A 279,387-nucleotide genomic window follows, 5' to 3' on the forward strand; every position below is an offset into this window, starting at 1 on the left:
AGTACACTCCAAATGCAATTTTGACCATGAGTCATGTTGTTGTAAACCAAGAAACTTGCCCTATTTGCTGTAAAAACTTAAGAGATGGCTCTGATGTGGTTGAGGTTCATCAGAAGGGAGCTGATGGAATAAACAATGCAAGTGTACAAAGAGGCGATAACGTACACAACGAGGTGATTGAGACATCTGTCCACCAGCAAATGTCCACGAAAAGCTCTTTGCACTGACTTTCCAGTCATCATGTGCTGGACGGCATTTGATCCATAGACAACTTCCATAATGTTCCTGAGTCCTGTTCCTTCCATCAGTGTGCCTATTGCACCAAGTAGGTTCATAAAAGTATGAAAACCTCCAAGCATTAAGACTATGCTTTTAAGGGGACTACTCTGTGGCGCATCCATGATCATCTCTGCTGCTTATAGTTGTACATGTACAATCATGCACATGTATCAGGCACCAGTATTCCTGGTCTAGGAGGAATACAAAGGAGTAATGGTAATTTTAAGGACCTGACGGCCACCATTTTGAAAATGGGGCCTTTCTTGGAGTCAAACTTTTTGGAGTCAAATTTTTTAAGTACATCTGATACTACTGTAAACCACTGAGAAAGCTTTTGTTAGAATTTTTTTGGGGTTAAGTCATATTTGCAGCTGACTAATGAGAGCAGCACAAAAGAAAGTCATGCTGGTTGAAATTATATGATTGTGAGTGAATAATGGCATTTTTATTTTAGGGTCAACTACACTTTAAATAGACTAATGAGTGAGTGAGCACAAAGGTCACCAGACCATACTGAGAAACAAACTGATTACTGTACAGAGCACAGCTGGACCAGATTTCCATGCAAGCAAGCTTAGGTCAATAAGAGTTAAACAGAAGAATAAAGTCAGCTAGCAGATATATAATGTATATAATGTTGAAAAATCTGACCGAAGCACAATATTTGTTTGGGTTTTTAGTCTGGCCCTGATTATGTTAAATATGAATAGTGGTTGGTTGCAAAGGATTGCTGGTGTTGTGTGAGTTTAATGCATGCTTCTTCTTCAGCTGGGAATATATTAGCCGACCGTCAGCCATTACACTTTGCTTTATTCTTAGCTGTCGCCTCTGGTGTCTTCCTTTCTCTCTCTTTCTCACCCACTTTTGTTCTGTCTCCTGCTTTTCCCTTCACTTCTTAATAATTTACATGTATTTGATCCCGGAGTTTATTCTGATTTAATGAGATAAACCCCTGTGAAAAATATTCTCTCAGGTGACAAGAAAAAGAGTAAACATTCATCAATTAATGTACTTTGCTTGAACTCCTTCCATATTTACAGTATAAGCATATGGAGTGGTTGAAAATAACTGGAAAACTTATAACAGATTATAAAACAGCTGCTATGCATTCAGTCGTGTACACTGAGGTATCGGGTGTTTTTGAAGTCTGCTGAACACCTGCCAAACTTTGTAACACTATGATGTAAGATAAAGCATCGAGGCTAAGTTGAAGGGTTTGATCCAAATATTAACACAACCTGATTTAATGGTTTTAATGGTAAAAAAATATTTTATATTTAATTTCTATTAATATATTATTATTTATTGTATGTATTCCATTAAAATACTCATCAGTTATTGATTCTTTGCTGAGGTCAACCGGAAGTTCAGTTTGGGCCACATTGTCATGGCGGTACAAAGGACTCAGATGCAGGAGATGAAGGCAAAAGAAAAAGATTTATTTATGTAGAAATGATAACTTCATAGACTAAGACAATATAAGAAAACAGAAAAAAGAAACAAACTTAACACACATAATGTGTTTATGTTGTTTTTGCTAAAACCATTTATAGACGGTTTCATCTTAACAACATAAACAAACGTTACAGCGCATGTGCACTTTTGTGACCCCAACTTAACAACATTCACAAACACATCCACAAACAATAGAGTGCCTGTAAATTATTTCTGATAACAATCAAAAGAAACCGAGAAGAACCGTTACTTGGCTAAACTTGTCAGACTGCGATACCAAGCTCAACCGCTAGATGTCAATGTACCATACGGTTTGTTTAAATGCGACCAAACTGCAGTACCCATTCAACAAACTGTTTATTTAAAGTGGCCGTAACTCAGACAGTTTCTGCATATCTCATGTTAATCTTGAGTACTTACAGAATAGTACCGTAACCTTCAAATATCAGTAGAGTCTTTAGTTTGATCACATTTATAAAAGACAGATACAGCTGTATGATTATTTCCGAAAACATACGACGTGTGCGGGAGGGGTGGGCGGAGCGGAACTAAAGCACCCATTGTCAACAAAACACAGACATCAGTTTAACTTACCGCGTGCGGTTCCATCTATCAGTTTCAAACGATCTCCAAATCCAGTGTTATATCTACCGTTTATATAACATTCATCACCCAAATGCATTGAACAAACAAACACAGCTGAACTTCGCGAACGTAGTGCTTTCTCTCTCCTGCACAGATGTGAAAGTGACTTGTGCGCATGCTCCTTCTCCCGCTCTCCTTGGTTGACGCGTGGGCGTGCTTTTCCGGGAGAATTGTCCAATAAGGGAAAAGAAAAGTTATTACGAAACAGGTTTCCGAAACCTATACGAACGCTAGGGGAGTGTATCGAGCACAGAAATACTACGTCATACGTCCAACTCGTTTTTGACAAGTTGACCATGTTAAGGATGAGAAGCCAGCATGTTTAACATTGTAAATAAGTCTGAATGCATGAAACCCCGTTGCACCCCCCTTTAATAAAATGAGCATACAACAGTATATAGACCGTTTCATCGGACGCGTGCGCGCCTGACCACGGTCAACTTCCAGTTTGTGTTTGGCTAGTGTCTAATAATATAACTCTATATATTATAATTTGTATTTTTATTTTACTGTATAATAATTGTATTAAATAAATGATTTGTTGAATTTTGTTGTATGTTCTTTTATTAAATAAACAGTTTGTTGAATGGGTCCTGTAGTGTGGTCGCATTTAAAGAAACCGTATGCTACATTGACATCTAAATGTCAAATATTGGAGAGACGGTTCTTCTCGGTTTCTTTTGATTGTTATCAGAAATAATCTACAGGCACTCTATTGTTTGTGAATGTGTACCGGGAATTAAGTTGGGGGTCACAAAAGTGCACATGCGCAGTAACGTTCGTTTATGTTGTTAAAAACCGTTATAGAATGTTCTTCTCTGAATTTTTAATGGTGTTTTATTGCGCATCTGGTGAACCTTTGGCTTTTATGGCCATTAAAGAGCATTTTCCAGTCGCTTTGTTAACATTTTCACATGACATTATATGACTGTTTCTTCTTGACTTGCACAGTGTTAATCATAATGGCTTACATGTGCTCCAGTTCACTCAGCATGGAACAGCAACATCCTTGTGTAGAGATATTAAATAATTAATTGGGATTGTGTATACCTGTTGAGTAACAGCACTCAAGCCCGGGGTCGTATTTTAGGTCAGGGTTGAAAAAAATGAAGAAAACATCTTAATATTTTTATTTGATTCTAACTGTGTGTTGTTTCTGTTATACAGAAAGAATAAGTGTGTTTTAACCTGCTGTGCTCACTCTCTCCTTCACTGGAGGAAAGAGACTGCAAAATATTGCCTTTGCAGACTGCAAAGCGCTGTGAAATTATAGAGGACCTGTGGAGATGAAGCTCTCCATGAATTGATGATAGGCTATATTTCATGAATATAACACTTGTTTTTATAAAAGAAAAATATTGTTGAATTTGAGGAAATGTTTCAATGCAACATTACTTTAGTGTTTAGACTATTTTTGGATTTATGGTTTTATGTTAAGAAAAATAACTGAATTAAATTTTGGTATGTCTGGCAACTTAAGCTCTGGAAATTTTCAAGGACGGTCCTTTGTTATCATTTGTATATTTCGTTTTTATGATGGTCTGAAGAGTTCTGTAATATATTTGCTTACCGGACTGAAAGGAACGTTATTGTTTTCATGGTAATAACAGAGTTAAAGGAGGAATTTCGAACACAAGCATTATGAAGAAAGGTAATTTCATTTCACACCCGGTCGTAACATGCCCAAAATGAGATTGCATAAACAGTTTAGGGTTTAAGATAAGCGGCAGATTTGAAATCTTTACGAGCCTAACACAACATGACTTTATGAAACCCCTCTCTTTAGCCGAACCCAAAATGTAAATGTTGGCAATTCAATTACATGTTCTGCTCTGGAATACCGAGCCATTGTTACTCCAGCTGTCTAAAGCCTTCAGGTTGGACTGAGACTCATTGATAGAAGAATCTTGACTCTGCAGAAAGAAGTAAACATACACACAAACACGCATGCACAACTATACACATTTTCATCATTTACTTAATCTCATGTCATTTCAATCCTGTATGACTTTCTTTCTTCTGAAGAACACAAAAGAAGATTTTATGAAGAACTTTGGTAACCAAACAACAACATTGACTTCCATTGTATAGACACACGACCACTGAGACATTTCTCAATATATTTTCCTCTGTGTTCCACAGAAGAAAGAGTCATATACAAGTTTTGAAAAACACGTGGGTGAATAAACGATGACATATATTTACATTTTTGGATGAACTGTTCCTTTACTGAACTATTTTAATCTATGACTTGCATAAAATTGGATCATTTAGTTTCATGTTTAGGTTACCTGAAAACTTTTACTGGAGATTTTGTCACAGATATGGCTTTGTTTGTTCTTGAAAAAAATGGGAACATAAAAAGTACCACAGTGATATCGCTCATGTATAGCTCATTTGTCGTTGGTTAAACAAAACTGATGATGTCACAACTCATCCTGTGTCAACGCTCCCTATGCACCACACCTCACATTTTCTTTTGTCAAGGTGTGCTGTTACCCATCGAATATACGTAAGCCATATAAAGTGGTACCTTTATATAGCCAGTGTGTTTCATATAGAATTTAATCATGCTATTCTATTTACTGGTGCGGGGCTGTCTCATCACCACTTGAAATCCTCCTCTGAGAGTTAGCCTGGGATTTAAATGTGTCATTATAAAAAATAGCAATCCAAAAAAATTCTCCACAGATGGGGGCGGCTACTCTACGGCTCATCCTTTAAGATCTTAGGATCTGGGGAAATCAGGGGGTGGAGGTACTCAAAGAAAGCCTGATCCCTTGTCAAGCCAGCGCATGAGACAAATGTAATTATTTAAGCTTTTGCTGATATAAACGCACTTCCCGACAAATGTCCAGAAATAACCATCTGTGGGCACGAAAACACGTCAATGAATAGAGAGGAAGCACATCAATGGGTATTAAGAGCACCAGTGGGATCATTTCAGAAATGAATCGCTCTCAGTGGAGGGTGTCCAAAAAACAGACAGGCTTTATTGTGTCTGGAATAGGGGAGTGTTGTATTGATAAAATAGCCTACATACTGTAATCCTTAAGGGTCCTGTTGATAAACCATTAGCATGATAGCATAGATTTATGAGACTGAGTTTGTCTTATAAATAAACCTGCAATTTCAACCAACATTAAAAGACAATAATAATGAAAGCGGGACATCCACTTTTTCCATTGAGCATGCATTCATCTTGTTTTCATTTCAGTTTATTCAGCACAGTTTCACATGTAAGAGTTCAAGGGGAGACAAGATTTGTTCCGTTTTATCTGTTTATGTTGTAAACAAGAATATACATGTACAAGTGGTAGCTGTGTTTTCAACTTGGTCTATGATGAAATGTGGACGTTGTTTCCAGCGCCTTCTGTTTTTTGTTCATCATTAGATTAGACTTAAGATACTGCTTGTTGTCATATAACATAATAGCATTACATAATGATTAAATAAATCATTTATAAATAATTTTTGACAGGTTTATAGAATTCTGTTATGGTACTGTACATGTTTTTGGGGAATTTTCCCCTTTTGTTCAAATACAATTACATTTTAATTCAAACCTAAATCTGTCATGAGAACTGTCATTATCTTTGAAAAAGCAAATATATATTTTAATATAAACCCAATAAATCAAACCCAAAAAACATAAAATATATCGCTGCTGTCCTTCAGAAACCGTGTATATCCATTTTTCGTGATTTTAATTTTTTGCCATAAATCATCATAAGTCACCCTTTATGTTTGTCAGTGGGTTTTGAAAATACCCAAAAAGTAGGGATACACCGAAAAGAATTAACTGATAATTCTTTAACATTGGAAGCCGTTAACCGATATATGGCCGATATACTGTATCTAAATATTAATATAAAATTCCCTAAGACTGAAAAAAAGGCAAAAATTGGACAACTGCTTTTATTTGAAAACATTCACTGCAGAAAACAAGGTAACCATTAGTTCTCTGTTTTTCCCTGAAAATCATGTACCAATCCTACTTTACACTAGTTAACGATTCTTTAACCTTCAGACTTTTCTGGTATTTTTTATTTAATAAACAAATGATAGAAAATCTTCCAGAGCAACCCAGAAAAATAGGCACGTGTCTAACAGGTCTCAAGACAGAAAGCATTCAGACAGTAGTCTGATTCAAACAAATGCTTTTGTTACTATAATTTACACATTCATAAATACTGTATCTACATACTGTACCTACATCAACAATGTTTTGCTAATAGCAGTAAGTGAATGATCACGACAGAAAGACAGTACTGTACTGTATTTTAACTGTGAGCAGCGTGCAGCTGAAGAAGTTTGACCAGAGGAAATGATTTATGATTTATCTGCAATAATATATCGGCCTAAATTTTATTATCAGCCGATACGATAACATTAAAAATGACCCTTTATCGCCCGATACCGATATGGCCGATAATTTATCGTGCATCCCAACTAAAAAGTATTCAACAGTGCTTGTCAACTTTGACAATTATTTTTCATGTCTTGAAAAACAGTGCATTTGGACATCCCAGGTTTCAGAAGGACAGCAACGATATTTAGCACTCTCTGCACATGAATAAAAATCACTAAATTCAACAGTGGAGCACTTCTCAATCTGCTTACTTGGCACCTTGTTCTTCATCAGATAACATATGTATGAATAAAAACATTTGCATTGTGAACTTGTAAACACTGTAACACGCTATTTGTAATGCATCCTTTATAAAAGCAACAGGTACACCTGTATATACGATACAAACATTTGTTATAAATACTCTGGAAGCAGCTGAGATGGATATTTGGTATGTTTTTCTCACAGTGCCCGTATTTGGGATGTCATACAGAGTCTGCTTTTACTTGGTTGTTGTTTGTCATAAAAGGGGATGGCTTGCTTCTAATTCGTTCCGCAGCGTCATTCGAACTCTCCGGGAAGAACATTCGTGCCGTGCAGAGCGAGATGATAATTTTTTTGTACTCTCTTCTAAAGTTTTGGTTCAGCAGTCCATACACTATGGCATTAAGGCAGCTATTGAAATAGGCCATAAAATAACTAGATACAAAAAACCACTCTGGGATCAGCGGCGCGACCCGACCGGGGTCCACGGCGACCGCCAGACCGATGAAATTAAGTGGGGCCCAGCACACAGCAAACAGAACAAACACCACAAACATGGTGATGAAATTCCTCACGTCCTGTGGTGTGAGCTTGGGCCTGAACTCGGGTTTGACACGCCTCCTCACCTGAATCACCAAGATCCAGATTCTCAGGTAGCAGTAGGTCACAATCATGATTGGAAGAATGAAATGAAAGAACACGACGGCGATGGTGTACGCCGAACTGGCCGACTGCGCAAACGTACAAGAGTAAACCCTGGGGTCATACTGCAGGGAGCCTACATAAAAGTTCGGCACTATCGCGACCACAGTCAGTATCCAGATTAGAAGGACGTAACATAGGGAGTTCTTGTCGCTGTATAGCTTGTCATACTTGAGACTGTGGCAGATGTAGCAGTAGCGATTGATGGCGATGCCAGTGATGTTAAATATAGATCCAATCACGCTCAGTCCCATCAGAAATCCACTGATTTGGCAGTGGACGAATCCCAAATTCCATCCATTATGGAAAATGGATACCAGCACCAGTGGATAAGGGTACACGGCTACCACCAGATCAGCTACCGCCAGGCTCACTACGAAAAAATTTCCTGCAAAAAAAATAACAAGTACAGTTAAGAAAATGTTGCAATATCTAATGCAATATTACGATAATAGAATCCAGGTTTCATCTGACCGCCTTTTTTTATCAGACAGAATTCTGCAGATGGCTTGTCAGGTTCGATAAAGCCATCAGATTAGATTTGTATGAAGATTCAGCATGACATTTTTCAAAAACAAAGTTTCGGCCGGTTATATATATTCTGTCCTTGTCAGCGTGGATGCCAGTATACTTTTACACCATGACCTTTATCACATCTAATTAAATCATATCTTTCCTAAGTCTGTCAGCTGCTTTCACTAATAAAAGGATTTGAATTGCATCTGTTATTGTCACATGGTATTTCACTCGCCATTCACTTTTGGGCCTCATGTTAGGAAACACAAACTGATGAAGCCAGAGTATACACTGTAAAAAAATATTGCCCCATTTAGTGTTCTTAACATCATTTTTTTTAAATCATGCCGCGTTTGCGAAAACTCGGCTTTAGGATATTTCCCACATCGAACCCTAAGATAACGTCTGCAACGGCCAATGGCGTTAGAGTTCCAGACCTTATTTCTGTGTTTGAGTTGGGAAATATATATAACAAATTCCGACGTGTCTCGAACGCAGCATTACAGAGTCGATGATATCGACAATATTGTTACATCCCTAAAAGTAAGTGCATGTTATTGGACTTATTTTCTATATTTTGCCTTCATAACATGCATTGGCCTATTAATGCTTATAATGATTGAGTTTGGAACGGTTTTATGTTGTAATTTAGTTACGTTGGGCTTATATTACCACATGCACACATGTATGGATACTGATCCTACTTTGAGTTGTTGTGGTGACAATTAAACAGATTACTACCAAATATCAGACATCAATTGACTCTGTCTTGTTCACCTCACACACAGTGTAGCCAGCTAATGCTAATGCGCTAACGTGACCGAACCGGAGAATCTATCGGCCAAACGGAAAGATTTATCTTATAAAAAATGTCCAATTATCGGCTGATAAATCGGCCTTGGCAATATATCGGTCGACCACTACTTCAGGCATTTATGTTAACAGCGTCATATATTTTTTTGCTGACCAATGAAGTGGAGCTGCAAATTCTGCTTCCTCACAACACCACAACAATGCATTGTCATAAGACACTATAATTTCAAGCCATTGATAACAGGTTAAGTAAAAATACAATACTTTTGTCTTACTGTATATATTCAATCATAAATTTAGCATTGCTATTAAGTCTTCTCTAAAAATGACTATTGCTATAACATAACTTACTAAAACATTGGTTACGGTGTCATCTTCCCACAGTTAAAACGTAGATTGTGAGTGGATGAGAGACAATAAAAGTTTAAATGTTTAAATGGTAAGATGCTTTATTCCTCGTTTACATTCGGTAAATAAAGTAACTTTATTGGTAGTTCATTGGTAATGAACGTGCAGTATTCTAGTTTGTAAAAAAAATCGTAATTCATTATTATCTAATAGTTTTGAGGCGAGATCTGGTCTAGTAAGTGGCACAGCGTTGTTACGTGATGTTTAAGGAAAATGTCCATTAATTTAACTATTTGTGGCTTGTGTTGTGAAAACATGCTCCCCTGCATTTCAGACATTTTGCCTAAACACATTTATTTTGCACATTGTGACTTGAATCTGGCTTATTTTTATTTATTTGTTTTATTATAAAGGTATATTATGTTCTAAGCAAATTCTGTAAATGAATGCAAGATTGTTTTTAGGTGCATCAATGTTGCGCTGCACTTTGCTCTGTACCCTTGTTAACCGCCTGGTTTTGTCCACACACCATAGGCGTAATTTGCGGGTGGATGGGTGGGTCATGTCCCCACCACTTTTTGCCAAGGTCAATTTTGTCCCCACCACTTATTGTAAGAAATAAAAAATACTGAGCGTCTATTTACCATGCAAGTAGCCCGCTTTGTAAGCAGAGGCTATTTTTACTAACTCCGCCCATCAGTTTCAGATTGGAATAGACAATATGTAAGAATTCACACGAAACTTAACTGCTCCGGTGGCGTAGAGCGTAAAGCAAGTGTTACCTGCTTCATGTCGTCGTGGGTTCGCGACTGCTGTTTGCTGAACTTTTTTCCTATCACATATCAGATTGTAAAGGTATTTATTTTTAATAAAATTATGAAAATATTTGAAAATGGCTGTTCAAGTCACACATGTACCAAACATTTTGCGCTTAATTGCACTTAATTGCACTTTGGTGCTATATATTCGTCCTTATTGTTCTCGACATGCGGTTGCTATCACCTATTGCAAGATTAATTACATTTTGATACTTGATAGAAAACTCCAATAAATGGAAAAAGTCACAACTTTGTAGTTTCATGAGTTCAAAACAAAATTTAGAAAGTTTGTTGTATATTTGTAGCCTATCAGGCAATGCCCGTAGTAATTAGTGAAAATAAGATTTTTTTAAAGATGTTATTTTCCATCTGTTTCCCCTGTATATTTGAATGTTTGTCCTTATTAGCAGGGGGTTGTCAAACACCAAATTTTTAACATGGGGAAAACACACATTCGTTTCAGTAGTTTTTGTTTCATCATGAATTAATACGTTTAATTACGTACGGCAACAGCCATCCTTACATATAATAAAGCACAACATGCTTTAAATTATATATTGATGAAAACATGATATAGTTTAAAAACAAATGTAAGCAGATCTGATATGTGATGTGAAAATTTAGAATAGTGAGATCAGCGGATTCGAACCTGCTTTACGGCAGTGTCAATATTACTTGTCATGCGTCTTTCGCACTAACGTTACACCACTGAAGCCGTCGATAAAGCGGCACAGTTTTTATACTGTTTTCTAGAGGAGTCACCTAAATGTTTCGCGCTTGTGACGTCCATGAATATTCCCAACGAGTTCTTACAGAAACAATTTATTAAAGTATTGTTTGTGTCGTCTTTGTCCCCACCACTTTTCAAAACAAAGTTACGCCACTGCCCCACACACACACACACACACATACATGCGATTCGACTATCTTTCGACTATAGGCAAGACGTGACAATTCTGATTAGACTATGCAAATCCTTAGTCGAGGACACCCATAATGTAAACATTGTAAGAAATTAATGCCATACACCTCTGCTAACACGAGCACCATGTAGAAGCACATAGAAAATAACAAGAGCTCTTTACAGAAAGCTGCGAAAAACGGAGAGCAATTCAGTTCGCATTAAAGGGCAAACAACGATAACAAATGCATTTTCAGCTAAAGTTTCAACGTCAAGTGCAAGAGCAACGGCAATAATAAGAGACATCACCGTTTTCATTTCCGCTGATATGAGGCCATTTTCTGTGATGGAAAATCTGGGATTTTGGCGATTCATCCACACACTGGAACCAAAGTACGCCATCCCGTCATGCGCACATTTTACTCGCACATTGTCCTGACCCTCTACAAAGAGTGCAAAGTAAACGTTGTACAGACTCTGAAAGAGGCAGAAACCATTGCCTTAACTACTGACAGTTGGACTATATCACAATTACAGCTCACATGATCAACAGTAACTGGGACATGGTACATTTTGTACTGCAGACTCGCCCACATTTTGAATCCCACACAGGGTCAAACATCGCTGAAGTTTTACAAGCAGCTGTCGCTGACTGGGATCTTAAAAAGCCAAACCATGGCATCGCTACTGTGACAGATAATGCTCGTAATATGGATGTGGGGCAGGATTTGAGCCGCACATCAAATGCCTTGTCGAAGCAGAAGCTGAACTGCCACCAGACAAATTAATAATGGACGTCACCACGCGATGGAATTCAACTTTGGATATGATGGTTCATTACCTGGAGCAGCAAGCTGCCATAGCAGCAGCGCTCATCAGCCCAGAGATAAGACAGCATGCCTGAAACACACTGGACAACGTCGACATCGTGAATGCTGAAAGACCTTGTGAAGCTTCTGAATCCTTTAAAGACAGCTACCACAGTCTTGTGTGAAGAGAAGACCCCACAGTGTCTCTCATTGTGCCACTGAAGAACACGATTGAACAAAGCACGGCACCAAATGACGGTGATTCCCCCACTGTGGCCGACATCAAGACAGCAATCCTCAGTAATATTTCAGGGAGATACAGCGGGGATGCATACAACTACCTTCTAGAGAGCACAGCGCTGGACCCAAGATTCCAGACTCTACCTCAGCTAGACCATAACCAGCGCGAAGGTGTGATCCAGATGATACAGAAAAGGATGGAACAGTTGCTGCAAAAACAATTATAATTAATTTGAATTGCTTTCCTCTTTTTGTGTGTGTGAGAAATGCTTTCGTCCTTGAAGATTTATGTTACCAAATTGAAGGTGCGCGTTAGAAACATGCAGCATCAGAGTGTGTTTGTGTTGAAAGGGAGAGGGGGACTGCTTTGCTGCTAATTAAGGTTAAAGCCAGCTTTTCTGTTGTTTAAAGCCCACAGATGAGAAGATGGAGAGTAAAGAAGAGACATCAGCTCACTTTTCCACACATTGGAGAGATGGGGCTCTTGTAGCTGAGGGTGGAGCGGAGTCAGAAGAGACAGAACCTGCTTCCAAGAAGACCACGCTTGAGGATCTGCTAGGGGATTCTTTCTCTAAGACAGAACAGTCCAGCAAAGGGATTGAGAGGGAAATTGAACTTTGCAGAAGAGAGGCATCTATCCCACTCAGTTGCTGCCCCCTGAAGTGGTGGAGAGAAAACAGCTGCAAATATCCTTTGCTGTCTCCTCTTGTCAAAGAATATCTTTCCATTTCTGCTACCTCTGTTCCAAATGAGCATCTTTTTAACTGCAGGAGACATAGATACTACCCAGAGGTCACAAATGCTGCCAGAAAATGTAGGCATGCTAATATTCTTAAAAAAGAACATGACCATATCTTAGGCTGTGTAGTTCCTCTTTTAGCTCTTTTTCATGCTAAAAGAAAAATATTTCAGTATTTCTTTGCACTTTGAGTTTTAATACAGCACTACTGGTGGTTACAGTAATTATGGTTATTTGTTATCTGATATTTGTATAGGGATATTTGTGTTATTTATTTTTATCTATACTGTTCATGATTTTTGTGCAATTACTTCCCTGCGAGTTTGTGGCAAAACATTTTGCAGTGTTACTGTTTACTACTGCATAGTGCATAATATAATTTATTAAAATAGAAGTTTAATTTGTTTCAGTCTCGTCTTGTGGGATAAGTGTCTCGTCACACCCCAAGTATCGAAGCATTTCTAAACGATACTAGGGCTGCAACTAACGATTATTTTAATTGTCGACTAATCTAGCGATTCTTTTTCGATTAGTCGACTAATCTAACGATTATTATTTTTTATTAATCTAATAAAGAGTTTTTGGATTACTTTATTAATCCTTTGGCAAACTTTGCAAATAAACAATAAGTTCTAGTATTTTCTTACATTATAAAGCAAATCATACTTTTTACTCCACTACATCTTATAAATAAATATTGTTGTTTTAACATTTTAATCCGTGTTTACATTAAAATCACTATCTTCTTTTAATTAAGCAGTTTTAATTTTAAAAGTAAAAAAATACTGATTTTTATGTACTTAAGTACAGTATTAAAAGTAAAAAAAAACTTTTTTTATATATATATATATACTCTATATACTGTGATAGGCTATATGAGACCAGTTTTTTTTATTGCACTTATGCTTTTTGTTGTCCTTATGTTGTTCCAATTGCTTCCATTGTTTCCCTCATCTGTAGGTCGCTTTTGATAAAAGCGTCTGCTAAATGACTAAATGTAAATGTAAAAACATTTAAAAATGTGTTTATGAAATACTAGAGCATGTTATATGCTCTGTATTTTTTTCCTCCAAGTAATATCTGACTCTATTTTCAGTCTCATAATGTAATTGAGTAAAAGTAAAATACTACTATCTGTCTCTGTTTATTGCACAAAATTATGTCTATAACCGTATAAAAGACTCTAATGCAGAGTGGCGTTAAAGCGGTCCGCGCACCCTGAACTCAGAATGATGCGCTTAAATGCATTCGCTTCGTTATTTACAGTTATGCTCATCCCGGACGCACAATGATGCGCTTAAAGCACCTACTCCTTCTGAAGTCCCGGGGATCATTTTGCTCCCCAAAGTAAATAATAGTTAGAACACAATGAGAAGAGATGATATGTTACATGTTTAACACATAGTGCGTTGCATCAATCCGACAGTATACAGTTTAATCAGAGGTTTAAAAAGAGTTATTTCGTATGAAGACGCAACATATTCAGACCGCTTCCAGTGCTTCTAATAAGCTAAGCTACACTCAGTGAGTAACTCAGTCTCTAGCAAAATACATTTTAAACAAAACCATAGACTATCATCTTGTAATTGTGAAGAATAATGAAAACATTGGAACATGTTGGAAAGAGTAGCGTCCTGACCGTCACCGTACACACGCATGCTGACTGGATATTGACAGACAGCACCAGCGGAGGTCAGAGTTTCTTAATTATGCTATATTGGTTTATTCCTCGCATAAAGCTATCGAATGACATAAAAGTGCATTGGTGGTTTCATGATAGTCAGTCCTTTTTGAAGCCTAAGAGTAATTTAGGCAGGGTCACAATCTGCAAAGGTTCACATACACTAACTTACACTAGTACAATAGTGTTAATGTAAATCATTAATGTAAAATAGTGTTAAAATAAAGTAATTTATTATGAAAGTCTACATCTACGTTCCCCTCTCCGTCCGTTTGTGATTGCGTGTCCATGCTGTGATGATCGCATTCTGGGGGTAACGTTAGGGGGAATTCCTCCGTTCATTCACTAACTTACTGCGTCCGAGGCTCTCGGATCGCTTTTTGTCGGGTGAATTATACTTACTCTTGTTCTGCTGATTAATTTACACACGCCCGGGAACAGAAACTGCTATTACAGCAGATAAACGTAAATAATATGACGCGTCGACGCATTTCACGCACGTCAACGCGTCGTTGCAGCCCTAAACAATACTAAAATGTAAAAACCTATTTATTTCAGAATTAGAGGCCTACAACATCATATAAAATGTGCAAATGACAGTTTTTAATGTATTTTATTTCTGAATTAGAGGCCTACAACATCATATAAAAGGTACAAATTACAGTTTTTACTGTATTTGTGTCTTTCAGGGTTAGAGGCATAATTTACCAAACATTGGAAATTAACCCATTTGCTGTTTTCAACAGAATATTAGTGAATTACAGTCTTAAAATGTTCTCTTATGTTCCACTGAACATACAGGTAAAGATCAGTATATGCTGACAGAATTTTCATCTCATCTCATTCACTCCCTGGAGTGTATTACCTTTTTATTTGACTGGAAAACAAGTGTTCTTGTAAATGGACACTGACAGTGACATGCCCCCCCCAACCCACCCCCCCCCCCCCTCACAGGTGGTGTGTCATTTGAGAACATCTAACATGTTGTATGACCTGAAAACTATTGACATGGCATCTATTCTTCCATCTGTCTACACTGATTATTGCTAAGTCTGCTTGACTTTGGCCTCTCCGCTTCAAAGCCTGTTGATACGACAGGCAACAAGAACATATAAAGCATCTAGAAATGTTATTTACACCCACTCGCCTCTCAGTTTGCCTCTCTCAAAGAGGAAAGATTAAAATATTCAGAACATGAATCCCATGGACTCAGACTTCCAGCACAGATTTAGAACACTGCACTCAACGATTGCTGTTTTTGTGAGTTACAAGTGAGTTACACACAGTGCTGTGCAAATGTCGAAATCCTGAAGGATTGTCAAATAAATAGATTCATGATTTAGCAAATTTAGCCTAATGTTAAGAGGAATCAACAGAGCAGAAAATCTTTCCAGAACACTGAATCTGAATGATTCTTGTGAACTCTCAGCAGCTTCTCTAATTGAAGCGGTTGTGTTCTTCAAGTGTGAACAGGGAGCCCAGCTAACACATGACGTACCAGTTACGTAATTTATTGGTCATTTTTGGTCATTTCATGACTTACCAGCTGGCAACGTAGCTGGCACGTCCCAGGCACGTAATTTCATTACCATTAAATGACCAATTCATGGCGTCGCCTGCACGAACTCCTGACGTTACACGATAACCAATAATGGTCCAGTTACGTAGTATATTCGTAGTATTTTGATAATTACATGACGTACTGGTAACGTAAAGTACATGTCCTAGGCACGTGAATTCTTTACCATTAAATGACCAATTCATGACGTCACCTGCACAAACTCCTGACGTTACACGATAACCAAAAATAGCCCAGTTATGTAGTATTTCGGTAATTACATGACCTACTGGTAACGCAAAGTACACGTCCTAGGAATGTAATTTCATTACCAATAAATGACCAATTAATAACGTCACATTTACCGTCTCCTAACATTGCAGGATAACCAAGAACGGTCCAGTTACGTAATATATTGGTTATATTTTGATATCAACATGACCTGCTGGTAACGTAACTGCCAGGTCGCAAGCACGTAATTTCATTACCATTTATATTAGCCCATGCTTAACATTGACGATTCACACGACAATTATTATGCTTGTTTAACGTTTTTAGTCTGAACATTGTAAATCTGCCAGATTTACAAGAGTGCAGGCTGCTCTGTGTTGTATGAGAATATTATGCCTCGGCGCGCGCACAGCTGAACTGCGCCTGACAGGACCGCTCGTTTCTTAGAAGTTCTAATTTCACAACAGTGGATTAAAGAGTTGTATAAATCACATTTTAAATGAAATATTTACTCGTAAGCTGACAGAACGCCATCTGACAGAAGTAACAATGTTTTTTTGAAGTGCTTCTTTACTGACTGGAACAAAGTTCCTCTGACAGGAAATTTCGTTTTATCAGGTGAGAGACTCCAGTTGCTTTTCAACAAAAGGCGTTTATGAAAAAATGAGAGTAAAGTGCCTGAAAGCATTGTTTAAGGTTTTTTTAAGGTATTTATACAGGGGCGGGATCATCACCAAGATAGGAATGTTTCCTCTGACAAAAAAAAGTGGAAGTTGAAGTGAACGTCATAATCAGATTAACGTTACAAGGTGTGTGCATTAACATGACATCTGCATTTTTGCCATTCTTTGTTATGAATGCAGCTTAATATGATGCGGGAGCGATACAAGACCCTTTCCCATCCACTGTAAAAAAGTTTTGTCTGCATTCACCCCTCGTTAACTAACGTTAGTTGTTTACGTTACCTCCAGCAAAATGAAAGCATCACTTCACTTCACACCAATGACGGCATACTTTAGAAAACGATCATGATGATATTGTAGCGCACAGAGATGTGTCATTTATGATGATGTGCTATTTTATTTTTCTGCACCTAAGTTATAGAGAGTTGACGGTAGTTTTGACAGCCCCGGAAAGACGACGGGCAGATAGAGTTACTGTAGTTCAGACTGGTATTCAGACTGTGTGTGTTATTCATTATTCTGAGTCATGAGGAAACAAAAGTGTACCTAGAAGCTCTTTGTCGTTTTTCAGACGCTTCAGTATTTTTATTATTAATTTAAAACATATTGTGAATGTGATAGATGAACACACAGTCATGCACAGGTGTGACAGAGCTCGTGCTAATCAGAATGAATGGCAGGGAAACATATCAAGTTATTCCTACTAAATAATGATTCAGCAGTTAATTGTGACATTTATTATGTGGCTGTTGTTCTCACTTGGAATTATAAATGTTGCAGATTGACCGATTAATGTGATATTAATTTGAATAACAATAACTTGTCTTTATGCTTTTCTGCATATTCTTTATTCANATTCATGATTTAGCAAATTTAGCCTAATGTTAAGAGGAATCAACAGAGCAGAAAATCTTTCCAGAACACTGAATCTGAATGATTCTTGTGAACTCTCAGCAGCTTCTCTAATTGAAGCGGTTGTGTTCTTCAAGTGTGAACAGGGAGCCCAGCTAACACATGACGTACCAGTTACGTAATTTATTGGTCATTTTTGGTCATTTCATGACTTACCAGCTGGCAACGTAGCTGGCACGTCCCAGGCACGTAATTTCATTACCATTAAATGACCAATTCATGGCGTCGCCTGCACGAACTCCTGACGTTACACGATAACCAATAATGGTCCAGTTACGTAGTATATTCGTAGTATTTTGATAATTACATGACGTACTGGTAACGTAAAGTACATGTCCTAGGCACGTGAATTCTTTACCATTAAATGACCAATTCATGACGTCACCTGCACAAACTCCTGACGTTACACGATAACCAAAAATAGCCCAGTTATGTAGTATTTCGGTAATTACATGACCTACTGGTAACGCAAAGTACACGTCCTAGGAATGTAATTTCATTACCAATAAATGACCAATTAATAACGTCACATTTACCGTCTCCTAACATTGCAGGATAACCAAGAACGGTCCAGTTACGTAATATATTGGTTATATTTTGATATCAACATGACCTGCTGGTAACGTAACTGCCAGGTCGCAAGCACGTAATTTCATTACCATTTATATTAGCCCATGCTTAACATTGACGATTCACACGACAATTATTATGCTTGTTTAACGTTTTTAGTCTGAACATTGTAAATCTGCCAGATTTACAAGAGTGCAGGCTGCTCTGTGTTGTATGAGAATATTATGCCTCGGCGCGCGCACAGCTGAACTGCGCCTGACAGGACCGCTCGTTTCTTAGAAGTTCTAATTTCACAACAGTGGATTAAAGAGTTGTATAAATCACATTTTAAATGAAATATTTACTCGTAAGCTGACAGAACGCCATCTGACAGAAGTAACAATGTTTTTTTGAAGTGCTTCTTTACTGACTGGAACAAAGTTCCTCTGACAGGAAATTTCGTTTTATCAGGTGAGAGACTCCAGTTGCTTTTCAACAAAAGGCGTTTATGAAAAAATGAGAGTAAAGTGCCTGAAAGCATTGTTTAAGGTTTTTTTAAGGTATTTATACAGGGGCGGGATCATCACCAAGATAGGAATGTTTCCTCTGACAAAAAAAAGTGGAAGTTGAAGTGAACGTCATAATCAGAGTAACGTTACAAGGTGTGTGCATTAACATGACATCTGCATTTTTGCCATTCTTTGTTATGAATGCAGCTTAATATGATGCGGGAGCGATACAAGACCCTTTCCCATCCACTGTAAAAAAGTTTTGTCTGCATTCACCCCTCGTTAACTAACGTTAGTTGTTTACGTTACCTCCAGCAAAATGAAAGCATCACTTCACTTCACACCAATGACGGCATACTTTAGAAAACGATCATGATGATATTGTAGCGCACAGAGATGTGTCATTTATGATGATGTGCTATTTTATTTTTCTGCACCTAAGTTATAGAGAGTTGACGGTAGTTTTGACAGCCCCGGAAAGACGACGGGCAGATAGAGTTACTGTAGTTCAGACTGGTATTCAGACTGTGTGTGTTATTCATTATTCTGAGTCATGAGGAAACAAAAGTGTACCTAGAAGCTCTTTGTCGTTTTTCAGACGCTTCAGTATTTTTATTATTAATTTAAAACATATTGTGAATGTGATAGATGAACACACAGTCATGCACAGGAGTGACAGAGCTCGTGCTAATCAGAATGAATGGCAGGGAAACATATCAAGTTATTCCTACTAAATAATGATTCAGCAGTTAATTGTGACATTTATTATGTGGCTGTTGTTCTCACTTGGAATTATAAATGTTGCAGATTGACCGATTAATGTGATATTAATTTGAATAACAATAACTTGTCTTTATGCTTTTCTGCATATTCTTTATTCAATATTTATTCTAGTAATGTATACAGTATGTGGTGCTTAGAGTGTGGCTATATATCTATCTGTGTGTCTATCTTGTTTGTATTCGTACCGCCGAATGAATCATGTCTTGATGCACTTCAAACCTTAGCATATTTGATATATAAATGCGTGTCTTTACAATTCCTCCTTGTTTATATACATTGTGTGACCATAGAACACTTTCTTTTCATTATGTTATAATTGGGAATGGTATTTTGTAAAATTGCCAGGAGGTCATAAAGATGCAAATTAGGTGTTGAGTGGACAAAGAACCTCTTCCCTGCTCAACTCTGATTAGTCGATTCAAACTCAGGTGGGCCTGCCCTCTCGTGAGTTTAAATATCGAGCCTGCTCTGAAAATCCTTCTCTTCTCTTGTCTCTTCCCCTCTTCTCTTCTGCGCTAAAACTTGTTTCGTGGCGTCTCTTCGGAGACTGCCCCCCCCCCCACTGGGGGAGAAGAAGGAACAATGGACTCTGCTGCCACGTGGTTAAGCCATGCGGCCGATCACGAGGCCCACAACTTTCGGCAGGACTGCCTTCTGAAACCTTTTGAACAATTCCATCTCTACACACACATACGGATATCGGTCCAGCACAGAGCTTGCACGTATCCATTTCTATTTATAGAATAGCTGCGCTAAGTCTGTGCCTCTTTGTTAAAGATGATTTTTATTGGTGTTCAGAAATCGCTGCCATGCCATTGAACATGAACATTGTGTTTCAATTATATTTTACTTGTTGAGATTTCATGACAAATATATTTTCCAATATAAGACTGCAAATGTTTTTAAGTCTCTTCATTTCAGAAAAATCTAAATGAATAAATCTGCAATTGAATAAACCTCTCACTGGAAAAAGATGTTCCATCCTTTGGTGATTAATGAGAGACTTGACATTGAATTGGTCACCTGCAGCAGTTTCTCTCAGTTTCCATTTCTACTCCTACCTACTCACTCTAATAAAAGTAATAATACACTCCTTTACTTTAATGTTTCACTCCGGTGTCAGTATTCCATTTCTTTCTCTCAATGCTTGTGCCGTTCAGTAACTTATGTGACCCTACATTAAGACCGTGTAAAGGCCACTAAAAGCATGTCATTTCTTTATAAACGGTTAGTTTGTGCCTCTGTGGCATATGTTCTTCAGGGTTAACGTTGTGGTGTGGTTTTTTCCACACCACCTCACTTCACAGGATCCTTTGAGAGATTGTGAAGAGAATTTCTCACTCTGGTAATTCATGGCTGCTTTAACAGTTTGTTTTTGTCTTACTATACGATGAACACTTTTTGTCACATTTATTGTTTTGTTAGGCCAACAATTCAACCATTTACTCAAAATAAATCATCTCAATTTGTCATCACCTTGAATAGAATAGTTCAGTAAACAAGCTCTGTAGCATTCTACAGGCAATAGGACACCATATTACATAAGCAGTGACAGAGACTACAAAAAAGGAAGAAAATAAGCAGCACTGGAGTGGATAAATCCTGGTCAAACTGAATGAGCCTGACTCACACAGTATATCTGACTGCTGTCTATGAATGACCCCTTAAGCTTGGCAGCACAAATTCACTGACAGGATTGTGCTGGATATGTCTCCATGCAGAGTGCAAAAAGATGCTATTACTTTTAACTTTTTTTCTTATTAGCTACCTCTGTTAGCCTCAAAACTGAGAAATACTTATTCAGAAAAAAATGTGAGTGCACGGGTATCTTAGTTTGTGTTTTGTAGAATTGGATTTGTGCACTTGCACTGAAGGATTCAAGAAGGTGTAACTGTTATGTTGTATTTGCGGGAGAGAGAGAAAATCTACAAGTTTGCAACTTCAAATTTACTGATATACATGCGTGGCCACGGCTACAACTACAAATTCCACTCTCACAGGCGCTCAGTTGTTTTGCACCAAAAATACCTTCATAGCATTTTCCATATAAATAACGACATGGTTGTGCTATAGGTTGTCAACTCTTGTGTTATTTGCATGCATTCGACTGTACCCTTACATTATCAACAGCCGAATAGAGCTGAAGCAATAGAGCATATTTATTTGTTAAATTCAAAGAAAATGTCTGAAGTATTAAAACTGACTATAACCAAAGTTTATAGATATTAACAAGATATCTATTACTATGAATGGGCAAAAGTGCATTGCTCCGTGTAGTGCAATAGCTGCCCAGAGGTATTGTAAATACGGCCGCTTAGTGGGGAGACTTTGCTAAAAGGGACTTCGGTATCACATTTTTTTCATTTTATTCGTTGCAAATAAACGATATCATTTTGTCTCCCCTGCAGAGATTCTTCAGATTGCTGTGGAGTTTAGAGAAATATTATGCCTAAATCAATATTTTACTGTTACAGGATCATGGGGGGTCTGTGGCCATTGATACTGTTGTCTTCTCAAGCATCCCATCATTTATATCCTGCTTTATTCTGCTTATTAACTTAAGACAACTAGAGATTTTCAGTCAGTACAGTACAGAAATTCAGTACACTGTTCAGGTACAAGAATGCACAAAATATATTTTCAAGTGTGGCAAGTGACAAAACATATTTATCTGATAGACTGTGTTTTAGAGACAGAACCACATCAATGATATTTATTTCTGATAATCAATTGTGGAGCCTAATAAGAGGGTGATATGACATTTGATATTAAAATCATCTGCCACAGGCACACCCAAATAAAGGAAAGCAAATAAAGCAGCAAACCGAATATCAACATATACGTCATTCTGTTGACAGAAATGCAATATAATACAGCGTTTCCCATACAATGCATTTATTTGGGCGGTCCGCCCAGGTATATTAATAGCCGTCCAAGTATATTTGGCGTCACATTTTGTAATTTTTTATCCATCCCTGATAATGACTGTATCTGTGATCGATTAATTAGTGGATAAACAGCCTTTACACGTCTTCTGTCTTCCTCACTTGTTTGGTGTGAGTGCCGCGTGGTCACGTGCGCGACGCATCCTCCTCTTCCGCGTTAGCATGCACTCTCTTCCAATGAGCTCCATGTGTGTGTGAGCCCTCGGCCTCTCGTCCGCACGTGTAGTTAGCTCCATGTAGTGTATTTAACTGTCACTTGCATTTAAAATCAAAGAAGCGTTCATAATACAGCAACACATTGTAGAGAAAGGGCAAACAGCGTATAGCCGCTCTATAATTTATAGGAAATACATTTTATAGGAAACTAATTAGTATAATATAAAAGAATATTAGGAAAATTAGACCTTTCCTATCCGAGCATGTACTCAAGTCCTAGTCCAGGCTCTTGTTCTGTCCAGACTGGACTACTGCGATGCGCTACTGGCTGGACTTCCAGCTTGCACAACTAAACCTCTACAGATGATCCAGAATGCAGCGGCAAGAGTGGTCTTCAATGAACCCGAAGAGAGCACACGTCACTCCTCTCTTCATTAAGTTATATTGGCTCCCTATAGTCGCTCGAATCAAATTCAAGACTCTGCTCCTGGCCTACAAGACCACCACTGATTTGGCACCCCCATACCTTCACTCGCTAATTCAGACTTATGTACCCTCCAGATCCCTACACTCTGCAAACGAACTACGTCTTGTGGTGCCATCCTAAAAAGGTAAAAAATCATTCTCACGCACCTTCTCTGGATCTGTTTCACATTTGTGGAATGATCTGCCCGCTGCTACAAGATCAGCAGATTCTGTAGCCATCTTTAATAATTGTCTGAAAACACATGTCTTCCTTCAACACCTGATTGATCTCATTTCTACACTTTCAAAAAAAAAAAAAAACTTAGCTCTGTATACTGTGGTGGGCTATATGAGACCAGTTTTATTGCACTTATGCTTTTTGTTGTCCTTATGTTGTTCCAATTGCTTCCCTCATTTGTAAGTCGCTTTGGATAAAAGCGTCTGCTAAATGACTAAATGTAAATGTAAAATGTAGATGTACTGTATTATGATTTTGTCCGATGATGTTGCGTTTATAAATCAGGATTTTAGCAGCAGTTAAAGTGACTGCTGGTGGCATTCAGTTGTAAAATACAATATAATGTGACAGTTCAGAGAGTAGCAGAAAAACAGATATCAAGTGTTAACACTAACACGATGCAAACACGACGTGATGGCGTCACAAATATGCTAATAAGTTTGTGACGTCACCAGCGCCACAAGTCTGTCAAAATCCTGTGGGAAACACTATAATATACATAACTATGTGTACAGAGGTGTATAAAGATCTTACATAATGAAGCGTTATGTTTTCATTACCTTAGAATGAGATATTTCTATCTACATCCCCTTGCATGGAATTCACCATGTTGTTTCTACAGTAGCCCTAAATGAACAAACTTCTTTACAGAGCGTGTTTCGTTAATACATCATAGTGCCGTGTCAGGCACAGTAGTGCTTTGAAAGGGATGGGTTGAGTGAGCCGTTTGTTGCAATTCACAACCTCACCGCTAGATGCTGCTAAATTTCATTCACTTGACCTTTAATAAGGGAAGTATTAAGTCTACACTGTCACTGACATTTTGTTTTACTCTAAGGCAGCACAATATGTACTGAGCACCAAATAATTACTTTATACAGTAACAAAATAAGTGCCAAATTACATGCCTAGCTTGATGTACACAAGAATTTGACAAAAACTTATATAGGTCATGTAATACCTCTTGGTTTTAGAAAAAGCATTATCAAAGTGCAGTGAGGTACCAGATGGTTACTGTATGGTACTGTACTGCATGATTATCGTATTTACATACCATGGTGTTTACATAATCTAGCGTTCTCTAAATAAAATTCAGATCAAAATCATTAGCAGAAAAAATCCAGAAAAACATTTTCATCATTTTGCCCTCCCTTACTCTACATAGCTATAGTACGGGCCTCACAGTTGGCATTCTGTAAAAATTCACAATGTGTCCTATTAACTCAGATACTGGACTCAGATCTCAGACACAGAGGGAGAGCAAGCGATTGCTGTGTTGACAGGTGGATGAGCCAATAGTGACATCTTCCAAAGTGAGTCTGTCTGTAACTGAGCGCACGGCATTGCCCATTTATTAGGACAGTGAAACAAACCCAAAGGCAGACCGAGGGCCAAGTCAGGCAGAAGTGAGGCCATGAAGCTTCATTTCCAAAAGCAAAATATTAGTAAGCTTTCTGTGGGGCAATGTAATATGATAACAAGACCTGAAGTTGAAATAAGGCAATATGGCCCTTTGCAAACATAGCCTTTGTGATTTTGGAAGTTTAGAACCCGTGTGGTTGGAAGTTTAGAAGTTCTATTCTATTTTTTGAAGTTTATTATGTTTTCACAAGAAAACATAGCTATTCGGTTGTTAAGTGGTGACGTAAGGAATACCTTTTTCTGGTCCAAGCATCTATTCATTTCAAGCGGGGCTACAGCTTAAACATCTGTTTATGAGCATTGTTTACTCATATTGCATATTTAAGCAAAACATGTATTAACTCAAAGTATACACTACAGTCACCAGGCTCACGGAATCTCCGACATTAATATTTGAATAAATTATGAAAAATAAATCGCTGACTGGCCATGTGGGATTTCGTTATGAAGATAAAGGTTAGGATCACGGTTTTCCGATAATTTTATAGTTCGCATGAGCGTACATTAGCATCTTTTTGTTGTTTGCCTATAGCATCTTATTGAGCGTTTGGACTCGGGCCGTCAGGCTTAACAAGCGGATAACGTAACTATGAGGTGGAGATTTAATACAAAAATATACAAAAAAAACATAATTACAAGAAAAAGCAAGCATAAAGGTCTATCCCTAAACATAACCGTCACTGGGGCGAAAGCAGATCATACAAAAATGTACAAATGGGATTCCAACCTGATCTCTCACAGGAATTCGTAACTATTTTATGAGGCGGGTTACTTTTTTTATAAATTTGTACGATAAGAATTGAACAAAAAGCGCTAGTGCGCTCGGACCGACTCGAGTTTGATTCCCATCTCGGAGGGCCCTTTGCCAATCCCGCTCCACTATCTCCACTAGGGGGTTGCACAAACTAGTCACCTAGCCTGCGCGTGGGACGGATCATTCCCACCCATATGTTATCTTGTCCTGATTCCGCATGCATCATTCACAATGTGTCCTGTTTCCGACCGCAACATTCACGATTTGTTCCGACGCTGCAAAAGCTTGCAGGTAAAAGTAAAGCCTAACGTTACATAGATTTCAGTCAATGTGCTTCTGCACACAGATCTTTTAATATTATTGTGGCGAGGGGGGCGTGGTTTAGCGAGGTCTGCGGCAGGAGAGAGAGCCGGGAGACCAGCGGTAGGTGAGTGGAGTAAATGCAAACAACCAACACCTGTGTCTCATTCCAGTAAGGGCGCGGGGAGACGATATATAAAGACCCAAGAGACGCTCAACGGGAGGAGAGAGACAGACTGCACACGGACTGCCACGACCACAGAACCTCTCAGGAAAGAACGAAGGACTTTGCTGGATTATTATCTTCTCGAACCAGGCTGAAGGAAAAGCCGTGGATTTATATGTTGTATGAATGGACCTTTTTGTTTTCTCGTGTGGCAAAGCAATAAAAGCTTGTGTCAGTCCCGCCAACCTCGTCCTCTTCCTTCCTTACCATAGCGAACCCGCTACAATTATATTTTTGTACTTGTTGCCCATTTAATACAACATGAAAGAAACAGATTAAACAATAAAAATGTTTCTCATATTGGCTGCTGTCACTGAGGTGCTGCATTTGAATGTCCCCTATGATAAAGTGTCAATATATTGACGTTGTTCTAAAGTCTCAGGTCATCACAAACAAACTCAACACATTTTTCTGTTGTTTCATCTAAAAATTCAGCACTGGCACTGTAGCCACACCAGCCCACATTACCACACCCACACAGCCCAACCCATCGACACACACATTCACTACTTACATTTGTGTACAGATGGTGAAATAGTGTAAGCAGTAGCATGTAACAAATATTTAAACATTTATTGTATGTGACTGGCACATATGCTTAGTACTTTTCTAAAGGTTTTCTGCAAGCTCTCCTGCCTGCTCTGCACCTCTTGTGTACTCTGCTTCATTTGCTTGCTCTTTTTCCTCTACTTGATGATGGGCCTGAGTGTCACCATTATCTGGATCACTGCTTGTACTAGGCTTTGCCTCATTCTGATTCTGAATAAATATATGCACTTATGAAACAATTATAGGGGACCTAATTAATAATTTTTAGTGTACAGTTAAGTTCGTTTTAGATTTCCCTGACCTAAATCTTAAATTCGGCGCTTAGCGTCTACGTCACGGCTCTCAGCCCGCCCTCTGTTCGTTGGTTGGACGGCTGGTGTGGAGCCGGAGGTAATCTGGGAGCTGGTTTGCTATATCAGACTGAGTACAGAAGCGAACTGAACTGAAATTGAGCTGAAGTACGAAGTCTGACGTAGTCAGGCTATCAGGGTGTGTCTCTCTGCAGTTCCTACCTCTATGACACCAGCTGAGCTGTCTGCACTGGGTCCAGCAACATTCTAGTTTTGAATAGATGAACACACAATTCAGATAAGAGAGAATATAAGTTAGCCAATGGCTTATAATACCTCATCTAACTATTGCATTTAAATGCTTGTAAAAAAAGCCTATGTTCCACACTAGGATTAATTACATACTGTAACCTATATATGCATGTGTTCAATGTTTTATTTTAATATTATGACATATTTATTCAAAGTAAAGTTCATACAAATGTCCACAGTACTATGGCTTTTATTCTGGGTTTTTGACGTGTACAGAGCTACAGTACTATATCGCAAGTAGCCTACGGCTGTCTCAGTTAAGTAAACAGTGTTTACCCTAAATTCCACCTTATCTACTGATATTTCAAGCTTAACCAGTGTAACCAGCTGTGTTTTCGGTTTTATTACCTCTACGGCACTGCTGTCCTCCGGTGCAGCAGCCGAATTTAAACCTTTTGAAAAGTGTTCTGCTCATTTTACGCATTTGGCAGCGTCGGACTTAAGAGCCCTTTTTTTTGCTTTTTCTGCACCGCCTTTCCTTTTTTTACGGTCCATTATCTAGCTTAGCTTTAGTATCTAAAACCTCAAAGTCGGCATGAAATTAAAACTGTCAATTCAAATTGATTTACACAGTGTTGCACTATTCATTATAAATTATTTATCCGTGCACATCATTTTTGTTTTTTTATTAATTTGCACGATCTATTAACAGAAATGCAATATAATACTCAAAACTATTTCTTCAGAGGTGTATAAAGACCTCACATAATGAACCGTTATGTTTAAAGATTCTGTCCTCATTCCACCCTTTTAAAAGAGCCCTTCTTTCTTTCACACAGCCTCTGTGAATAATTGCTGAAGGAGAGTTTCTCTTGAATGAACAGTGAACTGCATCTAATAAGACCGCCTTGGGCTCATAAGCCACGTCAGTGCAACTACAGAACAGTTGTTAGAGACGAGAGCTGGACAAAGGAGCAGGGCTCTATTACACTGTCCCGAGATCTCTTCTCTCATCCCAATGAAGGATACATTAAACTTTCAATACACACAGGGACTATTGATACAGGATGGCTTGTGCTTAAAACACAAACTGTACAAAATATCAAGGGTAGCTGTCAGGTATGGGAAGATGATCGCAGTATACTGGCTGTGTTGAAATGAGGCGTACCAAACAGCAGGGTATGGTTGGCCTGAATAATCCAAACAGACAGTGGTGCTATAGCATATAGTCTTTGAGCTGGAGGAGCTTAAATAAAACAGATAGAGCACAACGGGGGAAGGAGCCACTCTGTTTCATTACAGAAGAACAATAAAGAGCGAATGTGTGTGTGTGTGTGTGTTCATGTTTGTATATCCCGGTGGGGACCTAAACCTGAATGCACATCAACACATGGGGACTCGTGTCACCGTGGGGACCAAAATTGAGGTCCCCATGGGCAAAAAAGCTTATAAATTGTACAGAACAATATATTTTTTTAATCTAAAAATGCAAAAAGTTTTCTATGATCTTTAGGTTTAGGGGTAGGGTTAGGGATAGGGGATAGAATATACAGTTTGTACAGTATAAAAAACATTACGCCTATGGACTGTCCCCACGGAGATAGTAAGCCAGACATGTGTGCGTGTGTGTGTGTGCGTGCTTGTGAATTACTGTAACTTTGAATATGTAGCAGAACGATGGCTAATTGAATATCCCCATGGGTCAGTGCTCTTCACAATGGGTCGTGGGAGGTACCTTCACTGGTGGGAAACATAATGAAGCAAACATCGCAGGAGGCTAATGGAACAACTACTGAGCTAACGTGACGCACTAATCAGAGAACAGAGTGCACTCTACTCGATGGAAAGAACAACATATAAGTACTACTTCACATAAGCCCCTCCCCCTTTTGAATCTCAGAAGCAGTACTTGAACATCAAGTAAAATTAAATACTTTTTTATTTAATTAATTCATGGAGGAATGTCAAGTTTTTACAACTTCCACATTTTCGTTGTTTTAATCAATTTTAACGTATTTCATAGCGCTCGTACAATGTGTTTATTTTTCTGTACAATGTGATCCAATATTATGTTCATTTACAGTATTGCGTTATTTTTGGCAGATACTTACAGAAATGTGCCAACAACTACAGGTAGTTACAGTAAGTCAATCTCACTACCTTTATAAAACAGAATGGTAGATGCGAAAACACGCTGAAGATGGCAACATATTACATCCAAGTTCTTAAAAAAGTCATGACAACTGTGACCCAGTGTGTATAAACCAGGCTAAAGTCTCAAAATCTTATTATGGGATAACAAAATATGAGATCATAACAAATGAGCTGGGTTATTTAGCTGGGTTTTCACAGACTGGGTTAGAAAATAAGCATATTGAAGATTAAAATTAAAATGAATATTTATGTGAAGCCATTTGTCTGCCAAATCAACAAATTATACAGCTTTTACAAGTTTGTAAATTGTACATAATGAGTGAGAGAGAGAGAGAGAGAGAGCAGATTTTAAAATAACTGTGAATTAATTAATCAAGTATACAGTAAATGTTTGTGTGAATTTATGAGGGCAGAATTTGTATTTACAGTAATTTGTAATACACAACTTTACTTAATATCATTATCATTTACACCCTGTGAAAGGGATGTGCTCACTTTAGTGTCACAAGCTTAAAGAACAACATACTGTAAGGTCTCTATTGGCAGAGGAAAGTAACATATGGAAAATGACTGGCCTGTTCAGTTTTGCTTGATGTTGGGCCAATTACCTGAAGCTTCTAAAGATAGTGAAGAGTGTAAATACTGTCCCATGTAATTTAGCACAACAAAACACCCATTGACACATAAGATGCTGAGTAAAAAACAAGTTTAGTAGCTGTGTTGTTAAATTCATGCTTTATGATCCTCCTGATTCGTTTATAAGCTGTTAAAAATACAACTTACATTAGTGTTCATGTCCCTTATGAAAATTTACCATGGTTTTACTACAGTTCAAATTGAAAAACCATGGTTTTTACTACAGTTAAAACAAAAGAAACATGGTTACTGTAGTGAAACAATGGTTATCACAAAATAACCATGGTTTTGAAAACCATGTTTTTTGTAAAAACCATAGTAAACGATGGTTGCTGTAGTAAAACCATGGTTTTGCCCTGAGTAATCAATGCACCAAAAACCATGGTTACTACACTTGTACCACAAAAAAAACATGGGTAATATTCGTAAGGGACATAATACACATAAACACGTGTATTGAGGAACAGCTTCTTAATATTCCTCATTGCTACTATAATTTGACAGTATGTGTGACATCGAGACTGTGGTGTACCAAAACAACGATGTCCTATCAAACATGGGACTTCCTTAAATGTAAATTTCGGTACAATATATTTAAATTAAAAAATGAAGATACATCGCAAGTCCCCTTTCTTGCTTTAAATTGGGCACTGGATCAAAAATTCACCTGATGTTTCAACGCGATCTAACATTACTGAGAAAGAGACAGTCCTCGGTTCAGTCGTTGATTCAGAGCTTCTTTTCTTAAATAACACATCTGTTTAATTGTGATATATAGCCTACCTCATATGTCGTGAGGTTTTGGAGAATAACATTCTCCAAATGTTCTCCAGAATGATAAAAGTGCGCTTAAAAGAACACCAAATCAGTTCGACAAAGTTTTGATGTTGACAATTTGCACTTGTTCGTGATACTCATCTTTCCTTTTTCATCTCTAAATCGGTGGAAATCTGATTCGGGATTAAATGTTTGGTAATTGAGAAACTCTTACCTGCGTTTCTAAGTTTCTTGTTTCTGTAGACGGAGACGATGACCAAGAGGTTCCCCAATATATCAACCACAATAGTGAAGATCAAAAAGCTGCCCAAAGTTGTGGCCACCCACGGAGGGCGATTCAGAGTGATCGCGTAAGGGGTCAGTGAAGAACTGTTCATCAATCGGCTGCCATTTATTTTCATTTTATCCACATTTCAACAATCCTCGCCATAAATCATAGCATTTGATTCCGTTTGTGGTGAGTTATTGCGTTTGCGTAAACGTGCGTAAAATAAAGATCTGTTATCATGGCATATGGTCCTCGATGCTGCGGACGCGTTCATGGTGGGAGCGCAGACATGTGTCCACACTTATATAGCTTTCTGTCTACATCAGAGTGTTGGTATGTTGTATTCGACAGCAAGTTAAGTTGTTCTCAGTTGCCCATGGTTAGGGTAGTGTGAATTGTTGAAACGCTGCCCCGCTGTGGAAGTGAACGGAACTGGTTGTGAATTTGGGTCGTCGGAGGTTGCTGCTTCATTCAGACTGGTTAAGTGCGATCTTTAAACTACATTCATTGTCCCTCATAAACACGATATCTCCAGACAATTTTAAAGTTAATATAAATATGCCTATATACATTTATATAATTCATGGATATAATTGTTTAGTATGTTATTTCTCTTATGGGTTATTTTATGCTCAGCAATATATCAGGATATAAAGACTGAAATTACAGTGAGTTTTCTGACTGCCTGACAGAAGTGCCTTGGAGCAGACATAAAAACCATCCCTTAAAAAACTCACCCTCTGCATCTGTCCATGCGTACACAGCCAAATGTATTCGTCATGGAGTAATGTGGTCCAAACACTCTTCGGACTTAGGTTCAACTCGGCTATACGTTATAACTTTGCATTTTAGGATGCCTGTCAATGCGTGCGTCTTTAAATAACCCAACACTTAATAGATGCAGTTTTGTCTCTCTCATACACACTGCACAAAAGTGAAAGATATACATCCCAATGTTTAAGAGGTGGTTTTGGAATTTCTTTCTTTAACAAATATAAATTATTACATTTTAAATTATTGCATTAATTTAAGAGAAAATTGCTTTAAAAATAACTTTTTTTATAATAAAATAACATTATTGTGTAAAAAGGAGCAGTTCTTAAATTACTGAGATGAAATATGAACAATAACGCAGCAAAAAAAATCAAATTAAATATTTTTATTGTGCCACTTGCAATCGAGTTGTAGTTATGTCAAATAATTATGCATAACGTTTGAAAATACTATTTAATTTATTTAAGTTATTTGATTTAATTTAAAGACTTCAGACTTTAATGCAAAAGTCTTAAAGAAGACCTTAAAGAATTATAACTTATGTGGATGTCAAACGAAAAGAAAATGTTGATATTTATATGACACTTTGATCACTTTTGCACTCATAATAAATTAAATGTTATTCATGATTAGCTGTTTAACTCCTCATCGTACCTCCTCACTTCATTCCTGATACGTTTGTTAGCGTTTTGCTCTTGTTACCCTTTTGTTACCTTTTCAGCTTTTGAGCCAAAAACTATACTAGTTCTCACAATGTGTCAGTCTGTCAGCGTTAAAATGATTAAAGCAGCTAAGATTGCACATCTGAGTATAACTTGGGTGCACAGCAGACTTTTTTCTTTTTTTATCCAGGCCTTTGAGACCAGATGAGTTGAGTGCACTTGAACAAGTCACAGGAAAAAAATCATCTTATCTGAAATGGAGCAGATTAATGAGTTGGAGCCTGGGAGACAATTTAATGAAGAAGAATCCAATACAATTTTGCATTAGCTCGTTCATCAAGAATGCAGATCTTAACATTTATTGACATGTCCCATCACCCTCCTATCAGAACACATTAACACTGGCTGTCTGGCTCTCATTACACCCATGATATTGGTTAGAGGACAAAATACAGAGATGAATATTGCAACATCCCATTTTTTATCACATTTCCATATTTGCAGTATAGGGAAAGAAAGACGCATTTCTAAATGTTATCAGGTTCTGATTGTAAAAATCATTTTGATGAGCAATTCCATTACAACATTTCTCGGTTGAAGACTTTTTCTAACTTAGAACAGAGAATGCTCAGAAATTGAAGTGTTGTTGAAATGATTTTATGAAAAAGCAGTAAGTCTATGAAAACTCTCTTTTGTTATTTGCATCATTCTGTCACAACGCTAATGTCGAAATATAATTTTCCAGCCAGTTTATTGATTATTTATGACTATGAAAGTTTGTGTCGAATCAATCAGAATAAAAATGGTCAACATGATTACATTTCATATGATCATGTTGACAAACCTTCGGAGTCTGAAAAAGGAAACTTGTGATTAGGAAATTACACAGACAGCTTAGACCTCCTAGGGAAATCCTGTAAGAGAGACATCCATGTTAGCACGTATAAATAGAAAATGCCCTTACCGGGATGTGAACGTAAGATAATGTTGACGTTTGTGTGCATAAATTGTCCACCTCGGGCATTAAACCAATTTTTGCCAGCAACAGAAAAGCTTTAAAGGAACAGACAGCATATTCAGCTTTAATTATACTCATGATTTGTTATGACACAAATATGAGTGAGTCTCAGAGTCACGCTGCTTCAGGTCCCCTGTCTTCACCAAGCATCTGAGAAGTGAATATAACAAGAGTAACGCCATGTTCTGTGATGGACCCATCATGCCTCAGGAGCAACCAAAAGACCTTTTCCGGGTTTTTATGATGCTGCGTTAAAATTTCAACAACTGATCTACATCTGCTTGAAAAAACGACCTTTGTTAAAAACATTGTTAGGTCAAGATAAATGGTATGAAGGAAAGAGGAAGAATTGAGAGCAAAGAGTGAGTCTGAAGGGTGTATCGTTACTAAAAGACTGAAGAAAGAGTGACGAGGTCATAGGGAAAATGAAGAAGAGATAATGAGAGAGAAGACAGCTATAGAGGAAGATGGATGGGGTCGGTATTGAGTGAGAGAGACAGAGAGATGTTGATAACTGTCTGGTGTCTCTATGAAAAGAGATATGAATGTGTAGCTATTAAACACAATTGTTGACAGTGTATAATTCATTCATTTGTTTATGTTTTTGTTTTTCATTAGTGAAATGTAATATTGGTAATGTTAGGTTTATGCTTTTCTTAAAGCACCATTGTGTGATTTTTAGTGGTATATAGTGAGGTTGCGAATTGCAACCAATGGCTCACTCCAGCGCTCACCCCTCACTTTTGAAGCACTATGTAGGTTGCCACAGGACTAAGATGACGTCACATTTTCTCTTCTTTCCCAAATGAGATAACGTGCTCTGTAGAGTTTGTTTGTTGATACTGTAAGAGCCAGGTATAGTTTTATTATTGAACACATTTTTTTGGTCACTTACGGATTACGGCACCTGGTGGGGGCGGACTTTTGGAAGCATGACTCATGTTTGTTTCTTATGCAAATAAATCCAAAAAAATCTATGATCATTACAAGCAAGTGCATCTGACAAGTTTCCCCGGCGGCAAAATTTGTGGTCTTCCAGATAGTCGCCAATAGATACTGTAGAAACAACATGGCGACACGGCAACAACATTCCATGCAAGCAGACCCTTGGTGTATGTAGACAATTAATTAAGGTTCATTATGTAAGGTCTACACCTCTGAACACATAGTTTTGTATAGTATATTGCATTTCTTTCAATAGATCCTCCAAAAAAATACACACAGCACCTTTAAAGTAGCTTTATGCCTTCTCTGCCAATAATTTACTAAAAACAAATAAATTACATTAAAAAAATTGTGTGGGCACAAAATTGTTTACAAACTAAACGGTTGTATTTTCTTTCATCTTTGCATATGTTTTCAAGGTTTTTACAAGGGCATGTAACACAACCTGCCCATGTTGGCAGGTGTCTATTTTGGCAGCTTTTACAAAGTAACAAATGTATTTGTGCCAAAATACCATATGTTTGAGTGGCTGCAAAGCTTATACTTCTATTATTTTGCCATTCTTTTTATTCTCAGTTAAATAGATATTTGCATTTCATTATTTGCATTTACAAAGGTTTGCAAACTTTTTTGCAGCTTTTTGCGACCCTGTCAGAACAAACTTGCAGCCACCACTGTAACATACAACACCTTCAACAGAACATGTAAAATCCACCAGACATAAAGTCACAGAAAGTCAAACACACTGTGCACCCCCTGTTGAAAAATGTCATTTGTGTTCTCAGCTAAATCTTAACTTTGAAGGGACAATCGATGAGTGATCTTTCAAAGTGACATCTTGGTCATTTTCTCTTTTATTGTAAAGTTAAAATTGCCATATTGGAGCAACAACACAAGGATACACCTGTCTTGAGTGCTATATTTTCTTTGGGTAGTAAACAGCATCGAGCAAGACAGAATAGAAAGAACACAATAGGTTTTCGAGACTGGAATAAAGCTTGTGTTGTTTATTTATTTATTTGCTTTCCTGGAAAAGGCTCCTGGCAACAAACACTGGAATGAAGAGGTTATTCTACACCCACCCAAAAAATAAAAAGCATGCTTTGAAAGCACTTAATAGATTGCCGACTGCTGTAAGCGCACACACAGTTGAAACAGGTACACCCGACATTTCATCACTTTCTCACCTTCTGTTGAGACCAGGTGTGATGAGACAGCACGCGACGATTAGTCACACTAAACCACCTGCTCCTCTCATTAACGTTTAATTGAACTTGTACGTGTGTATCTGTGTGTGTTTCTGGGTTTATGATGAGTGTGTAACTCTCATAAAAATCTTGGGGTTGATTTTGCACTTTAGAGTGAAAGAGTTGGATGATCTAGATCTAGATAAGTGGTTCTCAACCTCTCTGACTTCAAGGCCACGGTCACCTTATTATCCAAAACAATATTTAAATGTCTCTCCAGTCGCATTTTCTACACACTAAAATATTATAAAGCTTGTCATACAGTAGGATGTTATTACAATAACCAAAGACTGAATGTATCTTGGTTTTCAGTTGTTTGTTGTGCTCCAAAGGAGGTTTGTTGATGACCCAGTCACTTTGTGTGTGTGTGTGTGTGTGTGTGCGCGTGCGTGCGTGCGTGAGTGAGTGTGTGTGTATGCGTGTGTGTGTGTGTGTGTGTGCGTGCGTGCGTGCGTGCGTGTGTGTGGACTTGGTTTTTATATGTTAGTGGGGACCTAAACCTGAATGCACACCAACTCATGGAGACCCGTGTCACTGTGGGGACCAAAATTGAGGTCCCCACGGGCACAAAAGCTTATAAATTGTACAGAATGATCATTTTTGAAAATCTAAAAATGCAAAAAGTTTTCTACGATCTTTAGGTTTAGGGGTAGGGTAAGGGGATAAAATATACAGTTCGTACAGTATACAACTCATTACGCCGACTGTCCCCACGGAGATAATAAAACATACATGTGTGCATGTGTGTTTTTAGTGCTGTCCAACCTTTTCAACTCTATTTAACTTTTCTTAAAGCATTAAATTAAAAATATGCCTTAGAAAGTAGAAGCATCTTGAAGTAGACTAATATATTGAACTCTTCAACAGCACTACAAGAGGTGATAAACGTCTCCAGGTGATTTACATTTAAAAATGAAAATTCTGTTATCATTTACTCACCCTTAAATTGTTCCATATACAATTCGTTGTTCTGTTGAACACGATATTTTGAAGAATGCAGGAAACTAAACAGTTCTGGGTCACTATTGACTAGCATAGTAGTTTTTTCCTTACTATGGAAGTCAATAGTAACCCAAAACTGTTTGGCTACAAATATTATTTCAATTATCTTTTTTTTTTCAAAAATCAAAATGGTTAATCTTTTTGGATGAACTTAAACTTGACTAAACTTAAACAGTTTTTAGGGACATTGTTCGATTTTTCATGCTATAGATGACAGCTGAAACCCAACCCTGAAGCTTCTCTTCGCACACCTCTTGTTCAAGCACCCGTCACTGACATTTGAATTTCCATCACATGTAGCTATTATAAGCATGCGTGTCTATTCCTCTGTGTGCATTTTGTTATCTGAGAAGTTCACATAGGTGTTGATAAAAACACCAGTGCAAAATGGCTCAGACATTTAAAGCTCTAGTGATTTGTTCTTTTCAACCTGTAAATACTTTATTTTATTCCATAAAGATTTGCGAAAACAATTTTAAGCCAACTCTATTGTACTGTATGTTGCTCTCTTTGTATGAGAATCACGACACAGGCATGAATTGGAGCAGAACTACCTCTTTGTTCGAGCTAAGAAGTCTGAAAACTCAAAGTGTATCAAATAGTTGATAGAAAAGCAAAAAAATATTTTGTCAACATGCTTTCACAAGTTGATTTCACAAATTTGATTCAATTTGTGCAGTAATGTTCTAGTAACCCATTACTGAAGCTCCTTTAGATATTTTTATGAATTTGTGTTGTTCATCAAAGAGTTGAGAAGGTCACGTGATGACATCATTACATGACAGCAACAGACAAGGTCAACCTGTCACACCCTGTCTCTCGCCTCAGGCCTCTGTCACAACTCATCACAGCATTTTTGTACCGTCACTTTCACATCCTGTGATTTGTAAGTCGTGCAAATGTGTAGACCTGTGTCTTCGCTTAAGCATACTAAGCACTGCTGGGGGCACTAAAACAGATCTCCTACAATCACAAAATCATGGGCGAAGAGAATCAACATCAGATGAAATTAAATAATCGCTTCTCAAATCTGATGTTTCAGATATATTTCAATCAAGCAACAATAAATAAGTTCAAATAAGTTTATAAACCTTTATAAAATGTTTTTTTAATAAAAAAAGTGATTAAACTGCTCTTTTACAGTAGTATTAAAGCTGCGATGGCAGGGCAACTTTATTTGAGTATACTGACCTCTAGCGTTCAACTGTGTGTTTCACTTAAAAAGACCTGAGCATCTTTCTTAGGGTTTAAGTTCAAAAATCCTGAAAATAAGATTTTTTAATGGTGTGTTATATATTTGTTATGTCATGTTTCAACCCAGTCTCACGGGAATTCGTGTCATTGTCCCGAACTTTGGAATCTATTAATTCGTGTTCATGGACACCAATCCCCATTTTTTTCGTGTCAGTGAGCACGACGTTTTTTAAATGTCACTCAGCACGACTTTTAATACACAGACTGCGCGTGTATTTACATTTATATATTTATAATCTGATTTCAAAAGAAGTCGTACACATTTTAGAATGTGGCTAACCAATACCTTACTTCACCCCAAACCCTAAAATCACAGCTCCAAAGGCTAATCTTGCTTAAAACGCGAGTTTAACCAGGGGTCAGAGGGGAAAAGTCAAATCATAACAAAACATACCAAGATCGTAGGAAATAGGAATTCAAACGAGCCTTGTAATATACGTATGAATTCCGATCAGATTGCATTGATATATAGGCTATTTATTCAAATGAAAGATATGAAATGAAAGACGTAAAAGGGGGAAATTCGTGTCAGTAAACACAAATTCATAGATTACATTTCGTGACAATGACACGAATTCCAGAATGTGTTGTATGTTGAACTACCTCTAAAAAGCAGACGTGGAAATTAAGATTACCGAGATTACTGTAGAATATTGTCAATTTTTATATTACAAAGCAATCAAATTTATTTCTTTCAATTTGACAATGTTTTAAAAGTTAACTTTTTAGATTTAAATAAAATAAGTTTCTTGTTTTCGCTTTGCAATAGTAGGAAATCCTTACAGTAAATAACCAAGTCATTACTGCCTTAACGGCCCTTTGGAGGACATCCGCTATTAGCTTCACATCATCAACCTCAGCAAATGCAAAATTTCACAGCTTCATGAAAAGTTTAAATATCCCTAATGAGACCATTTGATAGCATTAAACAGCAGGAGAACAGTGTGAGCTTTTTGGTGTACCATAAGAGCTTTTTACCCACCATATGGACAATAGATGGCTTTCTTTCTTACCTCATGCTGTTCCTGGACGTACAGTAGAGATATTCAGGTCTCCAGTCTCCAGATACCACCAAAAAGACAACAGATGCATAAATGATTGTGTCCAAAAAGATAGGACATAAAGTTAAAAAGAACAAACGTCACTTCTGCAAAGGGAGAAAAATAAATAGGACATTTAACTGACAGTGCAAAAAGAAAAGAATTATTTATTTTACATTTCTTTTCAAATGCATATCTTATCTGATTATTGGACCTTTAATAGGACTTCATAGCAAACTTCACAACTGTACAATTCCCCATAATGTGTCAATGATATTTCTTTTTAGCAATTCATGTTCACATGGGGAGAAAAGGTGTATAACAATTATTTTAAAGGTGTACTAAGTAATGCCTCATTAAAAATAATTGTACACGAAGAAAAACATTTTTTTCAATGTTTGGAATACTTCTCACTCAGATGAGATGAAGAGGCCTTAAAAGGCAGTTTTAAAGTTTAATTCACAATGATCTGACAATGCAACACTCCACTGACTGAGGGTTATCAATTAGAAGTGTCTGCCTGAAGTTGAACAGGTCCTAACATGGGCTGTGAGGCATTCCAACAGCTGTTTCATTGGGTTGCACTTAGTCGTGGCTATGATGTTGACTGAAGGATGTGGAGTTTGACCTTGCTGTTGGGTGGTTGGTGTGGTGCAGTTCTGGTCTGGTGTGCTGGTCATAGTACCCTGGAGCTGCAGGCATTTCAGTATCAGGAGGCAGATCTGAAATGGGCAGAAAGCTCTCAATGTCATCGTCTCTAGGAAAATAGTCTGTGTCAAGAATGCCTGGAGTGGTGTGCATGGAGGACATCTGCACAAATTCACACTGGACAAGAGCTTGGGTCCCAGGACTGTAAACATTCTGCATCCAATCTGAGGTGTCCCAGTGATAGTCTGTTTTGGAGATATATTCAATTCTTAAGAGTTATACAAAAGCAAAACCAAATAAGACTGTACATGTACATGTTTCTGTATAGGCTACTGACAGAGGTAAAAACACACATTCCACCTCATATAAATGTTCAAACAAGTGATGCACCGAAACTTCGGCTGCCGAACACGCCATTAGGCATTACTACAGAGCCCGTCTGGTCACCCGTCTGAGAAAAAAACAAGACCCGCAAATCCGTGGCCACAGTTTTGTAATTAGTTCCCTTAGTTTAAAAAAACGTACTCACAGATTCTAAAACTGTTCCCACAGTTTACAAAACCATGCTCTCGGAATAATAAACTGTCCCCACGAGTTCCAATCCGTGCTCTTGGTTTTGTAAACCATCCCCTCAGTTTTTTAAATCTGTACCCACAAATTCATATTTGTGCCCACGCTTTCGCAATCCGTTCGCACAGTTTTGCAAACGGTAGCCCATGAAATTGCCTCTGTCATAAGAACAGAACAAGCTCCTGCAGGAATATTCACGAATATTGTATACTTTTTATTTTAGATTATATTATAAGTTGTCTTAATGTGTTTACACACCCGCGGCGCAGATAAAGCACGCGTTCATTGTCACGTTTCACTGGCATAAAGTTGGTTTGACATTAAACGTTCGATATTCGTGAATTTAGGGACCGTCTATTGCAAATAAACATAACGTTTTATATTTTAAATCACTAATATATATAAAACTAGTTTTAATTGTATTAATTAGTCTGTGTAATTAATACAATTAAATAAAAAGTATTTCAAAAAGCTATTTTCGGTATCGGTTTCCTGACAAGTGCATCCTGAATTTTCGGTATCGGCCCAGAATTTTCCTTTCGGTGCATCACTACTTCAAATGCTCTGACATCTTTAAGGCTCATTAACCTTTAATGGTGTGAGAGATTTGAGTGCATCTGTTTTAAAGAGCTTGCTTTAACTGCTCCAAAAGTAAAGATTACACATTAAATTCCCCCCAGAGATCAACGACAATGCGTCAGAGCTAAACTTGTTGCCCATTCACAGGGAACCATTTATTCTAAAAGTTGTTAAGTGTGACCAAGCTTGCTAAGGCAATGGAGCATGCATGGAGGATAAACAAATAAACAAAAGTGCAGAAATAACCACCATGGTTCTCAAGGTAACATGGCTCATGAGAATGATTTCAGACAAACCAGAACAAATGGTATTCTCACATTTTAAGAGTTTTACCATGGGTAATGTTGACAGTGTTAAACATTGTATCACGGAAGAGAGTTTGAGTCATAGACAGAAATGCAAGATTTTTGAAACCACTAACACAACATGAAATGCAACATACTGTATACCTTTATCTCACCATGTCAATCTATGTTTTGACAGGGTGTATCACTTTGGAGGCTTCAAAGAATAAAGAAACCAGAGAGGAAAGAAAGAAAATATCAAAAGCAGAATTATTAAATATAGTAAATTCACAGAATCTGACTGTCAGAAAGTGTCAATTAACTATGTAAATGTTTCTGAATATCAACTTGGTATTTTGTCATATGAGTTAAAAAACGACTCTAATAAGCTTTTTTCTATGCTTCTATAATTCATTAATGACTGTTTACATGCACACAAACAATATTTACCATAAATATTTACCATAGATTAGAGATTTGCCATAATTTGGTATTACCATATTGCGTTTATGTATAATACGTAATAAGATAGCTGTCACATGTCTGTTTTCAATAGAATTTTGAACACCTTATTTGGAATATCCACTGTAACAAAATATTTATATTTATAAGAAATTTCAAGAGTAAGCATATGCAGATAAACAGTATATCAGAGAGTAAAGCATGTCCACAATTCAGTTTAATGACACTATGCTGGTTACAAGACAGAAAAGGCTGTGGCAGAGACAATTATGTGCCTGCAAACATGCTCAATTCTATCAAAAATATATCTAAATTTTTTTAAATCATCTTCTTTAATTTGGGTCAGTATAATGCCTAGCCTTGTTTGCTTCAGTTTAGAGGCTGTGGTCAAATCTATCCAAGGATAGCAAAGATGAATAAAACAGGACTATTCAACTTACTGTTGTCATCCGTGACATCTGATTGGAGGGGTGACACAGAACGCATCCCTCTTCTACCTAGAGAACAGGAAAAACGGTCATCCTCCACTGCCAAACAAGTTGACTTAAGAACTTTTTCTAAAAGAATCAATAAATATAAATATATAGCATCTCTATAAAAGCATCAAGCAAGTTTATTGACACACTTAACCATCATAAATGATCACTTCATAAGGTTTCAAGAAAAACAGAAATCTATTATGGTTCAATGGCCAACAACTAATGCTTCAGATTTCACGTACCATCATATTCCTCATCCCAATCTGTTTGATGTATGAAGTCATTTTGTGAGTGAAGGTGAGAAGCTTTGTGGTGTGGTAGGTTAGGAGCTACACTGCACACAGCTGCAGTCTTCTTAAGACCAAAGAGTGGATCTGACAAGCTGCTAAACTCTCTTTTGTTTCTGACCTCTCCAGGAACGCTGGGCGTGTAGGAGATGGGTCGCACGGGAACCTGCGGTGGGGTGTCCACAGAGGAGCCTTGTCGAGCTTGGTTGTAAACATTGGACGTCTGAATATAAGAATCAACGGCTCCGTATTTGTCAAGACCTTGCTCTTTTTTCACAGGTTTGCAAGAGCTTTTCAACGCTAATAATAAGAGCAGCGCCAAAGCAAAAATGGCTGTCAGGAACGCAAGCGTTCCAATCAGCTCAGCAAGCCGTACGTTCCAGGACGAAGACACGATGCGGTTCCTGTCCTCCGTGCCAATCGCACACAGTCTTCCACTAAAGCCTGGTAAACACGAGCAGTTAAAGGAGCCGTGCGTGTTGACACAACGGCCATTGTTTAAGCAAGGGTTGTCCAGACACTCATCGACATCAACCGTGCATCTAAAAAACAAAACTGCTGTCACTAGACACACACTAGAGATAATATCTGAGATGACATCAGAGTACATTAACATTTAACATACCTTTCTCCCTTAAATCCCGGCTCACACTCACAAACTGGTCCATCAAGACTGTCAATACATATTCCACCATTCTGACACGGGTTCTCTTTGCAGTATGGTCCAATTTGACACCTGCGGTCACACAGGCAGCACTTGGTATAATTTCATATAATTAAAATGTGATTATAATAGAAATTGTACTTTGAAAGTGCAGTACCTTTGACCCGAGTACTCGCCCCGACATTCACAGATGTAGTCCAAGTTATTTTGAATACAGGTTCCTCCATACAGGCAGGGGTTGGAGTCACAAGGACTGATATTGACCTCAGAATGAGTCCCAGAGAATAAAGTGTTGCATTTACAGAAGCAACCTTCAAGGAAATATCATTTTTTACATTTTAGGAACCATTATAAGCAGTAATATGGCATTTACAGTACCAAATATCTCAAAGTGATGATAGACATTTGGAACAGTTAATTGTGTAAAAAACTAATTGTCATTCATGCACCCTCAAGTCAGTTGAAACCCATATGATTTTCTTCTGTATAAACAAAAAATGATGATTACCATGAATCCATATGGGGCCCAATTTACCTCCGCTCTGTCTTTTCAAGCAGCTCCCTCCATTGAGGCAAGGATTACTGGAGCAGTCTGGAGATGAGAAGACACAACCAGGAAACACCCCCACCATGTTCTTTATCGAAGCCCCTAATGGACCATCGGATTCCAAAGACAGTCTTTGTCCATTAAACTCCACAGAGTCCATGCAGCCCTGCAGACCGTCTGATACAGGCAGACTGCTCTTGACCCTGGCACTGAGAAGATCAGCTTGCCCACCCAGGACCACCTGGTTGCCCAGGTTGGAGCAGTGCAGGGGCCCGGGAGCGGTGCCTGATGCAGAATGAAGCTGATCCAGAATCAGTCTGGCATAGTTACCCTTCACCTCGAGTTCTGCTAGGTGCCACTGCCCATCATTCACAAGGATACTGTGTACAGAAACTGTAGTGAGACCCCAGCCGCAGTCAAACTGGAACTGCAGTCTACCTCCTAATATCTGAAGAACACACAAAACACATTTAAAATCAGATGACAAAAAACAACCAATAGGGTTTATTTACATTTATATAATACCTGTAGAATGCTGTGGCCTCTTCCTCTGGCAAACATGACTGTTCCTTCTCTTGAGAGAGTTTTTAACCTTAGTGTGAGTTTTAGTTCTCTAGCGCGTTCTCTCAAGCGATAACTTATGTAGCTGGTCTCAGTAAATGTCATCGTAGATCCTCCTGAAAACAGGGAAAATACAGGAGGTGGTACAGTAACGTTTGTATTACACACCTTTATAACTAGCAAATATTCACCATGGAAACTAAACTACCTTAATGTCATTATTACTAAATGTTATTATACAATGTAACCATTTTACATTTCTATGAAAAAAGCAGGAAAGAATAAAAGAAAGGTATTAAGGTAAGAAGTAAAAAAGTGAGGAGAGGAGAGGACAGAGAGAGAGTGAGAGAGAGAGAGAGAGAGAGACAGTAAGAAAGTAAGAAAGTTAGAAAGAAAGAAAGAGGTAAGAAGAAAATAAATAGAAAGAAAGAAAGAAAGAAAGAAAGAAAGAGGTAAGAAGAAAATAAATAGAAAAGAAGAAAGAAAGAAAGAAAGAAAGAAAGAAAGAAAGAAAGAGGTAAGAAGAAAATAAACAGAAAGAAAGAGGTAAGAAATAGAAAGAAAGAAAGAAAGAAAGAAAATAAATAGAAAGAAAGAAAGAGGTAAGAAGAAAATAAATAGAAAGAAAGAAAGAAAGAAAGAAAGAAAGAAAGAAAGAAAGAAAGAAAGAAAGAAAGAAAGAAAGAAAGAAAGAAAGAAAGAAGAAAATAAATAGAAAGAAAGAAAGAAAGAAAGAAAGAAAGAAAGAAAGAAAATAGAAAGAAAGAGGTAAGAAAAAAATAAATAGAAAAGAAGAAAGAAAGAAAGAGGTAAGAAAAAAATAAATAGAAAGAAAGAGGTAAGAAAAAGAAATAGAAAGAAAGAAAGAAAATAAATAGAAAGAAAGAAAGAGGTAAGAAGAAAATAAATAGAAAGAAAGAAATAACACATTTTTATACATCGTGAATATCATGTGGTTGCTAAAAGCAGAGATAATGAAATAGGTTAACACATGTCTGTCTAAGGACACCACAGAAGATCATTTCTCAGCTGACAGAGCTCACTTTTATCTATAGTGCTGGATTTACACCTCAGAGACTGTCAATCTCCATATTAATCATGGAAATACCCATGGAAATATGTCATGGAAATATGTCTTTAATTACCTGTATAAACACAGCTGCACCTAAAAATAACATCTTAGCTGATAATCAAATTAACCATGTATCATTTAACTAAATGAATGTGTGTTTACACACATTTTACCACTGAACGCTTAATTGATAACTATCATCAATTGTGTGAGCAGAGAACACCCGTGATCAATCCTTTATATGACACTGTATTCTGTCTCTTAACAGATGAATGAAACGTGATGTTGACGGTTACCTGAGCATTTGCCTTTAGCGTCACCTGTGCATATACAGCTGTGCTCATCTCCTCCAACACCAGATACACATTCAAAGCCCTCCGGACAGGGTTTATTGAAACAGCTTGTTTTATGCTTTAAGCACTTTTTATCTAAAGTAATAATAAGAAGAAAACATGGTTAGTTGAAAGGTCACAATTTTTCACCTAAGAAAGACTATGAGGTAGCATGTTGTACCTGTGCACAGACATTCCGCCGTGACATGATGTCTGGGTGTGACATAGCTCACTATAGCAGTGCTACATGTAGCCATGCTGGTCTGATTGAGCAGAACCACCCACTTACACGTGCCACCCGGGCACTCCGGGCTCAAGCACCGGCTGTTCAGAACCCTCACCACATTCAGTCCCGTCATCTTTCTTATGGCTTCTCTGGAAGAGTTAAGCTTCTGAACAATTGCTTCCAGCAAGCTGGCACCAGATCTTCTCAATCTCTCGAAGAACAGAAGAACATCCAGGTCCTCGCTCATGTCTGCAGGCTGCAGACTGATTAACTGCACATCGGCCCCATGGAATCCCGTGAGGCCGGGGACCGCCCTCTGGAAGCTCCTCCAGTGGTCCTGGATGAAAATCTCAGCAGCTACGCCAGCAAAGCGCACAGACACCAGGCCATCCAGCATCTGCTGTGTGACCCGCTGGACACGCACTGTGACGTTGGCCGAAGCTGTGAAACGGCCATCGCTGACGGAGACATTGAGTCGGTAACGACCCACATCTAGGCCTCCACGGGCCAACAATCTGCCATCCGTGGCAACCACAGAGAACAATCTGTTTGACTCCAGACTGAATGTGAGAGTGTCGTATTCATCTTCATCTGTGGCATGGACCCTTCCCAGCATGCCTCCCGAGTACTCGTCTTCCTGGACCACGATGAAAACATCCAGAGACTGTACAGATGGTGGATACACACTCGCTTGAACTACAAGCACATTGACAGATGCGACCGATTTCAATGGGGGCCTTCCATTGTCAGACACCTGAAATTGAAAAAACCTCTAAAACTACAAGTCTAAATGTAAAGACTTGATGAAAGATTTTATGAAGGAAAATATCAAACAAGCATAATGCTGAAACTTTAAATATGACATTTTATGAAACTTTAATTCATTATTTATGTTTACTTGGGTAACACTTGACCATAAAGTTGTGTGTGTTAACGTTAGTAAATTTGAAAATGCATTAACTAAAATGCAGGGCTGTAGTCAAGTCCACCTTTGTCTAGTCCAAGACCAGGACTAGTCAAGACCGAGTCAATTGACCAGTCTAAAGAGGTTCGAGTCCAAGTCAAGACCGAGTCCAAATGAGACGGTCAAGACAGAGACAGTAAAAAGAACCCTCTTCAAGACCACATACTTTATTTGTAATGATCAAAAAGCAGATCAGATTAGGTCGTTTTCTATACTTTAGGTATAGCAATTTCACCAAAGTCAAATAAAGCCGAAGTGCAACTTGAGATTTTCAGTCTTTTTATTGTAGCGTAACAATCACATTCTGGGGTGCCAATGGAAAATGTTTCCATTCTCACTTGTCAGTGTTAACCGCATTGAATCAAAATCACTTTTGCAACCGCAATTAATGTTGAAAAATTGTAGAAGTTTCAACAAACCATAATTATTGTGATCAGTTTGCTTTAGTTGAGTTCTTGATTCTTGTATTTTAACGGTTTTCATTGTCTGTTATAACAGTTTGCTAAAATATTATTTTTTGGGCAATGAAAACTAAGATCCATTGGGATCAGGTTATAATGTCTTGTGCAGATTCCTAAATAATTGCTCAAGAGTGTTATTTGAGTTAGAAAGAGTCATTGTGTTATTGATTTATGAGCATTGTGATACTACAGTGTGGAATTGAAGCAGTGGTATGGCTTATTATACTTCTTTGAATTGACAGAAAATACACAAACAAAAAAACTTTAAATTGGTGAATCAATCGGACATCAAGAATCAGTGTATGAAACAAAACAATTGTGACAATCAACAAAAGAAAGCTTCATGCTGCAAGGCATACTGGGTAACATCATAGTACAAAACCCATTCATGACTCCCAGCATGCATTGCAGTTAATCTGTTTATCTGAATTAGTTTGATGATTGTCACCATTGTTGAGGTTTGCATGATGAATGGTGATTTCAGGAAAACTTTCGGTTTAATTGGCACATCTTAGCGTTGTGAACCAGAACACTCAAATCAGTCATCAACTTCATTTAGTATTATTTATCATCTTTTTTACAGCTTGACATCCATCACAAAAAAACCTACTTCAAGAGGAAAGAGAATTAACTTAATGAAAGTCAAGAGTCCAACTAAAGCAAACATATGTGCTTCATCAATGGTTTTGTTTGGAAGGGGAAAAAATCATTGGATTCGGTCGAGACCAACTAGAACATTTGGCGAGTCCAATGACCAAGTCCGAGTCCGGACTCAAGTACTACAGTACTGCTAAAATGACAAATTTACAATGAGCAATATAGTTTTCATTAGCCTGTCATGACACTTGTTCAACACTAGAGGGAGTTTTCAACAAATAAATGTAATCTTGTACATCACAGTAAAATCAGACACATGTATTTTAGTATGAATTAAGGAATTGTTCTTTTTTTGTTTGTTTTGTTTTCATTTCAAGTGCATTTCCCCATAGACTGTATGGTTTACTATAAATTAGGTTTCCTATAAATTATTGAAACAAAGCAAACCTGCACTTTGAATGCGTGCTGGCCTCTTCTTACTGGTCCAATGGTCTTAACCAAACCCTGCTGGTCTATACTAAAAGGATTCATCTCATCACCCTTTACAATACTAAATGAGAAAGGAGGTCCATTTTGCAGGGAATCTTTGTCGGTCACATTGAGCAGTAGCACACTGGCCCCTGCAGGAACATTCTCCTACAGAAGAGAGAAAACATCAAACAGATAAAAATTTACAGCATCATCTCTCATTCAACTCTTAGGCACTAAGTGAGGAGAGAAAAGTTGAATTTGTTCTGTTTTATAGAAAACTTGCCTGGATGATGAGACTGTAGTAAATCTGAGAGAAGACAGGGGGATTATCATTCACATCAGATACGATTATGTTTATTGTAGCGCTGCTGGATTTAGGGGGATTTCCATTGTCAGAAGCCAGCACTGTCAGCGTGTAACTCGCTACCTGAGGTAATAAGAACAAAATGCTGGGAAGAAATACAACTTTGGGAGACATCCTTGGCTTTGTAAGGAATTAGAAACATGGTTGTTAAGACTTGTATTGATTTTCTCAAAGCTCCTAGTATCAGTTTGGCTTTAATCAACATTTCTGCATGTATCATGTCAATTTCAGTACAGTTTGTGTTGCATTTTAACAGAAACAAACCCCAGGAGTGAACACAAAGTCACACAACAGCAATGTGAAAGACAGAGATAATGCAAAGACGCATGATTGCTGTGAAAAACTTTGAACTGAATTTTGATCTGATCCTAAAATACATGTAAAAGTATTAGTATTGTGACGTTTATGAAATGAATATGAACTTGTTTTCTCAGCAGTATTTCTATGCAGTGTTGGATATCTGCAAAGACCAGTTTGTCCCGTTTCAATTTTCAGCAAATAAATGCAAATACAAAACAAGCATTATCATTTAGAATGTGGGATAAATGATGTTAGTAATTCACAAAATAACAAAAATGATAACTTTACTTAAACACATACCTATAAATAATAAATTAAGATTTTTTTTAGAGTGGTCTCTTTTTTTCTGCGGCTGTATATTTTTTCCTGCAGGGGAGCAGGTTCAACTCAAATCATTTTACCTTTTCTCTGTCCAGCTGTTGGGCCACTCTCAGTTCACCACAGTCTGCATCTATGATGAATGGACACATCTGGTTGTTGTCTTTAATGGAGTAGTGGATATGGTTGTTTAAAGGTCCATCCAAATCATTTGCTAGTACCTAAAAACACAGATCATTACACTTGATAAGATAACATTCACTTCACATTTCTGTTTAAAAGGACAGTCCCAAGTCTCTTTAAAAGATGCTCTTTCTCTCCATCTGTGCTTTAGTCTCTACGTGTTTTTTTTTATTTTCTCATGTTTTATGTATAATTTCAGTTGTATGTCTAATGGCTTAGAAAACGAAAACAATGTTCTCAGCATCTTTCTCAACAAGCTCCTTGATTTGAAGTATCATTCTTGTCTTTAGTATCATGTTAGTCTGTTGGACCATTGGCTATACGTCTGATGCATGAGTCACACTTTTCTGGAAACACACGTTCAAAGTCGTCATCTGACTGGTTGAATTCAGTGGCGGTTCTACATTGAATTACACCCTGGGCGAGACCCCCTTCGAGCGCCCCCGCCCCCCCAAAAAATACCAGAAATTCTGCACAAACAGTTATATTTTATTATAACAACATAAGTGAAAATAAAATTACATGAAATTATATGTATAGGCAAAAACAATGGGATTTTTTTTCAATCACCAATAGCTTTTTGAGTTTCTCGATTTTTTTTAACCAAAATTTGTATAAAGATGATTCTCAACTATGTTATGAAAGATATAATGCTTTGAATTGATGCACCATTTTACTTTACGCAATATGTGGGTAAAATGGCCATAAATTAATATTCCCATTCAATGCAATGTATCTATACACTGTATCTAATTTGCATATTAATTTGTTCTTGGAGCAACATTTAATGAAAAAATAAGTGTAATAATTGGAGTAATAATTGGCAACATTTTAATAATAATAAATAATATTTCATAGGAATATTGATGTATAATTTATTTCCATATTCACTTGTTGTGTCACCCAAAATGCCTGATTAACATGATTTAAGTCCTGATGTCCTCTACAGTGGACATGTATGAAATCAATGCCCTGTTCTGTAACAGAAAGTCATTTTTTGCTTTGAAACCCCATAATGTTTTGTCATAACGTCTGAGATGTTGGTTTATGAAATACAATTTGAAAAGTAGTCCGATTTAAATTATAATTACACAGATTTGAAAATTCTGTTGTCTAATTACAGGGCCTAATGTTAACCCAACTGATGGAAATAAATAATAACTGAACTTTTAACAGTTTTGTTGCAAAGCACACAAATGAGATCTCGTGTTTGTTGAGTTAAAACCGAATTATTGTTGTATAAGCATAGCAAGCATCATAGCAAAAAGGCTAACAAACTTAAGAGTTATACCCACCAATTAACACTAGCCCTTCATTCATGACATGGATACCGTAATAATCATACAGAGAGAACATAGTTGCTTTATCTTTTGCTCGTTTCTCCTCTTCTTCTTTTCTTTTTTTTCTAAATTGGGCACCTGATGGCTTTGACCTTTTTCTGTCCATCTCTGTGTTTATTTGGCACTTGACAATCAACAGATTTCCCATCCCACCAACACAACCAGAAGTCAAGACTAAACCAATAGAGTGTTTTCACGACGCGTCATCAATCCGGAAGTCGGCCATGTTGGAGGCATTGAAAGTAAGCACTGCTTTTGAACCTAAGGGAATTGCAGATTTTGCTGGAGAAAAAATGATTCTTCTTAGAAATAACTGTGAAAATAAAGCTGTCAAGGATTGCGTAGACAGAACCCAAGCGCAGGCAACAAGGGGTTAACACCAAGGGAATATTTATTAAATAACAAAAACAAAACAAAAAACCCACGATGGGGTAAACTTAACAAAACAGGAAAATGAACAGGACGAAGACTGACATACACTAAACAACACTAAACATCACTGGACAAAACTAAACCAAAAACTTACTAAACTTGACGGAGAAACTAAACAGGAACATGAGCGTGAAAACCAAGAGAGCTCAGGAGACATGGAACGCATAGAACGCAACGCACGAGCACAGGACAAAGAAACATGAGGGCATTTTGAAGGGAAGACAAACGAGGGATAATGACACAGGGCAGGTGGGAAACATTAGACAGGGCAGGGAAGCAATACATGAAACGAGAGGGGCGGGGCCAATGACGAGACACGAGAAAGCACATGAGAAGTAAAAATGTAAACAACTCATGGCTTTCTCACATAGAACCTAAGGGCTCTGTCCTGATCCTGCCACATGACTAGAAATACAGAACCAAGAATGCAGGACCATGACAAAAGCTCTTTAATGCAAGTCGATCACACCCCAGAATCGCTATAGCCATGTGCTGTAACATCACGTGCAGTATAATTAATTATTTTCTACTCTGAACTTCACTCACGAGTCAGCAGTATTGATTGATGACGCGTCGTGAAAACACTCTTATGGTGACCACATAATCGTTTTGTATTACCTATTTTTATTAGCCATTTCTGTGCACGGCACCTTCTCAGCAAGCAGGGGCGCCAATTCCCCACACAGTGAAATGATAGATAATAGAAAACCGCTTCGCGGTGGTGGTGCAGAGGATTTTTTTAAACTTCTCGTGCCGCCCCCCATGTATCATGAAAAAATGCCGCCCCGGGCAGCTGCCCGCTTCGCCCGTGCCTAAAACCGCTACTGGTTGAATTTCACAGGATTTCCGGGAGACGTTTACAACGGTTGCTATAAGAATTCATCACGAATCGATTGACTAAAGGCTTAATTCTTAAAAGTATGCAAGGTTCAAGGTAAAACTTATAATAATTTTGTTGCTGTTAACTTTTGACACGTTCGTGTACCGGTCTGTTACTGCGGGGACATTTTCTCTAAACCTCTAAACATGACTCGGCACAAAACGAAACATGATTGGTTGCTTTACCTGTCAGTCATATTGCCTCTTGGGCGGGCCTTGGCCAATGAAAGTGGCGATAAGTTCCTTCAGTATGAAGGTCTGGCTATGCGTGACTAGTATCGTGTGAGATGAGTTACTGTACATGATGAATATCAATATATGTGACCCTGCCTTGACCACAAAACCAGTCCTAAGGGTTAATTTTTGGAAATTGAGATTTATACGTTATCTGAAAGCTAAATAAATAAGCTTTCCATTGATGTGTGGTTTGTTAGGGAAGGACAATATTTGGCCGAAATACAACTATTTGAAACTCTGGAATCTGAGATTGCAAAAAATCCAAATATTGAGAAAATCCCCTTAAAATTTGTTCATCAGAGGCGCTGTAGCAGGCCGTTACTAAGAAGAAAGAGGTTTGTTTTAATGCTCTCTGTTGTCTTACCGCTGTAATGACGTTGTGGAGAGTAGAGGAACTGAAAGCAGAAATTCTAAGCTTTACATAGATTACAAACTTGAGTCGATAATGCTCAAAGAGTGGGCAACAGTGGTAGGGAATTTACAAAATATCTTCATGGAACATGATCTTTACTTGATATCCTAATGCTTTTTAGCATAAAAGAAAAATCATTTTGACCCATACAAACACAGATATGTTTGTTGGCTATTGCTACAATTATCCCTGTGCTACTTATGACTGGTTTTGAGGTCCAGGGTCACAAATGGGGTTAGCGAATTCAACAAACCTAATTCCAAAAGTATAAGCAACATAAATAGTGTGCTTGCCCTAACAACAAACAAAACAAAACAAAACAAAACAAAACAAAAATAAAAATTAACAATCACCTAAAGTGAACAGTCACATCTAAAAATAGATATTTAAAAGTAAAAAATTCAATTTAACACAAATATATAATGTATATTTATATTGGACAGATAAAAAAATATTTGCATAAGTGTAACGATAGTGTAAACATATGCGGCTAAAACATTTGAAAAGATAAAAAGTGGCTTCAATGCAAACACATGCAAAACTTTTACCATCAGTACAGTGCTGTCTGGCCCAGCGTCCTCACTGACAGCAGCTGAGTAGATGTTCTGGCTGAACTCAGGACTGTTGTCATTGACGTCAAGGAGGCGGACGGTAACAGTAGCCGTGTCACTAAGGGATAGTTTTCCTCCGGCAACGGCCTTCACTGTCAGGTAATGCTGTGGAGAAACCTCATAATCCAGCGGTCCCATCACAAAGATGTCACCTGCAACCACAAACATTCACAGGAGTCCCTGAATGCCACAGCAAATGTTATAGTTTTAACTGTCAGAGGGAAAAAGTGCATGTGTCTCACCTGTCTGTGAGTTAATGCTGAATGCTCCTTTCTCGTTGCCGCTGGTGATCGAGTAGGTAGCTTGAGATGTAATTTCGCCATCTCTGCTTGCAGCAAAGACATTAAAAAGCTTAGTCCCTATCGAGACATCCTCAGGGACCGTGGAAATGTAAGTCCTGCGCTCGAACACCAGCGGATGGTCATTAGCGTCCAATATGGTCACTACTACAGAGGTGAGAGAGGAGAGTCTATTGGGAGAGCCCCTGTCTGTGGCACGTACCCTCAGCACGTACACCTCCTTCTTCTGTCTGTCCAGAGTCCCTTCTAAACTGATAATCCCTGAACTCTCCTCAATAGAAAACAGACCGCCGGCGGAGTCCTCAAAAGAGTAATGTACTTTACTGTTCATTCCTGGAGATAAAGAAACATATTTTACAGGTCTGCATCAAGTTCCATAGAGAACCTTTAACATCTGAAGATCCTTTCTGTTTCACAAAATGTTCTTTGTGGCGAAAAAGGTTCTTCAGATTATAAAAAAGTAAGAAAGAGATGGTTCTTCACAGAACCTTTCACCGAATGGTTCTTTGTGGAACCAAGAATGGTTCAGCATCGCTGTGAAGAATCTTTTAAGCACCTTTATTTTTAAGAGTGTAGGTGGAAGCATGTGTTTTTCGTTGGTTTTTGGTGAGAGCAAACAGCGCAAACAAGTTTAAAAATCTGACATATTCCTGCAAATGTATTCCTAAATCTAAATATATACTGCTCACAGCAATAAACTACTTGTGAAACGGTGAAATAATTCCAGAAGCCTTTTTCAGCCTCACTGTAAAAAAGTTATTTTCCCCATTTAGCTGTTTCAACATATTTTGCATCTAAATTGACAATAGTTGACAATACTTGGAGTATCTAAATTTGTTCACTCAACTATTTTTAAGTTATCTCTACGATTATAAGTTGAGTAAGTATTTTCAACTCAAAAAGTTGAAAACACAACAAACACAATTTAAAATAGTTGACCCAACAACTTATTTCAAGTCACCTGGATTTACAAACCATTTAACATAAGTCATCATCATGTGATCAGTGTTTCCTTGAGTTGGGCTCTTCACCCTTGTTGTTAACATATACTTTATGTGATTTTTTGTGTGCTGTGACTGTGTGCTTTCAAGAAACATTTGTTATGGCAATGCAAATGACAATCTAGTCAAGTGGTGTTGGTTGGTGGTCATTGAAGTTGCCATCATCCAGTATCTTGACTCACTGATCTTGTCTAGATTATGTACTATGCTGCTGATGCTGACATTATAAAATCAGGGAGTTTAATTGCATTTTGGTGTCTAGAAAGATGTCTAGAAGGATTTGTGAAAACAAGATGCAAATAAAATTTTAACCTACAGCAGACTTTACACACTCACAGACATCAAGAATCAATGTATGAATCTCAATAATGGTGACAATCAATCAACAGACTAATTCAGATAAACAGATCAACCGCAATGCATGCTGGGAATCATGAATGGGGTTTGTACTATGATGTTACCCAGCATGCACTGCAGCATGACGTTTTCTTCTGTTGATTGTTGAGACTTGTACATTAATTCTTGATGTCTGTGTGTGTCAAGCTCTGTAGTTTAAGTTTTTATTTGCATCCTATTTTAACTTTTTTGGGGCATTAAAATACAAATAACCTCCCTGATCTTATAATGTTCTTTTAGGATCAGCAGCACAGCACACAATCCAGATGAGCTCAGTGAATTTGCATTACCATAACAAATGCATTTTAAAAGCACACAGTTAAAGCATGACAAAAAAGCTTACATATGAAAATCAAGGGCGAAGAACCCAACTCAAAGAAACACTGATCCTTACAAAACTAAGTAAATACAACTTAACTGAGTCAAAGCAAAAAGACAAATCTTCTTTTACAGTGCTCTTTATGAAATGCATCTGCATTTATGTAGACACTTAAAAGCTAAATAGAGCGCATCCCTATCTGTAAACACATTTCTTGATTCAGGTTTCATATTTCAATATTAAAAAATCTAAATAAAAATTTAATATAAAAAATGTAAAGTATATGTTCAGCTAATTGTCAGTCTCTTACAGGTTTACATTTCATAAAGTTAATAAATACGTAACTTTTTAATGAACAGACTATAATAATTATGGTAGTAAGATGTTTGTGAGTTGGTTTTAATGAGTTACGAGTCCTCCATTGCTAACTTTTCAAAGATGTATAGGGGGTGATTTTTTGTTAAAAATTGACCCTGTTGAAACTTTATTTTTTGAAGCATGGCAGCTGGTTTGAGCTAGTTTAAGCTGGTCATGTGCTGGTCCTTAGCTGGTCATGAGCTGGTTCAAGTCGGTCATGTGCTGGTCCTGAGCTAGGAGCTAGCTGCTTGGGACCATCGACCAGCACATGACCAGCTTAAACCAGCTTAAACCCGCACCTTGCTTCAAAACATATCTAACCAGCATATGCTGTTTTTTTCAACAGGGTAGGACACCTAAAATTAGGACTGACATGGCCATCATTTTTAATTTTATTTAAGTTTTTCTGAAAGGTCCAATGTGTAATTTTTCGTAATTCAATATAATATACATAACTATGTCTTCAGAGGTGTATAAAGACCTTGCATAATGAAGCATGTTTTTATTACCTAAGAATGAGATATTTCTGTCTAGATACAGTGCGGGTCCCCTTACGTGGAATTCGCCATGTTGTTTCTACAGTAGCCCTAAATGGACAAACTGCTCTACAGAGCGCGTTTCGTAAATACGTTATCTCCTTCGGCAAAGAAGCCAAAAACGTGACGAAATCTTAGTTCTGTGTCAGCCACCGTAGTGCTTCGAAAAGGAGGGGTGGAGTGAGCCATTGGTTGCAATCCGTGAATTTACTGCTAGATGCTGCTAAATTTCATAAACTGGACCTTTAAATTTGCAAGTTAGGAAACACTTTTAGCCTTAAAGGAGCCGTATGTAACATTGACACCTAGCGGTTGAGCTTGGTATCGCAGTCCAGATTCAAAATATTGGCGAGGGTTTTTCCCCACGCCGCCAACTGGCAACCGAGCTGTCGAAATAGACTAGTGGGTAAATCGTCAGTGGGCGGGGTCACACAGACCAAAACAAAAAGAGACATTCCGGTACGGAACGCACATTTCAGAGTGGAATAACTGGCTAAAGCATTGTTTTTTGGACGAACCAATACATGAATTTAGCATGTTTCCTACATGTCTACGAACATATTAAGGTATTGTTTTGATTTAATACAGTAAAATTATTACATACAGCTCCTTTAAGCTAATGTGAGCTGATGTGAATACAGGCTCAGACTTGATGAGTAACTCAAAATGGAGAGAATTTTCCAGGAACAGGCAATTCTAAAATGAAATCTGGAGGTAAATTGTTCCCGCAAAGACATCTAGAGGGTTCCATGTGGCAGTTAGGCAGGTTGCCGGAAACATGATGTGATTGCCTCTTGTTGCCTTCATCTGCTGTTTACACACAAATGCAAGTTGATACTTGTTCATATGCTCATTAGTGCAATGAGAGGGAATGTAGTTGCTGGTGTCACCAGTGGTCCGGTATAATTGCCTCTCGCTAATTAACGCCTCTGATATTCATATGATGACAGCAGCAGAGAGGAATTAACTAATAACGGTAAGACATTCACCCGGGCAGTGGTTTATTTCAGTGATTAGTGTCTACAATCATGTTTGGAACAGACAAGCAACAAAATCTTACTTTTGATCACGTGGATCATAAAAAGTGGAAGCAATAGAGAACGGAATGTGTGTGCGTGCGTGATTGCTGTTAATGGAGACTGGCATATCACCATCTTCCTGTTGGGGCTGACAGACAAGTTCATATGGATAACAATGATTGGAATAACACAAAAAAGAAAGTAAAAAAATGTTATGTAATAAGAAAAGAAAATGGCTGAGAAAATGAACTAAGGAGAGCAATTTATCTTATTTTAACTTTAATTTAGTGTGAACCACTGAGAACAAATAATTGTTATATTCACAGTGAGCAATGACAATCACAAATGGCGGGACGATTTTAGTCAACTCTTCCACTGACAGGGACACTACATAGATATGGATTGAGAATGAGAGAGAAGAAACACCACACAGAGCAAATGGTGGCACGGGCTAATAACTACAGACGCATCTACGGCATTTAATCAAGATTCACCGCTGGAGGCATCTGTCTACTGCTACTGTACCACTGTGCATCTGTCTACAATCTAACAAACCAAGCCCGTCATTCCTCATCATTGCACATAAAAAATACACAAACAGGTTTGCAAGATCAAATCTAAGTGAAGTGACGTGTATGGTATCCCACACTGAAAGAACAATAAACAACAATAAAGCATGTTTCATGTTAACACTTCATACCATTATCTGCATCAAAAGCCTGTGGTCGTGCCACGTACGTCCCAGGTTGTGTATTCTCAAAAAGGCTCACGTGATGTGGGTCAGATGTGAATTTGGGGGAATTGTCATTAACATCATCCACTGTAACGGCCACAGCAGCCTGGCAGAAGCGACCGCCTCCGTCCACTGCACGCACAGTTAGGTTGTACACATCTGTCGTCTCCCTGTCAAGGTTCGCCAGTGTACTTATGACACCTTTAGGAAAATATTAATATGCATTAAAGGCATAGTTCACCCAGAAATAATACTGTTATCATTTATTCACCCGAATGTCATTAAAAACCTGTATATGAGTCTTGCTTGCTGTAGAACACAAAAGAAGATATTTTGAGAAATGTCTCAGTGGTTTTTTGTATATAATGGAAAGTCAATAGGGGCCAAAGCTGATGGGTTACCAACGTTTTTCAAAATATCTTGTTTTGTGTCATACAGTTAACAAAATAAGAAAGTCATACAGTTAACAAAAAGATAGTTTGAACCCTATATTAAGTGATCGCCATTTTTGCCTTTAAGCAATGCTCGTAACCCGAGTTACATAAAAGCATACACTAAATTTCACTATACTTCTCTGTTTATGTATTGCACCTGTTTTGGAATCGATTGTGAATGATTCAGCTCCACTGCCTCTCAGTTGATATGTGATTTCTGCATTTGACTTAATATCTGCGTCAGTGGCTGAGACTTGAAGAATCTGTGTTCCAGGAGTCACATCTTCAGGAACAGTCTGAACATACACATCCTGTGGACACATGTGAATCACACACTGCAATTAAGAATGACACCGCAGACATGCCACAGGTGTAAATCTAAAAATAGTTATTTAATGAAATAATCTGTATGTTGTTCAGCTTCAAGTTTCCTTTGAGACCTAATGAATATGTGCATCTTTACCCTCTCACAAACAGGGCTGTTGTCATTTGCATCGAGCACAGTGATCTCTACAGCAGCCTTCGTCACAAAGGTTCCATCGGTGGCTGTGATGTTTAAAAGATAGAAATCTCTCTCCTCCCTGTCCGGGGTCTTCGTGACAGCAACGGCCCAAACACCATCTGTATACTTCACATCAAACAGGCCCTGTGAGTCTCCACCTGAATACATTAAAAAAGAGAAAATTCACTTCAACCTCGTCATATATATGGGCATATTTAATAAGGACATTAGCAGTCCAATCAGCATGCATTTAAAGCCATTTTAAACAGCTTGGGGATTCAAATCTCTAGCGGCATACAAGATACTAATCAGCCAATGTAATGAAACTGAGGCCAGTGATGCTCTGGATATCTCTAATCAGTGTCAGACTAATACACAATTCTCATATACATATCATAGATTATTCATAACATTCAGCAATTCAGCATGTGTAATTTGCTCGGTCATTTCTTTGCTGACTTCCTAAAGGTTAACAGACACCTCACAAAGCTGTCTTGTTTCCTGATTCAAGGTGCTAATGCAAGATATAAAAAAGTGTAAACAATGTTTTTTTTGTAGTGTGTTTTGGGCTTTATTCCAATAGGATTTAATAGTGTTCCGTTGGTGCCCATCTGCCAGATAACATCCCACCAATAGAATCCATCACATGGTGTTTTGGGCAAGGTCCAATGTTTTTTTTTTCTTTCAGCTGAAAAGTGTTGCTTTATGTGTTTTTCAGTGTAGAGAATGACCAGTTGGTGTTTAATGTTCCTTTATCTTTGTGATTTATAAGCATTTGTTGTATTTTTGAGTGTTGTGGTTACTATTGTTAAGAAAATTGATGGTTGCGCTTAGGCTGTGGGACGTTACATTCTGTTAAAGTGATAGTTCACCCAAAATTTTACATTCTGTCAGCATTTAGTTCACTTTTTGGTTGAACTATGCCTTTAAGTCTATAAATCTCACTACAGTAGTGTAACTCTGTAACCATTTGGGTTACGTATTTCGTGGGTGTTTTCGGGGCTATAACTTTAATAATACGGAATATATAAAAGAATAAAACTCTCAGACATGGACGAGCTCTTTCTCTTTCCGAACTTCCTCCTCCTTTTCTCTTTCATCATAAAAGTCCCTAAAACCACTGGCACTTAAAACATAACAAAATAATGGACATTTTATTTTCTAACTCTTACAGTAGTTTTATGTACAGTATAGCAGTGACAGTACCTGTGATAAAGCAGCTGAACCTTCTGTTGACCTCCTCACTGTCAGCATCAGTCGAGCTGAGAATAGAGACAACTGTGCCTGGTATGGATTGATCTTCCCTCACAGTGCCTTTAAACACAGCTTCAGTAAATAATGGTGGGTTGTCATTGGTGTCCACAACTGTCAGTTCCACCACAGTAGTGCCTGTCAACTGGTGGCCCTGGGCTCTGTCTACGGCCACCACTGTGATCAGGTATCCGTTTCTCTTTTCCCTATCTAACTCTGTAAGGGTGGTTATCCAGCCCGTCTCACTGTCCAATGCAAACATGTCCAGAACTTCAGGACTCTCCTGGTTTTCATGCAGACTATATGTGACCTGACCGTTCAGCCCGGAATCCAAATCTGAGGCTTTGACTTGCACAATAGATGTCCCTCCTGGTAGATTTTCAACAATGTAAGACTGGTAGGGGAAGGACTCAAACTGTGGGATGTTGTCATTGACATCTTTAAGATGGATGGTCACATCTATAATTGAGACTAGTTCCATGCCCACCTCAACGTCTTGGACCTGCACCGAGAGTTGATACCATTTTGTAGCTTCATAGTCAAGTTTCTTTGTGAGCGTTAGTCTCCCGGTGTTGCTGTCAATGGTAAATACATCATCTCGGTTACTCTCTAGGGTGCTTCCTCTGACAAGGCTATAAATAACAGACTGCTCATCCTTGGCATGGAAGATATCAATCTCAGTTCCAACAAGTACATCTTCTGAAAGTTCAAGCCAGCGCAATGGCTCGATTAACTTCGGCCTTGACGTTTCAGGGGGAAGTATTCTAACTGAAACAGGAGTAACAGATTGCTTTGGTGGGCTTCCAGAATCTTTAGCTTTAACAAAGAATGAATACAGGCTATTTTCCAGACCAATTAGACTTTTCTTTGTGACAATGACACCACTAAAAGGGTGGATTTCAAAGAGGTCTATATCCGAGTCAATAATATAAGTAATGTCAGCATTATGTCCCTCGTCTTCATCTACTGCAGAAATTTTGATCACGGTTGTACCTCTGAGAGCATCTCCTGGCACAGCACTTTTATATTCCGAAAACATGAACTTGGGTGAAATGTCATTCACGTCAGAGAGAATTACAACAACTGTGCAAAACCCTAATCTGCCGCCACCATCTTTAGCCATTAAACTGATGTTCATCGTTCTCTCTCCTAGCTTTTCTCGGTCTAAGCTCTCTAGTGTGTGAATCTGCCCATCAGCATTGACTGTAAATTTTTCCCTGGCAATATCATTCACAATGAAGAATGTCAATTGACCATATATCCCTGCATCTTTGTCAAACGCTTCGACTTGTAAGACCAACGTGCCATCTGGAGAGTCCTCTTTGAGCTCTATGAGATACTCATTCTGGGTAAATGATGGGTTGTGGTTATTCTCACCCATTATATAGATTTTAGCCTCAGCGGTTGCTCTAAAAACACTATCAGTCACCGACACAATTAGGCTATAGACGGACTCAAGAGACTGTCGGCTAATGCTTGCCATCACAATTTCTCCAGTCGTCGCATTGATGTTAAACAAATTGTTGTCGTTTCCAGACAAAACAGAGTATTTAAGTAGACCGACATCGGGGCTATCGACATCATATGCTTTAACACACATCACAAACTGCTCTGGTTGGGAAATCGTGTGTATGGTGGCATTATAAAGCTGTTGGGAAAACACAGGTGGGTTGTCATTAAGATCAGTCACATATATGATCACTCGGACCTCAGAAAAAAGCTGAAACACTCCCCGGTCAACAGCTTTTACTATGAGTTCATGCTTCGATTGGGTTTCGTAGTCCAGCAGCTCCGTCGTCCAAAGGACTCCACTCTCTCCATCTATTCTGAAATGATCTGAAATGTTTCCTTCTTTTTCATACAACTGATAAAACAACTCTGCATTACTTTCTGTGTCAGAGTCTATAGCCATCACTTGTAACACAGAGGTTCCAATAACAACAGATTCAGAGATGCTTATGTTATACATCGCTGCTTCAAATCTGGGTGTGTTGTCGTTGATGTCCTGCAAAATGATATCTACAAAAACATCAGAGTGAGCTCCAGTTAGACAGTCTGTTGCCTGGACGTTCAATCGATATGCAGGATGAGTCTCATAATCCAACAGTTGGATGACTTCGATAAGTCCTGAATTAAAACTAATAGAGAATTGATGGAATGGGTCTCCCCCGGAGATACTGTAGACTGCACAAGGTCCCGCAGACTCATTGGTCACGACCTGAAGTATAGACGTATGTATTTGCACATTCTCTGGGATTTCAACCTTATAAAAAGGTCTTTCAAGCACAGGCACAGCTTTCCACACCACTGAAATGAAGACCTCTGCTTTTGAGGACAGAGGTGGATCACCTCCGTCTTGTGCGGTGATGTTGAGAACAAACTTTCCAAGATTATCTAGTTCAAGAGGTTTCCCGAGAGATATTTCTCCAGAGGAGCTAACATGAAAATATTCATCATTTTCTTTCAAATAATATGTAACCTCTGCATTTCTTCCAATATCTCTGTCCACAGCAGTCACCTTCCTAAACACAGAACCTACAGTTTGGCCAATCTGAACAACAGCGATATACGGTTGGTCGACAAAGACAGGAGCGTTATCGTTCACATCCTTGACATGCACTCTCACGAGAACGCGAGCGTTTCCATTCAACCTTGGCTCCTTTGTGACTTCCACAAAGACGTCAAACAAATCCTGCTCCTCGCGATCAAATGGAACGCCTGTGGAGAAGAGCACTCCGGATGTGCGTCCTATTTCAAATCTGCCATTGGGGTTGAGAATTGAATAAAACAGTGGCTCGTTGATTCGGTGTCCAACTACCGAGAGGATTGCCAGGGTTTTCCTCTCCGTTGAGTTTTCTTGCACGTAGGCAGTGAACATTTCCTGAGAGAACCTCAGATGTTTATCTTTGTCATCTTTAATTGTGATTTTCACAGTTGCCGAGCCAGCAAGTCTTCCATCGGAGACTCGGACCATCAACCTGTATCTGCTACGCAACCGTGTAGCATTTTGTACAAAAATATCACCTGAAATTGGTTCAAGGAGGAACTTGCTTCCGATGTTGCCATCTACAAGTGCAAAACGTAGTTTGGTGCCTGGCAAGGAGTCTTCATCTGCAGCGTTTAATGTTATAACTTTAACACCTTTGTAGGTAGGAAGGAGAAGTGTCATCTCGTACAAATCCTGAGTGAATTTTGGAGCACAATCGTTTATATTAATGACATAGATCGTCACGTTAGCTGTGCTTTGCGCAAATAATCGTGGTGCACCGGTGTCATGCACCTGTACTCTGAAGTTGAACACTTTTCTCTGTTCATAATCCAGACTGCTGAGACTTGTGATAGCTCCGATCCCAGAATCGATTGAAAAATAGTTATGAGCGAATGGCTCTATAATCTCATAGACGAGTCTGGCATTCGTGTGCCCATCGGCATCTGTTGCAAGAACAACTAGCGGAACATTCTGAGAGGTTAAAACCACACTGCCAACAGTGGCTGATTCGCTAATATAGCCAGTAAACTCAGGTTGAGTAAAAACAGGAGCGTTGTCGTTTTCGTCATTTAGAAGAATGTTTACTGTGACACTGCTTGACATTCCAGCCATGTCTGTACCTTGTACAATCAGGGTATATAACGGAAGGGTTTCAAAGTCCAGATTTTTTCGTGTCACGATAGCGCCAGAGTTTGGATTGATGTTGAACGCACCTTTCACGTTTCCTTCTGTGATTTGGTAAAATACGGATGATTGACTGAAAGCTGAGACTAAAGTTACAAAACTGCCATGCGGGACAGATTCACTGACCTCAGCTGATATTGGATTGAGGGGAAACTTTGGCTTTGCATTTTCAGAGATGGTGACTGTGATGTGCACAGATGAAAGCACACTGAGCGGAGGTTCTCCTCTATCTGACGCTTTTATTAGCAGCACATACTGGTCTCTGTATTCACGATAAAGTTCCCTTGCAACTGTTATAATGCCTGATGACTGATCGATGATGAAGGAGTTCCCATGATTTCCTAAAAAATCAGAGGGAGGGATTTATCAAGTGCATTTTATTGCACATTTTAGAAAACAAAGTAAGAGAAGAGACATCACTGATTTTTGGCATGATGCAGAACTATACAAAATGTTCAATTACATCAATAAATGGCAAACAAGGGCATTAATAATAATTATTTAATGTTGTACAGTGTCAGTAGAGCTAAAAGCAGTACCTGAATCTATGGTGTAGAATATTTCAGCATTCATCCCTTTGTCTTTGTCTAAAGCCGTGACTTGTAACACCGATGAACCAATCGCAGCTGTCTCCAACACACGAGCTGTGTACTGCGGGCTGGTGAACCACGGTGCATTGTCATTATTGTCCTCAATATTGATAATCACTCTCACAACATTGCTTTTCACAGGGAAGCCTTGATCCCTAACCTGAAATAACATAATATTACACACTGTTATATTCTGTTATTTTTTTTATCAAAGAAGTGTTCGTGGCCTTACCATAACAGTGAGGATATGTTTGTGCATGGTTTCATGGTCCAGGTTTTCAGCAGTGTACAAAAATCCTGTCTCGGGGTCAAGACGAAACTTCTTTAGGCTAAAGGTGTCTGTTCTGCTCAACAGTGTGTGATATAATTTATTCTTCTCGTCTTCGTCTGTTGCATCTATTTCCAGTATCTTCATCCCAGGTCGGATTTCTTCTGGAACTGTTATCTCATATTGGTCTTGGCCAAACTGAGGTCGATGTTCATTTACGTTAATAACGTGAATTATGACCTGTTTAAAAACCCCACAGATACAAATGATTGTTTAATAGCTCTATCAACCACAGTGACAGTCAAGTTGTTGATTTAATACACATGCTGATGAAACCATCTTGATTAGCTGAACACTTTGCAAACACATGAAAGTGCCTCTTTATCCAAAGTGTTAACATCCATGTTCTTATATAAATTTCTAAAGTTTTCAGTATTGTCAAAGCTTTCCTGTACAGTAGATCAGTATTTCCCATCTCTGGTCTGAGTCGGAGACTCTGAATGTACTGAAAGTTTCTTTGGATAATGAGGCTGCATGAGTCCTTTCTGTCAACATCCCAGAGTATCATCCACAGTTTTGGCTCTTAAAAATAAAGGTGCTTCACAATGCCACAGAGTAACGGCTCAGTTGTTTCATAAAGAATCTTTAACATCGGAGGAATCTTTATGTAATCTCTTTTATTAAAAAGGAATGGTTCTATTACGTGCGCTTGGATGAATGATTATTTGGGGAACCAAAAATGTTTTTCTTTGGCATGGCTTTGAAGAACCTTTAATGCCGCCTTCATTTTTAAAAGAGTAATTATATTTAAACTTCAAGGAAAACACATACGCACACACGCAACAAGAACATAAAGATGCCTTGTATTACCTGATCTAAGTGTAAATTTATGGACATTCGTCATTCACACAAACCCAGAAACTGTCCACAAGCCCATTATGATATGACAAACTGTACCATGTGCAATTTCCCAGAGGGCACGATCACTGCAACAAGGGAGTCAAGCTAAAGGCTGAAACAGAGCTCTCTTTTAAAACATTACTCTCTCTCACACATCACTCTTTGCCTCTAGGTCTGCCCACACTGATGGATGAGTCTCGCACTGTGACCTGATAAGGCTGGCTGGCCCAGCTGATACACACAGGTATTGCCCAAGGATAAGTATGTTCACACCATGACAAAAGGACAAAGGAACGCTGTGAGCTCTCAGTATCAGAGTGTTGAGGTGCGATGGCACATTCCAGCTTGTTGAGTGATGTTTCTTTTTTTATGAAATTGAACCTGATCTTTTCATGTGGAGGACAAAGGTGTGAAAGGAATAACAGGAAATCATTTACAATTTTAAAATAATTTCATAATGGTTTTTCAATTTTCAGATATGGTCAGGATGTGAAACACAGAAAAAAACTAGATTATACCTTTGCTTTCTGTCATTTCAAAACGATTTATGCAATTTAGGCATTGAAAGAATGAATGTGTAATATCAAGCATCTAAGCAACAAAACAATTATCCTGTCACAATAAAACATGATAGTCTTTGTCAAGGCAAAGATGTGCATCATTCTACTTATCTCTCCATCCATTATTCAACCAATCCAATTGTAAAAGCATGCAATTTCTTGGTGAGTGCCATTAAAGACAAAGCACCTGAGTGCTGATGGATCTTGTCCCATCTGTTGCTTCAACGGTGAGGTTGTAATTTGACTGCCGTTCAGCATCCAGAGCCCCGGCAATAATGATAGTGCCACTTGCCCTCTCAGACTCAAACCGGCTGTCGGAATTTCCACCTGTTAGTACCAACATGGACAGCAATAGCATTTTAAATTAATGTTTTCTTTTACAAATACGTGGTGTTATTTGCATAAACATAGCAAACATATTTAATGAAGAAAATACATTTTGCACAGAATACAGATTTAGAAATGCTCCTGAGATGTGAGAGGAACTATTGACAAAGCTGTAAGACTTTTTTGCTTGAAAAACAAGAGGTGAGATTTCTATTTAACAGCAGATACCTGCTGAACAGTTCAGGTCACAAGCCATCTGCAGAATGTGAAACATCTCTTTAGCAAGTGTGTCTCCTTGTGAAGCAAGAAAAGAAAAATGTTGAGATAGAAGCAAGCAGAGTAAACAGACATTTGGTTAAGGGCAAGCAGATTAGGTTGGGAAAGAGCATCTACTTGAATAGAATAATTTTCCATTCAAATTTCTTATTAAATCAAGACACATTGTAATTACTTATATATAAGGCATGTTGTTGTCAGCTCAACAGGTTTTGGAACGAGCTATTGTCTATATTAACAGTTTGGTCTTTAAGAGTGATTGTGGAGGTTTAGAGCTTTACCTTTGATTGTAAACCATACTGGAGAGTCAAGAGGCTGTATACTGATGACTCCCACCATATGGGCCACAGGATCACTCTCCATCACAGAGAATGAGAGCGAGATCTCCTTAAATGCCAAGGGCTGTTTAGCCAGCTTAGGCTTTGGAATCCACTCAATATGCAACCGACAGATGGACGATTGCGAAGGCTGTCCATTGTCTGACGCTTTAATCTGCAAGAGCGCATTGTGAGTGTTTTCTCACTTTTTTCAACATGGTAGCATTATGTACCCATTTATTATTATTTCAATATAGGCTATACACACATTCAGACACTTTTAACTCTTTCCCTATGGAGCGATTTTAGTCTCATTAATTATTCACGCGTAAAACAAGATACACACATGCGTAAACAGTTTCACATGAACAAAACCTAATTTACGTGCACAAAGTATAAATATACATTTACAAAAAGCAATTCACGTGCGTAAAACAAAACTATTTTCTCATAAAATACGTTTTGCAAACATACAACTGTGCACAAATATTTTGAAAGTTTAAAATGTACACGTTTATCGTGTTATGTGAATGTGCAAATCATCACTCACGTGTGAATCGCCTTGGATGTGTGTGTGTGTTTTTTGAGACTCTCCTGGCAGCGCAACCCCTCCCACGTGGGTTGTCGTACTCTTTAGCCAATCAGATTCAACCTTACCATTCAACCAATCATAATCGTGGAGAGCACAGAACTCAAGGAGCTCTAGTGTTAGCACTAAAGGCTCGTTTGTACAGCTTCGCTAATCTACTCTCTGAGCTGTGATGCTGTATTAAAACTTAATACAGCCACGCAATAAATCTGTTTTTATTAACTTATTTTGTAGGAGAAAAGTATGAAATAGTGAGTGAACATGACCACTTAAAAACTACACAACCAGCAGTCACTTCCACTGAACTGCTAAAATCCGTCTGGGTAACAAACTGTGCCTGATAGATGAGATGTGTTCATGTTTGTATGTCCATACAATGTATGTTTTAAATGAACAAGGACAATAAATAACTAGTTCTTGGAAACATTGTTTTGTATGGGCGCATAGATTTGTAGCTGCGCAAAAGGTGTGCAGAGCCGTTTTCCTTGAGTCCTGTGCTCTCCGCGTTTATGATTGGTTGAATGGTAAGGTTGAATCTGATTGGCTAAAGAGTACGACAACCCACGTGGGAAGGGTTGCGCTACCAGGAGAGTCTCAAAAAACACACACACACATCCAAGGCGATTCACACGTGAGTGACGATTTGCACATTCACATAACACGATAAACGTGTACATTAAATATTTGTGCACAGTCGTATGTTTGCGAAACGTACTTTATGAGAAAATAGTTTTGTTTTACGCACGTGAATTTCTTTTTGTAAATGTATATGTATACTTTGTGCACGTAAATTAGGTTTTGTTCATGTGAAACTGTTTACGCATGTGTGTATCTTGTTTTACGCGTGAATAATTAATGAGACTAAAATCGCTCCATATTTCCCCACCAGCGTTTAAATATAGTTGCCAGCCAGCACAAGTATTATTAATCTTAATTGTAATAAATGTTTCCTGAATGTGGGAGGTTTTCTTAAAAACGACAACATTCTGAACTGATTAAATTGTGTTTTTGTCTAACACTTCGTTCAGATGAGATCGATAGAACAGTGATGAAAACATAGAGCATTTGCTTGTATTTGGATCTGTAAATGCTGTACTCTTTCAGAGTTGTAACAGCACCCCCTATTGCATGACAGTGAAAACATGGACAGCTGGAAAAACTCATCAAATCTTGTCATAATTTATGGAAAAACGTGCGATGAACTGTTTGTATTATAAATGTCAGAAAATCTTGTCAATGGCGGGGAAAGAGTTAACCTATAAAACGTTTTTGGGGGAAGTTTCATTCAAAATTCTCTTCAAAACTCTAAAACAGACATGCCTATTCACTGAATAGCTTCTGAGTACTAGCCATCATGACTGCAAAAGAAAACATCTGGAATGCACCACCAACTCCGCCAGCAACATTTTGAGAATTGAAATGAGCATACCGTCAGGATATGATACTCGCCGGCTGAAAAAGCTTCCTTGGAGAACACAAACCCAGATTTGGGCTCAATGAAGAATGTCCTATGCTCTTCATTTTCCTCAATAGTGTATGAGATATCAGAAGAGGGACTCTCATCTCTGTCATGAGCAATCACTCGATAAACTGGCTCTGGTTCGACGGCCTCTGGCCGTTCCACCAGCTTGATTTGAAAGATCTTCTCCAAGAACTGAGGGCTGTTGTCATTTTCATCCAATACGTTGACTATTACATGAACCACTGTAGACTTGGGTGGATGGCCATCATCTGAGACAGTGATCTGTTTTAGTGAAAAACAGACCGTGTTTGAGAAACTGCTGCACTGTACAATGTAGCGTGATGGAAAATGAGCGTGGCAAAATGTGTATTAAATCCAACTCAAACATCCCCAATCCACAGGAAAACTGTAGATGCTTTTATAACTCAGGAGAAATAATAGAGTTATGTTTCATTTAAGCATCATCATTCTTAAATGTTACTCTAAAATTTGCAGGGTAGAAATTCAAAACAAACAGATGAGACCATTGTTGACGTACAGCTAAAGTTACGTGGATGGCACATGATTTTGCAAATATCTGATGAGAAATTTACTGTTTAGTGTATTTATTTTGAGATGTCTGTTTTTTGAGGACAGACTTTGGTACTGTATTTTGGCAAACTTTAGCAGCGTATGACACAATGGTGATATTTTATTTCAAAAATGCCACACATGAAATGGATATTTGAGCAATATTACATTATTTCATCTCACTGATCTCACTGTTTGTCAGGGACAGAGTGGGGTGGAAGAACCCAGATGCAGGCAGGCAATGGCAATGACGGGGTTAACAGATATTTATTTAAATAAACAAAACATAAACCCACGACGGGGTATAAATCAGGAACTAACTAAGAAACAAACAGAAAACAAAGACTTCCCACGAGGGGGCAAAAATGAAAACAAGAACGGCAAAACTAAACTAAACGACACAACCAAACGTCTAATACAAACATTACAGGGTAGAACAAACAAACTCACTCTAGGAACAGATGAATGGACAACGCAAGACGATGACACGAAACATGAAGCAGCACAACATCACGCACATAAACATACGTAATACACGAGCACAGGACAATGAAACATGAGGGTATATAAAGGGAACACAAACGAGGGATAACGACACAGGGCAGGTGATCAAACACTCAGGGAAAGATAACAAGGAAACGAGAGGAGCTGGGCCAATGACAAGACACGAGAAAACACATGAGAGGTAAAAACATAAACATCTCATGGCTTTCTCACATAGAACCTAAGGGCTCAGTCCCGATCCTGCCACATGACTAGAAATACAGAACCAAGAATGCAGGACCGTGACACTGTTGTCTTAAAGGGGTCATATGACACGGCTAAAATGAATATTATCGTTTGTTTTAGATGTAATGTAATGTGTATACACGATTTAAGGTTCAAAAAAGCTGTATTTTTCACATACCGTGCATGTTTGTATCTCCTCTTTGCCTCTGAAAAGCGAGGTGTGCTATGATTGGCCAGTTAACCAGTGCGTAGTGATTGGTCAAATACTGCAAGTGTGTGACGGAAATGTAACGCCTCTTAACATATTTGGAACATCAGGTTCCAAAGCAATTGTACTGACAGGTACGCTCACCTTACTTGAGTATACATTTGGGCGGTCTTAGTCAATTCATACCACGAACTGACGTAGATTTGTGGGGGTGTGGTTACACAAGGCGTTTCAGGCAGGTCTGGGTGAGCATTCGCTTTTAGATATAATGCATCTTTTGTTCCGACACTTTAATTTTTGTAATTTTACGTGTCTAATACATGCATGGGCAACTAGTTACACACCAAAGACACAGAAAAACACATATTTCCCTTTTAAAAAATGACTGAGATAAAGATGAACTAGATGCTTTAAAACACTACAGGTGCAACTTACTTCAAGAACATGCTCTGCCTGCTGTTCCCTGTCCAGTTTCCGTGATGTTGTTGTCACCAATCCTGTTTATGAAATGTCAAATTTATAATACAAATTCAATAATAAAAAGATTCAAGTTGCTCTCCTGAGAATCACTATCAAAATAAATCCATTCAGGGCTCTGTTGACAAATGAACCTAACCTTTATGATACATTTTGTACTGTCCTTAGAGAGCAATTCCTTCGTGTGTTTTAAAAAAATGACTACAACACATACATGTTTTGGTAACACTTGAATATGTGTTCCTCATACTAAAGTGTTACCCATGTTGTAAATGGGTTTAGTTGGTTCAACTGACTATGTAGAGGAAATACCTTTATTACCGGCGATGTTTAGGCTGGGTGTGGCAGTTCATCAATTTGGCAGATGAGAAATCAATTGACGTGTCAAATTATTTAGCTGCATTCATTTCTTGTGCTTCTCGGTGAAAGTATTTAACCAACTGATGTGAATATCAATTATGTTTACACAAGAAATAATTCAGAAAAGATCCAACTTTAATCTGTGTCGTGCTCATGTTAACATTCATAAATCAGTCTAATCTGTTTGGTCAACACAGGGATGTTTAACCAAACCAAATTATTTATCTAGATTAAGAAAGATGAAATGTGCAGTCCAAACACAAAGAGCTTTAAAGTGAAGCAACTATAAGCATGTAAAATGGGAGCAGTATCTATGAACATGAAAGAAAACAATAATCACGAAGACAATAAACTACACACGCACAACAACAACAAACAAAAAACACATTAATGACCACAAATACGCACCTGACAGTAAAGACAATGAACCAATCAGACAAGAGAACCAATCTATTTGCATTTTGTGTGTGTTTCATTTGTTTAATATAAATTCACGCTAGAGTTTCACATGGTTTAAATGCTCATATTATTTAAACAGACTATTATGATCCTTCTTTTTTCAAGTCAGACTTGAAAGGAATTGCTTCAACAGCACAGAAAACAGGCTATCATACCTAGATATTTTGAAATCTAAAAAATAAATGTGTGTGAAATGTTCATGTCTGTTTTTAAAATACAAATGCAATAGGCTGCCATGTGGATGTTTCCAAACGAAGCATCAACTTACCTGTCTGGGAGTTGATGGTAAAAAATCCCTGAGGATTCCCACTAGTTATTTTAAATGAGAGATTATCGCTTGATTTAGTGTCCGGGTCAAATGCCTTGATCTGGATAACGGAGACATCTTTGGGGGAGTTCTCAGATAAAGAAGGGAAATAAACAGGTTCTGATGTCAGCGGAGCATTATCATTGACATCTTGAACCTCAATGTAGACTTCCACAAATGAGGAAAGCGACACAATTCCCTGATCCGTAGCATAGATGGTGAGCCAGTAATGACTGGTGGTCTCACGGTCCAGGATCTCTTGTGTTCTTATAATGCCTATGACAAACAAAAGAAGAAACATGTCGATCTACATGTTGGGCACTTGAGAGAACAAATTCACTTTAAGCAGACAGAGACAGCACCCATAAAACTGTGTCACATGGTACTGAGAGTTTTGCATTGTAAACATTGAAGTCTTGATTAGGATGAAGCAGAAAAAAGGAACAAGGGAAGACTGACGTAATGCTAATAATATTCTTTTGAAAAGAATTACAGTCAGCAAAGCAGCAAAAAATATGATCCAGCTGGGAACTGAGAATTAATAACAGAGATTTGCATAAAAGATTAAATGTGTAAAAGGACAGACATTGTATATTAAATATTGAGAGAATAAGTATGTGTGTGTGAAAGAGAAGACGAGACAGCACTTTTTGTTCCTGTGTGTCTCAGCAGTGTCTGCTTTCATGCTGTGGGCTTTGTTCTAAAGGTAACAGTATGACTTCCACAACTCTAGTAAAATTTGATAAACTGTCCCTTCAGGGTGAAAGTATCCTGCATTCTGCTCTTTTCTCCCTCTTTTTTCATTTTACATCTCTTGTGTGTCTTTAAAGGGACAGTTCACCCAAAATTGAATATTCTGTCTTCATTTACTCACCTTCGAGTTGTTCCAAATCTGTATCATTTCTTTGTTCTGATAAACACAGAGAAAGATTTTTGGAAGAATGCTTGAACCAAACAGTTCTTTTCCACCGCTGACTATCATAAAAACTGCTTTATACATTTCTTTGTTCTGTTGAATACAAAAGAATATATTTTGAAGAATGTAATGCAAAGAGTTCTTGGGTACTTTTGACTACAATTGTCATTTTTCCTACTATGGTAGTCAATGGTGGCTAAGAACTGTTTGGTTTCGAGCATTCCTCCAAATATGTTTCTCTGTGTTCATCCGAACAAAGAAATTTATTTAAATGATTTGGAACAACTCGAGGCTCAGCACAGAATTATTTTTTTTGGGTGAACTGTCCGTTTACGATACTGATACAGATAACTATATGCAATCATTGTTTTGTAATACTTTATATAGTGACTGCCAAAATGTATTTACATGCTTAGGTCACATTTAAAAGTGTGTGAATGTCATTCCTTGGAAACAAAATCCACAAGTACAGTCTGGAAATGTTTATATTTCTTGAAGTGATAGTTTACCCATTTATTCACTCTCATGTCATTTAAAACCTGTATATGACTCTTTCTTCTGTGGAGCACAAAAGAAGATATTTAGAGAAATGTCTCTGATATATTTATGAAACAAGCTCTCCTCAAGTTCTTACGGAGTAAAAATGGCCTATAGTCAAATGAACATTAAAGTTGTGCATATTTTGATATCAGAAAGTGTCCAAAACCATTTTTTGTTGTAATTTTGTTATCATTTAGACCCTAACAAACATTGCAATGTAGCAATTGTTTTGCTTGATAAGTGATAAGTTTTGTACATTTCATTTTTTGTATATATCATTATTGTTTTATTTTTTTGTATTTACATTCATACTTCTCTTATACATAACAATAAGTGTTTTCCCAGCCATGGCATATTACATGTGACTGAGAATTATGGGAACACAGCGAAAAAAATACAACAAACTCACCACTCTCTTCATCAATTGTGAACACTCCAATGCCAGAACCGTCTCGCATGGAGTAACGCACATCTCCATTCCTACTGCTGTCTTCATCGTGCGCCGTAACCTTCATAACAGACGAGCCAACCGGGGCATCTTCACTCACAGCTCCCCGGTCCACAAAGAATGGAAAGGCGGGACGGTGCAAGTTCTCATTAACATCCACAACCTCCACTTGAATGAAGCAGGATGAAGATAGTGAGTTTGGTCTGCCTCTGTCTTTGGCCTTTACTGTCAAATTATACACTTGCCTTGTTTCAAAATCAAGCGTCTGAGAGAGGTACACGGCTCCAGTCACTTTATTCACCTGAAAGCTTTCATCTTCACCATCTGTTAGAGTGTATCTCACCTGTCCGGACAGGCCAAGGTCAGGATCATAAGCTTCTAGCCAGATCACTAATGTGCCCACTGGAATATCTTCTCTCACTCTTACGTGGTATTCTTGAGGTATGCATGTAGGGGCATTGTCATTCACATCCTCTAAATTAATATGCAACAACACTGTCGATACCATTTTAGGCTCATCGATTGCTTTATCAAACCCAGCCACCTTTAAAATAAATGATGGGTTGGTTTCTCTGTCTAACAGGCTGTTAACCGTTACCACCCCTGTGTCTTCATTTATGGCAAATTTGTCTGTTTTAGTCATAAATGAGTATCTAACCATTCCATTGACCCCCAAATCTTTATCATTTGCCTCCAGCTGAATGACATCTGTCCCCACAGCAGTATCTTCACTTATATCTACCGAATACTCAAGTTGTAAAAACTCGGGGCTGTTGTCATTGGCGTCCAAAACATCAATGTCTAACATGTGAGACGAGGACTTCTGCGGTAAGCCGAGGTCATAAACCGTGATGTTGAGTGTGTAGTGGTCGTTTGTTTCTCTATCAAGCGGTTGGTAAACTTTGAGCCACCCGGTGTCAGATTCAATTGTGAAACAACTATCAAAATCTCCCCCTGAGATCACAAAAAGCAATTTTCCATTGAAGCCAGAGTCTGAATCTGAAGCTCTGAGGAGTGCAATGCTACTCCCTACAGGAAGGTCCTCTTTTACTTGTATTAGACTTGGATTGGACTCTATAAAGCGTGGAGTGTTGCGGTTAACAGAATGGATGTCTGCGAATTCATCATTTGGTTCCATCCGACTGTGTAGTTTTAAGTTAGAAGGCAGCAAACCTGCCATGGATTTCAGTACACCAGTGTCTAAACATTTGGAGCGGACGTGTTTAAAAGCACTCACAATGGTTAGATTTAAGAACAGAGGGGTGCTTGATTTTTCCCCATCACTGGCAGTTATTTGTAGGCGATGAAAATACAGTTTTGTTGCTTCGCTATTCCTCAATGACTTTTTAAGTGTCAGCACACCAGAGCTGGAATCCAATTCAAAAAGATTCATGTTATTACCAGCATCAATTGTATATCGCACTACACCTAGATCGTCGGCGTCGATGGCGGACACGGCTATTATTTGCTCACCGACTCCAAGAGATCTTGGCACAGTGACATCACAATCAATATTCTCAAATTGTGGCGCATTATCATTTAGGTTAGTAAGTGTGATTGAGACAACAGCTTCCGCCTCACGGCGAAAAGGGAAGCCCCAGTCCGAGGCTCGAACCCTTAGAGAGAATTTATTCAGCATCGTTTCGTAATCTAAATCCTCGGCGGTTCTTATGACGCCGGTGAAATAATCCATGACAAAAGGTTGTTTGTTTACATTGACAATACTGTAGGTGACATAACCATTTTCTCCATCATCTCCATCGCTAGCACTCACTGTTAGGATGCTGGTCCCTATGGGCACGTGTTCATCGATGCTTGCTTCATAATTAGACTGTTGAAACTTGGGGGCGTTGTTGTTTGTGTCACTTACATTGACGACCACTTTGGTCGTTGCTCGCCTGTCACTCGTAACAACCTCAAATTCATATTGACTAACACGGTCTGCTTTTATAGGACCTGCAGTGGTAATGAGGCCTGTATTTGGATTAATAACAAATGGATTCTCATGTTGTTGTATTTTGTACTGCATCAGATATTTGATCTTAGGATGTTTTGGTACGACTCTGACCAATGCAACAGGGGAGTGAGGTGGAGAAAACTCACTTATAGTAATTTTGTAAATGCTCTTTTCAAATGTAATATTTTTAATGTATTCATTGGGAGATCTCACCCTCACAACTACCACCGAAGAAAATTTTGGTGGATTCCCCTTGTCCTTGGCCTGCAAGGTCAGGTTGTACCCAAAATTATAACCCTCCCATTCCACATCCTTGATGGCTTTAATTTTGTATTCTTTACTTCCAGGACTCCTCCTGAAGGACTCGAACTGCTGGAGTGGATCTCCAGCGACGATGCTCAAAGAAGCAATCTCACCATTTTGCCCTTCATCACAGTCCTCCACAGTCACATACGCATAAGTGGAATCTTTGATTCGGTTTAGTGGAGTTAAGGGGACAGCTGTGATAACAGGTGCATGTTCATTGGCCTGCAGTACGTGCACCTTTAGCTTCGCTGTGCTACTGCTGCTGCTCCCATAGAGCTTCAAGCCTCTGTCTACAGCCAACACATCCATCTCATAAAGTGCCACCTTTGAGTAATCCAGCTTGCCTGTCAGAGTTATGACCCCGCTGGTAGGATGAATGGAGAAGATGTCAGTGTGGTCTTTAAGAGTGAAATAAAACTCTCCATTGGTGCCTGTGTCAGCATCTGAGGCGAAGACTTTGCCAATACTTGTTCGGACGGCTGAGCTTTCAGGTACAAAAAAACGATATGTCGTTGGTGAGAAAAGCGGTCTGAGGTCGTTCGTGTCCAGAATTTGCAGTTTTACTTGCGTTTGAGTTTCAGAACCAGTTTGTCTTTCAATGGCATTTATAGTCAGTAGATAGTGGTCTTTAACTTCCCTGTTAAGAGTGGCAGAATTTCCTCCTCTGGTCCTTATACGCAGGAAACAGAAATTACCCAAAACATAGTTCTCAGCTTTGAATAAATTCTCGTGGTCCCCAGATTCTATTAGGTACCAAATATCCCAAGACTGATTTGTCATAAAAATGCCCATCTTAGTCTGGGATTCAACAAAGGTTTTTGCTGCTGAGTTTTCATATATTGTTACATTGTAAATGGAATGAGTAAACTGAAAGGGAAATTCATCATCCATATGCTGGGCACATATGCAACTCCACACAAACAGCACGAGAAGATGGTTAATCCAGGATTTACCCATATTTAACCAGGATTTACCCTGAAACAGGTAATTACAACGCCAACTGGAAAAGAACAGAGCAACAGGTTGGATGAGAATATTCGACTAAAAGGTTGAGGATTTTTAATAAATGATTGAAATCTGATCAAAACGAAAATCATTAGACAAGAAAAAAAGCACGTATCTTTAGTAATAATTCAAATGTTTCAACAAGTTTTGTTTTCACCTTTGATTCAGCTTGACTCTTGTTTATTTGATCAATTAATAAACTCGTAAACGCAAGTTTGTTCTTACATTCGCAAGTTGATCTTAGTTAAACCAAATGATGGGCACCTCTAATAGCAGGTGACTACAGGCTACGTTCTGTACAGATTTACCACCGAAGAATCAAAATTGGTTATGCATAACTATAGTATTCTTTCCGGTAACGTCAAACATAAACAATTATGCACATAGTAAAACAGCTCTGTCTTTATTCTTAATAAGAAGCTTTAGACGTCACTTACCATGACAGCAGAAATATATTCGTCTTCTACAGTTTGCGAACTTAAGGAGCACCTCAGACACTCCAGCGCATCAAATCTCAAGTATTCCCTATAAACAATGCGGTCTGAAAACTCCACATTACCCGGAGACAACACACGCGCGCTCTAAGAGTCTGTCAGCGAAGCGGTGTTGCGCGCTCTGACGCGCACTGATGCTCATGATTATTAAGTGAGTGAGCGCGCTCCATGATGTCACCAGTTTGTTATTGACTACAAGATGCGTTGTTGGCTATCTGATGCGTGAGTGTGGGGGGGTATGTAAAAGATCAACAAGATATTTTTCAACAAGAGACAATCCATTTGCCGAGATTTCGAAGCCTACGTCTTGAATTCAGTAAAGACGATTAGTGGATTTTTTTATTATAATATGTGAGGAAAATATGAGCCATGTTTGTGGTAAATAGATAATAAGGGTGCACTGGGTGGCATTCAAAATTGTGTTTAGCTATCTTTTGTTTCTCTTTATTAAATCACTTCCAGATTTTCTCCTCAATGAAAGACAACAGAAAACAAAGCCCATAGTTGATTTACCTTTAACTGTATTGGCACTTGCGTTGTAACAGTACAAATGATACATGCAAGATAAAAGCTGTAACACTGCATTGATTTCACAAGAGTGGTGGTTATGTATTGGATAATTCTTTGAGCAAACAGTGTTGTGTTTCCATCTCAATCTAACATGTTATTTTCATTCGACTTCACAGAAAGACTTCAGCATATTGCTGTTGTCTGTGTGATCTATACTCTCTCTTTGGATGCTAAAGATGAGGGCATGGCTGTATAATACTGCTGAAGAGAGAAAAAGCGCTTATCTTTTGTATGCCCCATCAGATGTCTTTTCTTTTATCTTTATGCAAAAATTTTGAATTGCAAACAGGTTCAACAATTTGTCGATACAATGTTCACAGTAAATGAAGAATTTATTAAAAAACAGAATGACAGTAAAATTGCAGCTATAATAACACTTAAACCTAAACATCTTTCAAACGTTACAATGAGAATAGAATGTAGAATGCAGTTTTGTAGTGACATAGTGTGAATCTTGGACAGTGAAATAGCGCTGTTGCCATCTTATGTGTGTGGATCCATGACAAAAACATCAACTGTTCTGCCTTCACTCTATTAGCTCTGGTCACAAAGTATGAGACAACCTAACAATAACATTTGGAAGGCATATAATAACAGATTTAAGTTTACAGCTATCATGTCAGAATTCACAAGGCATATAAAAGCAAACATATTTTCTAAACGGTTTATCCTGGAGTTAGAAAGTGGTGCATCTTTGTATAAATATATTTGCATAAATCGACTGGATTGTTTTCAAATGAGTGTAATGACAATGTGTATTTTAACATAAATGCAAATGTTTTGTTTAAATGAGTTATATTTTGAAAGGTTTGGTTCGAGTTGTCCTCACTGCATCCTTTTAATCTCTCTAGTGTCTTTTAAACACATGGTCAAGTGACATCTCCAACAATGTCAAGGAGGTGATAGGCTATGTTGCATACGGTAAATGGTTCCTTATTTATGAAAGCATGTCCACTCCATGTGCTACATCATGACTCAAGCCATTATAAGCGTAAAGAAATACATTCAACAGTGTGCGCTTATCTTTAATAGAATAAAATTGGATCATGCCTTTGTGAATACATGAAAGATACTTTGGCACTGATCAGTAACCATTTAAGTTGTTTTTAATTGGTTTAAAATTGAATTTCGACAACACGAGTCATCGTCAGATTAGTCCGACTAAGGGATTAATTAATGTGACTGTCATATCGCTAAAGACACTTATCGTACTGTATGTGTATTGGGATACCTTCAAAACGCCAGCAATGAGTATTGATGGATGTTATGTGTGGATGGTTTTAATTCAGAGCTTTAATACAAGGTGGCACTGAGCATAGCTGTTGGGCTTTCTGGTATTTCATTTATTGTGAACTCTTGGGAGGTTTGGTTTGACTCGGCTTCTGGTATGTGTGGCACACCTGCAGAGCAAAGATTAGAGAAGATTTATCTGGGGTCTAAAAAGAACCAGTTTGCCATTGATTTGTGGTCAATCTATCATTTAATCTTGCTTACTGCAGCTGCTATTGCTTCTCCTCGGGTAGGGAAGATGTCTCTCCTCTACCAGTCTGGAACAGGAAGTGTTGTATGGCCTTTAGGCATCATTTCTACACAAAACGATTCTAAACAGATTGTCTGTTTACAGGATGTCACTCGGTGTAGTGTGTTTACCTGGCTTGAGATTTCTGGTGCATTCTCCAATATGCTAGAGAAGCATCAACAGGCATTTATCTGGTCCATTTTCCAAACCCATGCTTTGGACATTATGAATGGAGTTTATTTAACTCTTTGTCTGCAGTGTGCACTAATACTACTAACTGAGGGCTTTACTATCTAGATATAGCAAATTATTAGGAATATTCTGCACATTTTTGACATGATTCTCTTCTGCATTGGTTTATATGAACGGGATTTTGAGACATTACCTCACTAAGTGTTGTCACAGCATGATTTATGAGTCATGAGTTATTTTCAAGTTCCACATTCAGGGGGCATACATTTTTTGCATACAATCACCTGTTCACGCTTAAATACTGAAGATGCGTTTGTGAGGTAATTTATCAAAAATGATTTCAATTGATGTCAGCTGTAACTATAGATTAATAAGCTCCTAACAAACTACGGGCACGGGAAAAGCTGGGAATATAAACTAAAAAAGCAGATAAAAGGACAATTGAAAAAGACATTTATTGAGTCAAATATCAAAATATCCTCTAAAGGTGTTTCTAGCCTTTATGAATTTCCAACTATTTTACGAGGCGTCTTTTTCATATGAACTTATTTGATATGAATCATACAAAAATGTAAGACTATTAGGCAGAAAAAAAGCAAAAATAGAGCCCCACCAATAAACTTAACCATAACTTTCCAAAAAGCTGATTTTACTAAGGCTGCGTTTACGCCACCAGCGACTGGCAGGGATCTTATTTATTTTAATGGGAGCTTAGCGACTTCAAGCAACACGAGCAACTGTTGGTGACAGAAAGTGACGCAACAAAGTTAAGAAAGGTTCTTGAGTGACTTTCGAAGCGAATACCAGTCAAACGAGCTTGTGTCATCCGTCTCTTTTAAGTTACTGAAGAAAACTGTAGATTTAGTTACTCATTTGTAGTAAGTAAATTCAGATTTTATATTATATTTGATGAAAGGATGAATGGATGAATGGAAAAACTGACGGACCCAAACCCGGTCAATATGAAATAACATTAAACATCCAGCAGCAGTGACGTTTATAACTGTACGTAAGACAACCAGGAACGCGTCCCGCCGACCTCACAGAAAGAGACAAGTGATACACAGCGACAAAGTCACAAAATGCTTAAAGGGATCGTTCACCCAAAAACAGAAATTCTGTCTTCATTTACTCACCCTCAAGTTGTTCCAAACCTGTATACATTTCTAAAGTATTTTAAACAGGTTTGGAACAACTTGAGGGCAAGTAAATGATGACAGAAGTTTCATTTTTTGTGGGAGCTATCCCTTTAAAATGTAAGATTATCCAACTTGTATAATAGTTACAAATTGCCATTTCATTGTGTTAGTGTTTCAACCAAAAGCATCTGCTTCCCCCTCATTGGAAATGCAAGGTATAACTATCAACCTAAATCAGCGGGCCTGAAGAATGTACTCCATCAAACATGTCAGGACACATTTGTCCTTGAACAGGTCTATTAGTCATGCACAATTTAACAAGCAACAATGAGGATGTTAAGTAACCACATCACAGGCCTTTCCCCTCGACTGGCAGCCCTTCACTCACAGCTGTCCCGCCAGCTGAGAGATGTTCTAGAGCGCACGGTCCTCCTTACTAATCACTCGCTCATAGTCGCTTTGAATTGCAGATTAATCAGGGCACTTGTGCATCAGTTTAGATGGGAACGTCTTTGCAATGCCTTTGTGTAGAAACTAGATTTGTGTGGAGAGACATTCAGTTGCATGCTTGTGCTACGATGTACTTATACCCTTTGGATGACTTCTTGGTCATCTTACCCTACGATATTCAAAACCAAACAAGGAACACACTGACTTTCCTTGGTGCAGTTCAAGGCTTTCAAAATCACTGAAATGCTCCATTGTGAAGCTGACTTTCGGACTCCATCGGTGAATGCTGCAGCTGCTATGCCAAATGGAGACTCAATCACATGGTCACTGGAGTTTAACCTGCTGTTTTCTCTATTTCCACAGCCTTGCCCTCAATGCCATCTATACGGTTCGGCTCCTGCTGAAAGCTATTCATCACCCTGTCACCTGCTACAGCCTGACCCGCTACCCAACTGAACTGCTCCTAATGGACCATCATACTCGCCTGACTTCATCCCATTTAGCATGGAGCACAACTCTGCTCTGGCTTGGTCAGAGATGTTATGCCGTATGAAGATGGATTTGTGGGCTCAGCCACGCCTCTGCTGGGTTGTATCTACTCAGCACTATGATGACAGGAAACATGTGCATGATTTGAGTGGAGTGTGAGTGAAATTGAATGAAACGGGTTATTTTTTACTCTGCAAGAGAGAAATGCAAGCTTAGTAATAATCAATGTGATTTATGTCACCTTTATACCCTTTAGTGTTTTAGTATGTGGAGAGCAAGAGGATAAAAGTTTTTCGGTTTATATTCGAATGGTAGAATTTATTAAACCGATTGCTTTGTTGTTTTCTCATTTTATGCTAATTATTGTGCTGTATTACATTATCTGATGTATTTCTTCTTATTCATTTCATTGAATGAATAGAATATCATCAACCCATGGTTGGGTTAAGAAAGGGACAAACCCAGCCGTTGGGTTATAAATTAAACCATGCTGGGTTGTTTCAACCCATGGTTGGGTCAAACATGGACATTTTCTAGGTTAATTTAACACAACGGTTGGGTTTGTTCCTTTATGACCCGACTGGGTTGAAATCAACCCAACATTTTTTCACTGTTTAGTAAGCCAGCCCCTGAACTGTACATGGAAACAAAACTGTCGTTGGTCACTTTTCATGCTTTTAAATGGTTTCTACCTGTTTAAGTGGATAAAATGGGATACAATGCACTCTAAAAAAATGGTGCTATATAGCACTAAAAGTGTTTCTTGTAATCATAGTGAACCACTTTTAATACTATATAGCACCATATCTTGGTGCTTCAGTGGTTCTTCGGCTGTTCTTTGGGATGACTGAGGTGCTATAGCACCGTTTCCATATATGTTAAGGACCTTTGAAGAACCACTGAAGCACCAAGATGTGGTGCTATATAGCACTAAAAGTGGTTTCCCTATGATTACGAGCCAAGAACCACTTTTAGTGTTGTGTGGTCATAAAACTATACAAAACGAAAATATTATTCTACCTCATTATGTTGCATTTTTTGTAATTGTGTTTATAGTCTGGTTGTCTTGTGGCTCACTCTGTGACAGTATGAGAATACTTTATTGACTTCAGCATTTTTTGTTAGTATTGCTAAACAACGTGCTTTGGCTTCAGCTTACAGAGTTGGGGTTTCTCTTCTAGTCTTTCTAACTTCCTCCCAAAATAAATGTTCTGTCCGCTGTGTCTTTTATCTTTCTTTCTCTGTCTGTGCTACATATGGAGCATTTTCGTGTATTTTTTATCAGAAGAGACTGATGTAATTCTTCTACATGAAATGGACATGGAATTTGATAATCTGCTAAAGTCTGAGTGATGTTGTTTTGCTGTTGTTGTTGTTGTTGTTATGATAAACAATTGGTTGCTATTGTTAGTGACTTGTAGATTTACAGGATTGTTGTTCCGTCTTGTTAGATGGGCATTTTACATAAAAAGAGTGAGATTATTATACAAAGCATACATTTAAATAAAAGCTTTTTTTGTCATTGAGAAATGCTGGTGTGTGTCTGTATCATTTAGGAACTACGTTTGAGCCTTGACAGAAATAACAGCACTTACATTTTTTTGAGGATTAATTTATAGGATTAAAATAATTTGTTAACACCAGTGGCCAGAATTCATCATCTATCAAAGAATTTAACAACTTGCCACATACTCATTGTAATAAAGCTCAATAAAACAGGAAGGAAGCAGGCTGGAACCGGCAAACATTAAAACATTTAATCAAAAATAAATACACCAAAAATACAAAAGTAACAAGCCGACAGCCCCTCGCAGACGACTGCCGGCAACACAAACATAAACAAAACTTAATTAATGTCCGGGCCCGGTCCTCTCTCGCCGTATGCTCCTGCCGCTCGGCCTTTTATGCTTCCGATCTCCTCCGTGGGAGATACGAGGCCGGTGGCGCCCAGCTGGCGCTCATTATCAACACATCACCGGCCTCGCTTGCTCCTCCCACGGCTCTCGTCACGCCTCCCTCGTCACACTCATGTTTTTTTTTCATTGTGACTATAATGAACTTAATACTCACTGAAGGTGTTATACCATGGAAGTCATAGTCACATTTATTTTATAACAGTTTAACAGCTAATTTTTTATTATATGGATAGAAAATGCATGTCTCATCTCATCTTAAAATAACACAATGGGCCTCATTCATGAACATTCGTAAATATATGAGTAAACTCCGAGTAATTTGCGCGTTAAACAGACCTACCTGAAAACTTTCATACGGATTCACACTTCGTAAACGTCAGATTTCGTAGTAAAATGTGTGTACGTTAATGAGTTCCAATCATTCGTGAACAGGGCGCGCATGCACGCTCATTCACAATTAGCATAATCCCCACCTATGAATTACTGCTATGCAAATTACGTATCTCGGAATGCTGGAATCCTCTGGACTTCCTTCTCTGGTTTGGGTACACAGTTATCCTGTTTATTACTAGTATCTTATTTCAAACAATATTACTTAATATGAAAATGCAGGACCAATTAATTTTAACTTCTCGACTGTTGTGTATGATAGTTGGTCAATGTAGTGTTTGTCCCTCCTCTTCTCCACTGTGATTGGACGGCTGTGTAAAAAAGGACAGTGATGAGCAGCTCTGCGTTTTACCCAAAGTTAAAAAGTAAAAATGATTAAAGACAGGGCAAAAGAACGCGTGAAATATTATTATGATACATAGTGCATCAAAATGCAATGTCATCAGTTTGTCTAAAAGAATACAGAATGTTACGTGCGGTTTTACGCACTATTTACATGTGGTATGGAGCAGGTGTACATTTCTTTTGTACCAACTAACATTTTGAAAATACGAACATTTTCATGAATACAAAAATTTACGTCAAAACGGCTTTACGAACGATTTACACAAAAAAATGTGTTTGTTCAAATGATGTCCATGGGAACATGGCAAAGATTATCTGTCAGTGCAACAGAAACAGTTTTGCATTGCTATATCCCCATGCTACAATGCTCATCTATGCACACGCAGCCCTTTCCTCTGAAATGAAGGGGCAGAATAAATAATGATGCAGATACACCATCTGTCTCTGCGTGAATGTGCTACACCCCTGCACTACACAATAGTAAGCAAGGCCCATAAATTCACTCCAACCACCTTTATGAATTTGCCTCCACAGACACAAAAAACAATACATTTTTATGCCCACGAACAATAAATTGGTTCAATTTATGCACCGCCACCATTATGTTTTGTCAAAAGAACTTATGCGACTTTTTTGTACGTTCTCTCTTTTCAGCATTTCAAGTGCAACAAATGCTTGTTTATTCTGCAACAGTACAAACACTTCCCAATATAAATACATGTTCTGCATCTATGGGGGCCTCATAAAAAGAACAAGCAACTATGGCTGACAAAAGTCAGATACATTTTTAATGACACATGAAGATGTTGTTTTGAGAGCTCTAATGGGAAGGGAGGGGAAGTTTTGACTATCAAAACTCTATTAGACCATCTGTTATGAAGTTTTTTAATGTGTTCATCATTATTTCGCAAGCTTTGGCTGGCTTTTTTATTTGTTTATGGATCACTGGATGCCGGGTATTAATGTGATAATCTATTCTAGACGAATGAATCGTGCATTAATCACTTCCACCTGGAATGGTCAAAACCGTATTTATTCAAATGTTTCATATCTCATAACAATACTTTTGTCTTCCTAGCAATGTTGAAAAATCAGAGCATGTGGTGCCTATTCATCAGGTCTCAAATATCTTAATCAAACTGTAATAATGATTGTTTTAGATCTATGTCAGGAAAAAAATTGAAAGTGCAGCTTGGAAGCTACAAGCCACTTATAATTTTCATCTTTTAAAATGTAGTTGGGTAGTTTCAGCGTTATGGGTGTGATATTTTCAGTCAAAACTTGAAATATAAATTTGCAATACATCCCAATACATTGAACTATCTGTTTACTAAACCCCTGCATCCCCATCACAAAATATCACTCTATGCACGAGTTTTCTATTTTAAAAGAGAGAAAAATGAATGCGCTTTGCATGTGACAAAAAAGGATGCACGTTTTTCATAGACGAGACATTCTGTAGGATTTCTGTGAATTAAAATGTTCAAACCAGAAGCAATAATACCCAACAAATGGAGAAGGGATGGCTCTTCAAAGTCCACACATAGTTATGTTATTTAAATTTTCGTGTGCCCATTTATGGGGAACATAGACAGTTATGGATGTGACAATTCACTTACCTGACAATTGAAAACTGTTTTAAAAAACACAAAAAAAGCTTGAAAAACTTTAAGAGAGACTTCACATAAGTATTTACCAAATATTGACATCTGGTCAGTATGGTTAAAACCTTCGGTAAAAAAACAGACTTTTTTCAATTTAAGGATGACATTTGCATGGCATTGCCTGGTTACATTTCAAGGTAAACCAACTATAGCCAAGTAGAAATTAACATTGAAATAAATAACATCAGGAAATTGAATTCCTTCCGAGTGTCCGTTTTAAGAAGTTTCACACCCTATTTACCTGGGAACACTTCTCCAGAGCATTCATGTGTCTGAATTAATCATCGTTCAGGGTTATATTGGCACATTGACACAATCTGTAACCACATAATATAAAATAAAATCCCAAAACAATTACATGCACAGATGATTCATAATGTGTTCAGAATTCTAAATAATTACATTACCCCTCCTTTTCTTCACTTCAGTGTGCAGCATTAAATGATAACAATGACACACATTAAAACCAATGTCTTTCTTCTCTCAGTGTAACTATTATCATTAATATTGGCTTATTACTAGTCCCTCTATTTTCTAATTCATAACAGTGGAGCTGTTAATGGCCGTGCCAGCTGTTCTTTTATTTGACATGTAATCTAAAACTGTCTAAGTAATCCATTTTTTATATTATGTCTTTTGTCATCCAGAACTCTGCTAATTAGAAAGCCCATTCCTCATTATAATACAAAATGCACATTCATGAAAGCCCTTCAGATGCATTTATGTCAAAGACAAAGGTTTTTATTTTTCTTCCCTCTATGATTTCACAAATGTGGGTTTTCACTGGAACCTTACAAGAGTCATTGCCACTTGGAAAACAATAAACCTAAATACTCAGCTAACTTCAGGACCTGTCTGTGGAACTCCAGACATTGATAAATTAAAGCCACCATATCAGAACAACTGGAGGAGCTTTCTGAGGTGAAGATGCTCTGCACTGATAGACACTTTCATTAAGTCTCTGTCCATACATCTTTTGTCACAGCTGAACATTGACAAAGAGCCACAATGATAAAATAACTTGCTTTCTATTTTTGTGCCAGCCATAAAATCTATATACATCAATTCCTAGTCACTTATAACTTATTAATAAGTATTAGTATATATTTTACATTTATGCATTTGGCAGATGCTTTTATCCAAAGTGACTTACATTGCATTATCCTATGCATTTATTTCTATGTATGCGCAATCCCCTGGGATGGAACCCATGACCTTGGCATTTTTAACGCCATGCTCTTACCACTGAGCTACAGGAAATCTATAAAATTATTAATTAATCAAAATGTAAAAAAAGCTGTTTTCATGTATTAAGATTCATTAGACGCTTTGCCTTATCTTGAATAAAAATAATTTAATCATAGTTATTGTGTGAACACAGACAGCAGATAAAGCCAAGGACACAGATGAGGTTAATGACAAACTGGATGTGCTATTAGTGCGGTGTTTTCTGACAGACCTTAATAGAAAATGAGTAGCTTAATTTATCGGAAATCATGTTGTAATTAGGTTCTTCATGACTATGAATATTTGTAATGCAATATGGTCTTGATATTGGATCGCACAGGTCACGCTAGCAATTAATGAGTTGGTTATGAGTGTGTCACTCGTTGAACTAAGACGGAAGCAATTACAACAAAGCAAGATGACATTCACTTGTGTACATTTCTTATTTTTACACACAGAAAGACGTGTGTGTTATTAGAATCCCAGTTTGCAGCTAATGATTTTTGAAACTCTGCCAGACTAACAATTTCCACCGCACTTCGATAATGCAACTAAAATAGGAGTACTCCACCCGTCTTAATTCGATTTGTGTTTACTTCGATTATGAGTATGGAGTGATTTTGCAGACTAAATTAAAAAGGAAATGGAAACTGCATTTGCAAATGTATTAAGCATGCCCAAACTCAAATGAAATCGCAATCCCTTTGCATTCGCGTTTCCCCTGACTTGTACAGAAACCTGTCATTCAATGGCGGAGGTGGGCTTATTCAACGGGGCGTGTTTGTATCGGGAAGTGACATCATTCACTGTCGACTGGAACTTAAGTAGATACAGTAGGACAGTGATACAGCTAAACACATTAGGAGTAAAGTTAAGTGAAGGTTTGCATTTGCTTAATCAGAGTATTGTCTTAATCGTGTTAATAACGGATTATTGTTGTTCATGTAAACGTGGTCAATGACGGGTGGAGTACTCCTATTTTAGTCACATTATCGAAGAGCGGTATAGACATGTACACACCTTAATCGCACTATTACCCGTGTGTAGGAACGTCATGGCTTCAAGCAAGAAAGCACATTTTTGGTCTGAACGGGAAACAAGAAAGATGCCAACACTTCAATAAATGAAACACCAAAAACTGTATGTGGTACCATGGCGAAGACGAACTGTTTGTTGATACATGAAATCATGGAGGGAACGTCAAACGGCGTCGCTTAGGGACGTAACGACGTATGGGAGAGTGAGAGTTTTGGCCCTGTTGGCCTTCCATACTCTCTCTCTCCGGTCTCGTCTCCGTTCCCGCCCTTTCATTGCCTCATTATTGCTCATAATTATTTCATGCCCCACACCTGTCCCCTCTTGATTTGATCCCTTATTTAATTCCCCTTTGTTCTCTGTCCTGTGCTAGTCATTTGTAGTTCATGTTTATGTTAATCTTAGTCTTGTTAGGTGTAATTAGTCTTAGTCCTGTCCCGTTGTAGATTCCCCTGTTTTGTTATGTTACCCCCACCTGGGTCTTTGTTTTGTATTTTTGTTAATAAATGTCTTGTTAACACCCCTTACCCGCTGTCTGCGTTTGGGTCCTCTCTCCTTGGGTCCTCTCTCCTTGTCTCACCACCCGTTCATGACATAGGGTGGGAACCTTTTTACTTTGTGCATGTGTCTGCTTCGTAACTTTTAATAAAACACATTAGAACGGAGAAAAAACGTGCCTCTAGTGGACATTCCATTCGAAAGATGCAGCGATTTGTACCTGGAGCTACATATTTCACGTTGTGCAGAAATGTAGGCATATGTATGTAAAGATCCCCGAGATAAAACAGCTTTTAAATTAAAGTCCATGCATTAAATATCAATTTTCAATAAGAAATTGTAATAAATCTTCCCTAATATATTTATGTGTATTTGAAAGCAAGTGACTTCCCAATGGCAAAGTGTTGGCACTACATTGTTAACACTGCATAATTAATATTCCTGTGATCTGTAAACTAAGCTATATACAGCACTGCTTGCAAGGGAAAGGATGTTTGCTCACAGTACGATTGAAAATTGTACCTTAGCAATATCAGGTGTCTTTGCTTCATTGCCCTTTCTTTTCTTTTCTTTTACTTTTTTGTGTAAATGAATCAAAAGTGTCCCATTTCACCTTGTTTCTCTGTTTTCTCAAGATTGTGAGAAAAAAAATGTAAAAACTGTTTAGTGTGACATTTGATAAATGCCTACAGATAATTTAATGTAGTTACCATAGCAAGATAACCACCGCCGGTAACACCGACTAGTTAACTATTCAACGTGACATGACATAAATCACATCTAATTCCTGTAGTTGGTCTATGCCTCAAAACAACTTCTGATCTGACTAATGCCTTTTATTTTAACTAGCTTTAGATTTAACAAGTCCAGGTGGTTGTCCTTTCTTATCTTCTTAATGTTTGTGAGCCCTAGATTACTGTTCAGGAACATCTGTGTTGAGTCTAAGAATGTGTTGATATTTGTGTCTCTCATTTAGACATGTGGCCTGTATCACGAAGCCGGTTTGGGTTTTTACCCAGGTAAGTTTGCGTTTAGTTTGAGCATACTCTTGAGTTTTCTGGCTCAAGAAGGTGGATTGGTTTTGAGGGGGTTTGGTCGCCATGGTAACTTAGGCTACAGGCTAACCTGCTGCGGAGCAGGTTTTATTCTGGGTTAGTTATCGCAACTAAAACTGGACCAACTGGCTCTGAGAAAAGTGACGTATATCTGACGCAGTGAAGCCACTCCCCATGTATTTCTTGCTCCAAATTAAAAAATGTTTAAAGTGATCAGATGTTAGAGGGAAAATCTTTTGCTGCTAATTGTTTATTTGTATTGTATATTTACATGTATTGATTATATTTTAAAACGCGTTCATAGAATTATTATATGAGTTGATAATTAATATTAGTTAATTAATATTAAACATAGCATTTAAATTAATACTATGTTCTGCTATATTCGTATAAAACAAACTTCAATATATAAAGCATTTTAAAGTAATGAAGCATACATATTATCTTTTGATCTTATTGTAAACCTATATAAATGATTTAAATTCTGTTGATTCTGTATTTATATAGTCAGTAAGTGCCTTCTCAAACTTTCACTGCAGCCGTGTTTATTCCTGCCTTGTAAATGTGTTTCAATTCATGACATTTTTTCATAATGATCTCTTCATCTTCAACAGAAAAGTGAATTGCGCTGATACTCGCGCGAAGTCAATCAAACTGATGATGCTTTTCCATGTTCCGTGTGATCGACTGTTTGCCGCACGTGTCACTTTCAGGTGCACGCGCCTCACAGCCTCTGGATCAAACCTGAGTTGACAGAAAGTTTATACCAAGCGTTGTGCTACAGCTGACCCTGATCTAATACAGATTGGGTTTGTCTGGTTTCGTCAACTCAAAACTTACTCTGCAACTCAGTGTTTGTTCACCTCGCTTCGTCATACAGGCCACAGGTCTACATACAGGACAATACACGGCTATGCTCATTATTGCTCGACCTGATTTTGCCAAGTGGTTGATGTCCTCAGGGCAACATATTTTGTTGACCTAAGGACAACATTTTTATAAATAGAACCTAAACCCACACCATCCCCAACATTAACCATAACTTACCCCTAAAATCAGAGGGAAATGATAAGTGAAAAACAATGGTCTAGAAGCACCTTATCCTGGTTGGAAGATTAAACTTAAAATAAACTGTAAACTTTTTTCTGAAATCTTATTGGTTGATTTAAATGTTGTCCCCATCAACATGATGTTGTCCTAAGGACATCAACCACATGGCAAAAACAGGAGAGCCACTCATTATTACACATTTACTTACTTATTATGGTCACGTGAACCTTGTATAATCATATTTTGTATATTGTAAATATGCAGTTTCATTCTGAATGTCAGCACTAAGAATTTAAGTGGAAAGTTTTCAATTTGCAGTTTGGGAGCATTTTATCATGTCAGAGAAACATCTAAGACCCAGGAGACTCTTTGATTCAAATGAAAATACTTCAATACTACATAGCCATTAGCTCTTGGGCCTCAATTTGTGTATGATTTATTGTTCTGCAGGACAGATGCTTGAATCATTTTCCGCTTTAATAATGAACCATGACTACAATCACTTTGACTATGAAATAAGCAGCACTATACAACATTGCTTACTAAAGTTGTTATGGTTTAGCAGAATGCAGAAGACTGATGATTTGTTTGCAAAATATGTTTAGATTCTGTATTACTTTTGCAACAGAACAGAAAATGCAATATTTCACTAATGAAGCAAGAAGGTTAGATAAGGTTGTTGGCCAAATGTAAACACAAATACAGCATACAGATGCATAGTATATCAAACAAAAGCAAGTTAAGAGCTGTTATCGTCTATTCCAGACGAGTGCTATCACTGAGTAGTCAGACATGATATACTGTACATGTTTAACATGCAGCCTGCATTGAGCAAGTGAAGCAGCAAACATCCTCTGAAAACCAAACATGACGGATGGTTTTGCGTTTCGTTGTGAGTTCTCCTTTTAAAGTAATATATTTTCAATGTACATACGGGGTCACGTCTCTATTTATTAATGCTAAGTCACAATGTGATTTTCATGGCCACAGATATCGAGAGAAGACTAAAAAACATTATTTGACACGGTGTAATCTATCAGAAATGGATAAAGCTCCTAAAGGCATGACATAAGTGCTTTCACCTTGAACCACAGACACAGTACTTTCTTCTAGGCAGCCATTTCGCATTTTACGAACTTAAAATGATTTTACATGCACAGTATCATTATTGTCTCTTCAATTAATCTCTTTTAAGTGTTTCAGGAACTCAAAAGGTAAAACTTTATTTCGATAGACCACTTTCGAAAAGTTTATTATATTTAACAAATGATATATAACTTCGCAACTTTTTGTCAACCAGTCAGTAGAGTGTTAGACTGTCTCTCTAATATCTACTAACACTTAACTACAGTATATGACAATATGACATCCCTTACTACTGAATGAAAATCCCTTAAAAGACACAAAACAAAAAAGCGCTTAGTGTTATGAAGTGGTCTATAATGTCTAAAGTGGACTACATGTGACCACACAATCAGCGCACTGTCATGCAACTAAAAACACAGAGATTGATGTCACGAAGAGAAAAAAACTGAGTTCATTTTAAAAGTTCATTTTAAAAGATGATGCATTGCCAGTGCCACCTATTTTTGTTATGGAGACCAATATGTTCAGGAAAATCTATTAGGGATTTTTTAAATAGGATTTTCTATGGAATCATATTTGATCAATGCATGTTTTTAAAATCCGACCATTTTGTCAGTGTTAGTAGACACATTCAACCCAAATCTACAACATTCCATTTTTCATTCAGGTCATATTAGGGTAGTTGACAAATATACAGAACATGGGTCCTATGGTGTGACGTAGCAAAAATGTACAAAACAAACACAAATGTACAAAAATACATATTTATAATATAAAATAACAGAGAGATTTATCATCTTTGTTGTTTTTTTCTAAATGGTTGCTGTCACACCATATGACAAATTATGGTATATTTTCAACTACGCATTAACTGATTAATTCAAGAATCAAACCTTTTTGGATGTTTGCAGTCTTGAGAGCATTAGAAACGTGGGGTAATTTGAAGACTGCAGGCAAATGAATTAATAAATGTGTCTTTTTGTTCTAAACAGGAAGTACACTACCCAATGCATGTGGGATGAGATCCTTCACATTCTGTTTCTGTTTTGATGTAACACCCCATTAGGTAAGTGCAGCCCTGACTCTGAAGATAACGTCTATCAGATGGGATAATCGCTATAAAGTGTTTAATTAATTGAGGATTCTCAGCTGGCTGAGCACCCAGCCTGCCTTTATCTCCTGTTTGTGAAAGGCTCATAACTCAAACTCTTCTCTGTGCTTCATTCACTACTCTGCAGGGCCTGTGCTTGTAATTTTAAGCTCTGTTTCCACAGAAACTAACTGATTTTAGAACTCATAATGAAAAATCTCGTAATTTTTGATGCGTAGCTCCAAAAAAAAGGGCTGCACGTGTCTGTCAACGCTGGGAAATAGGGTATATGGTATTCAGAAGGATGGACAAAAACATTCGGCACGACTGACAATGTTGTCTGTTACTCTCTATTTGTAGAAAAATAAAAGTTCTTTTATACGTGGCTGTTTGGTGAACAACTAGCCGTGATTTCCTGACCATGTGTGACAAAAAGGAAACTTTTTGATTTATTCTAAAAGGACACAACTTTTCAGCACAAAAAGTTTGTGCTAACAGTTTGTATTCCTTGTCCACTTCACTGGCAGCATTCCCTGGGGCTTGTTGACCGATAAGCCTTAGCTAAAGTCGAGATGGTGTTTGTGGACCCTTTTCCCTAGATTAGCAATGCTCCCTTCTCTGTAATGGGAAACTGGGGTTGGTGCTAGCATGGCCAGTCTGCTAAAATTGGATTAGTTGTGCTGAACAAGCTGATCTGTCACTTTGAGAAAATACTTTTCATCCCTTGGTAAATGTACAGAAGGCTGTTTTGTGTTGAAGGCAGTATGTGGTAAGCACCTCATCACTGCCTGAAGTTAAACGTATAGTGGGGCCGCCTTAAATCGATTAAGGAGATATGTGAAATTCCAGTATCTGTACAGGGTGAGATCTAGAATTTAAAGGTTGTTTAGTATAGATTTAGTGACCAAATGCTAGTTCAGACTGGTTTGGAGGTGGCTTGTATGGTAGCATGGTCTTTCTGGTGTAACTGGTTGATCAAGGGGGTTTTCCAGTAAATAACAATCCAAAAACATACTACTGTACATAGTTGGAACAGCTACACTTGGACTCCGTTTTAAAACTGTTCCAAAATTATACTTTTAGTGGGATTATAGTGACTCCTTCTGGATAGACCTAATATTACAATTGAAATATTGTAAATGCTTTAATGATTAGACTGGTTACTTAAAACTATTTCAAAAAATCTTTATTATTAGAAAACTACTTAGCATTAAAAAAATACATTTCTGATATTTATACTATGTGCAGTACTGCATAGTAATCGGTATAGTAAACTGTATCGGCACTATTACTGTACTTTAATCTTTAAAGACTGTGATTGAGATGACCAAATATATATTTTATATCAAAAAAATCAAATTTATATTTTAAAAAAAGTAAACAAATTAAAGCCATATATAATTTCTGACAAGATATTGGAAGTATTTAGGTTAGGTATTTGGTAAATGTCATTGTAGTAATTATATGTTGTACATGATTTTTTGGGGCACCAAAATACTTTAAAAAAGTATTAAGTACATTTTTAAAGTATTAAAATGTCATCGGTAGCCTTGATTTCGGAATAGCATTCTACCCAAATCAGCTGCTCCTATGAGGAGTTAAGAGACAGTAAACTTTTATAAGCTCCAACAAATTTTGTATATATTTCAAAATCTTCAATAATTTTGTAACAATCTGGATGTATAATAAAGACACCGAACATGCCACTACAAACCCTGTTTTCGCACAGCCAAATCACGTTGTTCAAACGAATGCACTTGAACTTCCTTGTTTATGTTCGGAGTACAACTAAACTCAGGGGTAGTTCAGTGGTATAGTGAACTCATAAACAAGCACAAACAAATCACCCAAAGCAATTTTTTGCTATTTTAATTTATTTTCTTATTAATATTTTAATTAAACAAAACATACCAATCCCTTAACGATTCGCAAATAAATGTATTATTTCTATGCACCCCTATCCAGTTTGGTACATTCCATCGTGCAGTATATTGTCTTCCGTACAGTGAGAGAAATGGAAAAACTTCACGAAACAGCAATGAAGCTCAATTTAGTTCGTTACATTGGCTTTATCGTTTTATTGCTTTTGTCACAGTGTGCTCAAGGGGTAAGCTTTAATGCAGTTATTTCTCCACTATAACTAGTTCTGGACTGGTTCATAAAATGTATTATCATGTTTGGAGAGCTGCTGGTGCCATGATCATCTCATTACTGTCTTCATTTGCAGCGTTTTGAGGAATGCAGAACTGGAATGTATCCTCCCAAAGGACCAACGTACGTGATTTTACATTATTTATATGTAATAATAAAAAAGAAATAACTTTTCTTTCATTGCATATGTTTTGTGATGTGCGCTGTGCTACAGTATATGTTGATTTCTTGTGATGTTGAATGTATCTAGGTATAAAGGTAATGTGACGTGGTACACGGTAAATCTTAATTTACCCCCAAGCGAGCGGTGGACGCAAGTGATCAAAGATAGAAATACTGAGGTGAGTGACCATGACTTCTTTAGATTTCCATGGGACTTATGATTTCATACTATTTGCTGCTTTATTGAGTTTAAGATGCTTGAAAACATTTGACTGTTTGTGTTAAATAAGAAGGCTGTGATTGATTTAAATTTTGCTTTTCAGTTGATTTCAATGGTACAGACGATAAAAGACATGGCTAAGGGTTTTTTCCAAGGAAAGCTTATCGATTTAGTGGATGGAGAGCTGGTAAGCAATCAAATGCATGAACATTTACAGACATTTTTTAAATCACTCTTAAAGTGCTGTGAATATTTTGATATCACTGTATTTCTTCTATATATTATATATTAATTATAATATACTTAACAATATATACATATAAATATAAATATAGAGAGAACTCCGTTTTAAAAACATTTTAAAAATAATGTTTTTTATTGTGCCTTCCAATTAATATCAATCAAACTGCAGTCGGTTTGTTTTAAGCCATAATAACTAAAAAAATACAGCTAACTTACACAATAAAACACAATAAAAATATGATAACATAATAAAAAACATGAATTTTGAGTTATCTCATTTTGGAACCAAACTCTTCATAGTATATAATTATAGAATTATTTTTTGCTTTGTAGCCTTTGATTGTGGACACACTTCCATACCCTTTTAATGAAGAGATTAAAGGAATAGCAGACATTTCTGGTGTCCCTCTTGGTGAGATTTTCTATTGTAAAACTTCTGAACATTTAAAAGATTTGAGTTTTCATTAAATATTTTCCTTGTGTGTCTGTCTAGGTGAAATCACGCTCTTTAATATTTTTTATGAGGTTTTCACTGTTTGCACATCACTTGTTGCCGAAGACTTGAAGGGTGAGAAGATACAAGTTATGTTTACATACAGTATGAATTAAATGGCTTGTTTTACACATGCTCTTTCTTTCAGGAAATATTTATCATGCCCGGAATTTGGATTTTGGATTGTTTATGGGGTAGGATGTGTTTGTTTATACATATTTTGTTGTATTTATTGTACACCATACTCATTCCTTGCTATAAAAGTAATACAAATGTTTTGCTTCTTCTTTAGGTGGGATCTAGAAAATAAAACATGGACTTTAACTGAGAAACTCAAGCCACTTGTTGTAAATGTTAAATTTGAACGGGACAACCAAACAATCTTTAAATCTACCACCTTTGCTGGATATGTTGGCATGCTCACTGGAATTAGACCTGTATGTGTATACAGTAGAAGATACGAAAATATAATGCTTATCTTTGTTTAAAGATGTGAAGATTTTACTGATGATACTTTATTACGGTTGTAGGGTGTATTGACCTTAACAATGAATGAACGTTTCAACTTTGATGGAGGATACATAGGTAAGACTTTGGACACGCAGATTAAATTTAAGTGACATGCTTATAAACATTTCTGCTCAAATGTTGAAAGCTTGAATGTTGAAACTGCCATTACATGAAACATTTTTTTTTCAAACATGAGCAAAAAGTAAGCAAGGCTTCTTGATGGTCGACTGGCTAAATAACATTATGAATTCTCACAGGGATCCTGGAATGGATTCTTGGGAAAAGGGATGGAATGTGGATGAGTTTTCTTACTCGTAAAGTCCTAGAAAATGCTACCAGGTAGAATCAACATGCTACAAAAACCCACAACTTCCACTATTGCACACGTATGAGGAAAAGTTCACATACTTTTCCTTCCTTTTTTGTATTGACTTGCAAAATATTAGACCAAACCAAGTAGTAAACAGCTTTAGTAACCAGAGAGAATTTGTATCAAGGTGTGTTGAATTTGTCATAAAAAACTATGCAACATTACTCTTTTGTTTACTTATAGTTATGAGGATGCCAAGAACCAGCTGTCTCAGACAAAACTGCTTGCACCAGCTTACTTCATCTTGGGTGGGAACCAAACAGGCCAGGGTTGTGTGATAACCAGAACTCGAATAAACACATTAGACATCTGGGAGTGAGTAAATTGTATCACACAGAAAAATGCTATTTCTGTCTGTATAAATTGCCTTCTACGCTTGTTGTTACTGTTGATGATTTTGCAGACTTGATATGAAGCTTGTGCGATGGTATGTTCTGGAAACTAACTATGATCACTGGGAAAAGCCTTTAGCTGTGGATGACCGCAGAACACCAGCGATGACGTGCATGAATCAAACCACACAAGGGGTATGTGTATGATGTAAAATATTTGAATACTTAACTTATTATTATTGACTGCTGATTTCAGCATCTGAACTTGGGCAGCATGGGTAGCAATGCCAAAGTCAAATGTTCAAATAACTAAAGGATATTTTCTACAGAACATTTCTCTGGCAACATTATATGACGTTCTGTCGACAAAACCAGTCCTTAATAAGGTAAGTGTAGCTTTTAAATGAATCGTCATCAGCCATGCAGTTGTGTTTATGTAATGATGTCAAATAAAATGTTTCCGTTGCCTTTACAGTTGACAACTTACACCTCCCTCATGGAAGTGTCAACTGGAACTTTGGAGTCATATGTCAGAGACTGTCCAAATCCATGCACACCATGGTGATCTGTCATCGCTGAATCATCTGTTTCTGTCATTGCAGAAATTGTTAAAATTGTGACGATTGCAACTCTACCTCTGATGTATTGTATAACAAACCTCTTTACGTCAACTTGTTGCATTTGAAATCTCATCATAGCATTACATGTGCCATTGTAACAAGCATAAATGTTTCCATTGTTAAAAACATTTTAAATAGAAATTTAAAATAGTATTCTAAATGTTCCACAGGTGGATACAACGTTCATGTAAATAATTGCTGTCTTACTTTGATGTTCCATTGAAATCTATTTTTCTGCAAATATTTGGTGATAATTCTGAAAAGTATTTTTGTAGTTTGTCATGACATTTTGAATATGATGGATATTCAGGTAAAAAAAATAACAAGCACTGGTCCTTATTACTGAATATTAGTATTTGGAGTGTTGTCTAAAGACAGCCAATAAATGTATAAAACAAAACTGCTAAGCAGTGAAATGCTTTGATTTTTGACTTTGCTTTAAATGTTTTTCCTTTGATAAACACTAGACTTCTGTTGAGAAGTTAAATTGATAGTTCACCCCTAAAAAATTTTGTCATCATTTACTCACCCTCTTCACGTGTATGACTTAATTTCTTCTGCAGAACACAAAAGAAGATATTTTGAAGAATGTTGTTAACTGGACCCCATTCATACAACAGAAGTGTGCAGTTACCAACTTTCTTCAAAATGTCTTATTTATCAGTGTTTGTATAAAAATACTTTATGTTGTATGGGCAAAACACTTGTCAGGGATGAATGTGATGGGGGTGGTGAACCTTGTGCTTCACACATATTTTCCTCATTCTATTTTTATGGGTGTATCAAATCCGCTATTTAAACCTATACGGATAAGATGTTCTATTAAATGGACTATTTAATGTCCTTTCCAAAGTAATATTATTGTTTTAGTTTTACATATGTATTATATTTCAATTAGATGGTACCCTAACTTAACTTTAAAACTATTTCTAAATTGGAGTATTTAATAACCTTTTTCAGTAAAGTTTGTAAAATGATACTGATCTTCTCAATTTGCAGATTCACAATATAGTTTTGTGTTGTTTGTGACTATTCAATTGTTAGTTGGATCTGTTTGTAGTTATCCACACATCTGTTTTGTTCCGGTATGACTCAGCTCAAAGCAGCGTACATCCAGCAGGAAAGTTTATCAAACACCCAGAACAGACCCCATGAGCATTTAAACATGTTGAAGTTGTTCTTTACTACATGAACTGAACAGAGGGCTCTGAAACTCTGGATTAAGTCTTACAAGATTACTAGTTTGGAGTACAACCTTCTTTAAATACGTTTTTTAAATGAGTACAAGTAAAATGTCATTTTTGCTCATCATTTGGATACTTTTTACTCTGGATTTGTCTGAGTCTGTAAGTTTTAGCTAAAATACACTTTTTGCTTCTATTTTGTTTATGTAAATAACATTTGAACATTAAACTAAAGTAACTAAAAAGAAATGTTATTTGTGTTTTTGTGTGTTTAGTCACACGAAGGATGCCAAGAAGAGATAAATCTCCTTCATGCACAGCTGAAAAGCCTGCAACTTCGTGATACAAAGCAACAGGAGCTTATCCAACGCCTGTTGAATCTCAACCATAGAGATCAGTCTTCCCTAAATGAGGGCACATTTTTTGACCTGCGTGACAAACAATACATAGGTTAAAGCTTTAGTTTTATCATTTTCTTAAGAGCGGACATTCTTTTTGTGTATGTTGTATTTGTCTGACTTCAATGGCACAATGTGGTAGCCTACTAACAAAAATCATTCTGTCATATGTAGATTGTGCTCAGATTTTCAAAGATGGTCACACGCAAAGTGGATTTTACATGATTAAACCTTTGACAAGTCCAGCCAAGATCCGAGTATACTGCGATATGTCTGATGGGGGTGGATGGACAATTTTCCAGAGACGTTCAGATGGTGGGCAGTCATTTGAAAGGTATGGCCATTTGTATACTGAGATATGTATATTACTTAAGCAATGAAAACCTTAATTTTACGTTTTAATTTTTAGAGATTGGAATGATTACAAAAACGGATTTGGTGACATGCAATCTGCTGATGGAGAGTTCTGGTTAGGAAATGACAATCTGTATTATTTGACATCTCAAGGTGAGTTATTTCTACATAGTTTTTTTATTTCTACCTTAATTTTTCAGAAATACTTCTAAAAATATGTGTCATTGCCATTTCATTAAAACACTTTGTGTTTTGCAGATGATTACAATCTAAGAATCAATCTAGAAGACTTTGAGGGTAGCCACCGGTATGCAGTGTACAAAAAGATTAAAGTGGATAATGAACAGGTTTATTTGTATTAAATTAATCTTTTCATACTGTGATTAATGACATAAGGATGAATATGTACAAATGTATGAATATCATTTATAGATTAAATTTTTTATCTCTGTGTGGTGTTTATTGTTTAGTGTTCTAACTATCCCATTTGACATTGTCAGAATCATTACCAGCTACAGTTTGGTGAATACACTGGAAATGCAGGTGATGCTCTCTCTGGCAGTTATCATCCTGAGGTTCAGTGGTGGGCCAGCCACCAAGGAATGAAATTCAGTACACGAGACCGGGATAATGACCGCTACGATCGCAATTGTGCTCAGGAGGACAAGGGTGGCTGGTGGTTTAACAGGTTAGAAAGTTTTTAAAAAAAATATCGAAGGTGTAAATGCCTGAAATTATTTAAATATAATTTAATTTAATATAATTATAAAAATATATAATTGTGGTAACATATTCATTTCATGCATTACAAAACTAAACTTTTATTTAAAATAAAAATGTTTTTAATGCTTAACTTTAAATAATAAAGAAAAGCAGATAGAAAGAGCCCAGCATAGATGAGAATTTACAATGCAAAAACATGCTCTTTCGCTTTTATTCCTTTAGATGTCACTCTGCTAATCTGAATGGATTCTACCGCAGAGGTCCGTACAGTGCAGTGACTGATGATGGAATAGTGTGGTACCCATGGCACGGCTGGTGGTACTCTCTCAAATCTGTTCAAATGAAGATCAGACCAGCAAGCTTTGAGCCTAACGATGTTTAAGACGTATTGATCTGTCATTGTATTGGTATGAGTTTTTAAAAGGAGATGAATTTGTGGACGATGGCAAATAACATTATAATCAAGCTTATTAGTGAACCTCAGTTTCTTGACTATTTACACATCTAGTTTAAAAAGCACCTCACCTGTATGTAGTAGCCTACAATAAAGTGTTCAAGACATTATTGCTGCGTCTTCTGCCTTTCTAGCTGTGTTTCTCGAACTTCCAAGTTTTTTGTTGGAAATGATGTACAATTTAAAAATACACAAATACATGAAAAATTTCTACATTGAATATACATTGAAAAAGTTGTTTTCAAAAAGGAAAAGGAGAAAAGTAGGCTATACATCCTTGAGCTTATTTTATCTGAACTGAGTAAGCAAATAATTTCAGTCAAAAATATGAAGAATTGATCAATGTTCCCTTAAGGATGCTCCGACATAATTTTTTAAAACATTTTTATTATTACAGAATATACAAACATGAACATGATAAACACTCATACAAAAAGACACAAAGGAGTTATGACAGAAAACTTTCGCGGTTTGCGTCTCTCACAATAGAGTCTAGCTGCAGACAATGCATTCTCAGCCGCGCATGCGCACTCGGACACATCCACTCTCAGCCGCACATGCGCACTCGGACACGTGAGCTGTGTCCCAATTCAGGGGCTGCAACCTTTAAGGTCGCGGACTTCAAAACGAGGACTTGGTTTTCAAAGCACGCAGCCTCAAAAGTTCAAGAAGTGAACTGAAATGAGACGGTCTAGCCTCTCGGAGGATTTCCTAATTGCGTGATTTGCGTCACCTGCTGATCCTGTTGCGTGGTGCCAGCAGGACACAGCAGAGACGTTTCTGACTTTTTTAAACAAACACGGAGCCAGAAAAAATATATTTTATTTTCGAGAATATGTAGATTAAAACAGCCCAACAGTATATTAAATTAACCAACCTTACAAATTCAAAAAACACAATAATGCACCAATAATGTTAATTAACAACATCATATATAATATTAAAACACTGAAATCGACCGTTTTTGTGAATTACATACTTTTATTTAACTAAAGATTTGATAGATTGTTAAAAAATTTCAAGCCGTTACAGGCGCGCAATGAATCTCGGGATAGCTAAAGCTGTGAAGGATACATTTGTTGTATCCTTAAAAACCTGCGGAATTAAGGTCGCATTTTGGGGATGCTTTTGAAGCAACCTTTGAATCGGGACAGCCTTACCAGCCTTCAGTCGCGCTGCTGTGACGCAATTGGTCTTAAAATGCAGCCTTCAAAGCACGCAGCCCCCGAATTGGGACACAACCATGCACTCTCAGCCGCACATGCGCACTCGGACACATGCACTGGCCGTTTCTCAATATTCCTCCTTGTCTTTTTTTGTTTTTTTGTTTTTTTGTTTTTTTTTATCTTTATCAGTTTTAGTTCTGTTCCAAATCAAAGTTCACATCTAGCCAAGTACAGTTCAAATCCCCGGATGTGTTCTTGCTCCGCCCCTTTTATCGAGGTTGCATAGGGAGGTGACTTGTGCGGACTTGATACGGGCCATAACCCAGAATTCAGTTCGCTCCAACTGACGTTCCGTAGTGGCGGAAGAGAGAACGCACAACTGTAAGTAATACATTTGGAAATACTATTGTTATTATGTCACGAGAATTTAAGGCGAGAATATGGTTGTTTAGACTTCAAATCTGGCGTTGAATTATAAGGTTAGCCACTATTTGAAAATTTCTTCAGACGATTTCTGAGGTGGGAGATCCCCGGTAGTCAGCGCTTATATACTTGCCGAGGCCAGCCCTACTTCGGCAAGTGCTCCTGAAATATACTACTGCCAATAGCGTTGCTGTAGTGGTTCCATTTTGATTGATTAATTGATCGTTTTACTTATTTCACTTTCCTTTTTTTCTGTGTCTATTTTTTCCACCACCGTCTTTCCCGCTTTTTTTATTTGAATTGAAAACGAGAAGAGTACGTTGTTTGATATTCAATTTTATTTCAAACGAAATTAATATAATCAGAGTAGGCAAATATTGCCTGAACCACATATTAATGTTTAATAGTTTTAAAATACAACAGAGGCAGCTGTATAATATCGTATTACACACGTTTTGCTAATTACATTTAATATGTACATTAAAAATAAAAAACGAAAAGATATACATTGACGCTGATTGAAGCATGAGGTGCTGAGCTGCGCTATCAAGTACGCTGCTGTTCCATTTGTAAAATAACTGGACTTGCCTCCTTGCGTCTTCGGGAGTTCATTCTTCTGAGTCGAACTTGCCAAGTCCGATCTTGGAAGGACGCAAGTCCGGACTCTGCGAACTTGGTATTGAGTACGGCCCATGTGTCATAATGCGCATGTGCGGCTGATAGTGCATAGTCTGCAGCCAGACTCTTCTCGTCTCTCACGCAGTGACGTCATTTAAACGGCGCTTGAGCCTCACCTGTGCAGTGCACGCGCTGCTGTTAACGTAAAAAAAATAGTGAAGCCTGTGGAATCGCGCTTGTTTGCTGGGTAAGTGAAATGCGCTATTTACAGAAATTAAAAAGTCCTAGTAAATGTTTATCTTACCCCAAAATGCACTTCTTTACTTACTATTTACATTTAGTCCCTTATTAGTAAAGCTGGTTTTATCTGTTTGTCAGACCGTTTGGTGACCACATTTGGTTCAACCAGATTTTAAAGCAGCGTTTCTTGAATCACCATTAAACAGATCTTTTCAGGCTTACATCTACTGTACACTCTTAAAAAAATCTGCTTAGAACCTTTAACATCTGAAGAACCTTTCTGTTTCAAAAAAGGTTCTTTGTGGCGAAAAAGGGTTCTTCAGATTATACAAATTAAGAAAGAGATGGTTCTTTAAAGAACCTTTGACTGAATGGTTCTTTAAAGAACCTTTGACTGAATGGTTCTTTGTGGAACCAAATATATATAGCACGCAAATGACGAAAAATAATACTCATTTCATTAGTTACAAGGACAAGGTTATATTTTACACCTAACGCTACTACTGAACATTTATTCACTCCTCTGCTATCCATAGGTCACACCTTTGTTTACCCCTTGTGTTATTTATAGAGAAAAAAGGCAGAACCCTAGGCCTCTGATATGTTAATGTCAGGTGCAAAAGACAATTTAAAGGCAGAGATCAGGAAATAGATTATGGTTTAGAGGGAGGCATGACCTCATGGGCAACATGAGCCGGGCACAAACAAGTTCCTTGTTCATTTGAAGACATGAAATGGGTTTGTTGTTGTCCTTTTTTTAAAAGAAGGAGCTCAGGTTTGATGGGTTAGGTAGGTTTAACTTTGATTATAAGTGTAAACATGTCATAAACAAGTATTGCTCTTCATTATCTTGAATCTGTAGAAAGCTCAAGGGCCAGAAGCTTTGTATTCCAGAGCAGGTGCCTGCACAGACCTCATATAGGTACATTGTTACAGTTTAGGTTCTGCTTATAGAAGCATTGTATTTGATGTGCATTGGTATGGACTTGTACTGTTTGTAAGTGTAACCCTGCCTGTGAAAACCCAGCTAATGTCATTTTCTATTTACTGTTTTCTATGTAAATATAGAAAACCGTTTCCTATATCATTTCTTTTATAAAAAGTAGGGCCATGTCAAAGATTGAAATTAATGGTTGAAAAATCAAACTTGATGCTTGTTATCTCACAACTACATTATGAGACTTTATCCTGGTTTTACAAATCAGTATTTAAAACTATTGATGATTAGCCAATTAAACAAATAGCTAAAGTAACAATGCTGAACCTGTTGTATTATCTGCTGTTGTAAAAATGTTTGTGAGGGAGGGTTATAAAAGAAATGTTCACGAAGCAGCTCACTGTTCAATGAACTGCAATAAATTACTTAATTGGTTGCTTAATCAAAATGGGCAATATTTGCCCAATCTGAATGGATTCTTTCACAGACAAGGTTTAAGACTAGTCCAAGAATAAAATGAAAATTCGATCTGTCTTAACTGAAAATAAATTGCCCTGACATATCTTTAAATATGTCCTTGCCATTGTTTTGTCTCAAGATGCACACCAGAAATGTTTTTATCTAAGGCATTTTAATAAAAGCCACTTAAATATCCTAATTTAACTAAGGCCTAGTCCTGGCTTTAAACTAAGCCGTGTCTGTGAAACTGGACCATTATGTGCTGAATCATGGTTTAATTTTACTGAGAATTTTTTTTATAACCTATTTGGAAACAGTAATGCCCAGTGTCAACACCTAACTGGTGTCTTTTGTCTTTATGAGCCGCGGGAATTACTTTTGTATTGAATGTAGCAGCGTTTTGGACTTTTAATGATGTGGCGTCAGGACGTGCATTTCTTAAAGCACACCGTTCTTCAAGTCTATTTATACTTTTGGAATCTGTCCCTCAAAGAAAAGTAGTTGAAGTCCCTGCCCTGACATAGCCCTTCGGGGCAGCAGCAGTACATATCTCTTGGCGAAAGATCTGTTGTTGGGGGGCGTTCTGTTTCTTGGCTTGTATTGTCCATTCTGTGTCTCCTGCTATGTCGGGGGTTTATTCAAATATGTTATATGTGCAGCAGCAGCATTCCTTACATGCACACAGCAGCATGTTGTGAATGTATTGGCAGTAGCAAGTCTCAGTACTTGCTCCTCAGCAGCATCAGTTGCAGCAGCGTAGCAGATCTATTCCGCCAAGACCAAATACATTTATATGTCATGTACACTACCATGCTAAACCCTCTGAGAGTTGTCATGACAGAACTACTATTTCTATTTAATCCAAAGAAAATACAGCTATTTTCGGTTAGTGTTAATAGCATATCGCTAAGAAATGCTGCTATTTTCACTTAGTGTAAACAGAACCTACTGCATTTTAAACTTCGTGTAAATAGCATCTACAGTATTGCAAATAGCTGCTGCCATTTTTATTTTTGGGTGAGCTATCACTTTAAGTAATATTGTGATGTCAACAGGTGGCTGGAAAATTAAAAGCTGTGTTGATTGTATGTCTCATTTATCAGTTTTTTATTTCTATTATTATGTTTATTTTACTTTACACTCAAATATTTGCATGTGAATGTATCAGTAGCCTATGTGTATTTTTTCCAGCACAACATTTATCCGGCATTGCAGTGTTTTGCACCATTTATCTCATGTGGCCTAATTCCTTTAAAATGAATAAATAAAAATAAGCCTCTAGCTGGCTGCTTAGTAACTGCGAATGCTGCTTTTGGCCTCACATGCCCTGGCCACTCCCCTCATGTAGTAGGGCTTGTCTGGTATAGGGCAACCAGTTGCCGTCTCCTGTAAAGTTAGCCTTGAGGCATTATAGTGCATTCAGTCAAGGCCTAGGTTGGAACTTGAACAGAGCTGTACGAGTAGAGGCGTGTTTTAGTATGCTAGGACAGCCCAAAAGCGTGCTGACAGCGACCCGGACTCTGCCACATTCCTATGAGAGAGACCATTGCTGCAAGCCATGCAGGAAATGTATTGAAGAAGGCATTGCTGGTGTAGATGGGTATTGAAGAGTAGAGGGGTTAGTCTTGGCAGTCTTCATATACGCCCACAAGCAGAGTGGTGCGTTTAGTCTGGTGTAGTGTTTACCACAGCACTTATAGGATTGATACTGAGACGTGGAGCTGTGAGTGCTGCAGGAGTCTGAATGGGATTCGCTGAACTAACATAATGTTTTGCATGGTAGGACTTTCTTTTTATGTATTTTTTGGTTTATTAGTTAAATTACATGCCGCTGAGTATATATTAAATAATATAATGTGCTTCAGAAGAAAAAATATATGTTTTTTTATTTATTTCATTCTGAGAATGTTTTATACTTGATTTTTTAAATGGATATATTGTTCATCGATTTGAGCAATAAACTTGCATGGCTTTGTTTTCCTTGTTTTGTATTACATTAATGGCTGTGTTATTCAATGTGTAGGTTTGCTTGTGCGTTATGCTATAAACTGATAAACCATAGATACCCCAGCTATTAAAGTATGACATGTAAACCTTTTTTCCAGACTAGGTAACTTTAACCGTCAACAATGACTAAATCACCTGTCGTATTCCATGTAGTCTTTTATGAGAGTGCAACGTATCATTTTTACGTCCCTTTTAAGATGAACTAAGACACATTCATAAATTATTCTCCAGCCACAGTAGTAAGGTATTAACAGAGGGGCTCTTGTTTCTTTAATGCCCAGCGTTTGCATGAGCAGTCAGACTGTAAATGACTAAGCACACTGTTGGTTCCTAAGGTAACCTTTCACATAGTCAGTGAGCCAAGTAAAGATTTTTTGATCTGCCTTGGTAAACACAACATATAGGCCCATCTTAATCATATCTATAAGAAATACACTGTAGAGTTCATTCATTATAACAGAACGTCACACGTTGGAAAAAGTGGCTGAAAATGCATTTGTTCATTGGATTTACTGTACTTTGTTTGTGATGGAGCTGCCAGGTGATATGAATGTTAAAACGGCAAACTAATTCAACTTACAGAATTTAGGTTACAAAATATAAAAAATCTGTCTTATTCCAGTCTGTAGTTTGTTGCACAGTAAAGTCACTCAGGGCTTCGACACATTTACCTTGAAAGCATATTATGGTTCTTGAAAGCAGATTATGGTTCTCTTAATGTGAGTTTTGTTGGCGTTTTAAAAGAAGCTGGACAACAGAAAGCTCATCTCTGCATCTGCATTAACTGGCCTCTCTACTCATTGTACTTGACAGAAGTGCATTAGAGCATGCAAGTCCCCTCACTCAGCAGAGATAAAGTATGCCATGTCTATTCCACTCCTGTCGAGTAGTGCAATGATGCTGTTAACATATAGAGAGACAGAACCAAATACGATGATTTGTCATTATATTTATTTTCATTTTTATCATAACATTTAATTAAGTTGTATTTGTTTTTGATCAAGACATGTTGGACAAACTCTAATGGTCATTATATCAATCTGGGTGGTGCATTTTGCAAGTAATGGCATGCGTGATAATCCCCAGCAAATCCTTTGTGTTTAAAAAAGGGGCTTGTCTGCTGAGGTGTAACCTTTCAATTACAGAGTTAGATATGTTCCTGCTAAACACAGCGAGGTGTTTTCACTAGCACTCAGGATTGCTTATCTAAATACATGCTCTCCAGTTGACCTCTCATTTGTCTTAAACTCACAACATGTTACATCCAAGCCCCTTGACTGCACTACTGCAGTTCCTATTATTAATGCGCCTGTTTTTGACATGTAGTTTTTCTGCCAGCGTTTTTGGCCATATGTAAATTCTGCTCTTTGAAGTAATTGTTTCTGTTACTATTTGAATAAAAAAGAATGTGTGTTTTAACGAGCATTGTTTAGATATTATGTTTGGCCCCATGTTATACCTTTTGTTACAACACTATGCACCAAGGGGTCTTTTTAATTATCAGTGTAAGTTTTTGTGGTAAAACAAAAATAAGCTAGCATGATATGCCAACTTTTATCCTATGCTGTATCATTTAAAACATGTTTTCGTCCTACCTTGAGAAGGAACGGAATTTGATAAGATGAGGCACTTTAAATTTTAATGTGTTTTTCTAGCAAACACATGAAGAATTTATTAGGGGATTAGTTTCTCATGACACTAAGGCCCTGTTTCATAGACAAGGCTTAGCCTAAATCAGGACTATCCCTTACAAAAAAGACACACGAAATTCACATGTGCAAAAAACACGTGTGATCACATGTGAAATGTGTGTTTTTGGAACATTTTGGTGTGAATTCCATGTGAATTCCCACGTGAAACCCATGGGATAACATGTAAAAACCCATGGGATAACATATGCGACATGTCTCCACATGTGATCACATGTTCTTCACGTCACCACATGTTGCACATGTCATCCCATGGGTTTTTACATGTTATCCCATGGGTTTCACGTGGGAATTCACATGGAATTCACACCAAAATGTTCCAAAAACACACATTTCACATGTGATCACACGTGTTTTTTTGCACATGTTAAACACATGTTGTATACATGTGATCACATGCGAAAAACATGTGAAATTCATGTGTCTTTTCTGTAAGGGATGCCTTAGTTAATTTAGGCTATTTAAATCGCTTTTATTAAAATGCCTTAGAAACAACATTACCGATGTGCATCTTGAGACAAAACAATGGCACCGACATATTTTAAGATATGTCAGGGCAAGATATTTTCAGTTAAAACTGCTCAAAATTTTTAGTCTGGCACTAGCCTTAAGCCTCGTCTGTGAAACCGGGGCTAAAAGTAATTGGTCAATGGATTACGTAACATATCTACTAAAAGATTGCAGTACTTTTTTTTGCCCAATGCAACAACAGGTCTTGCAAATATTTAGTAGTTCTAATTTTTGTTCTGTTTTTTTAACAAGTACCCTTAGTGAATTGAGTCAAGTATCACTGCCATGTCCTACTTTATTTTTATGATGGGTAATATCAATGTAAACTAGATGGCGGAGTGTTTTTTTTTTTATTCTGGCATATGTATGTTTAAAATGTTTATTCTCCTTTCAGGAACATTTACTGACAGAGTTTCAATAAAGTCCAAAAACTACAGTTCTCAAAACAAAATCCAGTTCAGACACTTCTGATGTAAAAATTCTCGACAACTGCAAGGGCATGGAGATCACGCATACATCCATGAATCTTACTTTTTCGATTGAGGACAAAAATGGCAATAACATTACTTGCCCCAGTGAGCACTCTCCAGATTCAGTGAGGAGCTCGACCAGTTGGAGTTGTGGAAGTTCAGACAGTCCTCCGGATGTAGAAATGGAGGATTGCATCAGTGATGCTACCTCTAAAAAAACCTTAAAAATAAAATACCCAACCACTTCCGGCACCTTTACATGCACTGAAGTGGACTCCTACAAGCCATCGCGACATGGTTCCAGTGAGAACTGCTGTTCTGTCAGTTCTTGTGAGATGGTGATGAGGAGCAACAGCTTCATCTTGCATGAAACTGATCAGCCACTTAGCATCTCAGTGCTTGGGAAGTCCAGGACCTCCTTGGATATATCCTCTGACATCGGTGTGGTGTCGGGCATGTTACCCGATGTCTGTGAGGGCCTTCAAGAAGAACATCCAGCCAAGCTATCAACGGGAGAATCCAAGAATAGGGGCTTAGAGTGTACCTACATTCAACCAGGCGATCAGACCTTTCTCATAGAGGGAAATTTGATTCAATTGCTGGACATCGAGAAACATAAAAGTGTAACACATGTTAATCAGAAATCAAGTAAAGACGTGCAAAAGTTGCCATGCAACACAGGTGGATCAAATCACTCGACTCCAGTGGAGGGGCTAGCTATGCACCTCACGGCTTTGGAGGATTTGGACATCAGCGGTAACGCTCAAACCTCGACTCCTGTTCAGTCTGTAAGTAATAAGACATTTTGCCTTCCACCTCTTTCAGAGTCACCTCTTCAAAAAGATGAAGGTGATTCAGTGAGCCCAATGGCTCAGATCATCAATAGGCAGGAAGGTGACGCCTCTCAAAAGCCCAAGTCATTGATGGCGAACAGAAGCAAAAAGGTAGAAATCAAAAGGTTTCCCAAGCCAAACTTCAGTAATATAAAGTCTAAAATTATATCCCGTGCCACCAACCCTTTCAAGACATCAAGTGCACCAAATACCTCATCAAGCAACGTTCTTCAAGCTAATGAAAGTGAGAATTTGGATCATTCTGCTCAACGTAAGTCATCACCTAATAAGTCCACCTCTCTGGCAGTCACCAACACCTATGCTACACCAGCCCGACATGTAAAGAGTTCTGTCGCGGTTAAAAGGACTCGCTCATCCACTTGCCAAGAGAGTGGTCTGGCCTCAAAATCCCGACCTCGCCGGTGGTCTGAAAGCGCTACCTCTTTCAAAACTGCTACAGATGGCTCGCAAGAAAAAAATCTGAGGGTCAATGGGACCTTGAGCATCTACGCCACACCACAGACTTTATCTAAAGGAAGTTCTCAGAATAAGGATGGAAAGATCAAACCAGATGGATCCAAGTCGTCTAAAGAAGATTCTCAAGGGAATGAGTCAATGAAGGTTCGTGGGAAGAACCTGAAAATCAGTTTGATGGTGAGCATGTGTATTTCAGCTGATTTCAGCAACTTTAATTTCTTTAATTTTATAGATATTTTTCCATATACTGTATATTTATACAACCTTGCATAAGTTGTGCCATATTAAAAGTACAATTCACAAAAAAAGTATAAAGGAAACATATTGTTGTGATGTAATTACTGCTGCGAGAGGGCAGCAAGCTGATTCTTTGGAAAATGCGTTCCATATGCACACATCACATCATGTTTACTGAGCTGGAGCGGGGATGGGGATGGGGAATGAAAAAAACTTGGCAGTGACTTCAGAATTCTCACGGGGACTTTATTACAATAGCTGTTCACATCTTGAGCCTGCGTGAGTTTGAGCGTTGATCCTGCGCTTAAGCTTTGTCATGTTCAACACTGCAGTGAGTGTACTGCATGCATGCGAGTCACTGAAAGACAACTTCTCTTGCAGGCGGTGTCTGCCAAACTGGCGACAGGAGCGGCAGCATGCGTGTGGAGTCGAGGCATGCTTGGCCCTCAGCCATCCCCAGCCAGGACGGGAGGAGCCTCTGCTGCTCGCATTCCAGCTCCAAACCTTCGGCCTCCTCTCTCGGCTGCATATAAGATCAAACTTGGGACAGCAGGAAAAGATGACAGCAGTACGTCTGACATGCCTTCACCTAGAGTCCAGCTCCGCACACCTGAGGGTAAGTACATTTCTTACAGAAGAGGGTTGTCTTTCAGCCATACTTTGAAGTGTATGAGTTATGTATTGTGTATTGTATTGCATTGTATTTTAATAAAATAACACAAAAGATACCTGCACTGAGACCACTGAAGAAAAAGCTGAAGGGGCCTTGCTAGTTTTACCTTTTTATGCTTGATGACCTATGGATTTTATTTTTTGTTATAAATAGAGTGAGCTAATTGTTTTGTGAAATGGATTCTATGAGGTCATAGCTAATGGTTAAAGGGACAGTTCACCTAAAAATGAAAATTCTGTCATTATTTACTTCCCCTTAAATTGTTCCAAACCTGTATAAATGTATTTATTCTGCTGAACAGAAAGGAAGATATTTGGATGAGTGTCAATAAACAAACCGATCTAATCCCTCATTGACTCCCAATGATTTATTTCCCTACTATGGCAGTAAATGGGGGATGAGATCTGTTTGGTTTCTGACATTCTTACAAATATCTTCCCTTCTGTTCAGCAGAACAAAGAAATTTATACAGGTTTGGAACAACCCGAGTGTGAGTAAATGATGTCAGAATTTTCATTTTTGTGCGATCTATCTCTTTAAACTCACACCTGGTGGGCAATAAAAATGTGCTGTAAGGGTTTATTATTGTAAATGCTTAACAAAGAGTTCCATCTATAAAATGCCCCCTGTTGTCACTTACAGAAAGTACGTCAAATTGTCAAAGTTATACACATAAAGACATTGTAGTTTTTTCTTAATGCAGGTTTCCTGTTCGCCTACAGGGGTTATACAAAGGCATGTTTACAAATTGTACCTGCATCTACCTATCTATAGTACAAATGTTGTATTCATTATATTGCCGCCTTCAAGTGAAAGTCCGGTGTCCCCTGTGGAAATACACAATTCCTGTAACAATGAAACAGAGCATGTACATGTATTGTTTTTACAGTAGAAATTGCTTTGCTCTTAACATATTGCAGCACAAAATATTTGTCACTTGTTCACTAAAGCTTAGCACAAAATTCACTTTCAGGAGGAGCCCAGTCCAGACCTGCCCAGTTTACACCATCAACGGCATCAGCCTCCAAACTGCCCATCAAACCTAAAACGCATGCTAAAACTTCCAGCATTTTTCACACAAATGGACACCCAAAGCAGGGTAAGATTCTTCCTAAAAGATTATTGAAATTTGTATACTCAAATCATACTTGTCATCTTGAGAGTCCAGGTTTCTAATGCTTACAGATTATGCATTGACATAGATATGTTATAGTCTAAAGTGTCTTAAATATACTGTAGATGTTTGAGGTTCTACAGTACAGTGGGTGAAAAAATTCACCATGGTCAAAATGTACAATACCTTTACTTTTAACAATCGAGTGTCCTATTTTAAATGTCATTGGTTTGTTCATAGCTTTTGTCCAAGGGTCACTTTATGTCCTATAGAACATGTTACATCATGTAAGCTTTGCCAGCTCTGTCTGTGTAGAATTTAAAAAATATAGACATTGGTTACTTTAGACAGGATCAACCCTCATACAGCTTGACCCACATTCCCTACTAGGTCAGTGTTGCATTAAGTCCAAAGCCCAATATTAAATCCTTTCTAAAGCATTCAGTCTAGTTTTGACAAGTTGATTTAAAAAAGCCTGTTCTGTGAAGTTTCAAGTAGACTGAATAATCGGTTTGATGGGCACAGTTGAGACATGATAATATAGGACAGTTTTGTCAGTCTAGACAATTATTCTCCTTACCTATTCAATAGTCTGCTGATCTCATTGGAGGATGGGTTTGTTGTTGTATGGATGGGGTTGCTCAGTCACAGATGTCTGCGAGGCAGGGTTTGTTCCACCACAGTTCACATGGAGGAATGATGGGAAAGCAGTGCACGTGAAATGATGAGGATCTATCAGTGCACACTATGTAATGTTTTTTTACTTCATTGTGTTTAACTTGCTGTGGATGGTCATGTCTGCACATAGAGGGACGTTGACTGATTTCTCAGAGCAGGTTTTTTCCAATTCCTTTCTGAACCTCTCAGGTTCTTGCTCTCAGTGTGATCTGACTCTTTTGACATGCCTCCTTATTGGATCATGTAGCTTTTGTATTGTTCCTTTGTTGGCTGCTTTTCACACAAAACCTAAGCCACGTTTATGGAGAAGTAAGCAGAGATACTTTATGCTCAAATGTGGATTTCAACATTTCTTAATGTAATTTTTGTGATTTACATTTATGTTCCTCCAAAATTATTTTGTCAGATTCTAAAGTTGTTGTATTGTTGTTTGTGGTAACAGTTGGAATATTTTTTCAGTATTATAGATGATGTTGCTATGGTAGATTGCAACACTCTTATGTCAAACCACGGATGGCTTTGTGTAGAACACTGTAGAAAATAATCAATTTGTGTGGGGTTTTTATCAGACCAGGCAGAGCCCTCTTTGGGAGCCTTGAGTAAACCTCCATCTAAAAGGACCACACTGTTAAGAACCAAACTGCAATCTCCATCTACCAGAAGTGTACCATCAGGTATGAGTCATGCCTTTTAACTTAAAATGCAGCACTTAAATGTCCAATGTGTAGTTTTTTGGAGGATCTATTGACAGAAATCCAATATAATATACATAACTATGTCTTTGGAGGTGCATGACCTTACATTTTTATCACATACACCTTGCATAGAATTCGCCATGTTGTTTCTACAGTAGCTCTAAACAGACAAACTGCTCTACAGAGCGAGTTTCGTAAATACCTTATCTTCTTCGGCAAAGAAGCAAAAACGTGACAACATCTTAGTCGTGTGTCAGCCACCGTGTGCTTCGAAAGGGATGGTGGAGCTGTTGGTTGCAATTCGCAACCTCACCACTGGATGCCGCTAAACTTCATACACTAGACTTTTAATAGCATAAGTCTTACAAATCCTGCATATCTGTAAAACGAGTAAAATTGCTAGTAAGTATTAGTACTGTAGAAGAGATATTTATGTTGATTTAAAATAACAAATTTCATACCGCAAACAAGTCTGTATTGTCAAAATGCACAGTAAATTATATATGGTAAGTTTAGTTTCATTCGCCAAGAATTTAAAGAGACATTTTGTTTACTTGTGCAGGATGCAAGAACACATCTTTAACAGGTCAAAGTTCAGCGAGGTCTTCAAGCAGTCCTCTGAAAACCCCAACCACAGCTCGGCCCATGAGACCTGCTGCCACTCCAACAGGTAAGACCTTAACATACTGTACAGTTACAGAAGAGGACCAACAGTAACCGTTATTGTAAATGTGAATTTACATTAACATTTTTGCAGTGTGGAGGTCTCTAAATTAAAAACAAAAAATCCCATTCATACTTTCATTCAGATTAGAGTCGCCAGTTGGTTAACACTGTGTGGGCTCAGCTGAAATGCAGCTTTAGCAATGCAGGATTATTTTATCGCAGCCAAGTCAATAACACAGCTGACACAGCCTCTGTCTAGTGTCAGGCCTCCTCCTCTCTGTGTTTTCCTTCTAACCTTAAATGCCATAATTAAGAACGGCCTTTGCATTCCTTTCAGAGATCCAGTGGAAGATTAAAGTCTTACACTTGTGTAAATCTAAATTGGTTCAGGTATTGTGTGTCAATGAATTCAATTATTAGTGCTATCCTATACCTTCAAACAGAATCATAGAGTTCATATAGTGTCACCTCGGTTGGATTGGGCACCAAAGGTAATATTTTGACAATTATTACAAACTAACCCATCATATATATATATATATATATATATATATATATACATACATACATACATACATACATACTGTACATACACACACATACATACACACATATATATATATACAGTATATATCATCATAAAAAGTAAAAAAAAAATTTTTTTTTACTTTTTATGTAACCTTGTAATAAACGTTTATTCTGCATTGCAAATTCTTATTCTGCATGTTAAACCAGACGTTACAAACCAGCATTCAGCCTTTGCTTGCTTTGGTTTTTTATTTTTAGTATTTGGCCCACAACCTGAGATGTGTAGGAATGTGTTGTTTGCTGCCGTCAGCAGCATCTCTTCAACATAATTGCATTTCAGACATAACTTTGTGTCTTCAGTGAGAAGCTTGTTTTCTTGCTGTTTTTATGGAAGCTTGGCAGTGCTCAGTTTGTGTCCTCAAAGAAAACTGTTCCCTGCCCAGTTATGACTTGTATTATGGTTTACAGTGATTCTAACACTTTAAGACAAATCACCTTTTCATGCTTCAAGTCAACAATTCTTTAACTCATTGACTGATTATAGCATCACATTGATTTGGTGATCAGGCTTCATTATGGTCTTCATCAAGCGTGACCTCGTCATGCTGTGAGCTGTTGCATTCGCTCCCGCCATTTTTAACCCTCCCCCAAGTGTGAGGAATAGAAAACGCTGAGAGAGAGAACCCGTGTTACAGCCCACCCACTTCTGTTCTGCTGTTTACTCCACTCCCATCACCCAGCATCCTGCACCTCCTCAGCAGCAAACAGAGAGCAGGAGATGCTGAAAGCTCAGATTGATGGTTGAATGCTTTCTGCTCTGCCTCATTTGTCTCTGGGGCCGTGTTGTCAAAACCCTTGTCCGTTTCAGTCCAAGCAGGTTCAGTTGATTCGTTTTTACTAAAGTGTGACTTGAAGACACAAGGGTTTTTTTCCTTCCTTCATCACAGATGACTCTCGGCCTGTGTGCACACTGAGGCTGCTGTTTGTTTTGCTTGTGAAGAGTTGCTCCTTTTCTTTTTCTTTGGCAAGATGTTTTTCTCTCCTAAATTCTCTCCGTCCATAATCCATGTGAGGCTGACAGCTAAAGGCTTACTCGGAAACCTCCAGCGGCTATCGGGATGCAGGAGCACTGTGGTGTTTCAGACAGGTGTGTTTCTCCGGTTTTAATGTTGTGTTATTGTGGCTTTTCCTTCATTCTCCACAGATGGTTTAGATGAAATCTGGGTGGCTCTCAGGTGCTGTCGGTTCTCATGTGGTGTTGGTTCTATCTTTAGACTGTGTGCTTCTCTCTGTGCCAGAGAGTGTTTGATATTTGCATATGCCCAGTAGATGTCTACTTTCACTCCACAAAAAACAAACATTTTTAAGAATAAAATCTATGTGTGTGCAACAATATGTTATGATGATCACTTGGTAGATGTACTAAATTCATACTTGATTTATTTTGAGTGTGTTATTACACTGGTCAAGAAACCTAATTCTCCCGTTTCAACCCCCTGCAGGTTATTTTGGGCTGTTTACTCTGTCTGTGGGGTTAATTATATCTTGTAAACATTTTGTCAAGATGAAGTCCCATGTAAAAATTACAGTATGGATATTTATTCAGGAAACTCTTCTTTTTCTTGTGACCAAGTAAGGACAGGTAGGGAGGAGATCATATTTCTTCCATAACCCTATATCAAATGTAGTCCATATTTATACCGTGATTTATGAAAAGTCCTTGGTTAAGGTTTCGCCTGTAAAAATATCCCTCTAAATATAAATGCATATCAGTGACAGTTATAGCTTTATTGACATCTTGGGAGATGCTTTTAAAGATGATTTATACTGTGTCTGATGCATATTGTTTTAGTGCACAGATTTTATCCAAATATGTAATTCCGTTAAAATCATCTTTATGTATAATTTTTATCGAAATGTGAAACGTTTCATGATTTTTTCTGGTGACTTGGATTGTTCAAGGTTATTTCATTGGGCACTGATTTACGTAGGCAGTTCTTGCAGTATGTAGACCTTTAATGAAATAATATATGTAAGGAACAATGCGCAGGCAGCCTGTTGTTATCGGCAGAACAGTGTGATCAGAACACAACGTGAATAGAATCATTTGTAAATATAAGTGTCATATATGTTATTAAAAGACATAGTTACAGTTTAATATAACACTAATATTAAAAATAAATGTCAATATGATTCGCAGCATCCGGGTTAGCATGTGTTATTATTTTTGTGCGATTGTTTTCTGGGAATATCAGATCTTGGAATTTTGCGATTGGCCAATCAGAATAATGAAATCATGATCCGTTTTTATTACGCCTTTTTTTTTAGAAATCTGAGATGTGTAGTTTCTAGGCTTCTGGTGTGAGCTACTGGAATCGCAAAACGATTTTTCACATACGTCTATCATGATGGCTTGTAGATGTGTCTGCATATTGAACTGTGAATTAGGAAAAAAAGTGTTAACGTTTAAAGAGGCCTATAAGCGTGTGTTACCCACAGAGACATCTGGGGAAGAACAACACTTGGGTTTATTTGATATGAGCTGGTTATATTCTGTTGGTTTATTTTTCTAATATGTGCAGGATGTTTAATAACAAATATTATTTATAATAATTTATTTGATTTGGTTTGTCAAGAGGTTGATTGAACATAACTGACAATTCAGTTGAAGTGTGCCATTCCATGTTTGAAGAATATTCTTACCTAAGATGACCAGCAGAGGGAAGCACACAAATGTATACCTCGTAATGGCACCTTATGGTTTGAATTACACTGAATCTCTGCTTTTATAATAAGCCACACCAAGCCAATGACCTCAATTTTTGCTTCTCAGAAATACACTGCTAATTCTGAAAGGAATTATATTGAAATAAAAGGACACTGCTGAAAAATGCATTATATCTTTATACATGACACCTTGTTTTGCTCTGTATACATCAGCTTAGTGTCTTGGTATATAATGTATGCAACATGACACTTGATTATTCAAAAAGCCAATCTGGATTACATGTCATGAGCTCACACAGAGGTCAAGGACAATCAAATCAGTTTGTTGTCATTGTATTGTGTATCAACCTCTTACATAAGGCTGTAAAGGATATTTAGATGTCTATTTGTGAATAGTGCAGTTTCTAAGTCCTTCATTCCATGTGCAAAGCTAAATAGTTGTTTATTTTAAGGGTGGTTACAGTGAGCTAACAGACCTGGAGTGGTTTGTGACTTTGTCTTGAAAGGCGTAGCAGGATGTTGGATAGGAAGAACATTAATATAAACTGCCTGTCCCAAAAAAACTCACACACTCTAATATTTCGTTGGAGCGCCTTTAGCTTTGGTCTGGACTCTGTGGTGGCCAATCCTTGTGTGAAAATGATGTCTCATGCTCCCTGAACCACTCTTTCACAATTTGAGCCCGATTAAAGGTACAGTTTGTAACAATTTTGCAGTAAAATATCCAAAGACCACTAAGCCAGTGTTATATGTTTTGTTCAGCTGAGTACTTACAATATCTTAAATGTTTCCAACTACTTGTAAAACGTGAGAAAATTTTTCTAAACAGTGACACGGGGATGTGCAGTCGCCTGTCAATGGCGTCATATCCGCGTTACCCTTTGTTACCGCCTTTACTGACGCAGAAATCGCATTGCAACAGTGTCGTGGACAAATGCGGAAGTAGTGTCTAGAAAGCCACTAGCTTGTTTTAAGCAGTCACTTATTTATGGACCACAATTATACGCAACATTTATAAAACTTTACTACTTTACCTCATCTGCTAACATGATTTCACTTTCCCGTCTGATTGATGGTCATCAGCGGTGGAGTTGAAGACAACAGATCCCATCATTTCACGCTTCTTCACTGCGTCATCATCAAGCTTTTGTTGTTGTTTTGATCGTGCGCCCTCTAGCGGTGTTTTTTTACAAACTGTAGCTTTAATCCTGGCATTGACATCTTGGAATATGCCCGTGCCTTCAGGGAAGAAAAAACCCATTGATGGAATAACCTGGTCATTCAATATATTCAGGTAGTCAGCTGACCTCATTCTGTGGTCCCATAATGATGCTGAACCTAGACCTCCAATCCAATGGGAGGCTCTTACCTATCTGCTTAGTTTAATCCAGGTGGTGACTTTTTTTAGACTGGCAGTGCATATGCGCCATGCATCTATAGGCAAAGATCTGTTTTTTTTCTTCAGTATTATCAAGCCTTGTAAATTTACACGCAAATTCCAGACAATGGCTGTTGGAAATATTGACATTTGGATCGAGTTCCCAAGATGGTTGGCATCCAAAATGCTGTTCAGTGTTTCCACTCTTGTTGCTCAGTTGATCTTCAGAAAGACCCACGTGGTGCCTAATAGTGTTAAACACTGCACATTCTGTGATTTTTGGAATGGTCCTCTCTCTCCTCTAAAGGTTTTTTTAGTACGTAAAATATGTTCTAGCAGCATGTCTGTCTTTTATTACCAAGTGCATTTTAAGCTTTTTTTTTTGCATTCTTAATGCATGATCGAAGTTCAAATCATGAATCAGTGCTGCTCCTTTTTTTCATAGGGAGTCTTTCAAACTTCTTTAGGAACAGTTCCGGCTGCATGCTCAAAACTTCAACCTGGTTTGAACCAAATAAGAAATGCATGCAAATATATACTCCAATTACTTAATTAAAACACATCTGAATGTTTGTCTCTTGATAAATCTATATTGTTTGTTTACTGCATTGTTTCTCCTGAATGACTTTGCAGATGTAAACTTAGAGTACATAACATGAGATCATGAACATGACATTTCATGCAGTGTGTCATGTTGCCGTGTTTGAAAGTAAGCAGTCTGTTATTCATTCACCTTCGAATTTACAACTTGGCAAAGTCATTGGCTTTGAAAAAAGGGAGTCGACTCTGAATCACGCAAACGAGTCGTCCCTAGTCCGATTCGCGAACCGCCGCAGATTTACGTCGCTACATATAGTCCCCGCCTACGTTTTGCTAGGACTGCCTGCGAAAAACTTCACTCTTCTCCCGCAAACACTGTAGCTCGTGAGCCTCATTCGCGGTAGACCAATCACAGCAGACTAGACCATCTGACCAATCACATCAGACTAGGCTAGCGGAAAGGAGGGGATTAGACAGATGAATCGCGGAACGAATCATTTGAGAGTCAGTCAAGAAGTAAGGTAAGAATAACTGCCTATTATTAAGAAATAATAGTGTTTTTACACCTTCTATGTACATAAACTTGTTGTTGGACACTCGATAAACCAAAGTAGGACCTTAAAAATCCCTAGTTACGTACTCTTTAAAGGGATAGTTCACCCAAAAATGAAAATTCTGTCATCATTTACTCACCCTCTTGTCATTTCAAACCTGTATGACTTTCTTCTGCAGAACACAAAAGGAGATATTTTGAAGAATGTTGGTAACCGAATAACGGCGGTACTCATCGACTTGCATTGGTTTTGTGTCTATACAATAGATATGAATGGGTGCCACCATTATTCCTCAAAATATCTTCTTTTGTGGTCTGCAGAAGAAAGGCATACAGGTTTGAAATGAAGAGGGTGAGTAAATAATGACAAAATTTCCTTTTTGGGTGAACTATCCCTTTAAAGTTTTAAATCTGTTGACGTTGAAGCGACATTAGAGGAGAAAGGCCTCATGGGGGTTGTGGTCTCACCCCTGTCCTATTAAAGCTGGCATTTCAGAAATGTCCAAGGCTACTTGCATAGAGCTGTTATGTAATGACTCATGTAGGACATGCTGGATTAACAACATTGAGACTTAATGTATTGCCATTGGGAAAATAGTCATATTACCCAGAAATGTATAAAACAAACCCAGATATGGTCCATGCAACCTTTAGAAGTGTTAATCTTTTTTAGACTGTTAACTTCAGGTACCTATCCGCTAGTCGTAATGGGACCTTTGTTAGAGGGATTCGTGCCATGATGGTGCCCTGGTGTTATATTTATAAGATGATGTAAATAAAAACCGGAGTGGCATAGCCCTGCTAAAATAAGATGGCTCTGATGGCCGGATCTGTGAAGGGGAAGGTATTATCTTCTGATGGGTGAGCTCTTATCGTTCAGCGTTAGATCGCTGATGTTGGAGTCGTCTTTGCTTTGTAGATCATCACTACGATCTTGGTCTACAGACATCATCAATTTGTCACATTAGTATGATGCAAACTCTGTCGCGTCGAAGCTCGATGTCTCTTCTCATTCATCTGAAATCACCTTGAATGCAACTTGAAGGAAAATGATGCTAAACGTTGTCACAACGCTGAACGCATGTTCTCTTACAGTTGATAAGAACAAGTCGAAGACAGCGTCACGAAACCTGCAGCCCCCAACAAATGGCCAACCGGACCTGGTACCACCTGAAAGCAAGTCGAGGAGTGTGGAGTACTATAAAGCTCTGTGCGAGAAGAAGAACCAAACCATCCAACAGCTGGAGAACACGGTCCGATCCGACAACCGCAGGTTCGAGGCTGTTGCTGTGGTCATAAAGCACCTTTATGCAGAGGTAAGTTGCTATTATAAAAAGAGCAAACTGCATCTGAATTTTGATTGGATAAGCCACATTTAAATCTGTACTGAGTTTCTACATAGCATGGCAATTTAAAACTGTCTCTAGAATAATACAGAAGGTATTTTTTATCACGTCTGTGGTTAATTTATGTCTTATGTTTGTATTTTGCAAATGGTTGTTAGTATGTAAACACATGTGCATGTGTTTACTGTATTACAGTTGTTTGTGTATGTATGGTTGTGTTTGATGACAGGCGGTGTTTGAGCAGCGTCATGTTTAAGCCTAATGTTTGTTTTGTTGGTTCAACAGATTATAATTATCTAAGTTTATATCTTTTGCAGCACCTTCATTATAAACCGGTCCAAATCCAATGCCATGTGGGGGTTTTTTAGATTCACTCTGTACGGTAGATGATGTTATTTTAGGACCTTTTAATGTTTGTTTGTTACACTGTAGTGTAGTTTATCAGTATGACATAACTGCAATAAACAACACAACAAATACAATGTATATTCCCTGTGGATTGTAAAACTAATTTATACTGAAGTTGTTATATTGGAGATTTACTATTCTTGTCTCAGAACAGATTAGTGCCTGATAATTTTTGAAGGATCTTAGATAAATGGTAATATGAAGGCATACACATTTGTCTATATAGTTCACAGTCTTGTAGTCTCTGACCTGTTGAAGTGTATGTACTGCCGCAGAAAAAATTAGGAGACCATTTCGGAGAGTGTTTTTCTGATTTTTAAAATGTACTATTTATAGACGGTTTCATCTTAACAACATGTACAAACGTTACTGCGCATGCGCACTTTTGTGACCCGAGCTTAACTTTTGGTACAAATTCACAAACAATAGAGTGCCTGTAGATTATTTCTGATAACAATCAAAAGAAACCGAGAAGAACCGTTACTTGGCTAAACTTGTCTCTCCAATGTTTTGAATTTAGACTGCGATACCAAGCTCGACCCCTAGATGTCAATGTAGCGTGCAGTTTCTTTAAATGCGACCACACTACAGGACCCATTCGACAAATTGTTTATTTAATAAAATGAACATACAACAATATTCAACACATCGTTTATTTAATACAATTATTATATAGTAAAATAATAATACAAATTAATATTAACATAAATTAAATAAAATATAAATAGTATAGACACTAGCCAAACACAAACCGGAAGTTAACTGGGGGTCAGGCGCGCGCGCGTCCGATGAAAGGGTCTATAGGTATGTGTTTAGGTAAAATTATAATTTTTGTTTCATTCTGGGAACTACTAACAATATTTCTCCCAAATTTCGAATAAAAATCTTTTTATTTGCATTTATTTGCCGAAAATGAAAACTGGAGAAACTTGTCAAAATAACATAAAAGATGCTTTCTATTTTTTCAGACCTCAAATACTGCAACGAAATCGAGTATTCACTTTTAAGCAATACAATTTAAGCAATTCAACAGTAATATTTGTACGTGTTTAGAAAAAGTTCAAAAATATATTTACCCAAACATCATAATTATTTAAAAAAAATGTATCAACATTTCTCCTCTTGTTTTCATGGGAGAAAGTCTTATGAGCTTGGAATGAGGATAAGTAAATAATGACCGAATTTTAATTGTTAGGGAGACTAACCTTTAATGATCCAAGGTCACGTCTAATGTTCATAACCTGTGTTTATTTTACCTTGAACATGTCTGACTCCCATTTTGACATTTTAAGGTCACCTTACAGTTCCTCTTTTCATGTCCTTTTTAGTCCAATTAAACGTTTGTTGGCCTGTTTTTTATTCTTTCTGTTTGAGACATTTTAAGATTTGTTGATCATAAAGGTGAGTCTAGTTTGTTTTGGATACCCGGTGTCCTGTACTGGAATCTGTTAAGCGTTCATTAGCTGAAAAATGGAGGCTGGGCTTCACCATGTCTGTGTGAGAATGTACCAGCTGCTGTCTTGATATGGTTAGAAGCACACACACATGCCTTGAGAGGTGGGGGCTGCTTCATATCACTTGTTTGCAATGAGCTGTCAGCATTGCATGCGAGCGCTGCCATAAGTACTGTAAACTGCAACAGGCTACAAAGTGTCATAAAATATATCTTATTGTTATTTATCTTTCATTTAAAAAAAATGCCTATGTGGTTATCATAATTGCTTATCGTGTGATTACATGCGATGTTTGTTTCTTGATATAACCGTACTGTAGTAATGACTGCCTATCAAACCTAAAAGAAAGGAGAAAAACGAAAATGAACGGCTTATTAGGAGTTTTTGTAGTGCCTTGTGTGTAAGCTTTGAAGAAATCTACAGCCGCAGAAAAAATTAAGAGACCATTTCAAATCTGCATTTCTTGATGTATTGTGGTCATTCCAGTCCAGTTTCTGTTAAATTTCAACAAAATCAAACCTCAGGAGTGACAAAGTCATCCAACAGCAATGTGAAAGACTGACAACATAACAAGACTCCTGAAAACTTTGGTCAGATCTGTGATCTTTGAACTGTAATCCAGGTTATCGCAGGTTAACTTTTTCTAAAAAAAAATACAGCGCATCTTTTCTGGGTTTTTTTACCTGTTTCTCCAGTTTCATTTTCTACAAATAAATGCAAATAGAAACAATATTTTTATTTGAAATTTGGTTAAAATATTGTTAGTAGTTCACAGAATTAAACAATAATTATAATTTTACCTAAACAATGACCTATAAATAGTACATTTTTAAATCAGAAAAACGGTCTCTGATATGGTCTTTTAATTTTTTCTGTGGTTGTATATTCAAGTGTTTCAATCTAAATAGAAAATTCTTTCATTTACTCTTCTTCATCATCATTCCAAACCTGTATGACTTACTTCTACCGAACACAAAAGAAGATATTTGGAAGAGCGTTGGTAACCAAACAACATTGGATTTCCATTGTACGGACACAAAACACTGACACCTTTCTCAAATTCAGATTCGCTTTATAGGTCTAGTTGTTATAATCCCACTATTTCAACACAGTTTAATTGCCCAATAGGACATTTCCCACGATTTATGAATAAGTCTTATAGTCTTGTATATTAAATCTTATTAAATAAGTTATGACTCAAGAATATGAATAGAGGAAAGGAGGTCTTAGGCTTGGGTTCGTGTTTGGGGGATAAATGATTTTCGAAATACATAGCATATTTATACTTGCCTTTCCTTGCTATTATTAGAGAGACACCACATGAGTTGTGTGTCCGATCCCACTTTCATCACATCCATTATCCTGGGTGAAAGATGCCTTTTGGTGAGGTGCTGCTGATTATGCCCTTTGTTATGGTTCCCATCAATGCGACACATCGTCAGTTGTGCACCTCAGCCTCATTGGGTGTTTCGGCCCTTTATCACAAGACACCCTCAACCAAGGGAGGCCCACCGCAGGTTGATCAGACCTGGGTGTGTGTTGCATTGTTACAAGGTCATCTGGCAGCCCGTGTTGTCCATCCGCCTCAACCACAGCCATTGGCTTCTTCTTTCCGCACCACTGGCCAGTTCTTGATTATCTTCCACTGGACCTGTCCTCTGAACCCCACTTCCTGTGTCAATTAGCTCATCCAGATTAGTGGCTGCAGTCTCAACAACACTTGCTTTTATGGTAGCTCGGTGGCATCATACCTCAACGCAACCATACGCGCCAAACCATTGGCTAAGGCTGTTCTAGCCCCACTGGCACCGTTTAAGGGGTCATATGGCGCGAATACGTGTTTTTCTGTGTCTTTGGTGTGTTATAAGTTGCTCATGCATGTATTAGACACGTAAAATTGCAAAGATTTTAGTGTCGGAACAAAAGATACATTTTATCTAAAAGCGAATGCACACCCAGACCTGCCTGAAACGCCTCGTGTAACCACACCCCCACAAATCTACCTCAGTGTGTGGTATGATTTGACTAAGATCGCCCAAACGTATACTCGAGTAAGGTTTGCTTTGGAACCTGATGTTCCAAATATGGTAAGAGGCGTTACATTTCCGTCACATGTTTGCAGTATTCGACCAATCACTACGCACTGGTTAACTGGCCAATCATAGCACATTTCGCTTTTCAGCGCGATGAGCTTTGTTAAAAATCTGCGCGTTTCAGAGAGGCGGGGCAAAGAGGAGATACAAACATTCACGGTATGTGGAAAATACAGCGTTTTTGAACCTTAAATCGTGTATACACATTGCATTACATCTAAAACAAACGATAATATTCATTTTAGCCGTGTCATATGACCCCTTTAATGCATGCTCAGTGCCCCCGGTCCAGTATTGCATAACATTACAACGCATTACCAAAATCAATGCAACCATACGCTCAAACAAATTGGGCAAGGCTGTTCTAGCCCCACTGGCACCGTTAATGAATGCTCAGTGCCCCCGGTTCAGTATGGCGTAACATTACAACACACAGCAGCATTTTATTATGTGCTCATTTGGCAGCCCATATTGTGTCCTTCGTTTCAACCACAGCCAGTGGCTGCTTCTCTCAGCGACAGTGGCAAGTTCTTTGACCACCGTCTGTTGGGCCTGTCCTCTGATCCCCACTTCCTTAAGCAGCCTTGTAGTGGAATTGGAAACAAAGACCCTGCAGCCCACTTCCACCACTTTCGTGTTCCACAGATGAAAGTGTCAGGTTAAACAACATGAGAAAGAATAAAAAATGTAATTTATTCAAAGTAAACACTTATAACACCAGTCTTTATGGGGAAAACAGAACATATTGATGACTCATACTGCACTCATTCATTTTGTCCAGTTTTGAATCTATCCCTCACACCCTTGTTTTTATTTTAAGTATGGCATGTAATATGACTCTAGGGTCTATTGTTCTTCTGTCACCATATGGGCTTGTTAATGTGAATGTTAGCCATATGTGCCATGTCAACGTTAGTTTCTGGTTAGCAAGTAGACATGCGTGTTTTCACAACTGGGGGTGGAGCTGAAAGGGCAAGAAATCCCTCATCCCCTGTCCTCTCCTCTCATGTGTGAAGGTCATCGCACACTTTATTCTTGTAACATGCACCATTTTATTAAATGCCACTCAGTCAGCCCCCCGCTAGACATTTCATTTTGCTCTCTTAGCTTTGCCTGCAGTGTGTGTTTTAAAGTATAGCAGTTACTCTATAGCACACGCACTACAGAGCCGCCTCCCCGTTGCGCTTCTTTTATATATATTACGGTATCCTTTCACCACTGAGAAGGCACGTGGTTGGGGGAGGCAGCAGCCAATGGGCTTATTCCACTAGTCTGTCTCATGTAGAGGGAGACGGCAGAGAGAGGCGATAGAGGCAGTGGTTCAGGCATCTGGACCGCTGTCCTGCGATCTGGACTGAAGTCACAGAGAGGCTGCGATCATGGGCTGCTCCGGCAGCAAAGTGTGCCTTAACGCTCCCTGCGCTGGACACAGGGTAAACACATTGTCTTCTCAGGGCGGGATAGATCGGGATTTGAAATGAGATAGCTGCGGATGCCTATAGTATGTAAAGCATGTGTCTCTTCACAGAGATGAGGTTAAACTATTTGTCTTGTCTAAGGTTTGCTTACATTTACGTTGCGATTTGGTTTATGCTCAATGCTTGTTGTGTTGATGCATATTATGTTGGATGGAGTTGATAACTGGTTGCAGGACGTCGTTCTGCATATGTTTGCATTGATCTCCGGGGGAAGGGGCAGGTGAGGACATCGGTACGCTGTGTTTGAAGTGTTTTTGTCTGTTGGTTCGGCTGACAGCATTGCAGCTGCGGGCTGGCTGTCCTCCACTTGACAAAAAGACTCGCCATACATCAGACTTGGTTGCATGAGGGACGTGTTTGTTGATGTCATTCATTTGTTTTTCTTAGAGGTAATTCCTTAGTGCTCAGTCGTAGTGGTGTGTCAAGCACCAGCTTGAACTAGGAGATATTCCATGGGCATGCAGATAACTGTCACTATACTCTTGCACAGCATTTGAGGTTTTTCCTCAAGAGTCCACCACATGATTCTGAGTTAGGAAGTCACATGAAAACCTCACACTCATCGAAACTATAACACCTTGAATGTTTTATATTGTTTTCTTTAAACAGAGCTACCTTACAAGTACAGCGCAATAATTTGTCAGGCAAATAAACCATTAAAACTAAAAACTGAAATCCATCTCGCTCATCCAGTTCTGTGGTTGATCGAAACATTTTGGAGGCTCAACCTAATGCATTGCTCATATCCGCAGAGGGGATTCCTCATACCTCAACATGACATTAGATTGCACTTGGCACAGTCCGGCACCTCGGAGATTGTTTCTTGTGTAATCTGCGCTGGAGTAATATGATGCATTTGTTGCACTGATACAGTATTTTGCTTGTGTTTTCCTGCAGCATGAGGAGGTGATGAAGCAGCGCAGGGAGCTGTCTCAGGAGCTGAGCACCTTGCGTGAGGAGCTGGGTGAGTGTGACTCATTCCTATAGCGCTGGGCTTTAGATGCTTGCAGAATGAAGGGAGAGAGCTGCCAGAATGCCTCTGGTTGTAGTTAATGGAATAGGTTGTTTGCTGGTCACGGGTGATCGTCTGTGAATTGAACAATGTGTTGGTAGTTTCTTGTTATAACACGCATAACTTGTGGTTGTGTTACGCAGTGCTTTGAACACGTGTGTAATCATGGATTGTCTAGATTAGGGGGTTTCAAAGTGGGGTCCGAGCACCCCCAGGGGGTCCCAAGGGTCTGTGGGAACGTCTAGAGAATTACTATTTGAAAAGTATGTAATAGATTAGAATTAAAGGGATAGTTCACTGAAAAATGACAATTCTGTCGTGAATTACTCGACCTCAAGTTGTTCCAAACCTGTATAAATGTCTTTGTCGAACACAAGGAAAGATATTTAGAAAAAGATTCTGGGGATTTCTGGGGCACCATTGACTACCATACAGCAGTAAAACAAATTAGAATGTTAGTCAAAGGAGCCCCAGAACTGATTGTTTTACTAAATTCTTCCAAATATCATCTTTTGTGTTCAATCGAACAAAGGAAGTCATACAGTTGAAACAACTTGGGGGTGAGTAATGATTTTCATTTTTGGGTGAAATATCCTTTTAAATAAAAATTTAATTACAATAACAACAAAATGAAATGAAAATAGTTATTAATATATTAAATAGGGTTAATTTGATTAAATTATTAAAATAAAAATCAGATTAAAATTAAATAATAAACACAAATAATACATCTAGCAGCATTACAGTAGTGAGAAAAAACAAATATATAATATTAACTTAAAGTAATTTTTAGATGTATAATATTAATATTAATGTATAAATCGTGTTTATGAAAGATAGATGCCTTTTACATTTTAGGATGAGGGTCCCTTAAATGACTTGATCATACTTGGGGGTCTGTGGCATCTAAATGATTGAAAATGCCTGGTCTAGATTACAACTCTGGGCATTTTCTTAACCAACATTTATGACTTTTCTATGTTTTTAAACAAAGTGTTAAAGGATTTTCTATGGTAGTGTGTTTGAATTCTCCCACCATCACTAAACTTGCTTAGCATCAAATGAAGCCCCCTGTGAAGCAGACACGGAGGAGGATGTGCTGTCCAAAAACTCTCTCCTCCTTGATCATGTAAGAGAATTACGCTCTTTTCCAGATGTCACCCCCCTCAAGAGTGAACTGTCTGCCCTGGAATGTGAAGGACCCTGAGGTCATATTCATGTCTGTTGATAAGAACAAATAGAGCCTGGGGTTAAATGTCCCTCACAGTCTAGTGGGCAGAGTAACTGGTAGCAATGAAGATGAATTATGAGTCAATATTTGCAGAGACATATGATGCATAGTACATGCTATGTTATTTTGTCAAATCAAAAGTGTAATGTTCAGTTTTACTACAATTAGATTAAATACAATTGTATAGCAGAAGCAGCAGAATGTACCAAAATGTAACTTACTACGAATTTAATGAGCTTCATTTTTTTTATCATTGTGAACTTGTAAATCTTACACATGACTTTTCTTTTAATATAATCACTACGTAAGTGCATTAGCACATTCCAGCAACTTGACCCCATAATAAATCCTCAGACCACCACAGAATAGAAGCAGCAAAGAATTATGTCTTAATCTACCCATAGAATGCTTCATATAATCCTCACAGTTTTTAAGATAATATGAGCACAGCGTTCAGTGTGTCTGCTGTGTTTCTGGCTCGCACCCAGATCTCCCTCATAAAACAAAAGTGTCTTTTAACACGGGACAACTGCTCTCTGCCCATGAGGCAAGTGCTGTCTTCACACAAAACCTGCTAGAACTGTGTCGAATCTATTTAGCTTTTTCTTTGACATGTGACATGTGTTGTTGTATTCAGATTGTTAACTTCATAGCGTCTTGTTGTGCCACTTTTATTTGGCCATTTTTCTTTCATAAGTAAATCATGTGACAAACTCAGCCAGGCCTGTCAAACACAGCTTTCTGAAATTAGCTTAGTTAAACATCTGTTGTATACGTGCACAATGGCTGACTGTCGAGTCATGACCTGTTCTTCTGAGGAGGAAAGCGCATCCATCCTTCTCCCTAACTGTCCGTTTTGTTTCGCTCACATTATTTTGATTATTTATAGGCCTTGTGCCGTGCTGTGCATCATGAATAAAACCTCTAATAGAATTACGCTGTAGGTTTGTGAAATACATCAAGTCATTAGAGCGAAATGGGTCTGGCTCATCTACTGTGTGTGTGGCTCCGTTACTGTGTCCTGTAAAGCAGATAGTGTAAACTACTAAAGACAACCAGACACTTGAAGATTACCTTGTAGCTAATTTTATACAGTAACTCCCCTAAGAGAGACTTCAATATTTATCTCAGAAATACAGGATAAGATTACAGGCCAGTAATGGATATGACCCGAGTTTTCCAAATGAGAATTGATTGCATGAGGCACAAATACTTATTCTGACAAAACGGGTGAGATGAACTGAAAATCATTTGTTAATTTTTATTTTACACAAATGTAATACATTGTTAGGCCATTAATAAATTATTATAATTCTGTACCCACAAACCATTTCTAATTTAGTTAACCCTTTCATGCATGAAAAGGAAAATCTCGGGATTATTTTCTTGTGTTTTCATTTCTTAATAGGGCATTACATTTTTTATATTAAGTGGACTTGAGTGGATCTAGTCTAAACAGGTGACAGTGTATTGAATCAATGATGCACTTGTGTTCGCTGTAGTGGTTGATGGGCAACGATGTCAGAAAATCTTAAGCATACCAAGAAATGTGTCCTGGTCTTTTTTTGGTGATTTACTGTTTTCTACATAAAGTCATCCTACATAATGTAAAGGTGAAAATATAGACAGTTTCATTGTATGAGTGAGCCGTGTCAAAGATTGAAATAATAGTGACATTAATGGTGAAAATCATCTAGATTATGAAATTTTAGCCTTGTTTTCACTGGCAAGGTCCCACATTTTCATAGCTGCCCACTATTGTGACCTATGTGTTAAACTTCAGGGCTTCTCAAGTATTGTCTACATCAAGGGTTCTCAAAACTTTTAAGGCCAACTTTCCAAGGACCTCCTCAAAATTATAACGGCTGTTAAGCATACCTTTACCAGAAAGATTTAGGAAGGTGCGCCTTTCAGAAAACGTACAAATTAAAATCATTTTGGATGTTTAATTACTATTTGTAGCATTAAGATTGCTAGACGAGGGCTTATTTTTAAGAAAACCTCAAATTCGACCAAAATCAACATTTTTCACTTCTTTTGCCTTTATCTCATAATTGGACCGTGCACATTCCCGCTCATTATGCACAGGTCACAAATTATTTCACGGACCCCTAGCTATGGACTGCGGACCCCAGGGGTCCCCGGACCCCACTTTGAGAACCTCTGGTCTACATTGTGTCGTCATATGGAGCAAATGGGCGACAGGATGGCACATTCAGAGTACAAAGCAAAGAGCAGCTGTAACATTCATCTTGCCACTTCCTGTTTAAACTACAGTTGCACTGTGCCCATGTTCCTCTGCAGTGGGGTGGGTGAGCGGTCATGAAAGTTGGGCAAAGAGCGAACTGTATATGACTCTGTTACAATTGAGAGAGCACGCTGATGGATTGGGAAACATCTGTTCGTTGCGCCACTTGCGCCAGAAGCATTCAGATCCACAAAGATCTTTCCCTTTGTTTTAATCCGACTTGTAGTTTGACACTTTATTTAAAGGACTGCTAGAGATATAGTATCATAGCTGTAGAGACAACTGGAAATCAATGGAGAATACTTTGGCAGTGAATCATAGCAGTGTTGGCAGGGCAGCAAATGTCTTTCACGTTTGTTAGGGTTATTCCACTACGGTGTGGATAAAGCACATCTAGATTTTCACAACCACTACATTACAGTAGATATCAGATAACATTAGATGTCCTATGCTTTAAAAGACGTTGAGATCTTGTTCAAAATAGCAAATATCTAGTTTCATTGGGTTCACATTGTTAACTCAATAATTGAATCATTTTTATCTTAAATGCTGTGTTTAATGATGTGATCTTTCCTAGTGAGTTCAGCTCAGTCATGTGAGCGTCTGGAGGAGGAGAAGGAGGAACTGCGTGGGGCCTTGGATGGTGTTCTGCAGAAGGTTCAGGAGCAGCACCGTTTAGACCTAGCTGACCTGGAGGAGAGGCTGAAGACTTTCTATTCCACTGAGTGGGAGAAGGTCCATCAGACCTATCAGGAAGAGGCTGACAAGTGTAAAGCTCAGATGGAGCAGCAGGTGTGGAGGACAATGAGACATTCTCTTATGCGCTCCAGAGTTCTGACACACATTTTCCTGAATCTTCTTTATATAAATGACTGCAGATGTCTTCTGTCATGCAGTATTAATGTTACCTAATATACTTTTGTAGATATATTTGTGGGTATAGTATTTTTCCATAAAGCAATAAAGATTTTATTAATGTTCTTCTAGCTGGAGGAGTTACGATCAAAACATGAGGCTTTGAAGAAAGAACTGGAAGACAGCCATGTAGAGGAGGTGGACAGCCTTAAACTTCACTTTGAAGAATCTTTTAAGGGTAAATTAAAATCTCTCTCGGCACACTTTTCATGTTGCTCTTTCAAGATAAAAAGACAAATGTGTAACCTCTAAATGACATTTTATTGTGATTTATTTAATATTGAATATTTTATAATGTGTTTATTAAATCAATTGGGGTTTTTATTTATTATATTAATTCAGAGGTAATTTTATAAACATGTTTCTGCTCAGGTGACAGAGGGATCTTCCAAACAGAAATAGGTTTTGTACATTAAAGGAATATTTCACCCCCAAAAAATAGTCCTCATTGACTTTCCATAGTATTCATAAAAATTACTACGGGGACCATTTTGGGGTGAACTTTTCCTTTAAGAACAAAAATAAGAGGAAACATTGATTTATCAAGCATCTTATATTTTCTTATATTCTTTTGTGCTTGCTTTTTCTCAGAGCTCAAACAGTCTCACGAAAAAGAAATGGAAACACTCAACACAACACTGAAGAAATCAGGGGAAATATTATCTGTAAGCAACAATTCCTGTTCACTTTTCTGCATTGAAATTTCAACATTTGCTTATTTAGTTTCTTGTTTTAACAAACATTTCAATATTCATGTCTGTCTTCCATCAGAATCAAATTCAGGACCTCATTGCCGAGAATAACAACCTTAAAGAAAAACTCAAAGCCGAGGAGATACGAAGAAAAGATCTGGCTGAGAGAACGCAGGTACACGTGTGTTATCAAACACAGTAAACCATTGTTGCACTGTTGCACACTTCAACCCAAGTCATGCAGATTGTGTATTTTCCATGAATGGTAAGTTAATGTTAGACAGGCGTCTGATCAAGGTTAAGTAGTTTCCGGAGCTCTCAACATTCTGAAAATACATTCAAGGGTGTTCAGATAACAAGCTGGCGTTATGCTGCCAAACCCCTTCCATAAATAGGACGACAATGCATGATGGGTAACCAGGTCTCCACTCGCATGCATACATTCAGTCCTAGCACTGATTTCCACTATTACCACACAACCAAATCACACCAAAGTCATTCAAATATAGCGTTTATTAATAAAAAATATTCAAATAAAAATATACTCAAATGTGAGCATGGTTACATGCAGAGTCAAAAGTACTTTGAGCCTGTACTTTTCTTGATTTCTCCATTTCATTTTTTTCCATTATAAAGGACTCCCACACTCTTTATCTGGAGCAAGAGCTCGAAAGCCTGAAAGTGGTGCTGGACATCAAAAACAAGCAGATTCATGAGCACGACAAGAAACTCATGCAGATAGACAAACTGGTGAGATCACTCAACTGGTTGCATAAAGCATTCTGAGGTTTATTTCTAAAGGGGAAACATAAATCTTTCCTGTAAATCGAACTGATTTATTCTCAGATGGATAAGAATGTCAAGCTGGATGAATGTCTTAAGAAGCTGCAACAAGAAAACGAGGACCTCAAAGCCAGAATGGACAAACATGCTGCTTTATCTAGGTACAAAACCTCATGCTGTCTTTCATTAACTCTGGAGATGAAAAGATGCCTCAGGCTTCAAAAATGGTAGTTTTCAATCCACCTGTCTAGCTTATTGCACTTGGGTGTTTTCCCTCTGTGTAGCAAAGCCGGTCTTTGAAGCTGATGTAGGACTTCCTGAGCACCGGAGCTGCCGGCTGTGTTTTGACACTTCAATTACTTTCTGGTTATTGTTTGTGCTCTAATAGGTCTTTGTACAACACTTAGCTTCGTGTTGTAACTATGTACTCCGTTATTTTCATGAGTCCTAGTGTCTAGCCTTATGACATTTACCTGGGTGTTGTACTTTATTTCAGACAACTGTCCTCGGATCAGGTGGTTTTGCAGGAATCTCTTCAGAAGGAATCCAAAGTAAACAAACGATTGTCAATGGAAAATGAAGAGCTGCACTGGAAGCTTCACAACGGAGATCTGAGCAGTCCTCGCAAAGTCTCCCCATCTACTTCCCTGACTCTACAGTCCCCGAGGAACTCTGGGATATTCTCCAGCCCTTCCGTCTCACCCAGATAACAGTAGCCTTCAGCTTCCAGGAAGCACCGTCGTGGACTTTTAATTGGACAGAGCACTTCCTGCAGTCTGAACCATATCAATGGCTGGAAGCCTGTTCAAATGGAATGAACTCTTTAACTCGTGTACAGATGAATGACATAAAGACTATATTGCACAGAAGCACTTACCAATGAGGCCACCTTTGTATTTTAGCCTTTCATGTCTGACTTTGGCGTAAAAAAAGGAATCTCAGGGCTTGCAGGTTTCTCGTGTTTTTTTTAAACCTCAGAGTATTTGTCTCCAGGATTTATGTTTATTTCCGGTGTTTTGCATTTGTTTGTGACTGGCTGTCTGAATCTTTGAGGGTCTTTGACAAGTTACAATACTTTACCACCAGACGCCTTTAAGTGTGCCTGTATTTTTCTTGGCCTGGATGCAAATATCCAAGTGTCAGCAAGCCGGTGGTAGTTTCCCAGATGCATGTAGTGTTTGGCATCCCTCAAGATTTTTTATTTATTATTGTGGACCTCAGATTCCAGATGAAAACATCATGAACTTTCTGAAGGAGCACTTCATAGATCAACTTATGCTGTGAACTTCATGCAGGTGCCTGTTGCAAAACTATGCTGGTCAGCTTTGCCCATTTCAAGACTTTCTCAACATCTGCTACATGTTTCGTCCTATCATCTGTGTATGTGCTTCATAGCAGAGCATCTGTAAAATGATCGAGACGAATGAATTCTAAATAATGGATTGAAAAACCTGAATGTCTGTATTAGCAATTAATGCAGGATGATTTTTTTGTCCCATCTATGCAGGATGATTTTTTGTCCCATCTAAGCAATCAGAGATGCAGTCTAATAATAATAACAATACTATGATGTTAGAACTAAAGAGTGCTTTGATATTGAAATGGCATGATGTCATTATGACTGAAGGCGTGTGCTGTTGAGAATCTTCGATTTTTCATAACTACTTGAATACGGGTTTTGTATCATTTAGTATGATTGAGCTCTGGGGACAGAACTGAGTGTGCGTCGTATTGTTTGTTTTATAAGTGTGTTTATGAATATGAGACCAAACACAATGTAAATGACCCAGCATGTTCCAGTGGCCTCGAGCACCCCCCACTGTCTGAACCCCCCACTGCAGCTTTAAATCCAAGCTAGTTACAAAGACCTTTAAAGTCGAAAATAGTTGTTTTTCTGTTTTGAAATGTATTACTTACCTGTTTGAGTGAGTGTTGGTGTGAAACTGAAACTCCTGAAAATATGCAATTAATAAAGTCACATGTTGAAATGCAAAAATTCACATGTTTGTACTTATACAGTGTGCAATATGTAATATTACTGTTGTTTATTCTCAGGTCTGCCCCTTTCTAAAGGTGATTTCTACTCCAACTTTAATGTAATCGAATCACTAACTGTTCATCACTGAGGCTGCTGTGAGAGGAGAAACATGCTTTGAATGTGTTGCACTGAACCAAAATAAGCACTGGGCTCTCTGCACATTCCACATACGGAGTCCATTAAAGCCGAGCACAAAGTCTTCATGCTTCTCAAGTCATATTTCACGGTAACAGAAGGTAGTGTAGAAATGTGCACTTAGAACCTAACACCTTTCACTCAGAGTATTTAAAGTTAATGGGAATTTTGAAAGTCATTCAATCGATAAGGTATAAAATATTAAGTAGGCCTACCTGCTGTATTGCCACCCCACAAAAAGCCCAATCAAAAGACAATCAGATTCGTAAAAGAAGCATTTTATTTCCAAACCATATTGAATTTTTTTCAGAATGGTTTTCATACTGCGATGTAAATCAAGCAACAAAAAGGCTGAACTGTGTGAGTCCAGCTCATGTCAATGTATAACACCTATGTATCTTTCCTAGTCGTGTGATTTCACCGATGTGGCCACAGATGTCTCTCCGTTCTTATTTTTGGCAGTGCAGATGTACTTTCCAAAGTCAATAGTTTCAGCATCATCCACAATTAAAACGCTCTTGGAAATGCGCGTGGTGTGGCCCACACCTCTGTTTATCAGCCTCCAGGAGTCTTGAATGATCACTGGCCTCTGGTCCTGACAAACACACATCAACGTTTACAGCGATTTCAATCACAGGTTAGAATGAACTGAGATGGATGGGAGGTGTTAAAGTGCCGTGTGTCATTTTTTGGAGGATCTACGGACAGAAATGCAGTATAATATACTACATAACTAGGTCTTTAGGGGTGTTTAAAGGCCTTACATAATGAGCTATTTCTATCTACATACAGCTCGGGTCCCCTTGCTTGGAATTCACCATACTTAGTCTACAGAGTGCATTTCGTACGTATGTTATCTCCTTCAGCAAAGAAGCGAAACGTGATGACATGTTCTGTGTCAGCTGCCGTAGTAGCGGTTGGGGAGGGGTGGAGGGGAGTGAGCCTTGGTTGCGATTTACAACCTCACCCCTAGATGCCGCTAAATTTCACTGGACCTTTAAAGAACACCCTAGAACGAGCGGTCTCAACGCCGCGAGAGCGGTTCTAAAAACTACAAAAAGTTTGGTTTCGAAACGCTCTCGCGGTTCTTTGATGTCATCCGCCTGTCAGATCTTGCGGCTCTGCATCAAGTCGAAGAAGCCTAATAACATTGAGAACGTTTGCCGCTTCACGGCGCTATGAATCGCAACTTTGGAATCTCATTGGTTGGCGCGTGTCTTGTGACCACCAGAACCAGTGAGAGTCGTCCATTTTGAGTGTGACAAGTAATACTCTTGTTTACATCCAAACGTGACTAAATTAGCTCAAAATATGATTAGTTTTACTTTTTAATCACAAATGTATCGTTTTGTGTCATGAGGCATGTATTAACCCTGGACATTTTAACATCCACATAAAACAGCATCCCTGTTAAAAAAAACAGCTGGTTTGGTATGTTTTGATGCTGGTTTGTGCTGGTTTAAGCTGGTCCTTAGCTGGTTTAAACTGGTCAAACCAGCATCAAAACATACCTTAACCCAGCATATGCTGGTTTTTCAACAGGGATATTATTGTTACTGGCATATTATCATTTGTAATTTGCTTTGGATAAAAGCATTGCTAAATGAAATGTAAAGGTAAATGCTCAACTATGACTGTCTCAATCAACCAGAATCAGAAGCTCAAATGACATTGTTATCATCTTACTTTTTCTTACAATCCTAAGAAAATAAATTGCTACTTGCCTGGCCAGGATACCTCCAGCTGAAGTTTACATTCATCTCTGGTTCACCCAGGACTGTGCATGTAAGGTTAAAGATATCTCCTCCGCTCACTGTATTTGAAGATGCCTTGATGGTCGCAAAAGGGGGGCCACTGGGCACTAAGAAAAACAAGTGAAAACACAAAAGTCAGAGGTGCGACATCATCAGCATCCACTATGATGTCCTTCAAGCACCAAAATGCATTAAGAAGTGCAAGATGAACCCCTCATTTGGGTCTTACCCTCCACATAAAGCAGCTGGTACATGGTGGATATTTGCGGTGTGGATTTAGTGGTGCTGTTTGCTTTGCAGTAATAAGCACCCTTGTGTTCTGGACTTGGGGTCTGAATAATAAAACCCTTGGTAGGATTGTATGAGATTTGCGTCCCATCCACTGGGATTTCTTTGGGAGGAACTTCTCTATGCAGTGACACTCTGATTTTAGGGTTGGTCACCCGACAGGGTACAGTGGTGTGCTTGTCAGGATGCAGGTAGGCGATCTCAAAATGGATGGGGGATGGAACAAACAGCTCATCTTTGTCTAGAGAGAAGAGATCAAGCATTGTATATGTAGGGTTTTTTTGGTGTATTGTAGTGTAGTTTTAGATGCTGTACCTGTAAAGTATATATAGGTTTTCGAGGTGGAGTCTGCATCCCTCTCACATTCTTCTCCATCACACAGCATCACCCAGCAGCTGTACTCCCCTGTGTCAGCAGCAGAGGGCGACGTCAGGATCAATTGACTGAATCTGTCATGCTGCTTGATGCTAAAACACAAGAGTCAAGTCTTAGATGGGGATTATTGTCTGAATAACGTAATGTAGTGAGTGAGGAAGGATACCTGAGGCGGTTATCATTGTAGGTGTCCAGATATGAAGGATACGCCCAACCAATCTTAGTTCCTTTGCATCTCAGTTCCAGTGTTTTCCCAGGGTTTAATGAAAGGGTCTCACCCAGTCGAAGAAAACGTCCTTTATCGAGAACCTGGGTGAGAATAGATTGGCCTTTGCTTACCGACTCCTTTTCCTTCACTTTTGGATTTCGACCCTTCACCCTCTTTCTTCCGGGTCGCGTGCGGTTCTCACCGGCCTCTTTATTGCGTGTGGTCTGCTGGCACAAACCTGCATAAACAGAAGAAAAGGGGGAAAAAACATCAATGATTATCAATACTCAGTGTGCTTGTCTGCTCATATTTGATGTGTTTTGGATTCATTCAAATACAAACTATGGTATGAAAATGAATAGTATGCTCTTCTACACTATAGATTTTACATGAAGAACAGAGATTTTTTAATATTTTTTATTTCTTTGGTGGGATCTGTGACCCTTGACAACGGTGAGAAAGAAAGAGAGAGAGAGAGAGAGAGAGAGAGAGAGAGAGCGAGAGAGAGAGAGGTTCTCTCATCTGGAAAGCAGCTTCATATACTTCAGCTCACAGCTGTACAAACATCATCGCAATGCAGGAAAAATGTCCCCTTTCTCCACACAAAAATGCACGAAATCTGCTCATATAAAATAAATCAACGAGTCGGTTATGTTTAGTGAATTTAAATTAATTTAACCTCATCTAACCAAATTTTATATTTAAACAAATAATTTATCGTGCATCCCTCAGACTAATGGTAAAGTCAACAAATATTAAAACAACACAAATGGAAATATGGGAAATATGTAGTTACAACAAAAATCACAGTTCTGCATTACCGTCCTGCACTATGTTGGCAGTTGGTCAAACACATTTGCTTAAAACTCTCTGGGAAGAAATTCCAAAATTAGCACAAAATATATTTCCAGAAATAATTGCAAGCATTTACAGATAATTCTTTAGATCAAGCCACATAAACTGAGTCAAACAATTGTTATATTCCTTTAAACTCGCCCTGATTTAATTTGTTCTCTTTTTGCTCTGGATTTTTGGCTGTGTTTATAAGCACCAGTGTCTCACCACACATCTCTCAAAGGGATTTATAGTTTGACATTCTGAAGGAAGAATAACTAGGCAGAAGAACAAAGAATGATCCGCTCACCATGTTGGACCTCCAGCCAAAGCAGTGCTAGTGCAAAGAAGATCCAAAGTCTCATGGTGACTGAAGCGTAGCGTCCCAGCAACACTTACAGGGGTGATCTTGGTTCTCAAGAGGTCTGGAGAACAGTGTAGGAACCCTTCCTCCACTGTCTGAAAGAAGGGAATTTTCCCATCTGCTCACTCCCCCTTTAACTTCAGTCTGTACCCCAGTATTCTGGAGTCCTGTAACGCCCTCTAATGGATAAACCCTGCATCACATGTTATAGCAAATATTCCTGCACTTGACCTCAGAAATTCTCTACTGTTGCTAATTATATGGTTGTCTATGCCAATTGCCTTATGCAAAAGATTTGAAACAGATCTCCGAGGTTCCTGTTAGAATTACTTGTTAAAACTCTTATGAAACATTAGAGGAGATTAAATTTGCTCACATCAATTCTTTCATTTTCCTTCACTCAATATTGTACCCCATATTTCACGAACAGATCCATTAGCCACAAAAGCATACTAATGCAAAAGCCTATTTATTTATTTAAGTGTGGAAGACTTGGTTAAAAATGGGAAGAAATCTTTTATTATCTTGCATGAAACCACATTGCAATATAATGACAATGGCATAATCAACATGTCCATTACATAAACAATTAAAATGCATCTGAAACACAATTGATGTACATTATGAATGTTTGCACAGAAAACATGACTGACAGTTACTTTTCAAGCATCTTTAGACAAGAACTTCAGCAAGTAAATAAAGTGAATAAGGGTTATAGTACTACATTTAAAACATGACAAATTATGTCACCTTTGGTTGTTAGACAACAGATTGACCTGTGAGTACTAAACATTGTAGGATCCCTATCAAACATTCAACGCAAGTACAGAAACACAAACAACGTGAAGAGTTACAGAGTGAAAATAAAAACGTGGTGTTATCAGAATACAAGAAAACTCCTGTTATAGGAGCAGCTTAGCATCTCTGGCAATAAGATGTAAAATAAGAATTAATACTAAATCTTAGAAGTAAACACTTAAGATGGTAAAAAAAAGAAGCTACTGTATGTTGTTAATACATACAGTATCAGCAATACATAACTTTTCCACCTTTATTGAATTATGCAAGTTTAATGCACAATTTTGTCCCACAACTACAATTTCTATTAGTTTATTGTATTGTAACAATCTAGGCTAAGTAAACTTTAGGTACTGACTGTGGAATCATAATACTTTTAAGTATTGGCAAATAAAAATGTGTGTTCCCTTTTTACTTCCGAACACATTTAAATGCATATAACTCATACTCAGAGGTATGTCTAAAAGGGGTGTAAATAAAATTTGCTCTAACAATGACCTGATTTCAATTTCAGTTCTAATGCATAATCAATAATTCTGTAAGACTTGGATTTGTTTTAGTGTTGTCAGATCATTGAATAATACATGATACATTTTCACACCCCTGTCTCACTATACGTGATAATCACAGCACATATGAGATCATCCACACTGAGAGATGTTATAAAACATTGTTCATGATGGCAGTGACTGTAAAGGCAGAGCTGTACACAGAGCTCACGTCTGTCAGCTGGTTGGTGAATACTGTGAATAACAGTTTGTTTCTGTCTAACATGGACTGGTCTTCTCTGTGCGAGTCACATACTCCTCAGAGCCTTCGCCTGCTGTCAGCTTCTTTTTCTCTGTCACAGCACCGCAGTTCTGTAGATGCCTCTTGCGTTCAGTGCTATGCCACATCCCGTAACCAAAATAGATGATGAAACCTGTGGATTTGTGTCAAAGTTGAGAATGATTGTCTTCAGTGTGATCTGTATATTTTTGGGGGCAAGTTCACTCAAAAATAACAAATCTGTCATCATTTATTTACCCTCGTGTCATTTAAAGACTCTGTGGAACACAAAAGAAGAAATTTTGAGAAATGTTTCTGTGGTTTTGTGTCAACCATACAATGGAAGTCAATGAGGCCAATTTGGTTACCAATGTTCTTCAAAAGAAAGTCAAACAGCTCTGGAATGAAATAAGAGTGAGTACATTTTCGTTTTGGGGGGAACTATCCGTTTAAATTTCCTCAAATTAACATTTTTTTATAACAAATAAAAAAATTAATAAAAAATTTAAATGTGTGTGTGTGTGTGTGTGTGTGTGTGTGTGTTCATGTTTGTATATCCCAGTGGGGACCTAAACCTGAATGCACACCAACTCAATGGGGACTCGTGTCACCGTGGGGACCAAAATTGAGGTCCCCATGGGCAAAACAGCTTATAAATTGTACAGAACAATATTTTTTAAAAATCTAAAAATGCAAAAAGTTTTCTATGATCTTTAGGTTTAGGGGTAGGGTTAGGGATAGGGGATAGAATATACAGTTTGTACAGTATACAACTCATTACGCCTATGGACTGTCCCCACAGAGATAATAAACCAGACATGTGTGTGTGTGTGCGTGTGTGTGTGCGTGCGTGTGTGTGCGTGTGTGTGTGTGTGTGTGTGTGTGTGTGTGTGTGTGTGTGTGTGTGTGTGTGTGTGTGTGTGTTTACTCGCAGTTAGCACTTACCTATTGCCATCCAGATGGAGAAGCGGATCCATGTGTCCCCGCTGAGCTGAACCATGAGATACACGTTGACAAATATACTCAAGATGGGCAAAAAGGGCAACAGAGGAACCTGGAGCGAAAAATACACTTTGCTTCAAACATCTGCTTTACTGCACTAATGAATTAAGCCAGACTAAAGGAGACAAACACAATCAATAGAGGCTCTTTCGGTCGTATCACTCGGTTTGTCATGGCAGATAAGGAAAACACACGATTGACCCTTCAGAGCACGAGTGCTTTGCAAACAGAGTGGTTTTATACAGGCTATTACCCTAAAACCCAGCGCTGTATTGGGCAAGACAAATCAAACTAAACACTGCCGCCACAGTTGAACATAATGGCACACGTATTAAAGTGCACCATGAACTTTGTTGTAATCACTTTTTCTATAAACATACTGTACGTACCATAAAGGAAACTTTCTTTTTCGTCTGAGGTTGTCTGTAAACCAAAAGGAAGCACAAAAGGAAGATGAACAATGATGCCGCCAGCAACCCGAGGGCCCAGGGCTCCATGGCAACAATGGCGTGTCCATAGTATGTGTTGAGTGTGCTTACAACACACACAGCAAGCGCTGCATAGAAAAGTTGAGCATACATCAGGATGACAAGGGATTTTGAGCTGATTCAAATTTGTCTGCTGACAAAATAAAGGTCCTCACAAAAAGCGATCTGCGTTAATACTAACCTATAATGATAACGGCTACATTGACCGCTGATGAGGTCTGTCCGGTGGGCAGCAGTGGAGGGTTGAGCAGAGAGCGCAGGGTTATTCCTCCATCCTTCAACATGTTGAGGTGGGACTCTGATTCAGTCAGTTCAGATTCACCAACTTCTTCCTTTCCTTCCTTGTTTTTGGACTTCTCAAACACAGTATCCGGCTGATATCTGACATGTAAGGGTACATTTTGCATTTTGTAGAATATAAGTAAAAGTCCATGAACAAAGAAGATGATTAAAATGCAAATATACCCTTGAAATGTAACCATAGTTTTTAAATTTGATAAAGTTTAAATTAGGGCTGTCAAACAATTAATCGCGATTAATCGCATCCAGAAAAAAAGTTTGTGTTTACATAATAATAATATCTGTGTACTGTGCATATTTAGGAAATATTTAAATGTATTAAATATTATATCTATGTATTAATATTATATGTCTGAATAAACATTTATTAATTGTTATATTTTTCTCAAATATATGCATTCATGTGTATGTGTTCATAAATACAAAATTCATATGCACAGTACACCGACATATATTACATACACACAAACTTTTATTCTGGATGCGATTAATCACGATTAATCATTTGACAGCCCTAGTTTAAATAAAATCTTACAAATTTACAGTGTGAAATGACCACTAGATGGCTGAGGTACACACAACCTTCCTAAAGTGCATTCAATAAAACAATCATTCAAAACTTACTGTATATTATTCACCTATATCCTCTGTAATTGCTAACAATCTTCTGATTTTAGAAAATAATAAATAAACCAAAGGAAAAACTGATTATATTAAATTATAAAGAAATGAAGAGCTCATTTGCAAAAAAAGATAACTGCTTTTTTATTTTCAGAAATCGTGTTTTTTATTGTGTTATAATGCTTTTATTGTGTAAGTGAGTCGTTTTCTTTTGAGTTATTACTTAATCAAAATCCAAATGCAGTTTGATTGATATTACTTGGAATGCACAATAAAAAAAACATTTATTTTAAATGATTATTAAAAACTATGATCTGTTTTTGCAAATTAACTCTTCAAATAAAGGAATAAACACAATGTACAACTGCGATAGCCACAAACTATAATAATATTTAAAATTCAACTGTCATTTTAATGTTTAATCGCATATTTCATTTATATATGGTAAATAATATTAGAAACATTAACACTCAATATCAGAAAAAGAAAGCCATGCTTACTAACCTGAGGATAAGAACACATGCAGCTACTAAAGAGTATGCCAGCAAAGTTCCAATAGACATCATGTCCACCAGTGCTTTCAAGTCAAACAGGAAAGCCATGATAGCTGTTAAAAAGAAACAAATGTTGATCATATAAAGAAAAATGTCATTTCAAACATTCATACTTACAACCACAACAATGAAATTAGAAACATTTGAAGGGCGCTTGATGACCAAATGATGCACTGACATGAGCTGTGCAGTATAGATTATGAGTAGTATATTTAATGAGATCAAAGGCTTTGATTTAAACATTTGAGAGTTGATTTTGGATTTTTAGGCACTTTTTCAAATGAATGTATTACACAGTCTGAATAAAGAGCCCTTCAGACAGTGAACTATTTGCTTAAAATTCAAATGACAAGCCAACACAAATCACACATCATAGACTTCAGAAAGAAGCTGTCTGCATGAATTACATGTTTTCCATACAGTGTTCCCAAGAGTATTTCAACACATTTATAATGCATGAATGTGATGCTTTCTATAGGTAACAAATTAAAGCTGAACAGCATCTACAAACATGTTATTAATATCAAATTTAATCTTATCCATTTACATTTTATAAATGTAATTTTTGTATTGAATGCGGTATTCAAATACCTTTTGGGTTACTGTTCTCCAACAGGACATGCACTGCTTATTATTTCATATATTTGTTTACATTTTAAAAGGTTTGATTAATAAACTTTGACTAAAAATGAAAACAAAGCCAGTCTAAAATACAAGTGTAATGTATCAGAGACTGCTGATATAGATCGACCGATTACCATCACATTATAAATAATCTATACATTACTGGATGACTTTAATTTCAGCACATAATTGAATAACATTTGTGTCTTCTAAAGAAATGAGCTCCAGATGTGGCCCATGGCTTCATAGACAGGTGCCCAAACTTCCCTCACAGCACAGAGGCATTGTACACTAATAAACATACACTGCTTCAAATAAGCCTAACATGTGTAATGTAGAGGGGGTTCTTTATCCAATTAACCCTGCATCCTCATTTCTTGGATGTGCTTCCCCTCTGCTTTCTCATTCCTTAGAAGTACTTAGAATCCATAAGCATCCACTGGGCATCCCTGCTAGCATCAAAGTCATCCATATCCAAAGCACCCACTGCACTATACCGAGAATCTCTCCCTGCAGGTGTCAGAATATAAGACATCTGCACCTGACACGTGATTTAAGAAACGTGAGTTGTCCCATCCATTTCCACCAAAATTGTTCTACAGTGTCACGTTTGCATGCAATTTTTCAAAGAGATTCCATAGATTTATAGCACCATCACCACAATGACAGCATGCGTCCATCAATGACGTAATCGAGCAGGCACACCGCACCTCCACCAGGTTGACACAAACACAACAACAGGCCATGTTCTCGGTCTTGGCTTACCCGCGGTAGTGCCCGCTGCCATAGTGGCAGCCACTGGCGACTGACGCTTACTCACTTTGGAAAGGAATCGGAACAGTATGCCATCTCGAGCCATGGCAAATAGAATGCGTGGGAGAGGGAACAATGAACCCAACAGGCTAAAGACAAAAAAGGGTCATGGTTCAAACACCTGCAACTCTGGAAGGAAAAGAACATATTAACCACCACCGGCAAATGTGAAGAGCAAGTATTGGCCACTTTGCTGGCTGACTGTTTGAGTGGTTGTTTAAAGAAATAGTTCACCTAAACTGAATTTGATTGAAATTATTTACATTACATTACGTCACCATTTGCTCACCCTTTTGCTTTTCCCATATTTCTTTTTCTATTCTGTGGAGCTCAAAATGTGTTGTTGTTTTTTTTTGAGGATTTTTACACTGCTACTGATATAAAAAATAAAAGCATGTCAAACAGGTTTTAAAACGCATTTCATTAGCTGGTGCTTGAGGGTGAGCAAATAATGAAACATCAGAAAATTATATTTCTGTATGTTCCCATAGTAAAACGCCTCTCCTGACATTCTCACATTTGCCTGGTGGATCACATTGGCAGTTTGCACACTGATCATGCCGCTCACTCTCACCTGCAACTATACCAGAAGACATTGTGGCAATAAGTGGGGTCATCGTCTTAGGATTGATTTGGGCTAACACTTTGAAAAGCACCCCATCCTGTGCCATAGCATAGATTACACGAGGCATTGGGAAAATGGAGCCCAGCAGACTGCATGTGAAGCAGAAACATCAGCAAAAGCAACTTGTCAATTATTTACATGCTTCAGATCTGATCCCAAACGCTTCTTTTTGTTGTTCCAAAGGGCTACACAAACAATAGTCAACATGAAATCAATAGTGATCCTATTTACTTTGTTTGTACACTTGAATTGAGTTATTGCCCACAAAACATTGGTCTGTCTTCTAATCGTTTAAGAATTTGATTCGATTGTAATATACTGTAGCCTACATAACTCCACCTCTAAAACAACAGTCTACTTGTTCAGGCCCATTTTATAACCCCTCAACTTTAATTTGTTCCATATCATGTTTTGGTTCGAAATATGTCTCAATAAAAATGGTTGAGATCTGAGCACTTAAAAATGAGGCGAATGGGAACAGATGTTGAAATAAATTATCATTATTTTTTCCTGGGAATATTGCACAAGGGGTGACCTGCAATCTTTTTTGTCAGGCTGTATAGTTCTATAAAGAACCTTTAACATACATAGAACCTATGTTGAAAGTAAAAAGGGTTCTACAGATTATAAAAGCATGGTTCTTTTAAGAACCGTAGACCCTAGAAACGTTCTTTGGAAAACCTCTTTTTGTTTTTAATAGTGTATGGTGTCCTGTGATATATTTTGTTGAATTCATAGGCCTAATGCAAATAAAATTCTTGGAGTTAACACAACATAAATTATTTTTAAAGCCAACCAATATTTTTTATTCAAATGAATTAAATCACCAGGAAAAAATATGCGATCCACACAAACACAGACAAAGAGAGCATATATTAAATATATGCTATATACTGTATATACTCTCCTTCAAACAAATCACCAAATTCATTAGAGATGCACAGCAAGCATAAAAATCTGTCCACAAAAACACCAAGAACTTCAGCTAAGAATATCCATCAATTACAACAGAATTACCAACATCCCAAGTATAAAAAGGTATTTATTACCCCAAGGGGATAATGAAGTTGTATTACTACTAAAAAGGTATCATACATTCATTTTACTATTGTTTACTGCCACATTTCCGCATGCTAACTCAATATCTAAATACATTGACCAGCAGAGCAAAGAAGGTTGCTTACCTGGTTGACAGAGCGCAAAGTGATCCAGCTGCCACTACATATTTCGCAGGTCCCCAGCCCACATATTCAAAAGCCACAGGCAGAGGACTCTTCTCATCCAACAGGTAATAAGGCATCATGAGAGTAAGAGCCGCAGAGACACCGAAGTAGGCGAGGAAGCAAACCAGCAGGGAAACAACTATACCAATTGGAATCGCCCTTTGAGGGTTTTTCACCTCCTCGCCTGATCCAAATTAGAAATGATGCAGATCATATGAGATCACTTTTATTAAAGTCTACATGTTTATAGCTTTTGCATTGTAGTTGTGTGGAAAAAAAGAATCAGTTCACTTTCTCAGTAGAGTATCAGTACAATTTTATAAGGGTTTGAAACAACATGTTGAGTAAACGGTGACATACTATTTAGATCAATTATTCTTCTATTCTAGTCTGTTCTAGTCATATGAGTATAGTCCATGAGTATATAGTAGTACTCACGGAAATAATGTTAGAAGTATATACTGTATATCATTTGGTAAGTGTGTTTGAATACCTGTGGTTGCAATGCAGTCAAATCCTACAAAGGCATAAAAGCATGTGGCAGCGCCCGCCAGTGTCCCACTAAAACCATAAGGCAAAAATCCCCCCGCACCATAATCACTGGTCACATTAGCAGTGTATGACAGATTCCTGTAATGAGACAATACAAGTACAAAACATATTATCACATTTTACTTATAAATTCAACAAGCTGAGATCTTTATTCAGATTTAACACAGAAAGATTATGTTTAAGACCTTGTTACAATGGTGACGTTTATGAGAGATTCTTCTGATAGATTCCAATTGAGTGAATCTCCTTTGACGAATCCAGAGACAATAACAAACATCAGCACGACCACGTTTACAGCTGTGAAGATTTTGTTGACCCAAGCTGACTCTTTCACCCCAAAAGAGAGAAGGCCTGTGAAAGAAATACAAAGACACATTGAATTGAATTATGAAAATGACAAACTGCATGATTTTTTAAGACTTACGTACAGTATGTTATCTATACTGTATCTCAGAGATTTGCAGTGAATTTGCCTTTTTATATTTAGCTTTATTGTATGGTTCTGTATGTCATTTTTTTCTTATTTTTATTACTTGGTCAGTGTTCACAGGTTTATGGACCTACAGCATTATTCGACTTTTTAAATGAATACAGCCATACAAATCTATGTAAAAAAAATACTTAACAGAGACACTTACTTTATGCCAATTACATGCAAAATAGACAGCATGGCTAAAATTTGTCATCTACCTCTGATAAATCACAGATTTTTTTGTGTTAAAACAATGTTCTTAAAACATAAATGTCTGAGGCTGAAAATACAATTAATAATTTTTTAGTACATAAGTTAACTTTTTTGTTTATTTTTACCTGATAGGAGTAAGATCAGGCAGACTGCAAAAAAATCAGGGTAGTCAGCAAGTCCAGGCAAACTCATTTTGAAGTATGTTTTGCAGAACTTCTCAATGTGCCCCCCTATGAGCTCATCAAACGTCCCGCTCCAGGCACGAGCCACACTAGAGGTCCCTGTCCCAACATCAATATTAGTTTATACATTTACGCATTTGGCAGATGCTTTTATCCAAAGCGACTTACATTGCATTGTATTACACATTTGTTTCTGAATTTGTGCAATCCCCTGGGATCGAACCCATGACCTTGGCGTTGCTAGCGCCATGCTCTAACCACTGAGCCACACATAGAAAGTATTCAAGAAGTTATTGAACATATTCAATATTGATTACAAATATTTGACAATAAATGATTACCTATTACATATGACAGAATGAGATTCCATCCTGTGATGAAGGCCCAAAGCTCCCCCACAGTCACATAACTGTACAGATAGGCCGAGCCCGTCTTTGGCACACGTGCACCAAACTCGGCATAGCAAAGGCCGGCCATCACAGAGGCCAGAGCAGCGATGAGGAAAGACACCACGATGCTGGGGCCAGAGTTGCCTTTGGCCACCTCCCCAGCGAGCACATAGACCCCGGCCCCCAGTGTGCTTCCGACCCCAAGGGCAATGAGATCAACAGTGGAGAGGCATCGGCACAGCTTGGACTCCTCCAGATTGTCTTGGTCCACCTTCTTCCTCCTCACGAGGGATCGGCCGAATGTGAGGCAGTTACCCAACATTCTTCCTGTAGCACAAACTGTCCAGAGTTTAAAACAAATAAATCAAAAACACATGTTTTTGGTTTGTTTTCTGCTATTAGGAACAAACCAAGTTAAAGTGCATGGTTTCTTTTATTACTGTAACAGGGTTAGACATTAAAGATGGCCCTCCTGTCCTGGGTCATTGTAAAAGAATTTCTGGCAAATGACAAAATTGTTAATTGCTGGTGATGCGTTTCCACTACATCTTGTGTTAATTGCTAAGTATATTTAGTTTTATATAGGATCTATTTTTCTATTGCAACATTGCTATTGCAGTTGCAAATTATGCTGCTTTACGTTTAGGCCTATATATCATGTAGATCATCAAACTGGGTTACAGAGGGGTGATTTTGTCTAAACTAATACCATTTTGTCAAACTATATAAATTACATTATTAAAAAATATGAAATGTATTAAATAATATGTTGGAATGAGCAAAAACAACAAAGATTAACTTTTTTTCTGTATTGTTGAGATTTGATCAGATCCTTTACTATACATAATGTCTGATTAGACTAATTCTCATAAAATTATTCATGCACATACAGTAATTTTATTACACATCTTAATTACAATTGGGTTTTTGCCTCTACTCTAAGCACATGCAAAATGTACCAAAAGAGTTAATAGAATCGGGCACCAAAGGAGCCAGTGCATGCAAATTAGTTTAAAGAACCACTGTATTATTCAATAATACCTTTGGCCTTTGTTTCCACATGTCTACAGTTTAAGCATGTTTAAGCATTGCCTAATAATACTGCAAAAGCCCATAGGCAAAATTACATAATACTCAGATTTCCTTTTGACAGGCGTAGATAGTTGGCACAGCGTTTATTGGACAACACAATTATCTTATGTGGAATTAAGTTTGCAGATTACTTTTACCAGTAACAATAGCGTACAAATTCTTTACAGGAATTTCAAATGTTCTGTAGTCGGTTTATACAAAGCTTATTTAATATACAAATCTGCATTTAAATAAATATGCAAAATACAAAGAAATGTTACTTTGATAATTCATTTCATATTCCTACACTGGTAATTGTGACTCTTTCACACCCACGTTTAACCATAAAATTGCATAAAATGCACTGTCTGTCTCTTTAAAAAAACATATACTGTATGTTCTTGTTGGCAGCGTGCCATTTTGCATGCTCATTCACAGGGGGTAAATAAGGTGGTAAGGCCGTCCTGAAAAGCACAGACGTTGTCCCCATAAATGACTTCATTGCACAGCTATACACAAATGGATATTTTATCAAAAAAAACTTTTAGTGCAGTTTACTAAAGAGCTCGGCATTAGCAATATCATGCATATACTGTACTTACAACCTGTTAAAAGTCATAGAAGCTGAGAAGGTTAGCACGCGTCAGGCCATTTTCATTCTTACTCTAGTGAATGAAGGATACAGTCTCACCACAAGAGCTGCAGTTTTATACGGTGCAACTGTAATAGTCATAAATCATGTTTTCTATATTAATCTGCTTTTTGGACTGCAAGGTATCTTTAGTTTAAGTAATATTAGCTATTATTTTCATAAACACGGACAATAAAACTTACCAGCTGATGTGAGGCCGGCAGCAGATGAATCACTGTTGTGAAAGTAATGCCTTTAAGTTTTCAGTTTTCACCCAAACACACGTATACACGCCCCCCACACGCAAACACACCCCTCTCAGAGATCTCCACTGATTTCTTTAAAAAGCTCACAGAGATCACAGTCTCAAGTTTGCCCTTACTTTCATGCAGCTCAAATGACATGTCAGCCCCCGACTGTACTACTTTTACTCTGCACTCCGCCCTGGTTTGTCTTAACTCGTCCTGCTCTGGTGAGGACAGCTGGGGCAGCTGTGCAACCTCCCAGTGAGGAAGAGAGGGGAGGTACACTGTCACAAAATGCCTTCAAAAACCTGTTCCACCAGGTCACTGGGTTTATAAAAAAAACTGCGCTTGTGTGTTAATAGACAAGAAGAACCATTTTGGTGAATGTTTTTCTGCTTTTAAAAACATGCACATGGCCGAGTAAGTCCCAGCTGCCAGTGCACTTACTGATCACTGATAAATGGTTGAGCAACTGACATTGACAAACATTGAGACAGGTCTGTTTGCCCAGTGTAGTGCAGAAGAGACCCTAAAAGCATGAAAACTGATTGGACAGAGAAGTCAGGGTCTTAATGGATTATCATTTGCCTTATATATAAGCCCATTCGCACAGATACAAGGTCAATATGACCCTGTTATATTTGAATCACAGTCACATTTGTATGTATAGTTTAAGTCTGGCTGAAATGTTCTTTTCATCATTACTATCCATTCTGTGCCCTTTATCTATCTCGAACACTGCGGCAAAAGCAAATGCCACCCATAATGGATGGGCAAAGAAGAACCACCACTGCAAGCATTCATACACTATCCGGGGCAACAGAAGAACAGACTGCTTTACAGATATTCTGAGAATGTTGGTCATTGCATTCGCCTATGCTGGCACACGTTCAAGTAAAGACAGATCTGGCAGAAATCAAAAGAAACGAGAGATCAAAAGTCGGGCACAACTGTTAACATTCTTTCTAAAAGGGCTTTCATCATGTGACGTGCATGTGTGAAAGGACGAGAAACACTGTTATGTAAACTGTGGCATGTCACCTTAGTAGATTTAAAATTGCATTAAAAAAATGCACAGTAGGTACATTTAAATAAACAGGCAAACAGCTCTCACTCTTGGTTCGAAACTCAGACTTGTGTTTTGGCATAAAATCAAGTCCAAAGAGCAGCTTTAAGCATCTGCCAATGTAGTCCCACACAGCAGCGAGAATGCAGGAGGATGAAAAGAAAAGTGGGGAGAAACTATTCACTTTTGAACTTCACTTTCAAAGTTTCATTTGTGTATTTTTGTAGAAAAGGTAGACACAAATTGTACACCAGATTTGAAAAAGCAAAACTATTTAAGTTCCAGTGTTAAAGTGACTAATATGCCAATGCTCAAAGTGAGCTGTCACTTGAAATGTTTCGATTCAATGTCAGTTATTCATGGTATACCCCAGATGGTAACACTTTGCAACAGGGTTGTATTTTGTTAGCATTTGTAAATGCATTAGCTGACATCAACTAAAAATGAGCAAAATAGTTTTTCAGCATGTATTAATCTTTGTTTGTTAATGTCAATACAATTGTTCATTCATGGTGCATTAACTAATGTTATCAGGTTTATAAAGTTTGGTTTATTTTTTTATTAATAAATGCAGAAATTAACATGAACTAAGATTTATATGTTTGAACTATGTTTATTGTTAGTTTCTATAATGTATTATTGATGTTAACAAATACAACCTTGTTTCCGGATCTACTTTGCAAATAAGCTCCAAATGCAATGAGAATTTTTACTCCAACTTTACTCCAGTTTCATGCAGTGTCATTATACAAACATACTGCCTGCTCTTCTTCTTTATCTGTAAAAACAAAGAACTTTTATGCAATGAATGTCACTTGATGCTTACTTTTGTTTTGATGACGCACCATTTGTTGACAATAAGACATGTTTCTGTCTTATAATAAATGACTAAAATAAGAATCTTGAATGCATATATAATAATTTACCACACTGAAATATAGGCCTACAGCTGTCTAGAAGATGATAGGTCTAGACTTGAATGATTCTTTGCTAACTGTCAAAATTGAATATCTTGACACATCTCATTCATTAAAGGGGTCATATGACATGGCTAAAACGAATATTATCGTTTGTTTTAGATGTAATGCAATGTGTGTACATGATTTAAGGTTCAAAAACGCCACAATTGTCCACATACCGTACATGTTTGTATCTCCTCTTTGTCCCGCCTCTCTGAAACGAGCAGATTTTTTACAAAGGTCATGGCTCTGAAAAGCGAGATGTGCTATGATTGGCCAGTTAAGTGCGTAGTGATTGGTCGAATACTTCAAGCGTGTGACGGAAATGTAACGCCTCTTACCATATTTAGAACATCAGGTTCCAAAGCAATTGTACTGACAGGTACGCCCACCTTACTTGCGTATACATTTGGGTGGTCTTAGTCAAATCATACCACGAACTGACGTAGATTTGTGGGGGTGTGGTTACACGAGGCGTTTCAGGCAGGTCTGGGTGAGCATTCGCTTTTAGATAGAATGCATCTTTTGTTCCGACACTTTAATTTTTGCAATTTTACGTGTCTAATACACGCATGAGCAACTTATAACACACCAAAGACACAGAAAAACACGTATTCGCACCATATGACACCTTTAAATTAAGCATCATCATTGAAAATGGGTTTTAGACATCACTGATTTTACAAGAGAGATGGACATTGAAGCATTCAGTACTGATATAATTTAACAAACATTACTTTTTTATAATAAGAAAGAAATCTTGTCTAATAACACAAAGGCAAAAGAGAGTGAATACTGCCCCAGGACCCACTTCAAGAACATAAGCTGGCTAACAAAACAAAGCTTCTTTATATTGAATACCAATGTGAAGTCTAAAATGATGAGCATATTGCAAGGTCTGTGTAATGCTGACTTTACTGTAAATCTGATTAGTTTGCCAAATCTTTATTTTAGCGATTCTGTGAGAAATTGCCGCTAGGTTTTTTTTTCTTCAATTTTCTGTGTCAACCACAGCACACACACGCACGCACACGCACGCACGCACGCACGCACACACACACTGTTTAAAACCATATCTTAAAAAATTATACAAATTCAAACACATATAATAATTCAATTATATATTCAAATCAATATTAAAAACTGGGATGTTAATAAGACCACAATCCAACTGTATTTGCTTCAGGTATCTGAATAAAGCACTTTAGGTTGCTCTTATAAGGCTAAATTCAGATCCACCTAAAATCACCTGACATAGAGGTTTTTAAGAGGTAATGAGAGACATGATTTGCTGAAGCACAGAGTTTTTAGGCTAAAAACAGTATGAGATGTAGGTCTAATATTCTGCAAGATAGTAGTCACATTATAGCACATTACATTTTAAGTTTATGGTATGAAAACATAACTCTGAAATGCATTTCTAATGCAAACTGGTTTCTCTATTTTTTATTTGAAAATGTATTAATAAATGCTGATATTAACATGATTAAATGGTGTAGAAGTTTTGTTCATTGTTAGTTCATGTTAGCTAATGCATTAACTGAGGTTAACACCTTATTGTAAAGTTTTACCTTTTTCTCTTTTGACATTAATGTTGTTTGTACTGAACAAAGCTGTAATAGCAACTCGGTGGAAAGTCTCACTGATGATTAACAGACTCAAAGATTCACACGACGTCATAGTAGTGTCAATATGTGCTTTGTAGAGGAGCAAGAAAGGTTGAATGGAGACAGGCAAAATGACAGCTGCTTATCAACTGTGAACACAGAACAAGACTCCTCAGAAATAAATTCATAACCAAAATAAATGTTACTGAGAAGATTAATTATGGGATAAATTAAGCTGAGATAAAAGGGCCACTCCCACGTTTGTCACACCGCCTATATATTACAAATGAACCATCGCTTTATTGCTGTCCACATAGCATCAACACCTGTACCTATTTCAAAGCATTATTAAATTAATAATGTCAGCCATGTTTGAACGAATCTTACTTAGAGACATACATTATAACACTTAGGAATGATTCATACTTCAATTCATACCTTCTTAATCACCCTAATATATTCCTGGCGTAAACTATATAGAGGGTATGCATTGACGTCACTTTCCCACGTGAACACGCCGGGACACGCTCCCTTGAGTGGTAAAACTAAGGCAAAATGGCTGCATTCAATAGGAGGTGTCGGTACACGATCCGGGATGCATTGCATGCACATCTGTCCGCGCATGCGCATAATGACGTAGTAGAAATCGCGCATGCGCAAATGATAATTCTGTTTTGCTACGATTTACGACACTGCACGATCTGTTCCACGCTTGCGCACCTTTGTACCGCGACTTTCACTACTGTCCACCTCTGGTGGACAGTATGTCACTTCTGTGTGCACACTATGCGTTTTTTCAAGTCATTTTCATTGTCAGTTTGAAATACTCTAACGTTTCCCCAGACTTGTTTGTAGTTCTTTCTTATGTAAGTGCAGATAGTCTAGGCAGAAATGCATATTATGTTCCTTATTGTCTTCTCTAAACATGATTGAAGGGATTATTTTCCTCATTTAGATTATATAGATAGATATATTAGCCTATATAGACCCATACTAATACAACATTACTCAATTTAAAGGGTAACACTTTAGAATAATGGTCCGTTGTTAACAAGTAACTATGCAGAAAGTAATAGGCAGTACTACATGAAATATATCTCTACGGATAGGCTATATATGTAGAATATATCCATTCATGTTTTGGTATTTGGCTTTTGGTATTTGTATTTATTCATAAATTAGTTTCCACAAACAACCTATTTTTTCACTTTATGTACGTTAATGTTTGAGATTAGTAATTAATTGTTTTTTCTTTATTAATTGGTCATAGTTCGCAAGTAGTTGTCAATGATGGCATTTTTCTTTAGTAATTATCAAATACCAAATAAGGAACTACCTTTGTCCTAAATTAGCTATTACTTACTGCTTAGTTAATCTTGCTTCTACTGTATATTAGTTAATAGTATTAAGGTAAGTGTTAATGTAGTACTGCCTATTACTTTCTGCATAGTTACTTGTTAACAACGGACCATTATTCTAAAGTGTTACCATTTAAAGTTAACTAATATTAGCAGCTTTTAATAAAAAAAAACGACACAAACCGTCTTTGACAATACGACCTCAGATCGAAACACGGCAAGTTAAGTAGGCCTAATGCCATACAGCAATGAATCGCAAAGGGGAGTATGGAGGAAACTGAAGGTTTGCAGTGACAGAAAGACTGAGACTTTATTCCACAGGTTACCAAAATCGTGTATGTTCATGTAACAACTCCTTTATTATTTTGGATTGGCAACCACGTAAACACGTCCTAATGCATAGCGTAAGCTACATTTAAAAACATCAAAATAGACCCGTTGTGAACTGTTAAATGAAAAACACAATGTAGCCTACAAAAATATGCCGCCAGTTGTGCCGCCTGGCCGTCAAGTGTTTTTCATCGCATGCTTGATACCAATAGTGTAGGGAAACCGTGACGTTTTCTACTAATTACGCGCATGCGCAGAACGGATCCTGCAGGCATCGTGACGACAAGTGCAAACCCTCTATTTGTACTCCATTACATAATAGCTTATATAACATCTAGAATACTATATTACTTATATAATCTAAACCATAATATATATTCATACTAACACCCTATACAAATTCTGCAAACATAAACAATACCGATGTGCTTTTTATCCAAAATAAAATAAACAACACATCCAACCCGTCGGCTTTAGGACCCTGCAGTGTTGACCAATAGCAAATATCGGGAGGAGCTACAGTACAAGGATCCGTATTAACCAGGATTCGAAACAGATCCGCGTTTTTATCATATGCTTTAAATATTGTTTTTAAAATTACACAATACCACACGTCCAGTATGATAGTAAGAGTTATATGTATAGCTGTGCACGCTGTGTCATAAGGGTGGTGGGCAGAGATGGAGCACATCAGAATGCCAAAGGTAAATGTTCAGCATCCATCCAATGATACAAGAGTAATTGCAAATAAAATGCATTATGTGTTTATATACGTGACAGCTCCATTCGTTGCTTCCATATGCTGGACAGCAATAATCTGAGATTGCTTACATGTTAACGGATTCATTCATTGGTTAGTGTCTGTAGTTTCACGGGAATGAAAGAATAACATGACCATGATCATCCATCCATTCTCCGATTCAGCTTGTCTGATAGGGATCAGTTTCATAGGCCTATATTTTCAAGAGAATTATTGAGTTTTGATGTTGTGTGCCATTAGTGTTCTCAGCTGATTCAAGCATGTGCATCAATTATCACTTATTATTTTTGGACATGTGCATCAATTATCACCTTAAAATAAAATATAGCTATCAAATCAGACATGTACAGTATATATAGGCATCAATAGACCATGTGGCCGGGTTGAACGGTCACAATTCATATGTCAAATATATCTCAATGTACAGGTGCTGGTCATATAATTAGAATATCATCAAAAAGTTGATTTATTTCACTAATTCCATTCAAAAAGTGAAACTTGTATATTATATTCATTCATTACACACAGACTGATATATTTCAAATGTTTATTTCTTTTAATTTGATGATTATAACTGATTAGCGAAGGTGCTAGGATAAGTACTTGAATACGTGTTCTGTCAGTTTTTTTCTCACTGTTGTTAAATTCCAGCGCGACGGCAAAACGGAAGTTCTTCTTCTGCTTCTTCTTCTTGTTTGTTGCAAGACGGATGTTATGATACACTGCTTTGCAAAAAGGCGGAAGTTAAGTGACGTCATTGTGAAAAGGGCTTATTGGCCAGCAAACTCACCCGACCTTAACCCCATAGAAAATCTATGGGGTATTGTGAAGAGGAAGATGCGATATGCCAGACCCAACAATGCAGAAGAGCTGAAGGCCACTATCAGAGCAACCTGGGCTCTCATAACACCTGAGCAGTGCCACAGACTGATCGACTCCATGCCACGCCGCATTGCTGCAGTAATTCAGGCAAAAGGAGCCCCAACTAAGTATTGAGTGCTGTACATGCTCATACTTTTCATCTTCATACTTTTCAGTTGGCCAAGATTTCTAAAAATCCTTTCTTTGTATTGGTCTGAAGTAATATTCTAATTTTCTGAGATGCTGAATTTGGGATTTTCATTAATTGTCAGTTATAATCATCAAATTAAAAGAAATAAACATTTGAAATATATCAGTCTGTGTGTAATGAATGAATATAATATACAAGTTTCACTTTTTGAATGGAATTAGTGAAATAAATAAACTTTTTGATGATATTCTAATTATATGACCAGCACCTATATATCCCTATATAGGCCTATATATTTACATATATATTTTAACTCCGTTTCTTGTAAGAGGTGTTTAGAATAGCGCATCACTAATAACTACTACATTTGTGTAGTTACCTTGTTTATGTTTTTCAGGTTGAAAATGTCTGTTTGGTGGACAGAAGCTTCTCTAGAAGGACTCAGATGGGAACTCTGTACCTGACTGCTACTCACAGCATCTTTGTAGGTATAGGATCTGAGCTGTGGGTAAGTGCTTGGTCCATAAAAAAGCTTTGACTGTATTAATATATCATCAGAAATAACTGAGACACTCAGTCGTCATTGGGTTTTTACAATAGTGGTTAAAGATTTATGAAAAATGTAGTGCTACAAATGGACTACAATGACCATAAGCATGTGACAAATTGGAACGTTAACCACAGACCATAATTCACTGTTTTTATAAATCAAAAACTCACACTACACTTTGCTTCACGATGCCATAGAAGAACATTTTTTTGTCTAAATGGTTCCATAAAGAACCTTTAACATCTGACGAACCTTTCTGTTTCACAAAAGGTTCTTTGTGGCAAAAAAAGGTCCTTCAGATGATAAAAAGGTAAAAAAGAGATGGTTCTGTAAAGAACCTTTGACAGAATGGTTCTTTGTGGAACCAAAAATTGTTCTTCTATGGCATCACTGGGAAGAACTGTTTAAGCACCTTTATTTTTAAGAGTGTATATCAAAATCTTAAAAGTTGAAAATCTTCTTCATAGTAATATGTTTAGAAGGTTTATTTGGACGTAATTCTATCAAATAAAAACACCAGTCATTTGTCAGTATTTTGTAATGTAGGCTACCTTTATTTTCAATTTACACGAACACAACTACACAATGTTTACAATATACTGTATGCATGCTGTATAGTAATGTATGTAATATATATTTCTGCACAGGTTCTGCACAGTTTAGTTTGTAATGTGGTAAAGCAGAAGACATCTCAGAGTGGGTATCCCTTACAAATCCACTGCAAGAACTTTCAGGTCATGCAGTTTATCATTCCTCAAGAGAGTGACTGCCATGATATCTACATCTCACTCTCACGTCTCTCCAGACCAGGTGGGCTTTGTATTGTTTCCTAGTTGGATTTTTATATTGTAATCAATGTATATACTTAACACTTTAAAAAATGTGTAATATTAATGTTTGTCAACTTCCAATAAAGCATGCTGATAATGCAATAAGAGAACTCAAGACTGTAAAAAAATCCTCACACTTTATGGACATATATTAGATGTTAGAAACTTTAACAGTCCTACAGTTCAGTATGTTGTTGTTTACCTGCTGTACTGTCAGATTATTGTTGACATGTTTTTTTCTGTCTTGCAGAAAATTATGAGGAGTTGTATTGTTTTTCTTTCCATCCTAACGTTGACAAATCTGAACGGGTGCGCTCATGGGAGTTTTTAGATCTGAAAGCTGAGTACAATCGAATGGGACTTCCAAATAAACAATGGCATGTCACCCCCATCAACAGAGAGTACAGAGTAAGTATGTACCCCAAATCTTTACCATAGCTTTATCATGGATTGTGCTAACAAAGGCAAAATTTCAAATAATTCAAATATTATATGAAATGTTTTTGGTTTTTATATTATTTTTATGACACAGGTGTGTGATACTTATCCAGCCGAGCTGTTGGTGCCTCAGTCCGTCACTCTGCATGTCATTGTGGGGAGCTCAAAGTTTCGCAGCAGAGGTCGATTTCCCACGTTGTCGTACTACTACAAGGAAAACCATGTGAGTGTAGTTTCACATCTGGCACATTCTCTCTGTGGCTCCAGTATTCATCCGCCACTGTTAATGAGGCTGTGGAGATTTTTGTCCTGTCCTCCGTGTCCTTGCCTGCCAAATATTTTGTCATCGGATGGAGAAAGTTAAGAGTTCATGAACATCATGTTCTTATTTTAGCTCTAAAGTCTTGTTTGATTTCTTTGCCAACAGCGTGCACTGTTTCAGCCTGTCACAACAATAACTCTGAGTCGATGAAAAATGTATCTGTTTATTAACCACGACAGGAGACTGAATGTGCATTATGAATTACAGCAATAATGGATATTTTAAAATACTAGGTCGAGCTCTTTCTGCGCCCCTGTTTGAATCTCTGGTAAGAGACATTCATTTCATTGAGGTCAAATATTCCCCTGGGAGTCTCTATGTTTACTTTGGACAAATGAATTCAAACCACATGGAGAAACTTCCACATAAGGATCACGGTGGTGGGACCCAGAGGGGTCAGTCTTAGTTTAATATCTCCCACTTTTCATGCCTTGTAAACCCCAAAATATGATCCAAACGGTCTCTAAAAATGTAATAATACAAACTCGGCTTTTATGAGGCCAGGGCCAAATTCTCATGAAATGGACCTTAGTCCATTGAGAGAACAGTGTGATCTTCCGGTTCCTCGTGTTGAATTTATAGACTGAGCTTGGAAGATAAGACTGGGAATGACTCTGAGGTCACAAACTGCTTGCTTTTTTGCAAGATCAGGAAGAATAAAGGATAAATTAAACCAGCATATGCGAACTCCTGTGATGTCTCCTTTCAGGCCACGATATGTCGGAGCAGTCAGCCTCTCTCTGGCTTCAGTGCCCGCTGCCTGGAGGATGAACATATGCTGCAGGCCATCATGAAGTCTAATCCTGGCAGCCGGTTCATGTATGTTGTGGATACTAGACCCAAGGTCAGTCCATTTAATATTAGAATATAAGGGACCTGTAATCAGAATGACATAAGAGACATAATGACATTTTATACATTATGCAACATTTTTATACTTGTATTCGCAGTTAAACGCAATGGCAAACCGAGCAGCAGGCAAAGGCTATGAAAATGAGGACAACTACTGCAACATTAAATTCCAGTTCATTGGCATTGAAAACATCCATGTGATGAGGAACAGTCAGCAGAAACTGATAGACGGTATTGTTTCACTGGCTTCTTCATCTCATTAAAGGGACAGTTCAGCCAAAAATGAAAATTCTGTCATAATTTACTCGCCCTCGAGTCTGTATAAATTTCTTTGTTCTAGTGAACACAGAGAAAGATATTTGGAAGAATGCTTGTAACCAAACAGTTCTTGGCCACCATTGACTACCATAGTAGGAAAAATTACAAGTAGTCAAAAGTGCTCCAGAACTGTTTGCTTTCCTACATTCTTCAAAATACCTTATTTTGTGTTTAACAGAATAAAGAAATATAGAAAGAGATTAGATTTGTTTTGTTTTCCAACTATGGTAGTCAATGGTGGCCAAGAACTGGTTACAAGCATTCTTCCAAATATCTTTCTGTGTTCATCAGAACAAAGAAATGTACTGTATACATATTTGGAACAACTTGAGGGTGAGTAAATGAAGACAGAATTTTCATTTTTGGCTGAACCGTTCCTTTAAACAAGAAAATGAATGTCACTATTAAAATACATTTTATACTGTAAGACCGACTTTAATCACTATATACCTGTGGCAGCACTTACATTTTTGTACGATTTTCCCATCGTTCTGTTTGACAAGAGTCTGGAATACCAGGCTTCATACCGCTGATGGTTTTATCGACTGTAATAAAACGCTCTGCAATAAAGCCCTGAATTGTACCACAGGAGGGTTTCTTGCCAAAGCAGATAGTGTTTGTATGGGTAGCTTTGAATCCATCTGGCTTTCCTATTTTTATTTTTATCGACTTAACTATTAGGCACCTTTTAAGCCCTATTGAGAAAAAGAGGGCGTGAGAATGATATCTTCCAGTGTGGAAGGAATAATAGTGGTGCTGGGTGTGATAGCATTTTGACCCAGAAAACACTAGGGAGTAATCTGGTTGAATAATCAGAGATTGGCCATCCAGCAGAGACTGTGTGTCCACTGGAGCTCTCATCACAGCACGGACAATTCTTCTTAGAGTAAACTTAGTTTAGCTTCGTATGTTAAGAGCTGGGTTTGTGTATTTAGTCTCATCTGGAGATTTCTCATAGGACATCACCAGCTCCTAAATACTCTCTTATCACATTTGCACTATTTACTTATCAGAGTTTACAGTACTATCAGTAAGTGTTCGTGTTGGTTTGAAAGAAAACACTAAATGCCACTTATAGATACACACATTTATTAGCTTGTCATAATAATAAATGAGGCATCAGACGGAACTGTCATCAAGCCTGTGATATTTGTGACACCTCAAAAGACAGCCAATTTATCAACCGAGTATGTTTTAGGCAACATAAATAAATATGCCAAAAGAGGGCGCTTTTATTTTTTATATAATTTAACAACTTTCATTGCAAAGCCAAACTAAATATTGAGCACTTTAGAGAAGAGGTCGTGTGTGGTGTTGTAAACTAAAATTATATTAAAGTTTTCCTCATATCAGTTCCCTGCTGTAAATTCTTAATACAGCCTGGTTTTCATCATTGTCTCTGAAATATCACAGTGACCCCAGAAAACTTTGGACACTTAAGAATATTTGTCATTGCTTTGGAAACAAATCAAGGAAGTGGCATCCGAACAAATGATGCTAGAACTTGTCACAGAAGTAACTCCACTTTTCTGAGAGATTTTTCTTTACTTTTAACTGGCTGATCCCAAAGTCATTAAAATAGACGTATGAAGTCAGTTCTAAGTATTCTAGCAGAGTAACCGCATGTGTATATCACCACACTAACTACTTAATGTTTCATCTTTTAGAACCTAACAAGCATCTTTTTATAAGAGGTTTTGAATAAGGTATACTGTATGCATACAGGGCGATGACGTACTTCCGCTAAAACCTAAAATGTGTTTAGTAAGGCAAATCGACAACACTACGGCTGAACATTCCCATACGGAAATGTAATATACGACATATACTGTATGTCCCTATATCAGTAGTGATCTTGCCATATATGTTACATATAAGAAAATATATTATTGCCACATATATACATCTTTTGGATATATGTAGATATATGTTTATAACATATTTGAAATTAAATTCATATATGAACATATATTTAAAGTATGTATAGGATTAATTTTTATATGGTATTGCATGTTGTGACCATATACACTCACCTAAAGGATTATTAGGAACACCTGTTCAATTTCTCATTAATGCAATTATCTAATCAACCAATCACATGGCAGTTGCTTCAATGCATTTAGGGGTGTGGTCCTGGTCAAGACAATCTCCTGAACTCCAAACTGAATGTCAGAATGGGAAAGAAAGGTGATTTAAGCAATTTTGAGCGTGGCATGGTTGTTGGTGCCAGACGGGCCGGTCTGAGTATTTCACAATCTGCTCAGTTACTGGGATTTTCACGCACAACCATTTCTAGGGTTTACAAAGAATGGTGTGAAAAGGGAAAAACATCCAGTATGCGGCAGTCCTGTGGGCGAAAATGCCTTGTTGATGCTAGAGGTCAGAGGAGAATGGGCCGACTGATTCAAGCTGATAGAAGAGCAACTTTGACTGAAATAACCACTCGTTACAACCGAGGTATGCAGCAAAGCATTTGTGAAGCCACAACACGCACAACCTTGAGGCAGATGGGCTACAACAGCAGAAGACCCCACCGGGTACCACTCATCTCCACTACAAATAGGAAAAAGAGGCTACAATTTGCACGAGCTCACCAAAATTGGACAGTTGAAGACTGGAAAAATGTTGCCTGGTCTGATGAGTCTCGATTTCTGTTGAGACATTCAAATGGTAGAGTCAGAATTTGGCGTAAACAGAATGAGAACATGGATCCATCATGCCTTGTTACCACTGTGCAGGCTGGTGGTGGTGGTGTAATGGTGTGGGGGATGTTTTCTTGGCACACTTTAGGCCCCTTAGTGCCAATTGGGCATCGTTTAAATGCCACGGCCTACCTGAGCATTGTTTCTGACCATGTCCATCCCTTTATGACCACCATGTACCCATCCTCTAATGGCTACTTCCAGCAGGATAATGCACCATGTCACAAAGCTCGAATCATTTCAAATTGGTTTCTTGAACATGACAATGAGTTCACTGTACTAGAATGGCCCCCACAGTCACCAGATCTCAACCCGATAGAACATCTTTGGGATGTGGTGGAACGGGAGCTTCGTGCCCTGGATGTGCATCCCACAAATCTCCATCAACTGCAAGATGCTATCCTATCAATATGGGCCAACATTTCTAAAGAATGCTTTCAGCACCTTGTTGAATCAATGCCACGTAGAATTAAGGCAGTTCTGAAGGCGAAAGGGGGTCAAACACCGTATTAGTATGGTGTTCCTAATAATCCTTTAGGTGAGTGTATGTTAATAATATATATACAAATGTTATATTGTATTATATGATATAACCATATTAACAATATATATCAAAGTTTTATATGGTATTATATGTTGTCACCATTTGTTAACAATATATACAGTATGTCATCGCCCCATGTGCATATACTGTACTCCATTAGGGCTGTCAAACAATAATTTAAGCGTGATTAATCGCATCCAGAATAAAAGTTTGTGGTTACATAATATATGTCTGTGTACTGTGCATATTAATTTTGGATTTATAAAAACAAATACATGCATTTATTTGAGAAAAATATAAAAATGAATAAACATTCACATATAATTTAAATTATTAGTAAAAATAAATAAATTGTAAATATTTCCTAAATATGTATATGTAGGCTATCTATACATATGGGTGTAGGTTTTTATAAATACAAAATTAACATACACACTACACAGACATATATTATGTAAACACAAACTTTTATTCTGGATGCGATTAATCGCAAGTAATCGTTTGACAGCCCTATTTTAAATAAAATGGATATATTTTCTAGTTTACTTTAATTAAATGTCCATAGTTTTAATATCTACGTTTTGGGGGCTCTTATGAAAGTGTAAATATTTTGATTTAACCTTCTGAGAATTTTGTCTTAACTATTTCAAAATATCTGTTATCTTTAGTTTCTGCACTACGTTCTCCATCCATGGCAGAATTTCTCTTGGGGGTTGAAACTTCGGACTGGTTGAAACACATCAAATCAATCTTGGATGCTGGAATCTTTATAGCCAAGGTAAATAATCTCTTTGACAATTATACAGTTCATGTATGACTTTTCTGGTACTGACTGCATGTTTTCACACACACACACATACAGGCTGTGGCATTAGAGGGTGTCAGTGTCTTAGTTCATTGTTCTGATGGCTGGGATAGAACGGCTCAGGTATGCTCTGTGGCCAGTGTGCTTCTGGACCCTTACTACAGGACCCTCAAGGGACTAATGGTAAATAACTACATTTACGTTTTTCAGCTGTACATATTTACACTTTAGAAGCGACTTTGCATTCAGGTGCCTTTACTGTAATCAGTATTTGTGTATTGAATATGTGAATACGTGCATTCCCTGGAAAGTTATAGTTTCAGGACAGCAACTTTCAAGTCATAGAGTTCATAGTGCCTGTGTGGGTCTTAATCGTATAGTCATAAGGATTGACTTTGGATCTCTGCTGGAGAGGTTTCATTCAATTGCAAGGCTCGGGTTTAGACAATTATCTGCTGACCTTCATATGGGGTAAACAAAAGAGAAGCATACCTTGTAGCACAGATTAGTTCTGTCTGGGAATACCATCTCATTTCCTGATACACTTGAAAGAGAGATACCGACAATAATGGATTATGTGTAGATACCGTTTACAAATAATTAATAATTATTACATTATAATTTTAAAGGTCCAATGTATCATTTTTTGGAGGAGTCTTCAGAGGTGTATAAAGACCTTACATAAGCGTTATGTTTTTATTACCTTAGAATGAGCTATTTCTATCTACATACACCGCAGGTCCCCTTACATGGAATTCACCATGTTGTTTCTACAGTAGCCCTGAACGGACAAACTGCTCTACAGAGCGCATTTCATAAATACGTTATCTCCTTCGGCAAAGAAGTGAAAACGTGACATGTTTGTCCTGTGTCAGCCACCGTAGTGCTTCGAAAGGGAGGGGGAGCGGTGGAGTGAGCCATTGGTTGCAATTTGCAACCTCACCACTAGATGCCGCTAAATTTCATACACTGGACCTTTAAAGTACTGTACACTATAGTGTACTTTTTTTATGAAGGTTTCCCAAACAGTCAGATAGTGCCATGGGATCACAGTATTTACAAATTGTTTACCAAAAAGTTGTTTCTGTATATTAAACTGAGAAAACACACCTCACCTTTAGACTGTTTACAAGTAAATACAATTTTGATGTGTAGGTGCTGATTGAGAAAGACTGGGTTTCGTTTGGACACAAGTTTTCGCACAGGTTAGTCACAGTCATTTAACTGCATACTGATGTGAATCAGTTAAGAGTGCTTGATCTGTTCACAGTTAATACCTGTATGATTGTATATTATCTGTATTTCAGATACAGTCATCTGGATGGAGAAGCCAAAGAGGTGTCACCTGTTATAGATCAATTCCTGGAGTGTGTGTGGCAGCTCATGCAGCAGTTTCCATGTTCCTTTGAGTACAATGAGAAGCTTCTTATAAGCATCCACAACCACATCTATTCCTGTGATTATGGCAACTTCATTTGTAACAGCCAAAAGGAGAGAAGAGATCTGTGGTAATTGTCCTTTGTATATCATGACGAAAAATAGGTGGTATTAATGATGTTGGTGTTCTCCGCATCTACTGATTTAGTTTTTTCATGCGTCCTTTCTAAAGTATCCAGGAGAAAACACATTCCTTATGGTCTCATTTATGGGAAAACAGACTGGACTTTATGAACCCTCTCTTTAGACCCAATCGAAGCCAAACAGAGGGACTTCTGAGGCCCAGTACTGCCCCCTACTGTTTCAAGTATGTCAGTGTTTGTTTTTCGGCATGAAATGAAACCTTTGTTCTATTTATTTATCATATTCTGGCAAACTTTACTATTTCTTCAAAATGCTTCTCTCTTCTGCTGGTGGCTTTTGATTACCTTGTCCATTTTAAAGTCACTTGAGCTACAAATGTGATTTTTTTCTGGTTGAAACTTGAGAGTATAAATGGTATTTTATTGGTCTTAAGTCACCAGTGTTTATTTTTCTTTATTTCTTCAATGAAAAAAAAATTGGTCTGTTATGTTATCAGATACTGGAAAGGTTTGTATAATCAGTTTGATCGTGAGCTGCACCCACGTCAGTCTGAGCTGGATTGCCTAATGGCTATAAAAGAGGAAACGCAGCAACTTGAGGAAGAACTGTCTCTCTATAAGCAGGTAGATATTATTTACATATGTTCTATAAATGCATTCTTTTCATATACTTATGATAAAATCTTTTCGCCTCGCAGAAACTGGCTGTCCTGGATAAGGAGCGTGCAAAAGCCCTCTACATGCTAAAGGGTATACTGGACAACATGCAGAAACTTTGGGCTGCACCGTCAGATATAAGCCTGGCTAATTCACCTCAGGATTACATTGGTGGTTTTGAAGGTGGTGCTCCAAATGTTTTCTCCCTCCATCAGAAGCAAAATGCAGAGCTTCGCCTGTTTGCAGACAGACCAAAAAACTCAGAGGCTGACAACAGTGATCAAGAATCAGGAGTGGCTGATTTTAGCTGCCATTCTTCTGGTGGGGAGTCTTTGCCGAGTGAGGACAGTGTGAAAGATCCTGACTCAGATGAGACTGGCTCCGGCAGAGCATAAACAGATACAGCTTCAAAAAGAGAAAGCTATATGATTTAAAGTGTGTATGTGATCAGAAGAAGACTGTGGGTATTTCAAATTATGCAAAGATATTTGGCAATGTGGACATGTTTCTCATGTACTACAGAAGCATGTCTTTCTGTCTGAATGTGCATTTTGTAAGGACTATCATATATAAAGGTCAATGTTTTATTACACAATGTACACATAATTTATATTTATGATTTACAATTGGCATGAGTTCTTTAAAAAAATAAAAATGTGTGTGTAATACATGATCTCATAAATCTTTTTACTGTTTGTCATGAAATTAATATATTTAGTAATGTTTTCTTACTTTAAGATATTAAGTATTCTTGGGCAGCATGCATTATTTTAAACTTTATATTCAGTTTTTCTGCATACACTTAGAGTTTAGGCTACTTAAAGGGATAGTTCACCCCAAAATGAAAATTGTATTTGTTCTGCTAAACACAAAGGAAGATATTTGGAAGAATGTCAGTAACAGATCTCATCCCCCATTTACTGCCATAGTAGGAAACATAAATATGTGAGTAAATGGAGGATGAGATCTGTTTGGTTACTGACATTCTTCCAAATATATTCCTTTGTGTTTAGCAGAACAAAGAAATGTATACAATTTTGGAACAATCTGAGGGTGAGTAAATGATGACAGAATTTTCTTTTTTGGGTGAACTATCCCTTTAATCAAGTTCAACCAAATAAGATCAACTAATTTGAATACGACAAAATAAATGGAAAATAACGCACAGAAATATTACAGAAAATGTATACAATAACTAATATCTCGGTACTTTAGGAAAATATTGTTCATGACAAATATTGAATGATTAGTGGAGATTAATAAAATGAACGTTTTAGTGACATTGTAGAGTTCACATTTTAGTTTTTTTCTTCAATGTTAGTCTTAACGTATTAACTACACAACGAAGTGTGTAATGTTGATATAGACATAAAAAAGCATGACATGAAAAATATTTCTTGAAATTAAATTGTATAGACTTAAGTTACCATTTTGCCCAGTTAGGCAAAAGATTGCTCCGATTTATTCGTTTTTATTTTATTATTGTATTTTTGGTGGGTGGTGAAACCAAGCAATCTGAGTTATTATATTATTAATATATTTCCACTGAAGTGAAAATTGTTTCTCTCTGTTTTGGGCCAAGCGAAGTTCAAAGGTCACGCTTTTTGGCGTGGTGACGTCATGGCTAAGCGCTGTGTGCTGTAGTTTCAGAGGCAGCAGCTTGTTGTTGATATCGCTGTTAGCCCAATAAAACTATATAAAAGTAAATAGCAAGGTCCCAGTCCTTTCTAAACAAGGTGATTGTGTATTACAGAAGCAGTATACGCTTTAAGTGTAACTACCTTGTTTGAGGAAAGGTAAGTCCTGACAGGAAAAAAGTGAACTTTGATCAGGATGATAACAGGACAAACTTTTGTGGCTAGGCTAATTGCTAGCACGTTAGCCACTTACATAAATAAACACTCACCCCGACACCAGACATCACTCCTTATAACGTCATTCACACGTTACAAGAGGAATTATTTACACAAGCTGACTACAGGCAAAATTGTAGCACGTTTGAGGAATGGTTTAGTTGTTTAGTAGATGTTGTACTAGCTGGTGCTGCTGCTTGCCTGTCAGAACACGTTTAAGAACCTAAAACCACAATAGAAATAGCATATGGTGGATTGTAAACCCACTTTAATGAGCAAAGATAATCAAAAGTTTTTGGCACGCGAGTCATCCACCAACTTATTTTGTTGCCATATTTGAGGTCCAGTTAGCTCGCGAGCATTTTGTCTCATCTGGCACTTGTTGTGATGTTAAGTCACTCTCAGATTTTACAACTAGTTTTTTTTGTGTGGGCTGTGTAGGTCTGAATCAGTGTCGTTTTAATGCAGTCATGACGCAAGAATAGCAGATGAGTAAACGTGTTTACTATGTGCAGACTGGAAAAGCTGGAAGCATATGAAACACTCCAAAGAGTTCTTCCTCTGTTTATGATCCTCATTGTGGTGTAATGGCCAGGATCTAATCGTCTGGTTTAAAATCATAAAAACACAAATAATGTTCAGTGAATCAGACTACACCACGAGGAAATGATGAAAGCCAGAAACAGTACCTTTAGAATAGATATGATCTGAAAGCCATAACAACATTAGTTTTGCGTGGAAGTCTTAACTATTTTGTAAATCTATGTATGTATATTATGTGTTGTTTATTCTGTATATTGTCTTTTTAGATTCAAATATTCCATCTGTAGTGTTTGGATCATGCACCCACATTTTTCTGATCATCATTACTTTGTATATTGTGAATTGTCAATAAAGTGATTTAATTTCCTGATACTGTGATGTGGTCTTTGTTATTGCAGGCAAAAAGAGGGAGCAAGCGACAATTATTTCATGAGAATATCCCCTGGGGAGTGTTTCTGTGGTTTTGATGCCGTGCACCTGAGAGTGGAACTATGCCCGCAGCCACTGTGGATCATAGCCAAAGAATATGTGAGGTTTGGGCCAGCAACCTGGAAGAGGAGCTTAAAAGAATCCGACAGGTGATCCGAAAGTACAGTTACATCGCAATGGTGAGTTTGGTGAGAGGAATTCTTTGTGGTGAACCGTGGCAAACTATGAACTCAATGCGCGTTTTTCTGTGTTTGTAGGACACTGAGTTTCCGGGCGTAGTTGCCAGACCAATCGGAGAGTTTAGAAGTAATGCGGACTACCAGTACCAGCTGCTACGGTGTAATGTTGACCTGTTAAAGATCATCCAGCTCGGCCTTACGTTTATGAACGAACAAGGCGAATACCCACAAGGGACGTCAACGTGGCAGTTTAACTTCAAATTTAACCTCACGTAAGCATCGCAGTTTGTCACTAAAAAGCCATGGATCCGCTTTCATGCATATACTCGGTTAATGTTAAAGATATGCTGTATGACAAGATTACTTTTCCTGTCTTCAGGTGGATACGTAACCTTTAATGAGATTCCTTATGAAAACTAGACATTACACAGTGGTACTGTCTTTTGCAGGGAAGACATGTATGCACAGGATTCTATCGAGCTTCTCACTTCATCAGGTATCCAGTTTAAGAAGCATGAGGAGGAGGGTATTGAGACGCTGTACTTTGCAGAGCTACTTATGACCTCAGGTGTGGTGCTTTGTGACGGGGTCAAGTGGCTCTCATTTCATAGGTAATTTTGAAGTATGGTCTGTAAAAGTGAATTGATGCCTGATTTTTGTACTTAAAGAATAATAACAGCTGTTCAGAATTGACGGGACTGTTTTATCCTGTTTTCAAACAGTGGCTATGACTTTGGGTACCTGATTAAAATTTTGTCCAATTCGAAGTTGCCAGAGGAAGAGGTGGACTTCTTCGAGATTCTGCGGTTGTTTTTTCCCACCATCTATGATGTGAAATACCTCATGAAGAGCTGTAAAAACCTAAAGGTATTTTTCATGTTGTGATTTGTTTTTGATGTGCATGAGGGCGTTGTCTTAAAAGACTGCATATGAAGAGAATACCAGCAATTTGTTGATTCTATCAGTTTCTGATTTCCATCATGTGATGTGCAGGGGGGTCTGCAGGAGGTGGCAGAGCAGCTTGAGCTGGAGAGAATCGGACCTCAGCATCAGGCAGGATCTGACTCATTACTCACAGGAATGGCTTTCTTCAAGATGAGAGAGGTACTGAGAAAGCATGTGATGTGCGTCACTTTTTAATAGTTTCTTATGTACCAGCCTGATATGCAAGAGACAAGTTTGTAGTCATTGTTTTGCCGAAATTACACACTTTTGTCATTTGAGCATAAAGTCGAAATTAGTAACTCACTCGCTCACATAGCAAACCTGGAAATGTATTTGATTAGTTCTCTTCTTCATGTTGTATTACGCTCTCCTCTCATTGCAGATGTTTTTTGAAGATCACATTGATGATGCCAAGTATTGTGGTCACTTGTATGGACTGGGTTCAGGCTCATCCTATGTCCAGAATGGCACCGGAAATGCCTACGAGGAGGAGGCCAACAAGCAGCAGTCATGACACAACAAGAATCCCTCACCATAAAGAACCTCATATACAGGGCTTAAAACATGGGTTTTTAGTTGTTTTTCTTTCATGAGATATTTGATAGGAATTTGCACTTTAAAGCTCCCATCCTACAGAAAAAAAAACCTGTTTCCCTTTGTTGCCTTCTGTGTGTTACATTTTTTCACACAATCTTCATCTTTTATGGTTAAAGAGGAACCATTTGGTGTTTTAGTTACCCCCACAACTCAGCCTTAATATTAAGCTACATTTTATGTTCTTTTTTTATTGTTAATTTATTACATTTGCTTTCCTCCTGCACTGTTGCGTAGTTCATTGACTAGTTCAGCAAGACCGCGTCCACCGGTCGTCTACAAGAACTGTCGTTCCCTGATCAGAGGAGTACTGATTTCTCGCAGTTTGCAATAGATTAAGACAGATGAAGGATCTCACAGACACAGCGGTAAATACAGGCACTTAATTGTAAAGTGAAGCCTCGCACTGATTTTACCCTTTATGTTGGGTTAGCACCGATTTTACCACACAAGTAAATTAAGAGTGATGATGTGTAACTGCCACTATTTAAGTGAACTGAGGTCACCTTGTACTTCTGTATCAAGATTGTCTTGCCATTTTCATTTTTAAAAGCGATTTAAAGGTTTTGTAGTATTTTAGTATTAAAAAAGATCAAAGCCTTTTATTCATTTAAGAAATAATGCCTCTTAATAAATCTTAGCCAACTCGAGTACTCTGTATCAGTGGAAGAAGTTTTACTTGTCGTGCTGGTTTTTGAATGGTGCACATTTTGTGCTGTTTGGGTTTTTCTCTTTTTCCTTTCTGTTTATTTGTATTGTATTGCTTTACAATTCTGTGTTGCCTAGATCTGCTGCATGTACTGAACGACGTTTGGAATAAATGCTGTGTTAACTAAGCCGAGCTTTTATAGGTATTTGAATTGCATGAACAGCTCATCTTTTTGTGACTGATAATCGCGCTTAGCCATCTTAATGTACACCGTGTCCACAGTTAGTAGTATTATGCCATAGAAAGAGTGACTGTTTTTAGAAAATTTGGAAATAAAAGCCTTTGATTTTCCTAACGTATTCAAAGTCTGTTTAGGCTTTGCTGTATTAAGGTTGGATTTCATTCTTTAAGGAAACTATGACCCTGGTAACATGGAACAGTCATTTAACACCAAAACAACTCTCTAGCATTTAATAAAATATCAGTTTATTTCTCACAGATTAATACAATTCATCCAAGCATATCATTCAATGACCTAATCGTACAGATAAGACTACGCAGATAGCTACATGAAGCTACTAACGCAAACACATCCAGCTGAATTTAATGTACTCATAAAAGACAACAAACACATTTTCTACAAACTACAATCGGCTGGTCTAGATGCACAAAATAAGAGGCCAGAAATCTTGTATCACAGTTTGTGGTATGTTAACAAAATTACAAATCCCAAATGACACGTTTCCATACAAACTACGAAACGGACAACAACACAGCACAACTTTTGGCATTTTTGAGGTTTAGTTCACACCTCAAGTCAATATGAAGATCACACTAGCTGGTACATTCAAGTACAATTACATGCAATCTCAGGAATCAGATATAAAGCAGAAATATTCATTACGGTATTAAATTTGTTAATAGAGCCCTTGGATAAATCAGATGTGATCAGTAAAAAACACATCTTTGAGTTTTGCATTTCTTGTGCAAACATGGTTATGCATAAAACGCTGAAAGAATAATCTGATATACTGACATTTAATGACAAATTGTTCACTTTGCTACTGCAGTATAATAATGTATATGAACATAGCATACTTCTTTCGATAGCAAAAATGTAAAATAATGTACAGCGTTGTTCAAAGTGCCGATTGTTTTTCTTCCCTGTGCTATCAGGTAAAACTTGAATAGTTTTTGTCTGAATATCCTTTGACTGTCCGGTGTAACGTTCTTGAAGCTCAGTTGGTACAGCATGGCATTTACAACACAAAGGGTTAAGGGTTTGAGTCCCAAGGAATACACATACTGATAAAATGTTGACCTTAAATTTCAAATAAGCATCTACAACAGTTATTGTGTCGTTGTGTTTTGCAAAACTGAGATCAACACACGATCCTCAGAAGTGAAACTGCTTGTACAAAACAGACTGTCATGACATAAAAATGTATGTTAATATGTAGTAAATAAAAAATACATACATTCATCAGACACACCTGCATTTCAATAATGCAAGGACAAAAAACAATTTAAACTGTTGTAGTGCAGTGCGTAAGCTCTTGGGCTTTTCAGTTTTTACATGTCAAACGTTAAAAAAACTACTATCACATACTGTAGCATGCATAAATGTTCAGGTTTCCCAGACTAACAAAAATGCCACCATCTTTAGCACCGCCTACACCAAGACATGTATGCAAACGTTTAACAAGTGGGTCTTGCTGGTACATCAATTTCTTGAATGTTCAGCCACTGCTGCCGGTACGTTTAGGCACGTTGAAAATATCTTGACCAAACCGACTCAGTGACCCTTCATATATGTATATACACAGCATAACCCTGCACCGGTAGCTCTTGTGAAAGCTCACAGTTCATTAGGTACAGAGTGAATAGGCAGTGGTCTGTGCAGGAGCAGCTTACACGTAAGGTAAGAATCTTCACCGTTCCACTGACAACAGACATCACTAGCACATAACTCCTGTAGAAACAGAATTCATTGAGTATTTATTACATGTTGGAAGAAGCAAATAATTTATACACTACTGGTGAAATGTTTCTCATTACCTTGATCTGAGCATGTAGTGTATGCTTAAATGTCTGAAATTAATTTTGCCAACATAAGTTTTCCTTTTCATTTCAAATGGAAATTTTACTCAATAAAAATGTTTTTGAAATGAGTAAATAATATAGAAAGAGTAGCCAATAAGAGCCCATGATAGATGTTTAATATAAAGAACAAAGAATGACTACACTGAAGTTTAGATTTTTTTGTCACAACATAATTCCCATTGTTTTGATGAGTTTACTATTATCCTAAAAATAATTAAAAAAGATATTGTGTTTACAGTAGTATATATACTGTAATGCAACATATATAAAAAAGTTTTGTTAGCTACATACAGTATACGTATTCTTCCTGTTTTTATTTACAAAACACCCAAACCTGTTCATTAAACTGGTCAGCATTCGCGTGTACTTAAGTTTCCTTCTCAATAGTCAAGGCTGGATTGCTTGTACCTGTTAAGAGAATACAGAGTTTTCATGACAACAGCTCTGAGAAAACCTAAGTCAAGACAAGCTTGGCAAACATCATTTTGTTTATGATATAAGCTTGCCTGGCATAAGACAGGAAAATATGTTGGGGATTTGCCAGTTTTGAACCCACATTCATCCCAAACCCATGCACTACAAACTGTGCCACGGCTACATCCAATCCTCTCACCTCGCTTGACTCTGTCCTCTGACTGTCCGTTACTGAGCAGTTGGTTCTGAGACTCTCTCAAAGTTTTTGTAGGAAACGGATGAGATTCTTCAGCACTAGGAGAATAAAAAGGACATGAATGGAAAACTCGGATTTCACAGACAGGGTCAGTTTTAAATGTAGTGTAAAATTGTACTGATGTATAAATCGTTTATCGATCCCGTCTTAATATGTATGAAATAAAATATGTATGATGAAATTACTTTTTAATGCAGCCTAAAAGTAAATCAGTCATACAAGCTATGTACCTTTTGATTGAAGAGTTGTGTACAGGGGATAAAGAGGGTTGCTCGGGGTCTGGGTTCACCAGACACGTGGGGAATGAACAGCCATCGCCAATACTGCAAAAATACAGAGCAAACTGAAATTATTGTACAGCAACAAAAAATATTTTCAGTCATACTGAAAATAAATACTACCTTGAAAAAACAGGTAGCGGCCAGTATTTCTTTTCATCTCCAAACACTTGCTGAAAGTTCTTATTGATTCCTAAACTGAAACCATTCTTGTCTGGTCCATGTTGGAATGCAGGTGCTCGAAAGGCCTCTGACGGGAAAGATGTTTGGAGAAACGTAAAACTCAGATTTTACATTGGAAACTCAGTTGTGACCTGGCACAATACTAAAATGGTTTATTATATAGTCAAATGTTGAACAGACACTTTTGAGTCTGATGCTCAGGTTCATTTAACATTTACATATCACATGGGCTATACATCATCATTTACATATCATGCCTCTTAATTATAGACTTGCTTCGTTTGAGTACTGAACGTTGGCACAGTTACTGTACGTCTTCCCTCAAGGATTTGCCACAAAAGGCAGTTCCAACTACAGACAACCCTAAACACCACCTGCTCCAGATCTGAATCACTGGATGTATGAGTATCATTTCATCAAGCAGTGTGAATACAACATGGTATAGAGATGAGTCCATGTAATTTTGTAAAGTGGCTATTTAAAGCACAGCCCACTCACCCAAGGTGGAGCGGTTCTTGCAGACAAGCCAGCAGTGATAGGCAAACAAAAACGCCAGGCTCACTGAGAACGTGGAGGCAGCGAAAAATAAAAACATAATGTGGAACTTGGCTTGAGTGTCAGGCAGGCCGTTCTGTTAGAATTCACATGAGACGCATTGTTAATACACCAAAAAACATGACAATAATGCAGGTCTTGTAGAAATGAATAAACCTATGGTTGCTCATCTTTTGGTTTTAAAAGGATTTGTAAAAACTAATGTGCTGGACTAAGGAGAACTATAAAAGCTATCTAAGAGGAATACATTAAATAATACACATTATTAATATCCTACCAAATATTCCATAAGACGTTCATGTGTTTTACCATCAACCTTTCAAAATAAAAGCACACTTGATGAAAAACAAAGATCAAAACTGTCATACGACATAGCTCTGGGTGTTTATTAAAGACATCCCTTCTGCACAGTCCAAATATAAGCCTGAGAAATTAATAATTCATACTTACAGTCCAGAACTGAATGAAATACTGCAAGTCAGTGGCAGTGACGAAGAGGCAATACAGCAGAGAATATGCTAAAAACAGCATGAAAAACTTGTAGTTGGAGAAGCCAACACAATTGTTCACCCTGTCAAATAAAATGCACATGTTAGGCTAAGTACATTTGGGTGTTTATGTTTATTTTGATGCAGTAGCACAGTTACACAATTGTTAGACATTTAAAGTATTTCTACTTGACTTCAGCTCTAAAATGTGTTGCTGTATCTCAACTGGAGAATTGTGTTGAAGAAACAGTTCACATTCAAAATGAAAATTCTGTCATTATTTACATGCCTTCTTCTCATTTCAAACCTGTATGACTTTCTTTCTTCTGCAGAACACAAAAGAAGATTTTTTGAAAAATGTTGGTAACACAGAAAACTGTTGGTCCCATTGACTTGCATTGGTTTTGTGTCCATACAATAGAAGTCAATGGGGACCAACGTTTTTTGGTTACCAACATTTTTCAAAAAAAAATTTGGGGGGGGAGTTCTGCAGAAGAAAGAGGGTCATTCAGGTTTGAAATGACAAGAGGGTGAGTAAATGACAGAATTTTCATTTTGGGGTGAACTGTCCCTTTAAGATGTTACCACATGAAGCAGTTCAAGTGACCTCATTTGTTAACACTGGATCCATATTTTCTAGATATTAAAGATGAAATTAATGATTTTCCTGGTATATTAAAGGGATGGTTCACCCAAAAATGAAAATTCTGTCATCATTTACTCACCCTCATGTAATTTCATACCTGTATAAATGACTTTGTTCTGATGAACACAGAGAAAGATATTTGGAAGAATGTTAGTACATTTTTAGTTCCGGGACATCATTGACTACCATAGTAGGAAAAATTACATGGTAGTCAAAGGTGCCCGAGAAGTCTTTGTTTTCCTAAATTCTTCAAAATATCTCATTGTGCTCAACAGAACCAAAAAATGGTACTATATGGTAGTGGATGATGTCCCAGAAGTGAAAATTGCTAACATTCTACCAAATATCTTTCTCTGTGTCCATTGGAACAAAGAAATTTATACAGGTTTAAAACAACCTGAGGGTGAGTAAATGATGACAGATTTTTCATTTTTGGATGAACTATCCCTTTAAAGGAATGCATTCCTTCCCTTATTAGCCTCTACTTAGCTGGTACTGTACATACCACGGACAATGGTGATCCATCTTTAAAATGCACCTGTAAGACAGTAGAGAGAGGAGCTGTTGAAAATTAACAGCAAAACAATCTTATACACGTGTGTTGTGCTTTAAAAACAGGGGTCATACTTATTACAGGCTGAGCAATGATGACATCGATCAGGCTTCAGCAGATGGCAGTGATCACAGTAGCGGACAGCTGTATCAAGACAGCTTGTTAAAATATAGATCGATAACAATAACAGATTGAAAAACAAATGTAATAGTCTGTGGTCATTATTTATACTGAGCTTAATTCTTGGCGGAGTAAGTCCTCACGGACTTGGTTTAACGTTCACATGTGCCCACCTCCAGACATTGTGAATGTGTAAATGGGCAAATCCTTAGCGAGTCTCCTCAGGATCTCCTGCTGAGATTCTCTGCGATCTTCACGCTCTAATAGTTCTTTGTCGGGATGTGACAGGTGGAACTGAGAAGAACAGACAAAAACCAAAACATTTTGATGTTTCTCACGTGACGAGCGCCACTCGCACTGTACCTAGAGAACCGTCAGCATCAGACATCTGAGAGCGGCGAGGCTGACTGCCAGTCTGAGCCGTGTGTGGTTTCTCTATTACAGTTTGTTTCTCATTTTCTCTGCTCGAAATAATAACCGCCTGTGATGAGATGCTACAGTTTCACTGAAGATCACATACAATTTACTACCCAACATGCTGTTTTTTTCAACAAGCATAACCAACAACTTGTCCTAATGGGTGTTATAACGTATACTTACGAATATTACACATAACGTTGCCAGCTGTCAAACATATTCATTTGGTGTTTACTGTACTGACCACCTGACCTATTTGACATAACTACAGGTCAAGATTATTATAGTTTACTAAAACGAAAAGTAATATTATTAAAAAAAGAGTGCTTTTTTTTCCGGCTTGGAATCATGTTAATAGAATGCGTGCAGAGATGTTATGGCTCAGTCTCTTGTGTTCACTCAGTCTCTTGTCTCTCGTGAAGCGTTTGTGTTTACATTCTAGAGATTTCTTTTATCAGCCCTACGGTGGAAAATGAAACTATTTACATTTACATTTGCTGGCCTGGATCGGCACGGAGTGGAACGGTTAAGCAACGAGAACAATTTGGCGTGATGGTGGAAAAGCACTCAAATATTATTTGTTTGTTAATTGCAAACAAATAAAATATAGCACAAAATATTATTTAAAAAACTTGTTGTCTCAGCAATAAACTTAAGTTAAAGTTTAAGTTGAGACACTAAAACAATTGAAAAGAAATAAATAAAAAATGTAAAAATGTAATAAACTAAAGTTACATTTACATTTAGTCATTTAGCAGACGCATTAAACAGCAATATAAAAAATAAAGTAAACAACTAAATAATAAAACAACAAAAGCACATGACGAAATTGCTAAAAAAAAAATAAAGTTGATCATATAAAATAATGATAAATAATTATAAAATAATTATATAAAATCATTTAGAAATAAAAATACGAATATAAAAAAAACGAAATTTAATAATATAAAATAAAATCTACTTCAAAATATTAATAAAACTACAACAAAACTATAGTCTTTATAAAGAAATCACCCAAAAGTAGAGTAACTCACCTCTTTCAGCGGGTTCATCGGTTTTGTGAAAATGGTTTGCCAGTATGACCACACAAACATGATGAAAAGCCCATGATACAGCAGGAGGTAAACTACTGTAATACAAGGAAACTTATAGTTAAAATTATTTAAATATCTCTGACAACAGACATCTTTTTACACTTTAACGTAAAATTTTAAACTATTTAAGCTATTTTTAACTTTTTATGTGGCTTTTGCACACCCACAACAAAGATTTTACTCTACAAATGTTGTAAAAATGGCCTTCAGTTGAAAGACATTGGTATCGTCATAGTAAGAAACATTGTAGGAAAAAGCCGACTTACTCTTCTCTCCCATGTTCTCTACAGTTTCTGCAGAGGAAAGGAGAAAAACAATGGTCATGCTCGATGATTTGAATTCTGAAAGTAGGACATGCACAGCCTATTATTTTATAAACAGTAGTTCAGTAACTCCCCGTGCACTTATAGAAGGTCAGTGAGCAGCAGATGGTTCTCAGCACACTTGCACTGATTGCTGTTGCTGGAACCCACTGCAGGGAGACTTTTGATCAGATGCCCAAAATCACATGCATCTCTGCAACTGGTGCTCAACAAAAAATTTATAGAACAATAAAATATACTGTATTTGATCAAATACATGGTGACGAGGTGTGAGATGTCAACCAATATTGTTACACTTTAAAGAAGAAATGTGTAATTTCAGCAGTCAAGTCACCAGATGGAATCACAAAAATAAAAAATACATATAAGGATATTAATAAATGAAGATACATGTGGCAATCATGTTACCCACAGGTCCAACATGTGCACAACCCTTTCATTTACAGCAAGAAAAAAACTGTTGACATACGATGGGAATTACTAACAATTTCAGTGATTATACAGTTTCTGTGTTGACTTTGTCAAATGTAACACTGCTGTCTAAGAAACGCCAAATGTGGTCCTTGCTATATTCAGTGTGCGCCTGGAAGTGACTACAGTAGAAATAGGTCAGACACAGATTGGAGAGGTTGAGTTTGACAGCTTGGCAGTGATTAGCTTTGAGACGTAAGGATCAGCAGACACAACATTCATAACAATCTTTGTCTCAGCTGTACGCCACAGGTTGTGCAAAGGCTTATCATTGAAATAAGCCTCTATTAGCGCGACTGTAAAAACTTGCGATGCAACAACAACATTCCGAGATTACATTACATTTTAAATGCTTGATGCAGTGAGCCAAATTTGCTTATATAATCCCACTGAGCAACCATGCAAACGTATCATGTTTGAATCCAGTCAAATATAATGTTTTTAAGTCACTTATGGTTCTCATTGTGTCGTCCTGTAGCCAAGTGCTTTCCTCTGCACACGATTTTAAGTACAAAGCAAGAGGGGGGATGGAGGGGGGTAAGTGCGTATAAGGACCCACTGACTGCGGTTCAGCATAAACTGCTATGAAATGCCAGTAGGATCAGCGGTTAGGAGTGTGGTCTCACAAAGAAGCTTTATGTATGTAAACACTTGAACATCATTTGATTTTATAAATGGGGCAAAATAAATGGGGCATCCTCATGATCATACACCATTTAAAAGAACAATAAAGTCTCTTTATAGAAGATTTTATGAGAGCGTGACTGCAGATGCAATCAAAGAAGTGAATGTAAGATGTTTCTTAAGTTTCTGTGAATACAAACCTTTGACCCCACTGAAAAGCCACAGTCTATTCAAATGATATGGTACAAAATAAAGCAATTTCAGTATATTTGTTACAGTCATGGAAGCTAATACGTATTATGCAACAGGATAAAGCAAGTTTACAATAATGCGTCAATGGTGGATTTATATTTTACACACTATCGCATATATCATATGGCACAGAAACATGCCATTTATTATGGGGACAAAAGTTTTTTTTCCATTTTTACCCAAACACATAAAGAAAAGCAAGAAAGTGAAACCATAACTAAATATTAACAGGTTGTTTATTAATTTAGGACTGAGTAAACACATTCAATACCCAAAACAAATAATAATAAATGATTATTGTTATTATTATTATTGCTATTTTTGTCTATTAAGTATATCTTAAGCAAACGAACCCAAATCAACAACAGAGACATCGCTCTAGTAACAGAACCAGACATTTGCAAAAGCACACAGACTAGGTGGAGGCAAGGTGTTATTTACTTGCTGTGTCTACGATTCACTGTAAACTTGCACCCACAGGAAGCTGTCCGTGCCGTTTGCGGTCTTACCTATGCAGAGCTGCACTACATACGCGTAGTAAGACCATGCCACGATCAGACAGATGAACAGCATTGGGATCCAGTATAAAACTCTCCAGCAGTCAATGCTGCGCGAACCTGACGGCGCCATCTTTCTATCTGATCACCAAAAGTGGCCAAAAACGACAAGACCTTACTGATGCTAGAACATCTTATGTTCAGTGTGCAGCTGCTGTCTGCTCCTCCATCCTCCCGCTCTCCTGGTCGATCTTGTTTGCGATGTAGCACGACGGTACCGCCCCTTTCTACAAACTTGACATGATGCGGTGCTACACCGAAACTCCATTCAGACCCAATGTCGGGTTACCATTGCATTGGTCTGTCAGCAGTGTTTCGGTATTTATACAATTGAATAATTAAATAAGGCTGGTACGGATAATACAACCTGAAGAATATATTAGGTTAACAGACATATACCGTTTACGAAAAATAAGTGGTTTAGCTGACATAGGCTATACTGTATTCACAGTAAAAACCATAATAAGCACAAATGTAGGGTCTCACCATAGTAACCGAAGTTTATTGCTATTTTAGTAAAACTCCATGTATTGTAATACAAGTGGTAATTAGTCCGCCATGATAAAAATCTACAAAAAAATGTAAATCTAAACTCTAAAAAATGCTGTGTTATTTTCAACCCATTGGGTCAAAAAGGGACGAACCCAACCCGTTGGGTTGTAAATTAACCTATGCTGGGTTGTTTCAACCCAGACCGTGGGTTGTTTTAACCCATTGAATGGTCAAAAATAAACCATTTGCTGGGTTAATTTAACCCAATGGATGGGTTCGTCCCTTTTTGACCCAATGGGTTGAAAATAACACAGCATTTTTAGAGTGTATGATTAAAAATATAAACCATCACAGAATATTATTAGATTTAAAGGAAACTGCAAATGATCTCTACCCACTATAAAAAAGTTCAGGCCTCAACAAAACTTTTTCTAGTGACTTATTACCTGTTCATTTTTAAAATAACACAACTGCAAATGATCACTTGTGGCAACAGACTGTTCCTTAAATGCACAAAACTAACTGAGCCAATTGAAAAATTGTAATGTGTTTTCTGGTGGATAGGAATCGACAGAACGCAATAAATCCTATTGAAATAAAGTCCATAATAAAGGAAATTTTGTAATGGTTTTATTGGTAAACAGCTGGTGGAATGTCTAATGGAAACCATAAAAATGTAAGCCATTGAGTGTGTAAGCCATTGGTATTACCTTGTATAAATAGGCCTACATGGTGAGATTAACAATTAGGTGTCAATTTTCACAGCAAACTTCATGAAAGGTGTTTTAGGGGCACGAGCTAGACGCAGATCAAAAAAGATAACCCACTGCAATCTTTTTTTTATTGTGAACTTAAATAATTCATCATATCAATGTTAACACTATGCAAAAGACTTTTTATTCAGACAATGGTACAGATCTGAGAATACACACTGTAATATGTTTAGCCTAACTTCTTTCAATAATAATATAGAATACAATGAGAATAAATCTATGGTTAACATTCTGTAGAAAGACAAACATGATATATCACTCCTTTCAGATAGTGAGTGTTCTGCTGCACTGAGCGTTTTGTGTGCTTGTTATGTAGGCTTTGCAAGATGTTCCTTCAAGCAGTGCCATTGTAAGAAGCTCATATAAAGAGATGTGTACTTGTAGCACATTGTGAGATTACCGAGGAATCAATTATTGCTCTGTGCATTCATCGCCATCAGACCCTGTGTAAACTGATCTGGTTGGTGGGCAATGGACAAGTTCAGAGAAACTATGTTAGCAATGTGCTCATTGTAAGGAAAGATTATCTGTTTTATAATTCCTATCATTTATAGATAAATATATAGAATAAATACAATTTACTACATCAGAATGAACCACATTCTATTTTGAAGAAGTATTATAAAATATGTGGTATATTCACAAAATAACAGTTTAAACTAAAACAGTTCATTTATAAAGTACAATTTAATGGAGATAAAAACGGCATCATTTATCCTAAAATGTAGATGCAGGACCCATTTGTAAGACCTTTAAAAAACAACTTTTCTAATTCATAAAACTTGAATGGCGGTTTCATAGAAGTGGTATACCCTTTAGTTCATGGCTTTTAAGGAGTTTAAAAATTCCTGACAATTCATATAGCTGTAACTATAGGCCATTGAGGTAGCGTGTGTTAATCTAATTGGACACAGGTCTGGTAGATAATAGCAGTAGGTCACTGCAGAGCTTTAATCCATCTTGAGATTTCTTTATAAGTGAGAGAGAAATGCTGATGACTTCTACCTACAAAAAACACAGAAGAACAAAACATCACTGCACACAGTGAAAACACAAACCGCACAGGAATTATTCAGCATGACATGTATATTCTAAATGTATTATTACTTTAAATTGATATTAAACCGATAGAAATGTAAAACAACTCATAATGCTTGTTTTCTTCACACTGAAGTAGTAGTCACCCACAGCAAGTTCAATTGTTCTCTTTTTCTAGGTGTTTTTATGATGTAATTTCTTTTTCTCGTGGGTTGGGCACTGTATTCGATTACTATGTTAAGTCTTTATACACTGTGTTAGGCTAGTATCTTGTATCTCTTGATAGCACGCATTAATTTTACAGAGTAATCTGATGCTAGAGAGAGAACTTTGCCTGAATGCTGAGCAGTGCTAGTGCACAGGTTCCGTATCATTAATTCAGAACTCCCCAGAGCAATAAGATGAAGCAAAACCACTGAAAACCTTTAAACAACTGCTACATTTCTTCTGTTATTCAACTATGAACATACCTATTTGCCAACGAGTTCCTTCTTCATACAGGCTTTAAAGGATGTGAACTTCTCTTCACCTTTGTATCCCTGAGGTCAGAATGGCAATATAAAAAAACAGGTTGTAGCAGTCAGCAGACTACTAGCATAGTGAATGACGGTGACCACTAGGTGGTAGCAAAATTTCAATTATTAGACTCTGACTATAAAATATTACTTTAGTTGAAATACTTATCTACAATAAAGAACAATAAAAACAATGAATGTTTTTTATTCATACTAATCATGATAAAACTAAAAATAACAGTAGTACAATAATAGTAACTAATCTAAAGTTTAACTCTGTAGAAAAATCATCAGAGAAGAACCATCAAAACCAAATTTACCCAGGAGCCACGGTGCAGCCGGTCCTTCATAATCCCAATGAACTCTTTGTAGCTGAGCTGGTCATCGTGGTCCACGTCAAAGATCTTAAACACAGTGTTCACAAGGTGACGTGAGAGCTTCAGTCCGGTGGCCACATAAACTGCACGGCCAAACTCATCTGTGTACAGAATTGCAAATTATAAACAGTTAATCCCCTAAATCCTCTGTGTCAAAAAGCGTTGGAGCAATTGGATTATTTTAAATTGTTTACCTTGTCCAATTGGGCGATTTGCATAGTTGTACATCTGCATGGCAATGGTAAAATCCTCTAAGTTGTTAAGGAACTGAAAGAAGGACCTAAACTCTTCAAAACTGATACCCTGTAAGAGAAGACCCCAAAAAATCTGATCAAGAAGATCCTTTCAAGAGAAAGCTTGAGGCAATAGAACGATATTATTAGAAAGATACACTTCAAAACAGACTAAAGTTAGTTCTTGGCCACGATTGACTAGCATAGTAGGAAAAATGACAATGGTAGTCAAAAGTGCACCACAACTGTTTGCTTTCCTGCATTCTTCAAAATATCTTCTTTTGTGTTCAACAGAACAATTACATTTACTATGGTAGTCAATGGTGGCCAAGAACTGTTTGGTTACAAGCATTCTTCCAAATATCTGTGCTCATAAGAACAAAGAAATTTATAGAGATTTGGAACAACTTGAGGGTGTGTAAATGAAGACAGAATTTTTATTTTTGGGAGAACTGTTCCTTTAAGTCTGGCTGAGTCAAACAATCAGAGTCCCTATCCCTCCAGCTCCTGTGCCAAACTATACAATTCAAGCTGTCAACACCTTTGGATTGTTTTGTTTAAGGAGAGGTCGGGTGGTTTGTCGATCTTCTAAAGAAGATTAACCTGATACTTGCATAAATAAAAACAAAGGGGATGTATCCAAAATATCTCACCGCTGTCAGATTACCCAAACAGCAGTTCTTTTGATTTTCACGCATCCATTTCCAGGCACTAGACCCACGTCTCTCGCTACCAACAACAACCGTTTTACAAATGAACTAATGAGTAATATGTGACGCTTTGCTGCTTTTACAAGTTAAGCTTCACTGCAATATCTTAACTTAAGAAAAAGAACCACTTATATATCAATGGCCATCCACCAACAGCCTCCTCAGGCAACTGAAAAGACTCTAACCTCATAATGTGAGGGTCAATGTGCAAAGAGGAAAACAACCCTAAGCACAAATACATATTCTCCTCACTCAACTTTTAACAACAAGTGTGTTTTGGTGGTGTTTGATTTGTTGCACTGATTTGAATAAATTAATTCAGACTAACTGAAAAATTAATGATCTTGTCAAATAGGAGTGGGATGTTGGAAGGCATATTGCAAGGATTATTTACATGGCCTAATGCAATATATACATTATAAAATATTAATCTCATTCCAATTTACATTTATAATATATTTAAAGGTCCAGTGTATGAAATCTAGCGGCATCTTGTGGTGAGATTGCAAATTGCAACCAACGGCTCACTCCACCGCTCACCGCCTCCCTTTCGAAGCACTACGGTGGCTGACACAGAACTAAGACGTCGTCACGTTTCCACTTCTTTGCCGAAGGGGACAATGTATTCACTAAATGCGCTCTGTAGAGCAGTTTGTCCGTTTAGGGCTACTGTAGAAACAACATGGCGAATTCCATGCAAGGGGACCCGCGGTGTATGTAGATAGAAATAGCTCTTTCTAAGGTAATAAAAACATAACACTTCATTACGTAAGGTCTTTATACACCTCTGAAGACATAGCTATGTATATTATATTGCATTTCTGTCAATAGATCCTCCCAAAAATTACACACTGGACCTTTAAATTTTATGCTATTGTGAACAATGGCCAGTTTGCACATAACATGTCAATGAACGTTTAAAAAAAAATGTATATTAAGAGTTTAGATTAAAACGTATTCTAATAGTCAAGTGTAGGTTATATTTTGGTGTTTTTTAAGTTTTTCACAAAATTTCATGTGTCCCATGTAGCTTCTCAATTAAAATAAAGTTATAGAAACTGCATAAATAAAAATGTTTCAAATGCCCAGCATCCCAAAAGTTTTTCGTGTCAACAAACCACATGCAAACTGGCATGAACACTAAATCTAAATGTGGCACCTGTGCTGCTTTTTTCTGAAAGGCACAAACCAAATATTTGATTTTCCCGAGTGATGATAGTTTTGCGTGTGTCCAAAACCACGTCCGGAGTAAAGGTACCTTCTCATCTGGTATGCTTTGACGCACATTCTCAAGGTAGCCGGTAATGTTCTCCACCATGGTGTAACGTAGCAGGATACGCGCAAAGTCCTCTTCGCTGATGGTGGTCATTCCCTTGGAATAGCTGAGGAACTCAATCTCAAGGACCTCTGTCTGCAGGTTATCCATGAATCTGCCGACAGAGCGTAACACAGACACAGTGTTAAGAGGAGATACCATCACTTTCTCAGTGGGACACCATTCTGAGTGACTGAAGCGTCCCAATATGCTTTGATAAGACACATCCTTACTTTAATACCTCTCAGCCTTTTTTAAAGAGCCATGCATTATTAATCACATTAAAAAAGGAAAAGGCAGCCAAGATCACAGTGTTCAGAATAGTTTGTATCCAAGCCCAGAGGGAATCTGATTTTAGGGGGGAATAAGCAGACTTTTGTGAATAGATTTACATAATGTAGAATATGTTAAAATTTGAGAGTAGAACGCTGTTATCAAAATGTATCTATTGGATAAACCCCTTGAGATGCACCATCTCGTTTCCAACGGTGTCCTGGTACAGTGTCTCCAATCAAAAAGCAACCTAATTTAATTATTAAATTAATGCAATAGACAATAAATGTGTTGAATTTTGAGAATGATGAGTGTTTAGCTTGATTCCCTGTGGGCCTGCTCACATCTAATGTGTATTTCACCTGTAGAAGTCATCAAAGTTAAGTTCACGTTTGCCCTTTCTTCCAAAGAAATGCACTAGCAGAGTTGTTTCAGTGGCATTTTCTGGTTCGTGCTGTGAAAGCAAATAATGACAAACCTTATTCAGCTGTGAAAACTCAGAGAGAAAGCAAAATTTGACAATGTACAGGATCATCACTTCTCAAAAACAGTCTGCAGGTTGAATGTGCAGCCATAAACAAAACACACACACACACACACAAATAATTGAACAATAAATGTTTGATTTAAAGCAAATGTTGATAATAACAAAGCAAATTCTCTATCATACATTGTAAAATTCCAAATAATGCTTTAGCTCTCCTAAATTGTTTAAAGTTAGTTTGTTCTTACATTCATTTTCCTTTGCAGCAGCATATCTTTACAAAAACAAGACGCATAATGTATCCGATTTGGTCTCTTTTCACACAGGGGCCTAAAGGGATAATTCACCCAAAAAGGAACATTTCGGGCATCATTTACTCAATAGACAATAAATGTACCTCTGTCAGATCTGAAAAATCTGAAAAGAGTACTATTCTTGCACCCTGCCTCAGAACATCCCAGAAATGCCTTGTCATTTCAAACCTGTATGACTTTCTTCCTTCCGCAGAACACAAAAGAAGATATTTTGAAGAAAGTTGGTAACCTAACAGCACTGGCACCCATACACTTCTATTGCATGGACACAAAACTAATGAAAGTGAATGGGTGCTGGTTAACAACATTCTTCAAAATATCTTCTTTTGTGTTCTGCGGAAGAAAAGAAAGCCATACATGTTTTAAATAACAAGAGGGTGAGTAAATGAAAACAGAATGTTTTTGGGTGACCTATAACCTTAATGTGACTATTAGAGTTTCATGTGCAACCAAACATTTAAGCTTGGTAAGTAAATCCAGACTTCATCAATTTCATCCAAAAGAAAAAATCTTATTGAATAAAAATGACAAAAAGACAAAATGATCATTTTCGTAAATCCTATTTAGTCTAAAAAACTTCAAATCTCATATTTACATCTCATTGGAACACATGAAATGTTGTGAAACAATAATGAATGAAATATGGAAATTCCACAAAAATAAAACATACAACAATGAGCTGAACCTCACATGCGGCGAAGGGAAAGGGGGTGGCCGAAAGAATTATGGGAATGAGAAAACGAATAAACATAGACGATATTTGTACCTCTGTCAGATCTGAAAAGAGAACTATTCTTGCACCCTGCCTCAGAACATCCCAGAAATGTCTGGGTTCAGACTGAGGCTGGTCTTTTTTAAGCACCTGCGTATCAGAGGTGAAGAAGTTTTTAACATTCACCAAAAATGTCAAACTTACACAGAGACACATTAGAAGCATCATGTACATGCGAAAAGCATTCGAAGTACCTCAGTACCATGTCAATGTACACTGACTTTACCCTGGGGCATAATTGTTGTCCTATCTCATAATTCCGTTGTGTGTTATTTACATTACATACCGTTATTACTTTTGCTCAATCTTGAGAACAAGAAACAACTATCAAAAAGGAAGCCAAGGTAGAAAAGTCAAGTATCATTTCTACATTATTCTGCCACCTCACTGCAATATATAAGATTTATGATGTCATGCTTAGTGCATTTTAATAACTGTGTCTTTATCTTTTATTAAATCAACACCGGTTCATAGAGGTTTACACTGAACGTGACTGACAGCACAGAGTTAAAGAAGCTCTTCTGTCTCTGTTGTTTAATGCTGAGACTGGTTCATTCCTCAACACTAACTCAGAATGACACAAAGCTCTTCATGGTCGACCCATCACAAGATGTAACTCGAAGCCAAATACCACTTTTCAAGCAACTGTAAAAATCAAACATGAGGGTCCGGGTGAACTGTCATTCTATAGGTGAGGGGCTTTTAACGTGAGTCTGCGAGTCCGTTTCTAAGCGAGAAGTTCCTGACAGTAGACAAGCAACATAAATCATCTGTTTTACTCAAACGATACAATAACAATAGAACTGTGTTTTAAACTGCGTTTGACTGAGCTCCATTAGAGCTGCATTGTCCTTCTTCTCTGGAGGTGAGCCATGCGTGAGGGTCACGCCCTTACACCCTATCCAAACATCTCACTGTGTAATGTAGCTCTCTGTCCGTCGAGGAGAAGCTGAACTCCCTGAATGTGACTTTGGGTTTTTTGAGCACTAGTTAGTTTGAAGCTGGAGGTCAAAACTTTAGCGGTTACGCCAGGCATCCAGTTGCTGATGACTGTACAAGATTAACGTGTACTACAACCTAATGAAAGTTCTCAAACTCATGCATAAGGGTTCTTTAATATGCAGATACATACATTACTGCTGACGGAACCTTGATATCCGTACAGTTCCACACTCTCGCACCGAGAAGATAATGATGGCGTGTCAAATACAGGGAAAAAAATTAATCAAATCATTTAGAATCTGTCATGTTTCACATAAGGACTACAGTGTCTTTAGCACTTCCTTAGCATGAGCGATGTAACAGATTTCATTTTTGTACCGTACAGAAAAATATTCATCCAACCACAATGTGATGGAGATTTAAACATGTGCATCAATCAAATATTTTTAAATGATATTTAAATAAAAAGTAGCACATCAGTTGCCATAATGTATTTCAAATTTTATCTATGATCATAAATAAGTAGTCAAATAGTTCCAAGTAGGTGCCATTTTTCAAGTTCTATATTTCTCTTACCAGTTGAGATGAATTTTCAGGATCTCCTCCGCGCTCTTTTCTCTTTTCGTTTTTCTTTCGAAATATTTCCTCAAGCTAAACAACAAAGCCAAAAATGTTGTCTTAACGTGTATTGGCATGCAAATTTGATTGATAAACAACATCAAAAAACATAATCATACCACCATAAATTCCCTCTTATCCACCATTTTATTGCCATCTGCATCAAACATGTTGAAAGCTATTTTGAAACCTGCATGTGGCTCTGTAAGACAAAAAACACATTTGAGATACGTATTTGTGTGATTTTCATTTGAGTTTAACAAACGATCAAAAAGACAGGGCTGTCAAATGATTACCACGATCAATCGCGTCCAGAATAAAAGTTTGTTTACATACATATGTCTGTGCACTGGGCATATTCATTTTGCATTTGTAAACACATACACCTACATGTATACATATTTAGGAAATATTTACATTTTATTTACCAATAATTTAAATTATATATAAATGTTTATTATATTTTATATATTTCTTACATACAGCCGCAGAAACAATTAAGAGACCATTTCAGAGACCGTTTTTACTTATATTTACTATTTATGGTGTTTAGGTAAAATGATTATTATTGTTTCATTCTGTGAACTATAAACAATATTTTTACCAAACTTTAACTAAAAACATTGTTTCTATTTGCACTTATTTTCAGAAAATGAAAACTGGAGAAACGGGTTAAAATAACAGAAATGATGCTCTGTATTTTTTCAGACCTCAAATACCGTAAAGTAAACAAGTTCATATTCACTTTCAAGCAATACAACTGTAATATTTGTACATGTATTTAGGAAACGTTCAAAAAAGATATTTTACGTGATAACCTTGATTTTTATTACAGTTTTCATGTGACTTGACATGTTGACAGTCTTTCACATTGCTGTTGAATGACTTTATATCACTCCCGAGGCTTGAGTTTGTGGAAATTCAACAGACATTGGATTGGAATGACCACATTATATCTAGAAATGCTCATTTAAAAATTAAAATTTGGGGTGGTCTCATAATTCCCCCCGGCTTTATATGCACGTATGTGTATGTTTTTATAAATAAAAAATTACACAGACATTTATTATGTAAACACAAACTTTTATTCTGGACGTGATTAATTAATCCTAGAAAAAAATCTCACATACTCACTTGTCAAAATGCAAAGCAGAAACAGATACTCGGTGTAAGCGATGATGCCTGAAAAACAGCACATGAACATTTCAGAGCTCAAACAAAGCTCCAACATCCCAGAGCTTGAGTTCAAAATAAATTTTACTATCAAATGTCATTTTAAACCAGGCAGCCTTTCTTCTAGAAAATCTAGGAGGATCCCCTTCTTTGCACTTGTTTGGTGTTCTCTTCACGCAAACAAAGCCGTTAAAGTTAAAACGAGCTGGCTGGACGCAAACCCAAACAAAATTAAAGCAGGCCACTGGGCTCCTGAGTTTCCCTCTGTTTATTTTCCTAGGTGTAAAACATTCTCAAGTGATCTGTAACTGATTGCAGATGCCTGATGTGGGTTTGTTTTGCCATTTGAGGTCGGCTAGTCCTTTGTTTGTGTGAGAGGAGAAGAAAAGAGGAACAACTGTCAGGTCGCTGTCTAGGAGAGACTTAGGGAGAATTGTTCCTGCCACTGAAAGCATTCCCAAGCTTTTGTTTGAAAGAGATGATAGTGACTTGGGCACAGATAGTTCAGGAGGGCTACTTTGAGTGCTGTGGGAAAAGGACTTTGGAATGCTTGAGGGTGGATAAAGAAAGGTGTGCATGTGTAAAACAAAATATATCCGTGGCCGATACATTATCCCATTTCACTCTTACACTGATAATAGAAGTTATTAATTTAATTAGAAAGATACAAAACAGAAGCATCAGACATTTGGACCCCCACGGTATGTATTTCAAACATTCACAGGCACAATGCACAGCAAACTCTCCACATTGAACGTCTATCACAATTCAAACCTTTAAGACCTGTGCATTTAGTCTTTCAGGATCTCAGACAGGTTTCATTACATCCACACACCTTCAGTCTTGCAGAAAGAAGCCCAGCCCATGAGCCCAAACAGTTGTCAGAACACAAAGAATTCCACAGAAACAATTCATATAGAGTGTCAATGATGGAGATGTAATCCAACGCCATTCTTAGAATTCATACTGTCCAGAGTGATATGGGGCTGCAACCAGGACAAGTCTCAACATCGCAAAGTTCAAACAGCTCTTTTATTTTCTGAAGTAAGCCTTTGTTCGCAGATCAAGCCTCTCTTCTTTTTTAACCTAAGTGCAGCTTTAACATTTAACAGCCGGATTAAAAGCCCAAATCTAGGCACTGTCTCTCGAGAAAAGTTGCACTAAGCAGAGATATCATGTAGAGTGTTTTAATGTTTTAAGAACACTACAAGGAAAGCACTGTTAGCATCTTGGAAACCCCCCACACCCCAAACAGGTGATTGTTTCAAAGTGTTTTAGGTAACACTATCACTTTGAAGCTTATCCTTTTTTATTAGACAATATGTCTAAATGCCTAAATTTAAAAATAAATGTTACACTGTTTATGAATTCTTGCAATAGCATGAAATGGATTTTAATTTCTGGGTTGTTATAAATACATCACGTATAATATGAAAACACATTTTCTGAAAGCATGTCTACAAAGTCAGACCTCAGGGCAATATAGAGCTGGATAATTTCTGGATTAGTTTGTGAATGTGTGTGCACGGCACACCCTTCTGTTGAGCAGGTGATTGTTTTCTATTCACAACGACATACCACACGTTATGTACTAGGTGTTTTTTTTGTCACTTTCCTATCTGTGCTTATTCCAGAGCAAAGTCGCAGTAATACCAGACCGATTGAGAGATAAGAGAGAGCATTTACAGCCTGAGCATGAGCTTGAGTTTCACCGTTTCATAACACTGTGTATGTGGGTGGCCTAAGAATCTGTAAAATATAAACTGATCACGGATACATGTCGCACATCTACATATAAATATTCTGCATATACAGAATGATATCTAGACATTTGCCACTTTAAAAGCAGATACTCTCATAATCCAACTGCACAAAAAGGGATTTCCCTAACAACGAGTAAACAGTGATCGAATGACCAAAGTAAATAATGCTGCTTTATAATACATATCACACACATGATATTATGAGGTCTCACCTTTTTCCCGGAGGTTTCTGAAAAAACTTGAAGATCCTTTCCAAACAGGTGGAGTATCAGCCAGTATCTTGTCTAGATCCTTTTAAAAGAGAACACATATTCAGAATTATTCATTTAGAAATATATCAACAGTAATGAATATAGCCATTTGAATATTTCACCATACCTGTTTTGTGAGAGATCTCCAAAATCTCTTTTCTATAGAAAACAAAAACAAACATGGTTAAGACCATAGGTCATGTATTCATATTCATATTATGTATGTGTTCATTAAAAATGAAAATCTTCAAAAACTAACAATATTCAAAATTGTCACCACAGTATATTATTAGTCCTTTAGTTTGAAAAAATACTTCCAAGGGGAAGGAAAGACTTTATTTATATATTTCATCTGTTTTCCCTTTTCTCAGCAGTTTGGCTATGTCTAAAAATAACACGGTTACACTCGCTTTGTCTGCAAACAATACAGGTGAATGTCAAATTTTCTGCGATGCAAGACTATTGTTATTTCATTAAATAAATACCATTGCAATAAAATGTGTTTAAATAAAAATGTGTTTAAATTTCTGCAATGAAATAAAATAAGAGCAAATGTACAGTGGGAAGTAATAGAACAATTTAAGTTCTTTTGCAAACCTAATGTCTTGATAAAGAAAATCAAAACAACTATCGGTCAAAACAAATCGTCTGTTTATATAATGCACTCAAAGTGTGTTTTACGGCCAGGGTGTAAAACCATAAATACCACTATTTCATTCCGACATGCGAATACCAATAAAGACAAGATGGTGATGCAATGTTTGCCCCCCATATTAGAGTTCACATTTTATTTCTGTCTGCATATTCCAGGAAGTCCAAGTTTCAGATAGCAGCACACTGCTGGTTGAAATTCAACTCCTATACAAGTATAGCTGTGTTGTAAAAAATACTTATCAATTTTACCATCTGGATCATCGGTGCGTGTGATATGTGTGATTTAAACTTAATGTCTTCAATCCACTGTACCTGATACGCATGTCTAGAAGTTGTCTGTCTAGATAGTTTCAGAGTTTGGTTACAGAAATGGGCCATACGTGTGATGCTGGTAGATAGCGATCTACATGCAGATGCTGTGGCTACATAAGGTGATTTTATGTCTACAGGGTCGTTTGCTTTTAAGATTAAAGGGGTATAATACTTCACAGGGGCAAAACCACTATCAAACCTTGTATTTATGAGTATTTATGATATTTAACCTTAAACAGTATTTTACATTTAAATTCTACGTTTTGATAATTAAACTTAATTTGTGTTACTTACTCTTTGGTTCACTCATGGTGGTGGACTCAATGAAGTCAAGCGGGGTCATGTAGAGCTGTCCATCAATCTCCAGTGAGCTGAAGAGTCTGAATCTGTGCTTATGGGCTGACATGGACACTTCTTCATCTTCAGTGGATGCACTGACCTATACACAAACATACACACTTAAAGGACACTTAGTGAGAAATATAAAAGAAATGAATGTCATTAATCTCAATAGTGACAGAAACATTCCATGATTGCTGCTCATGACTGAAGTTTGTTTTGTTGTCTACTTTTCGCCCATTTATTTTGGGAAAACATCAACCAATAGATCGTGTTTTTCATGTTTTTGCTACTTTCCTGTGCACAGGAACATCCACCAGAAGGAATATTAAAGGCTAAACTCCTGTAGCAGATAGCCAGGCCCATGGGCACTGTGCAAACACTCTGGGAATGTGTGTCCTGCTAGTTTTACCCTCATCAAACGTCAACCCGGCTGCCAAGCCGCCGTGTCCAGTTACCTCACTCCTAGATTCCTGCGTCCCAATCCAAGTCAAGGTTATGACCAATCCAAGCAGATAAGAGTACAAAAAACAACAGGGACCAGAGAGATTCACAAACAAGACTTATTCAATCGCTTAGATTAACGATGCATCAATCCGATGGCTTTGAAAAAGCCTGCCTGAAACATTAATACCAAGACCATGATGGTAGAACAGCCCTGTTTGTTTTCTGAATGTTCAGGGAAAACACTACTGACTAAATTTGCATGCATAGTAAAATAACCCTTGAGCCCAAACCTAAGCCTGAACTTATACATTTTACAAAAGGCTCGATATATACAATTTAGACCAGATATTTTGTTTAATATTTCTTTCATCGTGAGTACCACTGTACATCACATGACTGAGGATGAAGAAGAACTGAATTCAGCACCGCTCTGGTGGAGAGCGCCTGTGTTGGCGCATCAACGCCACCGAATGAAAAGCGGAAACAAAAGGACAACAAAACCAGGATTTTATAAGTGTGATGCTGTGTTACATTGTAACGAAATACAAACGCATACCTTCTCTTTTGCAAGAACAGCTGGAAGCGGAGAAATCCTTGCGCGCAGACCAGCTTTGTTTTCCCGTTGCGAGGTTGAATTGTATTGGCAGTAAACAGCGAATCCGCCGAGAGTAATACACAGTCCAGTCCCGAAACGCTTCAGAAGAGATCTTTCCTTGAGAGAAAATCGGTTGTTGATACAAACGTTTAAAGCATTCAGGGAAGCGGTGAACTTGTTTCGAAGAAATAAAGCCCGACGTACGGCGGCCATCATGACTCTGTCACAGCGGTCAGACTGCGCTCATGCATCGCGAGATGAAATATGCAACCTCACCCGCGCGTGCATGCTTCTACATGAACACATTAGCAGCTCTATTTCCAGTTATAATTTGTTTCCCAACGTCCTTGTTTGGGAACTTCATGCCCTGCAGGCTTCGACTTCAAAATGGTAAAATATTGGTCTGAATAAAACTAGGGTGAAGTGTTTGTTCTCGCTTTCTCTCAACCCCTTATTAAAATTACTATGGTAACCATAACTACAGTTACTACTAGGACTACAAAAAAACATCGGCTATTAGCAACCACTGACATTGGCCAATAAAAACACATTAAACAGAATGATGGATATATGCTAAAGAATTAGTGCACCGTTTGAAGAAGGTCACATATTTATTACTCACATTTTTAATGGTTTACAGCTGCTTTTACAATATAGACATATATAAAAAACATTTTCAGTAAACCTGCAGGTCACATGCCAATAATTACTAGTGACACACTCACACACGTAAATTAATTGACATGCACATTGTGACTGCACATGAGCAAAAGCACAAGGCTGGAGCAAACCGATGGCCCCGCCCACAGAACCCACAGCTCTGCACCTGCCCCGCGAGCCCAGCAGCCACTCACTGCGCAAAGCACTTCCCACAACAACACATACCTGCTGCCTCATACCTGCTCCACATTTATTCATGATCGTGTCCTTAGAAAGCAACACTGGCCACCATGTGGACAAGCCATGACAGCAGAAATTAAAAGACTTATTTCGTAAGGCTCCTTGAACTTTTCTGCAATTACTTGTCATTTTTATTAGCTTCTTTCCCATTGGATAATTGTATATGATCTGCAGGAGTCAACTGTTATTTCACATGCGCTCAGCATGGAACGCGCTCCTATATTATCCGTCGTGACTTGTAGTTTTGGACAACTGGACCCCTAAAGTTGACCTGACAGATCCTGGTGAATTGCGGAGTTGCAATGGTAGCTATGGGAGAGATCGGGACGTTTTTACAGAGCCTGGAAGGTTTCGGACAGGTCGGATCACAGTTTTTTTTACCACCTCTAGGAGACAAACTCGGGCTGCTGAACGATCATTTAGTGCCAGCGGAGAGACTGTCACGGAGCGCCTCCACAGATTTAACGCACTTGAAAGGGATTTTGCGCAGAAGGCAGTTGTACTGCAGGACTGGATTTCACCTTGAAATACTCCCAGATGGCACTGTACAGGGCACGAGAAGGGACCACAGTCGTTTTGGTAATATCCCACTTTATTTATTACAAGTTGTTGATTATAATATGCGCTCGCTCTGACATATAAGTCGATTAAATGTAACTGCGTCGCATATCATAGTTTTAAGGGTTGTGGGTTAGGGTAACAGTTTTAACTTTCTCACAATATGTTATGGGCTTTAGACTTCAAAGGAAATCACCGGAACAATTGATTTATTCTTCTCCAGGTATTTTGGAGTTCATAAGCCTCGCAGTTGGATTAGTAAGCATCCGTGGTGTGGACAGTGGTCTCTACCTTGGAATGAATGACAAAGGCGAGCTTTATGGTTCTGTAAGTATATTCTGCAGTGTCTTTATATAAGTATTAATTTCTTCAAATATTAATTTCTTTAAGTATTCTTGCACAACTGTTGTTTCTTATTAAGCCCAGTAGATGGCATGTATGGTTTAGTCATTTGACTGTATTTTACGCATTACGCATTATTCATTACTGTTATGCATTACTGTTATTTTAAATTATGTTGTATGTATATAACTAAAATAAACAAAAATTGAGACACTGTTACATTTATGTTTTCTCTCAGGAGAAACTCACAGCTGAATGTGTCTTCCGTGAGCAGTTTGAGGAGAACTGGTACAACACATATTCTTCTAATCTCTATAAGCATGGAGAAAGAGGATCACGATATTTTGTGGCTCTCAATAAGGATGGCACACCACGTGATGGGACTAAGTCAAGGAGACATCAAAAGTTCACACACTTTCTTCCAAGACCGGTGGACCCTGATAAAGTTCCAGAACTTTACAAAGAGGTGCTTGGACATAGCTGAGACTGTTGGGTCATTCCTGCATGTGGAGGAACGATAATAGTTACCCTTGCTACAGCATCCAGGCTTTATAGTGACAGTAAGAAGTGGTGGAGATCTGCTTTGGGGATGCACAGTTCAGAACTGACGGTGAAGAATACAGTCTTGAAAGACTCTCCAAAAGCTGTCCTGGTTGCTAATCACATGTGTGGTTGTAATTGACCAGCAGCATGACATATCTCTGAAAACCTGAACAGGGGAGCTGGTGGTTTTTAAATGGTGCTGCTTCACTCTGGAGATATTCAATATGGGTTCAAAAGGACTTGAAGGAACATTGTGATGCTCAGAGATGACAGAACTGGGACACCGAGGAACAGAAGATGCCATCTCACGAGATATTATTTATACAGTTCTTGCTACACATATTTATTGTATGTATTTATTTATTTGAAAATATAAATATATATTTTTACATCTAAGGTATTAGACCAAACAGTAGAAGGTGCTTTGGAATAGTGACGAAGCTGTTCTCTATATATCTTTATTATCACTGCTATGATATTATGGAGGGCAAGCGAAATTGTGATTTAACAATTGCAAATGTATGAAGAATGCCATAACACTCTGTGATCTATACATCTTTGTTTCAAGCACGTCTTTCCAAAAATGGCATGCCGCACAATACATTTTACAGGCCATTAAATCAAGTATTATTAGAAAAAAGCTGGTTTTGTTTGATATCATTTTTTAAATTCTGATTATGATCCAAACTTCCAAAAGGTTTTAACTTTAGAATACATTTCTGTTCAAGTTTTGATGAGCACCATATCTAAATACAAAACAAAAGCGTCTACTTTTCTAAGCTGCTATTTAGCCGTGACTCAGGATTGTGCTCATCAGCATCAGTTCTTTAGCGAGACCTTCTCAGGTAACAGCTTCACAATGAGTGAAATAAAAACTGACCTTTTCTTTTGGGTCATACCCCAAAGTTGTGAAGAATCTCTGTTGATCTTAATAAATACCGACTAAAATACCACCAAAGACACCAATAATACAAAATTCCATTTAAACACATAATTTAAACATTATTTTCTTCAGATTATGTGTTTTTTCTTCAAAGAGAAAGAAAATCTCAGAGTACCTGCATTTTCACGTCAAACCAAACAAGACACTGAGAAAGACGATATGAGATTGAGCCAAATTTTTGTGAATGGCTCAATGAGCTGGATTTCCACAACAATGACTAAAGAGGCACATCTCAATACAGTCTCCGGAACTGATGAGAGGATATTTTAAGTTGAAGCATGAAGGTTATGGTCTGTGATCTTAGTATCTCTGTGATGGTGAGCCAGGGTCTGTTAAAAGGGGACTTTACCTGTGACTTTTGCCAGTGTTACAATGTGGGATTTTCCCCATCTCAAAAGCATGGCGCTTGTCAACAACAGCTATATGAGGGTGGAGGATGAGTGCGAATATATTTGCTGTATATATAAGCCAAAACAGTATGAACCATTGCTTAGAAACACAGGGAATGGCAGCCAAACACAGACAAGCAAAGTGCTGTTATGTTGAATAATAGCACTCTTGGAAAACCACTTCTTAATCTTATCTTAATCTTGTAATGATACACTAAGATCACGATTCAATACACAACACTGCGTTCACGATACGATAGAATCACAATATTTTGCACGAAATATTAAAAAATTACATTTAAATAGCAAATTTATTTCCAAAACAAACATTTCAACATAACATAATATAATACTAATAATAAGCCATCAACTGTATTTCACTTCACTCATTGTGTTTGTTGCTCGCAATTGTCTCTATAACCATTGGGCCGCCACTTTAATGGATGAGAGTTTGTGTCATGAAATACTCCCTGGCACTTGAAGAACCAATATTTTTCTGTCTGTCTGGATTGAAATAGATGCCTTTGTCTGCCCCTCCAGCAGGTGGGCAGATGCACTTTACAGGTGACACTTAAATCCTTCATCCATAGCCTTTCTCAGCCCTGCGTTATGCACTTAATGGATGAACCCTTATATTCATCACCTCTCAGACGTGGCCTTAAAGAGCTCTCAAGAAACCCTATCAGATAGGTGTAGGAGAGAGAGAGAGAGAGAGTGTGTGTGTGGCACAGCTCCACAGACAGGTGTGTAAAGTTAGAGATCTCTCTGCCGGCCCAGTCAGACTCTGCAGGTGTTCCCTCAGCACATGTCAGCATGTCCTGGCTCTCAGATCTTCAAGGCCCTGTGTTTGTGAGCTGTGAATATGGGGCGGGAGCTCGTGCAGGTTCGTGGAAATACAGACTTGGTGGTTTCGTAGTCTGTGTGGATCACAATAGTGCATAATTCATATATTTACAGACATGGGGGAAGCGGTGAAGTGTCACCTGGAGATTTAAGTTGTAATCTCAGGGCAGATTTGTGTTTGCATACGGGTGCAGTCTGCCAATATTTTCAGCAACTTTTTATATAGAGCCTTTATTAAGAAAATTATGTCTTGTAGGTAAAGGACAACGCCGCAGGGTTAACACCTTGCCAAAAGATTTACAATATCATTTAATATTATTTTCATATTATAAAATAGGAAAATAGTAATTAATATGATAAATATGAAAGGAAATTTGGTGCCTTACATTTTCGAATGTTTTTACATTATTTCAGTGTCATCGGACAGACGCGTTAACTTCCAGTCTGTGAGTATGGTTATAATATAACAATTTATTTTATATTTCATTTATAATAATATTGATATATATTAATATTTTATTGTATATTAACTGAATTAAATTACATTAAAACTACTCAACAGTTATTGATTCTTTGCAGAGGTCTGCCGGAAGTTAAGTATGGGCCTCATAAAGTTTGTTTATGTTATTGCCACTAAAACTGTCTATATAAGTTACTTATTTTATAGTTATCTAATTTATTTATAGAAGTTACAGCAAAAGTTGAAATGACTTGTAAAGCAAATGAATTGTACTTCAATGAAAACAAGAATTAATAAAAAATAAAATAAAAACATAGGTGAGACTCACGCAGTTGAACTAGTGGGTTTTCTTCTACTTAGCAAATCCTGAGTATTTTAATGAATGACAGGAACGTCTAAACATCTTTTTGCAAACTAATACACAATAGGCCTAATTTTTCTGTTTATGTGTGAAGATGTTCAGATTGCAGCTTTAAACAATTAGACAACTCAACCAACAGAGAGAGAAGTCCTGTTGATTTGAACAAGCACTAAGCGTCAGAGACCATAATGATCAATGTCAGAATGTGGAAATTAATGAAATGTATGAAAATAATCTCTGAAATTTGACAATGTGTCTCTTTGGTTCCATGTGTATTTCATGTCTTCTGCAAGTAAAACCCCACCCACCCCCAGACTTTTACCGAGACCATCTCACATCTGCTGAACAAACTACTCCAATTCTCCCAGAGGGGCTCAGATTTGGCCCTCTCCTTGGCCCATGTGTCCACATTATAAAGCCACAAATTAGCTCTTGACATTTGGGCACCGTAATTGCTTCTCAAAAGCATGAGGCATCAATTAGGCTCCCAGCGGCGTGACAGCTTATCCCTATAGGACATGTCTGCTCAGGGGACAGAAACTGCTCAGTGTTGAGCCAGGATACCCAGATCCATGTTTGGATGGGTCTGTACAGTTATTTTAAAGCATATTGTTGCAGGGATTGTTTTACTGTATGATTATGAAAGTAAAAGAGTAAAAACAGATTTTAAACCTCAATGTGCTTTTTTGTGTAAAATAAAGGTTATAATAATAATAATAATAAGTAAATAAATTGTCACAAATAATCAAAAGAGAGCGTCACAAGTTATTGAATCATTCAATTATTAGGATAATATTTTTACCCGAACTTAACCTGTATTTATTAATGCAGAAGAGAAATGCTTTTGGAAGTCTGAGTGCATTTGAAATGGTGTCATGTCTTTGATTCTCTAGTATTATAGCAGCCTGACTGCGGCTTTTCCCACAAAGCTTCCTTGACCTTAAGGGTCAAAACAAAGGTCAGTTGGTTAATTTCCATACTTTCAACGCAAAACATTCTTAAAGCGCTCAGAGTAATTCAATCAGTAGCTGGAACATGGAATAACATCCCTGAGTGTATTGGAAAATCATTAGTGTTTGTTTTAAATGCAAAAACAAAAATGACTGCGAGATTGAATCAATTCAATTCACAAGAACAACCTGGAAAGGTAGAACAATAAATAATGTAATTCTGTCATTCTGTGTTAAAGTTACAAGAAAATAATAAAATCAGCCCATCGTTTGGATGTATATGTAAAGACTTGTAAAGACAGCATTGCAAAGTTTGCAGAGCCAATGAAAGGAATGCGCACTGTACACTGCACGCTTGCAAGCGAAAGTGGAAATGTGCGTTGTTGGCCATTAGTGAGGCGGAAAATTGCTAAACCATTTGTCATTGTGCTCCTCTACGTGGAGGTCAATCAATGGATCCTTTCATGACAAGACTGCAGAATTGAATGTTTTTCCACTGCCTCACCCCTTCACACCTGGACTGCCAGGTAAAATAACAAAACAAGAGAATCGCAAAAGAAAGGAGGGTTTAGCGGTGGACTTCTGTGTAGGCCAAAGAAAACTGATAGGTGAGAGGAATTTGTCATGCATTGTGGTACCACGACGGGTTACAGTCAATCTACGGAGTTTACACCTTATACACAGTCACTGATCATGAATAGAGAGGAAAAACTCAAGAGTGACTGAGAAAGATGGTCACAAAATCAACTCACACTTCAATGAAACAAAGACAACATGACACTGTTACCTGGGGAAATTGTTTTTGTTCAGAGTTTGAGTTTGTATTGAAATCTTTGACTTTTGGTTGGCTTTGTTTTTTTGGCAGATCTAAACATATATGGAAAAGTTCTCTCAGGAGAAACACACGAGAAGCTAAAGTGCTGACTAGGAGAAACAAAGAAGATTGATATCTTTCATCAGATTTTTACTTTCATATTAGATTTGCATTGCTTAAAGGTCCGGTGTGTAATTTTTTGGAGGTTCTCTTGAGAGAAATGCAATGTAATTCAGAGTCTTCAGAGGTGACCTTACATACATACATTTGCCATGTTGTTTCTACAGTAGCCCTAAATGGACAAACTGCTCTACAGAGCGCGTTTTGTAAATATGTTATCTCCTTCGGCAAAGAAGCAAAAACGTGGCGACATTAGTGCTTCAAAAGGGAGGGATGAGGGGTGGAGTGAGCCGTTGGTTGCAATTCGCAACCTCACCGCTAATTGCCGGTAAATTTTATACACTTGACCTTTAGTTAAGCATTACTTAGATGTTTTTTTACCAGTTTAGAAAAGATAAACAATTCTTGAACATATTTTATAGCATGCACAGCACATTTTCCCATTTAAAATGTTTGATAGTGAACTTTTGTCTTAAACCCCATTGGTAACTTTTCATGGATTGCATGTACGTCCGAAAACAATCAAGAATAGGCTATTTACTCTTTCATACTATTGTTTTCCTGGCTCAGCATTAAAACACTGCATTAATCATTCAGATTCAGGTTACTTTTGAGTTGGTTGCTGGTACGTTCTCTTGCATCCAATGGTGCAAGGTTTCAGTTTACATGACAAATTGCTTGTTGTCTAAATGCAAATCTCTTTGATTCCCTTTAATAACCCCATCAGAACTTATTGACGTCCCTTGAGGAGAAATTATTTCCGCTTGTCAAGCACTTGACTGGATTCCAGTTGCCTAAATCAATAGTCTCCTCCCTTTTTGGGCCCTGTGCTTAATTTTGTTGTTCAGTGAGAAACCTCACTGACTATACTTATACACTAAACTAAAGTAGTTTCGATTACAGATATTGTTAAAGCTCAATGACACATGACATCAAATCACCATACATACACAAAACAATCAGAGAAGCCAAATAAAATCCAAATGATGTTTCTATTTAGTGAAATCCCAGGTGCTTGTCCATGTTGCGTTGACATCAAGGTGTAACTATCAAAAAGAACAGCCACTTGTCAAAGCGCAATTAAAGCACTCTCATCAGGACAGAGTATAAATCTTAGGGCTGAGCACTGCAGGTTCTGACAAGCCATCAGAGGTGTTTGAGAGCACTTTGAGTTATCACGATCAGGTCGGGACGATGGCAGATGCGGGGGCAGATGTTAAATGATAACATCCTGATGACATTATCATTGTCCTTCTGTCTAATAATGAGTCATTTTAATTAATTATTCTAATAATCATGACACTTTTCTCTATTTGGGTTGTTTAATGAAGATTTTGAAGATGTGTTTTCTAACATGAATATTAATCAAGTTTTTTATAAAGAATGCAAAAACAGGAATGCTACAACAAAACTGATTCAACTGATTCATTTTCATTTCAAAATGTCTGGTAATATTCCAACATTTCCCACCTTTCTTAAAGGGATAGTTCACCCCAAAATAAAAACTCTGTCTTCATTTACTCACCCTTGATTGTTTCAAACCTGTATACATTTCTTTGTTCTGTTGAACAAAAAGAAAGATATTTGGAGGAATGTTAGCAATTTTCAGTTCTGGGACATCATCCACTACCATAGTAGAATTTTTTTTCTGTTGAACACATAATGAGATATCTTGAAGAATTTAGGAAAACAAACTGTTCTCGGGCACCTTTGATTACCATGTAATTTTTCCTACTAGTCAATGATGTCCCGGAGCTGAAAATTGCAAACATTCTTCCAAATATCTTTCTCTGTGTTCATCAGAACAAAGTAATTTATACAGGTATGAAATTACATGAGGGTGAGTAAATGATGTCAGAATTTTCATTTTTGGGTGAACTATCCCTTTAAAGTGAGAGTTCACACATGCGCCAAAAAAGCATCTATAGACACTTATTTTGGTTAAAACATGTATATATGACTCTTTCTTCTTGGGTACACACAAAAAATTATTTTTGTCTTAGTGGTTTTGTGTCCATACAATGAAAGTAAATGGGGGCCTATGTTGTTTGGTTACCAACATTCTTCAAAATATCTTCTTTTTATTTTTTAGTGGACTATCCCTTTAAACACATCTAAAAGTAAAACAAAAACACAGATAAGTCACTGGCCAGAACATATTGAGTTGTAAATTATATGTGATTCAACACGACACTAAACTCCCTTCAAAACAATTTAAAGATCTTCTGAAGGAAGGAAATCCCCTGGCTCTGGGAGTCTCATCACCTCTGGAGGTAGGTTTCAACAATTGTGCATCAAACATGTCACATTCAACTTGGTTGTTTTACAAGAAATGGCTTGTGCAAATATTGCAGGACAGTAACAGACCGACTTGTTGAATTGTTGCTTAAAAGAGTTACAAAGAGAGAACCGCAGAAACAACATTTCACATAATGTGTTGTTGAATCATATTCATCATTCTCATTTTGTTGAGTAAAGACACATATTATTTATACATCAAAAGATAGCTGATTGATGTGTTTTTATATCTGTAAATGGGCACAAGACAAGTCAATTCAAAATCTGAGGCTCTGTCTGACAGACCGACATCAAAATAAATTTGATGTGATTTCCCTTCTGTTATGCTGTTCATACAGCCTCAGGGCTGTAAATTGCATCTGAACGACTAACACTGAAAAATTCCAATCAAATGTGCACCGGCAGGTTATCCGATTTTTTGCACTTTTGCGTGTACTTTGTAGTTTTTCATCTGTTTTGTGTTAGCAGTTCATAACACATTAAAGTGACTGACACAGATCAGAAATCTCTGTGTTTGTTTGTGTAAAAATAAAGAACAAGCGTCAACATTGCTATTGTGTGAAAAATAAACTATAAAAACAGTAACTAAAAACAGTTACACAATATATTTTAAGTGTTTACCAGATTTTAAAAAAGAAGATGAAGCTGATAGTGTTTTTTATAGCCACAACTGCCAAATGACATTTTCAAGAACTGAACAAAATCCAAGCTAGCCATGAAAAACTCAATAATTAAAACCAACAGGATCCATGCTTGTAGGCCTCTTGAGCATGGATTTTTTTCCCTTGTCTTATCAGGGAGCTCAGGTACAGAAGTTAATCAGTGGAGTACAAAGGGGGCCTTTATTTTGGTGAAACCACTATGTTCTCCAATATCAAAGGCAACACAAGCTACCACAACAAGATGTGGCACAAGGTGATAAGATGTATAGCATGTGACAGGCAGAAGAGTTTCTGAAGGGGACCTGGTGAATTTGAAATGTGAGAGATTCTGATGTGAAAAGGTCACTCATTAGATGGTTCAGGTAAAAAAAAAAGGGCATTTCCCAGGACAATATGGTAATTACTACTGAAAAATGTTTTAATGTGCTTAATAAATCACATAAGAACATATAAAAGTTTGAAAAAAAAAATACATTAAATTAACACACATAATAAAATGGATCTCTATTAGTAAATGCTTTTTGTCGAGGTTCAGGTAGGAAAACTTGAGAGTCAGATGGAGGGTAGATAGAATCTTTAATAACACCTCACATCAGAGAAACAACACAGGGAATACTCAATGCAAAAAACAAAAGCTCGAGAGCTCGGCCAAAAAAAAGGGGAAGGAGCAACGGAGTCTTATATCCAGCGCCCGGGCCGCAACCGAGAGTGAGAATGGAGATTGAGTCCACGGCGAGGGGATGAGGCTGGGCGAACGAATTCTCTGGGCAAAAAAAGGACAAACCAGAGACTCGGGGAGGTAATCCTTCAAAGAAGTTCAATAGTCCTTTGGAGACGGGAAACAGAACAGACCACTTGGTCAACAGGAGACAAATGTTTCTGAGAGGACCCACAAGACCGACAGACGAAAACTTTCCGGGCGAGTCCACTAGACCGACGGGGAAGACAAACTTGGATGAAGATCCACTTAATCCGACAGGAGAGGTATATTCCAAACAGGAATCCACAAGTCCGACCGGATAGGTGCATTCCAACTAGAACCCGTAGAGCGAAATCCCTCTTAGAACCGCCCATCCGATCGGGCAGAAATATCCATGCAGCAAGTCCGACGCTGCGGGCAGACAAATAGACACCACGTGGCAAACACAGCACTGGAGCCTGAACAAAAAAAGAGGTGATATAACACGGTACCCAAGACAAAAGCGATCGGTAAATTGCCGGAAATAACACTGACGATCTGACAGGACGGAGGTACAAGAGGGTTTAAAAAGGAAAAGAATCACGGGAGAGAATGAGAAACCAGGAGGGGAGAGAGAAAACTGGAGCAAACCCCGGTGAAAGGAGTGAAACAATGATGAGGTAATTAATGTCGACACAAGGGGGGTGGGGCTGTCACAAAGACACTGAGCACATGGAGAGCTGTCAAGCTGAACCATGTGTTTGACATGAAACAAAACAAAACAAGTGCTCAGACCCGAGACCTCACAGGACCCCCCCAGCGGCGCCACCGGGCGTCCTAGGAGGGGGCTCACCTCGTCGTCGATGGAAGTCCGAGATCAGAGACGGGTCCAGAATGTCCTGGGATGGTACCCAACATCTCTCCTCTGAGCCATAACCTTCCCAGTCCACGAGGTACTGAACACCCCTGCCCCGGCGACGAACGTCCAGCAGCTTCCTCACCGTGTAGGTGGGGGAGCCATCCACTAGACGTGGGGGAGGAGGAACGGGCCGATTGCTGGCAGGCTGAAGGGGGGAGGAGAGCACCGGCATAACCCTGGACACATGAAAAACAGGGTGGACCCGACCAAGGGAAGGGGAGAGCTTGAGTCTGACGGCCACCGGGTTAACCACCTTTGTGATGCGGAATGGGCCAATGAACCTGGGCGCCAGCTTGCGAGAGGGCGCCCGGAGAGGCAGGTCCTTGGTAGAGAGCCATACCCGCTGACCACAAATATAGGTTGGAGGAGAGACCCGGTGGCGGTCAGCCGCTGCTTTGGTCCGTCTACCAGTTCGGGCCAGAACTCCTCTGGCCTTCTCCCAAGTGCGGCGGCAACGACGGACGAAGGCCAGAGCAGATGGAACAGCAGCGTCGGGTTCCTGCGAGGGAAACAGAGGGGGGTTATAACCAACCGAACACTCGAAAGGAGACATACCTGACACGGCCGAGGGGAGGGAGTTGTGGGCGTACTCTACCCATGGGAGCTGAGAGCACCAAGAACTCGGGTTGGAGGATGTCAGACAGCGGAGCATTCTACCAAGATCCTGGTTGGCCCGCTCGCATTTTCCGTTGGTCTGGGGGTGAAAACCTGAAGACAGACTCGCAGAGGCCCCGATCTGTCTACAAAACTCTTTCCAGAACCGGGAAGAGAACTGAGGACCCCTATCTGAGACCACGTCGACCGGAAAGCCATGGAGACGGAAGACGTGATCTACCAACAGTTGAGCAGTCTCCCGGGCGGAGGGAAGTTTGGTCAATGGAATGAAATGGACCGCCTTGGAGAAACGATCCACCACCGTGAGAACCACAGTGTTGCCCTTGGAGACAGGTAGCCCAGTGACGAAATCAAGAGCTATATGGGACCAAGGGTGGGAGGGGATGGGTAAGGGGCGGAGCAGACCAGCAGGAGGGTGATTAGGTGTCTTGCATTGAGCGCAAACCGGGCAGGCCAACACGAACTGTCTGACATCATTGGCCAAGGATGGCCACCAGAAACGGCGGCGGATGGCCGCCTGCGTTCCCCGAATTCCTGGATGGCAGACCAATCTGGAAGAGTGACCCCACTGGAGGACATCGAATCGCAGAGCGGGCGGAACAGATAGTCTACCCCCTGGACACTCAACTGGCATTTGCACCCCTCGTCCGGCCTTGCAGCCCCAACCACCACCCTTTCAGGGAGTATGGTTTCCGCTGAGAGCTCTCCCTCGGGAGTCTCGAACAGACGCGAGAGAGCATCAGGTTTGACGTTCTTAGCGCCAGGCCGGAACGAGAGGGTGAAGTTGAAACGCCCGAAGAAGTGCCCAGCGGGCCTGACGTGCACTCACCCTCTTGGCTGAACAGACGTGTTCCAGGTTCTTTTGGTCCATCCAGACCAAGAAGGGTCGCTCTGCGCCCTCCAGCCAGTGACGCCACTCCCCCAGGGCTAGTCTTACAGCCAACAGCTCCCGATTGCCGATGTCGTGGTTACGTTCTGCAGGGCTGAGGCGGTGGGAGAAGAAGGCACAGGGGTGCACCTTCCCGTCACCAGCGGAGCGTTGGGACAAAACTGCGCCAACCCCGACATCTGATGCATCGACCTCAACAATAAACTGGAGAGTAGGATCTGGAACAGACAGAACAGGTGCAGAGACAAAACGAGACTTTAATTTATCAAAGGCAACCTGTGCATCATGATTCCACTTAAAAGGAACTTTAATGGAGGTCAATGCAGTGAGAGGCGCGGCTGTGAGGCCGAAGTTCCTGATGAATCTCTGGTAAAAGTTGGCGAAACCCAGGAACCGTTGAAGTGCCTTGCGAGCGTCGGGGATGGGCCAATTGGCGACAGCTCTGATCTTTGCCGGATCCGCTTTGATACCGTTGGTGGAGATGATGTGGCCAAGGAACGTAACTGACTGTGTGGAATTCGCAATTCTCCACCTTGGCAAAAAGCTGGTTTTCGAGTAACCTTTGAAGGACCCGCCTAACGTGCTGGGTGTGTTCCTGGAGAGAGGGGGGGAAATAAGGATGTCATTTAGGTACACAAAGACAAACTTGTTAATCATGTCTCCCAGAACGCTATTGACGAGGTCCTGGAAGACGGCCGGAGCATTGGTAAGACCAAACGGTAGAACCAGATATTCATAGTGTCCCGTGGGAGTGTTGAAGGCCGTCTTCCACTCATCACCCTCTCGGATGCGGACAAGATGATAGGCATTGCGTAGGTCTAATTTAGTGAAGACCCGGGCTCCCTGCAATAACTCAAAGGCAGAAGACATTAACGGTAAGGGGTACCGATTCTTAATGGTAATGTCATTCAAACCTCGGTAATTGATAAAGGGCCGTAGGAATAGCACATGGAGAGCTGTCAAGCTGAACCATGTGTTCGACATGAAACAAAACAAAACAAGTGCTCAGACCCGAGACCTCACACTTTTAGACACTAATTCTAAATGTTAAATCCCTCTTTAGTTTATCATTTTTTCTCAGTAGTTTAAAAACGATTTGTTGTATTTTTCTTTCGTTGAACTGGACCGGTTTCATTTGGGGTTAAAATGTTATTTCTGTGAAGTGCTTGTAAAAACTTCCTGTCATCTGAATTCAAATTTGGCTCCTGAGACCAATCTGACCCCAGCCGTAATTATCTGGAGGGAAAATTGTCGGGTGGACAGGTACAGATGGAGTTCCCACCGAAATACGGTGCGAAGGTCTTGGGTAATAGAAAAGCAATTAAGTGACATCCTCTTCCTCCAAATAGAGATTTTAAATCAAAAGTCATTAAACTGGTTAAGTTTCACTTAATCTTTTAATACCCATACTATATGGATCCAGTGGGGATATTGCAATTGATCAAAGGCGGGTGAGAAGCTGAAGAATGCATGTGCCAGCATTTCCTTACAGAGCAGGGCTTACGATGACCCAGTGCCTTAGATGTTAATTATACTACGGTAATATATGCACACCCCCCATCCATCCCTGCAGTGTTCACATCTTTCTCCTGTCCAAAAAAACCTTTTGTGAATATAGTCCTGTTTTCCTAAAAGAAAAAAACATCAGGTGCTATGGCACATCTTTGACCCTGCTAAATCAACAGACTTTTATGTAATTATTTTATTTTTTGAAAATTAGGAATGGTTAAGCATTTGTAGCAATCATTCAGTAGACCTAATGTTTTTACTCATCTAATAGGGTATTAATACCTCAATTGGATATAATAAAATGAATCAGTCTCAGACCGAAGGTGAAACAGTAAAAATGTATATGTGCGTGTGTGAACTTCTCAAAACCAAATGAACAGTGAGCCCCCAAAACACCTGCACACTTTGACTGTTTTATCGAAATGCAATCTATATGTCACATTTATTTATTTTTAGCTGCAATGTCGTGTGGTAAATTATCCACTTGTTAAGTCTGACTTCACGCTTTCCGGTCCAAATGCTCTATCAGTTGCCATAGGCCAACAACAAAAAATACTAATACAAACTCATGGCGTGCTGTAAAACTAAAAACCTTGCTGTTTATCGCATCTTAATGTCTGAGATGCCGCAGGCCTGGACTGGAGACTGTAGTGTACACTGTGTGTTCATAAAAGTTTAGCTTAAAGGCGGGGTGTCCGATTTCCAAATTACGCTTGTTTAGACAAAGTCGGGCCAAGTACCAAAACAACCTTGTAGCCAATCAGCAGTAAGGTGTACAGTGCACAGGACGGACATTAGTCGAGCCGAGCGCTGACGAAAACGAAAGATGGGGGTAAGGGTGTGTCTGTTTGGTGATTTGAACATCAACAACAGCTATGAGAAACCGGACACCCCGCCTTTAAATGCATGATATGAACAAACAGTGTTCATAAATGGCTCACTTGAAATGAGTGGATGCTTGGACCCATAAACACATTCCTCATGTCACGGCTTAAATGTGTATTTTTTGGGAGGATCTATTGATCTATTGAGGATCTACGGTAGCCCTAAATGGACAAACACGTTTCGCAAATATGCTATCTCCTTCGGCAAAGAAGCAGAAACATGAAGACATCTTAGTTCTGTGTCAGCCACCATAGTGCTTCGAAATGCAGGGGTAGAGTGAGCCGTTGGTTGCAATTGGCAACCTCACAGCTAGATGCTGCAAAATTTCTCACACTGGACCTTTAACGAGTATTCAGAAAGTGTGGGGAAGTGTAACGACTTTTACTAAAAAGTTTGTTCTCACAGACATTATTCCATTGACAGCCACCTGGGAATCTTTACCCTGTTACAGGATCTGTAAAGACAAAATACTTATTATATAAAAACAAAACAACAGAATAAAGACAATCTTTGTTGGGAATGAAAAGAAATAAATGAGGAGAAATTGCTGTATATTAATAAAAGACTATTGGGTTTGTAGAACAAAAGTAGCCTTGCTATTTTAGGAAGCTGTGACTTAAGCTGACAATTTGATGCGAGGCAAACAAAATCAGAAAAATATTCTGCAAGCACTGGTCCCAAAGGACTGTATTCCATAAATAGTCCAAACACGGTTTGTGAAATAGAGCTGGTTTTGAGTCGAACTCTATTGCAAATGTCTCTTCACAAACATTTTATTGTGATTCCTAAAAATATATTGACTTTATGTGCACATCCCAGCTATACAGTTATTTTTTAAGTTTGTTGCAGCTGTGTTAGAATCAGCAGATCAAAGTAGATCTTCATGCACATAAAGGCTTTCTGAGGTTTTGAAGAGCTGAAGCGGTGCTTAGTCTGACATTCCCCCTGTCACCATCAAACAAAAGCATCTCTCTCTCTCTTGAGAAAGAGCTGTGAGCTCTATTAAAACATTTTAAATATACTGCTGTGATTGGTCACCATATCTGAAGCTCAACTAGGAAGTTGAGCTTCAGATATGGTGACCAATCACAGCAGTGTACACAATCCATCGCCTGGAGGCAAGAAACAGTAAGGTTTATGTTGTCACTTTTTAGGCATCATATGTTTTTCTTTTCAGTATTTCGCCTTGCATTCTTGAGCGCTTGTCAAAAAGAAAGGAGTGAGAAAAGCAACACAAGTTTTCTATCCGTGTAAATTTTCTCGCCACAGTGTGACAGTGGGATCATGGGAATACATTCCTTACCGGCATTAGTCATGTAGGTACAGCTCTGTGTGTATGGTCACCATGAAATATTCACAAGAAAAACAAGCAGGGAATTAAACATGTAGTGATGTCTAGCTGAGAAATCCTATTCTGTCAACAAGAAACGGTTATGCCATGTTCAAGAGCAACTATAGCAGTGCACTATGCCGTCGTCTTTGTGCGCCTGAGAGCTGAATAATGTCTAAATTACAACTGGAACAAAAGATTCTTTTATACAGGGACCAGTGAGCAGGGATGACAGCTATAATATTGGCCCCACTACATACAGGTAACATTCTCGGAAAGAGGAAATAACCTTTTTAAGCTTGACGTTGACGTCCACTGACATGCAGAACTGATAACATAGGGTTGCTGTGCATTGTGGGATAGGTGGGGGAAACATTAGATGGCATTAATGCTGTGCTATGCGGTGTAGATAAGAGGTAAGAATACCAAACGTCTTACTGCAAGGAATTCACAAAGTACACTGTAATTAGCTGTTGTAATGCATTAAGGCGGTATAAAAAAGAATATCCACCAAAAAAAATCAAATGAAGACGGAAAAATCTTTTTTTATGGAATATTGTAAAGTTTTTTAAAAGTGACTTTTCTGTGCACTTCATTTTTTTTAAAATTCATGCCCCCTTGCAACGTTAACCTCCCCCTGAAACAACTTCCTTTTCCTTCGGTCATGAGGAATGGGGCGAGGGCGGGGCACCAATGACTGACTGACAACAAACTGGCATTCAAATCTGCCTTTATTTTGTTAATAACGGCCAAAGCGATCCAATCCGTTTTCAAATCAACTGCGTCCTACACGTTTTTCTAATTTCAGAAGCCATTTCACTTGGATGCACGTCACGATATTGGAAAAGAAGAGAAAGAATGTTTTAACGTAGAAATAAACGCAAGTTTAAACTGAAGAAAAAATATAAAATACTAAACATTTTAAATAAAATATACATAAAAGTAATGAATAAATATGTAAATATAGATCTTAAAAAAACTTCTAGGCTAATCAAGTGGAAGCAAATCTGTAATGCTAATCTTAACCATTTGCTAACATGAATTTACAATTAGTGACATTTTTTTATATTTTCATATTATAACCTTAAAACTAGGTCAGGGTTAGGGTTAAGGCTAGGGTTAGGGTCACTTTTCATTTTAAAAATATATTGTGAATGCTGAAAATAACACTAACTAGGAATAAAAATGCTCAAGTTGGCTAACTAATGGTAACAAATACAACCTTATTGTAAAGTGTTAAAGTGTCAATTGTTTAATTCAACATTTCACTCAAATTATTGCTTATGAAACAATTTATATTAAGCCTTGCTTTAAATTGTAAAAGAATGCAAAATTGCAGCATCTGCTTGGGTGTCAGACTTTCAAATAATATATCAAAAGAGTCATCAAAGATTATATATACACCGTATCATATAACTCACAAAAATGCCCAAAATGTTAAAACTGAAACAAATGGCTCACAAAAAGAACAAACTGTTGAGGTTCTGTTCTTCAGACAGACAGAAGCTCCTGTGCTCTCTCATCGTTCAGCCTGAGCCTGCTTGTCAACCCGTCCTACATCTCTGCCAACTGCGCAGCCCTTTCAGCTGCCCCTGCTGCCATCATCATGCTGCGGGAAAAGAACAACACGAAAGCCTGATGACAAGCTCCTTTCATGGCAGTTATCATTGCATTCTATCTAAAATCTAGATGAGCCAGACAAAGCACCAGCAGTCCCTCGGCTGCTAAACAGAGCTTAATCATTCTCAAAGTAAGGAGTTCAGGTTCATATCATGCTACCTTTATTCCTGAATGTGAGGATCTCCAACTGGTGGTCCGCACATCCACCTTGATGCGTGATGACGCTCAACTTTATCGCTGTGTTTTAAACCTCGGTGTAACAAAAAAGGAAGAACAAAGTCTTGCTGCGGGTCCTCGGAGCCACACACACTTGCACGCTATACCACTGCCTGATGGATACACTGTGGTGTTGGTTCCTAGATAAGACAATAAAGCCTCATGTTTCAACAGCAAACACAATGTAAAATAAATGCGGGCCGCAGTCAGAACAACTGAGGGTCTCGCATGCTTTTTGTGCATTGAAGTGTAATGTAATTTCAAAAAAATTTTCATTTCAGAGAATGACACATGAATGATGGCAAGATTAAAGTTTCTACACCAGCAATGTCAAAACACCCATTAATGCGGCTGACATACCAGCACATGGAAAACTTCCCACAAAGCTTTTTTCTTCAACATGTAACATCTCAACTTCAAACATCAAAGGAGACAGGGCCGCAAAACAGCGGGCGTGAGCTGTTTCAAAAGAAGAGTGAAGCTCCATTCACACTCTTAAGACCCACCTTCACAGCAAACTGTTCACAAGTCAAAGCTATGGTACGAGTGTCTTCCATCTGGACCACCTGGATGATGATTTGATATTGTTAAACAGCCTTTGTGATCTTTGGGGCTCTGATGCTTCTGAACGGGATCCTGTCCTGTCTCTTTAAGCCCTCTCCGTAGCACAATCATCCTGCATTGACCATTGATCTCTGCGGCCTGTTAGAAGATGTGTATCGTAAACACAGAGGCCAAGATGAAGGTGACTGGAGTTGGGAGGGATCGAAAAACCCCCGTGTGTTTAAAAGCCCCCTAAGGAGTTGCTTTCCTGTCATGTGGATCTGCCTGAGGTGTTCTTTCAAGTTCATGCAAATGAATATGCAAATGACTTAAGTTATCATTATTATGTCAGAGGATTAAAATTCACAGCTAAACTAATTTTATAGAAGTAACATAAAATAAATGTGTGTGTGTGTGCGCTCATGTTTTTATATCCCGGTGGGGACCTAAATTGAGGTCCCCAGGGGCAAAAAAGCGTATAAATTGTACAGAACAATATTTTTTAAAAATCTAAAAATGCAAAATGTTTTCTATGATCTTTAGGTTTAGGGATGGGGTAAGGGATAGAATATACAGTTTGTACAGTATAAAAAACATTACGCCTATGGACTGTCCCCACGGAGATGTTAAACCAGACATGCGTGCGTGCGTGCGTGCGTGCGTGCGTGCGTGCGTGTGTGTGTGTGTGTGTGTGTGTGTGTGTGTGTGTGTGTGTGTGCGTGCGTGCGTGCGTGCGTGCGTGCGTGCGTGCGTGCGTGTGTGTGTGTGGCCTTGTTATTCATATCCCGGTAGGTACCTAAACCTGAATGCACACCAACACATGGGAACTCGTGTCACCGTGGGGACCAAAACTGAGGTCCCCAGGGGCAAAAAAGCTAATAAATTGTACAGAACAATATTTTTTACAAATCTAAAAATGCAAAAAGTGTTCTATGATCTTTAGGTTTAGGGGTAGGGGTAGGGGATAGAATATACAGTTTGTACAGTATAAAAACATTACGCCTATGGACTGTCCCCACGGGGATAGTCAACCAAAGCCTGTGCGTGCGTGCGTGCGTGAGTGGTGTGGTGGTGTGTGTGTGTGTGGATGTGTGTTGTGGTGTGTGTGTGTGCGTGCGTGCGTGCGTGCGTGCGTGCGTGCGTGCGTGTGTGTGGCCTTGTTATTCATATCCCGGTAGGTACCTAAACCTGAATGCACACCAACTCACGAGGACGTGTCACAGTTGGGATCAAAATTGAGGTCCCCACAGGTAAAAAAGCTGATAAATCGTACATAACAAAAAATTTTGAAAATCTAAATATGCAAAAGGTTTTCTATGATGTTTAGGGGTAGGGGTAGGGGATAATATATACCGTTTGCACAGTATAAAAATCATCACGCCTGTCCTCATGGAGATAATAAACCAGACCTTGTTGGGATATATGTTTGGTCCCGATGAGGACAGCCCAATCAAGTTAAATGTTTTTTTTTATGTAAAAATGCAGAAAGGTTTGTGTAATGGTTAGGCTTAGGGTAGAATGAGGGTTATGGGATAGAATACAGTTTTTATAGTATAAGAATCATTATGTCCATGGAAAGTCCCCATAACACATGGAAACCCAACATTGCTATTTATCTTAGATTATCTTCAATTATCTCCCTTCATCTGCTGTATTATTTATACATTTATAAACAAGTTTCTAACAAACATTTTAAGCTAAAATGTGGTTATGATGATTTGCATGCACTAAAAAAAACAAAAGGAATTTGGTTCAGAGCCATTCTGTACTTTCCAAATGTAGCAATAGCACGTTTTCCTGCTTAGATACACCAGCACTGCTTTGGGAAACCCCTCATACAGGCCAAAGGTTGTTTTCTTAATGTATGGAATGCAATCCTGTAGTAATAATGCCAAATGTCAACTATTTAATAATGTTCTCTTCGGCATGTTTACAGATATGTAAAATATAAAAAAACTGTTTGCATGTTAAAAAAAACTACATGCATGTTGGTAATGTTGGGTGATTGTTTAATTTTGTTTTTTGTTTATTCTGTATTTATTTTATAAATCAGACTGAGGTGAGAGGGATAAAAAGTCACTGGAACATGGCACAGGCTGGACTCAAACTGAGTCACCATAAGTCAACAGCTGTTATATTTTCTGAGCATAGGCACACACAACTCAAAGCCTGACAAAAGCTTGTTTTTGATCATTTCTGGTTGGAACGCTTCATTTGGGAGTACAAACACATTTACATGATGGCTTGAATAACACTAGTATATCGTCACTGACCTTCCAGAGCCTCGGATGTCTTTTAGGATGTCGCCGTTTTTTAGGAAATGGAAAAAGCACTATACTTTTTAAATGATTAAATACTGTGTTGTCAGTAGTTGACAAGCACTTTTTAATACTTTTTGTCTTGTTTTGTAATTGCATAACCCAGTGACAAACATATAGGGTGACAATTAATAATGATTTATGGCAAAAAAAATAAAAATCACCAAATTTGGAGATGCAAAGTTTCAGAAGGACAGCAGTGATATGTAAATATCCAATTAAAACTTTACACGTTTGTTTTCATAGGGTCAAAAATATTGTTTTAATAAAAAGCATTGAAATCCTTTTCAGCTCATTTCAGCAGTGCTGTTTAGGCCTGATCAAAACCATCTCGCCTTTAGTATTTTTAGCCAAAATAGAAATAGCTCACTATTTTTAACTGCCGCCAGCGCTGACCTTTGAACCCTTTAAGTTTTTCCTGGTTTTTAAAAGGGTGTTAGTGATGGTAGAGGAGTATAACCTCCTGATTGAGCTGAAGTGCATCCTGAAGGATTACAAGAACTCCACAGCACAAGTTGTTCCCCGGCATCGCTTTAGGCTACCTGGGTCACGGCCCACCCACAGCAGGGGTGCCAGGTCAGAGAAGCCCTGCTCTCAGACACCAGAGAAACTCTTCAGTTAAAACACAAGCCTTAGGGCATGATAACCTAGACGTTCAGCACCACAACGTCTGTTAACTTTTACAATGCAGCGTAAACTGATAAACATGGAAAAACTGAAGAGCTCCATATTTGTATAGTTCATCGGTCAAAGGGGACACAATCACACATTGTTGATTTCAAAAGAGCTATTTATAAGAAGGAATAATGGTGCTGGGCATTGTGAAAGAGTTTATTTGTTTACGCATTCAAAGACAAATTATACAACAATTGACTGTGCAAATTAATAAAGCATTTCTATAGTTCCCCACTGAAAGACATTATTCAGCAGAAGGAAAATGTCAAGTAGTGTCTCAGCAGCACAATTGCTGGTCTCCAAAGCTATTGTTAAAAAGTTTTTGTTTTGACTATCTGGCAATAGAGGAGTATATTGCATCTATTTACTCTCTGCTACAGAACTTGGGCGGTGCTCTCGACTACAGTGTGTTATAAAAACTAGTTCTTGCCCACAGAACAGCTATTAAGGATTTGAGATGCATGATAAGAACAATATTCATCAAGGCTTCCTGGCCAGCATGCGATAATGAACAATAGCATAATAAAGCCTCTGAAATACAAGTTGCCATGACCTAAAGCTTATTTCGAGGCATAAATATAAACCGTGAGCTATTATTTAAGCTGTAACATGATAAGACAGAACAATGTCTGGTGTGGTAAGTACTACGGTGCCATTGCCAAACCAGCCTCCACACCCTGTCCAGCGCTTACCGTGGTGGTGATTCACGGCCAATGGCACCGTTCCGAAAGCCCTCATGTCCGTCACTGGTGCCTGGAAGCGTGTCCAGCCGTCCTGTCACTCTGTCAGCAAAGTTGCCTCTCGTGGCCCGAGATAAAACGCTCCCGATGGGGCCTCCAGGAGAAGTGGCTCACCCTTCTTTTAGGACTTATGTCAAAAATGTTTCAGCCCAGGTAATTTGCTACAGTCAGCGTTCCTTTCTCTGGCCACTTCAAAAGCCCCTGTGATAAGAAAAAAGACAAATGAAAGAGGGGAAAATGGTGTTTAGTCGTGAGTAGCGAAAGATTGAATTCTTGAAGACTGGGATGGACTCGGGAAGATGGGTCGCCAAGCCAAATCATAGCTCAACATAGAGTACAGTACATCCTGAGCATATATGAAGAGTTTGTTTCCAAAATGAGATAACTCAAAAATCATGTTTTTTATTATGTTATCATGTTTTTTTATTGTGCATTTTAATTAATATCAATCAAACTGCAGCTGGTTTGTTTTGGCCATAAGGCCATAATAACTCACAAATAGACCTAACTAACATAATAAAAACATGATAACATAATAAAAAACATGATCTTTTTTTATTAAAACTGAGTTATCTCATTTTGGAAACAAACAAGACAGAAAAACAAGACATAATCATCCTTGAAGAAAAACATGTAATGAAACAAGAATAAAAAATCACTGATAAGATCTCTTTAATATGTCAATTATTTTAGATATCATTTAATGGAAAACAACCTAAACGAATAGTTCAGACCAAAACATTATTAATTCATGATTTATTCACTCGCATGTCATTATAAACTTGCATGACTTTCTTCTGACGAACGAAGCAAATAGTGGTAAACAGGAAGAACAAAAGTAGACCCATTGACTTCCATTGAATGAACACAAAACTACTTTTCTCAATTTCTCAAAATATCTTCTTTTGTGTTCCACAGAAAAAGATACAGTCATATACAGATTTTGGAAGACAAAATGATGAATAAAGATCTCAAATATCACAAATCACAGATCACAAACTGAGCTCCAATTTGCCAAGTCTTCGATTAAAAGTCAATATTATTTCATAATATGAACATTTTAAATCAAATTTACTAAAATCCTGTATTTTACCCTTACAATTTACATTAATTTTACAGCTCAATACTGTTTAAGCATTTTAACTTTTGCCTTAGTTTCAGGAAACACAACTGAGAATTTTGTAAAATCTCCTGAGAAAAACATTTCCTCTGAGAAATCCTCTGCTAATGCTAATGTGGCCTAAATTGTATTTTTTTATATATTTTGATGTTTGTCTTCTTACTATAAGATGCCACAGGTTTTTTTTCAATAAAATGTTGGGTATTGCAACAATAAAGTGAATAAAATTGTCTTCATTAGACCCAAGGCAATGATCATGCACTGCAAAAAAGCACAATATATTAGTATGAAGGAATTTTCCATATTGATTCTTTACAGCTGTTTCACCTCTATTTTGAATATTGCACCATATTGTAGTTTTTTTTTAGGGTTAACAGAAATGTCCACAACAACAATGTCCTTGCAAAAAATTACCAGTACATTTTTGTCCTCTTTTTTTTAAGTATGACCACACACACAAAGCCTTCCATGTCCTCTTGTTTTGTTGCATTGTTGAGTCAATTTTCTACCAACAGCTTTAAATTGATGTCTCAGCTCTAACATAACCTAGCAAATGCTTTCTCCATCTGTGGAATGAGGAAATGAAAGAGACCCTTTTTGGCCTATTAACCAGATCTGTCAACATTACAAGGAAGTTGGAATCATTAATGAAGTCTCATAGACCTCACGGCTAAACATTAAGAACACATGGAGACTCAAACATTGGTCTATAGGTAAAAATTCATTTAAAATACTTTAATCTCTTGTTCATAGTTGAAACAAGTTCCTAGTTTGACTCACTGTTTTACATCACAGGAAAATCATAGATTATAACCCTAACGTAAATCCCAATACAGAGACATTTTAAACAAAATGTATGTGCCTACAATGGTGTGTGCTTTGAAGGACCGGGGCTTGTACAAGTGTGTGCACGTGTGATGAAAGAGTTTGACAGCAGCCCTGCCTCGACAAATTGCTTTTGAGATGTGCCAACACAAATGTATTTAACTCTGAGTCCAATAAACCGTGGCAGAGCAATGACATCTTCGAGCTGGATGTTTTCTTTGAATCTCTCTCTCTCTCTCTCTCTCTCTCTCTCTCTCTCTCTCTCTCTCTCTGCTTTGTGCCAGATCAGGAATGCATGAGTTGCATTCACTATTAACAAGAATAAGACTACACCGGTAAGAGGATCAGCTCTAATCAGTGTGACCTGAGAAAGCTCGGGGGGAGATTTCAGTCTTTTGTCCTGCATTTTCAGAGGTGATTTCTTCCAAAGCACATTTAATTATGATTATTGAGGCAACATTCCTCTGTCCAGGCCGAACGTTCTCTTTAATTTGTCACTTCTTTTATTGCTGTTCGTCGCAGTGATCAAAACCTGCAGAAAGGACAATCAAACTGGCCATTATGTGCTCACTTCCTATACCTTACAATGAACAATGGCCATCTCAGAATTAATGGCACTGGTCCAGAGAAACTTCTGAATGTGAAGAGAGGAGAAAAAGAAGAATAAGAAAGAGGAAAAAAACAATTATCCAAAGACACGTTCTATCATGTCAGAAACTCTGTTTCCCAGCCAAATCCCTATAAATGCCTTGCCTAGAAATTATTCAGGATTGTAATATAGATGTAAATGGCAGATGAGGATGAGGTTGCCAATTTATCTGAGATAGAAAAATTTTGACATTTAAAGGAGAAAGAAGTGATCCTAGGCTTATCACACAGGATGACAGTAACTTTACCTGGCCCTGAGACCTCAGAAAACCTGAACTAACTCAGAAGCTAAACCTGCCTGATAAATGCCGCCCTCTACTGACCATCTGACTGAATCAGCAAATGTGGAATGGGAATATTTTACAGTGCAAATATTAAGACCACCTCATAACTCTTCTGGCAGTATTTTCAGATTTTTGGTGTTTCAGCCTGCATCCCACTATAAAACAAACTGTTACCTGTCAAAGACGACACACCAAATACGTTTCTATTGTGGGGTATGGACATGAAGACAATAGCTTATTAGTTGATTGATTATCGAGATTTATATTACAGTTAACGAATCAAATCATAGATATAAAATAAATATTTATGGTGAAAACATTTTCGGTCGTCTAAAAATGATCTGTGATGCTTCATATGGGGCATGCCTGTTGTTTAAAAAACTGCAGTCATTCAACCACAAGATGGCAGCATAGCGCTGTTAACACAGACAAACACTGAGTTCAATCTGTTCACTGCTTGTTTAAAAAGAAACTTCACAGGTTGTTCAATAATGACATTTTTGTTTATATGAAAGATAAACTGCTATCACTTGAGTCTTTGTTGATACCTGTGGAAACTTTTTATTTAATTTTAAACTCAGTCTAGACCAGTGGTTCTCCCAAGATGGATCCAGGGGGACCACAGATTTTGTGGCATTTTATGGAATATAGAAATTCATCATAGAGTTTATACAATCAAACATCAGAAAAAAGACCACGAACCAGAAGTATTGATGTATAACTGTTGCATAACGGAATGTGTTTTGTTTAGTTTGAAAGTTATAGGTCTTCCTTGGCATGTGGGCCAACTTGGCCTTAAGGTATCTGCAGATTAACAATTAGTTCTTTGTGTTAGTTGTATATTTTTCCAATATACAATATATTTTTGCAGATATACTTTTTTGTTGCAAAACGAAGCCACATATCCATGTATTATTGATAAGAACAGAAAAGAATTGATTAAACAGATTTATTCAGTTCGCAACAACAAAATGTAACAAAAATGTTTACAATGAACACAATCATTTTACAGAACAATAAATAGTTTAACTAAATGTGTCATTGAATATGACAAGTAATACAAACTGGTTAACTTAAATAACAACTGTGCCTACGTCACATCACACATTGTCTCTGGAAAATTCAGATTATTTCTCCGAGCAATTCCAGTGCCTAAAGAAAGGAAATAACCTAAAGTGGTTTATAAGACTTCAGCTCCATGGTCTCCATGTGGACTGGGCTGGGAGAGGAAAGTGTTCTTGAGGCAGCACAGGTGAGTGTGGTGGGGTAAAATCTCCAGCCGTGCGGGGTAGAATGGGCTCTGGCATAAGAACAGGCCTGTTGAGGGAAAATGGTGTTGCTACGAGAGAAGATGGTGTGCCAGAAGGAGGAAAAGAGAGAGGTAAAAGACAAAATGAAGAAGGATGTGGAGGAGAATTACTAGGAGAGAAGACACCGTTAAAAGTGGGAGATGATGGAGGAGAATTAAAATGTGAAGACAATGAAAGATTATAGCCACACAAAGATGATTCAGGGTGTGAGACAAGTTCTTTGTGATAGTTTTGTCTTGATGGAGACAAAACAATCTTTTCCTGTGAGATGACTGACTGAATCTCTGGTTCACATGCTACTCTGGAAGCACAGGTTGTATTGTTTCCAGGATTTCCCTTTAGTGTTGAAGAAGCTTCCTTTCGCTCAGATGGATTCACTCTTCCACAGAAGTCTGCTGTATAAGCTTGAACATCAGTGGTGATGGGGACTGCAGAAATGGAGATAACAGACTGATTCTTTGTAGCCTTGGAATCCATTTGATTAGATGTCACTGCATGAGGAGTAAAGAAAGAATGTGAGTTAAGAAAGTTAAATTAACATGCTTCTTATAATTAATTCAATTTGTAAAAACACTAATGTTAAATTCATATGGATGAGAATGAGATAAATTACCTTTCGTTTCTGTTTTTCTTGATGTCCTTCTTATGTACTGAACTGCAAAGTCTAAAATGTCAGCCTTTTCTAGTTTAGGGTTTTGTAAACGCTGCAGTGGTGAAATAGGGAGACAGGCAGTTTAGAAGTTTGTAAAGAAAATGGGAACAGATATATCAAAAAGAAATGCATACTCACAGTGTCTGCAGTGGTCTTAAAAAGCAGATCTTTTAATGCATCAAGATTATGGTTGATTCGATCTCTTCTCTTCTTCTCTATCACTGGTTTCAACTTCTAAAAATAGAAAGAAATAAGCATTTATGGTTCCTCTTTTCAGTATTAAATAAAGGTTGTGCAATCTACATATTTAATATTGGATTTTACATTTGTGAAGCACTTTGGGCATCAACGTTGTATTTAAATGTGCTATATAAATAAATGAAGTTGAGAATAACGAAAGTATTATTGAATGTATAAATTAGAAATGAACTTACTCTTTTAATGCCTTCAGTCTTTGCCATGTTGAGAGTTTGAACTGCTTTTGCTTCCCTTCCCAGAATATGTTTGAATAAGTTCACGCGAGTTCACAGCAGTAAAAAATGCTAAAAAAAGAAGCAAACGGGTTTTTTAAGCCACGCTGATGTCGCGCCTGATTGGAGGAGAGGTGACCGTGACGTATTTATCGTGACCTTTCCACCCATCTTTTCACTGCCTGAAATAAACAATCTCAGGTTTACCACATAAAAAACCTAACTATAATGATAGCTCTGCGTGTTTATAAACGACCCATAAAACATAGATTGAAATAATTTTTAATTGTCGATTATTATTAATTGTCGATTATATTATTTATAATTTGTCATCCATGTAATGAGAAGTAGAGTCATGAAATTGGCCTACAAATATTTTTGAATACGCAGGCATTGAATACGAATACTGTTTTTATTGCGTATAAATAACACGCGCGTTGCATTATCGTGAAATACGTATGCCAAAGTTAGATTTTGCGTGCATATGATACGCCAATTTTGCGCGCGTGCATATTAACCGGCAATTTGTCTAGCGTGCGTGCATATTGACCTCTACCCTAACCCAAACCCTACACCTAACAGTATTATTTTAATTATTTAAGTGTTTCCTTTTCATGTACGTTTCAAAATGGCTGCTCTCCAGCGAGGTTCACGCAAACATTGGCGTATCCACGCAAAATCTAATTTTGGCGTATGTATTACACGATAATGCAACAGCGTGTTATTTATACGCAATTCATGACCGGGTTGAATAGTAGGCTACCTGACTTGCCCAGTGTGAAGTAAACTAGAATATATTTAAATTCTATTAAATGGTGATTACACAATTTAAACTTGAATTTTATTTCGTTTTTCTTGCATTTTAATATACCGTATTTTATTATTATTAGAGGTTTATTTTAATGGTTGATGTTGTAATTGTTTAATAGTGGTTTAAAAATTCCATTTGGCCAATGAAAACGAAATAAAACGTGCCAAAATTCCGGGCGCGGCCAGGACAGAAAAGTAGCCACTCACATCAGGCTTTATGTTAAGGTGGGGATGTCGAGAGGTGTGATGCCAAACCTTTAGAGCAAATGTGATAAGTGTGCTCTAAGAGTGTGTTTTGATAGAAGTGTGAGTGATTAAGCCAACCATTATTGTCCCACGCTTACACTTGCAAACTGCTAAAATGGTCAAGTGGATCGTTGGGAATTGGCCAAAGCAAAAGTTGCAACTTTTATTGAATTGGTTGAAGAATAAATTGTATAATTTATAAAGAAATACATCACTTTGTTTTGCATTACACGTTTATAACTTTTGCCACAACCGAGTAGCCTATTTGCTTTTTAAAGAAAGCCGCTTTTTAAAGAAAGCCTGTGTCAAATGGTTTTTTTTTTGCGGTATGCTCGAGCAGAGGCCACACACAGCGGGGTCGGTTTATCACAGAAGCCATGCTTCAGAGCTCAAACCCTAAAGACTTTGCTTAAACCAACCCCCCAAAACATGTCTTTGTTATACAGGGACCACATTTGTTTCTGGAGGAAGTTGTGATCCGATCAGTGATGCAATGAAAAGATAACTAGGTAAAGATTAATTAATGCATTAATGATACGATTTTTTTACAGTGCATTTAAACCTAAGATGCATGATGGACCTTGCAATATAATATAGAAAAACAATGACATCATTAATGACATAATGACATAAATATTACGGTACATGACACGGTATTTAAAACAGCTGTTTATGAATGGCTGATCTGATGCTGCAATGTTAAATCTAAATTGCACTGAACGTTTTTTATTTCACGTTTAAAATACAGGCCATAGGCCTACATGTCTTTTCATCTTGTTTCTAAAATATACGACCCATAAACCTGACAATTGATATTACTTTAACTCAATAGTCCTCGTTTAAGCAGCTCAGTGGGGGGTTAAATGGGTCATTATCGTCTCTTAACAATTGACATGTAATTTCCCCTTTCATCCAAGAGTCAGGTGAATATTAATGGGAGGCCGAACTAAAGGACGTAATTGGTCCATCTATTTTTATTATTCATCATTCAGCTCAGGTGGGAGGGATTTGGGAGTGGACTAGATGTACAATAAGAGTCGTGAACGCAAAAATGCTCATCATTTCAGTTTGGGGTTGTTTATGTGATTCTCGGTTTGCTTTTCAACATGAACAAAGCAGTTGCTGACATACCAGAGCAAAAAGACTCAACACGGGTAAAATGTTCATTTACTGTTTTTTTAATGCATGTACTGAAATGTGGCAGATCATACAATGAAGTGCTTGTCTGTGTCAAAAAAACAAAACATTATAGAGACATTGGCTTGTTAGACATTATGCTTATGTGTTACATTTTTAGAGGTTTTACCATAGGCTACACACTGTTTTGAATTTTACAGGTCCCAAAACCTCTCATGGAGAAAAGGAGGAGAGATCGCATTAATCAAAGCCTGGAGACTTTGAGATTACTTTTACTGGAAAATACACACAATGAGGTAAGTTCTCGTGTATTTTAAGAGATAGTAAATAAAGTCAGATAAGTGTTACATTTACTTAATCAGAATATTTTTTTTCTTGTTGTTAACAGAAACTCAAGAACCCTAAAGTGGAAAAGGCTGAAATTCTGGAAAGTGTTGTGAATTTCCTCAAAGCTGAACAAAAATCAGAAACTGACTCTTATCAGATCACCAGAGGAAAAAGGGGGCGAACTGAAGATTATGATGGGGATTTGGGTTCACCCTGCAAACGTCACAGCTACCGTGATGGAATGAGGACATGTCTCCTACGAGTCAGCCATTTCATTGCAAGCAAGAACCAAGAGTTTGGGCAAGGAACAGAAAAAGCACATGGAAACCTTCAGCACACCTTGAATCATTCAATACAGACACCGGTGTCTGCTGCATCTCTCCACGGAGAAAGTCAAGTGCACCTGTATGACGATCCATTGCTTCTAACACAGCAACATCATGTCCAACTGAACAATTCTTACATACCATCCGGCTGCTCAAAGCTTGCGCAAAGAACTGTTCCAACTATGACCTCAAGTCCTAAAAAACCTGTTTTGCTCTGTGATTCTGTCTGGAGACCCTGGCCACAGTAGCAATATGTCTTAGGTCCCTGCATGCATAGACTGGAATGATTTAGCTGGGTCTGCAGTAAATCCTCCCGAATGATGAAAAGTGGGAACAAAATGGACTGAAATGTTTAAAAATCTGTAAATATGTGGATTTTGTACAGCAGATGCCAAAATTTTATTTTCTTATAAAAGGGCATTGACAAATCTTTGCCTGTGAATGTTTGTTGCGCTTACAGCAAAACAAACAAGATGCGTTTATGCTGAGATGTATATATTTTTCAACAGACCTAGATGGTCAGGACTCAGAAATGTTAACTCATCCATTGGCTATGGATGAATCATGTAAAGGAGTCAATGATTTTTGTTCTTTTTGTTGAACTTGAGTGTCAAGAATCTGTCTAGACCACAGTCATGTCTTTCTTCCTAGTGGTTGCCACATATTTGTGTCATTCCATGAAATATGAATTTCATCAACATTTTGAATGAAATTGTATTTTTATTGAACAAAGACAGCATTTGTATTTTTCAAAATGTCCAGAGAACACGTATTCATGTCTAATGTTAATTACTTTTCTTATTTTGAACAAAGAATTAAACCTCACAGAGGATATATTCGTTTATCATTTGTGCGTTTTACAGATATCTGTTGGTTCATTTCCAGAGAGATATTCTAAGAGATGAACAACATCCCTCTTCAGTCATGGTGTTAATGTTTACCGTTTAAACCTGATAACTGGCCTGACATTTACAGATTTTAATTGCCCTTTATTTGTCAGTAATGTGCAATTAATGAACGGCGGACATAGGCTAATGGATTGAAAGTGCAGATTGCTTAACCGCCATCCATCTATGAATTTAGGTGTGGCTTTTGCAGACTTTCCCCAAAACAGTTGCAGCCATTTAAATGTTAAAGAGTGATGGCTGTTTATCAGAACCCATTATAGGAGTTTTTACATCACTTATACTGTTGTTTGCAGAACACTGAATGTGAAGTTAAACTAGCCTATATAGGAACATGAACATTAGCTGTCATATCACTATTTTGTTTTACTAATCTGTGGATCTGGGCCTGTGGATCGTCAGAAATGTGTCCGGTCCAATAACATGTGAAGCTTTGGGGAAAGCCTATTGATAGTAACAGACACGACTTTAAATGATTTCATTAAATTATTTGCCAAAAAAACACGGTTTTTCATTTTAAAATAGTTTCGCAAATTAGGCTATACAGATTAAAATGAATGCCTTTTCAGCTCGAAATATAACTTTTAAAATATATAAAAAATATAAAAACTTACGATCCAACATTTCACCATCTGAAATGATCTCTGTCGTTCTAAAACTTAAACCCTGGTTATTTTGTAGAGGTAGCTGCTATTAGGTAAACAGTTTATGATTGAAAAATACAAGAGACATGTGTCACGTTTTTTTACCTTGATGTGTTTAGAAATATTATCTAGCAGAAGACAAACAAAACTTATTAACAAAACGTATTTGTTTGCAACTTCGCAGCATGTGTGACAGATCTACTGTTGCCATTTACGCACGAACTTAAGGTGCCGACTTTCTCTCTATTCTGTCAAAAGTAAATCGTTATTCCGTTTAAAAACTTCCGTTTAAAAACTTACGATCAAACACCACCTTCCAAAACACTATAGGCTAATTTATCACATGGAGCAGAATTATGATTTTAGTTAAAATATTATTTGCATAGCTTGTTTATGTGACATCTTTATGCCCAAAATCCCCATGTAAGCATTGCAAAAAGCAAAATATATTTTAGAAATGTTTAATTTTTTACTAAACCTTGTCCTATTAAAACTACTGTCATAAAAAGTGTAAAGGAAATCTATGCATTAACTTTTATGACAAGATCAGGCTTAGTCCTTCTTAACTCTTACTCTTCACTAAATCTACTTTTTTGCAGCTTTGATTCGCTTTGTTGCTCTGGATAAGCTCTTGGATAAACGAGTTTTAAGAAATGAGATTAGAGCTTTAAAAGATGGCATGGACTGGCTAAATAACCGTCTGACGCTTGAACCGGTTATTACAGGGGATAAGTCTCCAAATGCCATTCAGCACAAAAGGTGTAAATAGATTGGATTTTTAAGACTGATCCAGACCGGATGTGTGCTGATCTGTTCTGATCAACTAGAAGCAATACGTGAAGCCAAGTGTATACAACTTAAAGTCATTAGGCCTATGATTGAATGTTACTTTACTATTCGGTCTGTATTATTTAGAATTAGAAGTTTAATTTATGAGGCAAGTTCACTTCTGAAAAGTTACCTCTTTGTCGGTTTTGGAGATTTGTAACGAAAACAGACAAATGCACAGAGCTTTAGGTGCAAGTTTAACAGTTTACTATCACAACCTTGTTGTCGCAGATGGTTTGCTGGCACGTGTTTGGTGCACTCATGACCCTGCGGTGCTAGAACACAAAAATTTAAACCCATCCTGGATATTTTGGAGAGGTATTACAATTAAACAGTGTATGGTCGAAAAAACAGAAGAGACCTCCTGTCACATTCCTTACCTTTTGTGCATTTAACAAAATATATTTTTCTCTAGTAGGACAAACACCAAATGTTGTATTTGTATTTTGTTTGCATCTGTGCACCACATTGTGACAGGTCAGCTGTTGCCATTACGCACGAGCCTAGGGGCCGACTTTCTCTCTTCCCTGCACCTTACTCCTGGGACAACGTCTTGCGATCTCATTTAAAGCTAAATTTGTTTTTGTTGTGGCCATTTGGCAACACTGTAAAATAAAATCGACACGTGGTCTGGCGCTGGCCCGGTTATCAAAACAATTTACGCAGAGAAAAGACACGTGCAAATGAAAAGAGGTGGCAAGTCGCAAATTGCTGAGATGCTACCAGAGCTGCTGGTTATATCGGTCATAAATGTCCTTGCTGCCCATCCAAGAGTAAAGCGAATTGCATAGTTTTTCATCAATTTAACATATTTAAATTCAATTAACTTCCATTTTTAGCAAATTTACCAAAACCTTCAACTCCGCACGAAACACTAGGCTACTGCCCTATAGTGAGCATCTGACAATAGCTTTAAAAACGGAGAACTAGCCCAAACAGATTAACTTCAAAAGGGGAAACTTTAAAGTATGTCTGTTTAATTAGCTTTGCATATTATTGGTTCAATAAATAGCTAATCCCTTCAGAAGCTTTTGTGCCACAGTGTACCATTTTAGGTGGGAGCGTTGGAGACCTGCTTTAAACCCTTACGCATCTCCCTTACAAGTAGCGCCATTCTGTTTAATGCCTTTTATTCTGGTGCTTTAATCCCCGGCGGGTGGGAAATGAAGGGGGACAGGTCCCCCTCCGCGGGATATTAATTGGGGGGTAGGAATTGACAATGCGGACGTCTGTGCTTCAGCGCTTCTCCATGCTGCGTCTGATGGCCTGTTGCGCAGGGGCGGATACACGCCCTGTTGACCGAGCGCTTCAATGACAGTACTCGAACCAACATCTGGCCGTATGGGCCACTTGCCTGCCCCTTTAATTAGAAAACGAGTCGCCTGACTGGTCAACTCTCAACGCTTCAATACATGGTGATGCATCATAAAGAGACCAGCATTTATTACCTGAACTCGGTATTAGTCTTTAGGGAATGTGCAAGTTTTTATGCATATGATTATATGCAATAATATGTTTAATCTAGGCTACCAAAAGAGCCTTAACAATCTTAATTACATAACTTTTCAATTAATAATGTTATATTGTATTAAATGTACAAGTCAATGTGCCATGTTGATAGTGCGCGCTATAAACGTTCCCGAACAAATCATTGCAATGTGTAATTTTCACATAATGTACCCAATTGCTTACACACTCTAACCTATTCTACTGGCAAAACATCCTAACCATAAGGCAATTTTCTATAAAAAAGGACACAGTTAAACTGCAAACAGAAAGAAAGAACTGGCATTCACAAAATCATCACATTCCAAACTTACTGATATCTGTGCCGCTTAAGTTGTATGGAAGAGGCTTTATTCTAAAATTATTCTAGGCGTACCCTGTTCCCCTGTCTGCCTGCTCACAGATGTCATAACATTGTCTTTGAAGTGAAATTTGGATGATGCAAATTAAGATACTGAAGCAGAACAGAAAGGTAGAAGTGTCCTTATATTCGAAAAGACAAGAATCCATTTTATTGCACCTAGTTTTAACTGTTTTCATTTTTTATTTTAATCAGTAGAGTCAGAGCATTTTACATTGTGTTTATTTAGTTTTGCAGTTAAGACACATTTATTAAAGATTAAAAATAGGTTAAAAACACAAAATTCTTTAGGGAAGCAACTGCTATATTTCATGTAATAAAATTCAAAATCTACAGAGGTTGCTCTAAAAACCCAAATTATTTCATTGCAAAGTTTATATTTTAAAGTAAATGTTAAATTATGTAAATGTTCTAATAGGAGTAAATTATTTTCTATGTGAATTTGACTTCTAACGTTGAATTGTATATTTTTAAATTGAGTGTTTAAGTTTATCAAGATGTATTGTGTTTCTAAATGGTTTCCAGTTGCACTTTTGTTCGAATTTTTAAAGTTTTTTTTTTGTTTGTTTAGAAAAACTTAAGATACAGACTACAAAGACAACTCGTGGGACTAAACATAAATAAACAAACTTTATTTAAAGCCTAATAGCGTCAAACAAAAACCTCAAGTATCCTGTTAATGTAAATGAACAAGCATGAATTATTAGTTGGTATATTCAGTCTGTCAGATTAAGACTAGTGTCCAGGTCTGTGAATGTAATAATCCATTTAGACCTTTCCAGCAGGGAGACCCTGAGCCCGCTGGTACTCCTGCTGTAGGCTGGACAGAACTTCTCTGTGCTGCTCAGACTTCTTCTCCATATCCTTCAGTAAAGTTTCATAGCGTTGACTATAAGAAGCAGATTGTGTTTAACTTTGTATGTGTAAAAATCAGACTCATGTCAACAATCAAATGCTAAATTCAGAATTTTGTCTTAGTAGCTTTATATACATTATGACATATTGTTATTATTTACTTACATTTCACCATTAATGTATTCCAATCTTTTGGCCACTGTTGCTTTGGCTTCATCCAGATCCTGTTTTACCAGAACTGGCCCAATTAGTTTGTAAACTGTGTTTTGGCTATCTAACAAGCCAAGCTCCTGTGGAGAGAAAATGAATATGGTGTATTCCAAAATGTAATAAACATTTTAAAGAAACACACTACTGGTCAAAAGTTTAGGATCACTCTTTATTTAAATTTTTCCACAGCTTAGAATATTATTAAACCCATCAAAACCATGAAATAACATGCACAAATGTAGCTGTGGGAATTGTGTTGTAACTAAAGTCACCAATAATAAATGAACTCTGTTATATTTTAGCAACTTTAAAGTAGCCCCCCTTGGACTAGAATCGTACACTAAGCATTTTATCATTAATCTTCTTGAGGTTTCAACCTGGGAAGCTTTTTATACAGTACTGAAGGAATTCCCATCTATGCTGGAGTCTTATTGACTGCTTTTCGTTTCTTATTTGGTGCAAAACATCCCTTTCAAAAACTTTTTTTAATAAAAATTGGGTTTTCTAATCAAATAAATTCATGTGTTTGCACAATTATATTTTTGTCTACAGAAGTGATATCAAATCATTGAAACACACACCTTCAGATGAAAAGATTTTTAAGATCATGAAAAACTTTTTTTTCCAAGTGATCCTAAACATTTAACGGGTAGTGTACTTCAATCTCATAAAACAAAACGATTACCATTTACATGTATGCATTTGGCAGACGCTTTTATCCAAAGCGACTTATATTGCATTATCCTATACATTTATACATAGGTATGTGCAATCCCCTGGGATCGAACCCACAACCTTGCATTGTTAACGCAATGCTCTTAGTTTTAAACAGCCGTTTATGAGCACTATCTAAGATCTAACGAACTTGCGTTCATTATTCGTTATGAATTCAACTTAGGCAGTGCTCACTAGTTTCTGGAACGTAGGCCTATGCAAAGGATTGTGGGTGATTTGAGGACACAAGAAAACACTACTAAAAAGCTGCCTGAAGTATCCTTCAAATTGAGATGTCAGTCCACAGCGCTGATGAAATGGAAGCAGAGATATGCACCCTTCCTAGGATGCAACCTTTCATGTGAAAAGCACCTGTTTGTATTCTTACCTCTTTAACAATATTATTTTCAGTAAACTGCGCCTCCAGTTTCTGTCTTGCCGTCATACTTTTACTGACATCTGTAAAAAAAGAACACAAAAAATGTGTTTACATGGGTTCACACAGCACATCTATTTAAATAGCAGATATGCACGAACTGTATACCCATCAAACCTATTTGAACGTTTCTTGAGCACTTGAGAAAGAAAACATATAGCAATTAATCAAACATACATACACAATTATATAAATAATAGACACCATACTGAGCTAAAGTTACTTTAGTTAGAAAGCAGATCTATCCCTTTGACAAAGCGCAACTTGAGATCCTAACTGCAAGATTCTGACATAAACAATAAATACATGACGCCGGTGCATTGCGAAAGTAAATATTTACAGTATTGTGATACCGTAAGTTAATTGATGACAAAATATCCACACCCAGTGAGCATGCAGTGGATAATTTCGAAAGGCTGCTAGAACAGCTTTGGAGCTAGCATCGACATACCTTTTTGCAGCTGTTGATATTTCTCCAATTCAGCCTGCAACTTCTTCTGAATCACCTCAGCCATCACAACAGCTACTCTAATTTCCGAACACACTTTTCTTTGCTAACTAATAACAAATGTCTTACAACATAAGCAGAAACTTAGCACACAGCTCATGCACACACTCGGCGGCGCATAGGAAATGACGCAAGGAGATTCACGAGGGTTTCTTACACTCAAAGAGAAACCCCGCCATCTGGTGTTCAAAATGGAGCGTACAGTTAATTTTATATATTTTATCATAATCATTTACAATTACACAGAACCAATCACGACATTAGTCACTTTAAGCAGGTAATAGTTTAAAACTAATAATAATATCAAGTAATACGGTTCCTTTTAAAGGTTTAATCTTTCCCAAATGTCAACAATAGCGTCTAGATAATGCACTTTAAAACTTTATGCACATCTGCATTTTTGACAATAAAAATTGAATACAATTTTTCTTTGAATACATCTTATTGTCAATTTTTGTTATGCTTCCTTAACTAAATAACATAAATAAACTCAAAACAGTGTAATTTAGGTGTAGTTTCTCCGCCTATCCACATGGGGGTCGTCTTTGGGGTTTCTTAAACCCATTCTGATCTGCCATGACAGTAAAGTCGCAATATGGCAGCGCGCATGGTTCAAATCTTAACGTGAAGGACTTTCTCGTGTGTGCGTGAACAGAGATTATCACAATACCAGGTAATGTTAATGAAATCTTTCAGTTTATCAGATTTGTCGCCTGTTTTATATCTGCGCTTGCAAGCTGCTTTATTACCGGCTTCAGATCAGTGTCATGTGCTGTGTATTTACCTAGGGGATACCCTTAGTAGATACCATGGGTGTAGTATAATAAATGTGTATTTAGTAACCAAGCTTTTTTTGGCAGAATTTCAATAGTTACATATACAGTGGTTAAACTGGTTATTTTGATAGGATGATAGTATATTTGGGTGTACTATGGTTTTACCACAAATAAAACCGAAAAACTGTGTTTAGTTAAATAAAAGTCATTAGAAGATATTATTATGTATAATGGAGGAGTCTTAAGAGTGCAAGTATTCTTTTTCTTTACCAGTCACACCCGGCAGAACTACTAAAAGTGAATAAACTAACTTTAATGTTGGCTTTCATGTAATTTTACTCTGAACCATATATACAGGTGCTGGTCATATAATTAGAATATCATCAAAAAGTTTATTTATTTCACTAATTCCATTCAAAAAGTGAAACTTGTATATTATATTCATTCATTACACACAGACTGATATATTTCAAATGTTTATTTCTTTTAATTTGATGATTATAACTGACAACTAATGAAAATCCCAAATTCAGTATCTCAGAAAATTAGAATATTACTTAAGACCAATACAAAGAAAGGATTTTTAGAAATCTTGGCCAACTGAAAAGTATGATTATGAAAAGTATGAGCATGTACAGCACTCAATACTTAGTTGGGGCTCCTTTTGCCTGAATTACTGCAGCAATGCGGCGTGGCATGGAGTGGATCAGTCTGTGGCACTGCTCAGGTGTTATGAGAGCCCAGGTTGCTCTGATAGTGGCCTTCAGCTCTTCTGCATTGTTGGGTCTGGCATATCGCATCTTCCTCTTCACAATACCCCATAGATTTTCTAAGGTCAGGCAAGTTTGCTGGCCAATTAAGAACAGGGATACCATGGTCCTTAAACCAGGTACTGGTAGCTTTGGCACTGTGTGCAGGTGCCAAGTCCTGTTGGAAAATGAAATGTGCATCTCCATAAAGTTGGTCAGCAGCAGGAAGCATGAAGTGCTCTAAAACTTCCTGGTATAAGGCTGCGTTGATCTTGGACCTCAGAAAACTCAGTGGACCAACACCAGCAGATGACATGGCACCCCAAACCATCATTGACTGTGGAAACTTTACACTGGACCTCAAGCAACGTGGATTCTGTGCCTCTCCTCTCTTCCTCCAGACTCTGTGACCCTGATTTCCAAAGGAAATGCGAAATTTACTTTCATCAGAGAACATAACTTTGGACCACTCAGCAGCAGTCCAGTCCTTTTTGTCTTTAGCCCAGGCGAGACGCTTCTGATGCTTCCTGCTGCTGACCAACTTTATGGAGATGCAGATTTCATTTTCCAACAGGACTTGGCACCTGCACACAGTGCTAAAGCTACCAGTAACTGGTTTAAGGACCATGGTATCCCTGTTCTTAATTGGCCAGCAAACTCGCCTGACCTTAACCCCATAGAAAATCTATGGGGTATTGTGAAGAGGAAGATGCGATATGCCAGACCCAACAATGCAGAAGAGCTGAAGGCCACTATCAGAGCAACCTGGGCTCTCATAACACCTGAGCAGTGCCACAGACTGATCCACTCCATGCCACGCCGCATTGCTGCAGTAATTCAGGCAAAAGGAGCCCCAACTAAGTATTGAGTGCTGTACATGCTCATACTTTTCATGTTCATACTTTTCAGTTGGCCAAGATTTCTAAAAATCCTTTCTTTGTATTGGTCTTAAGTAATATTCTAATTTTCTGAGATACTGAATTTGGGATTTTCATTAGTTGTCAGTTATAATCATCAAATTAAAAGAAATAAACATTTGAAATATATCAGTCTGTGTGTAATGAATGAATATACTGTAATATACAAGTTTCACTTTTTGAATGGAATTAGTGAAATGAATCAACTTTTTGACGGTATTCTAATTATATGACCAGCACCTGTATATAGTTTTATGGATGTGACATTTTCAGTCAAACTTGAAAATGTATACTCGGAGAATGCATATATATATATATATATTGAATTTATATTTTACAAACCCCCGTTGATAGACTCTATAGACAATGACATAATATAAAATAATACACACATTTTGCCATTTTTATTTTTTCATGGCAAGGTTGACCTTTCTCTTGCAATTGCCCTTCATTAGAACATCTTATTTTGTTTTTCTAAATCTTACAAATAAAATACGTTTATGCAGTTTCTTCCTATGCTTTTTTTATCCAAAATACCTTTTAAAAGAGATAGAAATTATGAGTATAATCAATGTTAATCACACATACAGATTGATATCTAAAAGTTCTTTATTTTTCTCCTCGCTGACATTCAAATATAATTCAAATATTAAAATGAAATTTATTATCTTAAAAATCAGTTTCGCAGTTTGTTCATTCTGCTGTTAACGCTCTCTCCGACAAACGGATGTGATGAGACCGTTTTATTAGTTTGGTAGTGTCACTTTGTTTTGTTAGTGAATGACATGTGTAACTGCAATGTAATTAAAAACTGTAATTAAAGAAAAGACTAGCAAGTTTATTTGTGAGTAGAATGCTGATTATTTCAGTTTAATCCTAACAGTTTAGTATTTCAGCACAGAATGCACACCGGATTTTGTGATCCAGTGACAGTGTAGTGCTGGCTTTGCAAAGAAGCGGTGGAGTTAAAATATATATATTTGACCTGACAACAAACCCTGTTCCACTGAGTGAACACAGCCAGAAAGCAAGCAAAGACACATTTTGTAAAGTTGCAGCAGCAAGAATTACATGCTGACCTCAGGGAAACTGTACAGGCAAAAAATATATGTGAACCCTTTAAGTCATGTTGAATAACTTCTAAATGTGTACAGTCTTCCTATTCTATTCAGGATTTTAAATCTCTTTTAAACAATGGTCTGGCACCGTTTCAGATAATACTGTATTGTTTGTATAATTTATTATGTGGAATTGAATATTATCAGCAGCCATATCACCCTGTAGCCCAAGACACTGAAGCTAAGCAGGGCTGAGCCCGGTCAGTACCTGGATGGGAGACCTCCTGGGAAAGCTAGGTTGCTGCTGGAGAATGTGTTAGTGAGACCAGCAGGGGGTGCGCACCCTGTGGTCTGTATGGGTCCTAATGCCCCAGCATAGTTATGGGACACACTATATACTGTAAAAAAGCACCTTCCTTCGGATGAGACGTTAAACTGAAGTCCTCACTCCCTGTGGTCATTAAAGATCCCATGCCATTTCTCGTAAAGAGTAGGGGTGTAACCACAGTGTCCTGGCCAGATTCCCTCCACTGGCCCTTGTCAATCATGGCCTCCTAATAATCCCCCACCCTCTTAATTGGTTCTATATCTCTCTCCTATCGACCTATCCACCTTATTTTTGGCATAAATGTGGGCGCCGCCGTCTTTGAGCTGTTTGTGTTTAGATTTCCGGTGAGCCACTATAGCTAATGGCAGTCGTATTGCGAGTGAGACAAGTTTGCTCTGTGCTGTTTTGATATTTGATCATATTTATCATGGAACCCATAGGTACAAGCTTAATGTGTGCAGTTTGAGGTTGCCATAATAGCCTGTACAAACGCAAAAATGTCTACAAAACATTTATTTGTACTTTAATCCATGCTGCAGAGCTGAATCTGGATGTCGCGCACCTTATGGTCTGCATTCATTATTCATTATTTTAGCCTACTGAATGCCCTTTCTCCTTTACAATTTACCTTCTTGACTACAATAACTAATAAACATTGTTCAAAGACAGGTATTTATGGTGAGAGTGACACTAAATGTAGAAAAATATCATTATTACATATCATAGATTATATATATAAACAAAACATTTTTAGCACAGTTAAATAAACAGTATGCAAATAGTGGTATAATAATAATAACAGCAGTTAAAATTTAGCTGTTAACATTTTTATATTTATTTAGTGGTTTAAAATTGAACAGGCTAAAGCAAACCTTCCTGCCAGCGGATCGCATCTGCATGATTACATTTTCATTAATTTGTTAAACGCTTTTATCCAGATCACATTTAACATTTTGTCAACATGCTAAACAGTACGTATAACCTACTTTACCAGGCCATACTATGAGGATTAAAGCTGAAGTAAACAAGGGAGAGAATGAACAACATGAAATAATGTCTTTATTAAATAGACATAAAAACAGACAGTTATTGGTTAGTATGTTTTTAGTTTTTTTAGAAAGTTGTGATGGATGCTGCAGCTCGGTGGAGACCTGCGATACAAGAGCAACCAGCCTTCTCCATTCTTCCGTTATTAGTTGTAAAGATCCAGGAATGTTTTCTCCACTTTTACTGGGATTCACATCTGCATTTAAAAACACGAATTCGTGGTCTATGTCATGTACAATGTGCATGTAAATTACTGGTAACTTACGTCTCTGTGCTTTTATAGTTGCGCATCGAAGACCCTTCAACTCCGAGAGAAAATACAAAATGATTGAACATATCTTCATATGATATATCAGGCCACCTCAAAAATCAGGTGGTGGTGTGAGCGCACTGGCACCGTTGTACTGTGGCTGCCGTCGCATCATCCACTGGAGGTGGTTGAGGAGAGACCCCGCTCATATGATTGTAAAGCGCTATATAAATGCCCCATTCATTCATTCATTCATTCATTCATTATCTTGTATTGTGTAGTTGTGTTTTGTGTTATACTCCGTTTAATTGATATTAATTTGTTTTTATCTGTGCAGCACTGTTCAGTTGAGCTGTTATTTAATGTGCTAGACAAATAAGCAAAACTAATTGCAAGTTTTCCAGAATACATTCTATTATATACATAACATAACTAATACATACAGTGTTTCTTTATGTAAGTATTCCCCCATTTAAAAAATCTGTCACAAAAAATAGATCACAAACATTATAAAGTTTTATGTGCGTTCTTTATTAACTTAAGTCTATTAAAAACAAAACTGTATAACTGAACATGTGGTTTCCAAATAAGTGTCTCACCTTTCGTGTGGCAATTGTGTTGACAGTGACCCACTAAATTGGATATTGTTATGGCTACTAGGTGCTGAACTGATTTACCTTCTGCCTGCGAGTATACGTAAATGGATTTTATTGCCTGAAGAGGGTAAATAATGCTGCTAAATAGTAATGCACCCCCTTAGCCTGTCTGGTCAAAAATTTTATCTTCGATTATCGCTAATTTAAATCATATTATTCCCATATGTTAATACTGTTTGTTACCAGTTTTAGTTAAATAAATGCAGTGCTGGTAAATATGTGCTATTGAAGTTCTTTTGCCATTTCCTGTTAATTGATACAGCAAATGATGTTTTTAAGTGATTTGGCTATTCTACTTTTAGTTTGCTGTTGTAAATTAGGAGATAGTTTAGCCTTTCAGAGGTTATCACATATTGTGCCAGGGACCCTTCTACGGTCCTGTCAAAATCAATATGCACCTGGAGGGTGTCAGAGGAATTGAGCAGAAATCTGAAACACCTTCCTGCTCACTGAATTGTAATGTAAAGGCTTTCTTTGCTGTAGAACAGAAGGAAAACAGAATTCGTCTCTTTATTTGATGTTGATTTAATTTATTTTGCTTTTTAGTGAGTAATTGTTTTCATTTACTTCTAAAAACAAATTACATTTTGGTAAAGCTAAGAGGCTATTTCTGTCCCATTTTGTGCAAAACAAAATTTGTTTAAGGAAATTAAATCATTTAACCAATCCTGTCTGCTGTGCATAAATATTTAATATACTTTACTCGCCATTTATTTTCTCGCTTTTGTCTATGTTGCATAACAGCAGTTGCTTGTTCAGCAGTATTTTAAATGGCCTATTCTTGCCTCAACAAACATGTTTTCCCATGTCTGCAAGTTCAATTTGTCTCAAACCAAAAACTGATAGATCAAGAGAGTGAGAAACCAAATGAACTGGCTTTCAAACGCCGGGCTGTAAATCTATATGTGCAAACGTGAGGCTGCAGAGGGAGTGATTTCCAGGTTCTTAAATCACTTCTTAAAGAGAATCATGTCTTTCAATGTCGTCTTAAACCAAGACAAGAGTGATGTAGTTCTACTAATGTTATTGACTCTCTCGGGTGTTTCATTTGATCTAAACCCAGCTTTCCTCTTGAGCTGACGTTAGAACAGAACCACATTATGTCTCTGAGGTTTTTCTTCTACGATTGCTTTCTCTGAATTTGGATTAAGATATTAAATCACTTTCTGAGTCTTGGGATTTTTAACATCCACTGCTTTTTTTTCGGGCTAATGGACAAAATCAGTTTACTCCAAAAAATACATAATTTAAAAATGTGAGCCGCATTCATTTGTGGCTAATGGTATACTGCCCCATTTTCACAGTGCACTGCAAAATCCAAGAGCTCAGCCCTTTTTTATCATTACAATCAAGTTACTTCAGCGTACAGAATTCAAAGAATTAATTTTAAGAATAATAATTATTTGTGCACCTATACTCTATTTTTCACTGTTAAAAGCGAAGCCAAATAAGCACTCCAGTGTTAAATTCAAGGATATGGCGTCATGGCCTCAAATTCTAAATTTTTTTATGGAAAAGCATCTTTGTGGACAGAGCAGGGATTCCTGGGTTAAATATTTTCCATTAAAAAAATAAGATTTTATATCACATTAAAGGGACAGTTCACCTTCAAAAAGAAAATCCTTTCATCATTTACTCATCCTCGTTGTCATCTCAAACCTGTATGACTTTCTTTCTTCTGCAGAACACAAGAAGATATTTTGAAGAATGTTGGTAACCAAACAACATTGGCTTCCACACAAAATATCTTCTTTCCTCTGATTACAGTATCTCACAGAAGTGAGTACACCCCTCACATTTTAGTAAATATATTATTATATCTTTTCATGTGACAACACTGAAGAAATTACACTTTGCTATGTAAAGTAGTGAGTGTACAGCTTGTATAACAGTGTAAATTTGCTGTCCCCTCAAAATAACTCAACACACAATGTCTAAACCGCTTGCAACAAAAGTGAGTACACCCCTAAGTGAAAATGTCCAAATTGGGCCCAAAGTGTCAATATTTTGTGTGGCCACCATTCTTTTCCAGCACTGCCTTAACCCTCTTGGGCATGGAGTTCACCAGAGCTTCACAGGTTGCCACTGGACTCCTCTTCCACTCCTCCATGACGACATCACGGAGCTTGTGGATGTTAGAGACCTTGTGCTCCTCCACCTTCCGTTTGAGGATGCCCCACAGATGCTCAATAGGATTTAGGTCTTCACCTTTACCCTCAGCTTCTTTAGCAAGGCAGTGGTCGTCTTGGAGGTGTGTTTGGGGTCGTTATCATGTTGGAATACTGCCCTGCGGCCCAGTCTCCGAAGGGAGGGGATCATGCTCTGCTTCAGTATGTCACAGTCCATGTTGGCATTCATGGTTCCCTCAATGAATCATAGTTCCCTCAATGAACTGTAGCTCCCCGGTGCCGACAGCACTCATGCAGCCCCAGACCATGACACTCCCACCACCATGCTTGAGTGTAGGCAAGACACACTTGTCTTTGTACTCCTCACCTGGTTGCCGCTACACACGCTTGACACCATCTGAACCATATAAGTTGTGATCATCAGACATCATGGTCATCAGACCAGAGGACATGGTTCCAGTAATCCATGTCCTTAGTCTGTTTGTCTTCAGCAAACTGTTCGCGGGCTTTCTTGTGCAATATCTTTAGAAGAGGCTTTCTTCTGGGACGACAGTCATGCAGACCAATTTGATGCAGTGTGCCACTTATGGTCTGAGCACTGACAGGCTGACCCCCCACCCCTTCAACCTCTGCAGCAATGCTGGCAGCACTCATACGTCTATTTCCCAAAGACAACCTCTGGATATGACGCTGAGCACGTGCACTCAACTTCTTTGGTCGACCATGGCGAGGCCTGTTCTGAGTGGAACCTGTCCTGTTAAACCGCTGTATGGTCTTGGCCACCGTGCTGCAGCTCAGTTTCAGGGTTTTGGCAATCTTCTTATAGCCTAGGCCATCTTTATGTAGAGCAACAATTCTTTTTTTCAGATCCTCAGAGAGTTCTTTGCCATGAGGTGCCATGTTGAACTTCCAGTGACCAGTATGAGAGAGTGAGAGCGATAACACCAAATTTAACACACGTGCTCCCCATTCACACCTGAGACCTTGTAACACTAAAGAATCACATGACACCGGGGAGGAAAAATGGCTAATTGGGCCCAATTTGGACATTTTCACTTAGGGGTGTACTTACTTTTGTTGCCAGCGGTTTAGACATTAATGGCTGTGTGTTGAGTTATTTTGAGGGGACAGCAAATGTACACCAAGTGTCATTTCTTCAGTGTTGTCACATGAAAAGATATAATAAAATATTTGCAAAAATGTGAGGGGTGTACTCACTTCTGTGAGATACTGTATATACAGGTTTTAAATCACATGAAGGTGAATAAATGATGACAAAATTTATATTTTTGGGTGAACTGTCCCTTTAAGTTCCTAAATTATCGTTATTTATATACAGTCATTTTGTTACTGCATGGTAAGGATTCATTCTAGGGACAATAAAACATTTCGCTGAACTTTGCCTCCCTAGCTTTACCATTGAAGTTAACTTGATATTGTATTTTTTTTCTGCAATATTGTTCAAGACATTTGTTTTTTATAACAGCCGAGCAGACCTTTTTGGTTATTCTTAAGTTAATTTGCAGAACTGAACAATCATTGTTAAACACATTAGCAGCGATTACAAACATCATGTCATTTTATGTAAGTTTACCTTGCCCACTTTGACATAGAGTCGATAACAAGTCTTATTTCTTCACAAAGATGAATTATTATTATTTTAGTTGTTGAATTGATCTGTTTTCTTTTATTCCTGTTGTGCGTCTTATTCTGTTTTAGTGTTATATTTTACCATTTTATATTCTATATGTTATTTTCTATTTAATCCAATGTTGAAACGAAAGCGACGAGAGCTTCAAAGCAGTATACTGAGCCAGCAGAGTAAAGTTTCATAGAACATGCCTGCAGTCCAAAGTCACTCATCCTCTGATTTTTTTCTTTCATCATTCATTTCAAATCCCAATCACGTCAGCACAGTTACCTTTAATGAAAAAGAAATTTCATGCATGTCTGTTCAGAAACAGTCAGAGACGTTGTTGTTGTGAGCACTGAGAAAAGGAAATCAGTGCCAAACACAATGTTAGGAATAAATTACTTCAATTCAGCTCGCAGGACTGTCGATTGTTCCGCTTCTGAATATGTTAAAATGCTTGGACCTCCTGCCAAGGAGAAAAGGTTTACCAGCAGTCCAACCTTCTCTGATTGGCTCATAAATTGATTTGAGTTCAACATGCTTTTTAAACAGCAAAAGCGTGTTTGGGGAACTGCACGAAATTGAACGCTGAAATGAAGGACAGCATGTGATTGGCATTTTAAAGGAAACCCGGAGTGTAATTCTTAACTGAATGTATTCAAACGGCTGGCGACTGCGGTGCCAATATCTGCTGCTACAGATCGCCCGTGTACACAAAGAAATAAAGATGCTTGCGCTGTCTTAGTTCTCATGAAATGCTGTCTTTGCTCGTCTCCTTGTGTGCACAGATGCGAGGATTAACTGCATTAAAACTTCAAGGCAAGCATTAAAACTGATGGCACAGTGTAGTGTGTGGCCATCGAGGTGTGTTTATTTCACCTCCGCCCTCATTTGCCTCACATTTCTGAATATATAAATATGTAAAGAGTTAAGTTAACCTGAGAACAGAGTGGTGTGAATAATTTAAAGTTATGGTTTTCACCTCAGCTGAACCGTCACAAAATGGGTCGTCTTTATAATTGGGCTTAATTGATGCTGTGGTCATGTAGCAGCTTTTATTGCATTTTGTCTATATAAGATTACGGGGCTCACGTCCCTCCAGGCACATACCTTTCAGACCATTTCCAGCACTCACCTAATTGATTGAATCATGTAAATTTATGCAATTGTGAATGCGAAAACCAGATATTACCCTGTCGACCTTGTGCGCTGTGCTAATTCTGTGCGTCACCATTGCCTTTGCTCTGCTCGGTGGCTGCTATCCAATCTGCTCCATCGACCTTTCTGATCTGAACCCGTGGAGTGCCGGCTAACGGTAATGGATCAGCAGAGCGCAGGGAATCGTTGAAGTCAGCCAACCTTGAGTGCACGCACCTGTGCTTTTATCCCTTATCTCTTAAGGCCCTGGGGTTTCATAGCACTTTTCCTTGCGACTGTCTTCACTTACAGTGTCTCGAGATAAGGGCGACGTGCACTCCTGGGAGAGCTTTTATGGATCTGAGAGCTTTTGTGTAGCTCACTTTTCAACCTCTGGACGTTTATAGATTTTTTGCGTTGCATTTTTAATGAATTAAAGACACCTCAATAATTACCTTTTTTCTAGCAGGCGAAGCAGACGGACAGACGCGTAGCAGGGCGGATGCACAGACAATATGTCCAAGATAACGAAAGCGGCCAAGGCGGTGAAAAGGTTGGATACAGGCAGTGTAATCAGGGCCATTGTGAGGTCTGGACAAGCGGCTCCTGGGCCCCCACTGGGACCTATCTTGGGACAGGTAAGCTTTTACACTCTTTGCTTTTCCTTTTTTACCATTTCTATTTCAGGACTTTTTGGATTCAAGAGGATAGTGGAGTTAGGAAAGTAGGATGGATATGATCCAGAATTTGCTAAATAATTAGCATTATTCATCTCAATAGCAATTGGTTTGCATTCTTTTTTCTTTGTTCATGTGCATTCAGTTCTGCATCTTGATTTTTTTGAGCCACCCGAGTCATAAATGACATGCAACCAATCATTCGCCTCAAGAAAATGACATCATGACATGCTTGCAATGCTAATTGGCTAATGGAACCGCAAGAACATACTGCACACAGTGCCAAGCCCTTCACTACAAACTATTTTAAGCTGATAAAATATTTTAAAAGTCTACTTTAAGCTAAAAATGGTTTTTGTTTAGCAAATCTTTTATACCTCAGTTTTGTTGCCTCAGGAAAGTGGTGGTGATGTAACACGTGATTTAACCCCATGAAGGTAATTTCTAATTGGTTAAATTGATAGTCTCCTATGTATGATTTTACCTTAACTGAAAAAAAACGTTTAAAAAAACTGTAATTTTCAACAGATAGAGTGCCAGGGAAAAAGTAAAATAAAATGAATGTAAAATAAAGTTTACATGTTTTTTACAAGTTATTTTACACCTGACATAAAATTAGTCTCTTTTTGTAATTTGACATTTTTACAGCATTTTAATACATACGTGAAAATTTTGTAAAATAAAATTTTGTAAATAATAAACGTTGTAAAAAGTGTATGTAAGTGTATGATTTTGCCTGAAGCACAAATGTTGTCGTGTCGTGTAGTGGGCTTTGAGCGGGGGGAGAGGGTGTGCTAAGTAGCGGAGGGTCTTGTATCACACTGAAGGGGCTTGTTTCGTGATAACAGCCGGCTTCTCGTACATTATCCCGCTTATTACACGGCTACTTGCCACATAAGGAAAAAACTGGACATGAAATGTGAATTTGAAATATTTTATTAGCTCTTTTTTACCGAATTCAGACCTTCGGTACCCTATGCGTTCTCAAGTACCGAAATTTGGCACCGATTGATTTAATGTGAATCGATACTCGGTAGTACCGACTTAATTCGGTCGGTGCCCTTAAATGTACCGAGTCCGGTACCCAACCCTACTAAACACAATCGCGACCAGGTGTTGTGTTTTGTGTAATATATGTAATAACTACAGTCAACTCGGTATGAAAACAGCGCATAGCATGTACATATATATAACGACAACATTAGCCTAATCAATGACTGAACTGTTCAACATTCATGTGGTTTACTGGTCTGAACAAAATAATCTGCTACTTTTTACCACAACACGTTTAGTGTGGTTGTTTAGTCTTTATTTACAAGCACTACACACATTCATGACAAGACACGACAACATGCTAGCTATCGACACCGGCAACCATATATTATCTCTCAGCTACCTTACTGTCACGGTCCTGCCTTCTTGTTTCTGAATTTCTAGTCGTGTGGCAGGATCGGGATGGAGCCCTTAGGTTTTATGTGAGAAAGCCATGAGTTGTTTATGTTTTTTACATCTCATGTGCTTTCTCGTGTTTTGTTATTGGCCCCGCCCCTCTCTTTTCATGTATTGCTTCCCTGCCGTGTCTAATGTTTCCCACCTGCCCTGTCATTATCCCTCGTTTGTCTTGCCCTATTTAATGCACTCTTATTTCATTGTCCTGTGCTCTTGCGTTGTGTATGTATGTTCTTGTACCTTGCTCTTATGCTCATGCTGTTACCCGTGGTCCTGTTCCTCGCCTTGTTCGTGTATCGTGAGTTTTGTGTTTTGCCATACCCCGCCTTAGTTACCCTGCCTTGTTTTTGTAAGACGTTGTGTCATGTTATATTTTAGTTATTTGTCCTGCTGTTTTTGCCCCATCGAGGGAAGTGTTTTGTTTTCAGTTTTTCATATATTAGTCTTGTCCTCGTTACCCCCTCGTGGGTGTTTTGTTTCTGTTTATTGTTTAAATAAAATCTCTGTTAACCCCCCTTCAACCCCGCCTGCCTGCATTTGGGTTCTTCCCTCCGTGATCTGTGACACCTTACGCTTATAAAGTGTGAACCAATGGTGCACCAATGACACAGACTAATAACAAATACATTCAAAAGTACAGGACAGTAACAAAAAAATGTACAAATAACACTTACAAATCCAGGAGCATGACCGCTAGGTCTCCATCCGTTTTGCAACCCGTTGCCTCTTGCTGCTCACGCCACCGAGTGTAAGCCTGTCCGATATTGATTCGTGACCGGCCTCGTGTCCGATCACTCTCGCGCTTTCTTTTCTTTGCTTCCTCCGACAAAACCCTCTTTGTTTTTTTGGCTGGCTCTGCCATGGTGATGTTTTGGTTCGTTTCGTCTTACTGTTAGCTCTGCTGTTGGTTAACTTCTCCCAGGTTACGACTAAAACGTGACGTATGCCGTAAAGCAGGGGATAGGCGGGGCTTGTACCGGCCCGAACACCAAAGTTACAAGTGCAGTTTCAGCCGATAGGAGGCTGCTCAGGTAGCAACGGCAGTAAAATTCGTCCAGTTAAAAGTTGACCTACCACTAAAATAATTTTAGAGACATTATTTTAAGGTCAAAAAGTTGCTCGTTGTCGCTTTAAATTGTGGGGGACCAGATCTATGACCATCTCGGAGATCTAATGTTGAAAGTTTCATTCTTTTTACCCTCCATGGGGACTTTTGTAGTAAGATGTTTAGTGTAATGATGTCACAGGTGTGGAACTTTCTTTTGCTCGTGGGTAAAATGCCTTCATAACTAACAAGCTAATTACAGCTGTAATGATGCCATTACTGTCCCTTACCCATCGTGATGATAATAAATGAGACTCCTTTTCTTTTGCCAGAACATGTCAGCGAGGCCTAGAGTGCATTCGCCTGCTGAAGAAAGCTGTTGTGAACTAAAAACGAGGCGCAATAAGCATCATTCAAGCAAAGCAGCACAAATATTCGTGTGCGAAACACACAAGGTCGTGCGTGCACTTGTCAGCTTTGTTCCAGTTTTATATCTGTGCCCGTGCTGCTGTCTTTGCCTCAACTTAGCACTTTTATGTGTATTAAACTGTATATAAATTGCAGCCAGCAGGCCTTCAGCGTAAAGCTCCTGCCCTTTAATCTTCCCGCTTACTCCCTCCTTCGGTCGTCTACCAGTCTGCCTAACCATCCCTGACAGAGTAAGCGCATAGAGGTAGGCTGCCTGTCGGCCGAGGGGGAAATTTAAACAAACGAGAGAAATAAAAGTGGGAGCTTGGGGGGTTGACAGCTTCTGTGGAGGAGAGTAATTACAGTCCAGAGAGAAATTAACTCAGCCGGATGGAGGAGAGAAACAGAAGGCGGAATAAAAGAGAGGAAAAAAAGAAAATAGTTCTGGTGTTTTTTTATGTCAAGGCCGAGCTTGTCGATGCTTTAATTTCGGGTGACACAAATAGGTGAATCTCAAGAAAAACATGTCCAGGTCATGTTTTACAACACAATTAAGTGAAAATAAACAAACACAATGACTATTTCAGGACTGTTAAGAATAATTGTTTGTTTAATGATTTCAAAACGTTATTTTAACCTAATCCTAAATTCTCATTATGCATCTCAATAACACTGTTCCCTAATATATATTTGGTTTATAATTGTAAATACAAATAATAATAATACTTTATCTGCATTCCAATTCAAATGGTCCTTAAAATAACCTCTATTTTTGTTATTCAATATTTTTTATTTCTAAAATTAGACTTTGATGTCAAATATAAAGGTGTCCTTTACAGGCTGTGTGTGATAAAACGCATTGTTCATATATTCTTTTCACTGATTTTTATTCGTGTTAGCCCACAGGCGAATGTAACATGAAAGACAAAAGATAGAGATAGAGGCCGAGAAATTTAATTTAGTCTGGTTCATAACTCTGCATTGCCTCTGAAGCTAAAGCGGCGTCCCATGAAACCGCTCTCGGTTATTCAATTAATTAATAGCCTGGACTTATTGTTAGTGTTTGTCATGCAAGTTTGTCCGCTTTTACGTTCTGTAAATACTCTGTGTAAATCACAAATGAAGTGCGGTGTGAGCTCTTAGCTCTTTGAAAAATGAGTCCCATTTCAATTAATAGGAGTAGTGATTGTTTATCAGAGCAGGCGCGGGGGTATTGTGAAGGGCTTTTGTGGCTGCTGATGTAGAGAATAAACCCCCACCATAATCCGCATTGGGATTCGCTTGCTGTAACTGTTATTCAGATGGCGTCTCTTTCAGGGCATCATACTCGCTCTCAGAAGTGTTTCTTCAGTGATTCTGGAGTTTTGGTTGAGGCTGTGCTATGTTCAGAGTTAGGAGTTAATAGGCTATCACCATTTGTTCTGTGTACGAATGTCCTTTGCTATCTATTTGATTAGTATTACCATTGAAAGTGATTGGCAGATACTTTCGTTTGCTCGACCATGAAACTTCCATTTAGTTGACGGAGGAATGAATTAATTTGTTTGTAAAGACCAACCGTCATTTATATGAAACTGTCACGCAGAATTTGTGAAATGCTGTCACTATGTGTAGACAGGTTTACCTAAGAGCTGCCTCAGTGTCGCGTGTCAAACCAACTGACGTGGTCTGGCGGAGATCAGGGAACATGTTAGGAAACAGGTGACTATTAAACATTTTATTACGGTGTCGAATATTAACAGTGGTCATGCTTCACTGTACATGGTTTAACTTCAATTCCTCGATGAACACCAGAAGGAACGAGAGTAACAATATTAATTGTCGCTTTTTAAAGAAGGCACTTAATTAAAACCACTCCCACTTCAGCCTTATTATCATTTTGTCTGGAAGCTTCGCACCACGCTAGGCTGCTCATGTTTGGCTTTACAAATTATCAATTATACAAATGACAAACTGTGCTAATATGTTATCTCTGTTAATTTTGGCTTAAAACCAGGGATAAAGCCATAAACCCACACAATCCTGTCTGTGGCAGTTTTAGGACACCAGACTTCTAAAGTTCATGGGAAATGTAAGCCGGTCCCAGCGAAGTCTCGGTGGGGTCCAGGCTGTGCGCGTGTGTGCGTGAAAGTGAGTGGTAGCGTGTAGACGACACCGTTGGGGACGTGCACCCTTGCTCCTGCTCCGTCGCTGCTTCCGAGGCCGCCCCTCGAGTCTGGTTTCCGCTTTCAGCGGCACCGGCTCCCTGGACCCCTCCCCTGCCCTTTCTGTGCCTCTCCCAGGCAGAGCTGAGCTTTACTGCAAGAGCCAGCAGGTTTTTCCCCAGGAACACTGTTGACACCCGTGGGTCCCTGTACCATAACATCCCAACCCCTCTGGGCACCAGTGTGAACAAGTTAATGGTGACCAAACTGAGCCACGGATAGATCGCCTCCTTCCGAGCCGCCTGTAGTCCGGGCAGGGCAGCGGCACCCAGCTCTGTTAGTGACACGCACGGGAGCAATAACAGCAACACGTAACAATAAAAGAAAACTATACCCTCCACCCAAAGAGGAATGCCTGTTGTTCCCTGCACCTCCCAAAGCCCGGCCTGCAGGTCCAGCACATCAAGCAGGTCCACAACCACCCACATAAGTCGGCTGCGGACTTCCTGTTTTCTCCGAAGTGGGGTCATGTAATCGGCTCCCGTCAGGATAAGGAACAGCGACGGCAGGCAGACGGAAAGCAGTAGAGTCAGAGTCTTGCGAGCGAGGGGATCTGGCGGTCGCCTCTCCTGTCTGTAATTTTGACACACGAAGAAAAGCTTGAGCTGCAGGAGAGACAAGAAGAGGAACCAGAGAGCATTGGCGAAGCCCCGTCGGGGGGAACGAGCCTCTGAGACGACACCGGCCGAAACGAAGCGCAGCGCCAGCAGGAAACACAGATCACCCAGTGCAACGGCGACACATGGCCATACAGCGGGACGGACTCCGCCCCGAGGTCCCAGCATGCTTTGCTCTAGCAGGTAGAGGTCGACCACTGCCATTGTGCTTACTGTCACCAGAGTAGACACGCACACCTGGGGCGAGGGCAACATGCTTAAGGCAGAAGGAGAAACAAGGACACAATGAGACTCTGATGACTCATTAAGAACAGAGACAAGAGAATACTTCAGAGGTTGTACACTTAAAATCACGACAAGGACATAGCATGCATGATTATGTGCTAGAAGATGCAAAAATATACCATTTTTGGTAAAAGATAGAGGCTACATATATCTGAAAAGGTTTTGTTGATGCTCTTTATTTTGTTTATGACTTTTGTGTGAACAGTCAATTTTAATGGACTGAGCAGACAAATTGCATGATTTTATGCAGCATGCAGGTCAACAATAGACTATACATACTCTACCTGGACACATCTTTAGGCTATTGTTCGTGATGTCGAAATGGGAGTATTTTGGTTTGAACCGCCAAGGTCTGACATTTGTTTTTGAAAATGGTGGGTGTTCATTAACTTTGGGGTTAAGCCATATGTGAGACTACATTATGATCCTTATTTTTAGCCACTTGTTTCTCAGTAGGGTGTGCTGTGCAGATTTATATAGTTGTTTTTGTCAGAAGTTTGCCATTAACCCTTTCACGCATAGAGGTCTCTACAAAGGATAGCCATCAAAAAGCCATTTCTTGCATATGCTTGGGTTTTAATGGCATAGTTGCACACCAACCACTACAGGGGACACTCGTACATCATCCTATATCCTAAAAAATGCTTTGCTATTTCTAACTCGGTGTGCCGAACTCAACATTTGGATTGTAATTTAACCTATGCGGGGTTGTTTTAACCCATTGTTGGGTCAAAAATTTTAACCCAGCTGCTGGGTTTGTCCTTCTTTACCAAATGCTGGGTTGAAAATAATAAGAAAAAGTTCAAATGTTGTGTTTCATGCCCTAAAAGCAATTAAAACACAGGTAAAAAATCATGTCTGAAGTTTTCATTGTTCATGCATAATAGGGTTAATAAAAGTCAATGTCCATCAGAGTGATTATAAATATTATAAAATAGCAGTTTAAATTTGAAAATTGCACTTCTAATGGTACCTGATAGAGGGGAACTTTGTATACAAGGTAGATAAAACACATTTTTATAAATATATTCAGACAGATAATGTCTAAAGAATATAATGTATATGCGGGGAAAATACCTGTACACCACAGAAGGTTTTCTAGAGATGGAGAAATGTGTAGTTATGATGATGATGGTCTGTTTATAAAATGTCTATTAGACATTTTCCTCTTCACTCTTTAGCATTACAGACACACTTTTACCGCTTCTGCTGTCTTTCCGGGTAAAGGTGTTGTTTTATGAGCGAGTGGCGTAGCTGAACTACATCGCTCCAGCGATGTAAGCATCATTGATTTTAAACACATAGTTTTGTGCTGGCGTAGTATGATGCCATTTGCGTATCAAATTAATTCTTTACAGCTTTTACAGCCTTTAACAACAGCGGCCCACGTTTACAAATATTCAGTAAATGTGCTTCCTTTACATGCAGCTCATTGTGCAAGCACACTGAACTTATTGAATCTACCTGCATGTCATAGTAAATGGCTGTGCCTTAATTATTAATATTGTGTGCCATACATACAATCCTGTGACAAAGGCAGATTTAACAATTTATCGCATTTCTGAGGCTTGTTCACATTCATGAAACCTATACAATTGCTATGTATTAATGTGATGAGGTTTGGAGAGTTATGATTAAAAGTATTTTAAATCCACTTGTTACGCTGATCAGGGATTTTTTACCTCATGAAACTTTTAGTCTCCTCATCTTTCTAAATCTCACAGGTTTCTGCATATTATCCAGTTTTCATGTTAAAGCCCATTGCACATTGACTCCGAAATTTGCTTCCGAAATTTACGCACGTTAAAAAATAAATACGACCTCACGTTGTGTCAATCACATTTACACACTGCCTCCGATATTTTCGTCCGTCATAAAAAAATCGGACTGGGTTCGATTTTCTGCGTTTTTCGCATCCATAGCAAGCATTTTGAGTGGCCTTTTTTAACAATTCAGAGACACCGTACAAACGAGCGCCAAATACGAAGAAGCGCATACGAAAATTTCGGACTGTATGTGCAAAGCCTTTAACACTTATTCCAATAGTAATTCATTGTATCGAAGGCAAGCCAGGCACATTTTGAAACCCTATTTTTCTCATAGCCTGCCTACCGTGCTGGTGTTCATTTCAGCTTCTGTCGAATATTGTCATATTAAATTGTCTTTGGTTTCATTATGAAGTACGGCTTGATGAAGTCTGATCTCCTGATCTTGTTTGTTTTGTTTAGAGGAGCTGGTGAGTGTATAGGAGCATCTGCAAAATGGCAGAGCTCCATCTGAATAGGTGTTGTCATAACACTGCATACTAATGTCAAATTTATTCATGTTTCCTCAAGCCATATTTCAGCAACAGACAGTGTAAAACTCTGGTATTGATTAGTGTGGAGAAATGATTGTTGGCTTTATGGTGAAATCGAATGCAGCCTTTCAGTGCAGCCGGTATGGCTCGTGCCCTATAGCCGTTCACTGACCATTTCTGTCTGCTGTAAATGTTAGCAACACCTGAGACAGATGCCTTTTTATTATGAAAATCATTACTGTTTAGGATATACAAGATGTCGACACTGGTTCTCAAGTAGTTTTGCTTCAGGACCAAGATTTTACATCACAGCCTGATTTTACGGAAATGTATAACTATTTTATGAGTTTGCTAATTCGTATCAATTTGTATGAAGCCAATTGTACAAAACCATATGATTATGAGAAAAACGCCATACTTTTAGACCTCTACCCTAAACCTTACCTCACTGGTGCAAAAAAACATACTAAAACTTTTATTCGAAGGTTGTTTGGATTTGTACTAATTAGCCACCTCATAAAATAGTTACGAATTGCAGTGTTATGTTTGTCTTGGATATTAAGTGGTGAACCAACAAAGTAACCCTTAAAGGGCCAATGTGTAATTTTTTGGAGGATCTATTAACTGAAATGCAATATAATATACATAACTATGTGTTCAGAGGTGTATAAAGAGCTTACATAATGAAGCGTTATGTTTTTATTAGCTTAGAATGAGCTATTTCTATCTACATACGTCCCCTTACATGGAATTCACCATGTTGTTAGTATTCCTAAATGGACAAACTGCTCTACAGCACACATTTCGTAAATACGTTATCTCCTTCGGCAAAGGAGCGAAAACGTGATGACATCCTAGTCCTGTGTCAGCCAGCGTAGTGCTTTGAAAGGGAGGGGTGAGCAGTGGAGTGAGCCGTTGGTTGCAATTTGCAAAAATCATACACTGGACCTTTAAACCTAAATATTTTTTTTATTTATATTAAGAGCGTATATATGTAGATTTGACAAATTTTCTAAGTGTTAAACATGCACCGGACTAAATAATATTCCAGTATATTACCAGGAAACACATGCTTTAAACCAGATTATTGTAGTTTGAATGGACCCACAGCCAAAGATAAAATAAACTTTTGAAAGTTATATTATTGAAGTTGATATCCTTTGCTACGCAGCCAATTATATGGTTGATGATTTTACTATTGTTTTTCCCTGCTGTCTGTGGCCGTGTCCAAACATACCAAACAATCCATCTTTGGGTCTAAATACACAAGCTGAGATCCACTGGTTTAGGGTGTGAACATTTTCTGGGGCTCAAGATCACCATTTGTCCAGTTAGGATGTTAACATTGTTTTGAAAACTCCAAAAAGCTTTGTATGTGTGGATACATGGGGAGAACGTGTTAAAGAATTTGGTTAAATGTAAATTGAATGAGGGAGAAAAAGAGCAAGGTGGTTATTCTTTCTCTTGGCTTTTTACAGACCTAATTAAGTGTTATGGCTTGATGGCAATAGTTCAGAAATAAGCTAAGGTAAATGAAGAACGAAAGAGTGAGGAGAATAACACAAAAAGCACATGAGATGTGCTCTGGGGAAAAAGGAGATGTAATGTTGGAGGATTCTTGATGAGAATGGATTCAAATATATTCATAGCTTGGGAACTGTAGAAATTAAATGCATTAATATGAAGTGTGGAGGAAATGAAGGGAGTGTGTTGGTAAATGACCTAGAATGATTAATCTACTCTGAGCTGTGTGCAGTGAAAGTGAATGCGTCACTAATATCTGATTTTGACTGTAGACTTTTTCTGTGACTGATTTTCTGCTTTGGAATTCAATTGAATCCAATAATCTCAGACTGTGAATTTAAAAGGCGCCACGTGCGCCTGCTGAAGAAAATGCCGTGGCACAGAACAAATCTTTCTTTTGTTAGCAAAATGGTTATTTTAAGACAAATAATTCAAAGTCTTGCTTGTATGTGCAGAGCTTATCTTTCGACTCCCCTGTCAGCACATATATCAGGTTATCAAGTCACTTCAAGCTGTTTTTTCCAAGCCCATCAATAATGACCAGACTTGAGTACTGACAGCCAACGCATCCTGTTTTATCTTGATCATAAGTGATGGATTGAAAAGTCTGCAGGTGATTGTGCGCAATTTCATCAATTTTGAGAGAAGACATGCATATATAAAATCCCAGCTGCATTGCACACATGATTTGTGCTATTATTTAGTAAGTCTACGTGACACTAAACAGTGTTTGATTTAAATGCACCACCGTTGTTGCGTACTTTGACGTTATAATGCTTAATTGTTCGTATTGTTTATATGGTTAAATTAACAATAAAAAGCAATGGTGTGGATTAGGCCAAATATACAATATTTGTGATAAATATCCCAAATATATAATGCACTTGATGTATAAAGCCTACGGCAGCTTCTCACTCTTGGAGATGTCTGCTGGACTCATGCCACATGCCCTCATTTACGTGTAAACGACTGAAAATGTCCGGCGGTAATGTGCCATTGAATCATTCCCAAACACAGAGAAAAGCATCCGTACAGTGTGAGAGCATCAGTCACCGCGAATAAAAGCCATCATCTGTCTTGATGCTTGTAAGTGTCGTGCTGCCGCCACTGCGGGACATGTGTGATCAGACCGTGCCAGTTTAATATCACCATATTGCGACAGGTGTCATTTTATTATTACGCATCAGAATCAGCAGGTGTTTTTGACCAATTAAAACAAATTCTGCGGTGCAAAATAGACGCGCACACCTCAAACTGCAGTCACATCTAAAAGATGCTAACTTTTGCGCTCGCGCGTTGACCTGAAGGCTGCATGAATAATTGAATACCAAGTTGCAACAAAACTTGCGTAAAAGTGCAGAGGATATTTACCCCAAAACATGCGCTTGGATGTCTTTTCGGTCCTTTAGACTTCGAAAAGCGGTTTCGATCTAATGACCAGCATGCATGTAGACGATGTTGTCTGAATCCAGTGGGTCGGTCGCATTTGTTCGTTTAATAAGACGTGGCTTCCCAGCATAACTACATGTGGAAATGAATCCCGAGAGTCGGCTTCATCGAGCTCAAAGGCTACATTGTCCACGATATATGCTCCGTTTGGACGAGTACCTTTGCTCTCTTCTGACTTTTGCAGTGTCGCAAAACCCTTATATAATCGACGTTGGTTTTATATCGTTATCTCGAGCACGCTCAGGTGAGTATCCTGGTTGTCCATGCCGATTTGACGGACTCGAGGTCTGGGGCTCCGGCAGCTGTGATGAAGCTTTCGCAGACTGAGGAGCAGAAGTCGGTCAGACTCAGAAGTGCCGTAAAAACGTGTTGTTCGCTGAATATGTGACGCAAGGCGCTTTCTCCGAGTCCTCCGGTGTCGTGTTCATACTTAAGCAACGCAATAGTGCGAAACAGGAGAAAGAAAGCGACAGTTTATGATTGCAGTGTGTCATTTGTAGGCAGCTTCCGTGCACTCGCACCCCTCCCTTTCTTCACTCGAGGTTTAGTTGCCGTCTCTCTCAGCCTCTCGGATCTAACTTCACATAGGCGGGGAGATTTGAATGGTCCTGTGCATATTGAACGGGAGTCACCACACGGATGGGTCTGTAATTACTGCTGCTTGTGTTGTGATTGCGACATTACTCTATCTGGAGAGAAAACAACATCCCATATTTCACTGCTATTGGAGAGCAATGATGACGTGTTGAGATGAATAGGCGGTTCATTGAATAAATCCACAGCAAGTAATACATCTAGGTTAAATGTCTTAATTGCCATCTTCAAGCAAGAGATTGCCTCTAGTTAAAATATAGATTATAGGTATGCTTTATTTTGTTATAAATGTGTATAACATTTCAGCACATTGCTAGAGGACCTGTGTTCAAAATAATGCATACTGTAATTCGTTAACATTTTCAGTATGTTGGTCATTTGATTGCATTTATTTTGTGCTTTTGCTTATTCATTTACATTTTCAGTACGTTTTAATGTTGGGCATTTGATTTATTGATTTTGCACACCTGTATGGACCTGTGCTGAACATTGTTCCCCCTTGTTTGGTTTTTAGCTGGCGCAGACAGATGCAACAGATAGAGAAGCAGATAGTCGATCTAAAGATTGAATGCATGGAGAGTGCCAGCACAGAGAGCATTGTGTTTTTTTGCTTACCCCAGCCCAGTATCTTCCACTGTCCTTTTAAAATCTTTCTATCTTAACTAAATTTATATAAAAAAATAATGCCCCATTCAAGGTCATTATTTATTCACCCTCATGCCTTTCTAAACCATGCTATTATTTAAGCTACAGGTAGAAATATGAAGGCAATACAATAGGCACTATAAAAGTAGTCCATGCATGCGCTGTATCCCAAGTGTCTATGATATTTTTGTAGAATACAAAATCTATCTATTCATGGTTAACCCTTAACTAGGTATGTGTTTGGGTGAAATGATCATTTTTGTTTCATTCTGTGAACTACTAACAATATTTCTCCCGAATTTCAAATTTAAATATTGTTTCTATTTGCAGAAAATTAAAACTGGAATAACAGGTCAAAATAACTGAAAAGATGCTTTGAGACCTCAAATACTGCAGAAAAGACCATATTCCCTTTTAAGCAATACAACAATAATATTTGTAGATGTATTTAGGAGAATTAATCATATATTCTTTTTTTTATGTGGTAACCTCTTTTTTTAGTGTGTCTTCTCATGGTGTCAGTCTTTCACATTGCTGTTGGATGACTTTGGCACTCTTGAGGTTTGATTTTGTTGAAATTCAACAGACACTGGACTGGAATGATGCACAATACATCTAGAAATGCAGATTCAATGAAAATGTGGAATGGTCTTTTCGTTTTTCCACAGCTGTATACGTGAAGGCTTTTTAAATATTCTTTTGTGTGTGATCCCACACAAATAAACAATTACAATAGGAGTAGAAAATGACTTTTTTGGGTGAACTTTTCCTTTAATCGTGAGGCTATGACAGCTCTAGATACTTTGCCTGATTTTAACTGTATTTTATGTGTCTGTTTTAATCATTAACACTTTAAAGAAAGAACTCTAATATTAATGATCTTGAGGTAGGGACAGCTTGTGAATGATCAGAGCACCGCCGTGGCAAGAGATTGAGCTGGATCTCATTATCTGTTAAATTTTTCCCATAAGCGCACTGACAAGCGAGTTTTCATTCTCTTTATGGCCCGTATGAAATCAAAGGTTACTTCCCTTGTTTCATTTCTTTACAATGCGCACCTCATTTAATCATGGTGGGAGGTCATCACCGAGTGTGTTGATCAGGCCGGTGGGAATGAAAGAGACCGAAAGCAAAGTCATCCGTCTTGTCACAGTCAACTACGCGCACCACTGCTTTCCAGAAACAAATTTTCCATTCCTTATACTTTCAATGTCTTCTCCTCATTCTCCTTTTCTCTCCCTCTCTCTCTCTCTCCCTCTCTCTCTCTCTACCCTTCAGTCCCAGTGGGGTTGAAGTTGTTGAAGGTCACTCTGATCTGGCTTACTTTCAGCATGGAGTCAGTGAAATAGACGGAGAAAATGAGACAACAAGATTCCTGCAGTGCACAGTCAACACTTTCGCCCACATAGAAGGGGTGAAGGTTGTGAAGACTTGTTTTTTCTGAAGGTATGCCTCTGGAATGTTAAGGGCCTTTTCGGTGCCTCAGGTGTGCACTTGGAGGAAGCTCGGCCAGAGACATTCTTTACAGCACCCATCTGGCTCATATTAGAGGTCTTAGCTGACACCACACATGCTCCATCCACAGCCAAACAATCTGTCTTATTGACCGCGAGCTTCCTTACAATGAGCACAGCTTAATACGCTTGTTGTTGATCGTAAATCCACAGCGTAACTTCCTGCTTTAAGTCCGCAATTAAAATCTCTATAAATCTTTATATTTAAACCAATAGCGGCTGAACTGATAATGATACTCAATGAATTATCGGTCTTCCTGATTAACTGAATGAGATGTGGCAGAGCTCTGATAAGATAAGACTTCCTCTGATGCAATGTAATTTTGTGAAGAGAACGTTGGAGGAATCGGGCACTTTAATAACACACACTTAATAGAATCTTTCCCACTCGCTGATCTCCATCAAACTCTAAACACCGGCAAAGCCTCGGCTCCAGAACATCTTTTGTCCTTTTAAAGTTGTTCCTATTTCACTGTGTCTCAGGCCTTCACCCCACGTCATGCTTTAATAAGCTGATGCCAATGCAACACAACACAAATTCTATCTTCAAAGTCAGAACGCCCTCACACCCTGTGCCTTCAGCACGTTATTTTCACCACCAAACTAAAGTACGTAGACATCAATACAGGTTGAAAATGACCCCCAAATAATGTGTCCCCGTTGGCACATCTTGCCCAGTGGCGTTCACTTCAAGGCACGGTGAATGCGCAAACCATCGCTGTGTGAACTTCAAAAAAAGGAGACGTGTTTTGAGATCGAGGTTACGGGGGATTTAGGATGATCAAAGATAGAGCCATTAGCAGGGTAGACAAACTTTAATGTTAGCATTCCCCAATATCTGACGCAAACGTTCTGTGATCACCCGTGCCTTTTGAAGATTCAAACAAATGACTTTAATCCTCATTATACCCACAAGCAAAACCCTAACGTTGCTCTTCCGAGGTCTCAGCCGGCATGACCGCCGAGTGCACTTTGAGGGTATGTGGCTAATCAGCTGTATGACACCCTTGTAGGGAAGAATGTAATAAAACAGGAAGAGTTTAGCACATTAAGTTAGAGAAGGGAAACCAGAGTAATTAATTAGAGTGTCTCACACTGCAGAGTTTAATTAACCCCTCGACAACACCCCTTCACCCCACCTCCATCCTTCATGCGCCAACCTGGGCGATGAATTGCCCGTCTTTGGGTGCCAGGGGCAATTAATCCTGCCTACCACCCCAAGGCCACGTCCCCTGTCATGCTTGTGTACACACGCCCTTTCTTGCACTTCTTTTTCACTCACCGTTACATTTCACTGCACACGAGGAGGGATCATGCAGTGCCCCGTCCTATAAATCCTGCATTGTGTCTAGTTTTCTCACTTGCTTTTATTCTTCTGTTTTATTCCCTTTATGTCCTTTGTTACTTATCTTGGGCTTCTCATTCCATTGTGATCTCATCTATTTTTTATATATCTGTGCTCATCGCTAAAGATGCCCTTTGTCCATTCGCATCTGTCCTCCCAACTGACCAATGCACGATGTTCCCTTCTTCATGTAATGTTTTAATTTGCTTAATCTCTCACTTAATTACACATGTTTTCACTCGGTTGGAAGTCACTCTGTCCTCTAATGCTCTTTCCTCAGAGGCTTCGCTGTAAAGTGATTGAACCTCTTGAACCAACCTTCGTTTTCCTTCCTTTGCTCTCCTTTTAATGGAATGAGCTCGCAGTCCGCATGCACACGTTCTTTATTCATGCGGGTCCCCTATGGGCCTCCCCATACATCAGCGCTTTGATGCCTTTCACCCGCTTTTATCAAACGGACCTTCTAAATGTTAGTATTGATCTTTATTATTGTCCTCATAGGGAACATGACTTACTATTGTTCGTTCATCCTCCGAAATATGCACACTGTTATGTGCAGTACTATTGAGAAGCACACTTGAAACGATCTGAAGTGTGTGTTACATTCCGAGTCTGTCCTTAAGCTTTTTTTCATTCATCTGTGTCAGCGGCCATCTCGTTATAAAGAATAGCTGAAGCTGAAAGCTTACATTATTATAATGAAGCAAATGCAAAGTGGGAGAACAGATGAAAAGAATAAAGTCGATGCCGTTGTGTGAATCACAAATACAGACCCAGCTTTAGTTAATATAGATATTACAGTGTACGAAACATTTGATCAGTGTTTCTCAGCCTTTTGTCTTTTGGAACCCCATTTTAAGCCTTGTGTTTTTTGGTCTCCGCTAACCATCTTGTGTACATTGTAAATGCATTCATGTTGTATTAGTCTTTGTCCTGTTCACCACAGAACTGCTTTGTCACGTCTGTATGAATGTGCACTGTGGAAACGCCCTAAACCAGCAGAAAATTCCTTGTATTCTCAAGCATACTTGACCAGTAAAGCATTTTACTTTCTATTCTATATTGCATTCTGTTCTATTCTATTTTATTAGTGAGACTTGAGTATAACGTCATGGAAGCTTCTTAATTCATGTTATATCAAATGGCCCCAAGTTGCAAAAATAAAAAATACAGTCCTGACCAAAAGTGATGTCCAACTTTGCTTAACAAATTGATTAGACCACCACCCAATGTAAGGTTAGTGCCACAGATGCCCTAAACTAACAGTATTGATGATTACCAAAATCATTTTTTATGTTTCTGTAATGGTTAATCTACTCTTTAGTCACAGTAGTATTTCTAATGCTAGAATATGATTGTTATCCATGAATTTTCTAATTTACTGTTTTACAAGAAAGGCTGAAAAAATAGTAAAGCACTTTATAGTTTTTATTCAGATGCTCAATAATTTTAGTTTGACAGGCGATCTAATAAATTTGTTGGGCACTGTATATCATTAAAGATGTGTTAAACAAGTTGTATGCATGTTGCTTAGTTGTACTTGTAGTGTTGATGCTCAGCTTGGTGAAGAATTTAAGGATGCTTGGCTAAAAATTACACAAAACTAAGCTTGAATGTCTACAAAATATTATTGAGGATTAAGTACTTAAAGAGAAAATTGTAAAGAGAAAAAAAAACGATAAACTTGTAGTTAGGTATGATTTCTTTCCCGAGAGCTGCTTGTTTTTCTGTGCATTTTTTGTATATTTTTAATAAACCCTTAATTCCTGATATGCTGTAGTTTGCCTTTTTGCACAATATAATAATTTTTCATGAGAAATCATGACATTATTGTTAATTATTGACCTCTCTAATTTATTTAAATTTATGTTTTATGGCTTTCACAAAGCAAAATCGAAATCTGACCAAGTATCCTCTGGGGTATGTGTACCCCATCACTGTATTAGATAAAATATTTTTCCGTCTGGTTATAAAATGATACGCCTTGTTAGGGGGGTAATTGTCTCCTAAGAATCTGTTGCCCCCAAGAACATATTTCATAACAGATTGTTTTGAGACCGATTTAGCAGCGTGATTGCTTTGAAAGCAAACTGCGTCTGCTTATCTTCTTACATGAATCCAAGCTGTTTTTTTCTCTGTCAGTCTTACCACTATGAATAGCTGCTTTATCCAAGAGAGTATTGATATGGAAAACACTTCTAATATTCATCGGAGATAATAAATAACATTCGGTGTCCAGGGTTAGTAGCACACCTCCATCACAGAGATCAACTGCAGCCATTTTGTTCCACGCATCGCTGCTTTTATCAGTCACTGTTGAGGAAAAAGGCGATTTAATTGGCCCGCTTGACTTCTTGATGATTAGATCTTGAGTTTTAGAGAGCTACTATGGCAATTTAGACAGCACTTGAAAGTGAATGCATCTGCCATTAAGCGCACAGCATCTTGGTCATCCAGAGCTTTGTATTGTAAAGACTGACCAAATGTCCATCGACTTCTTTTGTCATCCAACAACAGATTCCCATCTTCGTAATGGTCTCACGTATGTTATTAAAACCTCTAAACAAAGCACAGTTGGTTTTGTCTTCTTCTATATCATCTGTCTTTGTTTGGCACATCTTGTGTGTCTGCGATGTTTATACACCTTCATCAACTTTTATCACTGTTGTCTGGTGCCCTCACCCCCGATTGTCAGACGACCTGTCCATCTTTGTTTGAATTAGCTTTAAAGTTGTTCTTTTTGGTCTGAAACATAGTTAAAAGGCGGCGGTTGGAAATCAGAATTGGAAGCGATATGGAATCCCAGCGTGTTCGCCCTAGGGTTTTTGAAGCTCTCCTAACAACCTCGGCCTAATATTAATCCATATTTAATTAGGAATCATCCGCCGCCTTTCTTGTTTACTTGGATCTGTTGTTCTCCGTGAAGTCAGGGCTTGGGAAATGCTTCTGGGGTTGACAAGGGATTACTATTAATAAGCAAGTCAGGGGAGAGATGGGAAGGCTGCTATCAGGGGCTTTTGTTTTTCATTTCAGGGTTGAAATTTTTGGATTATTTTGCAACGTTACTGGATGAACCGTAATACCACTGGCTTTGTGGAAAAGCATCTGCTGTTTTCGCTCGACAGTGTTTGTTTGAACTAATCTGAAAAGATTGCATCAATGTTTACAAGTTAAGATCAAACATCAATAGATGTTGCTTTAAAGGAAGTTGGTTGCAAATATATTCCACTGTAAAAATTAAATTTATTGTTTGTATACTACATGAGGGTTTTAACTTAGTGTTTTGACTTTTCAGGTGCACTTTGCTGCTTATTCTGGCCAAGTTCAATTTACAATTTTTTTTTCCTTTACAATAGTCAATCGTCGTATACTATCACAAACTATACAGGACGAAACGATAGAATCTTTCGTCCCTATGGAGTACCACAGAGATGACGTATTTTTGTATGCAAACCCTGGAAGCGAGTTAGCATTTTAGCACTTCCGGTTTCATCGCCCCAAAGTCTATGGGAAATTGTTTGAAATCAGATCTGTGGTTAACAAAACCTCTAAATATTTTCACATTTTAATCTATGACATGAAACACACCAGTTTTAACCCGCTCATAATTTTTTGTGTCTTAAAAGCAGCGGTTGCTAACAAGTTGTTAAAAGTGACTACATCCTTTGGCAGGGACAGTAGACGTCATCGCGCATATAAATCTTATAAATAATACAACATGGGCACAAATGTCTAAAAACCTGAATGGAGATCAATTCACAGAGTAATTACTTACCAGGGAACACTTTTTTTTAATAAAGTTTGAAAGAGTTGTCAGCTTGGTGTTGGTGACGCTAATATCGAGCGACCATGTTGTAGTCTTTTTAGCCTCATGTTAGCTTTTTACTTCTGGTGTTTGTATTTAGGCTTCAAAAGTAACAAATGTTGTGTTAATTTGTAAAGATTATCTTGATAGACAAAACATGTAAATATAAACCTTTGTTAATCACAGATCTTATTTCTTGAGATCCTCCAAAAATCTATGGGAAAAATCCATAGGCTTTTGGTCGAAGGAACCAGTGGGGCGCTAACTTCCAGGTTGGCCTACAAAAATATGTCATCCGTGCGGCACTCTATGGCCCATGTCGTGACAAATAAATTACAGTTTTTTGGGGAGGAAATTAATGACAAAGTTTTCTTCATGGAAATGACAAACTTCTACAGATCTTGCGAGTTTGCTTCATGGTGGAAATGATAACGTTAGACAGCTTGTGCGTTTTGTGTGTAATACATAAGGCTGTTTGTGAATGTTCCGTAGGCATATGGTAGGTGTGTTGACTGATATTGAAACACAAATAGTTTAGTGACTAGAGCGCTAACTGTCAATGCAACTTTGATTTTAGCATTCAGACTCTTACATATACAGTAGTTCTACTGAAATAAGGGTTCCTGGAACCCCGAGTCCTTTGAAAAGTTCTGCTACTAGCAGGCTAAACTTTCACAACTGTAATAAGACTACAGACCAGCAGCCACCTCCACAATCAACCCACAGAAAACACTTGTGCTCTGGTGAGGGCACACAGGAGAAATAGCTGCCAATGTTGACTTAATGTCAGCCATACATTTAGCTTTCACCCTGCCTTGCCCGGCTAGGGCCTGGAAGGAGAATCTAATTTATCTCAAATCTCAGAGGCATGATGACTGCCATATTTTGACATGCACACACACATACACATACACACACACCCTTGGGTAAATAGGCTTCCACCAGTCTTTCTCTTTCGCTCTCACTCACACGGCCATCCGAGCATGCCGAGGCATTCACAGCGCACCAATGAGTTATTTAGTGATTGACACCGCGCGGCCTCTCTAAATGGCCATTGGTATTCATCAAAAGACTGTCACAGTGAATGAAGGGCTCAGAAATGCGTGAGGGTCTATACCCTGCGTTTATTTAATGAATGTGTTTCTTATGATTTCTTTTCTAGAGAGGGATTCCCATCGGGGCCTTTTGCAAAGACTTCAATGAGAAAACCAAAGATCTCAAGGAAGGCATTCCTCTTCCCATCAAGATCAACGTGAAGGTAATGTAACTGCTAATTCTGAGCAGCCCATCAGTCACTCCTGTGATGTTTTGGGAGCCTCGTAATTATTGCACGTTGTTCGATTCATCTTCCTCTCATTCGTTTTGTCACTTTTTCCTCTGTTTACGAGTCCCCGGAGGTGCTCGTTTACATTCGCATCTCAGGCGCATTAGCAAACAGAAATAGATGTGTCCTGAATGCCAAAGTGCAGATTAGTGCCTCTGCTGGCATTATGATCAAATGAAGGTATTAGCTGAAGTGAATTCAACAGAAGAACAGCTTTCCTTATCAGAGCGTGACTTATAAACAAGTATATCTGTTTCTTCAATAATGGGCATTCTTGGACATTTGTGGACTTAAGTATAGACACCCAAAGACATTAATCACAATCTGACTTGTTTATTTAATTTGTCAATAAACAATGTCTCACAATTTACACTCTTAAAAATGCGGAGTTATTTCAACCCAGAGTTGGGTCAGATATGGATAAACCCAACGGTTGGGTTTAACTAACCCAGAATATGGCTATATTTGACCCAACAATGGGACAAACCAGAATTTTGGGTTTGAACAACCCAGCATAGGTTGATTTATTATAACCCAAATGTTGGGTTTGTCCAATTTTGACCCAACGTTGGGTTGAAATAACCCAGCATTTTTTTGTGAATGTACATGCATCACAGGAATATTCTGTTCATTTTCATTTTTAATGTAACGTCCTTCACATCTCAAATGTATTGTTTTGATTAGTGGTGAAAATGATATTGTAAATATTGACTGACTCCTGTGTCTTTTTAAAGCTAATTTCATAGCTAGCATTTTAATATATAATATTTACACTCTTGCATCATTTGACAGATTACAGCTTGTTTTGACATGATCAAAATTCAGTTTCATATAAATTTCATATATCTCGCATGTGCTCTTCAAGGACATTCTAACTTGATCTGGGTCAGTAGTTAAAGATCGCGTATCACAGGCAGTTTCTGCCAATCTCATATTAATCTTGAGTACCTGTACAGTAGTATTGCATATGTCGTATCTTCGAAGAGTATTTAGTTTGATCAAATTTATAAAAGAGAGATACAGCTGTGCGATTATTTCTGGAAAAACACGAGCTGCTAGAGGTGGGACTAGTGGGGAGAGTGGGACGGAAGTACAGCACGAGCAATCATCACATCATCACATCATCCCTTCGTGTTTTGTACATTATGCACGTACACGCCGATTGCCAACAAAACACAGACATATGACTTAGTTTGACTTGCCGCGTGCAGTTCATGTCCGGCATCTTTTAGCACTGGGACCACGCCATCTTTCAGTTTTAAACGATCTCCAAATCCAGCATTATATCCACAGTTTATATAACATCCATCACTGAAATGGCGTGAACAAACAGACACACCTAAACTTCACTATTGCAAGAGTTACGAGCTGCAGCGCAGTGCACACAATCTTGATGGTAAGTGGGTCTCGCTCATCGGTTGGTGAGGCGGGCTCTTTCGCCTTCGTCTTGCCGTGCTTTTGGCAAATAAAAGAAAAAGGATCCCTGGGACGTGCTGGGGGAGTGTATCAAGTACAGAAATACTAAGTTGACCATGTTAAGCATGAGAAGCCAGCACGTTTAACAGTGTAAAGAAGTCAGAATGCATGACATAGCATGATACTCGATCTTTCAAAACTATTTGGGTCAAATGCATACTAAAAAACCCAATAGAAATGATCACAGAAATTCTAATGGTTTCCGTTAAAATATCATAATGAACCATTACAAAATTCCTTTTTGTAGTGTGTTTAGGGCATTATTCCAATAGGATTAATGCCAGAGAACACCCCACCAACAGAATCCATCTCGTACCAGTGGACACCATTATAGTTTCCTTTAAAACCCATACAATTCCTATTTTAGCCATTAAATCCATTACGTTTTCTATTGTTTTTTCAATAGGGTAGGTATTGTTTTTTAAACAAATATCAAAATCAATTTTAATATTTTGTTAGATTATTATAGATCAATCATAAAATGTCTTATTTTAGATGGTTTCAAAGGCTCCAACATTAACAAACATTTTGGGGCCCAAACTTAACTTCTGTTAGACCTCCGCAAAGAATGTAAAACTGTTGAGTAGCTTTAACCCTTGTATGATGTTTGGGTCTGTGGGACCCGTTAAGTGTTTGATTGTGTTGAATTAAAAACCCAAAACTGCAGCAGGTCCACCAGACCCACGAACACTGGCTGAGTAACAAAAATATGAACACCACACAAGGGTTAATATAATTTCATACAATTATATACAATATAAATTAATATGAATATAAATTAAATATAAATTGTTATATTATAGCCAAACAGAGACCGCAAGTTAACTTCTGACCATGTGCGTGTATCCGATGAAACGTCTATATTGTAGATTTTTTACATGAAGAACATTTTCAAGATCATTTTAATGTGAATAATCCAACAGAAAACGGATTTCTTTTGAAATCTGTTTTTTTTTGCCTGCAGTAAGATATTTTTACCCATATGAAGGATATTCACAGATTGTATGCACAGTTTACCTGGCCTACGTTTATCCCCCGCTCACCATCTCAGAAGCTTTGCCTGCTTGTTATAGTCTTTTAGTCAAGGACACACTTTTCATTCTTTTATCTAAAGTCAAAAGATGTAATGTACTCCAGCTCAGTGCATTTTAGAGAAATGGGGGCATCTGGCAGATTCCTCACTTGTGTGCATTAGCAGCGTTTTACCGGACACCTTTGGACCTCCTTTCTCCTCTACAATAGTTCTGTCTCTTCTAATCTACTCGCTTCCATTGTTCATCCACCCCGTGTAATAAAATGAGTTGTCTAGCACTTTGTTCTGAGATCCTCTTTAAAATAAAGATGGATTGATGCTCGCAGAGTCAATGGCGGAGCACAGGGGCATTGAGCGGAGGCCTATTATGAAGGTTGCGAAAAATGGCTTTTTATCACAGAGGGGTCATTGATCACAAATTTGTGATGTGCCGTGACTGTGTGAAATGAGAGTCATTACAGGTCTCCATCTCTTTTACATTACAGAACTGTTGATAAGCTCTTGTGTGATTTCAATTGCAAGTTCCTGTTTAAAGAACCGTCTCCGAGGATGCTGTGGCGGCAATGCAGACATTCAGAAAAAATTATATGGCCACATTATGCTCCGGCACCAGCACACAATGCTCTCTGGGGTGTTTTAATGTCTCTGACTCATGTCTAATGTGCAGTCTCAGTCCAAACCCAAACACATAATCTTTGCTGAGCCGATTAAGCAAGCATCCGTGGTCCAGTTCTGCCAGAGTTTGAAATTGGACGCTTCTGTTGCGTAAAGTAAAAAACTAGTTATCTCCAGCAACAATGTCACCTTCATCTGGCTCATCCCTTTGTTTTTTCTGTCTGTTGCGGTGGCCCGAGGGTGGGGATTGTCAGCCTTTGTTGTTGGCGTTCCTCTGCAGGTACGTCAGCTCCAGGACCAGCTGCAAGATCTTTTTTAAAGCAAGACAGTGCAGCGTGAAACATCAATGATGCGCTCATTCATCTGATATTCCTTTAATACACATGCATGACTTCTTGACGCAGAGTTTTCATGATTGTATTAACACTTTCATGCATTATGACAACCACAGGATTTTTTTCTGTGTGCTTTTCATTTTTCACTTTAATGGAAATCTGAAGAAGTGACAGTGTGTGGGATGATGCACTAGTGTCCCCTGAAGCGGTTACTGTGCTATTATGACATCAAAACCCATGCATTTGCAAAAAAATTGCATTGTGATAGCTGTCTATGGTAGTGACCTCTACGCATGAAAGGGTTAATATAATAGCGAACTGATAGACACAGTGAAACATAGCCAAATCTATACAAAAAAGCAAGGGTGAGCAAAAAACAAGACAATAACAACTTCATGTATTTTTTGCGCTTTTCAGTGTTTATCCCACAGGTCAATCGGTATATAACAGCATTTCCAGTTGCCAAAACAAAGGAGAATTTCTACTTATGGTTCATTCTTTTAGTCCTAAAGGCAGATTAGGCCTCAAAGACAGAGTCCTCTGATGGATACTGATGAGGCTTCGACAGGGATTGAAGATTAGCTTTAGTGTAGAGGAAATTCCGGTCGAGTTTGCTTGCTTTAGGCTTGGATGGCTGGATGGCTGCGATGAATTTTAGCTAGGCTGTTTCCCCAAGTAGGGCTGACTGTGAAGTCCCAGTTGTCCCATTAAGCTGTCTACTGCACACTCATTGTCTCTGAGCCTCTCTATGCAGACTAATCCATGCCTTAAAGCTTTGGTTTCGGCAAGCATGGCAGTCGAGGGCGTGTGTCACGAGGAGGGGTGCGAGGGGGTGTGTCTAGCTTCATTCGACTCTGTGATTTTATGAGAAGCTGTCAGAGTATATGGATGGCAATGAGATGCTGTCAGGCTCCAAGGGGTCGGTTGAATGCAGTAGGATTTGAGCTCCAATCGCTCCAGAAAGGGATGGTGTTTGTTACTGATACCACCCGCTATGTGTGATGAGCCTGACAGACCTAAAGTGATTGCTTGGTGCACACGAACCAACAACGAAATAACATTTTTGTTCCTACTGTCTAAACAGATGATCGTCAAAAAATAAACCGAACATTCAATCCATAATGTTACAGATTGCAGTTTGAGAAAGTCCTTGGGGCTCTTCGCACCACCAACAAGCGGCAGCATTTAAAACGTTCTCAAGCTGGCAATTGGATTTTGAATGCGGGGAAATGTAAATGTCATTTTCACACGCCTACTGAATGTACCAACATTCATCCAACAACTGTTGGTATTTTTGTTGCCGTTTATGGTGAAAATGTCAAATGGTTTTTATCTTTCATTTATTCTGCATTATTATAAAGGATTCAGACAAGACTCTATAATTCTGTTCAAAGTTAAAGTTCACTCCAAAATGAAAATTCTGTCGCACAACACAAAAGAAGATATTTTGAAGAATGTATCAATACACTTGTTGACATGTCTGAAGAATGGCAGTACCCATTCACTTCTATTGTATGAACACAAAACCATTGCAAGTCAATGTGTAAAATATCTTCTTTTGTGTTCTGTGGAAGAAAGAAAGTCATACAGGTTTGAAATGACAAGAGGGTGAGTAAATGATGACAGAACTTTCATTTTTGGGTGAACTATCCGTTTAACTATTTATTAAGCATGGATGCCTTTAATAGCCCATATTGTTGCTTTCATTTCAATTTAATTGTATTTCGAATGCAATTTTCACAGTTTTGCATTGTTGCATAGCTGCTTTACAGTAAATGCACTATTATTGTTAGTACAGACAGGAGAGAAATAAGAAAAACAGTTAAGCATGATTCTATACTTCTGTTGTTCACAACACAACAATGGTTAAATTTACAATGGCCTGCAAGCTTGCAAATTTTCTCTTGAAATGGATGAGCATGAACTGAAAACGCCCCTTTTCTTCTTCCCTGTAGCCGGACAGAACATACGACTTGAAAATCGGGCAGCCCACTGTGTCTTATTTCTTAAAACAGGCCGCAGGCATCGAAAAGGGAGCCGGAAAGACGGGTAAGCCAGCCTTATTACAGCCAGGCCACCGGTGGTCATACATCCTTCACTGCATCTTACAGCAGTCTATTTGTATATCTCACCATGCCTTATGTTTCAGTAATGGACAGACTTCCCACTGCAGGGTGTTTTGCTTGAGATTGAATTTTTTGACTGATGATATATTGATGATGAGCCGCAGCGGTAGAAAGGCGTGCAGTTATTAAGAAGAAAGCAGCGGTAAAGGTGGCACCAAAAGAAAAGAGAATTATGGATTCGCTTCATTTTTGCCCGTTCCACTCCAGCTCAATTATTCTTTCTTATGCGCCCACTCGCCCTTTTTCCCCTTCTCTACACTTCATCTCCACTTCCGTTTTGCTCAATCACGACCAACCACACCTCCTGCTGGTTTCTGTTTTTGAGCTACTGTGTTACATCACCTTTCTATATCTCTCTCTCTCTCCTCCCACATGTGCTGTGTATCTATCAGGGCATGAGACTGCTGGTATGGTGTCTGTGAAGGCCGTATATGAGATTGCACAGGTCAAATCGCAGGACGAAAGCTTTAAGCTGCAGGACGCCTCCATGCAGACCGTTGTCAAGAGCATCATTGGTTCGGCTAGATCCCTCGGCATCAAAGTCGTCAACGAGTGAGAGTCCAGACCTCTTTATTCTTGCACATACAGTGCCAGTAAATGAATTTGAGACTAAATTAAAAAAATTATGAAAAGTAAACTATCACAGAAATGTAGAAGTGAATAAATTTGTAAATTGGTTAAATCATGCACTTAAAATACATATGCCCTAAAGGATCATTTATCAAAGTATACATTTGTTTATTCATTGCATAAATAAATCACACATTTATCCAACAGGATAAATATTTTTATACTCATTTTAAGCATTTAAGCATGAGCCTTTAGATCAAAACAAGATCTTGAGAAACATAAATTTGGTCAAGTATGTGCTTTCACTGGCACTTTAAATCTTGCATACAAAATTTGTCGCGGTTTTAATATTCAAGCACAGTCTTCTTGTGTAGTCTTGTCACAGTGTTCTACTCTGAGTGGTAAATCTTTTTAATCTTTTCAGTGAATAAATATTGCAAACAAAATCCCACCACCTACAAAAGTCTCTAATAAGAGATCTGAATAAATCATGATTCTAAAAATCAAGTCTTACTTCCACCTTCCAATAAATGTAGTTCCTTTGCTCATTTAGAGTTCAGAATTGAGTGTGATTTTCAGCCTTTTAAAAATGAAGCGTAAAATTCATGTTTTGAATAATTAATAATTTTATTGCAATTAGAGGTGGTAGAGAATGCTTATTTATCGAGAGCATTCATAGACTAGTGTTTGCGTTGGACCTGCCACAGCTTATCATGCTTGTTCTTTGCGATCATTTGTGAATAATATTAGTCAAAACATTTGGCATGACAAAGAAGCAGCATGATGTGTTATCCGTTCTTTTAGCGAGTGTGAGACTGAAGCTGTTTAATAAATGAACCGTGTCACTTAGGCACAAATGCTCAGACCCGTCATTTTTGTATGAAGGAGGAGTAATGCTCCCCTTGCATTTCAATTGATCTGTAGAAATTTTTGAAATTCTAGTGTAATGTAGATTTGTTGATATGCCTCTCATATCCATCTTCCTGTCTGTATGTGCCCCCCTCCTCTCTTGTCATCTATCTGCTGTCAGTCTGTCACCAGAAGAGTACAGGGAGTTTCTGCAGGAGCGTCAGGAGAGACTGAGAGCCGAGGCAGAGGCAGCGGCTGCCGCAGAAGCAGCGATGGGAAAGAAGAAATGAATTGTCGCTGTGTGCTAGTTATTTATCAATACACTTGTTGACATGTCTGTAAACCTGCTTCACACTGACTATGCTATTTTGACATTTTTTGCTAATAAAATGCTCTTGATTTGCTTCCAGATATTCTGAAGGTTTCGCATCTCTCATTACTGATTCTGTCCTGTCTATCTCTCTCAGTTTGTCTGCTCTACCTCCTCCACTCTCTTCCATTTTTTATCTTCACTGCCTCCTACAACCTTTTTTAGGCATTTGAGCCACTTTCACCACCTCTCTCTCTGTCTCTCTCGCTCTCTCTGGGTCATCACTCGACTCTGCCATCTCTGGTTATTAATCCAGGGTTTTTATAAATGTCATGTCTTTGACAGCCATGCTGGAGCAGACTGCCCTATGGCAGTACTATGACAAGAAGTACTAGTTGATATGCAATGACGAAGTTAGATGTATTAATTTTTTGCATTTAAACAGGCAGAAAGGTTATCCTCCTGCAGCAGGAATTCTTGATGTTTTATCTGCCATTGGTTTTTATGGTTTAAAATTATTCAAAATAAACATTAAAATGAAAATAAAATGAATGCAACCTAAATTACAGATAGTCAGTAAATGGTTTTTAACTTAATTCATAATTCACACAAAATTATGACATTATCGCTCATTCAAAACCAGTGTCCTCAGACCATAATATCATGTAGATGAAAATAAGAAAAACAGAAATATAAATGCGGTTCTTTTAAGTCTTCCAGACAACTTCATGAAGAGATTAATATTCGCTTTTATTTGTTTTTCCCTACTTTTCATAAACATAAGATATTTATGAAGTAAAATTTGCTAAATCAAAGTCAGCCTTTAATTTGACGAAATTAAGTTTTATGCCTTTAAGTTATTTTGCTTTGTTTGTTCTGTCATAACCATGATATGTAAACTTAATTCAAAATGGAGCTCAAGCGTCATTTTGTAACCTGTAACCTCAATTCATCGTTTGTTGAGGTGAATGCTGTTTGTCAATATTTATAAATATTTAAGACACTATTTATGTGTCTGACAGTGTTGACTCGTATTGAGTGTCAGGCAAAGAAAAACGTTTCTGTGAGAAAACAAGCTGCAGATTGCACCCATGTTGGACTAATCTAATGTAAATACTAAATATTTAACATTTTTTTTGTTTTTAACCTGGGTTGTTCTAGTTCTCATGAATCTGTGATGGTTTCTAGTGGTTTTCTAGCATTCAAAAGTGTACTGGTGTTTTAGCCTGCATGGCAAAAAAAACAAAATGCTGTTTGGAGGCAAGAGTGTAAACTGACACAAAATCTGGAATTCCTTTCGTGCTAGAGTCATAAAACCATAAAGTCTGATGTTGTTGTCAAAAGCTTGTCAAAAGTGAGTGAATGGCAGAGATTTTCCCTGCCTATGAATACTATATGAGTACTGAACCTGTGGCATTCTCTTTGATTTTAAAAAGATTGCAGTGTTTTCTACTCTTCATTCACTCTGCAGGAGACCCAACACTCAATCTCACTGACAGCGATTTCACAAAGAACAGGTTTTCAGAGAATAAAGAGGACATCATCTATCATATGCCCTCTTGCTCGCTTTTTGCCTCTTTTGAGGGTCATAAGGAGTGATAGCTGCTATATCTCTGTTATACAAAAGCAGAGGGGTACAATATTTTTGTACTGTGTCTTGTGTGTTGGAAGCTTATCAAAGTGCAGAAATCTCGCAATGGCCCAAATATGCATTTGGATGCAAGTCGAGACTTGAGTCTTTTCTCATGACTATGTGGCCACATAAAAAAACCATCTGATCTCATATACGCATACACATACGTTTTGCAGTGACACTTAAATAATCTGCCCAAAATCAATTAAAACGCCTATTGATGGGAACGTGACGTCAGCAGCGCAATGCATCCTGTGACTTGGGGACACTGTCACTGCAGTAGAGACTGGGAAATAGTGGAGGTAGATGTTTTAATTTATATTAAAAACACATTAAAATGTAAAACGCTTGCTGTGTTATGAACTTCCATATACTCTCATGACCGGAGGGGAAACAGATCTGAAAAGAAGCGCAATTTGAATGTAAATACAGTCGTTTTAACTCTGGTGATTTCTATTTGCTGTCATCGTACGCTGCTGAGCGTGTCCCCAAACATGGCGGCGACTGCCCAGAATGCAATGCACAATGACGATTCCAAAGCACTATTGTGGCCCCTAGACATATTACTAAATTAGCAAGAGACCTTTTTAAACGACTTCCTCTCAAGTTCGCTTGGTAGCCATATTTGCAGTGCCTTTGGCGGTTATTTTGGTCAAACAAGACAAGACCACGTCCTGTTTACTTGGTAGGACAATAAAACAACATATTTCCAAAAACCAATTAAACCTGACATTGACTGCACCAAAAGATTTGTTTCTCTGTACAGAGACAGACCCCCAGGCGATACGCCCTTTTCACATGACGTCACGCATCTTCCGTTCTGCCGCGAAGCAGTGTATCGTTACTTCCGCTAGCACTCCAGTTCATAAGGTGGCGATAATGCACCTATAAGCTGGTTTGCCAACTGCCAGTAAAACTCAAGAAGAAGTTACTACTAGCGCCTCAGAATGGAGTTTACCAAGTCCCTTGCACATCTGCCACAAATACGGCTAGATGATGTACAAGGTTGTGACAAGCAGAGTGGGACGAGAGAGATGCTCGACAAGATCAAAGCTAGAGAAAGGATACAAATTCTTCGTTGAACAGTACCTGTTTGATTATGAAGGTGTTTTCTTTTTGTGTTAGCGAAGGTGCTAGGATAAGTAGGAATACGTGTTCTGTCAGTTTTTTTCTCACTATTGTTAAATTCCAGCACGACGGCAAAACGGAAGTTGTTGTTGTTGTTGTTGTTGTTGTTGTTGTTGTTTGTTGCAAGACGGATGTTATGATACACTGCTTTGTGAAAAGGCGGAAGTTAAGTGACGTCATTGTGAAAAGGTCTTATTGGTATGGCTCTTTTTAAAGGAAGGCGGGGCTTCCAGCGTTGCACGTTCCCTTTTGCCTCTTGAAGGTTTCATTGTTTGGTTATAAAATTACTATTATTTTGTATTTTAATTTGTATGTTAATAGTAATTAATATAAATATTTATTGTATGTTAATTGTATTAAATTAAATTAAAACCAATCAACAGTTAAATGTTTGCGGAGGTCTACCGGAAATTACGTTTTGGCCACGTCGGTTGCTGGAAAAAGACTTAGACCTATTCTAAAAAAGACATATTCAAATGACGAAACGTCCTGTGCTTCCGTAAAAACTGCTCGAAAAAAGTGCTAAATTATCCAACCATGAAAGGTGATAGGCTTCCAAGCCAATTAGTTTTCAGTAAATCACTTCAATGTCTGTGGTTACCGCAACAGGTTTAATATGTATTTTTATATATCTATAATATATGATATATATATCTATATATATCTATAAAAATATACAACACTGAATGACAGGGCGATATAACATTTGTCCTCAGTGAAGGAGCTGGCAGATGAGGGTGAGACGTTAAAAGGAATAGTTCATTGATTATAGCTCAATGTGTTAATCTTGACTAATGTGTTTCGTTGTTAAAGTGTTATTTTAATAGGGAGAAAGTGTCT

The 279,387-nt window shown here is 38.0% G+C and overlaps 18 protein-coding genes across 28 annotated transcripts; 9 read left to right on the forward strand and 9 right to left on the reverse strand.

The window, feature by feature from the left end:
- Nucleotides 1-5,637: 5,637 nt before the first annotated feature.
- mtnr1ab (melatonin receptor 1A b) lies at nt 5,638-31,517 on the reverse strand. Its single transcript, XM_057349522.1, has 2 exons — nt 31,165-31,517; nt 5,638-8,084 (listed from the first exon to the last, which is right to left on the reverse strand). The coding sequence occupies exons 1-2, from the start codon at nt 31,349-31,351 to the stop codon at nt 7,216-7,218; spliced, it is 1,056 nt and encodes a 351-aa protein (XP_057205505.1). The 5' UTR covers nt 31,352-31,517; the 3' UTR covers nt 5,638-7,215.
- A 7,845-nt stretch (nt 31,518-39,362) lies between these two features.
- Nucleotides 39,363-78,122, reverse strand: fat1b (FAT atypical cadherin 1b). Of its 3 annotated transcripts, none has more exons than XM_057349845.1 (29): nt 77,969-78,122; nt 74,225-77,526; nt 72,321-72,635; nt 71,192-71,253; nt 69,217-69,531; nt 67,163-67,373; nt 66,834-66,899; nt 66,466-66,605; nt 64,783-65,058; nt 64,500-64,710; nt 60,243-64,301; nt 58,998-59,194; nt 58,692-58,845; nt 58,068-58,301; nt 53,683-54,072; nt 53,378-53,592; nt 49,430-49,567; nt 48,648-48,791; nt 48,341-48,529; nt 45,827-46,625; nt 45,610-45,741; nt 44,206-44,357; nt 43,669-44,128; nt 43,291-43,444; nt 43,095-43,205; nt 42,425-43,011; nt 42,144-42,200; nt 41,407-41,458; nt 39,784-39,882 (listed from the first exon to the last, which is right to left on the reverse strand). In XM_057349845.1, the coding sequence occupies exons 2-28, from the start codon at nt 77,481-77,483 to the stop codon at nt 41,427-41,429; spliced, it is 13,059 nt and encodes a 4,352-aa protein (XP_057205828.1). In that variant the 5' UTR covers nt 77,484-77,526; nt 77,969-78,122; the 3' UTR covers nt 39,784-39,882; nt 41,407-41,426. The 3 variants fall into 3 exon arrangements, with proteins under 3 accessions (XP_057205826.1, XP_057205828.1, XP_057205827.1); XM_057349844.1 differs by lacking the exon at nt 39,784-39,882 and adding an exon at nt 39,943-40,053; XM_057349843.1 differs by lacking the exon at nt 41,407-41,458 and having other exon boundaries at nt 39,363-40,053.
- Nucleotides 78,123-95,731: 17,609 nt separating this feature from the next.
- asah1a (N-acylsphingosine amidohydrolase (acid ceramidase) 1a) lies at nt 95,732-99,270 on the forward strand. Its single transcript, XM_057349438.1, has 14 exons — nt 95,732-95,847; nt 95,968-96,014; nt 96,142-96,232; nt 96,377-96,460; nt 96,850-96,928; nt 97,010-97,084; nt 97,158-97,203; nt 97,302-97,446; nt 97,540-97,594; nt 97,777-97,858; nt 98,073-98,204; nt 98,293-98,416; nt 98,551-98,607; nt 98,697-99,270. Exons 1-14 carry the CDS (start codon nt 95,755-95,757, stop codon nt 98,784-98,786), a joined length of 1,200 nt encoding a protein of 399 aa, XP_057205421.1. The 5' UTR covers nt 95,732-95,754; the 3' UTR covers nt 98,787-99,270.
- Nucleotides 99,271-99,955: 685 nt separating this feature from the next.
- Nucleotides 99,956-102,058, forward strand: fgl1 (fibrinogen-like 1). The gene is made up of 7 exons (XM_057349439.1): nt 99,956-100,187; nt 100,301-100,475; nt 100,598-100,757; nt 100,833-100,930; nt 101,036-101,124; nt 101,278-101,465; nt 101,723-102,058. The coding sequence occupies exons 1-7, from the start codon at nt 100,119-100,121 to the stop codon at nt 101,880-101,882; spliced, it is 939 nt and encodes a 312-aa protein (XP_057205422.1). The 5' UTR covers nt 99,956-100,118; the 3' UTR covers nt 101,883-102,058.
- Nucleotides 102,059-107,369: 5,311 nt separating this feature from the next.
- Nucleotides 107,370-116,387, forward strand: LOC130563932 (microtubule-associated tumor suppressor 1 homolog). The gene is made up of 7 exons (XM_057349743.1): nt 107,370-107,576; nt 110,418-111,980; nt 112,422-112,656; nt 113,687-113,812; nt 115,075-115,179; nt 115,763-115,870; nt 116,204-116,387. Exons 2-7 carry the CDS (start codon nt 110,523-110,525, stop codon nt 116,284-116,286), a joined length of 2,115 nt encoding a protein of 704 aa, XP_057205726.1. The 5' UTR covers nt 107,370-107,576; nt 110,418-110,522; the 3' UTR covers nt 116,287-116,387.
- A 198-nt stretch (nt 116,388-116,585) lies between these two features.
- On the forward strand, nt 116,586-137,241 carry LOC130563933 (microtubule-associated tumor suppressor 1 homolog A-like). 2 transcript variants are annotated; one of them, XM_057349744.1, is made up of 10 exons: nt 116,586-117,541; nt 122,688-122,908; nt 129,269-129,335; nt 133,440-133,654; nt 133,850-133,955; nt 134,369-134,442; nt 134,549-134,644; nt 135,106-135,219; nt 135,316-135,413; nt 135,749-137,241. In XM_057349744.1, the coding sequence occupies exons 1-10, from the start codon at nt 117,424-117,426 to the stop codon at nt 135,960-135,962; spliced, it is 1,323 nt and encodes a 440-aa protein (XP_057205727.1). In that variant the 5' UTR covers nt 116,586-117,423; the 3' UTR covers nt 135,963-137,241. The 2 variants fall into 2 exon arrangements, with proteins under 2 accessions (XP_057205727.1, XP_057205729.1); XM_057349746.1 differs by lacking the exons at nt 116,586-117,541; nt 122,688-122,908 and adding an exon at nt 128,166-128,326.
- Nucleotides 137,242-137,672: 431 nt separating this feature from the next.
- On the reverse strand, nt 137,673-141,364 carry pdgfrl (platelet-derived growth factor receptor-like). Its single transcript, XM_057349579.1, has 6 exons — nt 141,195-141,364; nt 140,009-140,288; nt 139,783-139,934; nt 139,409-139,708; nt 139,150-139,286; nt 137,673-138,020 (listed from the first exon to the last, which is right to left on the reverse strand). The coding sequence occupies exons 1-6, from the start codon at nt 141,247-141,249 to the stop codon at nt 137,829-137,831; spliced, it is 1,116 nt and encodes a 371-aa protein (XP_057205562.1). The 5' UTR covers nt 141,250-141,364; the 3' UTR covers nt 137,673-137,828.
- A 352-nt stretch (nt 141,365-141,716) lies between these two features.
- Nucleotides 141,717-153,055, reverse strand: slc7a2 (solute carrier family 7 member 2). 3 transcript variants are annotated; one of them, XM_057349577.1, is made up of 12 exons: nt 152,778-153,055; nt 150,825-151,199; nt 150,427-150,582; nt 149,802-149,967; nt 149,558-149,694; nt 149,026-149,248; nt 147,791-147,930; nt 145,730-145,832; nt 144,486-144,685; nt 144,206-144,372; nt 143,760-143,868; nt 141,717-142,968 (listed from the first exon to the last, which is right to left on the reverse strand). In XM_057349577.1, the coding sequence occupies exons 2-12, from the start codon at nt 151,192-151,194 to the stop codon at nt 142,814-142,816; spliced, it is 1,926 nt and encodes a 641-aa protein (XP_057205560.1). In that variant the 5' UTR covers nt 151,195-151,199; nt 152,778-153,055; the 3' UTR covers nt 141,717-142,813. The 3 variants fall into 3 exon arrangements, with proteins under 3 accessions (XP_057205560.1, XP_057205559.1, XP_057205561.1); XM_057349576.1 differs by having other exon boundaries at nt 150,825-151,211; nt 152,778-153,054; XM_057349578.1 differs by lacking the exon at nt 147,791-147,930 and adding an exon at nt 147,169-147,305 and having other exon boundaries at nt 150,825-151,211; nt 152,778-153,053.
- Nucleotides 153,056-158,633: 5,578 nt separating this feature from the next.
- On the forward strand, nt 158,634-170,122 carry mtmr7a (myotubularin related protein 7a). The gene is made up of 14 exons (XM_057350068.1): nt 158,634-158,843; nt 160,309-160,419; nt 161,109-161,271; nt 161,542-161,699; nt 161,824-161,952; nt 162,761-162,895; nt 163,002-163,134; nt 167,136-167,245; nt 167,330-167,455; nt 168,428-168,477; nt 168,580-168,780; nt 168,882-169,016; nt 169,290-169,416; nt 169,491-170,122. The coding sequence occupies exons 1-14, from the start codon at nt 158,820-158,822 to the stop codon at nt 169,842-169,844; spliced, it is 1,956 nt and encodes a 651-aa protein (XP_057206051.1). The 5' UTR covers nt 158,634-158,819; the 3' UTR covers nt 169,845-170,122.
- Nucleotides 170,123-171,075: 953 nt separating this feature from the next.
- On the forward strand, nt 171,076-174,992 carry cnot7 (CCR4-NOT transcription complex, subunit 7). The gene is made up of 7 exons (XM_057349972.1): nt 171,076-171,245; nt 172,244-172,453; nt 172,532-172,725; nt 172,903-173,064; nt 173,176-173,320; nt 173,447-173,557; nt 173,781-174,992. The coding sequence occupies exons 2-7, from the start codon at nt 172,337-172,339 to the stop codon at nt 173,910-173,912; spliced, it is 861 nt and encodes a 286-aa protein (XP_057205955.1). The 5' UTR covers nt 171,076-171,245; nt 172,244-172,336; the 3' UTR covers nt 173,913-174,992.
- Nucleotides 174,993-175,105: 113 nt separating this feature from the next.
- On the reverse strand, nt 175,106-184,184 carry zdhhc2 (zinc finger DHHC-type palmitoyltransferase 2). 2 transcript variants are annotated; one of them, XM_057349970.1, is made up of 14 exons: nt 183,928-184,184; nt 182,015-182,041; nt 181,689-181,783; nt 180,411-180,531; nt 180,192-180,261; nt 180,070-180,102; nt 178,881-179,001; nt 178,708-178,746; nt 178,374-178,506; nt 177,816-177,942; nt 177,645-177,737; nt 177,358-177,452; nt 177,079-177,152; nt 175,106-176,613 (listed from the first exon to the last, which is right to left on the reverse strand). In XM_057349970.1, the coding sequence occupies exons 1-13, from the start codon at nt 184,046-184,048 to the stop codon at nt 177,112-177,114; spliced, it is 1,116 nt and encodes a 371-aa protein (XP_057205953.1). In that variant the 5' UTR covers nt 184,049-184,184; the 3' UTR covers nt 175,106-176,613; nt 177,079-177,111. The 2 variants fall into 2 exon arrangements, with proteins under 2 accessions (XP_057205953.1, XP_057205954.1); XM_057349971.1 differs by lacking the exon at nt 178,708-178,746.
- A 940-nt stretch (nt 184,185-185,124) lies between these two features.
- Nucleotides 185,125-198,663, reverse strand: micu3b (mitochondrial calcium uptake family, member 3b). Of its 3 annotated transcripts, XM_057349871.1 has the most exons (15): nt 198,327-198,663; nt 197,279-197,423; nt 196,146-196,177; nt 195,980-196,058; nt 193,966-194,013; nt 192,951-193,033; nt 192,790-192,864; nt 192,404-192,445; nt 191,266-191,361; nt 190,064-190,155; nt 189,372-189,543; nt 187,365-187,473; nt 187,114-187,271; nt 186,749-186,817; nt 185,127-186,245 (listed from the first exon to the last, which is right to left on the reverse strand). In XM_057349871.1, exons 1-14 carry the CDS (start codon nt 198,579-198,581, stop codon nt 186,749-186,751), a joined length of 1,455 nt encoding a protein of 484 aa, XP_057205854.1. In that variant the 5' UTR covers nt 198,582-198,663; the 3' UTR covers nt 185,127-186,245. The 3 variants fall into 3 exon arrangements, with proteins under 3 accessions (XP_057205855.1, XP_057205856.1, XP_057205854.1); XM_057349872.1 differs by lacking the exon at nt 191,266-191,361 and having other exon boundaries at nt 185,125-186,245; XM_057349873.1 differs by lacking the exons at nt 191,266-191,361; nt 192,404-192,445 and having other exon boundaries at nt 185,126-186,245.
- Nucleotides 198,664-199,300: 637 nt separating this feature from the next.
- Nucleotides 199,301-201,299, forward strand: fgf20b (fibroblast growth factor 20b). Its single transcript, XM_057349874.1, has 3 exons — nt 199,301-199,844; nt 200,047-200,150; nt 200,404-201,299. Exons 1-3 carry the CDS (start codon nt 199,568-199,570, stop codon nt 200,647-200,649), a joined length of 627 nt encoding a protein of 208 aa, XP_057205857.1. The 5' UTR covers nt 199,301-199,567; the 3' UTR covers nt 200,650-201,299.
- A 24,254-nt stretch (nt 201,300-225,553) lies between these two features.
- Nucleotides 225,554-226,786, reverse strand: her11 (hairy-related 11). The gene is made up of 4 exons (XM_057349102.1): nt 226,760-226,786; nt 226,464-226,559; nt 226,287-226,377; nt 225,554-226,164 (listed from the first exon to the last, which is right to left on the reverse strand). Exons 1-4 carry the CDS (start codon nt 226,784-226,786, stop codon nt 225,554-225,556), a joined length of 825 nt encoding a protein of 274 aa, XP_057205085.1.
- A 2,171-nt stretch (nt 226,787-228,957) lies between these two features.
- her5 (hairy-related 5) lies at nt 228,958-229,889 on the forward strand. The gene is made up of 3 exons (XM_057349103.1): nt 228,958-229,005; nt 229,189-229,284; nt 229,377-229,889. The coding sequence occupies exons 1-3, from the start codon at nt 228,958-228,960 to the stop codon at nt 229,887-229,889; spliced, it is 657 nt and encodes a 218-aa protein (XP_057205086.1).
- Nucleotides 229,890-234,496: 4,607 nt separating this feature from the next.
- Nucleotides 234,497-236,728, reverse strand: pfdn6 (prefoldin subunit 6). Its single transcript, XM_057349758.1, has 4 exons — nt 236,552-236,728; nt 236,053-236,123; nt 234,906-235,030; nt 234,497-234,774 (listed from the first exon to the last, which is right to left on the reverse strand). The coding sequence occupies exons 1-4, from the start codon at nt 236,613-236,615 to the stop codon at nt 234,654-234,656; spliced, it is 381 nt and encodes a 126-aa protein (XP_057205741.1). The 5' UTR covers nt 236,616-236,728; the 3' UTR covers nt 234,497-234,653.
- A 441-nt stretch (nt 236,729-237,169) lies between these two features.
- On the forward strand, nt 237,170-275,887 carry mrpl11 (mitochondrial ribosomal protein L11). 2 transcript variants are annotated; one of them, XM_057349975.1, is made up of 6 exons: nt 237,170-237,281; nt 247,755-247,926; nt 268,311-268,406; nt 273,887-273,980; nt 274,450-274,609; nt 275,658-275,887. In XM_057349975.1, the coding sequence occupies exons 2-6, from the start codon at nt 247,804-247,806 to the stop codon at nt 275,764-275,766; spliced, it is 582 nt and encodes a 193-aa protein (XP_057205958.1). In that variant the 5' UTR covers nt 237,170-237,281; nt 247,755-247,803; the 3' UTR covers nt 275,767-275,887. The 2 variants fall into 2 exon arrangements, with proteins under 2 accessions (XP_057205958.1, XP_057205959.1); XM_057349976.1 differs by having other exon boundaries at nt 237,177-237,281; nt 247,758-247,926.
- On the reverse strand, nt 251,685-260,082 carry tmem265 (transmembrane protein 265). Of its 2 annotated transcripts, none has more exons than XM_057349974.1 (2): nt 259,405-260,082; nt 251,685-253,944 (listed from the first exon to the last, which is right to left on the reverse strand). In XM_057349974.1, exon 2 carries the CDS (start codon nt 253,941-253,943, stop codon nt 252,921-252,923), a length of 1,023 nt encoding a protein of 340 aa, XP_057205957.1. In that variant the 5' UTR covers nt 253,944; nt 259,405-260,082; the 3' UTR covers nt 251,685-252,920. The 2 variants fall into 2 exon arrangements, with proteins under 2 accessions (XP_057205957.1, XP_057205956.1); XM_057349973.1 differs by having other exon boundaries at nt 259,168-260,082.
- Nucleotides 275,888-279,387: the final 3,500 nt, after the last annotated feature.

Source organism: Triplophysa rosa, linkage group LG13 (assembly GCF_024868665.1).
Source record: "Triplophysa rosa linkage group LG13, Trosa_1v2, whole genome shotgun sequence".
Taxonomy (NCBI): domain Eukaryota; kingdom Metazoa; phylum Chordata; class Actinopteri; order Cypriniformes; family Nemacheilidae; genus Triplophysa; species Triplophysa rosa.

Bases quoted from the DNA above. Each gene is read 5' to 3' on its own strand.
- tmem265 (XM_057349974.1), bottom strand. From the start codon at position 253,943: ATGTTGCCCTCGCCCCAGGTGTGCGTGTCTACTCTGGTGACAGTAAGC.
- slc7a2 (XM_057349577.1), bottom strand. From the start codon at position 151,194: ATGTTGGGTAACTGCCTCACATTCGGCCGATCCCTCGTGAGGAGGAAG. The intron at 147,931-149,025 runs GTAAGCAACCTT...CTTCACATGCAG, and splicing joins CTTTGCGCTCTGTCAACCAG to TCTGCTGGGCTCCATTTTCC. The intron at 143,869-144,205 runs GTACGTACAGTA...TTTTCGCTCCAG, and splicing joins AAAAGAAAGTTTCCTTTATG to GTTCCTCTGTTGCCCTTTTT.
- her11 (XM_057349102.1), bottom strand. From the start codon at position 226,786: ATGGCAAAGACTGAAGGCATTAAAAGA. The intron at 226,560-226,759 runs GTAAGTTCATTT...TTCTATTTTTAG, and splicing joins AGACTGAAGGCATTAAAAGA to AAGTTGAAACCAGTGATAGA. The intron at 226,165-226,286 runs GTAATTTATCTC...CTCCTCATGCAG, and splicing joins AAGAAAAACAGAAACGAAAG to TGACATCTAATCAAATGGAT.
- fgf20b (XM_057349874.1), top strand. From the start codon at position 199,568: ATGGTAGCTATGGGAGAGATCGGGACGTTTTTACAGAGCCTGGAAGGT. The intron at 199,845-200,046 runs GTAATATCCCAC...ATTCTTCTCCAG, and splicing joins AAGGGACCACAGTCGTTTTG to GTATTTTGGAGTTCATAAGC. The intron at 200,151-200,403 runs GTAAGTATATTC...GTTTTCTCTCAG, and splicing joins AAGGCGAGCTTTATGGTTCT to GAGAAACTCACAGCTGAATG.
- zdhhc2 (XM_057349970.1), bottom strand. From the start codon at position 184,048: ATGGCGCCGTCAGGTTCGCGCAGCATTGACTGCTGGAGAGTTTTATAC. The intron at 182,042-183,927 runs GTAAGACCGCAA...TTTCCTCTGCAG, and splicing joins TGTAGTGCAGCTCTGCATAG to AAACTGTAGAGAACATGGGA. The intron at 180,262-180,410 runs GTGGGCACATGT...GTCTTGATACAG, and splicing joins CACATTCACAATGTCTGGAG to CTGTCCGCTACTGTGATCAC.
- mtnr1ab (XM_057349522.1), bottom strand. From the start codon at position 31,351: ATGAAAATAAATGGCAGCCGATTGATGAACAGTTCTTCACTGACCCCT. The intron at 8,085-31,164 runs GTAAGAGTTTCT...TTTTTTTTGCAG, and splicing joins CAAGAAACTTAGAAACGCAG to GAAATTTTTTCGTAGTGAGC.
- fat1b (XM_057349843.1), bottom strand. From the start codon at position 77,483: ATGGGTAAATCCTGGATTAACCATCTTCTCGTGCTGTTTGTGTGGAGT. The intron at 64,711-64,782 runs GTAAGGCCACGA...ATGTTATTTCAG, and splicing joins AACATATCCTCACTGTTATG to GTTAGGGATCAAGGCTTCCC. The intron at 43,206-43,290 runs GTACTGCACTTT...GTGTGACCGCAG, and splicing joins GGCGAGTACTCGGGTCAAAG to GTGTCAAATTGGACCATACT.
- micu3b (XM_057349871.1), bottom strand. From the start codon at position 198,581: ATGATGGCCGCCGTACGTCGGGCTTTATTTCTTCGAAACAAGTTCACC. The intron at 196,059-196,145 runs GTATGGTGAAAT...CTCTTTTAAAAG, and splicing joins GGAGATCTCTCACAAAACAG to GATCTAGACAAGATACTGGC. The intron at 189,544-190,063 runs GTGAAATACACA...CTCTGTCGGCAG, and splicing joins AACTTTGATGACTTCTACAG to ATTCATGGATAACCTGCAGA.
- mtmr7a (XM_057350068.1), top strand. From the start codon at position 158,820: ATGGAGCACATCAGAATGCCAAAG. The intron at 167,246-167,329 runs GTAAATAATCTC...ACACACATACAG, and splicing joins CTGGAATCTTTATAGCCAAG to GCTGTGGCATTAGAGGGTGT. The intron at 168,781-168,881 runs GTAATTGTCCTT...TCCTTTCTAAAG, and splicing joins AAGGAGAGAAGAGATCTGTG to TATCCAGGAGAAAACACATT.
- LOC130563932 (XM_057349743.1), top strand. From the start codon at position 110,523: ATGGAGATCACGCATACATCCATGAATCTTACTTTTTCGATTGAGGAC. The intron at 115,180-115,762 runs GTATGAGTCATG...TTACTTGTGCAG, and splicing joins TACCAGAAGTGTACCATCAG to GATGCAAGAACACATCTTTA. The intron at 115,871-116,203 runs GTAAGACCTTAA...CATTCCTTTCAG, and splicing joins ACCTGCTGCCACTCCAACAG to AGATCCAGTGGAAGATTAAA.
- asah1a (XM_057349438.1), top strand. From the start codon at position 95,755: ATGGAAAAACTTCACGAAACAGCAATGAAGCTCAATTTAGTTCGTTAC. The intron at 97,085-97,157 runs GTGAGAAGATAC...TCTTTCTTTCAG, and splicing joins TGTTGCCGAAGACTTGAAGG to GAAATATTTATCATGCCCGG. The intron at 98,608-98,696 runs GTAAGTGTAGCT...TTGCCTTTACAG, and splicing joins CAAAACCAGTCCTTAATAAG to TTGACAACTTACACCTCCCT.
- pfdn6 (XM_057349758.1), bottom strand. From the start codon at position 236,615: ATGGCTGAGGTGATTCAGAAGAAGTTGCAGGCTGAATTGGAGAAATAT. The intron at 235,031-236,052 runs GTAAGAATACAA...TTCTCTCCACAG, and splicing joins AAAATAATATTGTTAAAGAG to GAGCTTGGCTTGTTAGATAG. The intron at 234,775-234,905 runs GTAAGTAAATAA...TGCTTCTTATAG, and splicing joins GAATACATTAATGGTGAAAT to TCAACGCTATGAAACTTTAC.
- her5 (XM_057349103.1), top strand. From the start codon at position 228,958: ATGAACAAAGCAGTTGCTGACATACCAGAGCAAAAAGACTCAACACGG. The intron at 229,006-229,188 runs GTAAAATGTTCA...TGAATTTTACAG, and splicing joins AGCAAAAAGACTCAACACGG to GTCCCAAAACCTCTCATGGA. The intron at 229,285-229,376 runs GTAAGTTCTCGT...TGTTGTTAACAG, and splicing joins TGGAAAATACACACAATGAG to AAACTCAAGAACCCTAAAGT.
- mrpl11 (XM_057349975.1), top strand. From the start codon at position 247,804: ATGTCCAAGATAACGAAAGCGGCCAAGGCGGTGAAAAGGTTGGATACA. The intron at 247,927-268,310 runs GTAAGCTTTTAC...TTTCTTTTCTAG, and splicing joins TGGGACCTATCTTGGGACAG to AGAGGGATTCCCATCGGGGC. The intron at 268,407-273,886 runs GTAATGTAACTG...TCTTCCCTGTAG, and splicing joins CCATCAAGATCAACGTGAAG to CCGGACAGAACATACGACTT.
- fgl1 (XM_057349439.1), top strand. From the start codon at position 100,119: ATGAGTACAAGTAAAATGTCATTTTTGCTCATCATTTGGATACTTTTT. The intron at 100,758-100,832 runs GTATGGCCATTT...TTTAATTTTTAG, and splicing joins GGTGGGCAGTCATTTGAAAG to AGATTGGAATGATTACAAAA. The intron at 101,466-101,722 runs GTTAGAAAGTTT...TTATTCCTTTAG, and splicing joins GGTGGCTGGTGGTTTAACAG to ATGTCACTCTGCTAATCTGA.
- pdgfrl (XM_057349579.1), bottom strand. From the start codon at position 141,249: ATGAGACTTTGGATCTTCTTTGCACTAGCACTGCTTTGGCTGGAGGTC. The intron at 140,289-141,194 runs GTGAGCGGATCA...CTGTTTATGCAG, and splicing joins TTGGCTGGAGGTCCAACATG to GTTTGTGCCAGCAGACCACA. The intron at 139,287-139,408 runs GTAAGACCCAAA...TGTTTTTCTTAG, and splicing joins CCAGCTGCTTTATGTGGAGG to TGCCCAGTGGCCCCCCTTTT.
- LOC130563933 (XM_057349744.1), top strand. From the start codon at position 117,424: ATGTTTTTCTCTCCTAAATTCTCTCCGTCCATAATCCATGTGAGGCTG. The intron at 122,909-129,268 runs GTAAGTTGCTAT...GTTTTCCTGCAG, and splicing joins TAAAGCACCTTTATGCAGAG to CATGAGGAGGTGATGAAGCA. The intron at 133,956-134,368 runs GTAAATTAAAAT...GCTTTTTCTCAG, and splicing joins CTTTGAAGAATCTTTTAAGG to AGCTCAAACAGTCTCACGAA.
- cnot7 (XM_057349972.1), top strand. From the start codon at position 172,337: ATGCCCGCAGCCACTGTGGATCATAGCCAAAGAATATGTGAGGTTTGG. The intron at 173,065-173,175 runs GTAATTTTGAAG...GTTTTCAAACAG, and splicing joins AAGTGGCTCTCATTTCATAG to TGGCTATGACTTTGGGTACC. The intron at 173,321-173,446 runs GTATTTTTCATG...TGTGATGTGCAG, and splicing joins AGAGCTGTAAAAACCTAAAG to GGGGGTCTGCAGGAGGTGGC.